Source organism: Bos mutus, chromosome 22, assembly GCF_027580195.1.
Source record: "Bos mutus isolate GX-2022 chromosome 22, NWIPB_WYAK_1.1, whole genome shotgun sequence".
NCBI lineage: Eukaryota > Metazoa > Chordata > Mammalia > Artiodactyla > Bovidae > Bos > Bos mutus.
The window spans coordinates 5,199,215-5,451,585 of record NC_091638.1 but is presented as its reverse complement, the minus strand read 5'-3'; the positions used below and the strand labels follow the sequence as shown (position 1 = coordinate 5,451,585).

The window sequence follows — 252,371 nt, the reverse complement described above, 5'->3', positions numbered from 1 at the left end:
CCCACATCCCCCCTCAAACGAGTTCCTTTGTCCGTGTTTCCATCTCAGTGAATGACATCGTTTTCTATCTAGTTTGGCAAACCAACATTTACAAATGACGCCTTATATCTCTGTCTCTGCCTTTCCCCCACTGTCTAGCCTATTAGCAGACCTTGTTGGATTCACCTGCAAAACCTGTCTGCAGCCCATCCGCTTATCCCAGCTCCATTGTCATGGCCAAATTCCAAACTCCTCTCACCTCTCCTCTGGACTACAGTTGTAGCCTGCTTACTGCGTCTACGCATTGATTCTGGACTTTGTCCCGTCTGCTCACCAAACTACAACCAGATTAAAACACAGACTGATCCTATCTCTCACTTTGTTTGCTATTAGGATTGACAATAACAAACTCTGCAAAAGACCTTTAGGAAAGCTATTGGTCAAGGAAAGCTAATTAAAAATTTATTAGCCTGACTGAATAGGGGCCAACACTGCCCTGAGTGAGCCTCAGTGGGGTCTTGGAATCAGGGGCTGGAGATGCCTGTTTACAGGGTTCTGGTGTGTGCACTCAGGTGGCTTAAGGTGGGTCTTTCAAGGCAAACTGGTTGGTACATGGTCCATCATGTAACAGTGTGGGGTTGGTGGGTACAGCAAGGGGAGCATCTTGGCACAGGTCTCTATACATAAACTGTTACGTGTGATAAGCAGGCTGCACCCTCTTATCCTGATGGAAGGGATGAGTCAGGTGTTTGTCTGGATAAGTGGGTTGGCAGGAATTTCCTGAAGCAAATAGTAAAGTCACTCACTGATTTACAACAAGAACTTTCTGAGCGAAAGTCTCCTGGAACAAAACTAAATCATGTTGATATAGGTGATTGCAGTCCCGATAGTTAAGCTATACGAAGGCAAGTGGTTTTAATTCCCAGGATAAAGATCAAGTTCTGGAAGTGGCTGCCAAGGCGCTGTGTCCTTCCAGTCCCGTTGAGGCTGTTGTGCACTGTCTCTGCCCTGATGGGAGCTGGAAGCTGGGCTATTTTCAGATCCCACTGCTCCTCTTTACACCAGCTGTTGAATATCTTGGGATATGGTCCTGCCTCTTCCTGCAATGCTGCCCCCTGACCCCTCAGCGAAATTTCTGCCTACAGTTCAGATCTCAGCTCAATTCTTTGTTTCTTAGGGATGTTCTCTGCCTGCCTTCCACCCACCCCAAAGGGGGTCTGCCCCAATATAAGCTCTCTATACTTCTCTCAAAATACATGTATCACTATTTGTAATTATCTATCTCTATGCATTAGAAAATTGAACTGTAATATCCGGGGCCTAGCACATAGTAGTTAATTATCATGGCAGGAGGATTGGCCGGTAGGTGTGCTAGTTTGCCTTTGGATATAACTTCTTTATTTGGGAACGTAACATAACTAATTCATGTCTTAGAGAAAGCTCTTAAGTTACCTTCTTAAAGCATGTGTTACAAACTGAAATGTCACTTATTCTGGTTAGTACATGTGCTCCTGCAGGAAAAGAGAATGGTTTCCCCCTGCAGATTAATGTAGATGGGCTTATCAGAGAAAACTTTTCTATGTTCTTATTTTCCGTTATGGTTTATCACAGGATATTGAGTGCAGTTCCCTGTGCGCTCTAGTAGGCCCTCGTTGTTTATCCATCCTGTATATAAAGGCTTACACCTGCTAACCCTGGCCTCCCCCTCCAGCCCTCCCCCATGGCAACCACGAGTCTGCTCTCTACATCCGTGAGGCTGTTGCTGTTTTGTACATAGGCTCATCTGTGTCAGGTTTTAGGTTCATGTGTAAGTGATACCATATGTTATTTGTCTTTCTCTTTCTGACTAAATTTACTTAGTATGATCATTCCTAGGTCCATCTGCTACTGCTGCTAAGTCGCTTCAGTCGTGTCTGACTCTGTGCGACCCCACAGACGGCAGCCCACCAGGCTCCCCCGTCCCTGGGATTCTCCAGGCAAGAACACTGGAGTGGGTGCCATTTCCTTCTCCGTCTAGGTCCATCTTTGCTGCTGCAAATGGCATTATTTGTTCTTTTTTATGGCTGAGTAATATTCCATTGTATATATGTACCATATCCTCTTCAGCCACTCACTTGTTGAATGGACATTTAGGTTGCTTTCAAGTCTCGGCTGTTGAAAATAGTGCTGCTGTGAACATGTATCTTTTTGAATTATAGTCTTATCTGGATATATGCCCAGGAGTGGGATTGTTGGATCATGTGGCAACTCTATTTTTAGTTTTTTGAGGAACCTCCAAATTGTTATCAACAGTGCTCCAATTTACATTCCCACCAACAGTGTAGGAGGTTTCCCGTTTCTCCACACCCTCTCCAGCAATTGTTACCTGTAGACATTTTAATGATGGGCATTCTGACTGGTGTGAGGTAGTACCTCAGTGTAGTTTTGATGTGCATTTCTGTAACAATTAGTGATGTTGAGCATCTTTTTCATGTGTCTATTGGCCACCTGTATGTCTCCTTTGGAGAAATGTCTATTTAGGTCATTTGCCCATTTTCCAATTGGGTTTTTTTGTTTTATTGTTTAATTATATGAGCTGTTTGTATATTTTGGAAATTAAGCTCTTGTCAGTCACATTGTTTGCAAATATTTTCTCCTATTCCATAGGTTGGGTTTTTGTTTATGGTTTCCTTTGCTTTGCAAAAGCTTCTAAGTTTGATTAGGTCCTATTTGTTTATTTTTGTTTTAATTTTCTATTGCCTTGAGAGACTGACCTAAGAAAACATTGGTACAATGTCAGAGAATGTTTCACCTATGATCTCTTCTAGGAGTTTTATGGTATCATGCCTTAGGCTTCAGTTGTTATGCCGTTTTGAGTTTATTTTTGTGTATGATGTGTTCTAACTTCATTGATTTACATGTAGCTTTACAGCTTTTCCCAGAGAAGGCAACGGCACCCCACTCCACCACTCTTGCCTGGAAAATCCCATGGACGGAGGAGCCTGGTGGGCTGCAGTCCATGGGGTCGCTAAGAGTCGGACACGACTGAGCAACTTCACCTTCACTTTTCACTTTCATGCATTGGAGAAGGAAATGGCAACCCACTCCAGTGTTCTTGCCTGGAGAATCCCAGGGATGGGGGAGCCTGGTGGGCTGCCGTCTATGGGGTCGCACAGAGTCGGACACGACTGAAGTGACTTAGCAGCAGCAGCAGCAGTACAGCTTTTTCAGCTTCACTTGCTGCAGAGACGATCTTTTTTCCATTTTATATTCTTGCCTCCTCTGTTGAAGGTTAACTGACTGTAGGGGTGTGGGCTTTTTTTCTCGAGTCTCTGTTCTGGCCAGTTGATCAGTATGTCTGTGCTTGTGCCAATACCACACTGTTTTGATTACTATAGCTTTATAGTATTGTCTTAAGCCTAGGCGATTAGGCCTCCTGCTTTGTTCTTTTTCCTCAGGATTGCTTTGGCAATGCTGGATCTCATGGTTCTATATAAATTTTAGCATTATTTGTTTCAGTTCTGTGAAAAATGTCATGGGTAATTTGATAAGAATCACATTAAATCTGTAGATTGCTTTGGGTACTATCACCACTTTAACAATATTAATTTTTCCAGTCCAAGAGCATGGGATATGTTTCCATTTCTTTGAATCAACTTTAATTTCCTTTATGAATGTTTTGTAGTTATCAGCATATAAGTCTTCTACCACCTTGGTGAGGTTTATTTCTAAGTATGTTTTACGTGTTTTTAAAAGGGATTGTTTGTTTACATTCCCTTTTTGATATTTCATTGTTAAAGAAATTTGTGTATGTTAATCTTATATCTTGCTACCTTGCAGAATTTGTTCATCAGTTCTAGTAGTTTCTGTGTGGAGTGTTTAGGATTTTCTCTATCTAGTATTTTGTCATCTGTGTATAATAACAATTTTACCTCTTAACAATTTGAATACCTTTTATTTCTTTTTCTTGTCTGATTGCTGCAATCAAAAATTCCAATACTGTGTTGAAGAGAAGTGGTGAGTGTGGGTATCCTTGTCTTATTCCACATTTCAGCAGGAAGGCTTTCAGCTTATTATCATTGAGTATTATATTGGCTCTGGGTTTGTCATAAATGGCTTTTATTACATGGAGATATGTTCCCCCATATCCATTTTCACAACAGTTTTATCATGAATGGATGTTGAATTTTGTCAGGTGCTTTTTCTGTATCTGTGGAGTTGATCATACGGTTTTTCTCATTTCATTTGTTGACACTGTGTATCACACTGATAATTTACATATGTTGACCCAACCTTGTGATGCTGGAATGAATCCAGCTTGGTTGTGGTGTATGACCTTTTTCATGTGCTGCTAATATTTTATTGAGAATTTTTACATCTATATTCAACAAAGATATCGGCCTGAAATTTTCCTTTTTCATGGTTCTTTGTCTGATTTTGGTGTCAGGGTGATGGTGGGTTCATAGAATGTCTCTGGGAGTGTTCTTTCCTCTTCAATCTTTTGGAAGAGTTTGAGAAGGATCAATATAAGTTCTTTGTATGTTTGGTAGAATTCCCCAGTGAAGCCATCTGGTCCTATACTTTCGTTTGAAAGGAGGGTTTTTTTTTTAAATTTATTTTTAAATTATGGATTCTATTTCATTTCTAATGATTGACCTACTCAAGTTATCTGTTTCTTCCTGACTCAATTTTGGTGGGCTTGTATATGTCTAGAAAATTGTCTGTTTCTTCTAGGTTGTCAGATTTGCTGGCATGTAACTGTTCATAGTATTCTGTTGTGGATTTTTTTTTTTTTTGTATTTCTGTGGTATCAGTTGTAATTTCTTCTCTTTCATTTCCTATTTTGTTTATTTGAATCTTCTCTCTTTTCTTCTTGGTGAGCCTGGCCAGAGATTCGTCAATTTTCTTTACCCTTTCAAAGAACCATCTCTTAGTTTTATTTCTTCTATTGCTTTTTCAATCTGTATTTTCTTTATTTCCTCTCTGATCTGTGTTATCTCCTTCTTTCTTCTGACTTTAGGTTTTGTTTGTTCTTCTCTTTCTGATTCTTTTAGGTGGTAGGTTGGTGTATTTGAGATTTTTCTTGTTTCTTAAAGAAGACCCATATAAACGTCTCTGTAAGAACTGCTTTTGTTGCATCCTGTATATTTTGTATGGTGTGTTTTCATTGTCATTTGTCTCAAGGTATTAATATTTTAAATTTCCTCTTTTATTTCATTGTTGACCCATTGGTTTTTAGTAGCATATTGCTTAGTTTCTTTTTTTTTTTTTTCCGCCGCTGCTGCCGAAAGAGCCGCAGTAGCTGAAACACGGGATAAGCTCCCTCCAACGAACGACCAAACCGCTCTGCCTATTGCTTAGTTTCCATGTAAATTTTTTCTTGTTTTTCCTGTGGTTGATTTCTAGTATCATGCTATTGTGGGTCAGAAAAGATGCTTAAAATATTTTCTATAATCTTAAATTTGTTGAGGCTTGTTTTGTGCTCCAAAGATACACATGGAAAATCCTAGAGAATGTTTCCTTTTTGAAAATGTTTCCACTTGAATAGAATGTGTATTCTGCTTTTTTTGAATATCATATCCCGAAGATATCAATTAAGTCTAACTGTTCTGTTGTATCATTTGGGATCTCTGTTGCCTTATTGATTTACTGTCTTGAATCTGGACTCTTTATTCTGATGATGATTATAGCCATCAACATTAATAAAGAAGAACATCAATTAAAATAAAGCCAAAAGGCCAGAAGGGTGAGCTCTCACGTCCTATGACCATAGCAGAGTCCAGAAAAAAACTATTTATTTATGCCTGGAAAGGGGTTAACCAATGAGAGCCTGTCACAACTCAGCCAATGAAAAGCCACAGTTATTCAAAAATCTTAATTTCTCCAGTGGACTCTTTGTTTACTATAGCTCCTTTAACTGCCTTTTCTCTCTTTATTTTTTAATTAAAAAAATATAGCTTGTATAGAAATGTTGGCTGCATTCCCTGTGTTGTATCCTTGAGCCTATCTTACACCTAACAGATTGTATCTCCCACTTCCTCTTCCCCCTTCCCCCCTTTAAAAGAGTTCTCCTCTCCTTGCTGTGCAGGGGACTTGCATGTGGCTTGCCATGGTTGCAGACTCTAAGTTGCAATTTCTTTTTTTAAAATTTATTTATTTTAATTGGAGGCTAATTACTTTACAATGTTGTAGTGGTTTTTTGCCATACATTGACATGAATCAGCCATGGGTGTACATGTGTTCCCCATCCTGAACCCCCTTCCCACCTCCCTCCCCATTCCATCCCTCAGGGTCATCCCAGTGCACCAGCCCTGAGCACCCTGTCTCATGCATCAAACCTGGACTGGCAATCTGTTTCACATATGATAATATACATGTTTCAGTGCTATTCTCTCAAGTCATCCCACCCTCCCCTTCTCCCACAGAGTCCAAAAATCTGTTCTTTACATCTGTGTCTCTTTTGCTGTCTCACATACAGTGTTATCGTTACCATCTTTATAAATTCCATATATATGCATTAATGTACTATTGGTGTTTTTCTTTCTGACTTACTTCACTCTGTATAATAGGCTCCAGTTTCATCCACCTTATTAGAACTGATGAAAATACATTCTTTTTAATAGATGAGTAATACTCCATTGTGTATATGTACCACAGCTTTCTTATCCATTCGTCTGCCAGTGGACATCTAGGTTGTGTCCATGTCCTGGCTATTGTAAACAGTGCTACAATGAACATTGGGGTACACGTGTCTCTTTCAATTCTGGTTTCCTTGGTGTGTATGCCCAGCAGTGGGATTGTTGGGTCGTACGGCAGTTCTGTTTCTAGGTTTTTGAGGAATCTCCACACTGTTCTCCATAGTGGCTGTACTAGTTTGCATTCCCACCAACAGTGTAGGAGGGTTCCCTTTTCTCCACACCCTCTCCAGCATTTATTGCTTATAGACTTGGATCACAGCCATTCTGACTGGCGTGAAATGGTACCTCATAGTGGTTTTGATTTGCATTTCTCTGATAATGAATGATGTTGAGCATCTTTTCATGCATTTGTTAGCCATCTGTATGTCTTCTTTGGAGAAATGTCTGTTTAGTTTTTTGGCCCATTTTTTGATTGGGTTGTTTATTTTTCTGGAATTGAGCTGCAGGAGCTGCTTGTATATTTTTGAGATTAATTCTTTGTCAGTTGCTTCATTTGCTATTATTTTCTCACATTCTGAAGGCTGTCTTTTCATCTTGCTTATAGTTTCCTTCGTTGTGCAAAAGCTTTTAATTTTAATTAGGTCCCATTTTTAAATTTTTGCTTTTATTTCCATTACTCTGGGAGGTGGATCATAGAAGATCCTGCTGTAATTTGTGTCAGAGAGTGTTTTGCCTATGTTTTCCTCTAGGAGTTTTATAGTTTCTGGTCTTACATTTAGATCTTTAATCAATTTTGAGTTTATTTTTGTGTATGGTGTTAGAAAGTGTTCTAGTTTCATTCTTTTATAAGTGGTTGACCAGTTTTCCCAGCACCACTTGTTAAAGAGATTGTCTTTTCCCCATTGTATATTCTTGCCTCCTTTGTCAAAGATAAGGTGTCCATAGGTGTGTGGATTTATCTCTGGGCTTTCTATTTTGTTCCATTGATCTATTTTTCTGTCTTTGTGCCAGTAGCATACTGTCATGATGACTGTAGCTTTGTAGTATAGTCTGAAGTCAGGCAGGTTGATTCCTCCAGTTCCATTCTTCTTTTTCAAGATTGCTTTGGCTATTCGAGGTTTTTTGTACTTCCATACAAATTGTGAAATTATTTGTTCTAGTTCTCTGAAAAATACCGTTGGTAGCTTGATGGGGATTGCATTGAATCTATAGATTGCTTTGGGCAGTATACTTATTTTCACTATATTGATTGTTCCAACCCATGAACATGCTATATTTCTCCATCTATTTGTATCATCTTTGATTTCTTTCATCAGTGTTTTATAGTTTTCTATATATAGGTTTTTTGTTTCTTAGGTAGATTTATTCCTAAATATTTTATTCTTTTCATTGCAATGGTGAATGGAATTGTTTAATTTCTCTCTGTTCTCTCATTGTTAGTGTATAGGAATGCAAGGGATTTCTGTGTGTTAATTTTATATCCTGCAACTTTACTATATTCTTCAATTAGCTCTAGTAATTTTCTGGTGGAGTCTTTAGGGTTTTCTATGTAGAAGATCATGTCATTTGCAAACAGTGAAAGTTTTACTACTTCTTTTCCAATCTGGATTCCTTTTATTTCTTTTTCTTCTCTGATTGCTATGGCTAAAAATTCCAAAACTATATTGAATGGTAGTGGTGAGAGTGGGCACTCTTGTCTTGTTCCTGACTTTAGGGGAAATGCTTTCAGTTTTTCACCATTGAGGATAATGTTTGTCGTGGGTTTATCATATATGGCTTTTATTATGTTGAGGTATGTTCCTTCTATACCTGCTTTTTGGAGGGTTTTTATCATAAATGGATGTTGAATTTTGTCAAAGGCTTTCTCTGCATCTATTGAGATAATTATATGGTTTTTAATCTTTCAATTTGTTAATGTTATATCACATTGATTGATTTGCGAATGTTGAAGAATCCTTGCATCCCTGGGATAAAGCCCACTTGGTCATTATGTATGGTCTTGTTAATTGTGTTGTTGGATTCTGATTGCTAGAATTTTGTTAAGGATTTTTGCATCTATGTTCATCAGTGATACTGGCCTGTAGTTTTCTTTTTTTGTGTGGCATCTTTGTCAGGTTTTGGTATTAGGGTGATGGTGGCCTCATAGAATGGGTTTGGAAATTTACTTTCCTCTGCAATTTTCTGGAAGAGTTTGAGTAGGATAGATGTTAGCTCTTCTCTAAATTTTTGGTAGAATTCAGCTCTGAAGCCTTCTGGTCCTGGACTTTTGTTTTTTGGAAGATTTCTGATTACAATTTCAATTTCCATGCTTGTGATGGGTCTGTTAAGATTTTCTATTTCTTCCTGGTTCGGTTTTGGAAAGTTGTACTTTTGTAAGAATTTGTCTATTTCTTCCAAGTTGTCCATTTTATTGGCATATAGTTGCTGATGGTAGTCTGTTATGATCCTTTGTATTTCTGTTTTGTCTGTTGTGATTTCTCCATTTTCATTTCTAATTTTGTTGATTTGATCCTTCTCCCTTTTTTTTCTTGATGACAGTGTGGCTAATGGTTTGTCTATTTTATTTATCTTCTCAAAGATCCAGCTTTTTGCTTTGTTGATTTTTGCTGTGGTCTTCTTTGTTTCTTTTTCATTTATTTCTGCCCTAATTTTTATGACTTCTTTCCTTCTACTAACTCTGGGGTTCTGCATTTCTTCTTTTTCTAGTTGCTTTAGGTATAGAGTTAGGTTATTTATTTTATTTTTCTCTTATTTCTTGAGGTATGCCTGTATTGCTATGAACCTTCCCCTTAGCACTGCTTTTACTGAATCCCATAGGTTTTGGGTGGTTGTGTTTTCATTTTCATTCATTTTTATGCATATTTTGATTTCTTTTTAAATTTCTTCTGTGATTTGTTGGTTATTCAGAAGCGTGTTGTTTAGCCTCCATATGTTTGTATTTTTAATAGCTTTTTTCCTGTAGTTGACATCTAATCTTACCTCATTGTGATCAGAAAAGATGCTTGAAATGATTTCAACTTTTTAAAATTTACCAAGACTAGATTTATGGCCCAGGAAGTGATCTATCCTGGAGAAGGTTCCATGTGCACTTGAGAAAAAGATGAAATTCATTGTTTTGGGGTGAAATGTCCTATAGATACAACTAGGTCTAACTGGTCCATTGTATCACTTAAAGTTTGTGTTTCCTTGCTAATTTTCTGTTTAGTTGATCTATCCATAGGTGTGAGTGGGGTATTAAAGTCTCCCACTATTATTGTGTTATTGTTAATTCCCCTTTCATACTTGTTAGCATTTGCCTTACACATTGCGGTGCTCCTATGTTGGGTGCATATATATTTATAATTGTTATATCTTCTTGGATTGATCCTTTGATCATTATGTAGTGTCCTTCTTTGTCTCTTTTCACTGCTGTTATTTCAAAGTCTATTTTGTCTGATATGAGTATTGCTACTCCTGATTTCTTTTGATCTCCATTTGCGTGAAATATCTTTTTCTCATCCTTCATTTTCAGTCTGTATGTGTCCCTTGGTTTGAGGTGGGTCTCTTGTAGACAGCATATGTAGGAGTCTTGTTTTTGTATCCATTCAGCCAATCTTTGTCTTTTGGTTGAGGCATTCAACCCATTTACATTTAAGGTATTTATTGATAAGTATGATCCCGTTGCCATTTACTTTGTTGTTTTGGGTTTGAGTTTATAAACATTTTCTGTATTTCCTGTCTAGAGAAGATCCTTCAGCATTTGTTGAAGAGCTGGTTTGGTGGTGCTGAATTCTGAGCTTTTACTTATCTGTAAAGCTTTTGATTTCTCCTTCATATTTGAATGAGATCCTTGCTGGGTCCAGTAATTTGGGTTGTAGGTTTTTCTCTTTCATTACTTTAATTATGTCCTGCTATTCCCTTCTGGCCTGAAGAGTTTCTATCAAAAGATCAGCTGTTATCCTTATGGGAATCCCTTTGTGTGTTATTTGTTGTTTTCCCCCTGCTGCTTGTAATATTTGTTCTTTGCATTTGATTTTTGTAAATTTGATTAATATGTGTCTTGGGGTGTTTGCCTTGGGTTTATCCTGTTTGGGACTCACTGGGTTTCTTGGACTTGAGTGATTATTTCCTTCCCCATTTTAGGGAAGTTTTCAACTATTATCTCCTCAAGTATTTTCTCATGGCCTTTCTTTTTGTCTTCTTTTTCTGGGACTCTTATGACTCAAATGTTGGGGCATTTGACATTGTCCCAGAGGCTTCTGAGGTTGTCCTCATTTCTTTTAATTCCTTTTTCTTTTTTCCTGTTTCATTTATTTCCACCATTCTACCTTCTACCTCACTTATCCTATCTTGTGCCTCAGTTATTCTACTGTTGATTCCCTCCAGAGTGTTTTTGATCTCAGTTATTGCATTATTCATTATTGATTGACTCTTTTTTATTTCTTCTAGGTCCTTATTAAACTTTTCTTGCATTTTCTTGATCCTTGTCTCCAGACTATATATCTGTAACTCCATTTTGTTTTCAAGATTTTGGATCATTTTTGCTATCATTATTCTGAATTTTTTTCAGGTAGACTCCCTATCTCCTCCTGTTTTGTTTGGTATGGTGGCCATTTATCATGTTCTTTTACCTGCTGAATATTTCTCTGTCTTTTCATCTTGTTTAGATTGCTGTGTTTGGGGTGGCCTTTCTGTATGCTGGTAGTTTGTGGTTCCTCTTTATTGTGGAGGTTCCTCCCTGTGGGTGGGGTTGGATGAGTGGCTTGTCAAGGTTTCCTGGTTAGGGAAGCTTGAGTCAGTTTTGGTAGGTGGAGCTGGATCTCCTCTTTCTGGAGTGCAATGAAGTGTCCAGTAGTGAGTTTTGAGGTGTCTGTGGGTTTGGTGTCACTTTTGGCCACCTGTATTTTAATGCTCAGGGTTATGTTCCTGCATTGTTGGAGAATTAGCTTGGTATGTCTTGCTCTGAAACTTGTTGGCTCTTGGGTGGAGCTTGACTTCAGTGTAGGTATGGAGGCTTTTGGATGAGCTCTTGTTGATTAATGTTCCCTGGAGTCAGGAGTTTTCTGGAGTTCTCAAGTTTGGGATTTAAACCTCCTGCCTCTGGCTTTCAGTCTTATTCTTACAGTAGCCTCAAGACTTCTCCATCCATACAGCACCAATGATAAAACATCTAGGTTAATGGTGAAAAGATTCTCCACAGTGAGGGACACCCAGAGAGGTTCACAGAGTTACATGGAGAAGAGAAGAGGGAAGAGGGAGATAGAAGTGGCCAGGAGGAGGAAGAGGGGAAATCAAAAGGGGCGAGAGCAGTCTAGCCAGTAATCAATTCCCTTTGTGCTCTCCACAGTCTGGAACCCTCAGAGAGGTTCACAGTGTTACATAGAGAAGAAAGGAGGGAGGAAGGAGATAGAGGTGACCAAGAGAAGAGGTGGAGTCAAAAGGAGAGAGAGATCTGGCCATTAATCAGTTCCCTAAGTGTTCTCCAAAGCCCAGGACACCCAAAAAGATTCACAGAGTTAAGTAGAGAAGAGAAGGGGGAGGGATGAGATAGAGGTGACCTGGGGAGAGAAAGGAAAGTCAAAAGGGGAGAGAGCAATCAAGCCAGTAATCACACTCCTAAGTAAAAATTGGCACTGAAGATTGGATTCTTAAAGGTACAAAATTGATAACAAAAAACAAAAGCAATGATTAAAAATTTAGAGTAGAGGTTAGACTCTCAAAAATACAATATTAAAAAAACAAAATCACAAAAATTATAAAAAATATATATGAAATTTGCTTTAAAAATGGGGTCTTTTTTTGGCAAAGTAATAGGTTATAAAAAATGAAAATTAAAGGAGTAATAACTTAAAATAATAAAAATTGAAAACATTAAAAATGATAATAGTAAAATATATCTAGGCATTTTTCTGGAGCTGTTGAGGGCAGTGTGGGGTCAGTTCAGTTTCAGATAGTTCCTTGTTCCAGCTTATACTTCTCAAAGTCTATAGGCCCCATCCAGTGTAGTCAGGGCTAACTACAGGGTTTAAATCTGTTGCACCTGTCACTTCTAGAGCAGTTCCCTCTTCTTTATTTTGGCTTTCTCTGTTTGCAAGTCTCTTCAGTGTCTGATTTCTGCCCTGACACAAGGGGGCGGTGGTGGTCACTTATTTAAGCTCACTGTCGTGCTGTGGGGAGGGAGGAACACCGCAAACAAACATCACTGGCGTGTGTGGGGAGAGCCCGCAGTGTCTGGGCCACACTGGGTTTGCCCCCGCTCACAGGCGTGTGTGCTTTCCCGGTCTACACTGCTCAGGCTCCAGGTTGCTCTGCAGGGGAACTGTCTAAAGCTGTCCCTGGGTTGCATGCACTTCCCAGGTCTAAGCCGCTCAGGTTCAGGTTCTTGGGTACTCCACAAAAGCACAGACTCGGTTGGGCCTGCGTTTTGTGTCCTTCCCACGTCCAAGCAGCTCAGGTGACCGGGTGCTTGGCAAGCGCACTCTCTCCAGGTTGGGGTGCGTCTTATCGCCTCCCCAGTCCCAGCCCCTTGGTTTCCTGGGTGCGCAGCGGGAGCGCCGTCTCAGGTGTGCCGTGTGTCTCCTCTGGGGATCCGATCTCTGACTGTGACCCTTCTGGTGGATGTCAACCATCCAGGATCCCAGGAAGACTTGGTTAGCAACTGGAGCCTGCTCAGACTTTGGTGGAGGATGCCCTTGCTTCCAGCTCTGGCTGTCGCCCACCTGCCTCCCTGCCTCTAGCAGGGGGAGGGCCCGGTCTGCAGCCGGCTAGCTCATTTCTGGTATTTGCTCAGTCCTTTGTTCTGTGAGCGGGCTAGGCTGTGCCTCAGAGCTTTTCGCAGGAAAGTTCTCTCGTTTTTTCTCCCTGGCTATCCCACAGTTTGGGCTGCTACCTCAGGTTAGCTCCTTCAGATTGTCCTCAGGGCATTCGGGCCTGGTCCCCACCCTATGCATGCAGCCCGAGCCTCCTTGTTCAGCCCCCGCTGCTGCTGGCAGATGCGAGCCTCTGGGCTACCTCTCCACTGGGAGTTGCTGGTAGGCACGTAATCTGTGGGTTCTTTTTTTTTTCTCCCAGTTATGTTGCCCTCCGAGATTCCAAAACTCCCCACAGACCCGCCAGTGAGAGGGTTTCGTGGTGTTTAGAAACTTCTCCTCTTCATGATTCCCTCCCCAGGACAGGTCTCCGTCCCAAACTCTTTTGTCTCTTTTTATCTTTCATATTTTGCCCTACCTCCTTTCAAAGAGAATGGGTTGCGTTTCTGGGTGCCTGGTGCCCTCTGCCAACGTTCAGAAGTTGTTTTGTGGAATTTGCTGTGTTCAAATGATCTTTCAATGAATGTGGGGGGGAGAAAGTGGTCTCCCCGTCTATTTCTCCGCCATCTTAGGACCGCCCTTCCAAATTGCAATTTCTTGAGGATCCAAAATAAACCCATTTTTTGCTAGAGAAATAAATGGAAGAATATTTATTTTAGGTCAGCATAGCTTTATAGTGTGTTTTCAAAGTAGAGTAAGCCTTCCAACTTAGTTCTTTCAGAATTGTTTGTGCCATCTTAGTTCCTTTGCACTTGTACATACGTTTTAGAATTTCCTTACTGATATCTATCCCCAAAAAGTTAGAATTTTGATTGAATTGTCTTGACTCTACAGATCAGATTGGAGAGAATAGATATCTTAACAATACTGAATCTTCCAGTTGATGATCAAAGAATAGCATTCCATTTATGTTGGTCTTTTATATTCATCAGTTTTCTGTAGTTTTCAGCATCTAGATCCTGCAAGCATTTTGTTAGTGTTTAAACTGGCAGAGCTTGTCTCACTTTGGGGAAGTCACCACTATGCTGTCTTCTGCTCTTGTCCAGTTTCTTCACTAGTCATACTCAATCTGTATATTTTCCAATGAATTCTAAAACCTAAATCATCTTACTTCTTTTAATTTTGATATATTTCCTTCTTTAATATAGCCATACTGTCTACTCTGAATTTTGTAATAAAAAAAAATAAAGAAAGAAAAATCTCAGTGTCTTTGAGTAAGGTAAATGAAGAAATTGTGGTGTATTTGTGTTTTAAAAGGTAAACTGAACCATAATAAATTTTGAAGACTTACAGCAAACATCTATTTGAATAGGGCAGTGCCAAACCATGAGTAGTTAGAAGCACTTCATGGAAGGGAGCTAGTGGCAAGGTTTTTATACAGAAGACATGGCTCATCTTCTTCATGGGACCATTTTACCCAATGACTTGGGGAACATTGTGTATTTTTTTTAAAAAATTACTGGAGTATAGTTGATTTACAGTGTTGTGTTAGTTCCAAGTATACAGCAAAGTGACTGAATATAAACATACATTCATTCTTTTTCAGATTCTATTCTGTATTGGTTATTACAGAATATCGAGTTTCCCTGTGCTACACTGTAGGTCCTTGTTGATTATTTATTTTATATATAGCAGTGTGTGTATGTTAAACCCAAGCTACTAAATTGTCCCCCCACCACTACATTTCCCCTTTGGGAACCATAAGGTTTTTTTTTTTAATGTGTATTTATTTTTAATATAAATTTATTTATTTTAATTGGAGGCTAATTACTTTACAATATTGTATTGGTTTTGCCATACATCAACATGAAGTTTGTTTTTTAAATCTTTGAGTCTGTTTTTGTTTTGTAATAAATTCATTTGTGTTTTCTCAAAATTAGATTTCACATAGGAGTGACATCATATACTTATCATGCTCTAACTTAGGTCACTTAGTAGGATCATCTCTAGGCCCATTCCTGCTGTGGCAAATGGCATTAGTTCATTCTTTTTTATGGCTGAGTAATTTTCACTATATATATATATACACACACATATACACACACACACACCACTTCTTCTTTATCCATTTATTTGTCAGTGGACATTTAGATTGTTTCCATGTCCTGGATATTGTAAATAGTGCAGTAGTGAACACTGGGATGAATGTGTATTTTTGAATTATGGTTTTCTCTATATACACACCCAGGAGTGGGATTGCTGGATCATATGGTATCTCTTTGTTTTTTATGGAACCTCCATACTGTTCTCCATAGAGACTGTTACCAAATTACATTTCTACCAGTGAATACTCCTTTTTCTCCACACCTTCTCTAGAATTTATTGTCTGTAGATTTTTTGATTATGGCCATTCTGACCAGTGTGAGCTGATACCTTATTGTAGTTTTGATTTGCATTTCTCTGATAGTGATGTTGAGATATTATGTCTCTAAAATATGACACCATCATAACTTCATTTTGGAGTAGATAATAGATCAAATTGCCAACATCCGTTGGATCATCAAAAATGCAAGAGAGTTTCAGAAAAACATCTGCTTCTGTTTTATCGACTATGCCAAAGCCTTTGAGTTGATCACAACTAACTGTGGAAAATTCTTAAAGAGATGGGAATACCAGACCACCTTACCTGCCTCCTGAGAAATCTGTATGCAGGTCAGGAAGCAACAATTAGAACCAGACATGGAACAACAGGCTGGTTCCAAATTGGCAAAGGAGCATGTCAAGGCTGTATACTATCACCCTGCTTATTTAACTTATATGCAGAGTACATCATGCAAAATGCCAGGCTGGATGAAGCACAAGCTGGAATCAAGATTGCTGGGAGAAATATCAATAACCTCAGATACGCAGACCACCCTTATGGCAGAAAGCAAAGAGGAATTCAAGAGCCTCTTGACAAAAGTGAGAGAAGAAAGGGAAAAAGCAGCCTTAAAGCCCAACGTTTAAAAAACTAAGATCATGGCACCTGGCCCCATCACTTCATGGCAAATTGATGGGGAAAACAATGGAAACAGTAACAGACTCTATTTTTTTGGGCTCCAAAGTCACTGCAGATGGTGACTGCAGCGTGAAAATAAAAGATGCTTGCTCCTTGGAAGAAAAGCTATGACCAACCTGGACAGCATATTAAAAAGCAGAGACATTACTTTGCCAGCAAAGGTCCATCTAGTCAAAGCTATGGTTTTTCTAGTAGTTATGTATGGGTGTGAGAGTTGGACCATAAAGAAGGCTGAGTGCCGAAGAATTGATGCTTTTGAACTGTGGTGTTGGAGAAGACTCTTGAGAGTCCCTTGGACTGCAAGGAGATCCAACCAGTCCATCTTAAAGGAAATCAGTCATGAATATTCACTGGAAGGACTGATGCTGAAGCTGAAACTCCAGTCCTTTGGCCACTTGATGTGAAGAACTGACTCACTGGAAAAGACCCTGACGCTGGGAAAGATTGAAGGCAGGAGGAGAAGGGGATGACAGTGGGTGAGATGGTTGGATGGCATCACCGACTCAATGGACATGAGTTTGAGCAAGCTCTGGGAGTTAGTGATGGACAGGGAAGCCTGGCGTGCTGCAGTCCATGGGGTTGCAAAGTCAGACACAACTGAGTGACTGAACTGAACTGAATAGAAATCAATACTTACATACACCTATCTCTGTCCTAACCACTTTGAAAATAGTTAACTCTATTTTTATAGTTATTCTTACTACTCTCCCAGTTAGGTTCCATTTTATTTGGTAAGGAATCAAATAGAATGATTAAAAGGTTTACACCATGTCAGATAGTGCAGAGCTAGGATTTGAACCAAACCAAGGAAGTCTGGCTCTAGAGGTCCCAATTTTAATGATTTTGTTATGAATAGACAAAATATGACATTTTGAAGACACGTCATTCTTTTTGATGACTCTAGCACCAGGGCTATCATTACTGTCTACATTGCAGACATAGAGGGGGAAGATTAGAGGACAGTTTTAGCAGTGCTGTTTTGCATAGGCTGCACAAGTGTGACTTTTCAGGAAGGGGTGTGTGTGTGTGTGTGTGTGTGTGTGTGTGTGTGTAAAGAGTGAGACAGCACACATTTCATAGCATGTGCAACTTTAGCTTAATTAGAATAGGAAGACTCTTAACAAGCTATTTTTAAATGCACCAATATCAGGAGGTATATTAGAATTAAATTTCACCACATGAGGCTGATTGGCAGGCCATGTAATGGGGGAAATTTCCCAGTCTTGTCTTTATCTGAACAGTTTGCAAAGTAGGCCCCAAAGCCATGGCCCCACACTCATGGTCTGGAGCTATAATTATCCAAGTTAAAAAAAAAAAAACTAATTGGAAATATGATAAGTAACGATTAGGCAGCCTATTTCTGGAGAAAAATGAACAAAATTGCAGATGTCAACTTTAGTGACTTTTGTGAAAACGGATGGACAAGTTTGCTTAAATGAAAACTTCCCTGTCACTCATGAAGGCTTTTCCCTCTGGACTAGACTATTAGTGGACACACTGTCATTTGCATAGAGAACTTAAAAGCCACCACTGCACACTAGAAACTGCCAGGCACAGAGAGTGCCTGCATTCCAGAGCTGCTGAAGGGTGTGAGGGCCAGGACCCTGCTGAGGGCACTTGGAGATTTACCACCACCAGGAATGCTCCCGACTTTGCAGTAGCCAGAACTGAAATAACCCAGGCAAAACGGAGCCCTCAAGGGGGGTTGGAAGACCTTGGCTCCCGTTTTGGCTGGAGTGCTTGGGCTGGAGCCCAGAATCCATTCCTTTGAGGAACAATCTTCACTCCCTAACGGCCACCCCAACCCCTCCAGTGTGCACTGCATCGTCCTCATCTGGGTTTGACCCTAAGGAATCAGACCCTTGAGCATCCTAGGCTCCACCTGCCTTCAACTCCCGCTTCACCTTGTGTTCAGGGTCTATGTGTTCGCTCCGGAATCTGACTGCTTCAGTTGCCGTCCTGGCCTTAGGACCGCTCACTGTGGGCCCTTACTGATGCCTCACTCCCTGCTTCAGTTTCCTCACCTCTAATATGGAGGTGAGACTACCTCATAGGCTGGTGGCAGTGATAAAAAGAGATACAGATGGAAAAACACAGCACGTGGTGTTTGGTGCTTCCCAAGGGCTAGTGTGGATCTGCTTCCTTGCAGGGAGCACGCTAACCTCATCATTCCTCATCCCAGCCCCTGCAGCTGCCAAAAATAAGGACAATTATCTACTTAATGCATTAAAAAAAAGTCAATTCAAGTTTTTAAACTCAGCTATATTTCAAGCCATAATATTTATAAAAGTCCAGGCTGAATGTGTTATTGATATTTCTCCCGGCAATCTTGATTCCAGCTTGTGCTTCTTCTAACCCAGTGTTTCTCATGATGTACTCTGCATATAAGTTAAATAAGCAGGGTGACAGTATACAGGCTTGACGCACTCCTTTTCCTATTTGGAACCAGTCTGTTGTTCTCATGCGAAGAGTTGACTCATTGGAAAAGACTGATGCTGGGAGGGATTGGGGGCAGGAGGAGAAGGGGACGATGACAGAGAATGAGATGGCTGGATGGCATCACTGACTTGATGGACGTAAGTCTGAGTGAACTCCGGGAGTTGGTGATGGACAGGGAGGCCTGGCGTGCTGCGATTCATGGGGTGGCAGAGTCGGACATGACTGAACGACTGAACTAAGGCTGAATGTGTTAATTTTTTTTCTGCTGCTGCTGCCGCTAAGTCGCTTCAGTCGTGTCCAACTCTGTGCGACCCCATAGACGGCAGCCTACCAGGCTCCCCCGTCTCTGGGATTCTCCAGGCAAGAACACTGGAGTGGGTTGCCATTTCCTTCTCCAATGCGTGAAAGTGAAAAGTGAAAGTGAAGTAGCTCAGTAGTGCCTGACTCTTAACGACCCCATGGACTGCAGCCCACCAGGCTCCTCCATCCATGGGATTTTCCAGGCAAGAGTAGTGGAGTGGGTTGCCATTGCTAAAAAATAAACAGACACACTAAAAAAAAAAATGTTTTTAAAGGCTGGCACAGTCTGAAACCTTATGAAGGAGGCTGCACATTCGTCCCCCAGTCCTGCTCTCAGCAAGAACTTAGGCAGCACTTCTCACACGAGAGGAAGCATGTCCGGCAGCACAGATGAGGACGCGCACACCTTCCCTGTCCTGGTTGTGCGTGCAGCCCCAGGGGAGCGGGGCGGGGGATGAGAACGATGGTGCCGTGAGGAAGGGGCAGGACGTTTTGTGGTGATGTGGCCCTGTCATGCCACTGGGCAGGCCAGCCCTCAGGAGACAGTACAGAAAAGAACCAAGCATTACTCCAAATGATTATTCCAGATTTGAGGTCCAGGACAACTTGGCTCCGCAAGCAGACCAAGTTCTCTGAGACCTTAAGCTTCTTACCGGAGTCTTTGGCGCATTTCTCACCTGGGAAATGGGCACTACCCGCCTCAGGGAGGAAGTCCAGGCCAGTGCTCAGTGAGTGGGCACCCTCCCCAGATGACCGCTGTGCACCCTGTGCACAGCACAGGAGCTGCCCTGTGCTCCAGGCTTGCGGCACATCCATTTCTCCTCTGTGCTGTTAGTGCGCCCTAACGTGTATCTCAGTCCTAGCCTCTCTGGAAAACAGCCCTGGCACACTAAAGCAGCCTAACATTGGCCAATATGCCCTGAGGGCTTTCCAATTTCAATAGCAACTCCAAACGCCTTACCAGTATTCCTTACCACAGTGGTCTCTGGTATTAGACGAAGCCTGTAAAAATTCCACTGTACACATGATTAAGTGAGGCATGGGAAGATTAAGTAATTTACTCAGGTCACGTAGGTGGTAAATGGAGGAGCAGGTAACCGCTAAAATTAGTAATCTCTAAAACTGCCAAGCTACTATTAAGATAGCATTAGAACTAATGCCCACAGTAGGACAGGACCCCGTCCACCTAAGTGACCCTCAGCTGGGAGCCACAATTTTGTCCCCAGGGGATATCTGGCAATGTTTGGTGATGCTTTTGGTTGTCACAGCTCTGGGGCTGGGTGCACTGTTGGTGCGAATGCATATCGGTGCAACCACTATGTAAAATAATATGGAGGGTCCTCAAAAATTTCAAAATAGAGCTACCAGACAATCCAGCAATTCCACGTCTGGGTATTTATCCAAACAAAATGAAAACGTTAACTTGAAAACATATCTGTGCCCCATGTTCACTGCAGCATTAAGCCAAGATATGAAATTAAGTATCCACTGATGGATGAGTGGATTAAAAAATGTGGCACTTATATCAACAATATTTTCAGTCATGAAAATTTAAATCTTGCCATTTGTGACAACATGGATGGAAGTTGATGGCATCATGCTTAGTGAAATAAGTCAGACAGAAAAACGCAAATACCATTGAGATCTCACTGATGTGTGGAATTTGAAAAAAAAAAAAAAAGTTGAGCTACAGAGAACACACTTGTGGTTGCCAGAGAGGCAGAGGGTGGGAGTGGATGAAATGGGTGAACGGGGTCAAAATGTATAAACTTCCAGTTTACAAAATAAGTCCCGGGGATCTAATGTACAGCATGGCAACAATAGATAATAATACCATATTGCATGTTTGAAAGTTGCTAAGAGTAGGTTTTAAAAGTTCTTACCATAAGAAAAAAAATTTTGTAACTATGATGATGGATGTTACCTAAACTTATTATGGTGGCCCTTTCACAATACATTCAAATATTGCATCATTTTGTTGTACGCCTGAAACTAATACAGTGTTGTATATCAATTATACCTCAATGAAAAAGCTCCAAGCGAGATGCGGTGGCTGGGTAGACAGGAAGAGGCAGGAAGCATGACACCTGGAGAAGGAAAAGATGGTGGCAGCCCGTTACTGTGAGGAGGAAGGGAGGGCAGAAGCAAGCATGTGCAGGGTCAAGGCTGTGCCACCCGGTTAGAAGCCAAGCTCTGTGAGAAGCCACGCCCCAGGAGAAGCCACGCCCCAGGTGAAGCCTCGCCCCAGGGGAAGCCACGCCCCAGGAGAAGCCACGCCCCAGGAGAAGCCACGCCCCAGGAGAAGCCACGCCCCAGGAGAAGCCAGGGGGAAACGATAGACAGGGTACTGTTTGGAAATGCAGAGCGACGCCGTGCTGACCCTGGGATGAGGAGCAAGCCACCACCAGCACCTGCCACATGTCCGTACTAAGTGACTGATTTTTAGAAATAGGGACCTGCCACAGTCAGGTGAAGATGACAGGGAACGTGGAAAAGCTGGAGAGGATCTGTCTTGTGGATTTTTCTGCAGACTACAAAATAACCAAATGAGGCTTGAGGGCTCCTATGAACAAGAACAGGAGGCAGGAAGCTGACCTGAGTACTTTTGCTTTATTCAATCGAATAAACATTTTATTTATATAAAAGACAAACAATGCATAGAATGAAAATAAGTGCTTGACACATTTGATATAAAAAGAGTACACAGCATTCACATTCCTATTTTAATACATGAGTATTGCTGAAATGTTCCATAAAAGAATACAACTTTCCCTTTACGTAGTGAAAAAAGTCAGTATTTTTAGGAACTACAGAATGTTATTCCTTGGTCTTTTTCTTGAATAAGGAAAAAACAAACATAAAACAAGCCACAGTATCATCTACATTCCAGTTTATGCTGATGATGACCCAGAAGTGATAAAGCTCTTTTGAATCTTGGCAGTTCCCATAATGGACCAGTATTCTAGAAATTCACCACTAGAGGTCAATGAGCAACAGCTATTGGGACAGCATCACCAGCCCTAAAGTGCACGGGACTTCTGGGCACTTCCATGGCATTGTGGCCAAACTGCCTAATCTCTCTCAGTCCACTTGAACCAAGAAGGGTTCCTAAAAATTCCACCTAATCCCAACTTCAGCGTGTCTGCTAAAACCCCAATGAGATGCGGCTTCCAAAACCCAAGCAGAGCTGATCTGATCATTGCCAGTCCCTCTCCAATATTCCTACCTATTTGGCTGAAAGTAAGCTTCAAATCATGTTTACAAAAGAGCTTGTTATTTGCAGCATTAACACCTGTTTGTGGATTACCAAGTTTCTTATGGAGGATTAAAGCTCATTCTTTTTTCTTACCCACATGGACACATATTTCCTAACTGTAGATGGGACTCCCGCGTCCCACATTCATCAAATTCTGCAAACATTGGGAAGGTGGGTATGACTAAGAGACTGGTAACCATGACAACAACTTCTTGGAGTAAAGGTCTCCCCCTTTGAATGCAAAAGGGAACACTCTTTAATATACAAGCAAAAGAGATTTGGGTTAATAGGGACCATCCAGAGGCAGTCCCTGTCACTCCAAAAAAAAAAAAAAAAGGCCAACTTCAAATTTTAACCCCAGGAAGGGAATCACGACGACACTCTATAGCCAGAGAATGATTGCGTGAATGCACATTTCTTGCAGGGAACCTTGGCTGGGGAAAGAAGGTTTAATTCCCAAACTAGGGTGAGAACAGGGGGAAACACGAATGTTCACAGGGGAAGAGAGCAGCTTTCTAAGTGTGTCTACACCATCATCTGTGAATGATGTGGGACAGCGAGAACTGTAAGCCATCAGCTATCTAGTCTCACTCGGGGATCCAAAATTTGTTTGCAGAATCTCCAGATATTTAAAAAGTGGCTCAATTTTGTTAAACAGTGTGCTGGCCAAGCAAGACACACGTTCCGAGTGCCTGGACAGTCCTGACTGTGGCAGCGCAATGCTGCTTCAATACTGTCCACGTGGCCAAAACGTGCTCAAGTCCCCCTGGAGCCTGAGACCTACCAGTGATGCATGGCAAGCGGAAGACAGAAACCGAGCGTGATGAAAAACTGAACATAAAGAGCCTGGAAGGGAGATCTGTGCCCTTTTAGGAAATGGGGAACAGTAACATAGGTGGAGGGGGGGATTTTTTTAAAAAGAACACTTTCTCATTAGTACAAGGTGTGGCAATTTCACGGGTAGGGAAAACATGTCCTGATTTTTCTGTAGCTTGTGGAGGTAAAAGATGGGACTTAAAACGTTGACGCGATGAGACTTTCTGAGCTAGCTGAGGACAGAGGTTCACAAACCAAACATGGGTGTGACGCTCAGTGCCGAGTCCAGGAGAGATGATGGGACGTGGGGACCTTGGGGTCTGGTCCCCAGACAGTGCGGCTCCACTTGGCTCCACAGCCAGGACAGGACCCAGTGCAGGGAGTTACTACGTTGCAAAAGCAAGTGCAATGCGGCACAGCAGGCTCCTAGACCCGAGCCTCTCTCTAAAGGCAGAGACCCCCTCCCCATGTGCCCCGAGCCCAGCACACGCGTGCCGCCAAGTGCTGAGGCTGCCCATCCAGCCCACGTCTGGGCACGTGTGGTCTCTGTCCTCATCTCTTTCCACAAGTATGGCTGTGTATATATAGACATATATAGATATATATAAACATAGCTATTTCATATTTATATACAGGCATTAATAAAGTGCAAATGTTATTGGCTATTGTAAGATCAATCTCATTTCCTGAGGAAGTGCTAACACAGCTTATCCTATGACAACGTCAAAGGCAGAAGCTGCTTCCTGCCACCCCCTCCCAGCTCGGGGGAGGGAGCACCCCGGGTTCCAGGAAGCATCGTCAGGGGCAGCTTTCTGCTGACCCTGCTCTTTGGCCACAGGGCGGCCGCGCTGGGCCGGCCGCGGGAAGAGCTATTTGGTAGTGTTGAGGGAGCCATCTTCGGGGATCTTCTCCTCCGAGCTGCTCCTCCCGGAGAGCCTGTCCAGGTGCTCCAGCTCGCTGAAGCGCTCGGCCACGCACTGCGCCGTGAGCCGGGCCTCGGGGTCATGGTCCCAGCATTCGGCCAGCGTCTCGCACACCGTCTGGATGCCCTGCAGGGGGAGAGGGTCCACAGGCCCCTGAGAAGGGGTGGAAAGCTCCTGGGGGTGGGGGAGCCCCTGCCCTGTGCCCCCTGCAGGCCAGCCCCCCGGCGCCATCTGACCGCAGCACTCGGGGGCTCCTGCTCACAGGAAGCCGGGAAGCGGAGACACAGCACAAGGTCCCCAGCAGGCTTCCGGGGACAGCAGCATCCCCGTTCGTGAAAATTCCCAAGAAGTGGGCTCCTACTGCCATTTCCTACCTCTCTATTCCAGGGAGCGGGGGCGCAGTAACAGGCTTTACTATTGAGGGAAGCTTCAGGTTCACCGCAAAATCGAATGGAAATTACAGAATTTCCATACCATATACCCCCTCCCCCCATGCAGACCGCCCTCCCCGCCCGCATCAACACCCTGCATCTGTGTGAGGCATTTGTTAAAACCAGTAAAGCAACACAAAACATCACCGTTGACCACAGTCAGCCAGAGCGAGGTTCATGGTGAGGTACAGGATCAGGGTTCTGACCAAGCGTCCATCATTACAGCCCCCACAAGGTCACTGCCCTGAACTTCCTGTGTGTGTGCCTCGTAGGCCCTCCTTCCTTTCCTGAGCCCCCAACAACCACTGATCTCTTAACTGTCTCAATGGTATTGCCTTTTCCAGAGAGTCAGAGCTGGAATCATATGTGTGTGTTACAGTCAGTCCTGTCCAACTCTGCGACGCCATGGACTGTAGCCCAACAGGCTCCTCCGTCCTTGGGGATTCTCCAGGCAAGAATACTGGAGTGGGTTGCCATGCCCCTCTCCAGGGGATCTTCCCGACCCAGGCATCGAACCCGGGGCTCCTGCACTGTAGGCGGATTCCTTATTATCTGAGCCACCAGCATTCCTATTTCAATAGGACTGACTATCCCGGTTGGAGTGACATGTGGGCATTAGTCTGGTTGCATTAGTCAAGTCCACATGCTTTGTAAGGATCCAAGCCCATCTTCCAGTAGTTTCAAGGACACTCTCTGCTAGGCCCTTCCTCTCCAGCTTCAGCCTGGACCCTGGCAAACAGCTGTCTTCGTATGTCCTGCAGGCTGTATCAGGGGGCTTGACCTAACCCCCTAAAGGCCCCACTCAAAAAAGGCCCATCCAGAAAATGCTGTCCACAACAGACAACAAGGGTCTTCTCTCACAGCTTTAACTCTCATTTTGCATTGCAAATGTTTTTGTTAGTTCAAGTTGTTTTTTGGAAATAAGGCAGACACAGACTAAATACGTAGCCCAAAGAGTGGAAACAGACTGTGCCTCTCAGAGCCCGACCCTGTCACTGGGGGGCCCGCACATGGGTGGCCCCAGGGGATGGACCCATTCCAGCCCTTCCCTGAGAGCAGCACTTTCCTGTCTGCAGTCTGAGCAACAGCACCCCACACCCAGGACCTGCCCTCCCTTCCTGCCCCCTGAGTGAGCCCATGATGTTGGATTAATTGTATAATTCCCCTAATTGATGGTATTGATTGATGGCCCTGTTAAGAGTGGAGTGTTATTGTTGGTACACACGTAACATTTATTTTATTCTGGCACTGTAATTACAGGCAGTAAATTAAATTAAATATTAAGCATTAACTTGAAATCAATAGGGCAACAAATCTCATTAAGAGAAAAAAATGTATTATGCAAATTCTTTCCAGAATTTTATCATCATGAATAATGGCTATTCATTATAAGAACTGTATAGCAGAGGAGGCGACAGAGCTGAAGGAAACAATATTGCACCTTCTGAGTTTAGAGTGAACACAAAACAGCTTTGCATTTTCAAAGTCAAAGAGGCTCTGCTGAAACCACTGAAACCCGGGGAGAAACCCCAGGCCCCCACGGTTGGGTCCACAGCCTGTTGCAGGCTCTCCCCGATGTTAGCGGGCCTGCCCGCTGAAGCGGCTCTCAGCCAGGCAGGCACATACCAGGCTTCCTGCTCCATCTGTCTCCTTGCCACGCCTGACTGTGGTTTCGGCTTCCCATCTGCATTTGCCTTACCCTTAGGAAACCTAGGACTTAGCCCAGCCCTCCCTGGGTGAGGGAATTCATCCAAAGGCAGCCATAAAAGGTTTACGTCAATGGAAAGACAGGGTGTCGTGGGCTGGGAGCACGGGGGTGTGGTCCAGAGCTCCTCTCTGCTGTGTCAGACCATCCCTGCTCCCGAAGCCCACGGTCCTCCTCGCCCCTCCCCTGCCCCATCAAAATGCCCCCAGAGCAAAGAATCTGCTGCGGATGGACGGCCGCATCCACCGCCTGTCAGGAGGTTCTGGAAAGACAGATTTCCTGTTTGTTCCCCTGCCCTCTGCTCTTCTTTGCCTTTCTTCATCCCGGCCTCCTCCCCGACAGGCCTGCTGTGGCCTGAGCACACAGCAGCCCCTCGCAGGCCAGCTGGCAGACAATCCCTTCTTTCTCACAAGTAGTTCCTGCCAATGTTGAAGGTTCCCAGAAGAAAACATTTGGAACCCAGAAGAGAACAAAACACAAACTCCCTATGGAAAGGATGAGTGGCAGAGGCTGTAAACAAAATATTTTAGTTCAGAACCAAGGGGTCTTAGACCATATGACAGGTGCCCGTCACATGTTCTGTGTGAGCCCTTTCTTACTTGTGGTGGGACATACAGTAACAAGGTCATCCCATTTTACTGAAACTCCTTTATGAAGTAAACCAAGCAGAATCACGGAACACATCCGATTGATGCCCATCAGCCTGGACTTCTCTGCTGCCTGAGCTGTCCCTCTCCCTCTGGGTGAATACGACAGTCCCTCCTCACCTGGTGGTTGAGCCAGGAGCTGGGAATCTCTGGTCGGCCTCGATCTCTCAGCACGTTGTCCTTCATGCTTTCCACACAGGGATGCTCCCGCACCTTAGACCCGAACGGAGGCTCATAGTCCTTCACTTCTGTTGGAGAGAGCGGGCGGACACAGGGCCTTGAGAAGGGCATGCACGGTTGGGATACTGTCAGGATTCGCCTGTGATTATGCTGGGGGTGGTTTTTAATTCTATTGGATTAATAAAATTATAAGGAGGGTCATAGAAGGACCTTGAAGTAGTCAACACGTGACTGTTCAGTGACCATGAAGTGCTAACGGCTGGAGACAGATCCAAGAACAAGATCAACAGGGTCAGGGGATACAGGCTTTAAGGATCGTGGTTCCTAGGAGGTAGAAAAATCTTCCATATTACAAAGGTTTGTGGCCCTACAAAGGTCCACAGCACATAAATAGATTTAATATGTGGTATTAAATTTCTTGCAGAGATTCAGCCATATAAAAAAGGAATGAAATTGATAGATGCTGCAACACAGATTATGCCAAATGAAATAAGCCAGACATTAAACGACAAATATTCTATGATTCCCCTTATGTAAGGTACCTAGATTAGGCTACTTCACAGAGGCAGAGAGGAGAATATACATTGTTGGGGGATGGAGAGACTCTGTTCACTAGTACAGCATTTCAGCTGGGGGAGATGGAAAAGTTCTGGAAATGGATAATGATGATGATTATGATTACACACCATTGTGAATGTACTTAATGCTACCCAACTGCACCACTTTTTTAAAAATCGTAAACACTTAAAAATGGCTAAACTGGTGAATTTTATATCATGTATATTTTCCCACAGGAATAAAAAGTCATGGGGAGTAGTGATTAAGGAAAAAAAAAAGTCTACAAAGTCTCCTTTCAATAGTAATAATGAAAAAGAGGTTCAGAAATGCTGTTTTAGTTAGCTGACAGAGGAGAGAGATTGATAACAAACAATTTAAAAATGTAATTTTCCTTCAGTGATACTCGCTAAAAAGAAAATAATGAAAGATGATGTAAACCCTTCATCAGAGTTTCAGGTTTCAACTAAGGTCCATTTATTTTCTTTTTTTAAGGGAAATTCATGTCACTTATTTTCTTCTAATTTTTTCCTATTGAAGTATAGTTGCTCAGTCACGTCCATCTCTTGTGGACTGGAGCCCACAAGGCTTCTCTGTCCATGGGATTTTCCAGGCAAGAATACTGGAGTGGTTTGCCATTTCCTCCTCCAGGGGATCTTCCCGACCCAGGGATCGAACCTGCATCTTTTAGATCTCCTGCACTGGCAGGGGGACCATATTGTATCAGTTTCAGGTATACAACATAGTAACTCAGTGTTCTTGTAGGCTGTGCTCTGTATACAGTTGTAAATGCGAGCTATGTTTTCTATGCTGTCCATTGTATCCTTATAACTTATCTATCTCATTCCTGGTAGCCTGTATCTCTTAATCACCCTCGCCCATTTCCCCTCCCTTCACCCCTCACCCTGCTGGCAATGAGCAGCAGTTTATCTGCCTCTGTTTCATTCTATAGATTCCATATTTAAGTGAAATCAAGCAGTATTTGTCTTTCTCTGTCTGCCTTATTTCACTAAGCATAATATCCTCTAGCTCCATCCCTGTCATTGCAAATGGAAAAATTTCATTGTCTTTTATGGCTAATATTCCATAATGTGTGTGTGTGTGTGTACACACATACTTTTTTGCATGTAGTATGAAAAAACGTCATTTCACTCTTTCACGCGTAACTGTCCAGCTTTCCCAGCACCACTTATTGAAGAGAATGTCTTCTGTCCGTTGTCTATTCTTGCGTCCCGTGTTGTAGGTTAGTTGACCACAAGTGTGTGGGTTTATTTCTGGGCCCTCTATTCTGCTCCATTGGTCTGCACGTCTACTTCTGTGCCTGTGCCACACCATTTTGATTACTGCTGCTTTGTAGTACAGTCTCAAGTCAGGGAGCATGATTCTTCTGGTTTTGTTCTTTTTCTCTCAAGATTACTTTGGCTATTTGGGGTCTTTGGTAGTTCCATACACATTTTAGGATTATTTTGTTCTAGTCCTGTAAAAAATGTCACGGGTATTTTGATAGGGATTCCATTAAATCTGCAGACTGCTTTGAATATTATGAACATTTTAACAATATTAATCTTTTATTCCATGAACATGGGATATCTTTCCATTTACCCTTATTCAATGTCTTATAGTGTTTAGAGTACAGGTAGTCTTCTACCCTTGGTTAAATTTATCCCTAGGTATTTTATTCTTATTTGATTGTAAATCAAATTGTTTTCTTAATTTCTCTTTCCAATAGTTCATCATTAGTGTTTAGAAATGCGACAAATTTCTATGTATTAATCCTGCATCCTGCAACGTAACTGAATTCACTCATTAGTCCCATTGGGTTTTGGGTGGTGTCTTTAGGGTTTTCTACATATAATATCATGTCATCTGCAAATGGTGACCATTTCTTCTCTACTTATTTGGATGCCTCTTTTTTTCTTGTTTAACTGCTGTACCTAAAACTTCCAATAATATGTTAAGTAGAAGTGGCAACCGTAGGCATACTTGTCATGTTCTTAATTTTAGATAAAAACCTTTCAGCTTTTCACAGCTGAGTATAATGTTAGCTGTAGATTTATCGTAAATGGTCTTTATTATGTTGAATTGTGTTCCCTCTGTATCATATTTGTTGAGAGTTTTTATCACAAATGAATGAATCTTAGGTCCTATCCAAAGTGGCCCATGCATAAACTCAAGGTGAAGATTAGAAAGGCTGTTAATTTAAGTGGGTGGGACAATACCCACATCAGTGGGTCGCAGGACAATTTAGAAACTAAAAGCACTACAGCACTGAAACATGTCTGGGCCCAAAGGCAAGAGTGGGCATGACTCAACAGTTTCCTCCAGAATAAATACAACCTTTGGCCTTTACTTCAAAATAACCCTGTTTAATGAGTGAAACTTTCAATAAATGGCCCCTACAGGCTTAGAATCGAAGAAGCATTTAAGGCAAAATGACATTTTGAAAAGAGATGGCTTGTTCTTGTTTGTTTGACTTTCCCCCGTTCCCAGAGCCCTCTTGCATATTCATCTTCTTCAGCCTCACCCAGCTAGAAGGCTGGCAGGGTACTGTTTCTTCCCTTAGTGGGATGGAGGCTTCTCCCACCCTCCTCATACCCCCTCGTCACTTTGAGACGAGCATAAACAACCTACTGTGTGTCTGCGTCTGCCTTCAAGAGCCTGCAGCCCCTGGATCTGTACTACTCTGGAGGTGAGATCTGAATGTTGATTTGGATAGTACTTAGATGTCTTACTTCTCTCTTCCATTCCCTTACATTTTTACCAGACTGTAAATTCCTCAGGACCAAGACACAGACTGAATTTTGTGTCTTAATTCCCTCCTGAAATTATGTCTTATACATAGGTGGCTTTCAATAGATATGAGCTGGCTTGGATTCAATCAAGAGAATCAGAGTTTGTTCTCATTAGGGTTTACTCTGACCTAAGCCTTCTCTTCTCTAAACTGAATGGGCTTCTGAACTGGATGACCTCCACGTCCCCACTCCAGAGCTGTCCTGTAACCCAATCTGATCAAATGATGGTGCTCTCTTGGTGCCACACCCTCAGGTGTGTATAATATAATGCGATGTGACGGGGTCTGCGTATGATATAAATTGCTCCTTAGACAATGTATTAGTCCGCTGACTCTCCCTTTCCAGCCGTTTTGGCTGCCACAGCAGGTGTGGCTGGCAGCCTGCCTAAACCCCCCTTACTGAGCCATAGGCACTAGCCCCCAGCTGCTGCAGGCATTGGGTCGTAAGGGCACACGCTCTCTCCCTTCTATGGAGAACTGCCCTTGGCTAATAGGAGCTTCCTGGCCTGGAGATTTCTAGAACATGACAGCCTCAGCCCTAGGGGCAGTCTGAAGCCAATGACAACATGGGAGTGTGAACAGTCTTAAGTGTCTTCCTCTGGAGGACATGACTGTGGTGCAGTTCATGTCTGGATCAGGATCAGTCCTGGGATCAGGCTGGTGGCAGTGCAGGTGGGGAAAAGTAAGACTGTGGCATTTTCCTCTTTGTGCCCTCGATTAAATAATGTGAAGAACAGCAGAGAAAGCAAGTCAAAGGGTAGGTCAGAGAGTCTCATCTTTTAAGAATTCGGGGACTTCCCCGGCAGTCCAGTGGTTAGGACTCTGCTTCCACTGCAGGGACCACAGGTCTGATCCCTGGTCAGGGAACTAAGATTCTGTGTGCTGTGCACTGTGGCAAAAAAAAAAAAAAAAGAAAGAAAGAAATACCTCTATGAAAAAAGAATCAAGGAGCTTAAAGAGTAAGCTTAAGTTTAGCACTTAAAGTGCTATCAATATGCATCATAAGCAGGGACATGGTTAGTTGTGCCTGCCTGGATTCCATCACAAACTAGAGGTGAGGACTTGGAAGAGAGAGGGCACCACCTTGTGCCTCAGTTTCCATATCCACAGCACAAGAGAGAGCGTGAGTGCCGCCACCATCACTCAGCACAGAGCTCCCTCAGTACCTGCAGGGGCCGGTCCCAGGACCAGAGGCAGACGCCAACACCCACGGACGCCCATTCTCCCACCCGATCCCCTGGATACATGAGCTTTGCATCCGTGAGTCAAGCAGCTGTGGGTCATAAACTCAACACAAGATCCGTGAGCGGTTAGAGCCAGGAATGCAGAACCACAAATGCCAGCGGAAGGTACACTAACTGTCAACTGACAGCAGACGGAAGATAAACCCGGAGTCAGGGGTGTGATGCTGAGATGTGTGTGCGCTCTGCGCCAGCGTCCCCAGTCCCCAGCAGGATCATGCTTCAGCTGTTCCCCAGGTTACCGCCTGGGGCTCACCAGCTCCCTCCACGGCCTGTCTCACTTCCTGTTCCTTCTCTCCTAGGCCTTTCCTGCCTTCTTTTCCCTACAGACTGCTGAACTTGGATTCCTCTTCAAGAGTCCGGCCGACCCAAGGGTTCGGTCCGTCCCCAGGCTGACACCCTGCTCCCCCAGCAGGACCACCTGCTGAGATCAGCCCCCCACCGCCACCACCCAGGGCTAGGTGCACCAGGGACCCTGGGATCTCCTTGAAGGCTTCAAATAGCTGCCGCTCTAGGAAGCTTCTAGACCTCGCTGCTCTTCTTTCCACCCCCATCCCAGGCTCCCCTGAGGGCCAGGGCCTCACCCCCACCCCTTGGCATCTCTTTATCTGGTTGGAGGCTGGCAGAAGAAAAGTCCGCACCTCGAGCTCTGGTGCTCAGAGGGGCCTGGGCAATAGGGATGCTCCTCTTAAAGTCAGCATCTGGTCCACAGCTGCTGTTTTGATCGTGGTTCCAACTTCACAGGGCTGCAAAATTGTTGGCAGTTTTCCCCAGAGCGGAACCCTTTTATATCTGTCTTCCTTCCAAATTATCCTGCCTCAAAACGCAGGAAGAGGAAGGTTGCTATCCCAGGCTCTCTTCACTCCTCTCCCACCCTCTTCCCTGCCCCCATCCCACTCCTTTCCTTTCATTTTTTCTGCCTCACAGGCTGCAGCAGGCTGAGTTTGTTTCTCATCGTCTTGTGAAAATACTTGCTCAGCTGGCTGCTGTGTGTCAGCTGCTATTCAAAGGCTGACATGGCTAGGGATCTGAAAGTCAGGCGGCCTGGGGGCCAGTGTGGCTGGGTGACATGAACACTGCCTGCCGTGCTCCCAGAGCGGGGCCCTGAAAGGACCCGCTTTCCTCTGCCTCCCACACATTACACACAGACTCCTGCACGGACACCAGACGAACCAAAGCCAGGACAGAGATTTCTTTGTAAGAGAGCCAGTCTCCAGGTTTGTCCTGGAGAGATGGTGAGTTCATGACTTACTCCTTTATAAAACAATAACACACCAGCCAGCTCCTTCCATCTCGTTCCCTCCTCAAACAACTCTGAAAAACCTGTTTTCTTGGTTTTTCTGTTGCATACTTCCAGATGACCTAAGTCTCTGAAATAACAGTCTCTGTTATTAGCTATGCCCAACTTGGGTTTTCTTTTTGCAACCATCATCCCCAGCCCTGATACTGACACATTACTTGTCTTTCTAGCATATTTTGTTATTGTTCAGTTACTAAGTCGTGTCTGAGTCTTTGGCAACCTTATGGACTGCAGCACGCTGTATTAGCTCTTCATTAGACACTCTGTCCCTTGAGGACAAAGATTTTTCTCACTGCTGCACTCTCAGCATTTTAAAAAATTTTATATTGGTCTGTAGTTGATTAAAAATGTTGTACCAGCATCAGGTGTACAGCAAAATGATTCATTGATACATATATATGTGTCTATTCTTTTTCAATTTCTTTTCCCATTTAGGTTATCACAGAATATTGAATAGAGTTCCCTGTAATATACAGTAGGTCCTTCTTGGTTATCTATCTGATATATAGCAGTGTGTATATTTCAATCCCAAACTCCCCATTTATCCTTCTCTATCACCTTTCCCTTTAATAACTGTAAGTTTTTCTAAGTCTGTGCGTCTGTTTTGTAATTCATTTGTATCTTTTAAGGTTCCACATATAAGCAACATATCATTTGTCTTTTTCTGTCTGAACTTATTTTACTTAGTATAATCACCTCCAGGTCCATCCATGCGGCTGCAAATGGCATTGTGTCTCTTTTTCATGGCTGAGTATTATTCCATCATATATAACTACATATTCTTTATCCATTCACCTAGCAATGGATATTTAGGTTGCCTCCATGTCTTGACTATTTTAAATAGTGCTGCAATGGACACTGGGATGTTACACACTTTTTTGAACCATGGTTTTCTCCAGAGCCCAGGACTGGGATCACTGGATCATATGGTAGCTTTATTTTTGGTTTTATAAGGAAGCACCATACTGTTCTCCCAGTAACAGTTTAGGAGGGTTCACTTTTCTCCACAGCCTCTCTAACATTTATTGTTTGCTCTGACTGGTGTGAGGTGCTATCTCTTTGTAGTTTTGATTTGTGTTTCTCTAGTGATTACTCCAATCCTTTGGCCACCTGATGTGAAGAGCTGACTCATTGGAAAAGACCCTGATGCTGGGAAAGATTGGGGGCAGGAGGAGAAGGGGACGACAGAAGATGAGATGGCTGGATGGCATCACTGACTCGATGGACATGAGTTTGGGTGAACTCCGGGAGTTGGTGATGGACAAGGAGGCCTGGCGTGCTGCAGTCCATGGGGTCACAAAGAGTCCGACACGACTGAGCGACTGAACTGAACTGAGTGATTAGCAGTATTGACCATCTTTTCATGTTCTTTTTGGCCATCTCTATGGCTTCTTAACTTATATGCAGAGTACATCATGAGAAATGCTGGACTGGAAGAAACACAAGTTGGAATCAAGATTGCCAGGAGAAATGTCAATAACCTCAGATATGCAGATGACACCACCCTTATGGCAGAAAGTGAAGAAGAACTCAAAAGCCTCTTGATGAAAGTGAAAGTGGAGAGTGAAAAAGTTGGCTTAAAGCTCAACATTCAGAAAACTAAGATCATGGCATCCGGTCCCATCACTTCATGGGAAATAGATGGGGAAACAGTGGAAACAGTGTCAGACTTTATTTTTCTGGGCTCCAAAATCACTGCAGATGGTGACTGCAGCCATGAAATTAAAAGATGCTTACTCCTTGGAAGGAAAGTTATGACCAACCTAGATAGCATATTCAAAAGCAGAGACATTACTTTGCCAACAAAGGTTCATCTAGTCAAGGCTATGGTTTTTCCTGTGGTCATGTATGGATGTGAGAGTTGGACTGTGAAGAAGGCTGAGCACTGAAGAATTGATGCTTTTGAACTGTGGTGTTGGAGAAGACTCTTGAGAGTCCCTTGGACTGCAAGGAGATCCAACCAGTCCATTCTGAAGGAGATCAGCCCTGGGATTTCTTTGGAAGGAATGATGCTAAAGCTGAAACTCCAGTACTTTGGCCACCTCATGCGAAGAGTTGACTCATTGGAAAAGACTCTGATGCTGGGAGGGATTGGGGGCAAGAGGAGAAGGTGACGACAGAGGATGAGATGGCTGGCTGGCATCACTGACTCGATGGACGTGAGTCTGAGTGAACTCTGGGAGTTGGTGACAGACAAGGAGGCCTGGCCTGCTGCGATTCATGGGGTCGCAGAGAGTCGGACACGACTGAGCGACTGATCTGATCTGATCTGATGGCTTCTTTAGAGAAATGTCTATTTAGGTCTTCTGCCCATTTTTTGATTGGGCTGTTTGTGTGATATTCAGCTGCATGAACTGTTTGTGAATTTTGGAGATTAATCCCTTGTCAGTCTCGTGGTTTGCAAATATTTTCTCCCATTCTGTGAGTTACCTTTTCACTTTGTTCATGGTTTCCTTTACTGTGCAATAGCTTTTGAGTTTAATCCAGTCAGTTCAGTCAATTCAGTTGCTCAGTCGTAAGTTTAATTAGGTCCCATTTATTTTTGTTTCCATTACTCTAGACGATGGATCTAAAAAGACACAGCTGTGATTTATGTCAGAGTGTCCTGCCTATGTTATCTGCTAAAGTTATGTATTATCCTGTCCTGCCTTTAGGTCTTTAATCCATTTTGAGTTTATTTTTGTGTATGGTGTTAGAGAATGTTCTAATTTCATTATTTTACATGTAGCTGTTTAGTTTTCTCAGCACCATTTATTGAAGATATTGTGTTTTCTCCATTGTATGTGTTTGCCTCCTTTGCACAGATTAATTGACCATAGGTGCATGGGTTTATTTCTGCCCTTTCTCTCCTGTTCTGTTGATCTGTATTTCTGTTTTTGTGCCAATACCATACTTTTTTGATTACTGTAGCTTTGTTGTATAGTCTGAGGTTAGGGAGCCTGATTTTTCCAGCTCTGTTTTTCTTCCTCAGGATTGCTTTGGCTATCCTGGGTCTTTTGTGTCTCCATGCAAATGTAAACAATTTTTGTTCCAGTTTTATGAAACATGCCACTGGTACTTTGATAGAGACTGCACTGAAATCTGTAGATTGCCTTGGGTAGTATAGTCATTTTGACAATATGTCTTCTGATCCAGAAACATGGTGTATTTTTCCATCTGTTTGTGTTACCTTTGGTTTCTTTCATCGGCACATATACAATTTTTGGAGTGCACGTCTTTTGCCTCCTTAGGTAGATTTATCCCTAGGTATTTTATTCTTTTTGATGCAATGATATATAGGATTGTTCCTTTAATTTCATATTCTGGTCTGTTGGTGTTAGTGTGTAGGAATGCAACAGATTCTGTGTATTTATTTTGTATCCTGCAATGTTACCAAATTCATTGATGAGCTCAAACAGTTTTCTGGTAACATCTTCAGGATTTTCTATCTGTAGTATCATGTTATCTGCAAACAGTGATAGTTTTACTTCTTTTCCAATTTGGATTCCTTTTCGTTCTTTTCTTCTCTGATTACAGTGAATTTAGGATTTCCAAAACTGTTGAATAAACTGGTGAGAGTGGATATCCGTACCTTGTTCTGATCTTAGAGCAAATGCTTTCAGCTTATCACCATTCAGTAGGATGTTGACTGTAGGTTTGTCATATATGGCTTTTGTTATGTTGAATTATGTTTCTTCTATGTCCACCTTCTGGAGATTTTCATTATACATGAGTGTGAATTTTGTCAGAAGCTTTTCCTGTATCTGTTGAGAGGATCACATGGTATGATGATTTATTTATATCATATGGTATGAGTGTTTACTATAAGAAACAAATTTATTCTTCAGTTTGTTAACATGGTGTATTATGCTGATTCATTTGCAGATATTAGGAAAAAAAAAAACCTTGCATCTCAGCAGTAAATCCCACTTGATCATGGTCTATGAGCCTTTTACTGTATTGTTGGATTTGATTTGCTAGTATTTTTGTTGAAGATTTTTGGGTCTATGTTCACTAGTGATATTGGTCTGTGATTTTCTTCTTTTCTGATATCTTTGTCTGGTTTTGGTACCAGAGTGATGGCCTCACAGAGTGAGTATGGGAGTGTTTTTTGTTTGTTGGGAATTTTAAAATCATGGTTTCAGTTCCATCCTTGTGACTGGTCTGCTCATATTTTCTATTTCTTCCTGGGTCAGTCTTGAGAGATGGTACCTTTTTAAGAATTTGTCCATTTATTCTAAGTTGTCCGTTTTATTGGCATGTAGTTGCTGTAGTAGTCTCTTATGATCCTTTGTACTCTGTGATGTCCACTGTAGCTCCTCCTTTTTCATTTCTAATTTTATTGATTTGAGCCCTCTGGTTTTTCTTGATGAGTCTGGCTAAAGGTTTGTCAATTTTGTTTATCTTTTCAAAGAACTAGCTGTCTAGTTTCACTGATCTTATCTATTGTTTTCTTTGTCTCTGTTTCTTTTTTTACTGCTATGATCTTTACGATCTCTTTGCTTGCACTGTGGGTTTTATTTGTTGCTCTTTTTCTAGTGGCTTTAGGTATAACTTTAGGTTGTTTATTTGGGATTTATCCTGTTTCCTGAGATAAGACTTGCCATTTAGCACTGGTTTTGCTGCATCTGTTTTGCATCGTCATGCTTTGGTTTTCGCTTGTCTCTAGGTATTTTCTGACTTCCTCTCTGACTTTTTCAGTGATCCCTTGATTGTTTAGCAGCATACTGTTTAGCCTCCACGTGTTTCTGTTCTTTGCAGTTTTAATGGAATGCTCTATAGATATCAATTAAGTCCCTCTGGTCTAATGTGTCATTTAAGGCCTGTGTTTCCTTATTTTCTTTCTGAATGATCCATCCGTTGATCAAAGAGTATCACTGTCGATTTCTCCTTTAATGGCTATTAGTATTTGCCTTATATATTGAAGTGCTCCTATGTTGGGTGCATATATATTTACATATATATAAATATATTACAACTGTTATATCTTCTTCTTGGATTGATCCCTTGATGACTATGTAGTATCCGTCTTTGTATCTTGTAACAGTCTTTAAAGAATATTTTGTCTGATATATGTATTGCTACTCCAGCTTTCTTTTGATTTGCACTTGCATGGAATACCTTTTTCCATCCCCTCACTTTCAGTCTGTATGTGTCCCTAGGTCTGAAGTGTGTCTCTTGTAGACAGCCCATATATAGGTCTTGTTTTTGTAAGCATTTAGCCAGTCTATGTTTCTTGGTTGGAGCATTTAATCCAGTTACATTTCAGATAATTATCAATGTATATGTTCTTTTTTTGCTATTTTATTAATTGTTCTGGAATTGTTTCTTGTAGGTTTTTTCTTTCCTTTCTCTTTTCTTCTCTCCTCTTGTGATTTGACAACTTTAGTGTTGTGTTTCGGCTGCTTTTTTCCGTGTGCACCTACTGTAGATTTTCCGTTTGTGATTACCATGAGGTTTGGATACAGCAGTCTATACATAAACAAGATTGTTTTCAGTTGCTTGCCTTTTCATTTCAAATACACTTCCAATATCCTGCATTTGTGCTCTCCTAGTCTCACAATCACTGGTTTTGACATCATATTTGAGTATGAATGATTTCCTACCATTACTGTATGTTTGCCTTTAATGGTGAGCTTTGCCATTTGTAATTTGCTTGTTTCTAGTTGTGGCTCTTTTTTTCTTTTTGCCTAGAGAAGTTCCTTTAGCATTTGTTGCAAAGCTGGTTTGGTGGTGCAGAGTTCTCCAGCTTTTGCTTGTCTGTAAAACTTTTGATTTCTTAATTGCATCTGAAAGAGAACCTTGCTTGTAGACTCCTGCTTGTAGATTCTTGGTTGTAGACTCTTCCCTTTCATAACTTTAAATATATTATACCACTTCCTAAGAGTTTCTGCTGAAAATCAGCTTTATAACCTTATGGGAGTTCCTTTGTATGCTATTTGTTGATTTTTCCTTGTTGCTATTAAAATTTTCTTTGTCTTTAATTTTTGTCAATTGGATTATTGTGAATCTTGAGTGTTTCTCCTTGTGTTTAACCTACCTGGGACTCTCTGAGCTTTCTGGACGTGGGTGACTGTTTCCATTCCCACGTCACGGAATTTTTTAGCTGATATCTCTTCAAATATTTTCTCAGGTCCTTTCTCTCTCTTCTTGTGGGACCCTATGATGAAAATGTTGGTGCATTTAATGTTGCTCCTGAGGCCTCTCAGACTCATTTCTTTTCATTCTCTTTATATTCTGTTCCATAGTAGTGATTTCCACAATTCTGTATTCCAACTCACTTATCCATTCTTCCGCCTCATTTATTCTATTCATTTGAGTGTATTTTTCATTTCAGTATTTTATTGTTCATCTATGCTTGTTCATTCCTTAGATCTTCTAGCTCTGTTTTAAGCATTTCTTGCATCTTTTCTGTCTGTGCCTGCATTATATTTTTGAGATCTTGGATAATCTTTGCTGTTATTACTCTGAATTCTTTTTTGGGTAGATTGCCTATCTCCACTTCATTTAGCTGGTCACCTGGGGTTTTATCTTGTTTCTTCATCTCAGACATATTCTGCCATTTCATTTTTATCTACCTTTCTATGATTGCAGTTTGTGTTCACAGGCTGCAGGGTTGTAGGTCTTCTTGCTTCTGTTGTCTGCCCCCTGGTGGACAAGGCTGGTATAAGATGCTTGTGCTGGCATCCTGCTGGGCGGGATTGGTTTCGTCCCACCAGTGCATGAAACTGGTTCTTGTCCCTCAGGTGGGCAGAGCTGTGTCAACGGGTGTGTTTATTGGGCAGTCACATGCTCAGGAAGTTTTTTAACCAGCTTGTCTGCTAATGGGTGAGGCTGTGTTCCCACCATTCTGGTTGGTTCAGTTCAGTCCAGTCGCTCATTCGTGTCTGACTCTTTGCGACCCCATGAATCACAGCACGCCAGGCCTGCCTGTCCATCACCAACTCCCGGAGTCCACCAACTCCACGTCCATTGAGTCAGTGACACCATCCTGCCATCTCATCCTCTGTCGTCCCCTTCTCCTGCCCCCAATGCCTCCCAGCATCAGAATCTTTTCCAATGAGTCAACTCTTCTGGTTGGTTAGCCTGTGGCATCCCAGAATTGGAGCCTATAGGCTGCTGTGTGGGGCCAGGTCATGGTGAAAAAATGATGGCCTTTAGGAGGGCTCACAGCAATGAGAACTCCCCAGAAGTATTGCCACCAGTGTCTTTGTCCCTACAGTAAGTCACAGCTGTACCCCAGCCTTGCAAGAGACTGTCTAATACCAGCAGGCTCTTATGAGGTCACTGCTTTTCCCCCTGGGTCTTGCTGTGCACAAGACTCTGTGTGTGCCCTCTAAGAGTGGGGCTTCTGTTTTCCCCAGTTCTGCAAACAAACCCTGCTGACCTTCAAAGTCAGATGTTCTGGGGGCTCCTCCTCCCGTTGACAGACCGCCAGGCTGGGGAGCCTGATGTAAGGCACAGAACGTTCATTCCTGTGGCAGAACCTCCACAATATAATTGCTTTCCAATCTGTGGGTTTCCCACCCAGCAGGTATTGGATTTGATTTTATCGCAACTGCACCCCTCTTACTGTCTTGTTATGGGCTCTTCTTTGTCTTTGAACCTACGATATCTTTTTTGGTAGGTTCCACCATTTCTTTGTTATTGATGGCTTTCAGCAGTTAGTTGTGATTTTGGTGTTTTTGTGAGAAGGGGGGAAGCTCACTACCTTCTAGTTTTCCATCTCCTGAGAGTCTCTGCACCCTTACCATTTTGAATAATGCCTGCCACACAGAAGGTACTCAAAAAATACAGGTTGGGTGAAAGAAATAATGAATTGATACATCTTCAGAGACAAAAGGTAAAGAAGTTATCTCAGACTTTGAGGCACCGAGGCATGTGAGGTACACACGCTACAGCATTTAACAGCTTTGGGATTCCATTAACAGACTCACAAAGTCCACCACCGGGAACATGCTGCAGCGAGGCCACCGCTGCATGTTCCCGCCAGGTGCTTTCAGAAAGGCTTCAAGTCAAAGGCCGTTATACAGAGTAGGACTGACTACCCCTTCCACAATAATAATGGTAATCCTAGCTGCCACAGACTAAATAAGCTATCAGTCCTGTAGTAGGACATTTAGGGCCTGTGGGCCAGAATCAGACCACAGGGCTTTGATTTCTGTCTCCACTATCGTACTTCCTGAAGCCTCAGTTTACCCACCTGTAAAATGGGGCTAGTAACAGCACACCCTTCAAAGAACCCTTGGTAAGTGGGATGAATTGTTCCATAATGCTATTGCTTATGTAATGGTAGCTATCATTTCTTGTGGCCTTCTTCATCTGGACCAAACCTACTTCCACCAGAAAGCCTTTCATTTTTGACCACCTTCTTCACTTATGACAATCTATGTCTTGTGGTAAGGGAGCTGGACCAGCTTGCTTCCAAAGGGTGCTCTTACTATGTCTGCATGTTCTCACGTGAGAAGAATGTGGCTTCTCCAGTGTCATGCTTTCTCTTGATCATGTTCCCTCTCTGCTGCTTGCACAGAGAAGACACTTCTGAGGCTCACTGTTCCCTCAAGAGCTGATCTAACCCTCTTTGCCTGACCCTGCTGTCACACTATCTTTAGCCAACCTGGGCACTCAGTCTGGTGCTCCCTGCCTTGCCTGCAAAAAAGTCTCCTTCAGTGTTCCAGGCCTCGTAAACAGCGCAAGACAAAGTCTAGTACTGAGTCCTGTGATAAATGCAGAAAAAAGCAGGCAGCGCCTGGGCCTCCAGGCCAAAAATTTGGGCTCAGCCCTGAGAACAGAATGGGGTCCTCTTCTCCAGGCAAGAAAGCTGGGGTTTCACATTCTCCACCTGCAAGAGAGTTCCTTGATGCCTAGACTCCTGCTTCATTCAGTCAGATGTCCAGCTCCTCAGAATAACTTGGAGGGAATATCAGTGGATCTATTTTGTGAAATAAAATACCAGTCTATAACTCACCACACTGAGGTAAGCATTTTCCACATTTCCTTTTCTGAAATGAGACTGTCCATGAAAAAGATAGTAATTTCTTATGTTGTATTTCAAGTTATACAAAGAAGTTTAAGCTTCAGGAAGGCCTTTTATATCCTGCCCTCTGTATAAATTAAAGCCTAATATCCACTAGAGTGGTATTACCTATTTTATGTGTAAAGAAAGAAATGTGTCTGAAAGTGCAAATATTTAAAAAGGAAAGGGGGGAAAAAAGCCTGTTTCATCAGTGGACAGCAAGCTTCTTTATGGAAATCTGTGTTTGTACAACAGGGAAGAGGCAACACATCCTAACTCCCCTTAAAAGGTCCTGACTTTAATGTATCTTCTAAGAAGATCTTTAAATATAAAAGTCTCTGAAATTAAGATTAGGCTGAAAATCTGCCTTTACAGTTTTTGACGCACACATACATGCAAAAAAAAAAAAAACAAATATAATAACACTTTTAAAAGTAGGCAAAAGAAAGGGATTATTAACACGTGAGTTCACACACTTAGTCAAGAGAAGGGCTGTCTGCTGGGCCACAGTGAGGATAGACAAATCACTTTGATTTTGCAGCCTGATGGGAGAAACCGTACTGTGGGCTTAAGATCAAACAAAATGAGAACTGGGATGGCCTCTTTTCCGGTTCCCCAAAGCCGTCTGTTCTTATCCTAAAGGTTATGAGGATTACTGAACAAATAGGACCCTGTTCCTTCCTTGGGAAAACTTGTTTATACTGTATCCGTTTTTAGATCTTGTAAAAGCTGGTGAACTCGGTTCTTCCCCACTAGCCGGAATTCTTCCACACTCAGCAGATATCAACAGGAAAGGGCTTCAGTCCCTGATGACTGTGGAAGCAGGGAGCGCAGATCAGGCCTTAAGAAGCTGGTGGCACTACCAGAGGGGACGGCAGAGACAGGCTCCAGCATGTTTATAGAACGATGAGCCGTTTTGAAAGGACAAGAGAGATACCGAAATCTAGGTGAATTTACTCTGACAGTGACAGCGGCATTGTCTCCTCTTTCACGGTTCACACGGGTCTGGTCTAAGGATTCATTTTGGAACTGTCAAAGCTTCAAGCAGAAGATGATTCTCAGTGACTGAAACTTGGTTAAACAAATTTCACTGTGCAAGGAAAAATTCAGTTACTTTTGGAAATACTGTGGGGGAAGACATCTCATGCAGAAAACCAGAAAATAACTGGGTTAGCCAGACAGGAAGTGCTATGTCCTGTGCAGGGACCCAGGGATGTGGGTGATGGGACAGCGAGGCTCCCAGCCTAGCCCATCCTGGAGAGTCAGCTAAGGAAGTTCTCAGCAGGAGGAATGATCAGAGCCAGCAATGCTGACAACCTAACCCACCTGGAGCAAAACGCTGGAGAGTCTGGCCAGTGCCCAAAACTGACCTAAGTGACAAATACTGATAACATTAAATAGCCACGGAATAAAATACCCACAATCCCATACTCATGTAAACACAGAGTAAAATGAATAAATAACAGGGACTGGTGAGAGAAAGGACAGATATTTCCCAAGCATCTATGAAAAATATGTAGAAGGGATAAGAAAAATAGAAAATCACCATTAAGCAAACGTTACAGTAATAATCATCTGCAAGAACTATTAATTGACCCTAAAAATCAGCAGGTAAAATTATTATTAAAAAACAGGTCTAGTCTCCTTATTAAACAGGTGTTTAGTAGAAACAGGTCAAAGCACCTTCCCACAAGATATGTATTAATTACACATGGAAAAGGTAGTGTCTCCCCAGGGAGAGAGCTGGCGCCGCCTTCAGCGTGTGAGGAGACGGGCCAGCAAGCACGCTGGCACACCAGCCGTGTGTGGTGCTGAGGGCATGGCACTATTTCTGAGGCGTTCCTGCCTGGAAAGGCACGATCCCAGTCTGACCATAGGAAGGCATCAGAGCAACCCACAGTGGGAGACTGTTTATAAAATAACTGGTCTGAATTCTTGCCAAGGTCACGAAAGAAACAGGCTGAGTGACCATCACACGTTGAAGGAGACTGAGGTGGCCTGGACACCAAGGTAATGTGGAATCCCGAGTGAATCCTGTTCCCCAATTCTGGGGACTTGGTTTAGGTAAGATGTTAACAGGAGGGGAAGCTGGGTGAAGAGCATATGGGAACTCCCTGTACTACTCACGCAATGATTCTGTGAGTCTAAAATTATTATGAAACAAAGGGTTAAACATAAAATTGGAGTTAGCTTGACTTGACTTAGCATCCCACCAGGACCAGGTTAGGATATACACACTTCTAAGGTGAGACCTCAGATCCTGACGGTAACCACTGTATACCTCTGAGGAGGCCCAGAAAAGGATGAACTGGTGTGGACATCAGCCATGCCCATCTCCAGGAAGATGAGGGGACAATGCCCTCTAAAACATGACATCCCCGGTACCCCTGAAGAATGCTACATTCCTTAATAACCTCTCTTCTCTAGATTTTTCAAAACCTAAACAAATCCGTCAAACCATTCTGCTTGTTTTCTCCAGCAAAGAAAAGTTAAGTCCATAAAAGTAAATTTTAAGTAAAATCTATTTTCTGGACCTTTTAATTCTGAAAAACCTTTTAAAAAATCAGGTAATTTTCTGAATCAAAGAAGAAATGAATTCTTATAAATATTATTAGTGTTCCTCTCTTGCTAGATCTGTAGATACCAATGGAGAAATGGGTCCAGGGAAAAGTAATTATATACTTCAGGAAAGGAGATAAAGTGCTTTATGCCCCGAACCTGGCTTGCAGCTACAGAACCAAGGCATGATTCCACATCATGCTGGAATATCTGTGTCCTACCAGATCTCACACAGCTCTTCCGTATCCCTGAACTCATGCTGAAGCAATGAGCACAGCATCATTTGGAGGTCCACCAGGATGGTGGTCCACGCCTACCTCCCACTGCGTTGCAGCGAGACGTCATCTCCCAGAGCACCAGGGCCATGGAGTAGACATCCGTCTGCTTGAAGGACTCCACGTTCTCCAGATTCATCCTGGACTCGAGGACCTCTGGAGCCATGTATCTCGCCGTTCCCACCTAAAGAAGAACACACACGGAGGCCCGTCATCCAACTCCCACTGCAGGTCTGCTTTCAAAATACAGCTGACGCTTGGCCCCCTACGTGAGTAGTTGTTGGTCTTTAAAAACCACGATGCTTTTTAAGATAATGAGACCTGCGTAGAAAGGTAGAGCTTATGTAATTTTTTTAAAAAATAGGTTGTCTCTCCCTGAAAAACCTTGAAAGAATATAAAGAACAAATGCCAAAAGAAGGAAATGCCAAAGCCCAGACCTGCTGTGTCTAGGCTCAGGACACAAGATCATCATACCACGTGTGCAGTAACGTCCTTGCAGAGACCCTGAGACCACACTGGTGACGGACACTTTCAGTGTTTTTCCAAATTAAATATCTTTTCATTCTTGAAACTCCAAGATACGAGGTGAAAATAATAACTGCCAGGATTCTTTTTGTCCCCTGAGGGTTGCATTAGTCTCCTTTGTTCACCCCCCGGTACGTTCTAGTGTGCCGAGGATGTCATATAATTACATAAAAGCTCTGCTGAGTCGAACTATACGGAAGTATTTACACTACAAGCTCAAATCTGGTCATTTTATAAATTTGATAGGCATGCTGTGTGATTTTATCTGACAGTATGAAAACACTGTGATACATAGGAAAAAAGAAAAAAATATTTCTAAGGAAAAAATCATTTGAGTGTGTGATAATGCAGCTTGTATAGACTGACTAAATAACAGCGACGTCCTACCTTCCCAAGGATCCAGGGGAATGTCAAGTGAGTTGATAATGTTACTCCAAAATAATGCTTTTTATTGTCATGCATTAGAAGACAAGTTTCTTTTTAATAAGTCACTCCACGACTGGTCACCCTGGCACATTGATTCATCTGAGTTTCAACGTGCTCATCTCCTCACTGGATGTGCACCCCTGGAGGGCTGCCTGAGCAGTGATGAGATGCTCCAAAAGCACAACCCTCAGCCTGGTCAGAGGAGGCAATGATGCTCCCAAGACTTTGCTCTCAGTCACAGCCAAGCTTCTGGTGTGTGAAACACGGGGCCCATCTTTTATAAAGGATGACAACAACGCTGTGTGTGCATGCTAAGTCGCTTCAGTCGTCTCTGACTCGCAACCCCATGGACTATAGCCCGCCAGGCTCCTCTGTCCATGGGATTCTCTAGGCAAGAATGCTGGCGTGGGTTGCCTTTTCCTTCTCCAGGGGACCTTCTTGGCCTAGGGACTGAACCCAAGTCTTATCTGTCTCCTGCATTGGCAGGTGGGTTCTTTACCATAGTGCCACCTGGGGCACCCAGTGGTAACGTTAGTCAGTCTCTAATAGCTCCTTAGCCAAAAAAGGTTTCCAGTTTAATCTGTGAGATGTTTCAAAAGAACTCTCCCTTCACCCAGTCAGTCACTCACTCTGTAGATACTTATTGGTCTCTTTGCCTGTTCAAGGCCTTGTGTTGGATGTGACCAAATGTATGTGGATTTGGACTTCAAGGAGATTGCCTTCTAAAATGGTAAAAAAAAAAAAAAAGGCAACATAAGGACCAAAAGTACAGAGCAGAAAGAGGCTGAGTACAAGGAAAAAGAGATACTAGCAGTGCTTGAAGCAAAGAAAAAAAGTCTAAATGGACGAGAAATGAAGACTGACTCAAGGAGAAAATGGCTGTGCTAGATTGGGAAGGGTCTGAGAGCCAGAGAGAGAAGTGCTGCTGGCTGTGGGAGGCACCCTGGCAGGAGAGCAGGGCGCTTCCAGGGCTGAGTGGATCCCCTGGGGGAGGTCAGAGTGCAGGGCGGAAGGAGCGCGAGCCGGAGGGGCGCAGCAGCGAGGGGTGCAGCAGTGAGGGGCAGGGCCACCCTACCTGCCCACTGTTGGCCAGGTCATCCACTGACAGGGTGGGGTCCAGCCGCAGTGAGAGCCCGAAGTCGCAGAGGCAGCAGGTGAGGTCGCCCTTGACCAGGATGTTGGAGCTCTTGAGGTCCCTGTGCACGATGGGCATCTTGGGCCGGCCGCACAGGGTGTGGTCGCTGTGCAGGTGCGCGATGCCACGGGCCAGCGAGCCGCCCAGCCGGCGCAGGTCCTCCCAGCTGATGACGTGGCGCGTCAGGTACTCCTGCAGGTTGCCCTTGGCGTGGAAGGCAGTGATGAGCCAGTACTGCTTGCCCAGCTCCGTCTTGCGCTCCTCGGCCGTCAGGAACTGCAGGATGTTCTCGTGCTTGAGGTTGATGTCCGAGAAGATGTCCTTCTCCGTCTTCCAGGAGGCATACTCCTCGTAGGGGAAGATCTTGACGGCCACGGTCTCGAACTGCTCAGACGTGTTCTGCTTCAGCTTGGCCTTGTAGACCTCGGCGAAGCGCCCCTTGCCCACCAGGGTGTCCAGCTCGATGGGCAGCAGCTCCGTGTTGTGGTTGATGTTGTTGGCGCAGGTGGAGCTGATGTCGGAGCGGTCGTCCTCCAGGATGATGGCCAGGTGCTCACTGAACTCCATCAGCTTGCGCGGCTTGCCCGAGTCCCAGGCTGGGCTCAGCTTCTGCTGCCGGTGGATGCGGTAGCAGTAGAAAGTGATGATGACTGCGATGGCGATGCCCAGCGGTGGCAGGAGGCTGACGCCTGTCACTTGGAAGATAACCAGCAGCAAGTCGGGGTTACTGCTGGTGTACTCTGAAGTGGAAACACAGAGAAGGAGCGGGTCAGCAGGTGTGCCCTGGGAAGAAGTGGTCCACACCCCAGGCACTGTGGGATTTACCATCAGCACAGTTTTAATGGACACGGTATGGTAAGTTTTTATTCCAGGCATGGATGCTTGGGTGTGCTTGTCCATCTGGCCATCTAGTCAACGTCTTTTACTCTTCCCTCAAAACTTAGCTGGGAAATCAAAATTCACCATCAACCAATCAGAATTGAGAACAAGCTGATTACAAGCTGAGAACAAGGCCCTCCTCACTGGCCTTTAAAAATGCTTTGCTGGCTCTATTCACAATAGTCAGGACATACAAATAACCTAAATGTCCATCAACAGATGAATGGATAAAGATGTACATATATACCATGGAGTATTACTCGGCCATAAGAAAGAATGAAATAATGCCACTGCCAGATACACGGATGGACCTAGAGGTTATCACACTAAGCGAAGACAAACATATGACATCAGTTACATGTGGAATCTACAGTATGGCACAAATGAGCCTACCTACAAAACAGAAACACACTCACAGACACGGAAACAGACAGGGTTACCACGAAGGGATGGAGAGGGCTGGGGTGCGAGTCTGGGTTACGCAGATGCAAACTGTTATACACGGGATAAGCAAACTCCTGCTATAGACCAGGCAACTATGGTCAACATCCTGTGTCAAACCATAACGGAGAACAGTAGGAAAAAGAACACACACACATATATGTATATATAACTGAGTCACTTTGCTGTGCGGAATTAACATTGTAAATTGACTATACTTCAATAAAATTTTTAAAAACAGGAAGAAGGAAAAATTTGGTGATTGAATCTTGAAAACCTAAGTTCTTACTCACACTGGCAGGCTGCATGGGACCCCAGGGTAGGTGGGACCAGAGGCTGAAGTGTGATGGGACAAAATGGTTGCAGGAAAAGACTGAACTACAGGAGAAATAGAAACTCTTGTGGAGATATGGATGGTCCCTGTTACCCAGCAAAGAATGAGCCTCGAGATCAAGACTGAGGGGACAGATAAAATGATACTGATGCAGTATCAGCATCAGACACCGCAGCAGATGCTGCAGAAAATAACATTCCTCCCCTGTAACTCCACCTCTACTATCTGGACTATCCAATGGGAATGTTTTCTTCAAGTGGACACCTGTCTGTAACAACATAAGATGTCTTATAAATAAATGTGTTTAATTCTCTGCTTGTTCCTCCCATGAGAAAGTAAGTTCTACAGGGGTAAATCTAGAGGTCCTGATCACCACACTCTACTAAGCAGCTGGTGCAGGGTAGAAGCTGGATGAATGATTAATGAGACAAAGTCCCTCCCTTCTTGGATAAAGAAGATGTGGTACATATAGACAACAGAATACGACTCAACCATAAAAAAGAACAAAATGCCATTTTTGCAGCAACATGGATGGAGCTAGAGATGATCACACTAAGTAAACTCAGACAGACAAATACAATATGTTATCACTTACATATGGAATCTGAAATATTGCACAAATGAACTTATCTATGAAACAAACAGAATCACAGACGTAACAGACAGACTTGTGCTTGCCCGAGGGAGAGGGTTGGGGGAGGGATGGATTGGGAGTTTGGGGTTAGCAGGTGTAAACTAGTATGTATACGATGGATAAATAACAAAGTCCTACTATTTAGCACAGGAAACTATTTTAATACCCTATGATAAACCATAATGGAAAAGAATATGAAAAAGGGAATGTATATATGTATATATATATTCCTTTATATATACATATTGGAATGTACGTATATATGTGTTCAGTTCAGTTCAGTCGCTCAGTCATGTCCGACTCTTTGCGACCCTATGAATTGTAGCACGCCAGGCCTCCCTCACCAACTCCCGGAGTTCACTCAAACTCACGCCCATCGAGCTGGTGATGCCATCCAGCCATCTCATCCTCTGTCGTCCCCTTCTCCTCCTGCCCCCAATCCCTCCCAGCATAACTGAGTTAATTTGCTGTACAGCAGAAATTAACACTGTAAATCAACTAGACTTCAATTTAAAAAACTCCCTCTCATTCTCCACGCTGTTCAGCAGGGGTCAGCAAACTATGGCCCCAGGGTACAGGGGATGCTCTTGTTCAGCCTCAAGAGGGATGGATTTTCCATTTTTAAAGGACTGTTTAAATTAAAAAAAAAAAAAAGACACTAAGTAGTTCATACAACAGAGATCACTTCTGGCCCTAAAACATCTACTACCTGGCCCTTTACAGAAAAAGTCTGCTTGCCCCCCTTCTACTGGTGCTATTTTAACAACCTGCAATGCACCGGGGAAATCTAAAGAGCCATCATGTTGCTCCAATGTGAATATTCTTTTATGGATGAGAAAACAACTCAATGAAAAATTTCTAAATATTAATTGCATAATTATTTAGCTGTGTGTCCAATTCATTAAAGGCGGTCAAACATCCAGATGAACTGTTCATGTATCACTGATAATTTTATTTTCCAATTCCTGTCCATTTATGAAAAAGAATATTCCTTGCTGATTTCTAGTCTTTTTCAGGTTAAAGGAAACACAGAAACAGAAATCTGAAATTTACCGATTAAAGAAGACTCTAGAAACCCCCCTTTCAATATCAGAAACCAAATGTTACCTTCCCCTCAAATTTCCTGTGATTTCGTTTTGAAAACCTACACATAAAAATTTGGTGGGGAGGGAATTATCTATTAACATCTGTCAGTCTTGAAACTTCAAAGAGGTGGTGAAAAACCCTAACAATAGCAAATCAGGCTGAAAGGAAGCTCTGGGATGTGGCTTTATCTAAACAGAAGCCACCCACACCCTCTCAGAGTTAACCCCTGAGTTGCTCCTAGAGAAACCAGCAGCTGTGGGTATAGCGGGTACAATCAACTTCTCCTTTACTCAGGGACCAGCAGGGAGTATTTCTTCCTGCCAACCCCCAATTACACATAGAAGAGTAAACTGAATACAAAGTATATACTTCTCTGTGTGCCAAGAGTTTTATATAATATTTATATTTAGTGGACAGAAAACCCCATGAGATAGATACTGCTATTATTATAAACCCCATTCTGTAGATTCTCAAACTCTGATTAGAGACGCCCGCTCGTAACCCCATGCCATGCTGTCTCTAAACTTCACATCACTGGGAGCCAATTAAGAATGCCTTTATACAAGCGCTCAATTGGATGAAGTGGCTGTCTTCACTTGGGGCTGGCCTAAGTGACTGCAGGCCGTCCACTAAGTGATCCCGGGGCGTCCAAAGGGGCACATTTGGGTGTGTAGACTGCTCCCCTCGGTTCTTAACGAAGAACCAATGTTCCTGCCACTGTGCATCTCTCTCCTGTCTGGGAATCAGAAGTCTTACACAAGGAAGAACCTTAAACCTTTTTGCTTTCTTCTCTCAGAACCCATCATCACAGGACACAGCTTGTACAGAACTCAAGACATAATTGCTGAACTACTGAGGGAGGAGGCAGATGGGCCCCCCTGCAGGATAAAGCAACTGGAAATTCATTCTCTATTGACTAAAACTCCAAGACAAGAATAGCAGGACAATTAAGGGAGAAGGCTGGGCCCCCGCTCAAACCACATACTTCTCATTCCGGAAGTCAGGAAACCTCCCCGACCACACATGCACAGAAAAGCTCCCTGCAGGCTGGAGAGGGAACAATGTCTTGGGATGCTCTACCCAGAGGCCTCTTCGGTAGGATCCATCTTGGCTAAGAGATGTGTGCGCACACTTGGGAGGATCCTGAGATATACCAAACACAGACTGTGAACCAGGCAAATCAAAATGACTGGCCAAAGGAAAACCGGAAAAAAACGCCCCATATAAGTGATTTAAACTGCCATGAGGATGCGACTCAGGGACTCTCCCTCTGAGTCTGCCTGTGTGTCTATCCACGCATACCATACTCTTTCCTGCTAATAAAACACTTTACTTGCTTCACTACGTTCCATCTCCGTGGAAGTTCTTTTCTGCAGAGCAGAAGGGCCAGGGCCCTTGTCAGTGACCACTGACCTAGTGGCTATGATCCGGTACTTCCACCGCTGCAACCCAGCCCCAATCTCTGAATGGGAACCCAAGCCCCGCTCCAAGCTGTTGCAGGCCGAGGACACCCGAGATCAAGGATCAGTACTCTCCATCACCCATCTCTTGGACACACAAGTAACCAGTGCTCAGAACCTGAGGTTCACTTTACACTCCCCTGTTGCAACAAGGGACAACGGTGGCCACACCGAGTTCTGGGGTTCCTACAAAGGAGGGGACGCCTCCCAGGCGCACACAGAGGTGACTCAGCCTGGGCTCCAGAGACAGAATTCAGTGGGCCTGGAAGCTTACATGGGCAAAATGACACCTTTTTATTTTCTCTAATCTTTAACTAAAATTTCACATTTCCCAGCATGAGCCATGCCATGACTTTGTCACCAAGAGAAACCACAGATAATTTCATGCTGTGTTAACATTTCTTGCAGAGGCCTCAACGAATCCTTTATATTCAGCACTTAGCCATTTCAGTTTGTTCCATCTGATGCTAGATCTTGTTACTTAAACCATTACTATAGAAGAAGCAAAGATTACTATAGCACAGATTTCTTAAATCATTTGTATGGTTTAATTGTATGACTCTAGGTTGGATTTTCTTTGAATTCCCGTGTGTGCTGTTTTAGGCATTTAAAGACATCACTGTGAAGAGATCCGCAGGCTTTGCTAGGCGTCCCAGCGTGCATGGCGCGCACAGCACCAGAGAGAAGGCATCGAGTGCTGGTCTCCCTGCCCGGGTTTCCTGGAGTGGAAACTTCCAGACGCCTCTGTTTCTGCAGGAACTGAGTAAGGGAGAAGTGGTGCCGGAGTGGTCCTCCTGGGGTGGTGTGTTGTACGCCCCAGGGACAAGGGTAGATTCTGCCCTTGTGAGGGGAGCTCTGCAGTGGGAAAGGATGGGAAACCCTGCTCTGAACTCTGTGAGGAACGCTGGAGGTAACCAACCCCTCATGGGCTTTACTGAGCTGAGTCCCGGGTCCCTCACTGTATCAGCAGCATCTCACTTTACTCCCCCAGCAGCCTTCTGTTCACTGCCTAGTTTACAGAGGGGCTACGAGAGGGAAGGGAGGGGCAGGTGGAAAGGAGGGAAGGCAGAGAGAGCGTGGGGGTGGGGAGGGGAGGAACTGAGGGGTCCCATTTCCTTCAGGTCTGATGGCTCCAGAGCGCGTGTTCTCGCCACACCACCAAGCTGTCTCCCCAGCAATGGCCCCAGCAGGCTGTTTAGTAATTCCCAAAATTTCCAACCAAATGTGTCCCACATACAGGAGCCCAAGTGAGCTGCAAATAAACAGCCATTTGCAAATGTCAGAATCTTGATAAATAAATATTTTTTAAGGACAAACGTCAAAGATAAATGTTAGTATGCCCTAAAAACATACAAACTGGCAGAAAACCTCAAGGGGAAATTCCTTGGTATAGGTTCTTCCCGAGTAATTTAAAAGTAAACAACTGGCCTAATCCCGCACACACACACCACAATGAAAAGAGGTCACTCCCAAGCTCCTTCAAGTCCTCTGTGAGGCCCAAATCCATCGCTGCTTGCCAAAAGGAACTTAACACTGAATCTCTATAATTTATTTTTTCTTCAAAAAAATCACATAGAGAAAAAGACATTAAATTAAGGTCAAGGATTGTTTAATGCATCTTGATAAAAACCAAATCAACAGAGCTAACTGTGAGAGATGTGTGCTTACTTCACTAGTTGAATTGGCTCTGCAATTCCTCTGACTCAGTGAAGCAGTCTGGGCAGAAATTTACCAAGGCACGAAGTGACCCAAGCAACAGAAAGGGCTATCAGATGCTCGCTGTCTATACGCCTCGGTGCACTGGTGAACACGGCAAGACAACCACAGAGCTTCTTGAAGCCGGCAGTGACACCTAACCACAGAGACTTTCACATGCCAACATGTTCATCTAAAGCAACAGGATATATACGCAACTGGCTGAGAGCCAAACAAGGAAGCTGTGCTCGAGAGAGAGAGGCTGGGGGGAAGGGAGAATTTCCTGTCTAAAGCCACTGGGTTAATGGCGATATTTAAAACTACAGCTTTCATTTACTGAGAACCTACTAAATGCCAAGCACTGGTTTCATGTGGACTATTTTGAAGTCCTGTAGCCACGCTGCTAGGTCTGAATCAGGTCTCATTTCCCAGACATGTACACGGGGATCCTGTGTGTACAGCAGAGGCTGGCGTGGCAGGTCACTTCCTAGACACACGCATGGGGATCCTGTGTGTACAGCAGAAGCTGGCGTGGCAGGTCACTTCCTAGACATATGCATGGGGATCCTGTGTGTACAGCGGAGGCTGGCATGGCAGGTCACTTCCTAGACACATGGGGATCCTGTGCGTACAGCAGAAGCTGGCGTGGCAGGTCACTTCCTAGACACAAGGGGATCCTGTGTGTACAGAGGAGGCTGGCGTGGCAGGTCACTTCCTAGACACACGCGTGGGGATCCTGTGTGTACAGCAGAGGCTGGCGTGGCAGGTCACTTCCTAGACAGGCGCACGGGGATCCTGTGTGTACAGTGGAGGCTGGAGTGGCAGGCAGTGGCCAGCTGCAGGCGGAGTGTCCCTCAAGAGGGATGCTGATGATAGCTCCCAGGATTTTTGGCCAACAGAGGGTTCAACATGAACTTTTAGAGAAAGGACCCGACTGACTATACAGTCAAAGAGAAGGAAAGAGAGTAAAGAGAAACACTGAAATCAGAGGAATGGAAAACAAAGACACAGAAGGGATCAGCAACACTCTGGATAGACTCTGCTGCAGTGACCAACACAGCAGGTGAACCTCGGTGACACTGACGCGCAGCGAAGGGCAGACAGAGGCCTGGAGGACACAGAATCTCAGGCAGTGGAAAAGCTTTTTGCCAATAAGTTTGAAAACTTAAACAATACTGGTCAATGTCCTAAAAATTAATACGTGTAATTTACTAAAACTGAGCCAATAAAAACTTGAATAGTCTTACAAACATTAAAGTAATTGAGTAGTTAAAAATCTTCCTAGATTATAACTGTAATTTTGAATCTTTTTTAAAGCCCATGATTCACTGTCAAATTTCTTAGTACCAATGACTGGATGCACATGTCAGAGTTTGTTTTTTGCAGAATTGCCAACCCCCTAAACTTCCTACAATAAAAATGCCAGCGGACTTCTTGTAGAAATGTTTGACCATTGTCTAAACAAGTGGGGAACCATCAGATATATCCGGAATGTGCCTCTATGAAATCAATGGTCCACCTGTTTAAAGTCAAAGTCACAAAAAGCAAGAGACACACGGAACAGTCAAAACAACTGAGGGCCATGGTGGTCCTTGACTGGGTCAGCAACGCCCTCACTGCTTTGGGGAAGCTGAACTGCGACTGTAATACACCCCCACCCCCAAATACACACGGGGATGAGAAGGAGGTAAATACAAGGGGAGGGTACACAGGGGCTCATTGCTGCATTCTCTCCGCTTATCTGAAAGCTTCGTTTTCCCAGTAGAAACAGGAAGAAAGTATCCAAAAACATGCGAGCAACAATGCTCCCCTCAAAGCCCCTAATATACACCCATCTCAGATGAAGCTGAGAGCCACCAAGCTTCCAAGGACAGGTCATTTCAATGTCACCCAAACTCAGTAAATAGGAAAAGCACTGTGTCTCATTCTTTGAAAACAGGACAACCAAAACCAAAGAGAATATATGAAAATTACAGAACAATCTCTCTCACATACTACGATTTGAAAAACGAATTCTAAATAAAAATGGTGTGTTGAGCGGTGCTAAGTTGCTTCAGTCGTGTCTGCCTCTTTTCGACCCTATGGCCTGCCAAGCTCCTCGTCCATGGGATTCTCCAGGCAAGAATAACTGGAGTGAGTTGCCATGCCCTGCTCCAGGGGATCTTCCTGACCCAGGGATCAAACCCTTGTCTCTTATGTCTCCTGCACTGACATTCATGTTCTTTACCACTAGCACCAATAATAAAAATGTTAGCAATCCAAATCCAGCCAAAGCTATAAAAGTATTATTTTAAATTAAAAACAAATATGCAAATAAAACAACTCCTATTACTGAGCACACTAATAATTTAAAGGAGAAAAAAAATGTATGATCCATTCGGTAGATACAGAGAAAGTATATGATAAAGCAAAAGGCCTCCATAAGGAATACATACCAACAATCTTCAGCAAACCTTATTCTAATGGGGATATTTCAAATGCAATCCTTTGAAAAATGGTTCAGGCACTGAGGCCAACTAGAGCTATTTCTACTCAACATGACTTACATCCCAAGCAACCAGCACTGGGAGGCAGAATGGTGGAATGTGCCATGCCGGGTAAGAAAGTCGACCCAGATAGGCTCATCTCACCTGGTCCTTTACACCTGATCAGCGTTGTTCAGTCTCCAGATGTCACTGGGCTTGCTCATCTACTGTATGGACAGAGCCACTGACAGGCAACTGCCTTTCTGATGATACAGTTTTATGTAAGGGATGATTGGCATCAGGAAGACAAGCTCACAATATTAAAAGCACTCTTCATTCAGTCCAAAAACCCTATTATTTCCAAAGAGACCAACACAAAGTACATTTTGTTAAAACGGCTTATTTGAGAATTTTTATCCCAAGTCTCCTGTATATCCCCAAATCATCTCTCTGCCCCGCTGTGTTTGCTGCCTGGGGTTTAAGGTCACTTTTTGTGCAGGACATTACCCAACAGTGACTGAATTTCAAATCCTGAACTCCTTGCGGCCCTTGGAAGGAAACTTCTCTTGAGCTTTCCAAGTCTACAATCTAAGGAAGGTATTGTACTTTTCATGTTACTTCTTTGCCTCTAAACCAGACACTACATTGAGCTGAGATTCGATTTCATGATTTTCTTAATACACACTTACAAGTTGCTGTTATTGACAATTTGAAGAAAAAATTGTCAATAGAAGTCTAGAAAAAAAAGTTCTAGACTTAAACTAGTAATATTTTATCAGGCAATAGAAACCCCTAAGAATAATCAAAGTAGGTTCTACAATGGCAGTCCAGTGTTTGGGACTCTGTGCTTTCATTGGCAAGGGTCCGGGTTCTATCCCTGGTTGAGAAATTAAGATCCCACAAGCCATGCAGCATGGAAAGAAAAAAACAAAACCAAAACCTGACAGTTATTATTCTGTATATTTAGAGGAAGCAGCATGGTAGATGTTGGTTTTTAAGAACTTGGGATTCTGAAGCTTTTGCACAGCAAAAGAAACAAAAAGACAACCCAAGAACGGGAGAAAAGGTCTGCAAATGAAGAGACCCACAAGGGATTAATCTCTAAAATATGCAAAGAGCTCGTGCAGCTCAATATTAAAAAAAAAAAAAAAAAAGCAGGCGGGGGTGTTTCTGGTAGCTCAGTGGTAAAAAAATCCATCTGCCGATGCAGGGGATACGGGTTCAACCTGACACAGGACGATCCCACAGCCCGCGGAACTAAGCCTGCATGCCACAACTACAGAGCCTGTGCTCTGGAGCCCCAGAGCCGCAACTGTGGAAGCCCACGTGTCCTGGAGCCAGTTCTCTGCAATGAGAGAAGCCTATGCACCCCAACTAGAGAAGACCCAGCACAGGGATTGGGACTCCCAAAAATAAATGATTTTTTTTTAATTCTAAAAAAAAAAAATGAGCTAAATAGACATATCTCCAAAGAAGACATATGTATAGCCAAAATGCACATGAAAAGATGATCAGTATTTTAATTATTAAAGAAAAGCGAATCAAAACTACAATGACGTACCACCTCCCATTGATCAGAATGGCCACTATCAAAAAAATCTACAAACAATAAATGCTGGAGAGGACGTGGAGAAAAGGGAACCATCCTACACTGTTGTTGGTGGGAATGTAAATTGGTAACAGCTACTATGGAGGACAGTATGGAGGTTTCTTAAAAACAAAGCTACCATACAATCGGGCAATCCCACTCCTAGGCATGTATCTGGAGAAATATGTTGTCCCATGTTCACTGCAGCACTGTTTACAATAGGCAAGACATGGAAGCCACCACAATGTCCATCAACAGATGAACAATAAAAGAAGACATGCCGTATATGTGTGTGTGTGTGTGTGTGTGTGTGTGTGTAATAGAATATTACTCAGCCATTAAAAAGAATGAAATAATGCCATTTGCAGCAATATGGGTAGACCTGGAGGTGATCATACTAAGTGAAACAAGTTAGACAGAGAAAGACAAATTTTATATGATATCACTTCAGGTAGAATCTAAAAACTGATACAAATGAACAAATTAACAAAATAGGAACAGGCTCCAAGACTTCAAAAATAAACTTACAGTTACCAAAGGGGAAAGTGTGGGAGAGGGATAAATTAGGAATATAGGATTAGTAGGTACAAACAATTGATACTATATATAAAACAGGTAAACAATTAAGGACCATATAGCACAGGGAACTATATTCAATACCTTGTAATAATCTACAATGGAAAAGAATGTATGTGTGTGTATATATGTATATATAACTGAGCCACTCTGCTGCACACCTCAAACACCCACAGTACTGTAAATCAACCATACCTCAATTAAAAAAAAAAAAAAAGCAAGTAGAAGGCTATGGAGGGAGTCAGTCTGGATATACTAAGAGAAGAGAGGCAGGTGCTTTTTGTCTGTCTGGTTTGAATTCTGTTTTCCCAGAGGCAAAACTCAGTTTTACCACATATCTAGTGATGCTGGACCCAGTTATAATAAAGAAGATGTTGAAAGTGAACAAAAGGTGCCCACATCCCGTAAACATTTACTGGCTAAGTTCCAAGTGTGCTCACTCAACATACAAGGGAAGCATTACTGAGTCACAGCCCTGGGCCCTAGAGGACACGGATCCCTAGAGGAAAATATACAGGCCCTTGTAAAAAGCAAAGCAAACTGCCTCCTTATTCTGCGACATCCACATTCTGTTAGCTTTCCTCTGTTCTTGCCCCATCTCTCCCTTACACCCTCATCCATCATACTACATATATACTTTCTAATCTGGGAGTTACTATATATACATACTTTCTAACTTGGGAGTTCCAAAATTTTGTATATTTTCTCATCTTTAAAAATACTGACGGCATGGTACAAAAAGAATCTCCTGGAACGCTGCTATTCAGTGTATGCCCTCAGACCAGTGCAGTCAGCAGGCACTACCTGGGGACTTACGGAAACTCAGCACCTCAGCCCTGTGCTCCACTGCAGCAGCAGACCTGCGCATGACAGGCCTCTATGAGACTCACTTACACAGTCCAGCTTGAGAAGCACTGCTTCAGCGAACCGGAGAAGGCAATGGCATCCCACTCCAGTACTCTTGCCTGGAAAATCCCATGGATGGAGAATCCTGGCAGGCTGCAGTCCAGGGGGTCACTAAGAGTCGGACACGACTGAGCGACTTCACTTTCACTTTTCCCTTTCATGCACTGGAGAAGAAAATGGCAACCCACTCCAGTGTTCTTGCCTGGAGAATCCCAGGGATGGGGGAGCCTGGTGGGCTGCCATCTACCGGGTCGCACAGAGTCGGACACGACTGAAGTGACTTAGCAGCAGTAGCAGCTACAGTGAACATCCCTTGGGAGTCTGCCACAGACAGGACTTGTTGGCAAAGCCCTAGGACAACCATACTCTGCCAGCCACTGAGAAAATGGCCCATGAGAACGTTCTAGTAGAAAAACTGCAGGGGGAGTGCAGAGAGAGAGACAGATAATTCCCTATCCATCATCTCAAGAAAAAGTAAACAAATTCAGCCAAATAGTAAAAAACCACCTAAATTAAACAACAGAAGGCCAGGAGCTCATGCAGGGCTTAATTAAACTTCCAGCACGTGGACAGCACTGTGTGACGCTAGACAGACTTGGAGAATACTTTTTCCCCAAATGATGGAATTCTCTCCAGCCCATGTGATTGTTTTCTTCTAACTGTACATATTTGAAAAGTAAGCTTTTGCCTCCCTCCTCACATCCCACTCCACAGTCTCCATTATTTACTTCTTCCCTTCCTCTCTCCCCCGAAAAGGGCCTTTCAGGCAGTCTACTCCAGGATGACACCTCTTCAGAACACTCCTGAGAGGTGCAGAGGAAACCTGCCATAAAGGTAACCACAGCAGGACTCCATTCCTCTGTAAATCACCCCATACTCTACACCCTGACAGACATCTTAGGAGAAAGTCTTAACACTGGGTTATTCTAAAACACATTCTTTATAATCAGGCATGGGCTTCCCATAAGCCCACTGACCAGCTTTCCTGCTATTCTCTGAAGCAAAAGACGACACAATGACTCCCTCTTCTGTGGGATAGGAGTTCTCAAACTGTTGCTGGGCATTTAGCCCATTTCCCTAAATCATCTTTTTCAGGCTCAAAATCTCTATTTTCTTCAGTCACTCCTGAAAAGACCTATTTATCACACTCACATTTATCAGACCCTAAAATCTGCCCGCCCAGCAAGAAGCAGGCACCCCATATACACTGGGTCCTTTTTCTGAGTATAAAGTGATCTGTCCTCCGAAATCATTCTTGTTCCTCAAGATTCTCTGACGTTTCACCAGACCCAGCTCTACCACGTGGAATGCAGTAGCGCAGGACGCCCGCCGCTCTCAGCAAGGCGTGGAGACAACTCCTGGCCTGTATGCTCTTGCCTCCTTTTCACTCTCTTCACCAGCTCCCCAATTTCAGAATGACCTGAACTCACCTCTGAACCCGCTTTCTGATGCAGATGCGAAGCCCGCTTTCTGATACGCTGCTTACCTGCCATCACCTGTGTGAACTGACAGGCCTCGTCTCATACGTGTGTTTGGCTTAGTTTCCCAAGTGGTCATTTCAGGCAGGCAGAGCCCGGGTCGTCCCCGCCGGGAGCATTCCTGCCCCTGTGCTGCTCGTCCCTCCCGCAGGAGACAGAGCCAGGCTCTGCCCGCGACACGGACACCTCTCATGACCGTCTTTCCTCCACGGGCTGACCGCGCGTTCTGGAGCAGGATCTCCTCACCGCCTTGTCCAGGCGAGAGTCCTCCGGGCGCTCACTCAGCCTGGGCTGGGTGTAGGCCCCCTTCCCCGCTGCTGCCCCAATTCTCTCATTCTGTTCCTTGGCTGGAAAAGAACGGTCTGGGCCGTATCATCTACCCTGTCTCAGGGCCCTTTGTCGGGAAACCTGAAGGTAGAGAGACGGGGCTGGAGTGACCCCACTATCTTCTCCAACAGGGAGGCCAGAAGGCTTTAGAAAAGCACATCAATTGTGCACATTACCAACGCCTGTCTCGTTACCAAAACACCGCCACCCCCTGCCTTCCCCCTGGCTCCGCCTGAAGCACGCTCTGGCTGGTTTTCGGCCCCCACCCCTGCCGTCTCTCCTCAGGGCTGCAGATGGACCTGCCCGGAATGTGTCATCTCACCGGTTCTGAGGTGCCCACCCAGGCCTCGTTCTGAAGTGCTTGCTTGTGGAGTGTGGTGAGCTTGGTGATAGCCTCCGTAAAGGCGTCCTGCTGTTCCCAGGGGAGGGCTGACCCAGGTGTGCGGCCTGCTGTTCTTCTGCTCCTCCAGCCTCAAGGGCTGAATCTGGCCACTTCCTGTGGTGGCTGCCACTCTAATTGTCCCCATCCTCTTTCAGGTTATATGGGGAACAGGATGAAAAATATAAATCCCTTTGGCAGAACAAACTGTCTTGAATTCAGTGGTTTCCAACACTGGCTGCATATCAGAATATCTTGGTGAGCTGGGTTTTTTGTTTTTTGTTTTAATCCTGACACCAGGCCCCAGACCAATTAAGTCCGAAACTGCAGGGCTAAGACCCAGTTAATGAGTCATTTTTTTAAAGCTTCTCAGGTGTTTCCAATGTGTAGCCAAGGCCGAGACCGACCTCAGCCTGACAGGAGGCTAGGATACAACCCCAGAAAAAAAGAAGTTGTGAAAAGAATTTTAATCACTGCTTGTAGGATCCATTGTTCCTGACACTGGAGCCAGCGACAGAGGTGTATATATATTTTTTAAAGTAGAGAAGCAAATATGTATTGTTTCTTTAAAAGTTAATATTAGCTTTTGTAAGGCATAATTATTGCTGTGAACATTGAAATTTTACATAATTAGCAACGAGCAAGAGTTATTTGAGGATCAGAAAAGGTTTTCCAAAAAACCAGTCAGCCAGATGTCCAACTAGAGGTAAATACAGCCTCTGGGGTTCAGAACGGGCGGAAATGAGGGTCAGTTTCCCAGTGGCTAGCTAACTCCAGTGTTTTTCCACTGGTGGGACATTGGGGTACTTGGAAAGGAGCAAACAGTCTCCTGGACCCTTTTCACCGTCACCCATCTGTGTGTTGTTTACAGAACACGAGGCGGCGGCTGTGAGAGGAGAGACTTGTAACAAGGCCAGCCCCACTGGCCCAAGCATCTCACTGGTCACTCACATCCAGGGGCTGGGATTCGAGACAGACTGTGTCCTTAATGGATTCCACTCGGCTGTGATTCACGTCAGAATGAGGCTCCAGGGTAGAAATATTCACAGCCGGCAACCACACATGGCCTCAAAGCATCTTTGTTTACTTTGCTGCTTAGGGAAAAGGGAAAAAAAACCTACAGAAGCCAGTTGCTTTGCCTGAAGACACTTCAAATACACACTAAGCCTCACTGGACTGAGTCACCGTACCCTCCGGCACGTACGATCTTTATCATCTCCTTCACCAGACAAGGGCTGTACTCGGGGATTCGGGGGGGTGCTTCTAAGTCATTCATGACCCAAGGCTCCTTCAGCACTGAGTCATCACCTCAAATAACTGATTTCTTTTCCCAGGAACGAGACATGGAACTTCAATCCATAATTGTCTTTCTCATCTAACAACTTTTCTCCACAGGGTTTCCACACTTATATTTTTCCTTTTGCTTTGAGACCAGAAAGTAAATCTGCTTTGTTTTCCTTGAAACAAAAAGGCCCAGCTGGCGAGCCGGCTATTTTGAGTGGCGAGGGCGCGCTCACGGGCAGCAGCACACCCAGGGCCGCCCGGCACCAGCATTCTGCTGCTGCTGCTTTACCGGCAGAAACTCAGCACTTCCCCACGGAACCAGCCCCTGCATGCTGGAGCAGAAGGAACGCAAAGTGGGACTGGAGAGGAAGGAGGCAGCACGTCCCAGCGCTCCCTGCCTCACAAACCAAGACGTGTCCACAGAGCGCGCAAGGCGCGTGGTCCACACCCAGAGTGGGTCTGCTGGGTGGCGGGAAGCGACAGGATTAAGGTCACACAGGTCCACGGGGACCCAGCTGGCTGAGATGATCTGCTAGCAACTTAAACAGAGACAGGAAACCGCGTGTCTGATACTGTAAAAAAAAAAAAGTCATCTGTCTTCCTGCCAGCTTTAGGCTTGCAAACCAAAGAGTCTGTTTTCATTTAAAAGAAACTCGACAACAATGAGAGGAGAGAAGGAGACTGTGGCTACCAGGAGCCCCTGCCCCTTGCGCTCGGCCTCTGGGGTACCTCGGGGCCTGCAGGCAGCTCGCGGGCGGCCGGCGGCACTCACGTCGCTGCGTGGAGGCTGCATCGCTGTTTAACCACATCTGGTGAACTCTGAGTCAGAGTGGTTTCTAGAGCCCCGGTTCCTAAGTTAATTAGATATAACTGACGTATTTACTGACAGTTCCATCCTATAAAAATATAAAATCTCATGCAACCTAGAGATAGATGCAGTCAGGGGAAAGGCCAAGAGAAATTAAGAATGGGAGCTGGAACCAAGACAAATGGACAGTAGATGTAGGAAAACTGGCAAACGGGTGATGTCAGTCCACAAAGTCCACGCCAACATACTTGCCAGAGCATGCCTCAAGCTTTTCTGGTAGTCAGCACTGTAGGGAGAAATACAGTAAAACATGATATCCACATCAGGGGCTGGCCTGAAGCCGTGTTTTGTAAATAAAGTTTTATTGGAACACAGCCGTGTCCAACTTGTTTACATACTGCCTGTGGCTGCAACAGAGACTCTCTGGCCTGTGAAGCCCCAAATAATCAGGAACTGGTCCTTTAGCAAAGAAGTTCGCTGATCCCTGCTCTATCTGAAGCTCTCTATGCTTCAAGCTGTCCTGAAGATCAGAAGCAAATATACCCTCAAGAAGGGAATAATCTTTCCAAGGCAGAGAGCTGAGAAAAATTTCTGCCGGCTTCCTCAGCAAGGTGACAATGCAGAGAATAGTTTCCTCAACAGCGTTCTTGACAGATTTCCTCTGATTCCCAGGGCTGCTGCTGATGATGGACAATACCTATACACGTATTGAAGGAATTTTCTGGAAGGAGAACGCAACACGACGTTGGTACAAAGCGTCTCACTCCTCTGGCTAAATCCAAAGATAAGATCCAAATGGATCAAAGGAAACAGCAGTGACTCTTTACAGCCAGAACGTATCGCATACTTGCTCTCTGCCAGGCCTTATTCTACGTTCCACACATGAATAAACATGTTTATCCTCACAGAAATCCTATTCAAAGTGAGCACTGTTTTCTATCCCCATTTTTCAGAGGGGAAAACTGAAACTGTTTCATCCAAGGACAAACCACTTATAAATGGCTTAGCTGGGATCTGAACCCAGAAAATCTCACTGGGGAGACCACGATCATCTCAAAAGATGAGCATCCCACTAGTCATCATTTGTGAAGATCAGTCCTCTCACAAGCCCATGAACGATACAGCCTCTGGTTGAGCTGCCTGCCTCGGACTGGCTGAATGGGAAGTCTGGGTGCAGTTCAGTGACCAGGTGTGTATCCACAGCCTTGCACGGGGTGAGGCAATTGTTAACAAGCAACCCTCCCACCCCCGAACATGGGAGGTTGATGGTATTCCCTCAAAAACAGACCAAATTATCCAACTCTCCCACAGACAAAAGGTGGAGACCCACCTGTGAAATCTTGGGAAATTTACATCACTCTCTAAAAACCCATTTCTTTGTGGGTAAAATGAAAAGTTTGGATGAGCTAACTGCATGGGCTTCATTTCAGCATAAAAAAAGTTATGACCCTAAAAAGGACTGAGATGACAAATGCTGGCAAGAACGTGAGGAGAAGGGAACCCCCTGCACTGTTGATGGGAATGTAAACTGGTGCAGTCACTGTGGAGAACAGTACGGAGGTTCCTCAAAACAAGAAAAACAGAATTTCCATTTGATCCAGCAATTCCACTCCTGGGTATTTATCCAAAGGAATAAAAACAGGATCTCAATGAGATACCTGTACTCCCATATTCACTGCAGCATTAATAATGCATCATTAATAATGCATCATTAATAATCAGCAAGACATGGAAGCAACCCACGTGTCCGTTAAGGGATGCATGGATAAAGATGTGGTGTGTATATACAATGGAGTAGTATTCAGCCACAAAAAAGATGGGAATCCTGTCGTTTGTAACATTACAGACAGACTTTGAGGACATTATGCGAAATGAAATAAGCCAGACAAAAAAAAAAAAAAGAAATAAGCCAGACAGAAAGACAAGTACCTCATGGTGTAATTTACATGTGGAATCTTAAAAAAAAAAAGCTAACTCATAAAAACAGAAAAATGGTTGTAAATTGCAGTGTTATAGTTAGTGCTTTTTAACCACATTAGAAATAAATTTAGGTCCAATTGAATCCAAGAATACACACATTTAACATAAGCAAAATAAATGTGAAAAAGTCAGCCAAAAAAAGAAACAATGGTGGTTGCCATGGGCTGGAGGGTAGGGGAATAGGGAGAGGTTGTTAAAAGGGTACAAACTGTCAGCTCTAAGATGAGCGAGTACTGAGGATCTGGTGTAAAACACGGTGACTGCAGGTGATAACATTATTGTACAACTGAAATTTACTAAGAGAGTAGAACTTAAATGATCTCACACACAAGACAAATATGTGAGGTGATGGATATGTGAATTGCCTAGGTGGAGGGGTGGGGAGTGGAAATCCTTTCACAAAGTATATGTGTATCAAGTCACCGTGATGTACACTTTAAATACGTACAACTTTATTTGGTAAATATACCTGAGTAAATTTGAAAAATTGGTACAGTATGATGTCAAAAAAGTTATGCCTGTAGGACACAAAGCAGTGTGCCTGAACGCAGTCAGCACAGGCAGACGGGCCACACCAGGCTCCTACCCAGAGAGAGGCCACTGCTACTGCTGCTCCAGGAATTTTCACAGCCTGGCTTCCAGGCATGCTGCACGCCAGTTAAGAAGGGGGTGGGCCTCAGGCCTTGAAACCAAACTTTTCAGAGTCCAGGCTTGAGGTTACTGCTAATGCCCTTTCCCGCCTGGCCAAGGGGCCTTTCCATTTCCAGAAGTTCAGCTCTAAGTCAGGAGGAGAATGAGATGGCCAGGGATCCAGCCACAGGGGCTGGAAGTAGGGCAGAGGCACGCCTCCTTCAACCTGCCATGAGTTACCTTCTTATCCCCGCAGATGAACATAATAGACACTTGAGGAGCAAAATGATGCAGGCGAACCCCTTTAATGCCTCTCTACTCCTTGTCCATTCTAAAGGAGATCAGCCCTGGATTTCTTTGGAGGGAATGATGCTGAAGCTGAAACTCTAGTACTTTGTCCACCTCATGTGAAGAGTTGACTCATTGGAAAAGACTCTGATGCTGGGAGGCATTGGAGGCAGGAGGAGAAGGGGACGACAGAGGATGAGATGGCTGGATGGCATCACTGACTCGATGGACGTTGGTCTGAGTGAACTCCGGGAGTTGGTGATGGACAGGGAGGCCTGGCGTGCTGCAGTCCATGGGGTCGCAAAGAGTCAGACACGACTGAGCAACTGAACTGAACTCCTTGTCCAGGGTTCCTCAGGCTACCCAACAGCTCCCTTGGAGATCCAGTTCAGAACAGCATCTTGTGAAATGCATCCTGAAGGCATTCCTACATATCTTCCTGCTTTAGGCAATAGTATGGTTACAATTCCACAGAAAAAGTAACGTAAACATTATCATAAAAACCAAAGAAATATTCCTGAAAAGGCACCTCACCTTCTCTACGTGGAGCTCCATGCTGGCACAAAGTCTGTGGAGTACACACAAACACACACACAAATGTCTTCACTATCACTATGGAAAAACACTTCCATTTCATTGGGGAATTCTGTCACACGAAAGGACTCAGTAAACCTTACTTAGCTCATTTCTAAATGACCAGGTTTAAGATCAACTGTATCCTTCTTGGGTTGACTGATTAGTTTGGCAATGTTACCAAAACGTCCATCAACACATGAATGGATAAAGAGGTGGTACACATATATAAATGAGTTTTACTCATCCATAAAAAATAATGAATAATACCATTTGCAGCACCCTGGATGCAGAGTTCCAAAGAATAGCAAGGAGAGATAAGAAAGCCTTCCTCAGTGATCAATGCAAAGAAACAGAGGAAACCAACAGACTGAGAAAGACTAGAGATCTCTTCAAGAAAATTAGAGATACCAAGGGAACATTTCATGCAAAGATGGGCTCGAGAAAGGACAGAAATGGTACAGACCTAACAGAAGCAGAAGATATTAGAAGATATTAAGAAGAGGTGGCAAGAATACACAGAAGAACTGTACAAAAAAGATCTTCACGACCAAGATAATCACAATGGTTTGATCACTCACCTGGAGCCAGATATCCTGGAATGTGAAGTCAAGTGAGCCTTAGAAAGCATCACTATGAACAAAGCTAGTAGAGGAAATGGAATTCCAGTTGAGCTATTTCAAATCCTGGAAGATGATGCTGTGAAGGTGCTGCACTCAATACACCAGCAAATTTGGAAAACTCAGCAGTGGCCACAGGACTGGAAAAGGTCAGTTTTCATTCCAATCCCAAAGAAAGGCAATGCCAAAGAATGCTCAAACTACCACACAATTGCACTCATCTCACACGCTAGTAAAGTAATACTCAAAATTCTCCAAGCCAGGCTTCAGCAATATGTGAACCATGAACTTCCAGATCTTCAAGCTGGTTTTAGAAATGGCAGAGGAACCAGAGATCAGATTGACAACATCCGCTGGATCATGGAAAAAGGAAGAGAGCTCCAGAAAAATATCTATTTCTGTTTTATTGACTATGCCTAAGCCTTTGACTGTGTGGATCACAATAAACTGTGGAAAATTCTTCAAGAGATGGGAATACCAGATCACTTGACTTGCCTCTTGAGAAACCTATATGCAGGTCAGGAAGCAACAGTTAGAACTGGACATGGAACAACAGACTGGTTCCAAATAGGAAAAGGAGTATGTCAAGGCTGTATATTGTCACCCTGTTTATTTAACTTATATGCAGAGTACATCATAAGAAATGCTGGGCTGGAAGAAGCACAAGCTGGAATCAAGATTGCCCGGAGAAATATCAATAACCTCAGATATGCAGATGACACCACCCTTATGGCAGAAAGTGAGGAGGAATTAAAAAGCCTCTTGATGAAAGTGAAAGAGGAGAGTGAAAAAGTTGGCTTAAAGTTCAACATTCAGAAAACTAAGATCATGGCATCTGGTCCCATCACTTCATGGGAAATAGATGGGGAAACAGTGGAAACAGTGTCAGACTTTATTTTTCTGGGCTCCAAAATCACTGCAGATGGTGACTGCAGCCATGAAATTAAAAGACACTTACTCCTTGGAAGGAAAGTTATGACCTACCTAGATAGCATATTGAAAAGCAGAGACATTATTACTTTGCCAACAAAGGTCCGTCTAGTCAAGGCTATGGTTTTTCCAGTGGTCATGTATGGATGTGAGAGTTGGACTGTGAAGAAAGCTGAGCACTGAAGAATTGATGCTTTTGAACTGTGGTGTTGGAGAAGACTCTTGAGAGTCCCTTGGATAGCAAGGAGATCCAACCAGTCCATCCTAAAAGAGATCAGTCCTGGGTGTTCATTGGAAGGACTGATGCTGAAGCTGAAACTCCAATACTTTGGCCACCTCATGCAAAGAGTTGACTCATTGGAAAAGATTCTGATGCTGGGAGGGACTGGGGGCAGGAGGAGAAGGGGACGACAGAGTATGAGATGGCTGGATGGCATCACCAACTCGATGGACGTGAGTTTGAGTGAACTCTGGGATTTGGTGATGGACAGGGAGGCCTGGCCTGCTGCGATTCATGGGGTTGCAAAGAGTCGGACATGACTGAGTGACTGAACTAAACTGAACTGGATGGACCTAGAGATGGTGGTCGTGCTAAGTCAGAAAGAGAAAGACAATACTGTATGAGATCACATATATGTGGAATCTAAAATATGACACAAATGAAGCTATCTATGGAACAGAAACATGAACACAGGCAACAGATTGGTGGTTGTCAAGGGAGAAGGGGTTGGGAGAGTATCGACTGGGAGGTCGGGATTAACAGACGTATGCTTTTATATACAGAACGGATAAACAACAAGGTCCTACCGTAGAGCACAGAGAACTGTATTCAATCCCCTACGATCAATCACAAAAGAATATATACAAAAGAATGTGTGGGGGGGAGGGGGGGTGATTAACTGAGTCACTTTGCTATATAGCAGTAATTACTAATAACACATTGTAGGTCAATTATACTTCAATTTTTTAAGTTGTCATTGTTTAGTATAAAGAAGAGATAGTGGCAATAAGAGAAATCGATCCCAAAGTGTTCTAATACCTGATGTTGTAGGTGAGGAAAATATCTCACCATAGAGGAAAGACTTATTTTTAAGCATACTCCCTTGAGCATTTTAGAAGACTCTGAAATCACTCAGATATCTGAGTCATCAGCTGTGCTGGATTTCTTGAATTGTACAATGAGAAACTGCCTTTATGCTGATTATCTCACCTCACAAGGAAACAAACAGTCTGATAATGAATAAGAGGGAAAACATGAACGTGTGCCCATGATTATCACATGAGTTGAAATACACTGAAAACTGAAGTCATAAACACCTTAAGAGCTTACAGGAGTACACACACACACACATATAAAATATATCCAATTTTCAAGCCATTTGTCAACTTTTGTCACCTTTGAAAGAAATAAATTCTTCCATTGTGGATAAGCCAGTATGCAAAAGGAGAGAAAAGTTTCACAGATGATAGTAAATATGAATGGATATTCCACTATTAGGGATTGATTCTTTTGGCTTAGCCTGGGCCTTCTTTTTAAAGGTGAAGTACTTGGGGAAGGTTAACAGGGTGAACCCGGTCACCAGGGTTGCCATGTTTTAGTGTGATTAAATCTAGTTGCAGCATGTCTCCTAACTTAAATTACATAAGGAAAAAACGAAATGGCATGGTTGGAGGAGGAACAAGTAGGAGAGGGGAGTGAATTTGAAAAGTGTTGTGCTAACGAAGTGCACATGCGCGCCTTGTACACTGAGAACTTCACTTGGACAGGAAGCTGAACAGGAAGGGAGGGAAACTGGCTAAAGGACACAGAGAAAGAGGGGCCTGCCCCGCCCACGGGCACCACAAAGCAGAGGCTCATCGTGCCCCGTAGCTGGCACACACACGGCAGAAGGGGTAGTGTGCCAGCCCAGCACCTGGGTTCCCAAAGGATTGTTTGTTGAATTGGACCTATGGAGGGCTAAAATAACTTTTCCTTATTCTGATTTACAGTCCTAAAACCAAAAGAATATTAATTTCACTACTGCCTGGAAAAATTAAAAGACATAATCTCCAGTGTTGGAGAAAGTAGATGGAAATTCATATGCTTATGTATCTTTGAGGGAGGGGCATGAGAACAATTTAACAGAATTATCCAAATTTAAACTGTGCATATCTCTGATCCAGAAATTTCATTTCTAGAAGTCTCTCTTGCAGAAACATTAGCACAAATGTGTAAGATGTTTTTACTAAGATAGTCAGTGTACCACTAAGTGGAAAACTGGAGATATCTAAAACAATCTATCAACAAGGGAATGAATGGTTAAGTCACTTGTAGAAGATATGCCTATACAATTCTAGACAGCAATTAACAGGTTACAATACATCTATATATATTATCTTGTTTAGAAAAGGAATAAAAGTGGCTGAGTGAAAAAAAATTATCGCCAGGTAATATTTATAGTATGATTAACTATTTGCACTGAAAGATGGATGAGTGGGTACAATGAATGGATGGACAGATAGATGGATAGACAGATGGATGGGTGGGTGAATGTATGGACAGAATAACAGATGGATGGCCAGACAGATGGACGGATGAATAGACGGATGGATGAATAGACAGATGGACACATGGATGGACAGACGGATGGACAGATGGGACAGTGGACAGACAGTCGGATGGGCAGATGGAGGGAGGGAAGGTAAGTAGGAACGACAGAGGGAGAGAATAGGGAAAGAGGGGACGGAAGGAAGGCTAATATGGATGAAAGGCAGAGACGGGGGTGCATCCAACAGGCCATCGACACAGCTCATCTGCTGGGCCGGGCGGAAGGGAACAGGCGAAGGTCTCCCATTTTACAGTTGTTATATACTGTTGGATGGTCTGTATATTTGATAAGTGACATATACTAGCTTTGTCCTTAAAATCACTGAACATGTTTCTACACTGAAGGAAACGTGGGTGCCCTCCTTCCACACTGAGCCAGCTGCTGCACTTCCCCGGCGGGCACTGGCTGAGCTGGGCTCCGAGTGTGGGGTATCCTCACTGCCTCTGCACCGCAGTCCTCCTCAAAAGTGACAAAGGGTAAGTGCCCTTTAGACAAATCCACGGAGTGAGTGTGTGCACACGACCACTTGAGCTGACTCAAAGCACGGCTCTTCCCGAATCACACAGCTTCCGCTCACCGCTGGACCAGTCGTTCTCAAACTTGAGCGGCGTCAGAATCAGCCGGAAGGCTTGTTTAAACGCAGACTGCTGGACGTGCACCCAGAGTTTCCGGTTCCACGGCCAGGCTGGGGCCTGGAACCCACACTTCTTCAAGTTCTCAGGTGATGCCGCTGCTGCCTTTCCAGGCCCTGCGCCTGGAGAACCTCGGTGAAGAATCATAATGTGGCTCCCAGGAGCCAGACTGGATACAGACCAGAGCCGACCCTGTCACCCCTTAAGCCCCTCTTTCCAGCAAGTAAGGGGGCCTGTGAGCCTGATCCCAGCACCAGCCGTGGAAGGACGTACCTGCGCCTGCAGACTGTTGGGAGAGGAACACTCACCTTCGGAGAAGATGATGTGGTCATTGCACTCTTCGGAGCTGCAGGAGCACATGAAGAAAGTCTCTCCGGACCCCTTTCTTTCCTTCATGATACACTTTGAAGAAGCAGCATCGTCCAGGACAAATCCATGGTAGGCAATCTTGGGGTCGTGGCAGACTGTCTCCAGCGTGATATTCTCATCATTCTTCCTCCTGGGTGCAGAGAAGGCAGGTGAGTGTGACCCCAAGGAGGCGGTCTGGCCATGTCAACCTCAGGACGTCATCTCTAAGTGGCGCTGCCTCCCGTCACTTACAGTTCCATCTCTGACAGCTCGCCCAGCATCTCCCATGCCTTCCCACCCACTCCACTTTTCCCTTTGCTTATCTCAGAGCCCACTTAGGATCATAACATGAGGGTTGTCTCGGGGCCTAACTTGTTGGGAAAGTACACTCAAAGCCTTAATTCACTCATTCAATCATTAGAGGGAGAGTGTGGGGAAAAGGACATGGCTAGGTCCTGGGGGTGATTCTAAACCTTCCCTCCTGACTGCCCTGTGAGGCTCCCAACACATCCCTAGTTTGCTGGACAGAATCTAGCTAAGTTATTCTCAGGGAGTGTGTCTGGCAAAGAGGCTGCGGTTCTGCTCTTTTTGTTTGCTGGGCCCAGGGCTCCATGAGTGAGGGCACATCCCAGCCAGCAGCTGGTGGGGCTGGAGACAGAAGAAACTTCTAGATGAAGAACTGCGGTTTCCTGCATGAAGAAAGGGACGTGAGGGAAAATAAAGAGCAACGTGGGAAAGATCCACAAGGCATCCTTCCGTGCCAACACCATAAACCGAGTGTCCCTGTGCACCGCACGCTTGGAGCCCAGCTCAGCAGAGAGCCGGAGGCTCCCCACCAAAGTTTGCCATTTGCAGCAATGTGGACGGATTTGGTGGAAATGATGCTAAATGAAATAAGACACAGAAAGACAAGCACTGTATGATATCGCTTATATGTGGAATCTAAGAAAAACAACAGAACACAAGCAGATTCACAAAGAGAACAAATCAGTGAGGAGGTGGGGGGAGTGGGAGGCACAAACTTCTGGGTGTCAGGTACACTCAAGGATGGGAATATAGGAGTATTTTCTAATCATTGGAAATGGAGGGTAACCTTTAAAACCTGCATAAAAATTAAAAAATAATTTTGAAAAACACAGTAGAAAAAAATCCTCTCCTTAACCCCCAAGTTACTGGGAGGTCTTGACGAAAACAGTGGCCATGAAACAAGAGGCCCTCCTTACCCCATAGGCTGTGGGCTGTGGAGAGAGCTCAAGGGCTCTCAGGGGGAACACAGGTGGGTGAGCACACAGGTGTGTGCTTGTCTGTGTTGGGGGGGTCCGTGTTTGATTTTGGTAACAAAATGAAGGCATGCCGAGTCCCCCAGGCTCTCAGGGAAGGGCATGGTATTGCTCCTCTGCAAAGCTTCCAGAGGCCCTGGGATGGGACAAGGAAGAAACTGGGAGCTCGAAGAAAAGCCGCTCCAGAGCCCTGGGCCGGTTCTCTCTGAGCCCTCGCCTTCCACCGCCACTAACTGCAGAACTGGGACCGCAGGGAGGGGGCTCAACCCCAGTACCCGAGGCAAAACAGAAGCACAGTCACGGATGCAGAAAACACATGTGTGTTACCGGGGACTGCGTACACACGCTACTATACGTGACTGACACCAGCAAGGACCCGCTGAGTAGCACAGGGCCTCGACTCAGCGCTCTGTAATGACCTATACGGAGAAAGAATCTAAACGAGAGTGGGCATACATATATGGATATACGCAATCATGTATGGGCTTCCCTGTTAGCTCAGATGGTAAAGAAGCTGCCTGCAGTGCGGGAGGCCCAACTTCAGTCTCTGGGTCGAGAAGATCCCCTGGTGAAGGAAATGGCAGCCCACTCCAGTTTTCTTGCCTGCAAAACCCCATGGACAGAGGAGGCTGGCAGGCTACAGTCCATGGGGTCACAAAGGGTCAGAAGCTACTGAGAGACTTCACTTCCTTCACTACATATAGACATGCATAAAAAAAAAAAAAAAAAAAAACCTTGAGGCTCCGTAAGGTCCTTAAGGGCTTCCTCCACTCAGTGTTGTAACAGCGCCCCCCGGACAGACAGGGCCCACTGTGCAAAACATTTTGGATTCACTGAAGCACGGAAAGGAAAAATACAGGGAAATAAACACAGACTTCTTTGTCCTGCAACTGAAGAGACTGTCAATATCCATGACAAAAGAACCACAGTAATCAAATTAATATCGGTTCCAAAATATTTCTATCCTTGAAAAGGACTTAAGCATTTCACTTGGTGAGAGTGCACAACTGGCGTTAATTCAACAAATGAATGAATGAAAAGAAGACTGAAATGGATCTCAGAGAGCAGTCTTCTATTCCCCCGCCGGCTGCTTCTAACATAGACTTGTGTCTGAGTGTGAGGGCCCGGGCACACAGACTCTGAGGCTGTTAGAGCTCTGTGCAGGTGCTTTGGGGAAATGTCCCTTCAGGGGGCAAATCTGCACAGAGTGGGCAAGGGGTTCTCGATGAGGCCTCAGCTGCCCTCTGGGCACCTGGGGGTTGTGAGGGCCCATCGGAGCTGTCCCAAGTTGAGGCGATGTGGTCAAGCACTGGGGCCCCTGCACCAGCCAGTCCTAGGCGGCTGGTCCCTGGACGCAGAGCGACTCCAGCTTGGTAAGTGCAGGGGCGGGGCCCTCCCTGGAGGGCGGGGGTGGTGCACAGGAGAGCGCCCGCACTGGCACCCCCTCTCTTCACCTCTGGATGTGTCTTTCTGCAGACAGGCAGAAACAACATTCACTGTGCTTACTCTACATCTGAAACACAGAGGGGGCAGAGCGGCCCCCATGCTCCTACCTTCGGAGACAGCAAAGCATTGATTGCCAGGAGCGCGCGGTTCACATTCTATCCCCTGCACTTGGACTAGGGGTAGGGAAATGCCCCTGAATGAAAAAGTCTGCTTTTGGTGCAGAAGTTAAGTTCTCATCCCCAGTGGCTACGTAAGCAAAGGTGAGCAGAGAACAGACACGGAGGAGGAGCCTGGGGTCACCCGGTCGGGATCTGAAGCTTTCTGCCCTGAACCTGACCAGTGGTCACTCCCCGCCTCTTGACCTTGGTCTGATGCTTCCAGAGAAGGGCGCCTGCCCCACTGGCAGGAAACCATGACTGAGAGAACACCTCAGCTGACCTTGAGCTCAGGTGTGTCTGTCCATCCCCTTCGAAAAGCTGTGCGTCTCTCCAGCCTTGTAGGCTTCTGCACAACCATTTATTTACTGCACTTCCCACTCTAGAGCCCTTCCGCTCCCTCCGCAGAGCCCACGTCCTCTTTACTGGACTAACCTGGCTCCCTGCCCCTGCCAGCCCTCGGCTGGCATGCTTCTGGACCTCCCATCACACGTGTCCCTCTCCTCGAACACCACCTCTGTCAAAACCCTTTTGCAAAAGCAGGGCTCAGAGCTGGACACAATGCAGCTGGCAGGTAATGGCGAGCCACCATGACAGGTCTTGGCTGTGAACATTCCTTTAGCTCTTAAGAACCTGATTCATGCCCCGGTAGGTAGGGAAATGTGCCAGGCTCTCAGATCTATTGTCCAGGCTGAGGGCACATGGTCTGGAGAAAGTCTTTGGAGACTCCTGCTCAAAGGAGCAGGCAAAGATAACTGGGTGGATATTCTCATTTGCTAACAGCCAGGAGATACAGAGCTTACTTTAAAATACAACAGCTGATACATTGAAACCATCCATATAACTCTTCAGAATGTTACATTTCATCAACAAATGTATACTTTTTTTTAATATAAAATGAGGACTCTCTTAATTATCACTGTTTTTTTAATCTCTGGCTCATACCTCTAATTCATAATATGTGTTAATAACTACGTGCTAATCAAATGATTCCCACTGTGTGTGTGTTTGTGCGTGTACATAGCAAAAATGAGAGGATGAGGGAGGGAAGAAGAAAGAGAAAGAAAGGGAAAGGGAGGGAAGAGAGAATCTGCTCCCAGAGAAAGACGCAGAGTCTGGCCAGCGGTGGTATGCTGCGGTGGCCAGGCTTCTGACTACGGAACAGGTTATGTCCTGATGCCCTGAGTCGCTGCTCCATCTCTGACAAGTGTGTCCCTCTTGCAACAGCCCAGCATCCATCTCTGTGAGAGAGGGAGGAGTCCGCCTCAGAACAGAGCTCTGGGCATCACTGCAGGGTCCCCGGGGGGGGTCACTTAAGTGGATGGCAAGCAGCAAATCCCTCTCCTTGACGCAAGGAAGGGGTGTGTGTGTATTTGAAAGTGTACAGAGTATCTCGAGAAATTACACTGCGTAACTGAGAGAGAGGGTCTGAAGTGGGGGAAACGGGACAGATGCGGAAGAGACGAGACACGTGACTCCACATCCCACGAACATCCCATGAAGGTGCACGAACGCGCACTGCTTGTAAGGGGCGGAGGGAGCAGCATTGAGAGGCACCCTCACCAGACAGCCACGCAGACCTCCTCCGGCTTCTCGCAGATGGCCGTGATGCTGCAGTTGCTCCAGCAGGACTTCTGGTTGTCACAGGTGGACGACCGCACGTCGCAGAACTTACACAGCTGCGACAGCTTGATGGCGCCGTTGTGGTCAGTGACCATCATATCGCTGTTAACTGCAAAGAGAAGAGAGACGCACCACACGGTGAGCCAACGCAGCCCACTACCAACGGAGTCCCGATACGACGCGATGCCAGATGAACCCGGGGCCACTAAGAATGAACGTGGAGAGAGGCTGCCAACACCTCCGCAGCAGAGGAGAAGGCTGTGATGGAAGCCAGCAAGGGGTGGGGTTGGCTGGGGGAGGCCTGGCAACTTCTTGCCTCTGTCAGCGACCATCGTAAGGCACTCCTTCCACCAAAACCTCCGCGCTCAATCTAGAGACAGACGGCAGGTCGGCCTACCACGTGGTACTGGGTGCTGCGGCACGTGCTCTTAAAGGAAGTGATAGTTTAGCTGGTGGGTGGAGATGAAAACAGACCAGGGCAGGGCAGTTCAAAAGCGAGGCAGGCACAGAGGGCGCGAGAGCCTGACGAGAGGGCGGCGGGCAGACCGGGGCCACGCAGAGCGCAGCTGCCGCATCTGCAAAGAGGGTCAGCCGGCTCAGAGCAGACCCTGGGGAAGAGGGCAGACTTGGCCGCTGCCTTCCTGACCTACACTCACCAGAGCATCAGGGTGATGCTCTTCTTGGCAAAAGCCTGGCTCTGACTTCTCCCTATTGCCCTGAGCCAACTCAGCTGATAAAAGTGTGTCTCCCAGACAAACACACACACATACACACACACAACACACACGTGAGTGCCAGTGAGCTCCAGCTCCAGGCTCTGCTGCCTGCCCCCTCTCCGCCCTCTGCCCTCCCAGCACCACCGGCTGCCCGCTCTCTTCACTCACTCCCCTCGAGGACACAAGGGCCTCTCCAGGGGGAAGCCAGGCTCCCGCCTGCCTCAGGTCCTGCCCTTCCTCTGGCCTTCACCTGCCCTCTTGCACCTTCCTGGCCTCTGTTAAACATCACCGCGTGGTCCTAAGGCAATCAACATAGGGCTTCGTCTGATCTTCTGCACATTCCCCACCACCCAGTGGCTTCCAATCCACACCAAACGCAAGCTCCAAGCGGCCTTCTCTGCCTGTTTCCACGCTGCCTCTCCAGGGCCAAGAAGAGGGGCTATCGCTCAGATGCCACCCAAAACGTGTACTGCTCAATGGTGACCAGCTAATCCACGAAGGAGCAAACACAGAGGTGCACATCTGGCTCTGCACCAGGCAGGGAGGGACACAGCGCTCTCCACTCACCCCGGGCAGAGTGCGCGAGCAAACGTGAGACTCCTTCACGTCCACCAGTGACACGCTGAAGGCAAACTGTCCCTGCAGCACACGTCACGCTGAGGGGCGCTGACGAGGCATGACACCCTCGCCCCTCTTCTTCCTCTGTGAGGTCCTCTGCCAGTGGCAGTGCTGGCAACTGAAAGTGTGAGCCGGGAGATGGAGCCCGGGGTATCCTCAACAAACGTGAACTCAAAGCCCCTTCTTGCTAGACGAGAAAAGACAGGGCGCCCGGGCGCAGGGGCACAGGACCAGACCCGCCCTCAGGAGGTGGGACGGTGCTTCCCAGGCCTGAGCAAGCCCTCATGGTCCGCCCCTGCATTAAGGATGCTCTGGCCTGAGGCCAGGTGCACAGCTTCAGGGCCCTCCCCCACCGCTCCCTGCCCATGAATTCTAGTCTGCCATTGACATTTTGCCACGCAGCCTTCTGTCGCTTGGGCAAAGCACCTGTTTCCTGGGTCTCTAAAAATAAAAACTTACATAAATTTAAGATTTGCTTTCTTGTGGTACAATAAATATAGAAGCAAAAAAAAAAAAAACCCATTCATCCCTCTCAGGCCTCAAGTCCATTTCAGGAAATGTATTTTGAGGTAACAAACTATTTTGAAATTCTCAATGTCTCCCGGACCAAGAGCTCTAACTAAACTTAGCTAAAAATACAGGCTGCAATGTTCTCTGAATCTTGCGTTCCATTTGAGACTAAGACAACAGGAAAAAAAAAATATATATATATATATATATATATATATATATATATATATGTAGTTTTTTTTCCCCTACAATGGTTAGATTTGGATCCATTTGTGAAACAGCTAAATTAACCCTTCGGGCTTCCCTAAAAGACATGGGCAAGGAAAAAAAAAAAACCAGGCTGTCTTCTGTTTATTTGATTTTTTTTTTTTTAATAGAGTAGCTTCAGACAAACATCTGTTTGCTGGTTAGAAAGCTTTGTTGCTTTTAAATATAACATCAAGCCTCCAGGACTTGGAATTCAGCCTTCCAGCATTTTAGGATTTTAGCCTCCATTAGTGGTTATCAACTTTGGGGCCCGTGCTGAAATCCATCCATCATTTAGGGTGCTTAACAAATTCATGGAGTACTCCGCAACCCCGCAGACATGCTGATTTAATTATTCTGGAGGGTGCCCTGGGCACCAGGACTTTTAGAAGCTGCCCAGACAATTCTCACATGCAGCCAAGGCTGAGACACCGACATAATGACATAACAGGTACATAACAAAGCGGCACAGACATACCCTCCCCATCCACAGCACACACACGTAACGCCTGTGACAGCGGAGGGGAGCCTCTCAGCAGAGCTGGAGGAAAACACGCACCAAAGCCACGAGATCCGCACTCCGACACACTGCTGATGCAAAGGAGTCCTTCCTGTGCCGGCAAATCCTTTTCTAGCAAAAAGCTAAGAAATGGGACAAAACGACAGTGAGAAGTGATGGGAGAGCAAGACAGTCAGACGTGACTGCTGGTGAAAGCGGCGGCAGCAGCCACAGACGTGTGGACAAGCAGAAGTGCTTTAGATCTGATGCCCGCAGAACAGTCCACAGGGAAGAGACAAAAAAGTGTCATCCCGAAAACAGAAAGAAGAGGAGAAGAAGAAAGAAGGGCCAGCAGGCTGCAGGGTTAGGGGGCCGGGCCTCGGGGAGCTGCCTAGCCTGGCTGCCCGGTGGGGAGGCCAAACGTGAGAATTCGCACCGGTGAACTCTGGGGAGAGGCGAAAGGCCAATTTGACCCCCGCTTGGAGGCACGGCCCGTGGAGGGAGGCAGCTTGTGTGCACCCCACCTGTTTGTCAAGCTGTTCAGTTATCACAGAGCCTCCTAAGTACCCGCAAGGAGGCCCCATTTCCCCCTTTGTGACAGTAAAAGCTACCACTGCTGAGGTGAATGGACTTTCTAGCTTGGCAGCTTTTTCTCTTTTTCAGTTTGAAAGCCTTGACACAGGGCATAGTCTTTGCCATGCCCCCAGCCCTACCAGCCACTCCCTACTAGCTGACCAGGAGGCTCCTGACCTGGAGCATTCTGCCAGCAAGGAACTTCCAACCTCTGCTCAAAGCCAGCACTGTCCTCTGTGAACAGGAGCCCTGGTGGGGCAGAGAGGTAAGTGCAGGGACACAGCGCTCTTCACACCTTTGTTGGGGGCCACCTAATCGTGATAAAAGATTTCTGCTCTCACTCTGGAACGAGGGGGTAGAGAGAAATGCATACAAACTTTGGTTCATTGCTTCACTATTCCCTGAAGGGCCGTAGTCCCAGGTGAAGAAACCTAGGCCCACTCCAGAGGTCACTGAGGTGACTGAGAACCTGCTGGACAGTTCAAGGCTAATTAGAATGGGAGGCAAGAGCTGCGGGGGGAAGGAGCGGGGGCAGGGGGACATGGTCATTCACTCCACATACGACTGCCTCTGTGCATTCCAGTCCGTGGGAAAAGAATGGCAACCCACTCCAGTACTCTTGCCTGGAGAGCCCCAAGCAGAGGAGCCTGGTGGGCTACAGTCCATGGGGTCGCAAAGAGCCGGACACACTGAGCCAGCATGCAGCATTCTCCAGAATGAGAAGATCTCTCACCTAGAAAGCCACCCAGCAAAGGAAGTGAGTGAAGGCGGCCTCCCTTCAGCACATGACGGTCACATGAACTTCTTTTCACATAGACCCATGATTCATGGCAAGACCTTCAGTCTCGATCACATCGCCTTCCTCATTTTAGAGCACGTTTTCCCCAAACTTGCTGCCTAGAGACCTTGCTGCCAGGTCTTAAGAATATGAATAAAGTAAATGCTTAGCTGTGTCTATTTCTAGAACAGTACTGGAGAAGGAAATGGCAACCCACTCCAGTGTTCTTGCCTGGAGAATCCCAGGGACGGGGGAGCCTTGTGGGCTGCCATCTCTGGGGTCACACAGAGTTGGACACGACTGAAGTGACTGAGCAGCAGCACTGTTGTCTTTGAAGGTCAAAGATGAGCAGCCTAATAAGGGTTAGATTATTCCATAAAAATATTAAGGATTTTGCATACAAACTGTGACTGCATACCTTTTGGAATGGTGTCTACCGTTAGCTGAACTATTAGGTAAAGTCTCAAAATTCCAGAAATAATCCCAAACATTTGGGCAGAAATGCATTTGGGTAGCTTTGAATTCCTGCATCTATCTACTGTCATTTTACAGCATGTTTTGAGGGCACTTAGAAATTCATTTATTCTACAAACACCTGTGTATGTCTTGCTTTGTGCTATAAATTTCATAGCAAGGATTATTAAAACTGATATAACCAAGTGCAGCATCTCAAAGAATAATCCAAGGCAACTGGCGAACAGAACCACTATGACTCACAGCAGTGCTCCTCTGATACTAATAAGCACACAAATCCCCTGGGGACATGCTAAACCCACCCGGGTGTGTTTTCTATGTGTACTGGTTCATGCAATGGCGGGGATAGCCAGTCTGGAATTTCTAGCAGGCCGGCAAGCTGGAAACTCGGGCAGGAACCAGTGTTGCAGTTTTCAGGCAGAATTCCTTCTCCAGGAAACCTCAGTTCTTGCTTGTATGTAAGGCCACCCAACTGACTGGAGGACGCCCAGTCACGTGACTGAGGGTAATCTACTTCTCGGAAGGTCAGCTGATTGTAGCCGTCAATCCTCTACCTTCACAGCAAGCCCCAGGCTCCCGTTTGATTAGAGACCCAGCACTGGAGCCCCGCCAAGCACTCACAGGTTCCGCCCCTCCTCTCAGGTAGGCACTGACCCCATGCTCAGCTGACGCTGAAGCTGCCCGGTCATTCTTCGGGCCGTCTTGTGGAGAACCCAGCTTGTGGCTGGCCATGAGTCCCCTGTCTCCACTCATTCAGGATCTAGCAAAATTGAATACCAATTCCTCACCATTTTTCCAGCCACGCTCTCCTATGACAGTTCTTCCCATCTGCTCTTCTCTTGAGCCTGCCCCCATAAACGATCGTGGGCCCAGAGGCTCTGATCACCATATGGTCCCGGAATGGAAAGACTTGTTCTCGGCAAGAAGGTTTTCAATTGCAGTTGGCGTTTCAGAGTCAGACACAGAGGCTACCATCTGGCAGCCAGCCACCATGGTCTGCGATGCAGGCAACAGACATCCAGGGCCCCTGAGACCAGTGGGACCAGTCCAGGGGCCTGTCACACGCGTTCTCTAGCCCAGAACGAAGCACCAAACAACCGCACAGGACCCTTCATATTCATAATGAAAAGAGAGACATTCCCCAGTGAGTCAAAGCCTTTGGCCAATTGCTATAATAAGTAAATAAATACACCAAAAAGACACCTCATAATTAAGCCAGAGATAGTTGAGAAAGATTTTCCTCCTCTGAACATCTGCTGCATACTCGGAACTTCTAACACAAGGCAATACCTTCTTTATTAGTTTTAAAATTGTATTTTAACCCTCATCCCTTAAGTAATGATAAGTATATTGAAAGCGGGAGAGGAGGGGCTTTTCTCCAACGACAGTCCCCCAAGGTCTCTGGGCACCAGGAGCTGTTCTGGAAAAACCACCACAGAGGTAACTGGGAGGCCAGAGTCTTCACAGAAAAGACTCAGAGACACTAGCCTGAAGGTATCCATGTTTCTCACGCAAATATTTTTTGCAATGATAATACTCCTTAAGGACCCTCCAAGCATGACCTAATCCATACTCTAAAATCTATTTGAAGAGGCAAGGAGATCATTCCTAGCAGTCAAAAGCCTAGTAAGAAAAGACACCTATTTTTCCACATTGAAACTGCTGCCTACATGGTCAACAACCAGGGATTCATCAGGTCTCTGAAATCCTCTCCACACAGAAAGAGACTTAAACGTTAGGTGGGTCCCTGCCCTCCTGTGGCTTACGTACTAGATAGAAGGCAAGGCTATCAGATGCAACCAACTTGCTTTCCGTGCAAGCATGAGGTCAGAAAAGGACAAAAAGCTGATACAGGGGTAGCCAGATTCATGGAGGAGCTTATTCTTAAAGGATGGGTGGTTTTCAGAGGCGTGAGAGGACAGAAAGGCACTCTGACTGGGAGCAGAGCGTAGACCACGAGGGGCTGAGCAGAGCGCGGAATCCAGACAATCTATGGGCAGGATCTCTGGAGACAGAGAATTATTCAACAACAATGGTTGTTTTGACAGATGGAGAGAAGGAGAGCCACAGGGATGTCCGAGGTTTACACAGCTCATAGCATGGCTTGACCAAAACTAGATTTACAAAAGACAAGGAGAGTGAGGAGGCATAAAAAATGTCCCAGCAGAAGCACAACAGGCAACAACAGAATCTGATTTTGTCTACCTAATCTATTATGAGACTACAGGAAAGGACTATTCCATTCTCATTAGAAGGACTGTTGCTGAAGCTGAAGCTTTAATACTCTGGCCACATGACGTGAAGTGCCAACTCATTGGAAAACACTCTGATGCTGGGAAAGACTGAAAGCATAAGGAGAAGGGGGGCGACAGAGGGTGAGATGGCTAAACAGCATCCCTGGCTCAATGCACGTGAGTCTGAGCAAACTCTGGGAGACACTGAAGGACAGGGAAGCCTGGCGCACTGCAGTCCATGGGGTTGCAAAGAGTCGGACATGTCTGAGCGACTGAACAACAGCAACACTCTGAGTGAACTGAAGAAACTCAAGCCTGGTTTAAAAACTTAAAAATCAGGAGCTGGTGAATAAACGCCTGAATCTGGACAGTTGCAGGCCCTCTGCCCTCCTAATACAACTCCAGTCTAATGCCACTGTTACGGAGCTAACTCTGAAGCCCTAGAAGGTGGTAGGGGGTGTGTGTGTGTGTGTGTGTGTTTCTCTGAAGCCCTGGAAGGTGGTAGGGTATGTGTATGTGTGTGTGTGTGTGTGTGTGTGTGTGTTTATGTCTGTAATAATTCTCCACCCTCTGACTTGTTCAACCGAGGGAACTTAGCTTTAAGGATTTCTTTTCTCTTTTTTTAGCCTTTTTGGCTCATGAGTTTAACACTTCACTATGGATCTATGGATGGCTTTAAGCCATATAAACATAAATTTGTATTCCCCAAACAAGCAAATTAAGGAATTACGGGATCTTTCAAAGGGATTAATTCCATAGAGTACTTTAAGTTGAAAACTTGATTGTGCCTTTGAACTAGGATTTTTAAATTTTGATTTGCAAGGAACTATTAAAGGAGTTATATACATATAAAACTAATAATATATGTTTAAGACAAGCTAGAGCTGAATAGAGTGGCAAACGTAAAACAACTGAGTAGGGATTTCACCTGCTTCTTCCCTGTTTTATACTCCCCAGCCCCAAGAACTCCAAATAACTCCCAAGCAGGCAGGCTCTGTTTTCTGCTTATCCCTGAATTTCTTGGATCACTGAGGAATGGAGTACAGTTTGAGTTCTCAAACAAGCTGCTGAATTCGCTTTTTTTTCTGATATATGTCCCAGAATCAGGTCACATATCAGGTGACAAAACGCAAACATTTAAAATGACTCTTGCAGATGGAAATACCTGTCTTGTAGCCAGAGGCAGTATTTCAAAATACAGGCACTTCTGCCTGTTCAGAGAGCTGCACCACTTTTAGGTCTCCCAACTTTAACAGAGATCTCATGGATAAAACACTCTTCTGAGAAGGCTGGGCAGAGGTGAGCAGTCTGCAACAAAAACCACCGTCCAAACTTGCCAACTTTAGTTCATCACTGAGAAAGCTGATTTTTAACAGCGCGTTTATCTGTAGCGCATAAATCCTAACTGTAGAATTTTTGAAACGAGCCAAAACCCAAGAGCATGCCGGCACTGGGGCTGAGGAAAAGAGGGAACGAGCTGACGAGCAGGAGCCCACATCAGTGCACATGGGGTCGTTCACCGAGGGAAGAGCAGGCTGTGGCGCCACTTCACAGACCAGCAACGTCGTAACCATCCTGCTAGGAAGGCCATTAGAGTCGGCCCGTTACAGAAAGTAATAGTAACGGAGAAAACAGTTCTCCTTCAGGTGATATGACTTGACGACGGGCTGTAGCAACAAGGAAAATAACACAGAGATTATTGAAAATAAAAGATGATTAACTCTCTTAGTGACAGTCAAAACAACATGGTAAATAGTCTGATGGAGGCAAGATAATGAGCACGGGATTTATGGAGTGTTATCACATTCCAATTCAGCTAAAATCATTTATTACTTAGCAGAAAAATTAGCCAACATAAACAAACATGCATTATTTATCTGCCCTGGAAGAGCCTTCATATTAACCTTTTATGGAAAGGTTGGACAGAATACAGCACGGTTCTTTCTGCAAGATGTTTATGATCTGACAGGAAATTAAAAACATGCACAAAATGATTTTTGCCAAAAGAACTTTGAAATAGTCTACCCAAAGATATGCTTTTCCATTAAGTTATTTATTTATGAATTAAACAATACTTTAACTCAAAATGCTGAGGCAACTGAAAGCAAAATGCCAGAACTAATACAAAATCCCGGTAGGAAAGGATTTTTTAAAAGGTAGCAACTATCTGACCATCAGAAAAATAGGTATTTGGGTTAAGCTGTTTGCTTCAACTAAGCAAGGAATTTGGTCTGAGTATCAATTTCCTGTGAGATCCGGCTTTTCATTCCTAAATTTCTGTGGCCATTTTTCCCTAACTCTCTTTCAAAATGTGCTTCAGTGTCCTGGTGCGCGCCCAGTGCTGGAAAGGTCTTTCAATTACAGTTTTATGACGTATGTGAAAATATCAGTCAAAGCAGATAATTCCCACATTTGTGATCTGGAAAAGGGCCGGAAATGCTACTACACTCAGGAGAGATACTCCTTTAGATGGTGAGTCTGGTTCGAGAGGCTGGGTTTCTGGCAACGAGGGAGCCTTGGGCTGGCCCAGGCTAGGAGATGCCGCAGCTGAGATCACCACGTCGGGCGGGAGGTGGGGATGGCAACCAGATATGGCTTAAGTTCTGTTTCAGATGTGAACCAAGTCTGAAAATGAGGAGATGTTACATGAAAAGCTGGATTTCTAACTGAATTTAAGAAAATAAAAAGAAGGGGCAACAATGGGCCACCTCCCCTCCCGATAACCGCTATCTGGAGGGGAGGGTCGGCACCCTCGAGGTGGTGCAGAGCAACTGTGCCTGCGCCTCCTCCCAGCTGCTGCTCCGCGGCTCCGGCCTCCCTGCCCCACCCTGCAGCCGTCTGAATGTTTTCCATTAGTGAGTGTTTATCGTGTCCATTCAATTCTCTCTTCCAGTACTAGAGGTTTCACAGGAACGTAAAAATTTGTGATGAACTCCCTACTATGGATATTTTCCAATATGCATTTGCTTCTCTGCTCTGGATACTCACATTTCAGTTCAAGGAGAAGGGACATTTCCTGCTTCAGAAATCAGATCTATGCGAACTGATCTATAATAATACTATTATTTCTATTATCACCATTTACTGGATGCAAGCCAAATGCATAGTCCAGTGCTAAGCGCTGTGATGATTAGTTCATTTATTCATCACAAATGCCATGGAATTTTCTCATCATCATTTTATAGATGGGGAAATTAAGGGTCAAAGAGGTGAATAACTTACGGAAGGTCAATGAGAGACAGTCAAAGAGAGACAAAGCCACAGGTCATATGTAAGCCCTCATCTTTCTTGCTTTGAACAATAAAACAGAGATTCCTGCTACAGAGGTCTAAGAGCAGAGGTGTACGCTCATTCCAGCCGAAGGCAAAGACCCTGAATGCGGCCAGCTGGAGCTGAGGGGAGCAGGTAGAGGGTGGGGGAGCAGTAAGCTTCTTAGAAGGCAGCTTTGGTTCTCTGCAATTACTTTGCTTATAATAAGGGCAGGCTGGTAAAGTCCAAGACTTTTCAAGACAAAAACGTGAGTGTGAGTTCAGGTTTGGGGGTCAGCCACTTAACTTCTTAGAACCTCCATTTCTTGATCTATGAAATGGTACTTTTTAGGGTCAAGATGGAAAGAAAACAGGCTTGACATACATGTAAAAGCCATCTAGACAGAAGAAGTGCCATACAAGCACTCTCTGGGGAGAAGAGGAACAGAGCAGGCAATGCTCTCTCTCCGTTACGAAAATTACAGGAAAGGCATGCCAGCGACAAAGATAACTAAGAGTCTGGTAAATCTATTCCCAGTTATCAACTGGATGCAGCAGCCTGATGACTTCCAAGAAATCTTTCAGGACATCTGAGTGAATAGACAAAACGAAATATCATAACTTTTGTTACTGTGATGCTCCCAAAGCTTTCAGAGATAGAATGGAAACAATCATTGTTACCAAAAGGTTTCCAAGAGTGCTTAGGGTCTTTTAACAATCCTTCTGGAAACAAAAAATGTGGTTTTAAAATACTGTCTACAACCAGCTTAGATCTGGCAAATAGGTAGTAAGCTGAAGGTCAAGTTTTCCAATCCTCTGCTGACCTTTGCAAAACATTCAACAAGCCAGAGCTGGTCTGCTTTGGCTTTGAGTCACCTAGTGTGTTATCTGGCAACGTGCTGATAAAATTAGTGAATTTCAACATTCAGAGATGGGCAGGCAAGGAGGCACTTTAAGATTCTGGAATTCTAACATGCTGAAATACGGTTATGGCTGGCTTTCCTTCTCAATCAAAAGACCCGGGACACTTAGGTTCACAGCGGACAGAAAAGTGGAGAACACAGACAACAACTTGACTAGATTTTTAAATGTCTAGCTAAGAGGGGCTCCATGCCATTCAGATATATGGAAAACACTATTTCTTAACCTCTTTTCCTTGAGTCCATTTCATCACGTAAAAATTCACGAGGGGCTACTGCTCCCCGAATCACACTGGAGAACCGGCCAGGCAGGGAGTGGAGCAGGCTCTAGAAGACCACGGCAGGGCTCCAGGCTCCCAACCAGTCTACACATCTCATCCTCGGACCAGTCAAATACTGTGCTGAGCACAACGATGTCTCAAGTCCTTTTCATTTTGGAAAACATTCACAGTTCCACCCCCAAAGTCATGAAAGCTGAATAATTCAAACATGTCCCAGCATTGACCTGGCAGCCCTACTTAAATGCCATGAGATGTCATGTTTCCATTCACGAGAGAAACGGCTTCAGGACTCTCGCTTTGCTGTGTATTCTCTGCAGATGGAGAAACCCACCATGGGCCACTTCTCAGCACATTGCTGAAGGACCCGCATCCCCCCTTCATGCGCACAGACACACACCTGATCAGGGCAGCTGACCCGGGCTTCTAAGAGCAAAACCAGAGTGTCAGCCGCACATCACGAGAGTGGAAAGAAGGAAAATGCTGTCAGGGGACAGAGGATCACTTTCCACTCAGCCCGTAGAGAGGCCTTTCCACCAACTACGGGGGATGAGGAGGAAGTTCCAATTTAGAACAGAGACTTTTACTGCTAACAGTTTACTCAGATCCATTTCCCCAGCTCAGCTTGAATGATAACTGATAACAACAGGAATGGTTACACTTGACCCTTTTGTTTGCTCACTGCCTTGCTTTATGTGTGACATGTAGTTATGAAAGACTGATGTTCTCACTTTACAGATGAGGGAAGTGTTTAAGTACCTAGCTGAGGCTGGTAGGCAGAGGCTGGCAACTTCATGAGGGCAGGAATGTCACCTGTCTTGTTCCAGGACAGACAGCCTCAGCCCAGGTGGGCCATATATCAGGGGCTCCATAAGTCTTGGCTGAGTTAAAGGCCAAAATTCAAAATCAAGCTCCTACTACTATGCCATCTGTTTAAGGTTGATTCTCTCCAAAATGCAAATTAAGGAAAAGAAAATACAGTCAATTTTAAGGAAATGAAAGTAAAGAGCACTCTGAGTCTCAGTGTTATGTGAACAGGGACCCAATTCTAGAAGAACTTGGCCATGGGCGAGGGAAGGGCGAGTGGGGCACCTTTACTGGATTAAGAGCAGCCAAACAAACCTTGGTTTGTTGGCATCGGAGGAGGAAAAAGCATGCTCAGGTTCACTTTGGCTTCTAAGATAACGCCACCCATTTTGAAACCCCCCTCTTCACGTCCTTCAAGCAGAGGAAGTGAAACTGAAAAGAAACAAGTTTCAAGCATTGTTAAGTTCAAGAAAGGACAACAAAGGGTAGGAAATTTGAAACAAAATGAGAATCTGCCCTTAAACTGGGCAACTTGGCTTGTTTTCTCAAGGCGCAACTGGACGAGAAAGTGAGGCAGGTCTCTGCCCTTCCCGGGCTGCCATGACCTTCCTGTTACTTGCAGTAAATAGTGTGAAAGGCTCTGCGCAGGTAAGTAGCTGTGAGCCGCACCATGCTATCTTCCAACAAGTGACAAGTTAAAAGCCCCACCCCACCCCTGCAAGTCCCGAGAGCCCCGCAGTTGGTGAGAAGAGAAAGCAGCATTTACATGATGATCTTTGTCAACAGGTTGCAGGAGGGTCAAGTTAGATCCCAATAGTCATTTTACTTTTTAAAGTTATTTTCTTTAAGTATAGTTGATTTACAACGTCGTGATAATTTCTGCTGCAGTGATTCAGTTATCCAGAGATACAGTTTGTGAATATTCTTTTCCATAGTTCCCTGTGCTACACAGCAGGCGCTTTTGATTTTCCACGTTACATATAATCGTTTGCCTCTGCTCCGTCTAGACGCCCATCCCCACCTCCCCCTCGGCAACCGAAGTCTGATCTCACAGTCTGAGCCTCACAGACTCTATGCTCGTTTGCGTCGTATTTCAGATTTCACACGTAAGTGACAGCACATGGCATTTGTCTTTCTCTTTCTGACTTCACTTAGAATGATCATCTCCAGTAGCGTCCATGGTGCTATAATGGCATGATTTCATTGTTTTACGGCTGAACAGTATTTCATTGTGTGTGTGTGTACCACATCTTCTTTATCCATCCAGCAGTCATTTTAACCAGGAAAAAGGAGAACCACAAGGCCCTAGAAGTGCATCTTATCACTCGGGCCTGGGATCCAGGGAGATGCTTCCAACGATGGGCGATGGTGAAGTAACATTCACCACAAGGGCTAAGGGTGGAGCATGCAACTTCAACTTCAAAATGTTGTCAATTACCTTTGACTAGGAAGTCAAGCTACAGTTCTTGACTACAGTGAAGTTTATAGTTCTTCAGAAGAGTTTTATGCAAACTCTTGTAAGCAGCTGACTTCGGTGTCTTTGATTTGCACTCAGTCTCATTCATTCAACCGACCTCGTGCTGGAGCAAAGGCCAACGTGTGTAAAAAGCGGCATGGTTCCTAGGAGACTGAGAGAGCACATTCTACTCCATTTCACGGTCTCTCACCACCTTGGTGGTGGTGGTTTTACTCATTAAGTCGTGTCTGATTCTTGCAACCCCATGGACTGGAGTCTGCCAGGCTCCTCTGTCTATGGGATTCTCCAGACAAGAATACTGGAGTGGGTTGCATTTCCTTCTCCAGGGGATCTTCCTGACCCAGGAATTGAACCCAGGTTTCCTGCCTTGCAGGAAGATTCTTTACTGACTGAGCTACAAGGGAACCCCCTCACCACCTTGGTCGGATCTTCTTACCTACGCCAGTGCTGGTGCAGTCTGGCTCCATTTCTATGGAGCACAACGTAAGATGTGTCTATAAATGTAAAAAGAGAAGTAAATACGAAAGCCAGCAGGCGGTTGGGCGGGGGGAAAGGTGACAAGCGGCCTCTGGTTTTAGGGCATCGGAACTGGCTGTTGCCTCCAACCAAAATGTTCTTGTTCCAGACACCTACCTTCTGCTCACAAGGACATGCCAATCGCTCTGCCCACATCCTGAACTCACCATCCCTGACACAGCAGCAGAGTCCCGTCTGCTCACTGGTACACGTGGACTTTGTGCTCCAGACTACGAACACTGCTTGGCACGCAGTAGGCCCCTTCCAGGTTTCCATTTCCCTTAGTTCTCAAAGGCAAGCTTCATATGCCTTCCTTAGGTTCCAAGAGAAACCTTCTACCCTCCTGATAAATTCTCCTTACTTGTAAAAAATTAATACATACTTTCTGGAGCAGGAATAAAAATATACTCACAGAGAAAACAGGACAATAGAGACAAAAAGATGTACTGGACCCAGACATGGAGGTATGGACAGTCAGGGCAGAGTTGAGAGAAAATGAAAAGCTTGAGATCTGGTTGGTCAACATTAGTCATAATATAAAGAAGTCACTTCAGAAGTCAAAGAAGGATAAACAACAAGGTCTCCTGTATAGCCCAGGGAACTAACTACATTCAAGATCCTGTGATAAACCAGAATGGAAAAGAATGTATATACAAGTATAACTGAGTCACTTCGCTGAACAGCAGAAATTAACACATTATAAATCAACCATATTTCAATAAAATTTTAAAAAAAGAAGTCAAAGAGAGTTGACATTTCCATTTAAACTAACTAAAGTGAAATAGAATCAAATCTCCAGTTTCAAGCAGCAATAGCCATTTTCAAAAGGCTTAGTAGTCGCATTTGGCCAGGATAGATTTAGAGCATTTTTCATTACAGAAGAAAGGTCTACAGGACGACACTGATACAAAGAAATCCCAAAAGACCTGGGTTTCTCATCTTCCAAGGAGCTCTGAAACCAAAGGCTCCAAGGGACATGCAAGGGGAAGCAGGACAGAACAGAAAAGATGTTCCCCAAAGAGATGTGCTGACTGGCTAAGATGTCCTCGGAAATTAAAGCTTCATCTTGACTTCGTAAGAAATGTGACTTGTATTAAATTTGTATTAAATGACTGCCCGTGTGCACTATTACAGCTGAGGGAAGGACAGAAGACAGTCGGGGACACAGGCTAGAGTTCCAGAGTAAACCCACAAGCTGTGAGTGGCAGCCGCAGAAGGTTCCAGAAGTGAGAAAACACGGACCGAACCAGATTTGCAGCAGGCTGGTGCCTGGGAGGACTCACGTCAGCTGGCGCCACTCTCAAGATACAAATCCCTCTAAGACAACACTCTGCTCACAAAGTAAGGCCCATCTGACTCTAAGGTATCAAACAGTTCTTATTAAACCCCATCTCAATGGCTGAGACCAAATGCAGAGTGAGGCGCACAGATCACATTTCCACTCAAAGCCCACATAAGCCTACAGCAAGGAAATGAACATTTCAGGAAAAATACTAGCCTTTTTTTTTTTTTTTCAAAGTCTTTACGAGGGTGTAAGTCACAGCACGCCAAAGAAGGGAGAGCTCCCAGAAGAACATAGCAGAGAGGTGACCAAGGCGGGGAGTATTTATTCACAAGGGAAAATTCCAGTGCCCTCAGGGAAGTTTCTTCTCCTGGAGTCTTTTGAAGGAAGAGGAACCCAATGAAAAGCATTCCTTCAGGAAAAGTTTTCTCCCTGAGATTTCTACCTGCCTCTTTAACTTCTCTTTACCCCGTTTCCCAGAAGGAATGTTTTACAGTCTCTACCTTTCCCTGGGCAGAGATATTATGCATATTCTTCTCCTACAAGACAATAGTGTTTGTCCAGTCCTTTAAAGATTAAAACAAACAAACAAACAAACAAAAAAACCACACACAGATAATAAGAGGGCTGGCTGTATCCTCTTATAGCAAAGTATTATAATTCAAGTGTTACTGCTGATGAGTAGTATTTCCATAAACATTAGGATATCACGGATCCAGGAAAGAGACAGCCTCTAACCAATTCCAAAAGACAGGAATGGAGAAGTGCAAATAATTCAGTCTGTCCCGCTAAGAAATGACCTGATTGCCCTCACTGGATGACTTGAGGAGAAGGGGAATTTGAAGGCACTAACTGTCCTGTCCATTATGGCAGCCAAGTGGGCAGCTCTATGTACATGTGGATATGTCCATTTAACTGAAATCAAATAATATTTATAATTCAGTTCCTTAGCTGTAGCTGCTACACTTCAAGCCATCCGTATGTGGCTAATGGTTATCACAGAAGACAGCAAGCATAGATACAAGGTAAGGCCGCCACTGCAGAAAGCCCCACGGAGCAGGGCTGCTTACCAAGATGGCTACATGATCTGTCTCCATGACGCCATGAAGATTATGAAATAAAAAGCTCCCGGGATACCACGTTTCTGGGCTATTGGCATCCTTCTCCACCTAGTGAATTCCTTGCAGAGGTTTATATATGTTGTCCAATCAACCCAACGCCCCTGGGCACAGGCATTTCAAATGGCATTAGGTAGAAAAGGATTCCGCTGAGGCACTCCTCAATTGAAACGCTACATTCTTTAGATTTCTAAAGGTATGAAGCATACGTTTAAGGTACCTGTGGTGCAGACATGCCAGGAAAATATGAGTGAGGCCTGGTAAAAGAAAGTGCTCCCTTGGAATGAATGAATCTGTGCCCTTGTTTTTTTCACACTGTATTTCAGAGGAGTCAGCAGGCTGTGAGGGATGTGAGGTCTATGTGGAACCTCAAGGTAAGTGTTAGTCACTCAGTTGTGTCTAACTCTCTGTGACCCCATGGACTGTAGCCCGCCAGGCTCCTCTGTCCATGGGATTTCCCAGGCAAGAATACTGGATGGTTGCCATTCCCTTCTCCAGGGTACCTTCCAGACCCAGAGAATGAAACCAAGTCTCCCGCATTGCAGGCGGATTCTTTACAGCCTGAGCCACCAAGGGTAAGTGGGGATACTAAAGGCTCTGGGCCTCTTAAGAGCTTCCCTATATATCTTTGGAGGTGTCATGAAGAAAATACTGTTTTAAAAAATTATGAAGTGTTTGGGGGGGTAAGGATTGGGAGTCTGTGATGAGCAGAGGCAAACTAGTATATAGAGGATGGATAAACAGCAAGGCCCTACAGCATGTGCGTGCGTGCTAAGTCGCTTCAGTCCTGTCCCACTCTTTCTGACCCTATGGACTGTGGCTCGGGAGGCTCCTCTGTCCATGGGATTCTCCAGGCAAGAATACTGGAGTGGATTGCCATGCACTCCTCCAGGGGATCTTTCCGACCCAGGAATCAAACCTGCATCTCTTATGTTTCCTGCTTTGGCAGGCGGGTTCTTTACCACTAGCGCCACCTAGCTCAGGGCCACTATCCTGTGATTAACCCATAATGAAAAAGAAATGTGTGTGTGTGTGTGTGTGTGTGTGTGTGTGTGTGTGTGTGTGTATAACTGAATCATTCTGTTGTGCAGCAGAAATTAACACAAAATGTAGAACAACTATACTTCAATTCAATTAAAAAATATGTATGTAAAACCATAAGACATATATTTCACCATGGGATCAGAAACAAGGGTCCAGGAGCTAACTTGACATGCAGGGAGGTTGTGATGGGCTCCCTGCCTTCTGCTCATCGCACACGCGTGACAGGAAAGGAAGAGAGGAGCCCACTACCTGAACACCACGCCCTCCTGGTCTTGCAATGGTTTGAGGACGACATGCCCCTACTTATAATCTGCCAGTCACCAATTAGGCCAAAGGGTTTCCCCAGTGGCTCAGCAGTAAAAGAATCCAATTGCCTATATAGGTTTGATCCCTGGTAGGGAAGATCCCCTGGAAAAGGGCATGGTAACCCACTCAGTGTATTCTTCTGTTTGGGAAGTCGGGGGCCTGCTAAAGGAACCTCCTGGTCCCGGTTAGGTAATAGACCCTGCATTTAAGGTCACTGGCCTGGACCCCACCTGGCTTTGATGAGTCTCCTTTTGTGATGGGCAGTGGGCAATTCCAGGGGAGAGGAATAAGCCCTGTTTGGGGAAGCTGGTTCTGGTAAAGTTGGTTAGCTGTTGCAGGCCTCTGTCTTCTCTGTATAATGAGGAAGTTGACCTAGAGAGTTTATTTAAGCAATATGCCCTTTTTTTTTTTTCCTCACTGAGCTCTTCTGTGGAATCCAGTATATAAAGTGTAAGGGTAGGACTGCTCTGGTTCAAGAGAGGCTGGTGCATAGAGCCCCAGACCCTGGGTATCTCCTCTTTGCCTTCCTGGGGACTCCGAGACCTCCTTAGGGCTCCTAGCAATACCATTAGAAATAAGTCCCCGAATCGCATCCTCTAAAGCCTCCTTGAGCTGTGGTGGGATGTCAGCCAGCGTCCGAGGTGTCTGTTTCTAAAACCGGTGGGGCGGGCATGGGGGTGAAGTCTGGGCTGCGAGTCATCCCCTGCAGGAAGGGAAGTCAGGGTTGTCCAGAAACCTGTGCTAGTCCTACCAAGGCCCTAGCCATGGAGGAGCTTCCGCCTTTCCCGTCTCTGCGTCTCGCCCCTCCAGCGTCTCACCGGCTGAGCTGGGCAAGCTTGGTGACTCCCTCCAGGTTTCTTTCTCATGACTGCAGAGGTGCTGGCACCTGATTTGAGTGGGAGCAGCCTCGTGATCTAGGGCATTAATTGAGCAGTGGTGGTTCTTTTCCTTCCCACGTTGTTTTCTCATCCAGGAATACATGCCCAAGTCCTGCATCTTATACTCGGCTGCTTGACAGTCTGGAGAAGACAGGACAAATCCAGTGTTTCATGAGAAATATACCCACCTAGAAGGGAAGGGATTGTTTTCCGTGGAATCTTGAGGATCCCCCGGGGCAAGAAGTGGGATGTTCTTTCTAGGCTTGCCTCATCACCAAGGAACACTCCGCATACGCTCGGAGTAGGTGCTAGGCATGGCAGGAATGCATAGACCTGCGCTTTAAGAGCAAATACCTCTGTTGTGTTCTTGAATCTAATACTTCAGACCGAGGAAGTGCAGTTAGGGAGGGAGGTGGGGCTGGAATGATAATTGATGATGATGGAGATGTTTAATAATGTTTTTTTGTTTGCTTCTTCTATCTTGTGAATCCTCATATTAAGCCAGCTAGTTTAAAAGGAATTGTAAGCTCTTCTCAGACATTGTCTCTTTCATTCTCATACCTGTATGATGTAGCTGACGTAACAAGCTTGCAGAGTTTCCTGTAAATTACCTAAGGCTACAATAGCAAAGCATTGATGAAGACAGGATTGAAATCCAAAGCTTCTTGACTCCTACTTTAGTTTTTTCACCAGAAATTTAATTTTTTATATATATATATATATATATGTATTCGGAAGAGTTAGGGCTGGGGAACAGATTTTCAGTACTGTGAGCATTGAAACCCATTCTCCCAATTTTGGAGAAGGCAATGGCAACCCACTCCAGTGGTCTTGCCTGGAGAATCCCAGGGACGGGGAAGCCTGGTGGGCTGCCGTCTATGGGGTCGCACAGAGTCGGACACAACTGAAGCGACTTAGCAGTAGCAGCAACCCACTCAGTGTATTCTTGCCTGGCAAATCTCATGGACAGAGGAGCTTTGCAGGCTACAGTCCAGGAGGTCTCAAGAGAGTCCAACCTGAGTGATTAAACAACAACAAAAACAATTAAGCCTAAAGGAGCTGGCCTGGCATGAAGGCCCTCATAATCTGATTAACTTCCTGCTCAAAAACCCCTTATCAGAAACCCTTTGATATGTTAATTTATTCTGCTTTTCTTACCCCAGGCCTTTCTACCTTCCCCAAGGCCTCCTGGCTGTGCCAAGGGATCACCACCTAGGAGGCCTGCCTGGCCCCACAGAAAGCTCAGTGCCCCTGCCAGCAGCTGAGGGTGACTGGGACCAGGAGAACAGCTTCTCCCAGGAGGCCTGGTGCCCACAGCAGGCTGAGGCCCGCCTTGGCTACGGTCAGGGAGCTGGAAAACGGCCTCGGTGTGGTTGGCGGGCATACATCACAGGCAGGCGTCTTCCCAGCTTGCCGTTTCCTTGAAGCAAGTTCACAAGTCTGACCCTGGCTGACAAGGGGATGGTGGTGCCTGGTCAACCATTTCCTCCTTTGGAAGTCATCGATCTCCACCCCAATCCACAGTGTTCTGCCTCCTTTGGCCTTGACTTTTCACCACCTTTATGGTGACGTGGGCCTATATTTACCCCACTCTGCAGATAAGTTTCCAAAAGTAAAGGGACTCGGATCCTCCTTCAGCTCTATAATAAAACCTTGCTCTTATCGGTTACACTGGATTTAAAGTCAGAAAATGTGAGATTTTGAACCTAAAAAATGGTACTTCTTTGCTGGGAGACCAAGTAAATCCCTTGGTCAAATTCTCCATTTGCAGCCCAGCTGGGTAAGGCTAAACGCGTGTTTCTCACTCTGGGTTCCCCATGAGAATCATCTGGGGATCTTTCAAAACAATACTGATGCCAGGGCCTAACCCCAGGGCAAAGAAGTCAAACTTTGGGGGGTTTGGTTCAGGCATCTAAAACTCCTTAGATAATTCTAACGTGCAGCCGGAATTTAAATACTGTTCAGGGAGGATTTATGCTATACAGAATGAAAACCTCAGCAGGGACAAACTTAAGGTGTAAGGACAGGGGTATGGTGCCCCAGGACATGGGCGGCCAGGCCCACCAGCCATTGGCCTGCTGTCAGGAAAACCACAGACTGCATTCAAACTGAACCTTATTATAAATGTTTACACAGGCAGGGTCAAGTTCAACCTAAGCAATCTTCATACGTGATTCAAGAAATCGTTTTAGGATGAAGCAGGGATCATAAACATAACGGCCTCAAGGCACTTATTTGCTATTGTATGAATTCCTTCCAGGAAGATCATTTTTAGATTAATTTTTAAGTGCAGATTTCACAAGTTCCTATCATTTAAAGGGTGGAAATCCTCTGCCAATCATGGAGAGGACAATAGGCCTAAAGGAAGGTCTGTTTGAAAAGTCTGAGGAGCAGGCTTCCTGAGAAAGCTGAATTTCTCAAGTGTTTTGACCCCCATAAGGGAAAACGAATAGTGAGTTCAAGGAGACGAACGTGAGAAAGCATATCTCCCTTTAGAGAAACTAGCAAAGAAGTTAACAGGACACACAGTTCCGTAGATCAGAGGTAACAGTTGTAGATAAACTCTTCCTTCAGAAAAATCACATAGTTAAGTAGATAAAATACAAAAAAAAAAAAAGGTAAGTTTTAAGTCAGTATGTCCCAGCAATGTAATTTCTGTTTCTAGTCTTCATGAAATTTTTCTTTTTTCTATTTAAGCAAACATATATTGAGCACATGTTTCTATTTAAACAAACATATATTGAGCACCATCTATATGACAGATCCAAAAAAGGACCATTTCTAAAATGTTCAAAATGTATTTTCCTTATTACATTTGCCTTAACAGGAGTCAGTATGTAAAATGATACATTTTAAAGGATTATATAAAAGGCATTATTCCAGAGGATTTACTACAAGTCCCTTTACAGAAGAAAGTGTATAAAGATAACACTGAAATTTATTATAGTTGGGAGAGTCTCTCCAATTATGATACAAATTCATGAACCCAGTCATTATGTAAAGAAGCTCATCTGTTCTAGGAAACATCCACTGAGGAGGATCAGACTCATCTGGGATCCTGGTATGGGAAATCCTCCTGATGGACCTGCTGGGAGAGAAAGTGGTCCGTGGGACAGATGGGGCTGCTTCTATGCATTTCCTTAACCGAAATATAGTAAAGCAACAGCACAACCCAACTTCTCTTTTTATGAACTCTCTTAACTATCCTTGTGCGCTGGCAGCCTGAATGAGGCTTCTGCCAATGAGGCCATTTCTTACCAAATCCTTTCAAGATGTCATAATCACAGGTGCAGTCTTCACAACTCCTCAAGGTATGATTTCTTTACTATCAAAGCAATGTGACTAAACACTAGAGGTCTAATGTTACTCATTTCTGCCAGCCCAAACAACTGTGTTTTTCCCTCCATCTTTTCCAGACATCTGTCTTTAAGAAGATCTTCGAAGGGATCCCAGAAGTCCCTGATCTCTGGGCCTTCCCACATAAAGACCCTCACGTTCCTGACCACGTCATGTACCTTGAAGCTCAAGGTAAGGCAGACCTATAGGACTAGGGCAATGGCCACGGGCTCTTCTAAATGGCAACATCTGTCTCGAGACAATGGTGACATAACTCTAGACCACATGGTGTTAAAAAGAGAAACTGTCCCCACAAGAAAAGGGGAAACAGAAAAATGACTCACAACACAGTCTGAACTCCAGTAAGACTGGTGGACAAAACCCTCAGAAAAACGTCTGGCAGGAGGGAATGCTCCACTCCTAAAGCCGGCTTCTCAGGTTTAAGGCAGAAACACGAGGCCTCTGACACCCACCCTCCCATTCGCTTTTCTACAATTCAGTTATAGAAGCAGAAAAACATGACGGGACCAGGGTTCTGCTCTTATATTTAATTATAAATGAAGCAGCGAGGGAATATAATGACTAAAAATGGTGAAAGACAAATGATACTTTACGATGCCTCTGGGGGTTTCATCTTTCTAGGCCTCCGTTTCCGTGTCTGTGAAATGGGATAAGTAGACCCATCTCGGAGGGTTGTCTCCAAGGTTACATGTGATGGGCAAAGGAAAGTGTTTTACAGATACCGAAGTATTCTGTGAACATATGGGATGATTAAAACACCGTTATAATCAGACATGATCAATACGTTTTCTTCAAAGTTAGCTGACGAGATTTTTTCCACTGGTCTTCTCTCCCCAGTTCGTCTCAATGGTTGTGCGTGTACATGCGTGCTCAGTCCTATCCGACTCTCTGTGGCCCCACAGGCTGTAGCCTGCCAGGCTCCTCTGTCCACAGAATTATCCAGGCAAGAATACTGGAGTGGGTTGCCATTCCTTCAAGTTATTCAAATCACTTCTCTTTTCTGTCTCCCTGGCACTGGTTTTCCATCTGCCTGGACAAGTAAGCAAAGGACTATTTGTACAACATTTGCTGAGCTTTAAACTTTCATTTAACAGCTATTTTAACAATGAAAGACATTGTATACGTTCCCAAGAGATATGCACACAGAGGGCGGTGGGCAGAAACGCTCACTGAAATCAGGTCCTTCCCCTGCAGCCCTGCTCGCTGCTGATAAAAGGCAAAGGAGCCCATAGTGTCCTGAGGTTTCTGTGACTGCTGTCAACCAGCACAATCCTCAGTTCCCCGTAGCCTCGTGCTTCTCTTATAGCTTCAAGACACTGCAGCTGAGAGAGCATGAGGGCCGCAGTTTCCATGGGCGGCCTGTGTAACCTGGAAGATGATTTAAGAAAAGCGACTCGGGACCAATTAATTCGACTTTGCCAAGATTTTTCAGGGGCTTCCTCCAAAAACTTTCAGGAATATAAATTATTTTAGAGTACGGGTCATCAGGAAAATAGTCCATTGTATCAGAGGTCAGGAATTGTTTGAGGCTTCCTTTTCCAGAACTTAAAGCAAGATGTATAAATAAAGACATACAGAGAAGAACAAAACTGCTTTGACTGGCAGAACGTCAGTGACACAGACAACTAACATTTAGTCCATTGTTTTTACATAAAAGAAGGGATCCCTTGAGAAGCAAAGCCAATAGGCTTAGAGCAGAGGGGCTTCGAGGTTCAAGTTCATTGGAGTTCTAACACTCACTCAAGAAGTAACCACTGAACTGTTAGGAAACCAGATTCCGTACTGGGCCCCGAGGACACAAGAGGCCTCTAATTCAAAACTGGTAATGGGACACATTCTGATTTTGACAAACTGCTTTGCAAAGTGTTGAATAAACAGAAGTGAGTCTAAAATTGCCACAAACATCCCCACATTTTGGAATATTCGTGTTTTCATCAGTTTCGAAAGCTCACCAACGGCACATCAGATTAAAAGCATTCTCTGTCTAGTAAGTGCCACAGAAATATTAAGACGCAAATTCCTTATTTCACCTCCTTTCCCCCCACCAATAGAGCAGGCAGGGCTAGCTTGCTAGTCCATGTCCATGTTATTTTATGAAGTCTACTCCAGAATGTCCACAGAGGAGGGCTGAGGGGTGAGGACTCAGCTGGAAAGGAGGGGAGAAGTGTCTGGAAGTTGTGCTGACCCAGGAGGCACCCCAGCAACGGAGCACTGACACAGGGGCTGTGGAGACCACGGTGATGGCAGGGCTGAGACCTTTCAGGCCTTCTCTGGAGACCCACCCCCATTAAGTGCCCACCTAAGGCAGCCTTTCTACCTGTCTCCTACCCGTGAGCTATTTCCACAGGACTTTTCCAAATGTGCCAACAGGAGTCCCTTGCAGACGGGATGTTTTTCATTGGGCAGGTAGGATGATGTCTTCAGCAGCTCTCCACCACCCCATTACCCCAGCATTCAACAGCCCCTTCTCCAACCATCCCAACACAGGAAATAAGCTATGAGTCAGAAAATGAAAGGCAGAACTGGCGAAAAAAAAAACAACTGTCCTAAGTCGTCAGATGGTATGATTTACTTTGACTTTTTCTGGCCTCTGTAGTCACAGCACATCGGGCCCTTGACAAAAGATGCACACAAGAAGATAAATGAATCAAAGGCGGCTGTGATGGGTGGAAAAACAACAGCCCTCCCACCCACAGAGTGCAGCTCCCCCAGATTCACAGAGACTACAGGCTGAACACACAGGAAACCTCCACTGTAAAGAGCCACTTACACAAGTCAGGACGCGCGCGATTTCCCACAAGCCCGTGGCTCTCTCACATACCCGCACAGGTGGCTATAAATAACCAGCCCTGGAGGACGCACCTGGGGGAGCAAAAAACAAAATCTTGTCAACCCCCCACCCGCCATGTCGGATTTATAAGCAGCATCCCTGGCCTTTAGAAGTAATGAATTTCAAACCCAACAATCTTTTCAGTGACAATGCATGCTGAGCACCAGGGGAAAATCAGACAGATGGCTCTCCCTCAAAGGGTTTTCCTTCTAGGATGAGATTTAAAACACACACACATCTAACCACAGGGAGCTTCCCTCCAGGGCTGCCCAAGAGGACGTGAGGCCTGACGGAGAGACTGTGAAGGGAAAAACAGGACAAATCTGACTGCAGATGCGACAGGAGAAGTGGGGTTTGGCCAGGCATTGTTTCAAAGGAACAGAGGTGTCGTTGGGTATGAGGAGAGAATGGGAAAACTGCAGAGCAGAACAGTCACGGGCTAGAGAAGCTGAGTGAAACCAGGGCCTAAGGATGCAAGAGGGCAGAATGGGGCTGAGGGAGAGGCTGGTCCCATCCAGGCCTGTGGTCATCCAGCTGATGCCGGGTCCTGTCTGTGCGCCCTAGACCAGGGATGCACCCAGACCTCAGGAAGCAAGGACCTTGCAGTCACCCCAGACCCATGGAGAGGATCCACGGAAGGCTTCCCAGCAGGTCACCTGTCAACATGACAGTTGTGGGGCAGAGTTAACTGATGGGATACATGCTGTGCGCTGGAGAGACGAGGGGTGTCCATGGGCGGAAACCAATGAGGAGAGCCTTACAGATGACAGAAAATAGGAGCTCAGTCTTGCACTATGGTAGCATAATTTAAGAGCAAAAATGCATTTCTTGTAACTAGGTAATTGTTGTAAATAGTGTCTGATTAATTAATTAAGAGAGTCAGAGTCTTCTCAGGTGGCACCAGTGGTAAAGAACCTGCCTACCAGTGCAGGATCCCTGGGTCGCGAAGATCCTCCAGAGTAGGAAGTGGCAACCCACTGCAGTGTTCTTGCCTGGGATGGACAAATGAGCCTCGCGGGCTACAGTCCATGGGGCCACAAAGAGCTGGATGTGACTGAGTGTGTGTACACACACACTATACGAGACTCTATTTGAAAGTCACTCTGATAAATAAGTTGAGATCTGATGGGAAAGAAGCAACATGAGACAAGGCTGCAATGGAAAGTTTTTTCTACGTTTTGTTTGTTTTTGCCAAGTAAGATGTCAAAAGAAAAAAAAAAAGGTCAGAAAATAAAATTATTTGGAAAAATCAAAAAGTTGTTATGAGAACGAGTTGTTTCTACTGACAGGGAGCCACAACTATTGGAAGATAAAAGCAGCTGAGGTACAAACATTGCCTTCTGTTGAGTAAAATACAGAAGCTCATCAATGAAGAAGCCAGTCATAGGGCTCTCAGAACAGTCTAAAATCAATGTTGAGGGATTCAAGAAAAATGGAATCCTCCCTGAGCATTGACCAAAAACATTTCTCAAGACAATAGATTTTTTTTTCCATATTGAAAAGTAGAACCACTTCCTGAAAAACCAGACATTAATTCATTAATTTATTGGAAACATACTTTATATACAAGGGAGTACAACATATTTTAAGACACGCCAGTGTATAATAGCTCCTGACTTAATTACGGCCTACAAATGTCAAGGTGTTCTGTGATTAAATGCCTAAAGAGTAAACATGATGAATGCTGAGTTTAGCAGAGAAAAGGATCCCTAGGAGCTATACTTGGTGGTCTTGGGACAGTCAGTGGAGGAAACAGGCATGAAGGATGCTCTGGGTAAAGTGAAAGTGAAAGTTGCTCAGTCGTGTCTGACTCTTTGTGACCCCATGGACTACACAGTCCATGCAATTCTCCAGGCCAGAATACTGGAGTGGGTAGCCGTTACCTCCTCCAGAGGATCTTCGCAACCCAGGGATCGAACCCAGGTCTCCTGCGTTGCATGCGGATTCCTTACCAGCTGAGCCACCAGGGAAGCCCAAAAGACATGGGTTAAGACCTCAATTAACTGACTTGCTTTCAGCAATTTTCTTTTCTGCTAGCCTTAGAGCATTACTTACCCTTGGTTAAAACGGGCCCTGTAGCTAAGGACGAGTCAAAGTACCCCCATAAAATGGGCAGCTACCCTTCCTTGAATTCTTCCTTCTTTTCCCCAGTGACAGAAAAAGTCTGATCTGACATACTGAAATCTCTGCAGATCACTTGATACTCCTGGGGAAAGGTTTCCACAACATCACAGCAGTGCTTCTCACACTTTACTGTGCACATACATGAAACACCCAGAGATCTCGTTAAAATGCAGAATCAGATTTGAGGCAGTAGGTCTGGGTAGGGGTCGAACATTCCACATTTTCCATAAGCCCTCAGTGATGCAGATTCTGCTGGCAGCCCGACCGCCCTTTGGGTAGCGAAGTACTGGAGCATCTTTCATTGCTGTTAGCAGGGGACGATAGAAAGGCATCGTTTTTGACCTCAAGAATTTGGCCTCATGGCATACTACAGGTCATGAAAGGTGGATGTGGAAAGAGAAATGAGGCTCCTGGAGAGTGAGGAAGGAGAGCTAGCAGGGCTGCAGGGGGAGGGGACGGACAACAGAAGAGGGCAACAGACGGGAAGGCTGGCTGGCCCGCTGCGCGTTAGAGCGAGTAAGCGGCCACGAGAGAAGCTAGGATAGGAGCGTGCCCAGGCTGGGTTCAGAGGGCTAGAGACTATTTTAAAACAACGAACTTCAAGGGATTGCAGAACAGTGAATACAAAATGTTGCTATTGGGTGTTTTGTTTTGTTTTTGCCTTTTCACATATTTGAAAGCAAATTCTATCATATGGTCTTTCTTTTTTTGCTCAATATTATGGGTTTGAGAGACTAAAACATAAATGTAAGCTGTGATAACAAGACAGTCATCCAAAGCAACAGTCAGAAGATTCCTCCGCTGCTGACTATACAGAAATGCAATTATGGGACTCGGAGCTACGCCCCTGCCGAAAAGAGTATCTGAAAACTGCCCGGATGAAGCAAATTCTGGCCTTTCTGAGAATGTTTGGAGAAATTTTTGAAAGGCAAGACAAGACTAGCTATATTCAGACAAGTTTCCATTCGTTTCCCCCAAAAGACAGATGTTCCTTCAGGGTTCTCTTTTCCTAGACGTAGAGAAGCATTTCCTAACTCTCTACCTTAGGAAAACTATTCACAGACCTTCTCACCAACTCAGAGGAAGGGGAGGATGCCAACACTGTAATTAAGCAGAGGGAAATGGCGCTCCCACCCAAACCCAGGCCGCCTTTCTTGGGCCAGGAGGAGACAGCGGGAGTTGCAGGAAACGTGCTCTTTGGTGAGGAAGTCTCCACAGGCACTTGCACTAGGAGATTTCCAAAATAACCGGGGCTTGCTTCTTTCTTTAACAGCATCCACTCCCAACAAACTCCGACTGGATGTCTGTGCTATTCGTCTATTCCAATCTGGGATGACTTTCAATAGTTTTCTATTTTGATTAGTTAATGATTATGTTTTCTAAGTCAACATGGATGATTTCCTTTACTAACACCCAGCTTTTTCAGGACAGAAAAAGCTGCAAATCTTATCCAGTTCAATTCTTGTCACTATACATAGAAGAAAAATGAGATCCAGGGAGCCCAAAGAAGGTAACCAGGCCCCGAGACACCTTGACGGCCAGTATGATGGGGTTGAATCTTTATCAGCGGTCTCCTAGGCAGAGACTTAATCTCAAAACCATGGGTCAAAGCAGGCTTAGATCATTCAAGATCAAGGTTCTGTGATAATTACATACTTACAACTTCTTTTTCTACTTGGCATGGGGCCTCTAAACTAGCAAAATGATGAAGATGTTAGGGAAAAAAAGTTTTGGTCTGGTAATGTAACAGTGCAGACTTCAGAGTATTTATATGGGATTGGGGGTGGGGAAAATTTTTAATTTATTTTCTAAGTCAACAAGCAAACCCTACCGTTAGGCACAGAGTCAGGTCTTCTGGAAGCTGAAGTTTATCAATTTTAAGGGCACTCCTTAGGAAAAAGAATATAAAACTAAGAACAGAAATTTAGGTATGAAAGTGAGTATTTAGAATTTAGAGTGGCATCTTACAAATTCCAAATTTTAAGAAGCTGCAGATACCACAGATATAAAATTTAAAAGAAAACAAATTAACTGCTTGATAACACCTCTCAGATACATGCTACTACAGTTTTTGGTTGCATTGTCTTTAATCATCTCTTCCAATGGTATTTTGCAATATCTCGTTAGAGAAAATTTAAAATAACTCGATACTTCCTCTAGAATTGATAACCACAATTTGTAATTTATTCTTCTTTTCCCCTTCTTTCTGGATGCACTGTGTGGCATGCGGGATCTTAGTTCCCCAACAGGATTGAACTTGCATCCCCTGCAGCAGAAGTATGGAGTCTTAACCACTGAACTACCGGGGAAGCCCCTAGAATTTTTTAATTTATTCTTGAATAACTTGTAAGTATATTTTGGCTTCATAATTAACTCATGTAATTAGTATCATATGAATGTTTTGAGATGCCTCTAAATTTGGGAAAGCCTCTATATCAAGTTTCTTCTACAGATGAGATGTAATTTTCAGGGCATTGCAAGATGTCTTAAATATTCTTTACCTAGATGACACTTGTTAACTGTATTGCCAGGGTCCCTCCTAGAGCAAGAAGGCAGGCCTGTACCAGGGAGAAGCCTTGAGGTTAAGTTCTATCCACATCATGGTAAAACCACCTTGGCACACCATATATATCCCGCACCTACTTATACATCCTTGAATTCATCCTTGAATTTCCCCAGTCCTTCCAAATAAAGTGTCTGTTTTGTTCAGAATACCTAAACTCCTTGATGGCCATGATTCAGCCAGGGCTATTTCATCTGATGTGTATATTTCATTTTCTCATTAAGGTCACAAGATAGGCCTAATGTCTGACTACCTGGTGTATGGATTAAACATTCTTTTATTTAAAGAAATTAAATGGGATAACATATAAAGAAGGCAAAAGCATTAGAAAAATGTTGGCTATCACCATTATTTCTCTGAACTCCAGCACCCAGGCTATAAAGGAGGAGTGGTGTGTATCAATTGAGGTGGCCTGTTCAGTACAGCATAACACTTAGGGTCTAAGTACCCAAATCAGACCATCTTGGGTTCAACCCCAGTCTAACCATTTGCTAACTGAGTGGCCTTAGTTAATTTCCCTGATCTCTAGAAGACTTACTACGAGCTTTATAAAGTTTACCTGCCTGGAGGTTAAATAATACACAGTAAGTGCTCAATGTGGTCCAATGAGTGTAACTAAAATCATAATGTTATCAGGAAACCTGCCCATAAAGTCTCTCACATGAAGCTTCCTCAAGACGAAACACCACTGCGGGGGCTTGAGCCACTGTAAGCTACCTTAGCAAAGTTCTGCAGAGTTCAGGACCACCAGCAGTCATCCACAAAGCAGCGGAGTGAACTTCCTGCCACAGCTAATGCATCCTCCACCACAATTTACACCTTTAACAGAACAAGTGGAAAATGTTGATAACACACACCTGACTCCCTATTTTCCTTCAAAGACACTCATGTTGATTCTGCGAAGCTACCAGTTCCCAAAAATGCACAGTTTTGTGATACCATACCTTGTATGGTATCCTAAGGGCTTTTTATTTCTTTATACTGTACTGATATTCCTGTTTCTTTAAAAAGGCTTGAGAAGACCACAGCTCTCTCAAATAAAATATTTACAATAGGAGAAGAAAACATCCAGATAAGCTGCTCCGTGCCTCATGTTCCCAAGTCCAAGAGGAAACGCCAGCAAGACACTGGGAAATCTTAAAGAAGCTGTGTAAGTGAAATCCTGGCTAGAACAAGTAAAATGAATAAAGCTTAAGTTTCCTGCACGAAAAGACAAGCCATGAAAAACTGAATTTCCTCAAGGAGATACAATACTATGATTACAGCCAAACTCTTAGCCTTTTCATTAAGGAGCAATCTCTTTACTCCAGGGAAAATATGATACAATCCACAACAACTAATTTTATACCTAACACCTCAGCAAAGGCATGTGGTTTGTACAGATCCACCCCCGGCATCGGAACACCCAGGGCAGCAGCGTACTAATGGTGGCCCACAGATCACAGGTCAGAATACTGAAAGTTACAGATCACACTAACCAACTGTTCAGCAAAACAGGTTTGATCCTTCTGCCTCAGCTGACAAATGCACCTTGATAATGTCTTAGAAAAGGCCAAGTTCAACTCTCAAACTTTTGACCTGCTCAGAATCCAGCCCAGGAAATGGGGAAACACCGTCCCAGACCTGGCCAACGATCTACCTTCCTCTTTCCACTGGCTGCTCCATCAGGCACCAAGAGAGACCTTGTGACATGTAAACTCCCCAGTTTTAAGTTCACACCCCCTACATCCCATATATACACAGCTGTGCCTTCGCCACCGCTCAGGCCCACAGACCAGTGGCTACAAAGGTCCACAGGAAGATGGGCCAAAGATCCACACGAGCTGTACAAGCTGGTCCACAGCCGTCCGAGCAGCATATTCTGGGTTGCCAGGCACCTGAAACTGATCTACAAAGGGGAGACTTTGAGGAGTTCCCTGGTAGTCCAGTGGTTAAGAATCCAACTTGCAATGCAGGGGACGCGGGTTCGATTCCTGATCAGGGAACTAGGATTCCACATGACATGCAGCAACAAAGCCCACACGCCACAGCTACTGAGCCCATGGGCCACAGTTAGGGAGGCTGCGCGCTGCAATGGAAACTCCCACGTGATGCAACAAAGATCCTGCGTGCATCAACTAAGACTCAAGGCAGCCAACTAAATACATGAATATTTTTAAAAAATAAAATGGGAGACTTTGGACTCACAGGGCCAGGGGTTTCCTCATCCCATGGACAGGGGCCTGACCAGAGAAGAATAAAAGCAGTGCCCTTTAAATCCCAGGGCAGAGGCTCCTGTTGCCTGTATACTAGGCCTATATTTTAACTAAGCAGAAAAACTTGGTGAGGGGCAAATATCTTATCAAAAAAGAGCACAAATAAATTTTAAAAAGAGCTGTATAAAATAAAGGGCAGGCAACCTTCCCCAGACACAATCTCACCAGCCCACACACTTGCCCCAAGATAAGTCCATTCTAATGATCTATAGCTTCAGCCCTGAGAACAGACCTAGGAACCCTGAAGAGGCTAAGCAGGAAATCCTAAGTTGACCACAGGCAAGGAGGCAGTTGAGCGCCAAGACTGAAAATGCTGATTACAGCAAGTAAAAGAGAGATCCTTTTGGGAGGCAAAGAATATTAGCCGCCTATAAGTTTCCCAATGAGTGAGACACCAAAAATCAAGTCATCCCCCTTTGTGATCCTGGATAAATCCTACTCTTTCCACCCATTCCAGCAGCTGTTGGAGGTCTGTACACAGATGCTGGTCCTACACGCCTGGAATCTAGGGTTGGCAGAGCACATCTTGAGAGACAGTCGGCCCAAGTCCAACTACTGTCAGTGGTCAAGGGACGGGTCACCGCAGGGTGTCCCACCACTCGGACACTATTATTAGGGACGGCCGAATTTCCCTGGGCAAAGAGACTCTCCCTATCCTGATTTTCTGTAGTATGATGACAATCAGATGACAATTAGGAAGGAGGCAGATCACAGGAGCAAAGTAAATCATGGTCTCTGAGGCACTGAATGAAACAGTTCAGTTCAGTTCAGTCGCTCAGTTGTGTTCGACTCTTTGGGACCCCAAGAACCGCAGCACGCCAGGCCTCCCTGTCCATCACCAACACCCGGAGTTCACTCAGACTCACGTCCATCAAGTCAGTGATGCCATCCAGCCATCTCATCCTCTGTCGTCCCCTTCTCCTCCTGCCCCCAATCCCTCCCAGCATCAGAGTCTTTTCCAATGAGTCAACTCTTCGCATGAGGTGGCCAAAGTACTGGAGTTTCAGCTTCAACATCAGTCCTTTCAATGAACACCCAGGACTGATCTCCTTTAGGATGGACTGGTTGGATCTCCTTGCAGCCCAAGGGACTCTCAAGAGTCTTCTCCAGCACCACAGTTCAAAAGCATCAATTCTTTGGCGCTCAGCCTTCTTCACAGTCCAACTCTCACATCCATACATGACCACAGGAAAAACCATAGCCTTGACTAGACGGACCTTTGTTGGCAAAGTAATGTCTCTGCTTTTGAATATGCTATCTAGGTTGGTCATAACTTTCCTTCCAAGGAGTCAGCGTCTTTTAATTTCATGGCTGCAATTACCATCTGCAGTGATTTTGGAGCCCCCAAAAATAAAGTCTGACACTGTTTCCACTGTTTCCCCATCTACTGAATGGATATTAGATGGTAAATTCCCTTTCCTATGATATCCCTTGACTCACTCCGTAACTTCCATCTCCACACATGTTCACACAGATACACTGAGCAGAACACAAGGAAGGCGAGATTAGAAAATGCACACACACACACACACACACACACACACAGAGGCTAACTTCAAGTGGCCTTGTACAGACTCCACCTTCCCCATTTATAAAATAAAGATAATGAAACTTAGCTTCTCCATTTTTTCTGAGGATTAAATTAGATAGTAATGTCAGGCCACTGGCTCAGAGAAGCTTCTCACATGTTACTTCTCCCTTCTCCTTACTTGTCCTTGAGATGAGCTAGTGTGCCTGCTTGGCTTCCCAAACCCCATAACATGCCAGGCAAGAAGGACCATCATCGTTATCCCACCTTGGTCAGAAGCCACAAGTGCATACAGAGCAAAATATTACAAGGGAAAGAAGGAGTGTGAAACATGGTGAGCGTTCCTGCTGCTAATGCCTATCTGTTAAATCACTTCTACTGAAAATCATGAGTTATTCTGGAATGCTACACCAAAGGCCCCAAAGGGCAGGAGCCAACAAGGTGACAGAGTTATGTTTTTCTGTGGAAATTGGCTAAATAATGCCATGCTGCAGCCAGGAAGGACATTTCCTCCACACCCTATTTTAAAGTGTTTTGGTGGTTTGCATCAGACCTAAATAAGAGCGACACTGCTCTTCTGCAGACAGCAGCTGCCCCAGGGCCACACTTCCCTTAGACAGACTCTGCTTCACTGCTTAAAAACCCAAACAGAAGACCCTGATGAAAAAAGAAACTTCAAAGCTAAATTTAGATTTCTGCACTTCATTTTTAATGAAAGTCTCCTTTCGACAATTTTCTAGAAAAAAAAAAAGGAGGGGGGGAATGGATTTGTATTTCTAGTATTCAGTGGAAACTATCTTTGGGAGAAAGTTGGAAAAAGTTTTGCAATGGCTTTGAATGCTCTACACAAATTCAATTGAACAGCTAAAGAGGCTGGTTTAGCTTTCCTCCATGTTTGTCAGAAGTTAAAAGCAGCTTTTCCAATAGATCATCAGAATAAAAGGACCAACGACACAGTATAAAACAGCAAAATTGCCTACTAAGATCAGAGCCAAACTATTCTCACTAAAAGTAAAGATTTGACCATTCAGACCAAGCACCCAATAAACAGTGACTGCCTGGGTGTGAACATGCCCGCCCGGCCTGCCCTGCCTCCCGGAGGATGACGTGGAGGCTCAGTGCAGCGTCTCCTGGGTGCTAAGTGATGCACCAGGTGTTGCTGGAGACCCTGGAAGTCAGAAAAACAAGTAAGACAAACCCACTGCCTTCGAGAGAGTCCCATAGAGAATTCTGCCTTACTGCTGTTACCAGAGAGGCCTGCCCCCTGGAGGGAAACTTTCGCTCCACCCAGGGCACTGAAAGCAGGTTTGCTTAAGATGACCCTTGAGGTAAGTCTTAAAAGATGACCGTAAATTATCCAAGGCAGCAGGAGTTCCAGACAGCAGCTTGAACAAAAGTGGGGTGACCCAACTGAGGGCCTGGAACAAGGCAGGCATACAAAAGCATGGATCAAAGAAAAACCTATGTTCAGAGGGACAGTGGAGGGAATGGAAGGAAACACTCAACACTCACCAAAGTGGGCTTCTGACAAAGGGGTCTAGGGTCCATAATGCTTCCTAGGACCCAGGGTTAGAATATGTATCCTTCTCTGGGTCTCAACACACTCCTGTATCTTAGACTCAACAGAGGCAAAGACCAGGCCTGTCTTATTTACTCAAGATGCTGTTTCCAGGTCTGAGCCACCTGCCTGGCACCAAATGACATTATAAATACTGTTAAGAAGGAAGAAAGGGTGATGGACATTTTCTGCAACAGCACCAATGAAGTGTCATTCTTAATTGGAAAAACAGGGTTTAAAATTTTTTTTTTAAGTTGTGTTGATAATGGAAATGGAGACCATGTAGCAGGGATGCTGGTTCTACAGACAGCAGTGTTTCAAGGTGGGGTGCTACCCTGAAAAAAAGACCAGGAATCCAAAACATGATGCGCATCTTATAAAAACCATAATTGCTTAAAAATAAGATGCCATTAATGCAAGTGACCTAGAGGTAAGAAACGTGCTTTCTGGGGACAAAAGCAAATAGATCAAATTCTAGGCCTAGTGGTTTCCAGAACCCTGACAAAATCAGCAGTGATTTGGGAAAAGAAATGTATCTGTACTGACATTTTCATCAACACTGAGTCCTCTACAAGGGTATCCTGTTAGGTATTTGAAAAGTAAAAGTTATATTTTTCAGATCTGAAGAGTTTTCAGACATTTAAAGTTCTCCTCCGAAGAGCAATTACTTAATTTGAGGCATTTAGGATAAGTGAGTCTACTAAGTCAAAAACAAAAACTCAGATACCTTTCAGTATATAGCTTAGTGAAGTCTGTCCGCGTACTGAAATCCTCGGCTCACCTGTCAATATCCTAAACATAAGATGGAATTTTTTTTTAAGTAACCCAAGAGAAGGCTATAAAAAATCTTATTTCTTCCCTTACTATGCATTAAGATACTTTGAAAAATGTCACGACAGGTTACTAATTATGTTAGGAAAATCCTAAAACTACTGACTTCCATGGAAAATTAAATACAAGTAGAATTAGGTTTCCTATCTTGATTATAGCTACCTTTGACCTTTAACTATCTTCAAAAATGTAACTTCAAATGAATACCTATTACAAGGGTTAAACCATTTTGTGGCTTTAATTCCATAAAAATATGAAATCTGTGGGTTTTGTAATGCTGTTTAAAAGCCCAAATAAAAAGCCAGTTGGCTTTTAAGCTAATTGTTTAAAAGTGTGTATATAGATGAACTGAGACTGACTCATGAACTACTGAGTCTGGAATTTGCAAATCATAAATCTGATCCTTGTAAACAAACCCGAACAGAATCAGGGCCCACTAATTTCCTTCTTTCATAAACTGAAACAAAAGTTTTAATGATTTCTAATGTAAACTGAGAACTAAGGGTGCCATTTAAAATATTAGCAAAATATAACTTGGTTTTTTAAGAGTCTGGGGTATAATCAGAGAGTCAAACATTCTGGTACTGCAATATAAGAATAAAACAGTGGACTGTTAGTAAACTGTAGAACTCAAATTTGTGTTAGGATCTTTTTGTTTACAATATTGCTTCTTCCTCATTCTATTAAAAACTCCCATCTCCATGCCACCTTCAACATAAAACATAAATCTTAAAAGTTGTCAATCCACTTCAAGTACTATGGAATGTCCTATGTAGAAACTCCTCCATATTTCTTCCAGACAAAACCAAAAGTGGTCTGCCTCTGGCCCTTGGTAAACAGAACGTGTCCTCAAGAGTGAAGAGGGCTGTCCGATCCTCTACATTTCATCCCTAATCCACGCAGGGCATCTCCAAGTTATCAAAAGGAAGGAGAGAGACATAAGATGATAAAGATGAAGGGAACTAAAATGATCCAGACCTAACCACGTCCTTTCACAGATGAGGAGACTGAGGCCCACGAAGGTCCAAAGACTCTGGGTCTGTTACCAGATCCCAGATGCATATACTCAGTTCTGTAGCTAAGAGTTGCAAAATTTCTAACTGTCGAGGTCTCAGGGATTGGATACTTTCCATAACAAATCCTTAAGAGCGCAATTTCTGCATTTTTCTCCTCGCAAAACCCTCTAGACATCAAGATCAGGTGGGCAGGGGGATTTAAGATTTTAACCCCTCTGTTTCCACCAAACCACTGCAGAGAGCCTTCAAGCCCGGAAGGAGGGGCTGTCCTGCTCTGGGCAACATCTCAGGCACCCAGCACCTAGCGGGCACTCAGTAAACACTCCGCCTTTCACCTGACAAGCCCCCGCTCTGGCCTCATCCATGCCTACCCCAAGTGGAACCAGACAACTTTCCTTTGGCAATCGCTCTCTTCCTCGAAACTTTGCTAGTTACTCCGGGCCAAGAGGCCGGTCCGGGGGCATGTGACCCTGGGAAGGAGCAGAGAATAGGGGACCCTGCCCTTTTGGGGAGCTGGGCCACCCCGGGCCCGGACCAGGTGTGCCCGCCGCTCACTCCGAGGCCCGCCGCGTCCTGCCTCCACCGATCACCAACTTCTCAAACTTCCCTTTCCGGGGGTGGGGGCGGCCCGGGACGCAGCGCCCTTCCTGCCCGCACAAAGGGGACCCGGCGCCCTGCGCGCCCCCCACCGAAGCCACTTTCCTGGCCTTTGGAAAGAAAAGCCCACCCGTCCCAGCACAAGGCACCGGGGTACGGGGACCCAGGCCACGTCCCGGCTTCGGCCCGCCTCCCAGGCCGACTGTCAAGCGCAGCCCGGAGGGGACCCGGGGACCCCGGCGCCAAGTCCAGGCGGGGAGCCACTCACCCGACTTGGGAACGTGCGGCGGGATCGTGCTGGCGATGCGCGTCCACAGGACGACGTGCAGCGGCCACAGGCCCCCGAGCAGCCCCCGGCCCATGGCAGCCCCCGCCGCTCCTCATAGACCGGCCCGAGCGCGTACGCCGCGCCTCCGCGCCCTCCGGACCCGCGCCGGGCGCCCAGCAGCGGTGCGGCCAGATGTGGCGCCGCGGGCCGCGGGGAGGGTGGCGGCGGGCGAGGCGCGGGGGGCCCCGGTGGCCGAGGGGAGCGGAGCTGGAGGCCGGCCCGGCCGGCGGGTGCGCGCGCGGAGTGTCGTCGGGCCCGGCGTGCGAGTGACTCACGACTTCGCCCGGGCGCCGCGGGGGAAACAGGAAACTCCTCGCCAACAGCTGGGCAGGACCTCTCGCCGCCCGGAGCCTGCTCCCCAGCTCGGCTCCCGGCCCTCGCCCTCTCTCGCAGCTGCCAATCACGGCCCCGGGACCGGCCCCTCCGGGGCTTTGGCAAACTTTCAGCGGCCCCTCGCTGCCCTCCACGTTCCCCGCTCCGAGGACTGCTGAGCAATAAGCGCACAAGTTCCAGAAAGTCACTGAACGCAGGGTGTATATGCACTCTCCAGAGCACCCCCAACCAGCATCCTCCCACTTCCCTACAACCCTCTTCGGGCTGCTTCTAAGTGCCTCAGAGCGGGGTTTTCAAACTTCAAGTGGCAAGAGTAGATGCTGAAATCGGAGTTGTTAGCACAGTTTTTTTTCCCCCCAATAAAGTAGTATTTCCTCATTAGACTTTTGTTTCAATTAATTGTGTTTGCCTACATCGTCACATTGTAAAATGTTTATCTTACTGCAGGTGGAAAACTTCAGTGTGCCCCTGAAAATCGTGTTAAAAGGCGGCTTCTGCTTCAGCATGTCTTAAGAGGCATTATTTCTGATGAGCTCTTGGGTGATGCCTCCCAGTTGGAATCGCCTCTTTCTTTCTGGGAGTGACTCAGTGAGCAATTAATACAAGCCATCACAGAGTGATCATTGTAATGGGAAATGTTACCTTCAGAATGTATCAGGTAGGGCAGAAAGTGTGAGAGTAAAAGTGGCCTGGGGTCAGCTAAGTGCCAGGGTTTGCCTTCCAGCACTGTGATAGGACAGGACCCTGACCGCCTCCCTGCAAAAGGGGACATGAGTGAGAGAGCAGAACGGGATGAACTTCCAACTTCCCCATCTCGGTTTGGTGGTCGTTTGCCCCCAAACAATCCTGGTGTATATTTGCTTCAAAGTTGAATTATTAGAAGGCCCCCCTTCTCTTCCCCATGTGTCCTGGTTAGATATGCTCACCCTACTTCTAGCCCTGAAAGATTTAGATTCAGTACAGCCCTCTGGTCAGGAGATCTTCCAGGAGGTTACACAATACAACTCTTTTATCTGAGAGAAAGCTTGTTTGCAGAGGCAGGTGGCCAGCCTTACTGGGAATAAAGGCAACTAGCTCTCCCTGGAAACCCAACCCTGCCATCTTCCCTGTCAACCTCAAGAGTTCTTTTGCGTGATCCTGGAATAAACTTAAGTCTTGTCACCACTGCTCCACCCAGCATGGAAGCTGCCTCTGCATGCATCTTTTAGGAAAAGTCCACTTCCTAGCTCTAGACTTTAGGATGCAGGAAGTGGGATGAAATCAGTAGGGCTGGGCATCTTCCTTCCCACCAACGGCCTGGCCAAAGCCACTTGAGTGATGGAGAAAAGTTGAGTTCAAAATCTGTTTCTCCTGTTTCCTCCACAGTCGCCACCCAGGCCACCACCATCCCTTGAGTTGGAGTTTCCCCATCCATGCATCCCCAGTCAGGGCCATTCTGGGCCTTTTCACTCTATTTCTCAAATTAGAGTGGAAGTCAATTTTCCAAAAGGCAAACCTGATTGTCCCAACCCTTCTATTAAAGTCATTTGAAGACCTCCCACAGCTCTTGAGCTAGAGGATAGGAGCCAAGCTCCTTTAAGGTGCCCTGGAGCCAATTCCTCTCTTGTGACCTTCCCGGGTTTCTCCTCTTCCACTGAGAGCATCTCTAAATTCCTAGAACTTGCTCGGAGTGTGTTCCTCCCCACTCCACCAGAGGGATGTGCACTCCCCTTCTTCTGCTTCCTCTGTTCTCCCTTCCACCCAGCCTGCTCCTGGTCTCCCTGGGTGAATCCTGACTTCCTTGATGAGCAAGCTTTCCCCACCCTCCATTTTATTATAGATTCACTCGGCACCATAGGCCTCTCCTTTTTAGCACTTACTACACCTGCAGTTTTATAATAATTTGTGTCATTTTTTTCCTTTTTATTCTCCCAATTCATGTCCAAATTTCTCGAGGACAGGAATTATATATCTTTTCCTCCACTCACTATTGTATACTTAGGACCTAGCACAGAATAGGTGTTTAAGAGACATTTGTTATGTGAATAAATGAATGAGGTAATCAAGATTCAGAAGAAAACTGTACTTAATCATCCTATTTAATCTCTCGGGACAAGGCATTCTATTACCTAACAAACTGAGATATAAACAAGCTAGATTTTAGCTGAGGATGATGTCATACTACTTCCTTTTCTTACAAATGGAGAAGTATGTGGTTTTGTTTTTTCTTTTTTTCTAAACTCACCCAAGTTCCTCTGGCCAGTATACATACACTCACTTCCTTACTCCCAGAAACACAGTGAGGCAAATAAATGCCCAATCAATTCCAAAGGCCTTCTTTTCTATATTTATTGCATGCAATGAACAGATATTCTACATTGAGGCCAGGTTTAAGGTATTTGAATCCAGGATGGAATATTTAACTGGTGATCTCTGTCATTGTATATGATTAATGCTGGTTTTAATTTTGTTTGCCTTTAACATTTCTGATGTCATCCTCAATCCCCTGTGAAATTGAGAGTCTGAATTCAGCATTGCCAAGTGCAGACTCATCTTTCAGAAACCACTGAGGTGAAATCAGAGTCATGTAAACTCACGTATACTGCAATTTGACAATCTTACATATCTGTCAATATGACCTTTCTTTGGGGATTCTCACTGTAAGAACAGTCTGATACCCTTAAGCCATGGTCCTCTCACACAGTTGCATATTTAACTTAATGTCATCTACTGTGCATTCACACAAGCAGTTAAGATCCAGTTGCAAAAACTAGGCCTTTTACAGATGGAAACAAAAACTAAAAGTATGACTCCTGGCTTGAAAAACAAGGAGGGGGAGTTTTCTCTGGTTGTCTAGTGGCTAAGACTCCGAGCTCTCAATACAGAGGGCCCAGGTTCAACCCCTGGTCAGGAAGCTAGATCGCACATGCAGCAACTAAGACCAGCACAGCCAAGTAAACAAACAAATAAATAGAAGACTGGAGGAACTATGTTAGAGAAGGAAAACAAGGGGGAAAATTTTATGTTCTGATCAAATTGAAAAACAGTGAAAACCAACTTGAACAAAAGTTACACAGCCTGCATATCTTCGTTTTCCAGCTTTACAAACTCTGAACATAAACACAGAAAACAACTGGACTGGATCAAAATGTGGTTACTGCAAGTCTTGCATCTCCCAGCTGTGATGAGGCAAGAACTTTCCACTCCTCTGAACTTTCTGACATGCAGCTGTTGAGGTTACTGGAACTAAAGCAGTGGTCAGGGAAATTCCTCTCCACGTACCTTGGCCATTCTGCATCCTCAGCTCTTACCTCTGGACCAACTTTCCTTCCATTGTGAAGTTGACCAATAGCACTGAGACAGCAGTGAATGCGTGAGGGACACCCAGCCTCAGTCCGTCCAGGATGCTACCTCCTCCAGGAAACATTGTGATTCCTCCGAGCCTAATGCCATCCCTCCTCCCCCAGGGAGAACCCTAGGAGCATTTAGTTTATTTAACCTATCAGGCTTTCCTGCTGGCTCAGTGGTAAAAACTTTGTCTCCCAGTGCAGGAGACTCGGTTCGATCCCTGGGTTGGGAAGATCCCCTGGAGGAGGAAATGGCAACCCACTCCGGTATTCTACCCTGGGAAATGCCATGGACAGAGGAGCCTGGCAGGCTACAGTCCATGGGGTCTCAAAAGAGTCCGACACGACTGAGCGACTAAACAACAACGATGACCTATTTTTAAAATGTTTTGTCCCATTTTGACATGGAGCATATTCATTTATTTGGAGGAATTCTAACCCACCAATTACAAAATCTTTGCAAGCACAGATTTTTCTCAGCTGTGAACCCAACTCTGTGCCCTACAGTATTCAGTGCATGTCCGTCGTATTTCTCGACTCCATTTTCATTTCCTTGTTTGCAGTTCTCCAGATATTCACAGAAACTGCAATTCTGCCACGTTTACAGAAACCATGAACAGCTTCTTTTGGAGACAACAAAACCCTTTAAAATCACAGAAGTAATATATGTTAATTTTAGGTAGAAAAATTCTGAAATACAGATAAGTCAAAGGCAGAAAATGAAAAGGATCCTTAACCCTGTCACCCAAAGATAATCCCTTAACTTCTGGAGCATGTCCTCACAGTATTACTCTACTTTTCACCTTGCAGGTAAGCACACATAAGCAACTGAGGCTCAGAAAGACTGTATTTGGCCAAGGTTGCAGAGTAGTATGGAGAAGGCAATGGCACCCCACTCCAATACTCTTGCCTGGAAACTCCCATGGAAGGAGGAGCCTGGTGGGCTGCAGTCCATGGGGTCGAGAAGAGTTGGACACGACTGAGCAACTTCACTTTCACTTTTCACTTTCATGCATTGGAGAGGGAAATGGCAACCCACTCCAGTGTTCTTGCCTGGAGAATCTCAGGGACGGGGGAGCCTGGTGGGCTGCTGTCTATGGGGTCTCACAGAGTTGGACACGACTGAAGCGACTTAGCAGCAGCAGCAGCAGAGTAGTAAGGACCAGAGCCCAGCTGTGAAAGAGGCTTGTCCAGCTCTGGAGTCTCCACTCTAGGGTAAGCTGATCAGGTGGTTGATCTACCTGCACTCTGTATTCTGAGAAGACTCTGGAAGGATCAGCGCCACCCTTTGCTGTTGCTTCCTCATCTCTTACTCATTAATCAGCCTCTGCAGCCCCCGCCCCCCGTCCGGTGGAAACTCCTTTTGTTTGACTCACATCTTGGTCTGCAACCAATGCACCCCGTAGGCACAATTCAGTCAGAATCTTGTCTAACGCTGTAGACACTTGCACATCTTCTCCTTCCTTTGACTGCCGTGTTGCTTCTGTATCCCCATGGTACTGACTGAATTGTATCCCCAACATTCACAGGTTGAAGCCCTACCCTACAACATGACTGTCTTTGAAGGTAGGATCCCGACCCCCTGTGACCAATGTCCTCAGAAGGAGAGGATGTTGCTGTGAATACACAGAGAAAAAGCCATGAGCACTTACAGCGAGGAGGCGGCTGCCTGGGAGCCAAGACGACAGGCCTCAGCAGAAACCAAACCTGCCACCACCCTGACTTTGGACTTCTAGCCTGTTGAACTGTGAGATATAGATTTCTGTTGGGTAAGCCATGGAGTCTGCAGTATTTTGCTATGGCAGCCCTAACAAACTAGTCCACCCCACTTTCTGCCTGCTTCTCCAGCTGCTCCTTCTCAGTATCTTCACAGGTTTGTTTCCGTCCAGTCATCACTGGTCGGTGCTGGTTCTTACGATGCTTGTTCTCTGCCCCTTCTCTCGTTCCTTCTGTGGAACACAGCTATTTCTATGACTTTCCTAATCTATGTTCCCAAATCTAATTATCAAGCTCTGGTTTCTCACTGAAGCTACAATTATTCCAACTGCCTACTCGACTCTCTTCATGGGTGTTCCACTGGTACCACACGCTCATTATTCTAAAATTGGACTCCAGAATATCTGTCCTGTGGTACATTTCCAATATGAAGAAAAGGCTCTATCTTTCATGGGTAACCCAAGCCAGAAAGATAAAAATCAGCCAAGAGTTTGCCTCTATTTTGCCCCCCAGAACCAACTGGGAATTAGGATCTTTTTATTTTCTAAATACTGAGTCTGTTCCACTCCCATCCTCAACACCGGCGTTATTTTAGTTCTATCTCTCATTACTTCATAGAGTCTTATGTCAGTTTCCTAATCTTTTCACCTCTTCAATCTCACCCATTCTACTACATTCTTCACTGCTACCAAAATGTTCCCCCACCGAAATTACAACAATAACAATCACATTTAAAATTATCCAGTGGCTTCCTCTTGCCTTCAGGATAGAATTTCAGCCTACTGTCCATCCATTTACTCGACCAGCAATTGATTCTCTGCTGCTGCTACTGCTGCTAAGTCGCTTTAGTCGTGTCCAACTCTGTCCAACCCCATAGACAACAGCCCACCAGGCTCCCCTGTCCCTGGGATTCTCCAGGCAAGAACACTGGAGTGGGTTGCCATTTCCTTCTCCAATGCATGAAAGTGAAAAGTGAAAGTGAAGTCGCTCAGTCATGTCCGACTCTTCTCGACCCCATGGACTGCAGCCTACCAGCTCCTCCATCCATGGGATTTTCTGGGACCCAAATACTCTTTAAGCACTGAAGATATGAGGACTCAGAAAATGTAATCCTAGCTTTAGTTGAAGGGCATTAGGCTGTCTTTATGATCTAATGTGAAACATATATAAGTAAACACACAATATTAATAAATCTGATAATATGATTAGCACAGTGGTGATGAGCTCCAAGTACCATGGGGAGCAGACAGGCAACAGAGGCCATCGATCTAGCTTAAGAGTAAGAGAAGGCCCAGGGGAAGAAATGCCTTTTGAGCTGAATCTTGAAGGATGGTCAGGTGAAGGCATAAGGAAAGATGTTACAGGTACACGGAATGGCAGCATGAAGACAAGATGTGTAACCTTGGAGTGCATAAGGACAGGCAAAGATTTCAGAATGCTAGATTATAAATATGAGGGGATTTTAGATGGAATGTTTTGGCCCCAATTCTGCATACCTCCTGCAATTAGATCTGTATGGCTCTTCTCACTAGAGGCAAAGAGTTCTTAAAGTCAAACAGTGGTCTGAGGCTTGTTATGTGGATGGTAAATATATAATGTGAATATTACAGTGTTATCTGAAGTTATATGCAATTATGTAACTGTTCTACAATGTTGGTTGTAGTATATAAGCTGTATATAAGCAGTTACAGAACGTGGCCAACACTGTTACTTGCTTTGTACAAAATCTATTCTCCCCTTTCCATACTGCGCTCAGAAATCCAATTTTGATTAGGATGTGACTTTAACTACAACTTAGGGAAAGGACTCATCCTTTTTAACGGTAGATATATGATCCAATTTTGCACAAAGACATGTAAGAAGAAATCCGATCGGGGCTTATGAGAAAGATTTTTTCTTTATGTGACTACAGAGGAGTGCCCAAAGAAAGCAACATGCCCCTCACCACTTCCGTCTCCTACCTTTGGACCTGATGAGCAGAGACTGACACAGAGGTGATGCTGTGACCTTTCAACAATGAGAGGGATGCCAAAGGTATCACGGTAGAACCAGTGAGTCAATAGGGCAGCTACCTCCATATGGATGTTACCTGACTGAGGTAGCCAAGCCCTCAGAATTGGCTGTGACTCCTTCCTCCCCGCACTGGACCCACACGTTGCTTCCTGCATCCAGAGGTAAGATGGGGTCTGTATTCTATTTTCCCTCTCCTTTAAAGGGTTGGTTTTGTATCTTACTTTCACCAACAGAATATGATGGAAATGACACAACACCAGTTCAAGGACTAGTCTCAAAGGGGACTTCCTCTCTCAGAAATGAGTCACCAGGTTAAGAAGTCTACATACCCGGAGACTGTCATGCTCTGAGGAAGCCCAAGCTAGCCACGTGAGACCACATGGAGAAAGAGACCCCCAGCCAGGCACCAGCTATCGCAGCAGCCTGGCAGAAGCACCAGACATCTGAGTAATGAAGCTATCGTGAATGTTCCAGCCCCAGAAAATGCAGAGGGAATAGGCTCAGTGAGTTCAATCCAGATGGCAGAACCATGAGACATAATAAACTGATATTATATAAGTCATTAGTTCCAGACAAAATCATTCCTAACTAATACCAGAGAAGTTCACTGATGATAAGGAAAGAGGAAGATGGTCTAGTCACCATATGGCTATTAATCTGTGTACCAAATACGAATCATATCAACTATGAATTAAGAACTGTAGAATTTCTCCAATTATCTTGTGAATTACACATTTATGTATTTGTTCTCATAAATACATATGAATATGCATTTGTATGTTCATTATATGTTGCAGACATGTAAATGTAGCAAAATTTTGAGAGTTTTGTTTTAGCAGTTCTCCATTTTCACACATTAATAAGGCATTTCACAACCCCAAAGGGGGGACTTCCCTGATGATCCAGTGGCTAGGACTCCGTGCTCCCAGTGCAGGGGACCCAGGTTTTATCTCTGGTTGGAGAGCTGGATCCCACGTGCCCCAAATAAAAGATTTCACATGCCATAGCTGAGACCCGGAGCAGACAATAAAAATAAGTATTAAGTGTCGTGGTCCAGGCGCGACTTGGAAAAGAATTTCCAGACCTGAGACTGAATGAGAGGGAAATAAAGTTTATTAGAGTGGGAGACACTGTTAGAAGAGCAGGCCAGCTCAAGGGAGAACCGACATTGAATGGGGGTCCTTCGTCCACTTTTATACCCGGGGTACAAGGAGTGGGATAGGGGTCTTGAGGGTCATTTGCTTATTGGATGAGGCAGGTATACAGGGTGGGCAGAAGAGTAAGGCAAATACCTCCTCCCTATGGGGTAGGAGGGGAGACAGGTTACACTGTTCCATTAATAGTTACAACGTGGAGGAGGGAAGGACGAGAAGGGTCTGGTTTTTCCATTCCTGCATTCCAAAATGCAGGAACAAGAGGTGTTCCTTGTTCCAAAAACCCTTCTTGGTTTAATCTGCTCTTTTGTCCTTGGGTCACCACATGCCCCTTTTGATACCCTGCTCATCTCTAACTATCTACTTATTTCCCTTCTCAGGCATTTGGGAACCCAGTCTCAAAGGAAAAGAGGCGATGACCACTCTGGCTTCTTTCGGCTGTACTGGGCATCGTGGGGCTCTGGGTTCCCTTTGCCTGCTCTCTGTCAGGATGCATTTACAGAGGGAGATGAGAGTCCATGGAATGATAAGGAGACTTGTTTTAGCACTGTCTGGGTGTTGGCCAGGGAATATTCTTGTCAAACTATCACTTGGATATTTGTTGTATTCTAGAAGAAACAAACTTAAAAAGAAAGTTAAAGATATTTGGCCCAAAGATTAATAGAAAAGCTGCTCAGGGCTAGCCAGGAGAACCACGCCCAGACCTGGTTCGTGACATTAGTGTTTCTCTAGGTACAAGAAGATGCAAAGATCTGGGCTCATAAAATCTTTACTTGAAAACATCTGAGTATTCGAAGGCCGGTTCTTCTGGGTTTTTTCCAGAGCACAGGGTGCCTTGTTTCTGATCTCCATCCTGAGCTCCTTTCAGGGGGTGTTGAAGGTCAGGAGCTTACAGTGGTCATGATGTAATCTTTGCAGAGGCAGCTGGTGAATGCCCACTTCCAGTCCCTTTCCAGCCCCATATTTGACCATGCTTTGGGGGCATTTCCTGGCTACTGTGTCCCTCGGGTCTAGGAAGGCTCATTCCCAGGTTTAACGAAGATTCCATTGACAGGCCACTCTGTGTGCTGTTATTGGACCAGGCATTGTGAGTAGCAAGTCTCTGGACCATTCCTGTTTTACTAGCCTCTTGGTCCAGGAAAATACTGCTGTTGCTTCTTCCCATATCTAGAGTTATATTATTATAATCATTGATCTCATATGGAACTGCATATCAGCATTTTATCACAGGCTCAGGCACACATTTGGTAATGTAAGAAACAATCTTCTGAAACAAGTGACATAGAAAATAGTATAGTAAGCAGTTATTAGTAAGGTCACAAGCAAGATTTTAAGTCAAGAACCTTCATTAGGTAGAGCCCAGTATACCCCAGGTCATCTGACTTCACTTGTTAAATGCCTATAGCCTGGTGTTAATCTCCTGGGTGTACATCACAGAGCATCTGATCTTTATCTGAAGATTGGTAACTGTCTTAGAAATGAGTCTTAGTAAACACTAGACCTTAATTAACAAAACTAGAAACTTAGTTTAACAATGTACAAAACTTAGTATTCAGTGAAACATGATTTTTTTCATTATGAGGGCATTAACCCTGTAGCCAGGGAAGGCTTTAACCCATCAAATAAAAATGAGGTTTGTCAGGGAGCCGGGAAAAGCCAAGCAGCTGTCTTGGATTTCCCATAGCCCTGACTCTTTGATTTACAGCTACTGTTCACCCATTTTTAATTCCCCCATTTAGGAGTAGACTGTTGCCATGTTTTAAGGACATCAGGATAGCAAAAGTTTAACCGTGAGGGCTTATTTTTTGTGGAAGCAGAATGAGCTTTGTCTACATGTACCATAACCTTAAAAAATGCTTCTTTACTTTACCAAAATAACAAAAGATTTAAAAAACAAATATAAATCACTTAAAGGCAAAGAAATTAATAATCTGTTATTGAAAGCTGCATTCTAATAAAACTTTGTTCTCTTAACATAGAGCGTAGACTAAATTACAGTCTGTTACCAGTTTACCAGAAAACTAATAAGCAAAATTTGTTTATTGGTTAATCTCAGAAAAGTCTTTTCCATAAATCTTGAAAGTAGCAGTATCCTTGCAAAGGCATCAGAGAGAAACCATATAGGGCTTCCCTCATAGCTCAGGTGGTAGGAAGGAAGATCTTCCTCCGCTGTGTCAGGAAGATCCCCTGGAGAAGGGAAAAGCTACCCATTCCAGTATTCTGGCCTGGAGAATTCCATTGACTGTATAGTCCATGAGGTCGCCAGAGAGAGTAGACTAAATTACAGTCTGTTACCAGTTTATCAGATAACAAACAAGCAAAATTTGTTTATTGGTTAATCTCAGAAAAGTCTTTTCCATAAATCTTGAAGTAGCAGTATTCTTGCAAAGGCATCAGAGTGAAATCCTATAAGACAAGTTTAAAATCTGATTAAATTGCAATTGCCTGAGTAGCCTAGTCATTGCTGTAATATGTAACACTTTAATATGATAACTAGAATTATAATTGACCATATTTTATCAGGGCATATAAGATCTATATGAATTCCACATAATTTCAGAATATCTGTATTAGTAACATCAACCATACAGTATAACCTGAGAAGATTTATCATCCCTTCAACAGTACTTCCCATTTAATTTAACATGTCCAATGAACCCAGGTAGTCTAATAGCTCTTTGGGATGTCTCAGGGGCCCTGTGAAGCATCCCAAAGTCAGCTAGAAGTCAAGTTATTTAGGAAGTTTTGTCAATAAATAGCAAAAGGGTTTGTAACACTCAGTCAGATAGAATCATATAGATCACTGTGAAACTATATATCCACTTAGCCAAAGTAACAAAGAAGATTTCAAAGGTAAACATAGAACAGATCACTCCAGAAGTAAAGAAACTTAAAATCCATTATCAAAGGCAGTTCAACATCTCAAGAAAACTTGTATTTATGTGCAAAACTCTTGCCTTGGGGTCTACTTTCCATAAAATCTTATCACTTTCTGCACCCATTACTTTGTTCTCCCATCCTGAAACAGTCACCTGTAAGTCAGACCTACTTCCTTTTCTCTTCATAAAATGTGATTCCATTCCTCACACCTTCTTTACTGAAAATACACATCCTACTTTCCTTAAGCAACCAAGAACTGACCTTTATGTTAGCATTCTATAGATTGGTGAACATAAATACCAATGATAATTTCTTTAAAAAAAATTCTAGAGAACATCTCAGGATGGCATCAAACAGTATTCATTAATAGTCCAAAGTCTCTAGTTTCTCTGTAAGAGGAAGTGAGTGCCACCGCCAAGCGAAGATTTTGAACAGGGGAGGGGATGATCAAAGACAATATTATGAGATTTTCAAATTAGTGACTGGGACGACTGAAAGATGCATCTGAGGGCATAAGACTCTTATCAGGGAAAGCAGTGTGAAATAACAACTCTTACTAGAGTCACGATCAGGAGTGGAAGGAAACTTATACTAAACCTAGGCACCATGAAAATATTATGCTTAATGTTAATAACTCTTAGACATAGCTATATTAGATTAGCAAAACAAACATTAATACTAGATATTTAATATTGAATATTTTCCAGTTCACATGAATCTGACATTCTTTAGGTTAATTTCTCTTGTATTTAGAATTGTCTGATTTGTAAGTGTTTATTTTTCTTTAGGCCAATTAAATTAGAACTCATTTACAACTTCAGCAATATTATAAAAAAAAAAAAAAAAAAGGCACACACTGAGACATACATAAATCCAGACAGACAGACGGAGATCTCACAGTTTCCCACTTGATATTTAAAAAGTCTTTTTTGACACCACCACCCCACCCCCGCCTTTTTTTTTTTTTTTTTAAGTTTTAATTTGCTCAAGGCTGAGGTCTCAGGCAAAGTGGGCTGTGTATTTCAGGGATGTGGAAAGGGTTAACTTCAAGCTTTTCCCTAGACAGGCTTTTTAACAAGCTAGCTGTTTTTAATTGCATATGCAAAAAGAACAGGTTTTGCAGTTTCCAAGAAAAGAATTTCATTTTAACCAGTTTACTCCAGAGTCTAAAGAATATAATGGCCATCCTATGTCAAAAAATCATCTTTCCTTTCTGTAGTCATAGTTTTATACCTAAATTATAGACCAAATAGTGCTCAAATGAACTCTGATATCGGGGCAGATCAACTGATAAAAATCTTGGATTGTCCCTTTGGTGAGAAGGGAGGTCCTTGTCCCATCAGAAGAATCTGAAGGTTAAGGGGATTTGCAGGAGTTGGGGAAACTGGGTCCTTCCCCTCCCTGAGAAACAGGAGTAGTTAGAAGGGAATTCTTTAGGATGTTAGGAGAGTTTTTGATCCTTCAGGCTTTTGAATATAGGACTAAGACCTGGACCAAAGGGAACTTCAGAATCCTTTCCTAGAGAGCATGTGGATATGAAAGGAAATCTGATGGAGAGAGACAGAGGGGGACAGGAGATAGGGAGGCAACTGATAGATGTGAGGCATGAGTCCCTCAAATCCGGTTCTGAGTGAGGGCCATGAAGGACTGAACGTAAGGAAATTCTGAGTCCTTTCCCTGCTTTTGGCAAAAGCTAGCGTGCCATTCTGGAGAAGGCAATGGCACCCCACTCCAGTACTCTCGCCTGGAAAATCCCATGGATGGAGGAGCCTGGTGGGCTGCAGTCCATGGGGTCGCTAAGAGTCGGGAACGACTGAGCGACTTCACTTTCACTTTTCACTTTCATGCACTGGAGAAGGAAATGGCAACCCACTCCAGTGTTCTTGCCTGGAGAATCCCAGGGACGGGGAAGCCTGGTGGGCTGCCGTCTCTGGGGTTGCACAGAGTCGGACACGACTGAAGTGACTTAGCAGCAGCAGCAGCATGCCATTCAGAGGACATTTTTTGCGGGTCCTCCAGTTTGTACTGGGGCCAGGCCTTTTGCAGGGTCAAAAATTTCCGGTTTCTGAGAATGTAGCCAAGGGGTGAGTCTGAGAGAGGCTCCCAGGACCCACCAGAACCCACTCTTAGCCTACCGCCAGAGAATGGGGGCACCGAGAGTCACCAGCTGACAGAAAGGCATCCCTTTTGTCCCAGTCATCTCTCCATGCGACCAATGGCACAAAAATGGCCGACCCTCCCAACAGTCATGTCCGACAGTGAGAGGTGACCCCTGAGAGCCGTGCGGCCAGGGCAGCATGTGACCCGGGCACAGAAAGACAGATTCCGGGGAGCAACGGGGTGACTCACCATTTGGAGACTCCCTGAAATATGGAGGGCACTCTTGGGATGGCTCAGAGGCAACACCTGGGCTCCTGTAAATCAATCCGGACTGAAAATGGAAAGAAGTGAGAGTGACAGGGAAGGAGGCTGAGGAACCCGCCTGACAACCCTGTGGGGAGGCGGCGGCCAGGGGATGAAGGCCTCTGTTTTGCTTCAACCACTATGCGCCTGACACGGTGCACGGAAGTTGTCTTGCTGGGGGCGGATGCCCTTGGGGCCTGATCCGTTCCATGTCCCCCTTATCCTCACATGGGAGTCTTCATGTGGCAGGTGCCCTAATGGCTTTTAAGTGCCTGACCCGTGCCCACACAATGAGGACTTGCTTAGCCTAGTCCTCAGTTGGAAGAAGACAAAGGAGAGACCCTCATTCCAGCACCCTCACCTGGCAGCTACTGGGCGCAGTGAGCAGTGGGCCTTTGGAGCACACCAGAGGGTGGCCCTGGCCAGAGTTCCTCAGTTGCTTCCACAGCACTTGCCTGTTCACAGAGGGTCCCCATGAGAAAGGAGAAGTGAGGAGGTGGGGAAGAGACCCCAGGGTTCCCCTACGGGCCACCAAAAATGTCTGGGCATGGGTTGGAAAACAATCTCTAGACATGAGACAGAATGAGAGGGAAATAGTTTATTAGAGTGGGAGACGCTGTTAGAACAGTGGGCCAGCTCAAGGGAGAACCAACGATGAATGGGGGTCCTTAGTCCACTTTTATACCCAGGATATAAAGAATGGGATAGGGGGTCTTGCGGGTCATTTGCTGATTGGATGAGACACGTATACTGGGTAGGGGAAGAGTAGGGCAAATCCTTTTCCCTATGGGGTAGGAGGGGAGACAGGTTACACTGTTCCATTAATAGTTACAACGTGGGGGAGGGAGGGACAGTAAGGGTCTGGTTTTTCCAGTCCCACATTCCAAGACCGTCCTCGGTTCAATCTGCTCTTTCATCCTTGGGTCACCACATTAAGGGAAAAAAGGGGTCCCCCAAGAGGGACCCAGGACTACTTGATCTCCAGGAGACCCCATTTTCCATGTCACACTAAGAGTGTATTTTATACTCAAGACGATGATAGACACTGAAGGAGATTTTGAACAGGGGAGGGAGATGATCAAAGACAATTATTTAAGATTTTCAAATTAGCGACTGGGACGACTGAAAAATGCATCTGAGAGCATAAGACTGTTGTCAGGGAAAGCAGTGTGAAATAACAACTCTTACTAGAGTCATGATCAGGAGTGGAAGGAAATCCTAGATAGGAAACATAACCAAGAGCTCAGTTTGGAAGGAATTGGTGTCTGAATTGATTCAGATACACAGGGATTTTTTGTGGAAGCAGCTCCCAAGCACTCCACACTTAATAATAACTATAACCAACACACGTTGTCCACACACGTTACTATGTGATGTGTACTCATTTCACCGGTGGCGATACTGAACCCCAGGGAGACTAAGTAACGACAGAGCCAGAATTCCAGCCCAGCATGAGGGCTGCCGAGCCCAGGCTCTCGGCAGCTTTGTCACCTACTGCCACCACACCAGCCCTTCCCGGTCTCCCCGCCAGACTGAGGCATTCTTAAGGCAGGGACTGTGTTTTTCAAATCTTTAGCTTCTTTTGCCTGATCCATATTTGTTGCTCAATAAATACTGTGAAGGAGAGGCTGATTGAATGGATAAATTCCGTACCATGTAACACTCAAGAACTGAGACTCCGCACATTGTGACACTGGGGAACTAGAACCTATGGTGCCCTTGATGCCTGAAGATAAAATGAGACTAGAAATGCTTGTCAAGAGATCTAAACACCAGCATAAGCTTCCTTTTAAAAGGCTGAGAAATGCTTCCCAAAGTGAAAACAGTACAAAAGATAGATTTCACCCAGGGGAGAAGATTTATGTGTTTGACAATTATGTTAACCAATTCTGTCTAACAATCTTTTTGTCTAACAATACAGCAGTCTTTGGTAGCCACAGGGAATTGGTTCCCGGAGCCTCTCAGATACAAAATCCTCAGATGCTCAAAACCCTTACATAATACTGCTAAATATTTGCTTATAAACTATGCACATCCTCCCTTAAGATATAATTTAAATCTTATTTCAATTACTTACAATACCTAATACAATGTAAATACTATGTAAATGGTTGTAAATACAATGTAAATGCTATGTAAATAGTTGCTGGTAGATTAGGAAAATTCAAGTTTCGCTTTTTAAACTTAAAGGAATTTCGTATATCAAGCCTTTTTCATCTGTGCTTAGTTGAAATGCATAGATGGATACAGAGAGCTGATTATATTTACTTTCTAAGAAATGCTAGATAACTTCCCTTTCATTTTGACATCATTTTCCAAGCTTGAAAATCATTCAGTTGAATAGTTACATTACAGGACTTGAAGGTTAAAACCTTAAACATAAGTTATGACTTTATAACGAACTGTTCTAATTGTTCATTTCACAAAAGTACAAAATCACTTAACAGTACATGTTGAATGACAAAAAAAATTAAGTATCTTAAGGAGGATTTATTTAGTTGCGGTCAGAGAAATACGTAACCATTTTAAGAGCTACATCATTTAATTTGTACTCCAAATGCATGCTATGTCACAGCTTAGAACATAAAATATGCCTGTATGCTAATTAGATGTAATGCATATTTGATATTTTCTGGTAAAAATTCTGTATGGTAAAGTATTCAGAGGGTAATGGTAGCTTTTAGAAAATAAAGTGAAAGTGAAAGTCACTCAGTCTTGTCCCGCTCTTTGCGACCCCATGGATTATACAGTCCATGGAATTCTCCAGGCCAGAATAATGGAATGGGTAGCCTTTCCCTTCTCCAGGGGATCGTCCCAACCCAGGGATCGAACCCAGGTCTCCCACATTGCAGGTGGATTCTTTACCAGCTGAGCCATCAGGGAAGCCCTTATCAAATGACTACACCCATAGGCAGCTTCCCAGGTGGTGCTACTGGTAAAGAACCTGCCTGCCAATGCAGAAGACATGAGATGTGGATTTGATCCCTGGGTCAGGAACATCCCCTGGAGAAGGAAATGGCAACCCACGCCAGTATTCTTGCCTGGAAAATCTCATGGACAGAGGAGTCTGCAGGGCTACAGTCCATAGCATTGCAGAGTGAGATATGACTTAAGTGACTTAGCACACATGCACTTCTCCTAGTACTTAAGCCTTTTTTTTTTTTTTTTTTGCTGCACAGCTTGTGGTATCTTTGTTCACCAACTAGGATCAAACCCAAGCTCCAGCAGAAGTGTAGAATCTTAACCACTAGACCACCAGGGAATTCCCAAGCCATCTTTATCACTAACTCCATAAGTTTTGTCAATTGACAAAAGATGAGAAATGAATTTTCATTGGTGAAGTAACTGGTGCTGGGACATGGAGACTGGTTTAAAGGAGTGGTCCCTTAAGCCTCACCCAGTATCTTGTGTTTGCCGCTTTTGGGAGAGTCTGACCCTTAACCTCAGATTAACTGAATTCTACTGCCAGGAAACAGTCACATTTTCCTGACCTGGCTATTTCCTGCAAAATACTTTCAGGATATACAAAAGGACTGAGAGCAGAGTCTTTCCCTTCCTACAGAAGAAGCCAATGCTAGTTTGCTGACAAATATTTGTACACATAGCAGAATTCAGTCTGAGATCCACTTTCATTGTGAAGCATTACCTGGTAGCCAGGAGGTGGGGAGACCTGGAGTTCTGATCCATTTCCAACTTGTCTCATCAACCAAAGGAACCAAACATTTGTCAATGATAAATTGGTGCATTCACAGCAATTCTATAAACAAAGAAACTTTAGATTAATGGCTAAGAATGACTGCAGGGAATATTTGGTAACAAAACACTTAGCCTGAGCATATCAGGGGTGAAGAATTCACAGTGGGCTGCAGTGCTCTTGTGTAATCAGTTGCACAAGACTCACATGTTATTAATTATTAACCTGCTGAATCACTGGGAAAGCATGAGTCACTCGCGCTGCAGGCACTTCAAAGGGCTGCCTCCTTCCTGAAGTTGACCATAGACTCACTGGTCCTTGTTTAGAGTTACCAAGGCAAATGCTTATCGCCAAGTCGTAATAACATTAAAACATCTGCTCCACGTCCTCATTCCTCACCTAGAGGCTATCAGAATGCTACCAGTTCTACAGATTTCACAGGAAGTCATTCAGAGAGACTGCCTTTGAAATTTACCGTTATCATTTTCCCTCCACACACACAACAAACTTCTGAAAGACAATTAAAACCTTGAGCTCTTTTCGCAGCACTTAATGTTTTGCTTGACTGTTTTATAGACACCTTTTATTATGCTCGACTCTTTCATCTCACCCATCTGCTCCAAGAAAACATACTTGCTTCTCTTAAGGGGAACACCCATGTTCCCTAAGACATTTTTCTTTAACTAGAGAAACTCAAGAGGTTTTACCACTGACTTCTATAAGTTTTCAAATCAGGTCTTCTACATACATGTTTAACAGAAAAGTAACAACTCTGTACATAAAATTCTACTTCTGGATGAAGTGTACAATACAATCTTCAGTTAGACCTTAATATTGGTGTAGCATTTGCCAATTTGCAGAGTCTCCACACACACACACACACACACACACATGGTATTATCTGTTTCTCATCAAAACGACATTATGCTGGGGAGAGGGATAAATTAGGAGTTTGGAATACACACACACACACACACACACATACAGGTAATCAACAAGGACCTACTGTATAATGCAGGGAACTCTACTCGATATTCTGAAACCTAAATAGGAAAAAAAAATTGAAAAAGAATAGGAATATATATGTACGTATAACTGACTCTCTTTGCTGTACACCTGGAACTAATACAACACTGTAAATCAACTATACTCCAATATAACATAAAAATTAAAACAGACAGAAAATTAACAAATAAACCCACATGAGGCACCATTCCTTTGGTGAAGTGGCCAAGATGGCGCACACGTGCTGCGCTGGAGGGGGAATCTGTGAGCCTCGCCGGGTTAGGTGTCTTCCCCCCCCCGGGGGCTGCATGACGCCCACTCTGGCCCTCAGGGGTTGCTGATGGTGTTGAAGGCTCTGGGTCTGCTCAAGGGATTCACCCCTGAGAGACGCAGGAAGTCAGAACTCCCCAGCTTTTAGACCTCGACCCAGGAAGCTCTCCCAGTACCACCCACTGCGGCTTCAACCCCCACGGCCAACTGGCTAAGTGTCGGGCACCTGCCGGCGCTTTGGGGAGTGTGACAAGCCCAGCGACCTCGCCACTACGTGATCACAGTGGTGGGAGGACCCACAGAGTTCACGCGAGACCCCAGCAGGACGCCACATAGCACGTAAGCGACGCTTGACGCAGAGCGGCTCCAGGCTTGGGCCAGCAGCTGTTCTGGAAAACTCCGCCTGGTACCAGAAGCAGCGCCTGGTGGATTTACTAGCGGCAGTGAGCGGCCACTTCCTCATGAGCACGCACCCCCACAGGTGGAGCATGCTGACTCGCCTCAAGAGCCCCAAAGGCAGGAGTTTGGCAGTTTTTAAACCAGGTGCTCCAGGCCTCTGATTTCTTCTCCCTGTTCCTGCGTTATGGATGTCGGGTCTAGCTGGGTAGATATGATCAGATGTGAACGACCGTATCTGGGTCCAAGTTCATCTGCAAGTTGAGTGGCGAAGATGTATTTAGAATCTCTGTTCCTCTAATTACAACTGAAGCAAAACTGGTCAAGTCCGCAGGCAATGCTGTTTGGCTGAACAGAGATAAGACATCTCCATTTAAATGGTATTAATTTTTTGTCAAGCAGCAGAATAATTGGAAAGTAGGTCCCCGAAGGAGAAGGCAATGGCAATCCACTCCAGTACTCTTGCCTGGGAAATCCCATGGACGGAGGAGCCTGGTAGGCTGCAGTCCATGGGATCGCGAAGAGTCGAACACGACTGAGCAACTTCACTTTCACTTTTCACTTTCATGCACTGGAGAAGGAAATGGCAACCCACTCCAGTATTCTTGCCTGGAAAATCCCAGGGACGGGAGCCTGGTGGGCCACCGTCTATGGGGTCGCACAGACATGACTGATGTGACTTAGCAGCAGCAGCAGGTCCCTGAAGCTCTTCACTTTTTTGCCCCTTGCAAAGGTTGGCCACATAATGCAGCTATATGTCAAAGGGCCAAAAAAGCAAGGTCCTCAGAGACAACTTGCTGCAGAAGTCAGAAAACTTGTTCTTGGACACGTACTCTGGACTCTGCTCAAAGGTGCACACAAGCCCTTAGCAGTATAGATGAACTGGAAGCTATGTCTGACCTAGAGTTACAAGAGTTTGGAAGAACATTCATTTTCTGAATTCTTCATTGTGGAACGAGCGTCATAGATTTGCTGCAAAGCAAATGCCGTTTCTGATGATTCGTGAGGGTATGAGATGGTCACAGGAGGTGGAGTGGGTGTATAGCACAGTAACAAATGCTGAGAGTTGGTTTTGGTTGTTGGACCATGTGTCCTTGAGAATGGTCTTTCCTTACTTAAAATGGAAAAAAAAATTCCACATGATACAATGGCTTCAGCTATGATGAAAAAATCCTTCTGGTGGTTCAGTTTTATCCATCATTCATTCTCAAGACATAGGAACTTATACCTTGGCTTATGGAAATCAAAAACAGTATGGAGTATACTCAAGGCCTGACAGTGAGAGTTACTTCATTATCTATATAGGTTGGTTACATTTGTGTAATAGTGTGCTGTTTTTTATTTCCTAATCCTTGAACATTGAGGACTACAATAGAAAAGCATGATTTCCAGGGTTAATCTCTTTCAATAATAGTTTTTTCGTGAAAAACTAAATGCTGCCTTTCCCATTCTGTTCCCTCTTTTGGAGATGAGGAACAGTGAAAAAGAAGGATAATATGGAATTGTGGATACTTTTTTTAAAAAAATTATTTTTTATCGAAGGATAATTGCTTTACAGAATTTTGCCGTTTTTTGTCAAACCTCAACATGAATCAGCCATAGGTATACATATATCCCCTCCCTTTTGAAACTCCCTCCCCATCTCACCCCTCTAGGTTGATACAGAGCCCCTGTTTGAGTTTCCTGAGCCATACAGCAAATTCCTGTTGGCTATCTATTTTGCATATGGTAGTATAAGTTTCCATGTTACTCTTTTCATACATCTCACCCTCTCCTCCCCTATCCCCATGTCTATAAGTCAGATTTCTATGTCTGTTTCTCCATTGTTTCCCTGTAAATAAATTCTTCAGTACCATTTTCCTAGATTCCATATACATGTGTTAGAATATGATATTTATCTTTTATTCCTGACTTACTTCATTCTGTATAATCAGTTCTAGGTTCATCCACCTCAGTAGAAATGACTCACATGTGCTCCCTTTTATGACTGATAATATTCCATTGTGTATATGTACCCCAACTTCTTTATCCATTCATCTGTTGATGGACACTGAGGTTGCTTCCATGTTCCAGCTATTGTAAATAGTGCTGAAATGAACAATGGGATACATACGTCTTTTTAAATTTTGGTTTCCTCAGGGTATATGCCTAGGAGTGGGATTGCTGGGTCACATGGTGGTTTTATTCCTAGCGTTTTAAGGAATCTCCATACTGTCTTCCATCGGAGAAGGTGATGGCACCCCACTCCAGCACTCTTGCCTGGAAAATCCCATGGATGGAGGAGCCTGGTAGGCTGCAGTCCATGGGGTCACGAAGAGTCGGACACGAGTGAAGCGACTTAGCAGCAGCAGCATACGGTCTTCCATAGTGCCTGTATCTATTTACATTCCCACCAACAGTGCAAGAGTGTTCCCTTTTCTCCACACCCTCTCCAGCATTTATTGTTTGTAGACTTTTTGATGATGTTCATTCTGACTAGTGTGAGGTGGTCTCCCACTGTAGTTTTGATTTTCATTTCTCTAATTATGAGTGATGTTGAGCATCTTTTCATGTGTTTGTTAGCCATATGTATTGTATGTCTTCTTTGGAGAAATGTCTGTTTAGGTCTTTTCCCTACTTTTTGATTGGGTTGTTTGTTTTTCTAGTATTGAGTTGTATGAGCTGCTTGTATATTTTGGAAATTAATCCTTTGTCAGTTGTTTCCCTTGCTATTACTTTCTCCCATTCTGAGGGTTGTCTTCTCACCTTGCTTATAGTTTCCTCTGCTGTGCAAAAGCTTTTAAGGTTAACCATGTCCCACTTGTTTACTTTTGTATTGATTTCTGTTACTCTAAGAGGTGGGTCATAGGGGATGCTGCTTTAATTTATGTCATCGAATGTTCTGCCTATGTTTTCCTCTAAGAGTTTTATAGTTTCTGGTCTTACATTTAGGTCTTTAGTCCGTTTTGAGTTTATCTTTCTGTATGGTGTTAGGAAGTGTTCTAATTTCATTCTTTTGCATATAGCTCTCCAGTTTTCCCAGCACCATTTATTGAAGAGGCTGTCTTTGCCCCATTGTATATTCTTGCCTCCTTTGTCAAAAATAAGGTACCCATAGGTGCATGGGTTTATTTCTGGACTTTCTATCTTGCTCCATTGGTCTACATTTCTGTTTTTGTGCCAGTAGGATACTGTCTTGATGACTGTAGCTTTGTAGTATAATCTGAAGTTAGGAAGGTTGATTCTTCCAGATCCATTCTTCTTTCTCAAGACTGCTTTGGCTATTCGGGGTCTTTTTTGTTTCCATACGAATTGTGAATTTTTTTGTTCTAGTTCTGTGAAAAATGCCATTGGTAATTTGATAGGGATTGCATTGAATCTGTAGATTGCATTTGGTAGTATAGTCATTTTCACAATATTGATACTTCCTACCCAGGAACATGGAATATCTCTCCATCTGTTTATGTCATCTTTGATTTCTTTCATCAGTGTCTTATAATTTTCTGTGTATAGTTCTTTTGTCTCCTCAGGTAAGTGAATTCCTAGATATTTAATTATTTTGTTGCAATGGTGAATGGGATTGATTCCTTAATTTCTCTTTCTGATTTTTCATTGTTAGTATATAGAAATGCAAGTGATTTCTTTGTTTTGATTTTGTATCCTGCAACTTTGCTAAATTCACTGATTAGTGCTAGTAATTTTCTGATACTATTTTTAGGGTTTTCTGTGTACAGTATCATGTCATCTGCAAACAGTGAGAGCTTTACTTCTTCTTTTCCAATCTGGATTCTTTATTTCTTTAGCTAGGACTTCCAGAACTATGTTGAATAATAGTGGTGAAAATGGACACCCTTGTCTTGTTCCTGATCTTAGGGGGAATGCTTTCAGTTTTTCACCATTGAGAATCGTGTTTGCTGTAGGCTTTTCATATATGGCCTTTACTATGTTGACATAGGTTGGAGTTGTGGATACTTTTTATCAGGTGTATATCTCATTGCATTTTTTTGTTGTTTGGGAAGCAAATGCAGTTTTCTGTAAAAAAAGGAGAAAAGTTAGAAACCATAGTTGGCATTAGAATTTACAGTAGAAATAGTTTCTTTTCAGGGAAAAGAAAAATCAGTACTTGACTTTTCAGAAAATTCCTAATCAGTTTTCCAGTCCCTTGCTTGTGTTTCCGTATAATTAAACTTACTCATAGCTTTGTTTTTTTACTCGGTAAAAAAGGTAGCAGTGTCTTAAAGCTAACTTAAAGTTGATAAATCTATCTGAAATCTGAATCTGTTTCAACTTCTGTCCCCAGTCAGATCGCAACTTGAGATCAACCAAAGTTAAGTAGCCAACAAAATAAAAGAGGCAAATATTATTGCTAGATATCCAACTATATCTTTTGGTATTCTCATATTCCAATCAGGGAAGTTTTCAAGTCAAATTTAAAGGCTTTGGAATCAAGATTTGGTTCAGGGTTCAGTTAAACCCTGCAATCATTAGGCAAGTTTCTACAGAACGTTTTCCAGCATCTGAAAAATCAAGTTAATAGCACCCCTATCCTATTTTCCTCTGAGGATCAAGTGAAACACAAAAATATACCCAAAATGACTTAGAACCAGATTTGTTCTAGAAAATCTTACAGGAGGCAGCAAAGCATGGCTTCTAAGTTCAAATTCTAGCCTTTTTTTTTTTTTTTTTTTACCTTGATTACTTGGAGCAAGTCATTATCTCCATATGCAAAAATGGAGATGTAAGAATATCTCAATTATGAAAATCTACAAGGAAAATAGTCATAAAACTTGCATATAGTATAAGCTGTTTTGCTATGTTCCAAAGTAGATTCATATAAAAGCTGTAGTTTTTAAAATATCTTCTGGGAGTAAAGTTACAAACAATTCCTTTATTGACAGACTCTAATGTCACTTCATACTAGCAATTTTATTTACACCATAAAAACATACAGGCATCCATTATAAATGTCAGAGATCATCTCTACATTTCATAACTTCATTCAGTTTAAGGGCCAACAAAAGGTGGTTTTCATTTGTTGAAAGTCACCTGTGTTATTTCCAGCTGGGGGCTTATTATGAGCAAATCTACTGTAAAAGTTCTTTATCATTTTTTGGTGTGAACAAGTATCTTCATTTTTCTGGGATAAAATGTCTAGGAGTTGAATTGCTCAGTTATATGATCTCTGTATGTTTAATCGGAGAAGGCAATGGCACCCCACTCCAGTACTCTTGCCTGGAAAATCCCATGGACGGAGGAGCCTGGTGGGCTGCAGTCCATGGGGTCGCTAGGAGTCAGACAGGACTGAGCGACTTCCCTTTCACTTTTCACTTTCATGCACTGGAAAAGGAAATGGCAACACACTCCAGTGTTCTTGCCTGGAGAATCCCAGGGACAGGGGAGCCTGGTGGGCTGCCGTCTATGGGGTCGCACAGAGTCGGACACAACTGAAGCGACTTAGCAGCAGCAGTATGTTTAATTATTTAAGAAACTGCCAAGATTTCCAAAGTGACCACATCATTTTCTGTCTTACCAGTAACGTATAAGTGACCCAGTTTCTCCACAGCCTTACCTGGATTTAGTGTTGCCCTTATTTTTTATTTAACCACACTCATAGGTATACAGTGATAGCTCCTTGTGGCTTTAATTTAATTCTCCAATAAATATTGATGTTGGACATCTTTTATGGACTTATTTGCCACTTAAACATTTTCCTTCCTAAAACATCTTCTCATGTTCTTGGCTTTGTATTGTTGAATTTTGCAGATTCTTTTTGTATTCTAGACACTAGTTCTATATTACATGTGTGAAATATAAAATTTTTACTTACCCATAGCTTGTCTTTTCATCTTCTTAAAGCATCTTTCACAGAACAAAGATTTTTATTTTGATGAAATCTAATGTATCTGTTTTTCTTTTCTTTATTTTCTCAAAACTAAGAACTTTAATCTACAGCTAGCTCTCAACGATTTTTCCTCCTCTGTTTACTTTTCTAAAGTTCTTGTAGTTTTATGTTCTACATTTAAGTCTGTGATTCATTTTGAGTTAATTTTCTTATAAGAGAGTTCCGGCTGAGCCACCAGGGGAAGCCCAAGAATACTAGAGTGGGTAGTCTATCCCTTCTCATTGGATCTTCCTGATCCAGGAATCATACTGGGGTCTCCTGCATTGCAGGCAGATTCTTTTACCATCTGAGCTACCAGTAAAGCCCTATAAGAGAGTTAGGTCAAAGTTTTGTTTTGTTTTTTGCATACGAAGTCCAAACACTCTGGCACCATTTATTGAAAAGGCTACTGTTCCCTTTGCCCAGGAACCCCTGGGCTTTATCTCGATTTATCTTGTGCATGCTTAGCAACATGTGTCCTAAGGTAATTGCCTCTTTTCGTCACAACACTTCAGCCTATAAGCATTTCATAGGAATGCCTTGCTTTCAGAGAACAGGGGAAATCTGTGGATAACATTCCTGAAATGAGAAAAGTATAAAACTGGAGAACAGATTAGTGGTTGCCAGGTGTTAAGGAGGGTGGAAGGTAGTGGGGAATGGATGTGGCTGGTTTCATTATATGAAACGGATGTGGCCAGTAAGAGGCAACATTTGGGGACTGGTGATGATAGAAATGTTCTGCAGCTTCTGCATGAGAGTCAGTGTCATAGTTGAAATACTGTATAGATTTGAACTGCTAGTTACCACCAGTGGAAAACTGGGTTTGGAATACATGGAATCTGTCTGCCTTATTTCTTATATCTGCATGTGGATCTATAATTACCTTAAAAGTTTAATTAAAAAACCGTGTCTATCTGTACCATGAGAATCAAATGTGATTTTGTCTATGAAAGCTCTTCATAACATATATATGTATGTATGTGTCTGTGTCAAGGCTATGGTTTTTCCTGTGATCATGTATGGATGTGAGAGTTGGACTGTGAAGAAGGCTGAGTGCCGAAGAATTGATGCTTTTGAACTGTGGTGTTGGAGAAGACTCTTGAGAGTCCCTTGGACTGCAAGGAGATCCAACCAGTCCATTCTGAAGGAGATCAGCCCTGGGATTTCTTTGGAAGGAATGATGCTAAAGCTGAAACTCCAGTACTTTGGCCACCTCACGCGAAGAGCTGACTCATTGGAAGAGACTCTGATGCTGGGAGGGATTGGGGGCAGGAGGAGAAGGGGACGACAGAGGATGAGATGGTTCGATGGCATCACCGACTCGATGGATGTTAGTCTGAGTGAACTCCGGGTGTTGGTGATGGACAGGGAAGCCTGGCGTGCTGCGATTCATGGGGTCGCAAAGAGTCGGACACGACTGAGTGACTGATCTGATCTGATCTGATGTGATGTGTCTATGTGGCGGTGGTGGTGCCTCAGTCACTAAGTCGTGTCCGACTTTTACAACCCTATGGACTGTAGCCCTCCAGGCTCTTCTCTTCATGGAATTTCCCAGGCAAGAATACTGGAGTGGGTTACCATTTTCTTCTCCAGGGGATCTTCCCCACCCAGGGGTCAAACCCGTGTCTCCTGCACTGCAGGAGCCACCTGGGAAGCCCATATGCATGTGTGTCTATATAACTTAATATCAAAATAACACACGTATTAAACATTTCTTTGCAGGCATATATGAATGTGACATTTTTTTCAGTCTGTTGCATTCAGTGCGTTTTCAAGCATTTAACTTTCAGGTTCTTAAGTGTATATGAAATGAAAAATAGCCAATGAGTATGCAGGTCTGATTCTAATGATAAAGAGAGATAAATAACCTCACTGCTGTGTTTACACACACAACGTGCTTTTTAGTGTTCGAGGATGCTGCTGCTAACAGTGTAACTACCAGTGATACACCAGTGGTCCTGGGCAACCGATTTAACTTCTCTGAATGCTATTTCCAAATCTTGAAAAGATATTTTCCCTGGCTTAGATCAGTTCAGTTCAGTTGGTCAGTCATGTCCGACTCTTTGTGACCCCATGAACTGCAGCATGCCAGGCCTCCCTGTCCATCACCAACTCCCAGAGCCTGCCCAAACTCATGTCCATTGAGTCAGTGATGCCATCCAACCATCTCATCCTCTGTTGTCCCCTTCTCCTCCTTCCCTCAATCTCTCCCAGCATCAGGGTTTTTTTCAAATGAATCAGTTGTTCGCATCAGGTGGCCAAAGTATTGGAGTTTCAGCTTCAGCATCAGTCCTTCCAGTGAATATTCAGAACTGATCTCCTTTAGGATGGACTGGTTGGATCTCCTTGCAGTCCAAGGGACTCTCAAGAGTCTTCTCCAACACCACAGTTCAAAAGCATCAATTCTTCAGCACTCAGCTTTCTTTATAGTCCAACTCTCACATCCATACACAACCACTGGAAAAGCCATAGCCTTGACTAGACGAACTTTTGTTGACAAAGTAATGTCTCTGCTTTTGAATATGCTGTCTAGGTTGGTCATAATTTTCCTTCCAAGAAGTAAGCATCTTTTAATTTCATGGCTACAGTCACCATCTGCAGTGATTTTGGAGCCCCCAAAAATAAAGTCAGACACTGTTTCCACTGTTTCCCCATCTATTTGCCATGAAGTGATGGGACCAGATGCCATGATCTTCATTTTCTGAATGTTGAGCTTTAAGCCAACTTTTTCACCCTCCTCTTTCACTTTCATCAAGAGGCTCTTTAGTTCTTCTTCACTTTCTGCCATAAGGGTGGTGTCATCTGCATATCTGAGGTTATTGATATTTCTCCCAGCAATCTTGATTCCAGCTTGTGCTTCTTCCAGCCCAGCGTTTCTCATGATGTACTCTGCATGTAAGTTAAATAAGCAGGGTGATAATATACAGCCTTGACGTACTCTTTTTCCTATTTGGAACTAGTCTGTTGTTTCATGTCCAGTTCTAACTGTTGCTTCCTGACCTGCATACAGGTTTCTCAAGAGGCAGGTCAGATGGTCTGGTATTCCCATCTCTTGAAGAATTTTCCACAGTTTATTGTGATCCGCACAGTCAAAGGCTTTGGCATAGTCAATAAAGCAGAAATAGATGTTTTTCTGGAACTCTCGTGCTTTTTCGATGATCCAGCGGTTGTTGGCAAATTGATCTCTTGTTCATCTGCCTTTTCTAAAACCAGCTTGAACATCTGAAAGTTAACAGTTCACATACTGTTGAAACCTGGCTTGGAGAATTTTGAGCATTACTTGACTACTGTGTGAGATGAGTGCAATTGTGCGGTAGTTTGAGCATTCTTTGGCATTGCCTTTCTTTGGGGTGGGAATGAAAACTGACCTTTTCCAGTCCTGTGGCCACTGCTGAGTTTTCCAAATTTGCTGGCATATTGAGTGCAGCACTTTCACAGCATCATCTTTCAGGATTTGAAATAGCTCAACTGGAATTCCATCACCTCCACTAGCTTTTTTTGTAGTGATGCTTCCTAAGACCCACTTGACTTCACATTTCAGGATGTCTGGCTCTAGGTGAGTGATCACACCATCATGATTATCTGGGTTGTGAAGATCTTTTTTGTACAGTTCTTCTGTGTATTCTTGCCATCTCTTCTTAATATCTTCTGTTTCTGTCAGGTCCATAACATTTCTGTCCTTTATTGAGCCCATCTTTGCATGAAATGTTCCCTTGGTATCTCTGATTTTCTTGAAGAGATCTCTAGTCTTTTCCATTCTATTGTTTTCCTCTGTTTCTTTGCACTGATCACTGAAGAAGGCTTTCTTATCTCTCCTTGCTATTCTTTGGAACTCTGCTTTCAAATGGGTATATCTTTCCTTTTTTCCTTTGCTTTTCGCTTCTCTTCTTTTCACAGCTATTTGTAAGGCCTCCTCAGACAGCCATTTTGCTTTTTTGCGTTTCTCCTTCTTGGGAATTGTCTTGATCCCTGTCTCCTGTACAGTGTCACAAACCTCTGTCCATAGTTCATCAGGCACTCTGTCTATCAGATCTAGGCCCTTAAATCTATTTCTCACTTCCACTGTATAATCATAAGGGATTTGATTTAAGTTATACCTGAATGGTCTAGTGGTTTTCCCTACTTTCTTCAATTTAAGTCTGAATTTGGCAATAAGGAGTTCATGATCTGAGACACAGTCAGCTCCTGGTCTTGTTTTTGCTGACTGTATAGAGCTTCTGTATCTTTGGCTGCAAAGAATATAATCAATCTGATTTCGGTGTTGGCCATCTGGTGATGTCCATGTGTAGAGGCTTCTCTTGTGTTGTTGGAAGAGGGTGTTCGCTATGACCAATGCATTCTCTTGGCAAAACTCTATTAGCCTTTGCCATGCTTCATTCTGTATTCCAAGGCCAAATTTGCCTGTTAGTCCAGGTGTTTCTTGACTTCCTACTTTTGCATTCCAGTCCTCTATAATGAAAAGGACATCTTTTTTGGGTGTTAGTTCTAGAAGGTCTTGTAGGTCTTCATAGAACCATTCAACTTCAGCTTCCTCAGCTTTACTGGTTGGGGCATAGACTTGGATTACCGTGATACTGAATGGTTTGCCTTGGAAATGAACAGAGATCATTCTGTCGTTTTTGAGATTGCATCCAAGTACTGCATTTCGGACTCTTTTGTTGACTATGATGGCTACTCCATTTCTTCTAGGGGATTCCTGCCCACAGTAGTAGATATAATGGTCATCTCAGTTAAATTCACCCATTCCAGTCCATTTTAGTTGACTGATTCCTAGAATGTCAACGTTCACTCTTGCCATCTCCTGTTTGACCAGTTCCAATTTGCCTTGATTCATGGACCTAACATTCCAGATTCCTATGCAATATTGCTCTTTACAGCATCAAACCTTGCTTCTACACCAGTCACATCCACAACTGGCTTAGATAGGGATGATATAACATGAGAAATCAATGGATATAAAAGCACCTTATGAAGGATATGCTCACATATTTTAAGATTTATTTATTAAAGTGTTATTACAACAGGGAAATGATTTGGGGGCATTCTGATCTACAGTATTTCTGAAGATTAAATGATCTTTTAAATGCTTTTAAATATAGCATGTATCAAGTACCTGTGTGAGTATTCTCTCTTCTTGAGTCTGAGAGAACTTGGACTGCATTGATCCACAGAGCACCATGAAAGAACACTGAGTGATTTCTGAGGCTAGGTTCTAAAAGACCGTCCAGCTTCCACCTTGTTTGTGGGAACACTTGCTGTTGGAATTCCGCACTGCTGAGTAGCAAATCTGACTACCCTAAGGTGGCTATGGTAATGAGGCATTCTGGAGAAGACACTTGAGGAGGCCTTGATGTTACTCCCAGGAGCTCCAGTGAGCCCCAGCCACCTGCATCATCTTGGCTTAGGCACCAGACCTGCAAGCAAGAAATCCTAGGTAAGCCCAGGCCTCATCCACTCAAGCCCCAACCATTTGAGTCTTTCCCAGACAGTTTCCAGGCAGAAAAGTGCATACAAGCCATATTGACTACCCCTTATCCAAATTCCTGAGCCATGAAATTCAAACATGGTCATTGGTTATCACTAAATTTTGGAGTGGGTGTGTTATACAGTAGTAAATAATCAGACTAGTTTTTTAGCTAGTTTTCACGAAACCCAGCATAATCCTCATTTTTATAGATGGAAGCTGAGAGTCAGAGAACTTAAGTGACTTTCAGATCTACCTTTGATAATGGCAGATCTAGGATGGAACGGAGGTCTGCCTGAAGGCAGATTCTTGTCCTACCCACAGTCAGGCTGACCTCCTCCAAGGGCAAACGTGTGCCTACCTTGCTAAGCGCAAAGGATGAAGGGGCAGAAGGAGAACCGGGCATTCTTACTCTGTTGCTTGTTTGTTTCTGGGCTGTCTGCAGGGTGATCATTTGAGGGGCCGATTCCTTCCCATTTGTTATTATCTGCCTCAGACATCTTAATTAAATGCTTTGGAGGCCAGTAAGTACCATGCAATCAAAACTCAAAGCACTTTTCTCTCTCTCTGGAAAAAAAAAATGTAAAGTTTCTGTCGACAGTTCAGATTCCAGCTATTGATTTCTGCTCTTGTTTTTTAACCTATTTTCTCTCCAAAAATGCAAGTCCCCAACGAGATAAGAATAAATAAAAGCAAGTTGGTGTCATTTGAGTGAAAAGTGGGCATGTCAGGTGGGGTGGATCAGACACCTGATAAGGGCTTGGGCTGATAGTTCAATAGCAGAAGGTTTAAGAGACCTTCAGTTAAAACTTGTTTGAACTTGAAAAATCCTTTCTTGAAACCCCTATGCAAGATCTTTTTACTTTTATAGTCACGTTTGCTCTACATATACTCTCTCAATGAGAATAAAAAAAGTTGAGACGCAAACCAAGAGAGCAAAGGGATGATGTATCAAACAGTGAGCATTATGTCAAGTAATGTTTTACATGGAAAAGAGCCCAAGGTCTGGAGGGCCCACAAGCTAGTTCCAAGGTGGCAAAGAAACACCAAAGTAGTGTCTAGAGGAGAATTCTCCATTTTCTACACTTGCTCCCTAAGAGCTGTCCATATTCATTCTTATATATTATTCATATTTATTTCTATTATGCTTGTTTTGCATAAAATTGGGCACTTTGGTTCTGTGAGCTTGTATTCACAATAAGAATGATCACCAGATTTTTAGAGTGAGAAGTGGAGAAAGAAGGAATGTGTGCTCTGTGCTCAATTGTGTCTGACTCTTTGCAACCCCATGGACTGTAATCCACTGGGCTCTTCTGTCTGTGGAATTTTCCAGGTAAGAATTCTGGAATGGGTTGCAATTCACTATACCAGGGGATCTTCTCAACCCAGGGATCAAACTGGCATCTTTGTATTGGCAGACAGTGGTGCCACTGGAAGACGCTGAAAGAAGGAATAGGGTTTGTAAAATATTAACTCCATTGTAGCCGTTGACTGAGCATCAGTAACATGTGGAAGGCTCCTACTGGGTGATCTGCATATGTTTTTCATTTAATCGTCACAGTGCTGTGAGGTTAGTTCCCATACTCCGTATTTGTGTGAGGAATTGAGTTTTAGAGACATTAAGTTACCTTGGAAATGTCAAAGCTCCCATTTGAACACCCACTCACCTTATCTAAAAGCCTATGTTCATTCTGCTATGATGATGTTTCCCATGTATATACAAGGTGATCTTAGTTCTAAGATGGACAGCATATGTTTCAATATTTATGTGTTTTTTGAACAGTACATTAGAAAAATTATGTAAGAGGCACATTAAGCTCAAATATGCACAGATATTATTTCTCACAACAGAATTTAGATACGTATTTAGGTTTTTTAAAAAGTAGCTCTTGAGTTTTAATTTGTTCAGATTTTCTGATACTTAACACAGATATGCAGATGACACCACCCTTATGGCAGAAAGTGAAGAGGAACTAAAAAGACTCTTGATGAAAGTGAAAGAGGAGAATGAAAAAGTTGGCTTAAAGCTCAACATTCAGAAAACTAAGATCATAGCATCTGGTCCCATCACTTCATGGGAAATAGATGGGGAAACAGTGGAAACAGTGTCAGACTTTATTTTGGGGGGCTCCAAAATCACTGCAGATGGTGATTGCAGCCATGAAATTAAAAGACGCTTACTCCTTGGAAGGAAAGTTATGACCAACCTAGATAGCATATTCAAAAGCAGAGATATTACTTTGCCAACAAAGGTCCGTCTAGTCAAGGCTATGGTTTTTCCAGTGGTCATGTATGGATGTGAGAGTTGGACTGTGAAGAAAGCTGAGCACCGAAGAATTGATGCTTTTGAACTGTGGTGTTGGAGAAGACTCTTGAGAGTCCCTTGGACTGCAAGGAGATCCAACCAGTCCATTCTAAAGAAGATCAGTCCTGGGTGTTCATTGGAAGGACTGATGCTGAAGCTGAAACTTCAATACTTTGGCCACCTCATGCGAAGAGTTGACTCATTGGAAAAGACTCTGATGCTGGGAGGGATTGGGGGCAGGAGGAGAAGGGGACGACAGAGGATGAGATGGCTGGATGGCATCACCAACTCGATGGACATGAGTTTGAGTGAACTCCAGGTGTTGGTAATGGACAGGGAGGCCTGGCGTGCTGCGATTCATGGGGTTGCAAAGAGTCGGACATGACTGAGCGACTGAACTGAAGTGAACTGAACACAAGTGAGATGTGGTTTTAACAGTAATAGCAGTGATATTAGGATTGGAGTATGCTGTTAAAGGAAAAGCATCACTCCTTTCAAAAGTTTCTGTTTATTAGGAATATAAATCACATGTATTTGCATAGTATTGTTCTCCAATAAGATACTACCCATCCATCCATCCATCCATCCACCTGTCATCCATCTGTCCCTCCACCCACCCATCCACCTGTCCATCAGTCATTCATCTATCCATCTACCCACCCATCCCATCTGCCTATCCATGTATCCATTCATCTACTCATTCATCTATCCATCTACTCATTCAGTGGCATTTAGTGGTACCTGGAATGTCATGGAAATAGTACAATTTACGCATGTTCCCTATGTTATAAGAGCACATGTCTATTGGGGGAGATGATCATACAAACACTTACTTGTGACATCCATATTTGTTAGTAAAGTACTGTGAGTTCAGCTGAGGAGTAAACTGCTGTCCAAGTCTCCAGATTTCTGAGAACATTTCACAGTGCGGAGAATTCTATTGTAGATAATAAGCTGACACTAAATCTAGTCTACCGGCAGGACAGGTTGAAAACCTGCTGCCTATATCTGAGAAATCTACCAGATGTAGGTGCTACCTACCTCTGGGAACCGAGTTTGGGGTAAATGTGAAACATGGCACTTTAAAATGTGAGAGCGCTAGCATAATTACCACCCAGTGCTAATGCTACTTCAACACACTTCTTTATTAGATAAAATTATTTTCAGTAGTAATTTTCATAGTAATAATGATCAGAAAAGAAACACAGAGTAATGGTTTAATGCTTTTTAATTACATTAATGTATTCTTTGAACAAAGGGGAAGATGTAAGCCATCCTACTGTTCACTCATAGTAGTGAATGATAACATTACATTTGGCTTTTGAGGCTTAGCTTCTGCCGATTTGCTAATAACCTCATAAAAATTAATCTTAACATATTCCTAGAAAAAAAGAGGATAACTAGATTTTTAAAATTGATTTCACTCACAGTTTATCAGAGAACACATTTTAATTTCAGGAAGTTTCTTGCACACGAAGCAACATATACAAAAATAGTTACAAAAAAATCTTAAACATCAGAATAAATTTGGCAGAGATTATTAAAACTCCATTTTATAACAAATCTCCCCAAATACAACAACCCATATATTTGTTCCTTCAAGACAGTGTGATTGATTGTAGGGCGTTAAATTAAGATTTCTGCAGTTGAAGAACTGTAAACACAAAACACCAAAGACAGAACTCGTCACTCAGGTTCTGTTTCTTGTCTCTGCAATCACTGTGCCATCCTTGTTTATTTCCAAGCTACTGTTCAGACCCAGGAAAATGTAATACAACAGAGGTTAGAAATAGGAGCTTAGCCCAAACTCAGCTCAGAGGATTTCAGACTGTCACAAAATTTACCATCAAACTGGATTCACATAGCTGGATCTGGGTGTTCTGGGTCAAGATGTCTAAATGAGGATTTTCGGAGTTTCATGTAGAAATAATATATTAATTTTCTGCTACATTAAAAAATGTTATAACCAGAGCAATTGCTTGGAACTTAAACAGCAACATACTTTCATAGAGAAGAATATCTCAGTATCATTGGCATTATTCAGATTTGCTAACATGTGCTATTAATGAAGAGTAGGCTGACTTTTAGTCAGTTTTATTACTGTTTTAGCATTGTCACATGCACTACATCCCTGTCCGACTGACTAGCAGTGGAAACCAGGCCCTCCTGGGCTCTCCTTGGTCTTGGGCAATCTTTGTTAGATGTTGGAACTGAATCATGTCTCATGAGGCCCCAGGAATTGGGCCTGGCCTTTCCAGCAAGGTTAATGATGTTGTTAGTAACAGTAACGATAAACTGCTAATCCCTGGTATGAGACTCTTAAGTTTATGGGGAGAAAGCAGACTGTCCAGGTAAGGAATTCTGCCCACACACCTGCCCTCTGGGATCCCTGCCCACTGGTGTCTGGAATGACAGCACATCATCTTCTCAGTGCAGAGGGCTTGGACTCCCTGTGTTCTGCTTGTCTTTACCCCGCTGAGGGGTAAGCTGGCTTCATCTGTAGATTTGCGACCTCAGTCAAGCTGGAAAAGTGCATATGCTGAACTCAAACAGCAATGACACATTCAGATAGCAATAGAGGCTAGGCAGGCCATGGGCAAGAGGAGGTGAGGGGTGGGGATGGAGATTGAAAACTGGAAGGAGGGCCCTCATTCTGTCTCAAGGGAGTAGCATCTACTTCATTCTTGCCAGTCACTGCCACACGAAGGCTCACTGCTGACAGATAGTTTAGTTTCTTAAAAACCATACCAGTTGCTTTGCCTTTCTGTGTTAAATCTCATGTTTTTAAATGTAGGCAATGAATTTAAAATATTAAAAACCTGTCTGAGCCAAACAACATTTCTCTGCAGGCCAGTTGATGGTCTCCAAACTGGGTGGGCTTTCTGATCCTTGGGTTTCCTTCATGACCCCACCTTGCCAGAAAGAAGAGGCTGAGCTGTATTTCCTGGGTAGGGCATCCAAGGGGGCTTCCCAGATGGTGCTAATGGTAAAGAACTTTCCTGCCAATGCAGGAGACATAAAAGACAGAGGTGCCATCTCTGGGTTGGGAAGATCCTCTTGGAGGAGGAAATGGCAACCCACTCCAGTATTCTTACCTGGTGAATCCCACGGACAGAGGAACCTGGCGGGCTAAGGTCCATGTGGTTGAAAAGAGTTAGACACGACTGAAGCAACTTAGCACACACGTGGGGCATCCAAAGAATGGTTTCGTGAGTGATGCCAAGCTTGCAGCTTGGACTTTCATAAATCAATGAGTGCATTGTTGGTTTGATCCAAATCTGCTTAATCCATCCAGATCTCACCCACCAGGCTGGGAGAAAAGGGGTTTAGCTCTTATCAGTGATCTCCAGGCTACATTGTGGCTCTGAGCTCCATTTGGCTCAGGTTGACTTTTACCTATTAAGACTTAAATACAAATGGAAATGAAACAAAAAGAAATTCCCAAAGACAGACAAAATGAAGGGCCAGAAACATTTGGTGATAAAAAAGCTTCTTTATTTTCATGATGAAAGGTAGGTCATACCCTTTCTAAAGGATACATTCAGTTCAGTTCAGTCGCTCCGTCGTGTCCGACTCTTTGCGACCCCATGAATTGCAGCACGCCAGGCCTCCCAGTCCATCACCAACTCCTGGAGTTCACTCCAACTCGTGTCCATTGAGTCGGTGATGCCATCCAGCCATCTCATCCTCTGTCGTCCCCTTCTCCTCTGCCCCCAATCCCTCCCAGCATCAGAGTCTTTCCCAATGAGTCATTAAGTAAGAACTATCTTTACTGTTTGCTTTCTACATACTTGTGCGTGTGTGTGTATGTGCGTGTGTGTGTGTGTATGTGCATGTGTGTGCACTTCTATGGGCTTGTTGATGTGTGTACATGTATATGCAACATTTCCAACTTGAGCAATTATTAAGGACACTTTTTAAAAAAGATTTTTTGATGTGGACCATTTGGTTTTAAGCCTTTATTGAATTTGTTACAATATTGCTTCTGTTTTATGTTTTTTTTTTTGGTACCAAGCCATTAGTTAGTTCTGTGTTCTTAGTTCTTAGTTCTGTGACCAGAGATCCAGCCCACACCCCTTGCATTGGAAGGCACAGGCTTAACCACTGGACCACCAGGGAAGCCCCTAGGGACACTTTTTTAAACTTGCCGTTTCCTGCAGCTCACTCTCCCTGCCCCTTTCAGTTCTTCTTTTATTGCCTCGGTATTTTCCTAAAATATACAAAATATTGTTTTGAAGAAGGGATTTCTAAAGATTCACAAGAGATAAGAAGTTATTGAAATTAAAAAGGGAAAAGGGGGAGCAGGAGGAGGCGAAGTCAGAGGAATTGAAGCCTGGACAGAATTGTTACTCATTTTAGTCATTAATTAAAGACATGGCTCTTTATCACCATGCTGGGTCCTGGCAGGCTTGCCTTTTCGAGGAAACCCTGTACTCTCTGGTTCTTTGGGTCCCTGTTTCATTGTGATGGGAGGGAGCACTTATTCAAATATAATGCCCTTTCTGGAGAAATTAGAAAAACATATTGAAAGTCTATGTGTGAATTCTCTCATCCCCAGTCTTCCTGCCTTAAAGGACATTTTCATTTGCATTGTTTGTGGTGAACAATTAAACTAGAGAAGAGAGCATGCTCAATTGTAAATTAAACCTTTTCAGAAGAGGATTAAAAATGATCCTATAAATGGGCTCTTAAGTGTGAAAGAATAAGCTTTAACTCTGAGTTGAAAACCAATTCTGTACAGGAACTGAAGCAAGAGCGTTTAATTAATTACTGTTGATCCTCTTGTATTGGGATAAACAAAAAGAAACTAATTTTCTTAGGACCTTTCTGTTTGGTTTTTAGGAACAATTGCCTTCACTGAGAAGGGTAATTATTAGTACAAAAAATGCCTGTGGACGCTTTGCAATCACAGGAACAATATTGAAAGTCTCCATGCTTGAAATTTAATCTGGCTCTAGCTGCTGTGATGTAATAAAATACCTGAATTTTAGCCATTCACAAAGTACTGCTTGCATTTGTCTGTACTTTGCCTGTTTTTCTTTAACTCCTGGATAAGAAAAAAATCTGCATCAGTCATTTAAAACAGTTATTCTAAAATATTGCTTCATTGATGAAAGGAGCAGAGCATTCCTGGCATGGGCCAAGAAGTGACTTATGTATAACACTTCCAATGAATATTTCACTTTTTAATTTGCTTACGTAGACAAAAGCCAAGAGAAACCGGGAATGTAATCTGTATATGAGAATTTCAAGGCTGAATGTCAAACACAAGAATTTAGAGAAGAAGAAAAAAAAAAATCAATGTCAAAGACAAAGGGATAATCATCCTTGTAACTTAATCTTTGCTCACATCCCAAATTATTGAAATAAATATCTTTTTAGGGCAGTATTGTTTATAAGGAATCTCGGTGGGTTTCCAGCTTTAGAGTTTGCTTGAAATAGAGAAACTTGGTCCCTGCTCCAAATCAATGAATCAGAATATCTAATTTATGAGCCTGGAATGGAATCTCGGAAACTGAATTTTAAATAAACAGGCCTAGGGGATTCTGGTGCAGAGCACATTTTGAGAAGCCTTACGCTACAGCTGCAACAAATTACACATGTTTATCATTTGGGACGTTTTGGGAGCGGCTAAACGCTTTTTAAACTCAGTATAGAAAGAGAACAAACAACAGAGCGGCTGAGACCAAAGCAGGTGGTCGGTCATTCTAGAAGCGGCAGCCTTGACCTGCCCTTCAACCTTCAGAGGTGAACCAGGAAGTGCCCCCAGGGCCTGCCAACCAGTATAGGTTGCTTCTCAAGCTTAATTCCACAAAAGCCCTTCTAGCCTTTCACTGGGAAGAACGACAAAGTTGACAGGAACATTCTTGTGAGAATTTTGCTAGTGTTTGGCGGGACTTGTGTCTAATTGAGAGTAACATGTACAGGGCAACCCCATCTCCGTCTAGCCCACCTTACGCCCCAGGGCAAAGTCCAGGAGAACATCCGACTCCAGCCCCTCGCACATTCCTGGTGGAGCTAACGCGCTGAGCCTGGGCGGGCTGCTCCAGACTTGTCCATGAATAGGATGAATAGAAGTCAACGGCTGCAAACTTTGGGTCTGCTTGTAGTTTAGTGGTTTTGTTTCGTTTACCTGAGAGTGTTCAATTAATAACTGATGCTTACAGCAAACCTCTTCCTTCTTCTCTGGCCCGTCCTATCTTAGTATAATACTTTCCTAGGAATTTTTTTTTTTAAGTGGTATTTCAGAGTTTCTAACTGGGCAACCTATGGTATAATTGGTACATGCACACAGACAGGCACACACACACTTCAGATTCAACATCAAAATATTTGAGCATCCTAAGTAAAATTCTATAACTTGCACAAGTGCTCAAAACTATCTTCTCATACATCATTTTATTAGTGGACTGATATCAATTTGTGTTTTAAAAAACTTAAAAACATTCACAAATTACAGACACATGAAATAAAAAGAATTAGGGTGAAATCTAAATGCAAGCGAGGGTCAGGGCACCCAGCAGAGCCTGGAGAGAGGAAGAAAGAAAATGCACAACCTGAGGTCCTCTATTGTTGGGATGTATATTTGTTTTTAAACCAAGTAGTCCTTATTCAAAGCCAACCAATTGTTTGGAACAATTGTAACTATTCCTGATCCTAATGTCAGGAAGGATATATTTTTCAAGGACCTTTGTAAATGGATCATTGTGTAACAGAGTCGGACTGTGCACAGAGGCTCCGTTTGACAGTGGCCATTGCACCAGCCTGCCCAGTCCTTCCTGGAGCTGGTCAGCTTGCTCGAAGCAAAGCAGAGGGGAACAGATGGTCTGCCTACACTGATCACCTAATAGAATTTAAGGCACACACTCCCAAAGCCCTTGCCTACAGCAAATAAATGGAATCTAATTTTTAATAAAGACATGTTATGCTGCTGCTGCTGCTAAGTTGTTTCAGTCGTGTCCAACTCTGTGCAACACCATAGACGGCAGCCCACCAGGCTCCTCCATCCCTGGGATTCTCCAGGCAAGAATACTGGAGTGGGCTGCCATTTCCTTCTCCCATAAATATTAAGAGCACAGATTCTTGAGACCAGGCTTCCAGGCTTTAAAAGTCCTCACCCTACTGTTATTAGTGGAATGACCACAGACGAGTTATATAGTCCTTATTAGCCTCAGTTTCTTTGTAGGGATGGTAACACTTAGTTCACAGGGTTTTGTGAGAATGGTACGTGTTACCGTGCCAGGCACATAGTAAGTATTATGTAAATGTAGTTATCCTATACAGGTCTTTGAACTGAACCATCTAAAATGTTCTACTTCTAATTCTAGCGTATCGATAGATGGATGGGGAAGAGTGTTTTCCATCCTAAGTGGCTCTCTTGCACCAGCTGAGCGTCCTAAAATTCACCTCAGTTCTACCCAGTCTACTGGAGATAATGTCAGATCCCAGGGGGAAAGGGCTCAGTCCTCCAAGGCTGCCCTCAGCATCTGATGCCAACCAGAAATCCAGGTGGTCCCTTTTTCTTCTGACTGATTACTGGCTATAAACCAGAGGTTCCCATCACCCCATTCTTTGGGTTCAATTAATTTGCTAGAGCAGCTCACAGAACTCCAAGATATTTTATTTACTAGATTACCAGTTATTTAAAACACACACACACACAAAACAGCCAGGTGAAAGAGATGTGTAAGGCAAGGTATGAAGAAGAGCTCAGAGCTTCCCTGTCTTCTCCAAGTGTGACTGTCCCAGAATTTCCACATGTTCACCAACCTGCAAGTCCTCCAAACCCTGTCCTTTGGGGTTTCAATGGAGGCCTCATTACATGGATGTGGGTGATTAAATCCCCTGCTAATGATAATTTATTCAATCTTCAGCCCCCTTTCATCTCCCAGAGATCAGGGAATTCCAACCTTCTTCTCACTGTTAGTTGCCCTGGAAACCAGCACCCAGCCTCAAGTCCTTTCCTAAAGTCACTCCACTAGCATAAACCCAGTCTTCATGGAACAGGGGTTGTAATGAATAACAAGGTACCCATTTTACCTTTAGGACTCAGAAGATTTCAGAAACTAAGGACAAGATGTGTGCATGCTCAAATGCTCAATCATGTTCAACTCTTTGCAACCCCGTGGACTGTAGCCAGCCTTCTCTGCCCATGGGATTATCCAGGCAAGAACACTAGAGTGGGTTGCCATTTCCTCTGGGGATCTTCCCCAGCCAGGGATCAAACCTGTGTCTCCTGCATTGGCAGGTGGATTCCTTACCACTGAGCCACCTAGGAAACCTAAAGACCAGACACCAAATATTATAATGAGATGTATTCCCACACCTCTCATTGGTAAGGAAATTGCAAGCGTTTGAGGATTTCTGATCCAGGGACCATTGATAAAGACCAAATAGATGAGAAATAATTTGGTCATATTTCTTATCAATTATAATATCACACATGGTATATGTATTTTTTAGGGTTCAGTATATCTATTTCTCATAAAAAATTGACCCAAAATGTAGTGACTTTAAAAGGCAAGTATTTTATTACATCTCTCAATTATATAGGACAGGAGTTTGGTGGGGCTCACATGGGTAATTTTTCTGCTGCATTGACTGGGTCGTTCAGTGGGTCTCAGCTGGCGGCTGGGCTGAGCTGACCTGGGATGCAAAATGGCTTTATTCACATGTGTGGAACCTGTCCATCTTGCAGCAAGCTTACATATGGTTTATCCAGATTAACAGCACCTGTGTAATAGGAGTCCTCATATGGTGGCTTATGTTTTTCCCAAAGTGCATATTCCAAGAGACCCAGGTAGAAGCTGCAAGTCATCTTAAGATTTGGCCCTAGAAGTTCCAGAATATAACTTCTGCTGCATTCTGTTGTTCAAGCAAACATAGAAACAGATGGAGATTCAAGGGGGAAAGGGCTAGACTCCACATCCCAATGAGAAAAAGTGAAGAATTTTATCTCATCAAGGACATACCCTTCTGGTCCAGCCCAGGACACATGCACTACATCACTGCCTGGGAATGCATTCCCTCTTCAGCCTCACTAGTGCTGCTGCTGCTGAAACACAGTTTAAACACTATTAGGGAAAATTTGTATTTGGGGACTTTTGGCCACACAAAGCATTGAGCTGTTAATCCTTTAATATTTTCTATCAATAAAGCTATTTTGTACTATAAGGCATGCACAGAATTTCTTGATTTTAAGATGGGCAGTTTTGACTTTCTCTTACGTGAATTGAACCACAAGAGAATTCAAGCCCTTAGAAATTGGTGACTGTGTTCTTAGGTATCTGTCACCTCCTTGAAGCTATTGGATGTTGTAAGAGATCATCACCCAGCATCCAAAATGCAAGACCCATACATCAGCCAGTGTTCAGGCTATGTAGGTGGATTAGAAGATAAATGCACTGCATTTGAGATGAATAATAAAATATCAAGGTTTAACTCATTGCAAAATGCCTACAAATGGAAGAAACCATGAGGAAGGCAGAAAATTGGCTTTCAGCTCATCAGTAAAGGAAAAGTGGAGAGTGCTGGAAGAACGTAACTGGTCTCATCTTTGGACTTTACTCAGGAGAAGTCTCGCAGTAGAGGATCCCAGATTGAATTTGTCTCTCACTGTCCAGGGGACATATCATTTTGCTTGTATTTGTTTTCCTTGCTTCTTATGCTTTTATTGTGAATTTGAATGAGCTTAAGTAGGGTATTAAAAGGTGCTTACTCCTTGGAAGGAAAGTTATGACCAACCTAGATAGCATATTCAAAAGCAGAGACATTACTTTGCCAACAAAGGTCCGTCTAGTCAAGGCTATGGTTTTTCCTGTGGTCATGTATGGATGTGAGAGTTGGACTGTGAAGAAAGCTGAGCGCCGAAGAATTGATGCTTTTGAACTGTGGTGTTGGAGAAGACTCTTGAGAGTCCCTTGGACTGCAAGGAGATCCAACCAGTCCATTCTGAAGGAGATCAGTCCTGGGTGTACTTTGGAAGGAATGACACTAAAGCTGAAACTCCAGTACTTTGGCCACCTCATGCAAAGAGCTGACTCATTGGAAAAGACTCTGATGCTGGGAGGGATTGGGGGCAGGAGGAGAAGGGGATGACAGAGGAGGAGATGGTTGGATGGCATCACTGACTCGATGGACGTGAGTTTGAGTGAACTCTGGGAGTTGGTGATGGACAGGGAGGCCTGGCATGCTGCGATTCATGGGGTCGTAAAGAGTCGGACATGATTGAGTGACTGAACTGAACTGAGGTAGGGTATTCAGGCCACCTTTAGGCATGGTCCTCACTACTCCTTGTTGCAATGCACTGATCCGGTTCCCTTAGGGACATTACTTGTGTAGGGCCTGAAACTTGAGAAGGCCTTATTAGCTTGATGGGCTTCTCTAAGGTCTTTCAAGTCTTTAGTTCAGAAACTCACCTCTATCATGAAGGGAAATGAGTACATAAAATATATACCACCACACTTACCTACTGAGGGTAGCTTCTAGTTCTGGGGCCCGGGTGAGCTGGGGGAGGATGGAGTGCCCCTGCAGCACTCTGTCTTTGGGGAGCCGACACACAGTGATGGTGTCCACCTCTGGTTACTCTTGCTGGCTGTCTGTAGTTTGACCACTAAGATTTCCACCCCACATTGAGTAGATTGGCCCTTATTTTCTCACCACTTTCTCTGGTGTTTGACATCATCCATTTAAACCACCGTCATGCCAAGACTACCTCAAAAATGGTGGGAAAGGCCGCATTTCAAAAGGCTGTGCTCAGGAGGGTCAACTGCTTTCGCTGTAGCTCTTTCATTACTTGGGTGTCCTCATTCTGCCCAGAATCTGCGTAGCCTGTTGCTAATTATACTAGCTGTGGTTGTAACAGACCCTTCAATAGCTATTCGTTACCATGACTCTGGTCTAAGTCATTAGAATGTGCCCAGGTGGCCTTTCTTAGTTAATCGACCACATCACACCAAGCTTGCCCTTGTTTTGATGGAGCAAATGCAGAGTGCACTTGATAAATAGGCCTATTTTATTAGACACGTTTATACTTTCTGGAAGATTGTTTTTCTACTTTTATAAATGTGTGCATTCTCCACATGTTTCTTCATAGTCATTTCTCCTAAGAACTTTGATGTTAGTCAACGAGATGGAATGTTCCCCAGGTCCTGTGATAATCAAATTGCTGGATTTCATTCAGGAAGTTCTGGAATTGAGCTGCAGATAATGGTTGGTCCTCTAGTTAAGAGGTCACCCCTACTCCCAGTGCCCTGTCCAAACATGATGCAATTTGAGAGCCTGTGGGGTTTTCATTCCCTATACTGCTGCCTTTTGGTCTTGTGTCAAGAAGTTATTCTCATTATAACAATAACAACAAAAACCCTTTGTTCTTTCATGGGTCTCTTGGGGGGTTTTAGTGGTATTGACCTCAGACATATATTTGCTATTTTTTGAAACCATGAATTCCACACCTCAATGGGGTTATTACAGCCCTACGGCATGAGATAAATCGAATTGTATGGCATTTGTTTGAGAGATTTCTAAAGAACAAAAGGAGTGTATGGGTCAGAAGGAAGGATGGGGGTGGACGCAATCTATTCATACTTCCAGGATCATGGAAAACGCCACCTGCTTAAAATAGCTGCCCTTTGTGGCAGGTATTGCCTGCTGCCTACCCAAAATCCATTTCCCTTCTTCCTTCCTAGCAGGATCCCTGATTTTGTTCAGGGCAGTTAATGTGTGTAGTTAAAAAGACCCATCTCCTGGAGTTCCTTTGTGTTTGAGGACTATTCCATATCTCGATTGTGACCATAGTTACATAGTCTGTGCTGGTGGTAAAATGTCACAGAAGTATATACACAGACATAGAAAAACCGAAAGCCGAGGTCACAAAAAAAATACTGCTGAAACCTTAATGGGGTCAGTATTCTAGTCTAATTAACTGCAATCTGTCAATGTAAATTTTTAAATTTTGATGACATACTGTAGTCATGGAAGATATTACCATTGGGGGAAGCAGTGAAATGGGAACTCTCTGTATGATTTTTGCAACTTCTTGAGACTATAATTACTTTCAGATAAAAAGTTAAAAACCAATAAAGATACTGGCGTGCTACACTCCATGGGGTCGCAGAGTCAGACACTACTGAGTGACTGAACAACAACAACAAGCTTCCCCGTCCTTCACCATAGCCTGGGATTTGCTTCAATTCTTGTCCATTGAATCAGTGATGTTATCTCACCATCTCATCCTCTGCCTGCCCCTTCTCCTCCTGCCCTCAATCTTTCCCAGCATCAGGGTCTTTTCCAATGAGCTGGCCCTTCGCATCAGGTGGCCAGAATATTGGAGCTTCAGCTTGAGCATCAGTCCTTCCAATGAATAATCAGGGTTGATTTCATTAGGATTAACTGGTTTCATCTCTTGCAGTCCAGGGGACTCTCAAGAGTCTTCTCCAGCACCACAATTCGAAAGCGTTGATTCTTCCACACTTAGCCTTCTTTATGATCTAACTCTCACATCATACAATGGCTAGTGAAAGAACAGTAACTTTGACTATATGGACCTTTGTCAGCAAAGTAATGTCTTTGCCTTTTTGATACACTGTCTAGGTTTGTCATAACTTTCCTTCCAAGCAGCAAGTGTCTTTTAATTTCATGGCTGCAGTCACCATCTGCAGTGATTTTCGAGCCCATGAAAATAAAATCTGTCACTGATTCTACTTTTTCCCCTTCTATTTACCATTAAGTGATGAGACTGGATGCTATGATCTTAGTTTTTAGAATATTGAGTTTTAAGCCAGCTTTTTCACTCTCTCATTCACTCTCATCATGAGGTTCTTTAGTTACTCTTCACTTTCTGCCATTAGGGTGGTATCATCTGCATATCTGAGGTTGTTGATATTTCTCCCAACAATCTTGATTCTAGCTTGTGAGTCATCCAGCCCAGCATTTCACATGATGTACCCTGCATATAAGTTAAATAAACAGGGTGACAATATGCAGCCTTGTACTCCTTTCCCAATTTTGAACCAGTCAGTTGTTCCATGTAAGGTTCTAACTGTTGCTTGTTGACCTACATACAGGTTTCTCAGGAGACAGGTAAGGTGGTCTGGTATTCCTATCTCTTTAAGAGTTTTCTACAGTTTGTTGTGATCCACACAGCCAAAGGCTTTCATGTAGTCAATGAAGCAGAAGTAGATGTTTTTATAGAATTCCTTTTCTCTATGATCCCCAAAATGTTGGCAGTTTGATCTTTAGTTCCTCTCTGCCTTTTCTGAACCCAGCTTGTTCGTCTGGAAGTTCTCAGTTCACATACTGCTGAAGCCTAGCTTGAAGGATTTTGAGCATAGCCTTACTAGCATGCAAAGTGAGGGTAATTGTCCAGTAGTTTGAACACTCTTTGGCACTATCCTTCTTTGGGATTGGAATGAAAACTTACCTTTTCCAGTCATGTCAGTTCAGTTCAGTCGCTTAGTCGTGTCTGATTCTTTGCGACCCCATGAATTGCAGCACGCCAGGCCTCCCTGTCCATCACCAACTCCCGGAGTAGTCAAACTCACGTCCATCAAGTCGGTGATGACATCCAGCCATCTCATCCTCTGTCGTTCCCTTCTCCTCCTGCCCCCAATCCCTCTCAGCATCAGAGTCTTTTCCAATGAGTCAACTCTTCGCATGAGGTGGCCAAAGCATTGGAGTTTCAGCTTTAGCATCATTCCTTCCAAAGTACACCCAGGACTGATCTCCTTTAGGATGGACTGGTTGGATCTCCTTGCAGTCCAAGGGACTCTCAAGAGTCTTCTCCAACACCACAGTTCAAAAGCATTAATTCTTCAGCACTCAGCTTTCTTCACAGTCCAACTCTCACATCCATACATGACCACTGGAAAAACTATAGCCTTGACTAGACGGACCTTTGTTGGCAAAGTAATATCTCTGCTTTTGAATATGCTATCTAGGTTGGTCATAATTTTCCTTCCAAGGAGTAAGCATCTTTTAATTTCATGGCTGCAATCACTATCTGCAGTGATTTTAGAGCCCAGAAAAATAAAGTCAGCCACTGTTTCCACTGTTTCCCCATCTATCTGCCATGAAGTGATGGGACCAGATGCCATGATCTTCGTTTTCTAAATGTTGAGCTTTAAGCCAACTTTTTCACTCTCCTCTTTCACTTTCATCAAGAGGCTCTTTAGTTCTTCACTTTCTGCCATAAGGGTGAATATCTGAGGTTACTGATATTTTTCTTGGCAATCTTGATTCCAGCTTGTGCTTCTTCCAGCCCAGCTTCCAGTCATGTGGCCGCTGCTAAATTTTCCAAACTTGCTGACATTTTGAGTTCAGCACTTTAACAGCATCATCTTTTAGAATTTTAAATAGCTCAGCTGGAATCCCATCACCTCCACTAGCTTTGTTTGTAGTGATGCTTCCTAAGGCCCATTTGCCTTCACATTCCAGGATGTCTGGCCCTAGGCTAGTGAGCACACCATCATGGTTATCTGAGTCATAAAGACCTTATTTTGTGTAGCTCTTTGTGTATTCTTACCACCTCTTAATCTCTTCTGCCTCTGTTTTTGGTTTAATTGCTAAGTCATGTCTGACTCTTGTGACCCCATGGACTGTAGCCCACCAGGCTCCTCTGTCCATGAGATTTCCCAGGTAAGAATACTGGAGGGGATCTTCCTGATCCAGGAATCAAACCTGGGTTTCCTGCATTGCAGGCAGATTCTTCACTTGTTATTTTTGATCTCTGTTAGGTCCTTACCATTTCTGTCCTTTATCATGTCCATCCTTGCATGAAAATTTCCTTTGATATCTCTAGTTTTCTTGGAGAGATGTCTAGATTGACCCAGAGTTCTTTGCAAATATGAATAACTCTGTGACCCAATTTTGACCAATGAGATATAAGCAGAATTGCACAGGTCAAATTATACAATATCTTCTCTAAAATAGAGTAATAAACAGGGTTGAACTCATTGGTTGGTACACAAGGATGATTGATGAAATATACAGCACTTCTCTGTTTTGTCTTTATTACACTTTCAGTATTTAGCTGGCATTAATGTAAGACCACAGCCACCCACCTATTATGCCACTCTGCTTTTGGCTAAGACAGTAAGAAAACTGTTACAGCTCGCCAGAATTGTGAACATAAGCACAGACCAACAAATGAAGGTCTAGAAGGAATTCATTTCAGTTCAGTTCAGTTGCTCAGTCATGTCCGACTCTTTGCGACCCCATGAACTGCAGCACGCCAGGCCTCCCTGTCCATCACCAACTCCCGGAGTTCACCCAAACCCATGTCCATTGAGTCGGTGATGCCATCCAACCATCTCATCCTCTGTCGTCCCCTTCTCCTCCTGCCCTCAATCTTTCCCAGCATCAGGGTCTTTTCCAGTGAGTCAGCTCTTAGTATCAGGTGGCCAAAGTATTGGAGTTGCAGCTTCAAAATCAGCCCTACCAAAGAATGAACACCCAGGACTGATCTCCTTTAGGATGGATTGGTTGGACCTCCTTGCAGTCCAAGGGATTCTTAAGAGTCTTCTCCAGCACCGCAGTTCAAAAGCATCAATTCTTCAGCGCTCAGCTTTCTTTATAGTCCAACTTTCACATCTATACATTACCACTGGAAAAACCATAGTCTTGACTAGACGGACCTTTGTTGGCAAAGTAGTGTCTCTGCTTTTTACTATGCTGTCTAGGTTGGTCATAACTTTCTTTCCAAGGAGTAAGCGTCTTTTAATTTCATGGCTGCAATCACCATCTACAGTGAATTTGGAGCCCAGAAAAATAAAGTCTGACATTGTTTCCACTGTTTCCCCATCTATTTGCCATGAAATGATGGGACCAGATGCCATGATCTTAGTCTTCCGAATGTTGAGCTTTAAGCCAACTTTTTCACTCTCCTCTTTCACTTTCATCAAGAGGTTTGTTACTTCTTCTTCACTTTGTGCCATAAGGGTGGTGTCATCTTCATATCTGAGGTTATTGATATTTCTCCCATTAATCTTGATTCCAGCATGTGCTTCCTTCAGCCCAGCATTTCTCATGATGTATTCTGCATATAAGTTAAATAAGCAGGGTGACAATATACAGCCTTGACATACTCCTTTTCCTATTTGGAACCAATCTGTTGTTCCATGTCCGTTTCTGACTGTTGCTTCCTGACCTGCATATAGGTTTCTCAAGAGGCAGGTCAGAGGGTCTGGTATTCCCATCTCTTGAAGAATTTTCCACAGTTTATTGTGATTCACACAGTCAAAGGCTTTGGCATAGTCAATAAAGCAAAAATAGATGTTTTTCTGGAACTCTCTTGCTTTTTCGATGACCCAGCGGATGTTGGCAATTTGATCTCTGGTCCCTCTGCCTTTTCTAAAACAAGCTTGAACATCTGGAAGTTCACGGTTCATATATTGCTGAAGCCTGGTAAAGCAAATGAGGTCAGAAAAATGGGTTCAGCAGGAAATGCTTTATCTGTCTCTCCATGGTGGCTCAGATGCTAAAAAATGCAGCTGCAATGCAGGAGACCCAGGTTTCATCCCCATGTCAGAAAGATCCCCTGGATGAGGGAATGACAACCCACTCCAGTATTCTTGCCTGGGAAATCCCAAGGACAGAGGAGCCTGGCAGGCTGTAGACCATGGGGTCGCAAGAGTCAGAGACTACTTAGGGACTAAACCACGACCATGCATCTATCTATCTATTCTTTCTATTTCCCTTTGGATTGGCCTTTAATTTAAAATGTATTTACCGAAGGCAGACTTTTGGTTTTTTAGCTGAATTGCTATTATTTTATTACTGGAAAATTTTAAGCATAATGTAAAACCAGAGAGAAATACATAGAAACCCCCATGAATTGATACCGACCAGTATTCTTGGCCTCCTTAATAAATAGAAATTGACTAGAGGCCAGACAAATTCAGGCAAGGCTTTAGTGGGGCCCCTGCTGCTGCAGGGGGCAGTGAGAACAAAGGTCAGTTTCCCTTGCTCGTGCACTCTCTTGGTGAGGGGATGGCGAGCTCATTCCTTACCTGGAGTGAGGGTTGGGTTGTGTCCAGGGATCATGCCAGTGGGGGGCTTAGGTGGTCTACCCACCCCTTAGGTGGTATTGTGTGCAGGGGACATGAACAGTACCCTGCTTTTGCTCTAGACTTTTCAAAAGTGGCAGTTGAGTTTTTTGCTCTTTTTGTATTTTTTATCCAGAATTTGTCCCCTCTCCCTGTGCACACAGTTATACTTAGTCTCATTCAGTTTCTTTGTATTTTGTTGCTGGAGGAGAGGTGTGTCCAGGTGTAAGCACTGCAGCCAAAGTTCCCAGGTCCCAGCCTCCCTTAGATCCAGCACCTAAGTATAATAGTCATCATCTCGTGACCATTCTGGGTTCATCTGTGCCCTCTCTTGCTCTGCCCCACTGGATTATCATAAAGAGAATTCCAGATATCATAGCATTTGGTGGAATAACCTTGAGAAATCGTATGCAGTTAATCTTTTTCTAATAAAGAGTAACATGTTTGGACTGTTGGAGCATTCTCATTATGAGTTACGTAGCATCAGAAAATTAGAGTATAATAATTAACTGGTGGGTGGCATATCAGCTTGTTAAAATACAAAGTGTGGGCTGAGATTGTGGTCTGTAGCCAAGAGTTCTGCCAACATGTTTCCCACATGGCTTCAGGGCACTTCTTTGTGGAACACAGTGGTATGAGAGAGATTTGTAATGGTGGTGCTTTATAAACTTTAAGAACAAATCAATGCAAAATATCAATTCTCTTTACTGCAATATATATTTAAAGACCACCAAGAACGCAATGGGCTTCCCTGGTGGCTCAGTGGTAAAGAATCTGCCTGCAGCTCAGGAGCCACTGGAGATGTGGGTTCAAACCCTTGGTTGGGAAAATCCCCCGGAGGAGGGGATGGCAACCCACTCCAGTATTCTTGTCTGGAAAACCCCACAGACAGAGGAGCCTGACAGGCTACAGTCCATAGGGTCGCAAAGAGTCAGACATGACTAAGCGACTTAGCATGCAAGAATGCAATATGCTATAGTATTTAGGAAAATAGGTGAGTTCAGGAAGAGCCTTACCTTTCCAGTTTAGTGAGGATTAGGCACATTAATTGTAGGGCCTCCCAAACTGCTCAGTGGTAAAGATTTTGCCTGTAATGCATGAGACAAGGGTTCGATCCCTGGGTCAGGAACATCCCCTGGTGGAGGAAATGGCAACCCACTCCAATAATCTTTCCTAAAAAAAATCCCATGCTCTGAGGAGCCTGGTGGGCTGCAGTGCAAAGGGTCACAAAGAGTCAGACATAACTGAGCTATTGAGTGCACACACAGATAGTTAATTATAACCCAAGGCCACTTGAAGACTTCTAGTATAGAATTCTAAACCAAGGGCTCTATCATCACAGAGGGAATGTGAGTAATGTTGTATCTGGGGAGATGAGACCAAGAGAGTGTCATAGAGGAAGCAGTTTTTAAATTTAGCTTTTTAAGAAAAAAAATTAGCATTTTGACAGGTGGACTAGGAGGTAGGTGGGTGAAAGACAGCCCCCCCCCAAAAAAAAAGTAAGAAAAGAAATGTTTAAAACAAGTTTTAAAAGATGTGAAAATATATACATACCTTAGCCAGAAATGAGTGGCATTTGGGATCCCAATTCTGGAACTTTCTTTCCAGCGTTGCATAAGTCCACTCAGTATTCTAGAAACTTGTCTTTAAATAGATGTCATTTGCTGACAAAACATTTTCTGCATACTGATGAAATTTAATGGGCAAATAATATAGCATTTATATTAGTTAAAAATATTCCTATAAAACTGCAGCCAGCAAACTAGAGCCTTCAGGTCAGATCTGGCCCAGAGCCTGTTTTTATTAATAAATTTTTATTGGCATACAGCCATGCCCATTCATGTTTCAGTGTCTGTGTTGTGATGGGGGGACAGTGGCAGAGTTGGGTAAATGCAGGAGCCCATCTGGCCTGCAAAGCATAACAGATTGACTTGGGATCAGGACTAGGATGAGGTGAAGAAGGGGCCTGAGGTGTAAAGTTTAACAAGGTACTCATTCCAGGGGCACGTGCATTACCCTGAATAAGAGACAGCTTCCTTAAATGTGTGCCTTAGAAGCCTCGCTGGCCTCACCCTAGTCCTGGTGGTGTATTTACTCTCTACAGCAAAATTTTTCCCATCCTTGTTATAAAATAAAAGGCTTTGCAGTACACTATGTTCTTAAGTTATTTAGCAGTTTTCCTGGGATGAAATGAAGTCTGCATTCTCCAGGGACAAGAAAAGTGGGAGGTGATGGATTTCACATTCATTAATTTATGGTAATACATCCCTGGAGGGAACCAGAATAGGGCACCCTGAAATATGTCACTTTGGAATTAGGAATATTTTGAGCTAAAGGCAATTGAGACCCAGCAGACATAGGGAAAGCTCTTCACCTCCCCCTACTTGCCTAGAAATAAAGTATAAATGTCCCTTTTTATAGATTAAGTAAATTTATTGATTACAAATGGAAATTTCCATTGTAGAAATGTCTCTGTATCAGAAAGTGAGAGGACTCTTATTACCAGAGCGCTCTAATCGGCATAAGAAGATGATCCTTATTGATCATACTTTTCTTCCCCTGGTCTTCCCAAAACTGGCCTCCCCTGGCCAGCAGCCCAAAGCCCCTTTTCATTTGTTTAGCCTAACATGGTATGTAAGCCTCAGTTACCTGGCTGCCTTCTGGAGCCACAGTTTTTCTTTGTGAAGTCTGGTACATACACTTAAAATTAAAATTGTGTTTTCTCTTGTTAGTCTTTTTTGCCAGTTTAATTTACAGGCCGCAGTTCCTGAACATAGAAATGTGGAAGGAAAAAGATTTTTCTTCTCCTGCATTACTGCATGGAATCCACTCCACCATTTATGTAGAGCATCCTGGGGCCAGGACTGTTTACTAGAGCATGGATGATTCAGTTAAACAAGACTCATTGGTTGGTCTTTTTCTTTTCTTGTTTCTTTTCTATCTAGTATAATATAATTTCTTTTCTAGATAGTTTTCCAAGTTGTTTGTATGATTATAAATTTCAGGTTATATGGGCAGATTCCTTTGTATTTTATGTTTTGAATTAACACATGCATTGAACTTAATAAAATTATTTCTCATAACATGAAAATAATAAAAATTTTAAAAACAAGTGTATAGAACCAGACAATAGGACATGGGTCAGAATAACGAAACCTCAAATGGAATGTGCATCGCTCTAGCCCCTTCATTCTTGCTGCTTTTTCATCTATCCCTGCGGACTACCTGGTAAAGTGCTCTGGATGTGCCCCAGTGCTTCGGGCTTCGAATGGAGCATTTTCCCATATGAGTTCTATTGTCACTTTGGTGAGGGTGTTCCTTTCACAGAAAACTGCATTGGAATAAGGTTACCTGTGAATTTTTGATCCATCTTCTTGTAGCTATTACCATATTAAAGAAAAAGTTTTCAAGTTCTGTAGTTTGAGGGTATCACATCATTAGTGCTGCAAACAGTGGACAGAGCCAGGGACTCTGATATAATGAGAATGTGTTTGAGACTTTTACATTTCTTCTTAAAAAAAATAGATAGTTCCTCAGTTAAGAAATTTAAATTGTTGACATACTTTGAAACTTCCTAAATAGATATAAAATATTATGTAATAAAAAAATTCCTTGAGAAAACATTAGATTCTAACAAAATAAGGCAAGTAGTAAAAATGCAAGGGGGCATTGGGAATTTCTGAAGCATTCTAGAGTGAAAATAGTATTTTTTAACAGTTGCATAAATAAATAAACATCAAGGAGAGATAAATAGAATCATTGTCTTAATGCTCCAGGTAGTTTGAGATCATACATTTGTAATGGAATTGCACCCTGCTTATTTAACTTATGTGCAGAGTACATCATGAGAAACACTGGGCTGGAAGAAGCACAAGCTGGAATCAAGATTGCCGGGAGAAATATCAGTAACCTCAGATATGCAGATGACACCACCCTTATGGCAGAAAGTGAAGAGGAACTAAAAAGCCTCTTGATGAAGGTGAAAGAGGAGACTGAAAAAGTTGGCTTAAAGCTCAACATTCAGAAAACTAAGATCATGGCATCTGGTCCCATCACTTCATGGCAGATAGATGGGGAAACAGTGGAAACAGTGTCAGACTTTATTTTGGGGGGCTCCAAAATCACTGCAGATGGTGACTGCAGCCATGAAATTAAAAGATGCTTGCTCCTTGGAAGAAAAGTTATGACCAACCTAGATAGCATATTAAAAAGCAGAAATATTACTTTGCCAACAAAGGTCTGTTTAGTCAAGGCTATGGTTTTTCCAGTGGCCATGTATGGATGTGAGAGTTGGACTGTGAAGAAAGCTGAGTGCTGAAGAATTGATGCTTTTAAACTGTGGTGTTGGAGAAGACTCTTGAGAGTCCCTTGGACTGCAAGGAGGTCCAACCAATCCATCCTAAAGGAGATCAGTCTTGGGTGTTCATTGGAAGGACTGATGCTAAAGCTGAAACTCCAATACTTTGGCCACCTCATGCGAAGAGTTGACTCATTGGAAAAGACCCTGATGCTGGGAGGGATTGGGGGCAGGAGGAGAAGGGGACGACAGAGGATGAGATGGCTGGGTGCCATCACAGACTCGATGGACATGAGTTGAGTGAACTCCGGGAGTTGGTGATGGACAGGGAGGCCTGGAGTGCTGCGATTCATGGGGTCGCAAAGAGTTGAACATGACTGAGCGACTGAATTGAACTAGAAGTTATTAGTATTCCCTATGCAAGAGTGGAAAACTAAATATATAACCTTTACCCAAGGTCAAAATAGAAAGCTCAAAAAATGCTGTAGTGTGATCCTCTTGGAGATGAAAGAAGGCAAGGCACAGAGAAAACAAGAGATGTTTGAAAATAATAAAATATAGGGACTTCTTTTGTGGTCCAAGTTCCCTGGTAGTTCAGACAGTAAAGCGTCTGCCTACAATGTGGGAGACCCGGGTTTGATCCCTGGGTTAGGAAGATCCTCTGGAGAAGGAAATGGCAACCCACTTGCCTGAGAAATCCCATGGATTGGGGAGTCTGGTAGGCTACAGTCCATGGGATCACAAAGAGTCGGACACAACTGAGTGACTTCACTTTCTTGTGGTCCAGTGGTTAACACTCCATGCTTCTAGTGCAAGGGACATGGGTTCAATCCCTGGTCAGGGAACTAGATGCCACAGGGCATGGCCAAAAAGTAAAAAACAAACAAAAAGACCCCAATAATAATAAAATATATAGTATGTGTCTGTTGTCATCATTCACAGCATATTTTTTGCAGCTCAGAAATCCTGCTCACCATGTTGTCCAGAAATCCCAGCTAGGGGGCAGGGGTCAATACTGCTTATAGATCCCACGTGCTTTAGGAAGAAAACCACCCTTCTCATACTCCCCCAAACGCCCCTCTGCCAGTATAAACAATAGGTGCTTCTGTGATGGTTAGTCTTTCCTCAAAACGAGCTGGCATAAGTTTCAGTAGCAGACAGAATATCAGAATATAAGTCACTATTCCATTCCCTAGGGTGGTTCCGATGTTCCTGTCTCCTGACAGAGACCCAAGTGTCCCAAAGCTGGGTTGATTATTCCACAGAGTTCACATTTTAAAGTTCACCTCTGTTGCTTCTTTGGAGTAGTCCTTCTGCCACACGCCCATCTGGGGCGAAGGGTCTCAATAAGAATGCCATGGGGAGATAGCATTTTCTTTTATTCTGCGTCTCCTATTCACCATCTGTTATTAATTACTTCATCCATTTGCTAACCATTTTAAAAGTGGTAAAGTGAGCAGGCAGCCTCAAGTCTGGCTTGGGGAGGATCTTGAGTTTAAAAGTGGAGTGGGAAAGTCTTGGGATCAGCACCAAGAGACCAGTTTCCTCTTTTCATTCTGTGAATGGAAAATGTTGTCTGCCACATCAGCAAACAAAGGATGCTGCATCCCGCAAGCCGTTAGCCACTGTAGCCACCCTGATGATGGACTGCCCACTGCCGAGCCCCCAGCCACTGCGACCACTACGGCGGGTGCACCCTGAGGGGACTTGAGATGTAAAGGAACAGGGTACTGGCCCCAGATAGCTGAGGTGCACATCAATGATTTCAGGGAACCCAGACTTTTGCATCTTCCCATACTAAGGGAAGCCCTAAATTCATTAACTTGAAATGTCTACTACTACTACTACTAAGTCACTTCAGTCGTGTCCGACTCTGTGTGACCCCATAGACGGCAGCCCACCAGGCTTCCCCGTCCCTGGGATTCTCCAGGCAAGAACACTGGAGTGGGTTGCCATTTCTTTCTCCAATGCATGAAAGTGAAAAGTGAAAGGGAAGTTGCTCAGTCGTGTCCGACTCTTCGGGACTCCATGGACTGCAGCCCACCAGGCTCCTCCGTCCATGGGATTTCCCAGGAAAGAGTACTGGAGTGGGGTGCCATTGTTCTGGTTTTCTTTAATTAACAGCAATCTTTTGATGTTCAGACTATCTGGTCTCATTTTCAAAAATTCCTATGTATCCTGGCTTCTCCCTTACCCATATGGAGCAGTCCTTCAGAGCCATCTGAGAGGCTCCCTCCTGGGCCTAAGGCCTCAGAAAGTCCATCAGAACCTGAGCTCCAGGTTCTAAAATGGAGTTTTTCCAAGTTTCCTCAGAGTGGAGTGGGGGCCTGTGTCAAGTGCCCACGAGACTGGATAATTTTCTATTTTAAAAATTGAAAAAGTTGCACATAGCCTGCAGTCTTATGCATACTTTAACTTTTTTGATATCATCTTTTTTTCTGCTTCACCCTCCCTATGTAAGTTGTCCCTTTCCATGTTTTGACATCATTTTTAAAAAGATTTACTTGCACTTCTAGCTATCTTTTATTATATCAGTTCAGTTCAGTTCGGTTGCTCAGTTGTGTCCCACTCTTTGCAACCTCATGAACTGCAGCACGCCAGGCCTCCCTGTCCATCACCAACTCCCAGAGTTTACCCAAACTCATGTCCGTTGAGTCAGTGATGCCATCTAACCATCTCATCCTCTCTTGTCCCCTTCTCCTCCTGCCCTCCATCTTTCCCAACATCAGGGTATTTTCAAACAAGTCAGCTCTTCACATCAGGTGGCCAAAATATTGGAGTTTCAGCTTCAACATCAATCCTTCCAGTGAACACCCAGGACTTCCTTTAGGATGATTTCCTTTAGGATGGACTGGTTGGATCTCCTTGTAGTCCAAGGGACTCTCAAGAGTCTTCTCCAACACCACAGTTCACCTCAGACTAATTAAGGTAGCAACTTGGATCAGAATTTATTTCTCTGTTAAGTTTATCAAAATGCACCCTTTATTTTATTTGCCACACTGCCTGGTATATGGCACTTACCCAACCAGGGATCTAACCTGTCTCTCCTGCAGTGGAAGCTTGGATTTCAATGAGGCCTTCATTTTGATTCTGTTAGTGTCCCATGGATAGTAAAAGGGATTTAAAATGTCCCTCTCAGGCATACATATCAAACATGACTTTAATTTTCTGTTAACCCTAAGGATTTTATTTAAAACTTTTAAGTATGGAAGCTGAGAAGAATTAAGAATAGAGACACTCTGGGCAGCCAAAGAGTGGTGGCAAGGTGTCTGAGTTCATAGCTCTCCTGGGGCTTAAGCCAGGTCTAGGGGAACCGGAGGAAGTAGCTCACTATTTGATAAAAGCACACACCTCCTGTGTCCCCAGGCTGGGATCTGGCTGGGGAAGTCACTTTCTCGTGTCCAACTGAGTTGTAGGGTCTACTTGGAGGGGAGGCAGTGATACAGCTAAGAGGGATATTGAGGGATGTGGGCCAGTTCTTTCCAATTCCTTGTTGAAATACTGCAGTTTCTCTAAAACCTAGATGTGATCAGTGGATGAAAGTCAATGCCATATGGGGATCGGCACATTCTACCCTTTAAAACTCTTTCGAAGACACAATCGTCTTTTCCTCTGATGCTAAAAACTTGGTCTCTGTGCACTGGTGCTGAATTCCAGTCTTGGAGACCGAGTTTGGGTGAAGTAGAAAAGAACAGCTTTATTGCTTTGCCAGGCCCAGAGCAACACAGCAGACTCATGCCTCAAAACTGTGTGTCCCAACCCAGGAGGACTGAGTGAGTTTTTTAGCAGTGGTTCAAGGGTGGAGTTGCTGATAAGATTAGGGCTTGCATTCCTTTAATCTGGCCTCACTGATGAGCTTCGAGGTTATCGCACTGTGACTTCTTTCTGGAACACCTTCCAGTCGTTGGGGTTTTTATGCTACAGAATAGCTTAAAGATGTTGTTTTGTGCACCCCTTGAGGGGAAGCCAGGACCCTGCCCCAAGGCCGCACTGTTGCTTCTGGGCTGCTCCCCGATTGTCTCTGCATCCCCTCCCTTCCCCGATGAGCAGCTGTTTGAAAGGCTCCCAGGCCCAGGAGCCCCACAGGGTCCTGGTGGGTTTCACTCTCACAACCGCCCAGTGGCAGCAGGTAGTGTATCTCCTGAGTTCTCAGTCACTGGACACCCCTCATGTGTTCGATCTCTGTTGGAGAGGAGGAAACTGAAACTCAGAAAACAAAAGAAAATAATTTCATGAGTCAGAATGCTCATTGACAAGCTTCTGTCTGGGTGTCCACTTTGTGAGATATACTTGCTTTGGTCATTGATAGTGCTGACATGATTTTTTTCCTTGAACTACCCCCAGACACAGGGTTTTACTTGAGAAAAATGGAAAAAAAAAAAAAAAAAAGTTCAGGGTTATAGAAATGTTTCCATTTTACAGGTTTTCTGGAAAGTTCTTTCATTAGAGAGTCAGTCTTGTTCTGCTACATTTTATCTGCTTTTATAAGAGAACACTTTCACTGTGTCTAATAACTTGGACATCAAAGGATTATACATGTACACAAAATTAGAATCACACTAGATAGTCAGATACTTACCAAGATGATGTTGTAAGGATTTCCCACAATTTCTAAGTCAATTTTTTAACCTTAACCTGAACGATTTTTTTTTTTTTTCTCAAAAAATATATGGTATTTATCTCTGAACAAAACTGACTAAAAAAAGACTTTGGGGGAATAGAAGCATACTCACAGACTTAGAGAACAAACATATGGTGGGGGGTAGGGATAGATTGGGGGATTTGGGATTGACATGGATACACTGCTATGTATAAAATAGGTAACTAACAAGGGCCTACTTGTATAGCACGAGGAAGTCTACACAATATTCTGTAAAAACCTATATGGGAAAAGGCTCTGAAAAACAATGGATATTTGTATACGTACTGAATCACTTTGCTGTACACCTGAAACTAACACAACATTGCTAATCAACTATGTCCCAGATATAAAAAATTTTTAAGTCTTTAGGGGACTTACTTACTGGGTTTCCCAGGTGACTCAGTGGGTAAAGACTGCCTGCAATGCAGGTGACACAGGAGATGCAGGTTCAATCCCTGGGTCAGGAAGATCTCCTGGAGGAGGGCATGGGAACCCACTCCAGTGTTCTTGACTGGAGAATCTCATGGACAGAGGAGCCTGGCGCGCTATGGTCTATTGGGTGGCAAAGAGTCAGACACACCTGGAACGACTGAGCACATGCCCTGTCTCTTAATATTTTCTGCTTTGATATTTATCACTCAGCAACCTTTTGCTCAGTTAATGAATTAGAAAAGAGGCTGGAAGACAAGAATTTCAGAAATGGGACACAGGATACACGTGTTTTGAAGGATGAGATGGTGAGAGGTACAGAATGCAGTGGGTCACATCTGGCGGGTGTTCTGCAGCATCAGGAAACATCCTCAAGCCATAATCCCTCAGTGTCACTTACAAAAATCATCTGAGTCTTCCTCTGGGCTCCAAAGATAGTCTGAAATCTGTTTGGTGTAGACCCTGTGATTCCAGCATGGTAACTATCAACCACGTGTCGTTATTTAAACATAAATTTAAAGGGAACAAAGTGGAAACTTCAGTTCCGTGGTACATTTAGCCACCTTCCCAAGGCTCGGGAGCCAGAGACAGTGACAAGTGACCACGTGAGCAGCGCAGATACAAAATGTCTCCCTCATCACAGCACCGGCCTCGGTGGCGGGAAAGGGCAAACTCATGAGGAGGTGAGTATGTGCTAAAACAGGAGCACGACAGTGGTTGAAAACAACCTCCTACTGCTTCAGATCTGACCTTGGCCAAAGCCTGAGATTTTATGAGACGTGACCTTCTCTGCCCCTCCAGGATGCTGAGGACTGAGCATAATATGCCCAGACTTTCCCACATGAGTCATTTCCTTTCCTATCACTACCTGAGCTCAATTGGAAGTCTCCTTGCACTGTGGCCCTGCTGTTACTACCTTTCATCTACCGAGTCCCTTTTTGGTATTTCTTTATAAGGTGTCAACTCAGTCTACCTCTTCTCAAATTACATTCTATAGATGATTCCAATTAAATTTAATTAAGTTTATTAACCAGGTATATTTCCCATATTCTGTAGGAGGCATGTCTTTCCACTAAACTCTGAGCTTCATTTGGGTTAACATTTAGTGTATTATTGTATCACAGCATTTTCATTTTAAGGCTGAAATCTTTTAATTATGTGTTTAAAGTAAATGGAAAATAGGTCATAGGATCCACACGTCTTACTGTGTTTTGTTATTCCAGCACATTATTAATTTTCATACGTGACAACCATGAATATTACACTTAAATTGAATTGCACTTTTACTTCCCTTTTTATAGTCAATATTAGTGATTAAAAGACCCTCAAATCCACTTGTCCTGGCATCCAAAAGTAGGACATTTTAGTTCACATAATAATTGCATGCATAAGAGATGAAATCATCTGTTAGTTTTAAATGCCTTTAAGTTGAAAATAATTTCCATATGGTTGAATCAGGCACGATCTCCACACTCATAAAGATCCATATGACTGAAATGATACATCCATGCCTTAAGAGAAAAAGAAGAAATAGGAAAGTTTTACCACCAACAACATGTAAATTAGCAAGGATGGATCATTTTTCCAGAGTATCTAACATCAAATTACCAATAACAAAGGCATTAGTGATGCAGATTTGGCCTTCAGAGGTAAAAATAAAAATATCTATAAATTACCAGTACTTACTCCGTGCTAGATTACTGTATTAAAAGTGCTTTGCCTATATTGCCAGATTAGGGCTTGGCCAACTTTCTCTGTATAGAGCCGGGTAGTAAGCATTGTAGACAGTGAAGTGCATACAGCCTGGGTCACATCGACTCTGCTCTGCCACTGTGTGGCAGGGAACCACAGTGTCTTCATGAAACTTCGTTTACAAAAACAGGCCATGGGTCCAGTGTGGCCCCTTAAGCTCCAGTTCACCAATGTTCAGTCCAAGTGGATACTCCTAAATAGCTGGCCTATCTGTCAAAGACTTATCTCCAAACCCCTGAAGGTAGCTGCTCATGGGATGTGGAGAAATTGGAAGATCCCTCCCTGCACCCTCTGGACAGGTAGGACACAGCCCCACAAGCAGCTGCATATCTTTGGGAGTCTAGTGTTACCCCTTCTCCCCCCTCCCCTTGGAGCACAGAGCACAGCCAGAAGACTGTGGTCCAGCACCTTGTGGTGGGGTCCTTAGGCCTCTGCTACTGCTTTGGTTTAGGACGCAGGTTTGCCTACGCAGAAAACCATCATTAGAGAAGTCACTTGCAAAAACTCTTTGCCTAAAGCATTAGCAGTTGCCAGGACTCAGGGAAGAGACAAAGTCTCCTGGGGAGACCCCCAAGCTTCTCTCCTCAGCCACCCTTCATCATGTGGTCTCTGTGGCCACGGTTCTGCAGCAGCTTTCTCCCTGTCCTCTTGTCCCCTCCTCCTCTGCAGGCTGTCTGGTGTTACCCGTGGAACCTCCTACTATTCTGAATAAGCTCTTCTGCACCCACCCTCTCCATAGCATCTCTTTTCTACCTCTTCTGCCTTTAATAGGCTTCCTGTTTCCATAAGGGTCCTTCCCAGCCTGTGTGAGGGTCTAGAGTCATGCTGGTTCTCAGAGTGGCCACGCAGGGTCTGTTGCAGCTAGAGCCTTCACCAGCCGCCTCCCTCACCCTTCTGGGCCATGAGAGGAGGAAGGTGGAGCCAATGCCGTCTCACCCACTCCCTGTCTTTAACCGCCTTCTGTAGTGATGATCCATCAGTAGGACCAGCTGGAATGAATCTTCTGAGCTCCTCAAATGTAAATACACCTGTTCAGATGTATTTCCCATTTACTTGTCCTGCAAATATCTCAAGCTTAAGGTGCTCAAAGATGAATACATGATCTTCCTTACAAACTAATTCTTCCTTGGATCAGCTGACAAACTATTGTCTATCCTTTCACAAAAGACAGAAACCTGGGGCATTCGTGACCGTGGAGTCAACTTTACACAAAGCTGGCCCTATGAGATCTAGCTTTCTGACATTGCCCATACTATTTACCAATAGTTGCTAACTGCACCCTAAAATCGCCTTTCTCTTTTCATTCCATAATCAGATATTTTAAATTTCACGGTCACTTGGAATTAAGACCACATCTCCCAGACTCATTTGCAGCTCAAGGAGACCACAAAGGAGTCACTTAACCTGAGTGAGTGAACTCAGGTAAAGGAAGTAAGCAGAAGTCTTATATATAACTTCCAGGGAATTATCTTAAAGGAGGAATGCATAGCCTTCCTTTCTCTGTCTTTTCCTGATGCCTGGACTGAAGACGAAATGCCTTGTCTTGAGTACTCATCCTGGGTCTTGAAGTGCAGTCCCTCTTTGAGCATGGAGGAGTCCTGGTCAGCGATAAGTTTGAGAATTTGTCTCAGCAGCTTCCAGTGTGGGACTGGGTACAAAGAGATTTCATTCACATGAAAAAAAGGGAAGAAATAGAGAAAGAGAGGCAGAGAGATGGGAAGGAAAGGAAGGAGGGGAGGGAAGGGAAGGGAGAGTGGACGGGAAGGCAGAGAAGGAACTATATACTTACCTAGTGCTTCCAGAACACACACACACTTCCGTCTTGTTTCAGTTCGGTTCAGTTCAGTCGCTCAGTCGTGTCCATCACCAACTCTGTCTTGTTTAGGCCACTCTTATTTTGTGTGGTTTCCTCTCATTTTAACAAATATCTATCTACAAAAAAAAGTCCTTCTAAAAGCCAAATCTAGTCCTTTTATTCTTCTCATTACAGCCTTCCAGGTGTTCTTATTTGTCTCTGGGTAAAGTCCCAACTCCTTAGTGAAGCATACAAGGCTGGTTCGTTCTGAGCAAGTCAGCTCTAGTGCTCCTGGCGTCCTTCACTAGGAATACGGCTGCTGACAATTATGGTGGCAGTGGCTCCTCTTGTTGGGAATTTCCTGTCAAATCTCCTAATAAAGGATGCAGGTTAATCCCTGTCTCAGGGCATCATCCCGTGTGTTTTCAGTGGTGTCCGGTTCTTTTGCGACTGCATGGACTGTAGCTCATCAGGCTACATGGGATTTCCCAGGCACGAATACTGGATTGGATTGCCATTTCCTTCTCCAGAGGATCCTCCCGACCCAGGAACTGAGCCCACATTAAACTTGTGATATTGTCCAGGTCCAAGAGCTCTCTATGCATCAACTGCTTTGAACTTCAAAGCAAATCTGTGAGATAGTAATATTATTTTTATAAAAAGGGAAACTGAGGCACAGAGGGATTCAATTGAATATCGCAATGTCGCTACCAATATGTAATAGCACCAGGGTTTAACTCTGGGCAATATGATGCCAGAGCCAGCTTAACTGCTATGTGACATGTCACCTACCAGTGTGGTGGAAGGGTCATTCTAACAGCTCCAGAGATTTTCCAGGGCTCCACTCCTTCTTCCCGTATCTGTGCTATTTCCCAAGATGACTTCAGTAGAAATGGGGGAGAGGAGCTGCTTCATGATCCACTCATTATCATTAGAATTATTAGTTCATTTCTGGCTTACTCAGATACTTCATATAGTTCTAGGAAATAACCAGCACTAATTATAAAATACTCTTACAATTAATGCCTACTACAAAATGCAAATTCATCTGTAGTGTGTTAACCCCAAGCTTCTAAATACGTTCAATTTAACTTTCACTTTCCCAAGCTGAACTCAGTCATGGCAACAGACCATGTATTAGGGATTTCCTCAGTGCGTAGCAAAGTGTAACACGTGCATTTCAGCCAGGTGAAAAGTGGGAATTTGCTCCGTGTAAAAGCTCAGAGAACCAGAAATGCTTTATTCAAATCTTGGGGTTCTATAACCACTGTGTTATTTTTATGCCTACACATACATAAGCAAAGAAGATCAGGGGCAGAGGTAAGAGAATTAAAATTGTAGGACATTTTCTAAATTCCTTCCTCGGTAATTCTTTGGAAATGCACAAGGCCTGTTATTTTCTATATCCACTGTTATGCCAAGTCACAAAATGTTGTTAGACCAGTTCTTGGTGTCAAAAGTTGAAATTCTATCAAATTAATTGGCTACGGTTTGGTTTTACTGGAATAACTTTACTTAGTTTTCTGTGCAGAAACACTTAGAATACACTGGCAGGGGATACTTTGCTGTCAAGAGATTTCATTGATGTATTGGGTTTGTCCAAAGTTTGTACACTTGTTAATAATTGGAAAACAGTTGATTATTTATACTCATCCTTTTTTTCCCCCCCAGAAAGGATGTAAAAGAGCTTATTAAGATACATATGAAATAACAAATAGAGAAAAATGAGTCAGAAAAGTACAGTAGAGGTAGAGATGAGTCAGGACACAAAAATCACACAATGAAGTCATGCATATTTGCTAGAGGAGTGTCACGAACTTCATTTTAAGTTTCTTCAAGCCAACAAAAGGAAGGAAACTTTATAGGTGGGTGATTCACAGCATTTGTAATGTCAAAACCATCTAATAATTGCTCAAGAGATGAACAATTCTGACTCGGAGGTCAGAACTTTCTCCCATGAGTCTTTATAGAGTTGTGAAATGTCATAAACATTATCTCATCAGTAAACACAAGACATACTTGTTCAGAGGAGTTTCGTACAACACGGCACAATATGGGGTCCTGGTAAAACACAGCAGGACCCTGGAGACCCTCCTTGTACAAATCCTTTCCCTGTCTCCCATTTATGGGTTCTAGGAAACAGGCTTCATTCAGCCTCCTTGACCTTCCCTGAGATCAAAGGGCAGATTCAAACAGTTGCTAATCAGCGAACAGTTGCAGAGACCACGGAGGTGGCCAGAAACAATAGTGTAGCTGCCCTGGGGCAGGGTCCCGATTTCCCCTCAAGGAATATATAGAACAATGTATCTCTGAGTTCTTCTGCAGGAACTGTGCCCCCACCCAGCTGGAGGGTGGTAACTGCAGTTGTCCTTGTTTAGCCACTAAGTCATATCTGACTCTTTTGGGACCCCATGGACTGTAGCCCCCCCAGACTCCTCTGTCCTTGGAATTCTCCAGGCCAGAATACTGGAGTGAGTTGCCATTCTCTTCTCCAGGGGATCTTTCTGACCCAGGGATCAGACCCACGTCTGATGGGTTCTTCACCACTGAACCAAAAGGGAAGCCCTTATTACATGTTGCAAATATGTACCAAAATATTGAGATTTTGTTTTAATGATGCTCTACATGTTTTAGTGGTTCTCCATTTTAGTGATTCTCCATGTTTTAGCGGTTCTCCCTTCCCTGGTGTGCCAGTGCCGAGGGCTGCATGCTCCCAATGCAGGGGGCCCGGGTTTGATCCCTGGCTCGGAGGCTGGATTCCACATGGTGCAACTAAGACATGGTGGAGCCAAATAAATAAACAAAAATATTAAAAAATAAACCAAGAGGGACCCAGGACAACTCGACTCCGGGAGGCCCCGTTTTTCATGTCAGACTAAAGAGTTTGTATTTTATACTCATGACGATGATAGACATTGAAGGAGATTTTGAACAGGGGAGAGAGATGATCAGAGACAATCATATAAGATTTTCAAATTTAATGACTGGGAGGTCTGAAAGATGCATCTGAGGACATTTTCAGGCTGAGCTCAAAATTCCTAGATACCACCCTGTTATCTCACCACCAACCATTCAGAAGGTCTGCACGCACTGGAAGAAAACAAAGACTGACCTCCTCCCCCAAACGAATCTTCCTTTAAAAACTTTCATGGTTGATCAGAGTCATCTGAGTTGTTACTTGGACATGAGTCCAGCTTCTCCCCCAGTTGCCAGCCTCCTGAATAAAGCAGCCTTTTCATTCCTCAATACAGAGATTTCCAGCAGCAAGCAGACAAACCCGAGTTTGGTAATCCTGGCATCTAGTTAGGTAAAATGAGGGCTGCTGAGGCTAGTGTGATGGACCATAAGCCCATGACTCCAAAATCATCTACTCAAACTAAGGTAGATCTAAATACTTCTAATAGTAGATCTCTGATGTTTATATCCTCAAGAATTATCAAATACAAAAGATGAATTGCTGTGCTTCTTCCTTGAAGATTCTGGTGCAGCTCATCTGAGAGGGACCAGGAGTCTCTGTTTAGCTATTGCCCCCTGAAGTGACTCCACTGCAGAAGGAGGACTAGCCCTGATGGAAGGAGCTGCTTGGTCTGCTCACTGCGTGACAGACCAATAACTGGGAGATGTTGAGGCAAAGCATAGTGACTTTCTCCAGAAAGCCAGGCATCCAATAAGATGGTGGGCTAGAGTCCTAGAGTACTATGTTGTCAGAGTCTGGATGCCAGTTTCTTTTATAGACCAGAGAGTGGGAGGGGAGGAGGGGAGGAAGTAAAATAAAAAGGCCACAAAGTGAAAGTGTTAGTCACCCAGTCGTGTCCGACTCTTTTATCATCCCATGGACTGTAGCCTGCCAGGCGCCTCTGTCCATGGGATTCTCTAGGCAAAAATACTAGAATGAGTTGCCATTCCCTTCTCCAGGAGATCTTCCCAACCCAGGAATTGAACCTGGGTCTCCCGCCTTGTAGGCGGATTCTTTACCATCTGAGCCACCAGGGAAGCCCTAAAAAGAAATGTCTTGCAAAATATGTCCTGATTTGGCCAGCCTTTAGGAGGGAGTGTGTTCATTTCTTCCTTCCTGCCACCATTCACAGGTGGGCAGGGTCAGAATGTCTCCCTGTGAGCTAAACAAAGGCACTGTAGTTTAACATTCAGGCAGAGGGACAGGGTTCCCCAAGGAAGGCCATTATTACAGCTACAGGCAGCATCCTTTTAGTGGTTATAGCAACAAAAGCAACCAAAAGCAAAAGTTAAAAGAAACAGATCCAACATGGAGTCAGCTTTCGCTCTTCTCTGTTACACAGGAACCAAAAGCAAACCATGGCACTATTTGGTGTTAATTAATGGAACATATGGGGATGGCAGCAAGAAATGATCTTTTCAATTTGAGGGTGATTAATCTGTAGCAACTCTTTCTGAAGTAATGTTAATACTAACTCTGCAGGCCACCCTACTAGAGAAATTGCTGCTAGAGAGTAGACTTGTGCTTTTCCTTCTTCTTCACAAACTGAAAAGGCTGCACCACAGTGCACGGGATAGGAAATCTCTCAGAAGCACTGAGCTGCAGATTTCCTGAAGGTGATGTTCCTTTGATGTGTGGGTGTGGGAAGAGGTCTTGCTGGAATGACCTCTGTAGGATGTTGGGAACGTTTCAGAAAATCATGGCCTGGGGTAGAGGATGCTCTGGTGTGGCCTCCGGATCCCCACTTCAGGACAGAGCTGTTGGTCACCCAGCTGCCAGGAGCATTTCCTTCCTTGGGCTTACAGACAAACGCATCTATAGGAGTTTTCCTCCTCAACCAAGGCTACACCCTTGAGGCAGCCAGCACCCCACACTTGCCTGTACAGGGGACTGAGGCCTGGCCCATTCTGAAGGGCACGTAGTTCCAAGGTCTCCGTGGGGTTGGCTAAGGTCTTCCTTGGATTTGCACTGCAGTTCAGCTTCTTCCTCTGTCAATCATTCATTCCTCACCCCTTACAGATGTGGATCCCTAGGGAATTCCCCCAAACTTCCTGCCTGTGAATCTTCATCTCAGAGGCTACTTTCCTAGAGAACCTGACCTGAGACACATGGACACAAGTGCTCCTGGTCCCCAACTCATTAAATCATCCATGTTACTTTGCAGTTGAGTTCTAGTCACCTACCCACCACTCCTTCCTGTATCTTTTGTCTTTTTCTCCTGGTCTGTGCTTGATATTTAAGGGCTCCCTACTGGACCATTTTTTTCTTCTTCCTGATCTTAGTAGGATGTCTCTGCTTTTCACCTTGTTATATCTTTCTGTGAGACTGACTGAACACACACACATATAGTTACGAAGCACTGACATCTCTGTGCTGAGAGGCACTTGAGAAATTCTGAGTTAAATCTAAGTCACTGCAGGAGTTTTTGGAGTCTTTAAAATGCTCACATAACATACAATTAATCATTTTAAAGCATACAACCCAGCAGCATTTCAAACATTTACAGTGTTGTGCAACCAGCACGTTTATCTGGCTCCACATCATTTTTATCACTCTAAAAGGAAATCCTGTGTCCACTGAGCAGTAGCTTCATTGCCCCTCCTCCCGCCCCTGGCAGCCCACCTATCTCCTCTGTCTCTATAGATTTACCTAATCTGGATGTTTCATATAAATATAATCTACAACATAATATATAAATTCTTGTGTCTGCCTTCTTTCACTTAGCATAATGCTTTTGAGGTTCAACATATCAGTACTTCATGACTCTTTATGGCTCGATAATATTCCCCATGGATGATACCACATTTTGTTTGTCTATTCATCAGTTGATGGACATTTTGACTTTTCATCTTTTGTTAATATGAAAAATCACCAAAGCACAAAGTATTGTGCTGCTTTGAACAGGTGTACAGGTTTTTATCTGACTGCCTTTTGGATATATACCCAGGAGTAGAATTGCTGAATCAGATGATATTTCTATGTTTAATTTTTTGAGAAACCAAAACCCCTTTTAAAACACATATTAATACTAGCACACTTAAGAATAATACACTCTGAAAAGTGTATTCTAGACTGATTCACTTTGAGCTGTTAATGGTTAATTGTGAGTTAACGTGTTTTAACCTACAGAATTATGTGACATTAAGAGAACATTAACCAAAAGCCTTGAACTTGCAAGAATAGAATTTTAGGGCATGTATCTACAAAGGGGAGATAGTTTTGAGAAGAGATGTCTTTTAGTAATCCTGCTCATACAATGCCATGCCAAGGACTTCTTCTTCCTGCTACGTGTTGTAATACTTTTCCTTTCAGAAATTTAATTTAATTTATTAAATTAATTTAATTTAAAAAATTTAATTTCCTTTCAGAAATTAAAGTTAGTCTAACGGTGGTCATGAGTACAATGTGAGTAACATTTGTATACGAAGACTTGTTGATCTATTGATTATGGGATGACTGCTTTAACGTGATTGATTCAGCCTGGGAGAAGAGTTATTAAAGCCAAATAGAAATAAAAGAATGAGAAATAAATTTAATGTTATTGATTTCTGAACTCCCAATCTTTCTTTATCTTATTCTGATAAAAATTAGTAGAGGGAGAGAAAACAATTTTGGCTTTATATTTTTCTATAGTGTTTAGACATCAGTAGAAGTAGATCCCTTTAGTCTTTTGGGTAATTTAGAGGAACAAAAATATAAAGAATGCCTCGATGCACAAAAGTTAGCTCTAATAATAGAATAATATTTGTATTTATTATTTAAATGATTTTATTATATATAACGTATAACACATGTGGATATCCTGGCCTAGGCAAGCCTCTTGTGAAACACAGTGAGGCCTAGCTGGACCTGAGCTGAGCTGACATTGTTACATGTGGACTTTCCTGGTCGTGGCTGTATTGCGATATGTGTCTTGAATTCTAGAATGTAACAGTGGAGACCTGGATGCTCCCTAACTTGCGTCTCAGTGGGAGGCATGGAAAGAGAGAGTATCCATGAACTATAAACGTACCACATGTTTTCAGTTTGTAAGAACTGTAAGGAAGTTAGGACTTCAGGGAACACATTAGTGCTTGAGCAAAACTTCGCAGAGTAATGTGGACAAAAAAATGTCACATGGATAGTGGGGTCATCAGCCCCTGTGGCGGCTCAGACTCTGTTCCCTGAGGAGGTTCAGGGTGGAGAAAAGCAGGACGCTGGCCCCTAAAGAGTTAAGGTGCATGTCAAAGGGGTGACGTCAATAAGCCCAGACTCTTGCATCTTCCCCTACATAGAAAAGCATTAAATTCATTAACTTGTGATGTCTGGTTTTCTATAATTAGCAGTCATCTTTCAATGTTCAGGTCACCTGGGTTTTTGTTGCAAAAAACTCCTATGGGTCCCTCCCTTAGTTCCCTGGAATAAAATATAACTTTCAGCTTTATGTTGTGCTTTTTTTGTTCAGTCAACGGTAAGGAGATGTCTTTTTTTACTGTTCGTGACTGCACAGCATGCTGGTGACCTGGTCATTTTGCTCCTTGCAAGTTTTGGGGGGTTTTTTGAGGCTCATCCTTTATGGTCTCCACCAGTCTCCGCCTCCATCTGCTGTCACTGTGACTGGATCACAAGCTCAGAACTCCTGAAAAGGAGATCAGTTAACTGCCATCCAATTAACATCCTGTTGGGAGGCAGTCTCTCCTCTTACCTGTGGGAATGCTCCAGGAGTGATTTCTAGTCCAAATAACTATTGTTAGAATTGACCTCAAATATGGCATTTTTCATATGAGGGGTGAAACTGGTTTTCTAGTAAAACGGATGAGTGGCCGCCCCTTCCAGTGTCCTGTGTTCTGCTCTAGTGTAGACAGCCTGACAGGGTTGAGATGCCGTACTGTCCACACCAGCATGCGTGTGAGAGAGAGAGGAGGGAGATAGTAAAATAGAGTGAAGGCCGATACAGAAAACAAGCGTGTGGTCACCAGAGGGGACAGGGAAGGGGGAAGAGACAAATTAGGAATGTGGGATTAACAGAGACAAGTCACTGAGTATAAGATAGACAAGCAGAGTACAGGGGATTACACCCAATAGCTTGTAAATAGCCTATAATGGAATATAGTCTGCAAAAACACTGAATCACTTTGCTATACACCTGAGACTAACACAATATTGTAAACCAACTATGTGTCAATTAAAATAAAAGAATAGCGTGAAGGGATAAGCCAGCACTGTCTTGGCCAAACCAGGATATACATCACCTAAATTAGAGCAAAAAATTGATAAATCACAGACTGAATAGCATTGAAATGGATACATTACCATATGTAAAATAGATAATCAGTGGGAGTTTGATGTATGATGCGGGGCACCCAAAGCAGGTGCTCTGTGACACTTGGGCAATGGGGTGCTGAAGGAGCGGGGAGGGGAGGAGGGCTCAGGAGGGAGGGGAAATGTATATGCCTGTGGCCAATTCATGTTGATGTATGGCAAAAATATAATAATAAAAAACTTCACAATACTGCAAAGTAATTATCCTCCCATTAAATCAGTTAAAGAAAAAACACAGGTTGAGATTCATGCCCTAGGGCTGCCATACATAAACGGTGCACTTGTAGCTAGCTGTATTTTCTCCGTAAGCTGCATTTTTGTGTCTATAAATGTGAGTTTAATGGTTTTCTCTAGTACTCTGTGGTTCGAACATTTTTCTGCCTCTTTGTAATTATTTCTTGGATGTCTGGCTTCCCTGTTAGCAGCGTGAGGGTAGGATTTCGCCTGTCTTTTCAACCACACGTCTTTGTATTGATCACACTGTCACACTTATGGTTGGCACTCTGTTGCTCTTTTCACATGAGAGAATAAGGGATATACCCAAGAGCAGCTGGTAACGCCAGTGTCTGCTTTGTAGTTAGAATGTTCTTGAGAAAGTCATTCAGTTCTCAGCTTGCTCTTATTGATGGCCAGTAGTAGTAACATCCAGCTTGTGCTTGGAAGACAGTGTCTCTAAACAAATGATGTTAATTTCTCAGATTGCTGAGAATCTCGAGTTCCATCAATTCTGTGCTTGAGTTTCAGGAAACACACCGACACGCATACTGCTTATCTATGCAAGTTGGGAGTTAAAAAATTATTTGCTGGGGATGTTGAATCTTGTAGACGCATTTGTTGATTAACTCATCCATCAAATGTTTATATGGTGCATGTGTGATGCTGACTGCTACAACACAGTTTCCAAGCACTGAGGGTCCAGAAACATCCCTAGTAACACCGAGGAGAGAAAGCAGAAAAATAGCAAACTCATGAAATTTGATAGTAGAGATAGTGTTTTCAAGAAAAATAGAGCAGGTTAGAGAGGGCAGAGTGTTTGGGTGGTGAGCAAAGTCCTCTTTGAGGAAGTAACATCTAACTCAACACTTGAGAGATCATAACAACCGAGCTTTGTAAAGAATTGCAGGAAGAGAATAAATTCCAGGGGGAGGAATGGCACGCGCAAAGGCCCTGGAGTGGGACGTACCCAGATACGGATATGCAAGAGCTGCAAGAAAGTGGGTGTGTTCAGAGCAGGGCAAGAAACACAGGGCATCAGGAGACCAGAGGAGACAAGATCAGAGAATTTGTGACGATCAGGGCATGGAGCTTGAATCTAATTTGAAGAGGAGTCATATTTCATTTTGATTTTTTAAAAGATAACTCTGGTGGGTGGAGAAGCGGTAGATAAGAGAGGAAGCAGGGAGCCAGGTTGCAAAGTGACTGTAACAGTCCATGTGAGAGGTGATGGCGCCCAGGAGGAGAGGTCAGCTTTGGGATGCCTTGTGAAAGGAGAGCAGGGAGGCTTGCTGATGGATTGGATTTGGGATGAGAGAGAAACAGGTGGATGAAGGAGGATTCCGAGGATTCTGCCCTAAAACACTAGAAGACAGTGATGGGGTGATGGCGTTTTGTAGTGATGGGGAGCAGGGCTGTGAGGGGCAGGAGGGGATGTGATCTTGGGGACAGGAGCGAGCGAGTGATCAGAGTCCATCTGTGCATAAGCTTCAGATGCTGGTGGATACCAACCTGCAGATGTCAGCTTGGCTGTTGGTTTTACCAATACAGATTTTATGGGAAAGATCAGGACCAGTGTAGTGATTTGGGAATTTGTCAAGGCAGGAGGAGAATGGGGTGACAGAGGATAAGATGGTTGGACGGCATCACTGACTCATATTCATGTCCATGATGACATCATATCCATCATGGACATGACTATGAGCAAACTTTGGGAGATAGTGAAGGACAGGGAAGCCTGGTATGCTGCAGTCCATGGGGTTGCAAAGAGTCGGACACAACTTAGTGACTGAACAGCAACCACAACAACAAAGAGGTCACAAAGCATGGAGTTGGATAAGGTCACTGGGAAGTTTCTGAGAAGGAAAGCAAAAAGAGAGAGAGAGAGTTGTGAGACTTGATGGAAGGAGGAGGGCCTGGACCCCAGAAAGGCTTTTTACAAGGTGGCACCCAGGAAGGAGGTGAACCTGGGGGTCAGGGTGTCCAGAACACAGAGGATAAAGCCTTTAGGAGCGGGGAGTGGGGCTCCGTTGTATCAAATGGTCCAGCTTGAAGTTGAAGATATACGGAGTGACAGCACCTACTCCCAGGCTAGGCTTAATTGTGCAGATAAATCAGGCTATTTTTCTCTTTTCCGAGATGAGAGAAGAACCATGATCCATTTCTTTCTTCCTTCTTGAATACTGTATGTGGAGACATTTCCCTCAATGCTAGCCAATTAGCACAGAGTCCAGCAAGTGTAGGAGGAAGATGTGGATTGGTGAAATTTACAAAAGCCAAGCTAACATTTCCAGATTTTCCAGCTGCATGCCATCTTCTGAGAAGCTGCAAAGGACATTGCATTCTTTGCTCTTGCATTTATAACTGAGTTTTTAGTAACTTTATTTTCTCTTCCAGAGCCCTATATAGAGCAGTAGGAAAAGCTGTCCTTTTCTAGGCAAGAGCGAGTTTGATGTCCCTAATTTGGCTTCCTTTTTGCAGGCTTCCATCTTTCTCTGTTTATTTTGAACTTTCTGAATCAAATGTCCAGGGTCAGTGTCTGTCGCTTGACCTGAGGGCAGTGGCAGCTTTGCTGTGTTTTGCTTTCCACTTTCCACAGAAAAGGAAAAGATGACAATAGATTTGCCTCTTCCTCTTTAGTTTCAGATCTTATGATGACAAATGGGAAGGCAGTATTTCAGATCCTTCTAATGCCATGGATCACCGGAGCCCCAGGAATGTCAAGGCTTTACTATTTGGACATCATTCTAGGCAACTTATACGACCTTTAAAGTTTCCATTCATGTGACCTTGGCACTGATGGGGAAACTGTCCAAAGAAACTAGAGACTGGAGGCAGCCCGCCCAGGGTCAATGGCAGAGCCATCGGTAGAGGACAAGGAAAATTGTCTACAGGTATCTGGTCTGCCCCTCCATTCTTGCTCCAGGACTGACTCTTTGCCTCACCTCTGCTGCAGCTCTGTGACCTTGAACATTCCCCTCCATCCCTCTGAATTCCACTCACTGTATTCATAACGTCAGGTTTGTATGTGTAGTACGTAAGGGTCAGCATCAAAGTGAGGTTTGGTAAATTGATAATTACTGTAAGAATGTGCTGTTGTTGTTCAGTCACCAAGTTGTGTCCAACTCTTTGCGACCCCATGGACTGCAGCATGCCAGGCCTCCCTGTCCTTCACTATCTCAATTCTGCTGCAGCGTTTGCCCAATTTCATGTCCATTGAATCAGTGATGCCATCCAACCATCTCATCCTCATGATACTGTTTATCATATTCTGAATTCTAGAGACCTCAAAGTATTTTGTAAGGTAATCCTTGCTGCTGTTGTACTTTGTTTTGTTTCTTATGGTTCTGACCCTCTAGGGAAGCCCTCCATTCATCACCATTCAGTAAATACTTGCCCTGCCCCTCACCCCTAACAAGATACCTGGGAGGCACCTTAAGCCATTCTCCACCCCACATCAAAGCGGTGACAAAGTCTGAATAATTCTGTCTCCTTATAAATTTTTAGTTCCTTCCCCTGCTTTTGTTTGTCCTCATTAGTTATTCATAGGATGACACCAGGGTCAGTGGCATCATTAGAGCCCACTACCCTGTTATTCTAACTGCCTTCATCACCCTAGCTTCTTATCCCCCGATCCATTCTTCCTGCAGCAAGAATCCAGGAATGATCCACTCACGCTCCAGTTAATGACCCACAAGGGGCTCCTTGATTCCAGCGGGATAAAATCCCAACAGCCTGGCACATGCTTCCAGGTTTTCCATGGGAAGTGTCCTCCTGTTTCAGCTCTCGTCCCAGATCTGGGGACCTCGGGGCTCCATGCTGCCGTGACCAACCCATGGGTTTCCACCCATGCCCTCCTGTACTGTCCACACACTGCCCTGCCTGCCTGGCCATCAGACGTCTCCCCTCTTACGTTTCTGCGCTCTGACGCCACACAATCTGCTTTTTATCTTCTTTCTTTTAATGAAGTACAGTTGATTTACAAAGTTGTGTTAGTTTCAGGTGTACAGCAAAGTGATTCAGTCATACATTCACATGTACACACACACACACATATTCTTTTTCAGATACTTTTCCATTATAGGTTATTGCAAGATATTGAGGATAGTTCTCTGTGCTATACAGTAGGACCTTGTTTATTTTATATACAGTATGTGTGTATTTGCTAATCCCACATTCCCGATGCACAATCTTCTTTGATTTCCCTTCTCTGGCCCCTCGTTGCAGCAGAATTGACACTGCTCCCATGGTTCTGTCTGGCTCACCTGTCTTTCTCAGCCTCTGAAACACAGCACATTAGGTGAGCATTCATGTGAGTGTCTCCTTCACTGTAGGCACCACATCCTATTTGCCTTATTCATTGTTTATTCCAACATCTAGTGTAGAACCTGGTAATCACTTACTGCGGTGGAGGAAGGGAAGGAGGGAGGGAGAGAAGGGGGGAGAGAGGGAAGTGGGGAGGGGGACATCAGTGTCTTAAAAACATTCATATTGCAAGTCAAATGTACTCCTAATATATAAATAAACCACCAATCAACCAACATTTTTCTTCAACACATTTATTTAAGCATGTTCTACCAAAAGTAAACCATACTTAAAGCAGTCCCTGGTAAAGATGGCCCTGTTTTGTAATGTCTGTGCTCTTTCCCAAGCTTGAGCCTCTGCTCCTGAAGCTGCAGCTTCTGAGAGCAGAGCTTGATGAGCAGGGCGCCAGGACCCCATCTGGAGCCCCCCAGACCCAGGCCAGCCCTGCTCCCAGGTCTGCCTCACCTTCACTGCAGCGTCATTCTCTCAAGAGCGTGTGGGGCCTGACGTCCCTCTTCTGTGTGTTAGTGCAGGTGCTGGAGGCGAAGTCAGGCACCTGCTTCTCACATGTGAAATGATTTGAAATAAAAGCCCTGGAAGCCCCACCAGGAAGCCTCAACCAGACCACAGAGAACTGATGCCTGGAGATCTCTCCTGCTGTGGGGCTCAGTGACCTGCAGGAACTGGTTGGACCTCTATCTTCCCAGCCCTGGTCAGTGATAGCAGATCCGTGGGCTGGAGTCTGTCCCAGTGGGAGTGTTTACAGCACAGACGGTGCATGGACATCGGGGCTTTTCTCTCTTCTGCAGAGACAGTGTGACAGACAGTACAGCACCTTCCCGACCCCATCCTCCCCTCCTGGGCCCCTCCCCATCCCCACCCCTCTCCCCAGCCCATGCTTGAGGACCCCAAGCCAAACACTTGTGAGAAACACAGAGAACCTGTGTGTCCACAGGAAGATTTATTTTTTCCTTCATCTTCATACAGGAAGTCCCTGGGCAGTGATTTTTAGATAGAAGTGCTGAAAGACCATGTCCTCTTGGCTGCTCACTTCAGTTCATGTGGCCATTGTTTGCCAAGCAGGTGTTGAAATCTTCCTAGAAAACAGTTTATTAAAACGGACCCTGAGAAATCCCCCTTCGTGGACACAGTTATAAGAAAACACACACACACACACACACACTCAGACAGAGCTTGACCACTTTCCTCTTCTCTCTTTCCCTTCTCTTAACTCCCTGGGACCACTCAAACAGGGAGAGTTTCAAAATTAATATCATAAGGAGTTCAAGGGCCTACAGCCCAGGATTTGAGAAATTTTATAATTGCTTTTGGCTGACCCTCCCTCTCTCCCTGAAGTGGTGTTTTTAGAAGGAGGTTTAGTAAGATGCTAATAAGACAAACTTCAGGATCTCACATTTTCACAAGACCCATCCCAAATTACAGTGGTGTCACATACTCACATGTCTTTGAAAAAAATCACAAAGGTAAGGGTTTCTTTTTGCATTATTTTTCTTGAAAAGTGTCCCCCATGTCATATGCATTTCAGGCCCCTTAAAAACTGGGTCCATCCCTGAGGATTATTTGATGCTGGTTTTGCCTAATTTATTTGAAGTCATAATCTCACATCCAACTCTGTCTTTTTTCTTTCTTTTTTTTTGCATTTATCTTCTTTTTTAAATTTTATGTATTTTAATTGGAGGCTAATTACTTTACAATATTGTATTGGTTTTGCCATACATCAACATGAATCCACCACAGGTATACACGTGTTCCTCATCCTGAACCCCCCTCCCACCTCCCTCCCTATCCCATCCCTCTGGGTCATCCCAGTGCACCAGCCCTGAGCGTTCTGTATCATGCATTGAACCTGGACTGGCGATTTGTTTCACATATGGTAGTATACATGTTTCAATGCCATTCTCCCAAATCATCCCACCCTCTCCCTCTCCCACAAAGTCCAAAAGACTGTTCTGTACATCTGTGTCTCTTTTGCTGTCTCATACAGGGTTATCGTTACCATCTTAGTATACTGTATTGGTGTTTTTCTTTCTGGCTTACTTCACTCTGTATAATCAGCTCCAGTTTCATCCACCTTATTAGAACTGATTCAAATGTATTCTTTTTAATGGCTGAATAATACTCCATTGTGTATATGTAACCACAGCTTTCTTATCCATTTGTCTGCCCATGGACATCTAGGTTGCTTCTATGTCCTGGCTATTATAAACAGTGCTACAATGAATATTGGGGTACACGTGTCTCTTTCAATTCTGGTTTCCTTGGTGTATATGCCCAGCAGTGGGATTGCTGGGTTGTATGGCAGTTCTATTTCCAGTTTTTTAAGGAATCTCCACACTGTTCTCCATAGTGGCTGTACTAGATTGCATTCCCACCAGCAGTGTAAGAGGGTTCCCTTTTCTCCACACCCTCTCCAGCATTTATTGCTTGGAGACTTTTGGATAGCAGCCATTCTGACCAGTGTGAAATGGTACCTCATTATGGTGTTGATTTGCATTTCTCTGATAATGAGTGATGTTGAGCATCTTTTCATGTGTTTATTAGCCATCTGTATGTCTTCTTTGGAGAAATGTCTGCTTAGTTCTTTGGCCCATTTTTTGATTGGGTCATTTATTTTTCTGGAATTGAGCTGTAGGAGTTGCTTGTATATTTTTGAGATTAATTCTTTGTCAGTTGCTTCATTTGCTATTATTTTCTCCCATTCTGAAGGCTGTCTTTTCACCTTGCTTGTAGTTTCCTTTGTTGTGCAGAAGCTTTTAATTTTAATTAGGTCCCATTTATTTATTTTTTTTATTTCTTATTTATTTATTTATTTCTTTTATTTCTTTATTTATTTATTGCTTTTATTTCCAATATTCTGGGAGGTGGGTCATAGAGGATCCTGCTGTGACTTATGTTGGAGAGTGTTTTGCCTATGTTCTCCTCTAGGAGTTGTATAGTTTCTGGTCTTACATTTAAATCTTTAATCCATTTTGAGTTTATTTTTTGTGTATAGTGTTAGAAAGTGTTCTAGTTTCATTCTTTTACAAGTTGACCAGTTTTCCCAGCACCACTTGTTAAAGAGATTGTCTTTTCTCCATTGTATATTCTTGCCTCCTTTGTCGAAGATAAGGTGTCCATATGTATGTGGGTTTGTCTCTGGGCTTTCTATTTTGTTCCATTGATCTATATTTCTGTCTTTGTGCCAGTACCGTACTGTCTTGATGACTGTGGCTTTGTAGTAGAGCCTGAAGTCAGGCAGGTTGATTCCTCCAGTTCCATTCTTCTTTCTCAAGATTGCTTTGGCTATTTGAGGTTTTTTGTATTTCCATACAAAGTGTGAAATTATTTGTTCTAGCTCTGCGAAAAATACCATTGGCAGCTTGATAGGGATTGCATTGAATCTATAGATTGCTTTGGGTAGTATACTCATTTTCACTATACTGATTCTTCCGATCCATGAACACGGTACATTTCTCCATCTATTAGTGTCCTCTTTGATTTCTTTCACCATTGTTTTGTAGTTTTCTATATATAGTTCTTTTGTTTCTTTAGGTAGATATATTCCTAAATATTTTATTATTTTCATTGCAATGGTGAATGAAATTGTTTCCTTAATTTCTCTATTTTCTCATTATTAGTGTATAGGAATGCAAGGGATTTCTGTGTGTTGATTTTATATCCTGAAACTTTACTATGTTCATTGATTAGCTCTAGTAATTTTCTGATGGAGTCTTTAGGGTTTTCTATGTAGAGGATCATGTCATCTGCAAACAGTGAGAGTTTTACTTCTTCTTTTCCAATTTGGATTCCTTTTATTTCTTTTTCTGCTCTGATTGCTATGGCCAAAACTTCCAAAATTATGTTGAATAGTAGTGGTGAGAGTGGGCACCCTTGTCTTGTTCCTGACTTTAGGGGAAAGGGAAATGGTTTCAATTTTTCACCATTGAGGATAATGTTTGCTGTGCAACCCTGTCCTTCTCATTAACTAAATTCCCATCCTCTGTCTTCTAAAAATTCACAAGGAAACCTCTGTGTTATAAAGTTGCTGTTTTTAAAGGTCTGTATTATTATCCAGAAAAAGAAAATGGATATTTAACTTCTATAGGAAAAACATAGGCTTTTTGGCCAAAAAGCTTAGAGCTCAGCCACCTTCTGGTTTCACTGGATCAAAAACCTCTCTTCCCAACCTCCCTAGCACATTGCCTCCAAGTCAACCTCCTTCATTAGCCTGAGAACCTTCTCCTTGTCCTGAAGTTTGTTTCATCTCAGGGGCCCTTCCCAGGTTAGGAGCCCCTCCTATGAATTAGCACTGAACTTACGTTTCGCCCTACAGACCCCTTACCACCCACTTGTTGTTGTTTAGTCCTAAGTTGTGTCTGATTCTTTTGAACCCCATGAACTGCGGCACGCCAGGCTTCCCTGTCCTTCACTATATCCAGAAGTTTGCTCAAACTCAAGTCCATTGAATAAATGATACCATCCAACCATCTCATCCTCTGTCTCCCCCTTCTCCTCTTGCCCTCAACCTTTCCCAACATCAGGGTCTTTTCCAGTGAGTCTGCTCTCGGCAACAGGTGGCCAAATTATTGGCACTTTATCACAGGGAACCAGCACAGATGGTCCTGTGAAACCAGCCCTCCATACATAGTTACTGAATAGATGCATAAATAAACAAAGTAACACTTCTCTCTCTCTCTTTGTTTTTTTGGCTGGGCCATGTAGCAAGTGGGATCTTAGTTCCCCAAACAGGGATTGAATCAGTACCCCTTGCAGTGGAAGCAGAGACTTGACCCCTGGGCCACCAGGGAAGTCCCCAAGTAATACTTTTCTGAATTAGCAGTCAGGATATCCAAACTCTGGTTGCCTCTCTGCTCCCGGGAAGCTTGAACACTGAACAAACCTGTATATTCCCTGGACCACATTTTCCACTTACACATGTCAAAAGCAGGGATCTGAGGTAGGGTCCACACTGAGATTATCTTTAGTACCTCCTGTATGTGGAGCCAGAGAAGGTAATGGCACCCCACTCCAGTACTCTTGTCTGGAAAATCCCATGGATGGAGGAACCTGGTAGGCTGCAGTCCATGGGGTCGCTATGAGTCAGACAGGACTGAGCGACTTCACTTTCACTTTTCACTTTCATGCACTGGAGAAGGAAATGGCAACCCACTCCAGTGTTCTTGCCAGGAGAATCCCAGGGACGGGGGAGCCTGGTGGGCTGCCGTCTATGGAGTTGAACAGAGTCAGACACGACTGAAGCGACTTAGCAGCAGCAGCAGCAGTATGTGGAGCCAGTCCTTACGAGAAGGAATGAGGTTCCTCCTAAGAAAAGACCACATCCTGGGACAAGACAGGGTGCTGCAGACACCTTGGTCTGAGTAGGGGACTGGCGTGAGCAGGGCTGTACGTTGAGTGTTCCTGGGACCTGTTACTCCAGTGATTCTCTAGCCCAGGCCCCACAGAATGAGATGAACAAGTAAAGAAAGTTTGTTTTCCTTTATATGTATGTGTATGTGTTATTTTCTTCAGTGGGCTTTGGGCTCTCAATGTGTCAGCAGCATGGATGTTGGGAGTTTAGGCAGAGGCAGAGTCTGGCATGGAGGACCTTGTGGGAAGGGTGCCTTGGCAGCATCATGGCAGTGAGGACCTTCGTGGTGGGCAGTGGAGTGAGCAGCCTCTCTTGATATTGTGAAGAGCCCAAAACCCATCACAGTGAGATGGAGAAAAACAGAAGGAAAAAGCCAGACACCTAGTGTCATAAGAAGACAATTCATAGTGTGTATCTTAAACAGCTTTGTTGTTGTTGTTTAGTCAATAAGTCATGTCCTTGTGACTCCATGGACTGCAGCACACCAGGCTCCCCTTGTCCTTCACTATCTCCCAGAGTTTGCTCAAACTCATGTCCATTGAGTCGGTGATGCCATCCAACCATCTCATCCTCTATCTCCCCCTTCTCCTGCCCTCAATCTTTCCCAGGATCAGGGTCTTTTCCAATGACTTGGCTCTTTGCATCAGGTGGCCAAAATATTGGAGCTTCAGTTTCAGCGTCTCCTTCCAATGAATATTCAGGGTTGATTTCCTTTAGAATTGACTGGTTTGATTTCCTTACAGTTCAAGGGACTCTCAAGAGTCTTCTCCAGCACCACAGTTTGAAAAAGCATGAGTTCTTTGATGCTCAGCCTTCTTTATGGTCCAACTCTCACATCTGTACATGAGTACTGGAAAAACCACAGCTTTGACTATATGGACCTTTGTTGACAAAGTGATGTCTCTACTTTTTAATACACTCTAGACATTTGCAGAACTCTGGGGCAGGAATGTAAGGAGACTCTGTGTCTCCCTAAAGCAGAGACATGTGTTTTTACTGTTGTTATGTGAACCTCTTTTTACTGCAAGGTCTGGACTGGAATATGATTGGGCATTTATTGGGAATTCAAAATTATAAAAAATTATCATAACCTAAAGAACATGATACACATTCAATCCTCAGATATTATAATCATAAAATGAATAGAATTAAGAATATGTCATGCCATGGCTATAAAATTGAAAAGTTCAGGCCTATATTTTCTTTTTCCAATACACTAGAAAGGTTTCCTGTGATACTTAATGTGTGTGCATGTGTGTGCTAAGTCGCTTTAGTTGTGTCCAACTCTTTGCAACCCCATGGACTGTAGCCCGCCAGGCTCCTCTGTCCATGGGATTCTCCAGGCAAGAATACTGGAGTGGGTTGCCATGCCCTCCTCCAGGGGATCTTCCCTACCCAGCAATGGAACTAGTGTCTCTTAAGTCTCCTGCATTGTCAGGCAGGCTCTTAACCACTGGCACCACCTGGGAAGTCCATGATACTTAATACATGGATTAAATTAGTCAAGTTAGATGACTTATCTGATCCTCAGTTTCTTCACCTGGAAGATGGGATAATAGTATATACTTTGCAGAGGTCTTGGGAGGGAGTCAGCATACAAACCACCTGGGTGAATGTCTGGCCCTCAAGAGTGCTTAATAAGCATTATTCTCTCTCCAGCTTCATGTCCATTCATTCATAAAGCTTCTTCCCCAATTCAAAATAGAAGTTTAAGGGAGAGAGGACAAGGGCAGAAGGTGGTTCATGCTATTCTAGAAGTTTCCTTGTGATATTCACTTCATTTTTAAGGGACTGAAGAGTGTATGAAGTATAGAAAAAAAGGGAAGGGTTGAAATTCTGGTCACTGAAAGCAATTCTGTGTCCGTTGTAACTTCTACTCCATTCTCCGTCCCCCTTCCATCAACACCTCATGCTCACCCTCCAGCTGCTGATGGTTTTATCCATGATCATCTTTGCCAGCATATCAAGACTACAGTCCTATGGGAGTCATCTGAGAACCTGTGAAGAGCTCACTGGTGTTTTTCCTTTCTTTCTCTAGGTTTTGAAAATATAATTTTCATGCATATGTATAGGCTTCTGACCATCAATAGATTTTATTAACTTACTAAAATCAGTAACTAACTGTGACACACAGATAAAAACAATGCTCTCAGTGGAAGTGGAAGTCCAGGGGTCATTGTGTTCTGTTCCCAGTGAACCCCTGCCAAGCATATTCCTGCATGCCAATATTTCTGTAATTATGCATATCTTCCTTTATCAGCAGTTACTTGATTGTGTCCTGGTGAGTGGTCTGGAGCATATATGAGATTGTGTGTATACACACACAATGAGGTGTAACATGTTGTAGTGAATAGAATATCATTTGGGGGCTGTGGGAGACCTGTGTTTAAATTCCACACCCACTACTCAGTAACTCTGTGACCTTGACCAGTTTACTTAACTGCTCTAAGCTTCAGTAATTTTAATTTAAAAATGAGATTTGGAGGATTTATGCACAGAGTACCACAAAAATGGTAGCTAAGCTATTAATATACTAAATATTAAATATAACGAATAATGAAACAATGCATAAACATTACATACAACATTGTTAACAAACAGGTTTTATGAGAATGAGAAACTTTTCAGAAATACTCGTTGAGATCTTGTGACAGTAAAGACCACAGAGACAGCTCAAAAGTTTTCACAGATTTTTCACTAATCAAGAGAAAAGCAAGGCAGCTTATTAAAAAAGTTATTGCTCTATCAGTCCTTTCCAATTCAGTCACTGGGAGTTAATAGTAAAAATATTATTGATTCATCGTATTTACTAAAACTTCACCCAGCAGAGATCCTCCAGGGCCTGTGATCTTTCCAGGAGGAACTCTGTCTTAGCACTGCTGCCTCTTCCAAAACACCATCTGGCAGAAAACAGTATCCTGCCTGGAATTCACAGCATTTCTTCATTTGTGAAAACAAACAAAAAAAATTCATTTCCTCCCAAATCTTCTCAGGATCCTTTCTCTGATTTATTATCTTGTAGGAATCAGTTTTCCCATGGCCTTCTTGACACTGCCATCAGGGAGCAGGCCGATCCACTGCCAACTCCCCTGCCCCCAAGGTAGAAGTGGAGCCTTTAAGGGGCATTGTAGTGTCACCTGGGTGTCTCATGATTGGGTCTGAAAGGATTCAGTCAGACTCTCCATGGGAATTATTTCTGGGAGATGCTTCTATAAGTGAGTAAGCAGTTCTTATTTGTAAAAAATCTACCTAGATTTTCCAGTTTGTTTTTTTTTTTACAGCAAATATTTATTACTCATCAGATAAAACACAATGAAAGTTGAAACAAAGTGTGCTGATACCAAGGTTGCAGTCAGGTAGGCTTTTTTTCAAATTTTGTTACTGTTTTCATCTTGAAATGGGCTTTAAACTGGCTGTATGTTATCTTACTTAATTTCCCCAAACACATCCACTCATGTTGCCCATGAAAGTTTCACAAGCTGACCTAAGTCTCAGAGATAGGAAGATTTGACTGCTGCTGAATTAAAAGCCTTATTTATTGACTTATTTATGGTCATTCCACGTAGCACATGGGATGCGAACCCAGGCCACCTGCATTGTACATCAGAATCTTAACCACTTGGAAGCTCTTGGAAGCCCCAAGAGCTTTACCGTTTGTTGTTGTTGTTGTTATTTTCTATTCTATTTTTGGGTGTGCTGGGTCTTCATTGCTGCTCGAGCTTCCTCCAGCCGTGGTGAGTGGGAACCACTCTTCATTGTGGTGCACGAGCTTCGCGTTGTGGTGACCTCTCTTCTTGCAGGGCACCAGCTCGAGGCACAAGGGCTTCAGTTATTGCCTCTGGGGGGCTCAGTAGTCGTGGCCCATGGGCTTAATTGCTCCATGGCACGTGGAATCCTCCCAGACCGGGGATCGAACCTGTGTCCCCAGCGCTGGCAGGCAGATTCTTATCCGCTGTACCACCAGGGAAGTCTGAGCCTTATCTTTTAACACCTACAAGTAGGTAGCAGTGCAGGAATTTGAACTCAGGTCTGTCTGATCAGAGATCAGACATCACTACTATGATTCCTTCACACATCTTCCAGAGGTGAAAAATCCAGAGTCTGATCCATGTGGTTTCTTTCTGTAGCCACAGTTAAGGTGAATGAAAAAAGTAAATTTTCTCCCTAACAATCAAATGTCCAATTCTTTTTCCCCAAACCGATGGGTTTTATAAGACCCTTGGCTCTGTTCATGACTCTTTACAGATAGGGTCCATTCTAAACCCCGAACATCTGTAAAGTGCATCTTCATTTTGAAAATTTTAAGGAAGCTTCCAAAGATACTAAGTGACAAGATAATATGAGAGAGATGGAGCAGACAGGTAATAGAGAGAGACATAAATAAGGCCAGTTAACACCAGAATGAAATAATGCATTCCCCACCAGCAACTGACTAAAGAGGAGATGACTTAAAATAAATTTTAGTGGTGCCTAATATTCTTTTTTTTGTAAACAGAATTTTAAACTCATAATTTTCTTTGGGTTTCAATTTAATGTCCATTAAGTAAGTACCTTCTAAGCCAGTTACATTTTGACTTCCTTTAAGTTTGGGGGAGAAGGTTTGGGGGGCAAATTTTTAAAACTCAAAGGAAAAAAACTTTGATTTTCCATTAAAAGAATCTTCTATTTATTTTCAGTCAGTTCCGGGTGAGAGCCAGGATTATTTCTCTCTCGTGGTGTTCCAGCATATGTGTCAGGTTTAACTGAATGACTAGGGAATGAATCTAATGGCAGCAAATATGAATTAGTCCAACTGGCAAGAAAAAGATTATAAAACTAGTCATGTGATTTTAAAGCAGCTCCAAGTTTGGATTTTGGAAAGTTAGATTTAAGAATAACTGAAACTCAATGCCTAAGGGCAGATAGAGGAGGAATAAATCTTACCTGTTCAGCCATCATCAAATTAAATTTCAAACCAACCATCCCCCCACCTCAATTTCAAGCCGAATTACCAGGAAAACTTGAGAATGGAATACTCAGGAGGCTGGAGGAACTGACAAAGAAGGGAAGACAAACTCATGGGTCAAACTGTACAGAGATGGGTGGAGAGTCCACTCTGGCAAGTTGAGAAGTAGCCCTGTTCCCCTCTGAAACCCATCAGATCTGAACAGAGAGATGCTGGATTTTATTATTGTTTATTCCTTGACATAGAGCCAAAATAAGCCCCAAGCTGAATATCCAGCTTTGCATCTAAGGCATTTTTGTGTCTCCACTGTGGCAAAGGAAAACACATTTTTTTTTCCTGTTGCTATGTATATTGGCAAATATCCTATCCAAAGAATTGTGCTCCAAGAACTCTGGAAACACCTGCCAGCATAAAACTTGGGAGCTTTGTTTAAACAAGTGGACCTGCCAACTTTCCAGTACTGTTGACTATGCAGGACTAAAAAACGCGGACTATTTTAAAACCTACTTGATGGATAACAGGAACTGGGTCGTGGTGATGTGGCACGGAATGTGCCTAGAATGGTGTTTATCTTTTTTAATTTAAATATTGCATAGTCTGAGCCTTCTGCAAGGACACTGCAGTGTTCATCACCCTTCACTACTGACCCCACCATGTGGCTATGAATGGGGAAATGCTTGGACTGAATTCAAGATATTTGGCAAACCGGTTTCCAGGAAACACTGTGGTAATTCAAAGCACCGGGCTCTGACATGTACAGGCATTAAAACAATGTCCTTTAGGTTATCATGAGTTTCTAGTATCTTCTGTAACACCCAGTGTGGACTCTCTTAAGTCTTAGTGAGCAATTAAATTCCAAGTCCTAACTGAACTCTCATATGACAAATGGTCCCACTCTCCCCTTCCCCTGTCAAATTATCTACCATATGTGCTTGTCCAGTAGGCAAGATGGTTTCTTGGTGTGGTGAATAGAGGCATTTGGCTGTGTACAGTTCAGTGGTTGACTAAAATATGCCATGCTCCAGACAGTAGCATTTAGTGGCATCTGTTTTCATTCCAACAGGCAGTACTTGATTGTTTGAGAGTAACTGAGGTCATCAGAGGAGGTGGAAGGATGCCAGGTGTCCTTGTAGAGTATAAGCTTGTCCCACTGAATTCCAGCTGTTTTCTTGACGAAGGATGACATGGTGAAGTTTTCTGGAGGAACCAATGCTTTTACTCCAAAGATCCATCAGCTGGAGGATGTTGGTCTGTTTTGTGTGATTGGAAGGCATAGTGTTGAAAACCTCCTTTTCAATGTGTCCGTCTTCTGACCTGCCATGAAAGTCCTGCCGCGTTGAATTATTCCTTCAGATTATCTCCTTAGGAAAGTCACTGTGCATCTTAGATCCTCAGTTTCCTCATCTATAAAAACAGGGATTTAGACTATGTATCATTTAGCTATCACCACAATAAGGGAAGCCGGGTGACCTGCAGTCCTGGGATTTGCAAAGAGTCAGATGTGACTTAGCAACTGAAGGTTAGGACTCAACACCAAGGGTCAACAGGTCAGTTCTGCCGCTGGCTAAAGAAAGTCACATAACCAACGCCAGAGTCACGGAGTGTGGAAATGCTCTCCATTCATGAAGAAGCTGGGCAAGGGTGTGGGACAGGGAAGGGACAGAGATCAGTAATTCAACCTACGGTAGACTGGCTCAGTGGGTTCTAAACTTTTGGGTCTTATAGCTGTAAGAGATTGTTCTTCATTGCAGTCTGTTACAGGATCCCCAAATTTAAAACATATAAAGTGACAATCATTCTGTAGTCCCTTTAGAGAATTCCTCAGGTATTGGACTTATTTTTTTTAAATATTTACTTATTTGACTGTGCCATGTCTTCATTGCAACATGTGGGATCTAGTTCCCTGATCAGGGATCGAACTCAGGCCCCCTGCATTGGGAGCTCAGAGTCTTAACCACTGGACCACCGGGGAATCCCAGGGCACTGAATTTAAAACCTAGTACATATAAGTATCATGCCGTGAGCTTGTACAAAATAAGGTCCTATGGCCTTCTATAAGACATTAGGAGAATTGAGATGGGGGTCTAAAAAAATCTCATTTTTTAATAAAAAATCTCTAGATAATTTGGATGCCAGGGCTTTGTGGAGCCTGACTCTTCTATGATCCCAAGGTTCTAGGCATTACCTCTGTCTTGACAGCACTTGTGAGTACCAAGTACCAGCATCAGTTAGCTGAGTCATGTGATATACATCAGCTGAAATATATTACTCTTCTGATCCCAGCTGATGCATTTGGCAGGGACAGCAAGTCCAGGAGCCAGTGCGGTAGAGGATGTGGAAGCAGGAAGGGAACCAAGGCATCTTATGAAGGTATGAATGTCTCAGATTTTGTTTACAGCAGTCCTAAACAGTGACGCTCTTAAGCGGTGATTCCAGAAGGTCAGAGTTAATATGCAGCTATCCCTGGTGGTGGGAAACTCAAGCAAAACCTCAGTCATTTAATATATCAGTATAGAACCAGAGAACAGAACCAGCAGGATGCGGTCCTTTTCTTCTCTTTCTCTTTTTCGTCAATCTTTTTCTCCCTACATATCTCTCTCTCTATTTCCCTATCTACCTGTCTATCTTTCCTGATTGGCAGACATGGGGCTTGGCTGTACATATTTGAAATCCGCAGGGCAGGCCACCACGTCTCGAAGGCAGACTGGAACTCGGACATGATCTGACGCTGCAGATCCGAATTCTGTAGGCAGAGTTCTCTACCCTTAAAGTCTTTCAACCGATTGAATCAGGCCCAACTAGATTGTGGAGGATATTCTCCTTTAGATGTTAATCATATCAGCAAAATACCTTCATGGCAACACCTGGGTTAGTGTTTGAATGCCTGTGTGTGTGTGCTAAGTTGATTCTGTCCTGTCTGATTCTTTGCGACGCTATGGACTGTAGCCCGCCAGGCTCCTCTGTCCATGGGGTTCTCCAGGCAGGAGTACTGGAGTAGGTTGCCATGCCCTCTTCCTAACCTCGGCCTTGAACCTGAGTCTCTTATGTCTCCTGCATTGGCAGGCAGGTGGTTCTTTACTACTAGCACCACCTGGGGAGCCTGTTTGACTGAATAACTGGGTACAGTAGGTTGAGCCAAACTGGCACTTAATACTGACCATCATAGTTAAGGATTCTTCTTGATTTTTGTCACATTTTTATGTTACTTACAGTCTTACTTAATATTTTCTATTAAGGTGACTCATTTCCTTCAAATTTTAGCCTCCTCCTAAGCAATAATAACTATGAAATTCCTGATTCAATCTGCTAGTTATGTAGATTATACAAATAATAAAATTAATTATAACTATTAAAATGCCACCTTAAATAATTCACCACATCCTCTTGGAAATGTTCGACTAGTTCATCAGATCTCCTGCCACAGAGCTGGGTTGAAAAGTTTCCTGTGCAAAAAGGAGGAATGTTAATGAACAAAGTCAAGTCTTTGGTCAGTTGCGCAGCCTAGGCATGATGAAGTACAGGAAATATTTTCTGTTAGAGAAAGCCTTGGTCAGAGCAGGTGTGTGATTGTTTGAGAAGAGGAAGTGAGGACCTGTGCCCAGAAGGAAGGATGGAAGGATGCTTAGGGCTTTCTGAAAGTTTTACAGATATTTGAAAAATGACTTTAGCTGCTTGTGGGTGGTGCTGGCGGTAAGAGTCCACCTGATGCAGGAGACCTAGGGGATGCGGGTTCAATCCCTACATTGGGAAGATCCCCTGAAGGAGGGCATGGCAACCCACTCCAGTATTCTTGCCTGGAGAACCTCATGGACAGGGGACCCTGGTGGGTTACAATCCATAGGGTCACAAAAGAGTCAGGCATGATTGAAGTGACTGAGAATGCACACATTATAACTTTTAGGAGCACTATGTTGCAAAAAACTAGAAATAATTAAGTTCATCAAACTAAAGCAACAGAAGATGAAGAAGAAATAATCTTTGCCCTTAAAACCCTTCTAATCTAGTGGTAGAGATGAATATCGAAAGACGACTGCACAATACATTTAGACCATGAAACTTTTGGACCTTGTTTCATGTACGTGGGTATGTTCCAGTGTCTCTGAGTTTATAGCCTATGGGAACTTAAATAGAATTTGTATCCTACTGTTGTGTGAAAGTGGTGTAAATCTTGGTTATGTTGAATTGGTTCATGGTGCTTTTCAGATCTAATATATCCTTCTGTGATCAGTCACTCAGTTGCGTTCTATTCTTTGTAACCGCATGGATGGTAGCCCGCCAGGCTCCTCTGTCCATGGAATTTTTCAGGCAGGAATATTGGAGTGGGTTGCCATTTCCCACTCCAAGTACTCCACCAAGGAGCTATTTTTAGTGCTTTTCCTTCTATGTATCCTTCTACTTTTCCTGTATCCCTCTACTTTTCTGTATATTTATTCTATTAATTTTTGAGAGTTTGATATTGAAACTCCAACTATAAATTTTAATTTGTCTACTTAAAAAATAATTATATTATATAGTGGAACTATATGTAACTTTGTTCTGTATTTTCCCAGTCTTATGTAAATGTGTTATCATACTTTCATAATTTAAAAAATAGAAAAGAAGAAAGAAACAAGGAAAAAGCAAAGTGAAAAGATGACTGCAGACCAGAGTAGAATATGCTGGTAGAGTCCTGCAGGGGTGGTGAGGAAGGGACCAGGCAGTCAGGAGGCCTGCCTGGAGGAGAGGCTCTCAAACTGAGGCTCAAAGAATAACAGGAATTATAATAGCCTGGTAAACAGGGCCTGGGTATTGGGAGTGGGAGGAGCATTCCATATAACGAGGAAGCATGAACAAAATCAAAGACTTGAGCTTGCATTGTGTGTGTGTGTGTGTGTGTATTTAGAGGACAAAGGCCAAGGGTGGATACAGTACAGAATCTGCATGACCCCTGGTGCCTGAAGCACAAAGTGTGGGGCTTGGGAGGGTGAGGCAGGCACAGGCCATCCTGATGAAGTCTTTCCCTTCAGCTACAGGAAGTGCTGGATTTCCCAATGATCAGATCACACACGTGCTTCAGATACCACGGAGTCAGGAGAAGGACATTTATTTTATTTTCAACCAGTTTGTACATTTTTAAAGTAAGAAGTAGTTATTTTAGGGGGAAATCCCCAACATTGTACGTTCTTAAACTTGATATTCTGGCATTGCTTTTGTTTTTGAGCTACATCTGGCAGAATGGAGGTGGATGAGAGCTGAAGTCAAGTATTCTGGATGCAGGGTTATGGCTTTCCTGGATGGGTTTTACTTATTTATTTTGATTTTTCTTTTTAAACTGGAGTATAGTTAATTTACAGTGTTGGGTTAGTTTCAAGTGTACAGCAAAGTGATTCAGTTATATGTGTGTGTGTGTGTACTTTTCAGATTTGGATGTGTTTTCACTTATACTGAACAAAGCCATCCTATTTTAGCAACCTCTCCCATTGTCTTAAGGATTTTGTTTATTTGTGTTTTTTTAAGTGATTCTCTGCAGAGAACATAGGAAATGTGTGTAAGTGTTCCAGTCTGTCACAATGATTGGGATCGCTAGTCCACTCCAGTACTCTTGCCTGGAAAATCCCATGGATGGAGGAGCCTGGTAGGCTGCATTCCACGGGGTCGCTAAGAGTCAGACACGACTGAGCGACTTCACTTTCACTTTTCTCTTTCATACATTGGAGAAGGAAATGGCAACCCACTCCAGTGTTCTTGCCTGGAGAATCCCAGGGACGGGGGAGCCTGGTGGGCTGCCGTCTATGGGGTCACACAGAGTCAGACACAACTGAAGCGACTTAGCAGTAGTTTTTAAGTGGATGAAGACCAGGGGTGTTGCTACGGATTGAATTTTGTGTTCCCTCCCCCACCCAAATTCAGATATTGAAACCCTACTGCCCATGGAGAGGATATTTGGACATGGGTCCTTTGGAAGAGAATTGGGTTTAGAAAAGGTCAGAGCTCCCGCGTGCATTATCCTTATAAGCAGAAGAGACACCCGCTTTTCCTGCCACCCCCGTGTGAGGACACAAAGGCAGCTGTCGACAAGTCAGGAGGAGAGCTCTTACCAGATGCCGGCAGCTCGATCTCAAACCTTGCAGCCTTGAGAGCCGTGAGAAATAAATGTTGGCTGTTCAAGCCGCCCAGTCTGCAGCATTTTGCTGTTAACAGCCCAAGCGGACTAAGACAGGTGTTGTAATCTTCCTGAACCTGGGCGACGGTCCCATTGGTCAAAGTGGCTGGTAAAGCTGAGATCCTTTTGTGCTTGAGGAAAGCTTTGGGAAAATATTAAGGTTCCACAGGAAAGGGAAAGATGGGTAAGGACAGCCCAAGACAGAGGCCAGAGGTCACAGCGTCTTGCTTAATATCTTTACTACCCTCTCTCAGACATGGATATGGAGCTGGGCTGGGAGACCCTGCTGTTAGAATACTCGGCAGAGCAAGCTCAGAAAAGTGCCTCTTTTGGCTCATGTAAGCTGCAGTTAAAACAAACAAAAATCACTCTTGGGATAAGAAGGCTGCACCATCATGCCTGCGTCCTGTAGACTTATAGTGTCTCAGGGACACTGAAAACTTCATGATTACAGTCAGTCATGTGCAAGAAACCGGGACTTCACAGTGGTTCCAGGACAGGAAAGAAAATACCTTGTAATGATAATCAGATGTCTGTGAATGAATGGCTGGGTGAACCAGGGAGGCCAGAGGCCACCCAAGGCAACGGTCCAGTGAACTCCGTCCCCTGCACGCCCCCAGCCAGGTCTCCTCGGGTCTGCACGCGCTGTGGGCTTCACTGGGCGGGAGGTATTTTGATTCCCTTGGGTAAATCACGTGCTTTAAAGCAGGAGGGGAGACACAGTCCCTTTGTCAGACACACACCCACCTTTGGTGACTCAGCATGTTACTGAGCAAGGGAGATGGGAAAGGTCCCCAAGACTTGCCCACAGGAGTAGTGGTCATGGCTGATGCCTCACTTTGTCACTGTGCCACCTCCTCACCCCTGTCCCTAAAAACCATCCCTGGAATTTACAAACAGACCCTAAGGAAGGGGCAGAGAAATGGAAGTTTCCTTAGGGTTGTTCTCGCCGTGTACACCTTGGGAAACATTTCCCGAGAGGCAACAGGGACCACAGATCATCAGGCATGTTGCTAGACAACCCCACAACCTCCCGGCCCCCACTGCCCCTCGTCAGCCATGGTAACATTCTAGTTCACACTTGTATTTTCTCAGAACTCCACAGCAGCTCAAGTGCGTCAGCATCACATCAAGCTTATTTTGAAGATGCCGAGATCTCCATGGAGACTTGGGGCAAGAAATATAATGAGAGGCCTTTATCAATTTCCATATCATCTTGTCACGGTTTTACATAACGTTCTTGATGAACGCAGAGAATGGCAGTGAGTAACTAGTTTCTTCAGATAAGAATCCTGTGGGCAGAGAAAACTGCCCGAGAGGCTTCTGTCCTGTGGTCTCCGAGTCCAGAAAGCTCAGTTCTCTTCCTTTGCTCTGTGTGTGGAAGGGGTGGATGAGGCCCGTTGTCCTGTAAAAGGGCCACTGCGGTCCTTGCCACCTTTTTCTGTTTCCCGCCTATATACACTCCCTGTGTTTCTTGGCTTCCTTGTTTGAATGGGGTACCAGCGTCCAACTGAGCCGAGGGCATCATTTTCAAAGCTGCTGTTTGAGAATGGCAGGTGGGGGGCGGGGGCGGGGGCGGGCCAGCCCTCAGGAAATGAAGAAACTGATAGGCCAGGCCTTTGGACGCCATGCTGAGGCCGGAATCAAGACACTTGTTCTTGAGGACAAGAACTACTTTGTAAAGAATAGCCGATGTACTCCTAGCCCAGAAGGTCTGTGCTCAAGCACCGCCAAGGCCTGAAACTCATTTTTCCATAAACAAGCCTCAGCCTTAGACATAACTCTCTTTAGACGCTCTGATGACTTCATGGACCAGGCATGCTGGGGCGCCCAGATATATGACTTGTGCAGCCTCATTCAGTGGGGAAACCAACCTTGTCCTTTGATTTGGTCTCAGCACAGATGTCATTTGTCAGAAATGCTCAAGGAGGTCACTTGTCCATAACTTATCTCTTAGGACCCCGACTCATTTTGGAGGTGACTGTCCCTCCTCCCCCATCACAGTCACGTCCTCTCTGTCTGTTCTCAGGGGAGTGAGTGTTTTTTAATAAAAACTCAGACTGCCCCAAATCTCTGTACTCTCAGAGATTTCTATACCTAATTGGCTTGAGGTTTTTATGACTTGTTATGAAAAAAAAAAAAAAGGAAAGACTTGCAGTCTTCACTGTAATCTTTTTAATGGAAGATAATTCCCAAGACAAACAGTAACACAAGCTTATTTTCCTGCCAAACACGATTCAGATTTGACAAGGGTGTCTCATCTCTCCCACTGCTTAAGAGGAAACAGGGTGATCAGGATCTGAACAGAAAGAGCTTCATGAAATTCAAAGACTTGTGGGGAGCTGAGGCAAGACAGGCAAGAGAAAACGAGACACTTCCCCAAATTTTGCACGGCTCAGCTCTTTCTGCGGTGGTTTCAGACAGATGGCAGACGTTAGTCTCATCTTCCATCAGCTGTCAGCCTGAGACCACAGTGAATTCCCTTCTAGATGATCTGCTAGCTTTTCTGTAACTCAGGGCACCACATCTTTGGAATTTTTTCAGGCCATCCTAATTTCAGCTGTTCTATCCCATAGTCTCTATAAATAGCTTGACTTTTTAAGTTACAATGTCTGTTCAATTCCAGCTCTTTGTTCAAGGAGTATCTGCATGTAAGAACACAAACCTTAAGCGTACATCTTGAGAACGGCACACACAGACAGATAGAACATCGCCAGCCTTCCGTGAGGTTCTCTCGTTATCATCGTTCTGCTTTGCCTGTTTGGAACTTTACAGGAATGGGAGCACACGGTGTGGGGTTGTTTGGGTCAGGCTTCTTTCACTCAGTCTGACATCTGTGAGACGCCCCATTATGCTGGAGGCAGCAGGAATTGTTCCTTTTGACTTCTCTGTGGTGTCCTAATTTATAAATACACCAGGACATCGGATGGGGGAACATCTTGGCTTTTATTGGTGGACAATTTGGTCACCATAGTTACTCATCAAAGAGTGGGATAAGGCTTCCCCGGTGGCTCAGTGGTAGAGAGTCCACCTGCCAGTGCAGGAAACCTGGGTTTGATCCCTGGTCCAGGAAGATCCATGGGAGGGTCCATGCCGCAAGGCAACTGGACCCACACACCACAAACACTGAGCCTGTGCTCTAGAGCCCAGGAGCCACAGCTAGCAAATACTGAGCCCACGTGTCACCATTACAGAAGCCTGCCCGCCCTAGAGCCTGAGCTTAGCTACAAGAGAGGCTCTCTTGGTGCCACCCAAAGAGAGAGAGCCCACGCAGCAAGCACCCAGCACAGCCAAAAATAAAAGGAAGAGGGAAAGAATCTGAAAATTTAAAAAAGAGGGGCAAAAATAACAGGGATTTCAAATCCAATACTGTGGTTCAAATACCCATCAGCTCTGCTTGCTGCGTATTAGTTCTGAGCCCTTGGCAAGTTATTAATATTTATCTGAGCTTGCCTTACAGGGCAGAATGTATTTAGTATCCGCCATTACAGAGCATACTCCGAATCAAATTGTGGAAATTGGTTCCAAGGATAAGGGCCCCAAAGATGTTTGATTCCCAGAGGCACATACTAATTATTCGTTGTTCATTCAACAAATGATTGTGTAGCAGCGTCCACATCCCAGGCTCTGTTCTAGTAGTAGACTGGTCAGCCTGTCCCCATGACAGTTGGGAAGGAGGATACCAAAGAAGCAAACAATTGAATGAGCAAGATCATTTCGCTACCAATCAGTGTCGATGTAGGGGGCTTCCCTGTGGTCCAGTAGTTAAGACTCTGCACTCCCAGCGCAGCGGCCTGGGTTCAATCCCTGGTGAGGGAACTAGATACCACATGCTGCAACTAAGACCCAGTGCAGCCAAATATTAAAAAACTGAAAGTAAATAAATGTCAATGCAGAAAATAGAGCAGGGCAAGGAGGTGGTGTAGTGGGTGTTGGGTGCTGGTCTAGATCAGGAAGTGGGGGAGACGGAGTGGAGGAAGTCATATGTAAGTAAAAAGCTAAATAATGTGTATGATTCACTTATCTAAGTCTCTGGGAAAAGAGACTTGCAGAGGAAAAGCAAGTAAAAGTCCTCGAGGCAGAAACAAGTTTGACATATTTGAAGAACAGCCAGGAACTCCATGGGGTCTCAAAAGAGCTGGACATGACTGAGCATGTACACATACATGCAAGTGCCTAAAGAGAATGGGGATGGGGTAGGGGAGTGGAGGGGGTTGAGATGCGAGAGGCAGGCAGGGGCCGCACCCTGTGCGCCCGCCCCTCGCTGTCAGTATCCCAAGCTTCTGTTGCAGCCTACAGGCTGCTGGGGTGTTAAATGACTTCCCCAAGATCACTCAGAACCAGAACTGAACAAGAGTCCAGGTCTTCTGGGACGTGACTAACTAACATGTATCTCAGCTCCCTCACCGAGGTTGGGAAATGAGTGATCAGATGTGAGTGATATTTGGCAGCACCCACTTGAATGGGTTCCGAAGCTTACATTAGTGTGGAGTGTGCTGTGCTGCAGGGGAAGCAGGGTTGACTCCGGGGCCAGATCTGGCTTGCTGCCTGTTTTGATAAGGTCCATGAGCTAGAACAAGTTTTACATATTTATATATTTGAAAAAATATCAAAAGAAGAATATATTTTGAGACATGGAGAATTATATGACATTCAAGCTTGTGTCCACACGGTTTTATTGGACTAGAGCTATGCTCACGTGTTTATGAATTTTCTATGGCTGCTTCAGGGGCTCTGATGGTGGAGCTGAGTTGTTATGATGAAGATTATATGAGCCTAAATGCTTAATATTTTTATTATCTGGCCCTTTACAGAAAGTTTCATGATCTCTTCTCTATAGTATAAAATCCTAACAGTTCAATAACTGAAATAGCTACCCTCTCAGGATCCAACTTTAAATAATGCAATGTTTTTGGAAAATCTTCAGGACAAATAAGTTGTAAAATATACTCCTAGACAGCTGAGTTAACCTTTTATATAGCTTTGCTGGCTTTAAGCCATTATAGGCACAGTAGAGATTTTGACTATAGAATATTTGATCTGCATGCCTTCTTTCTGTGAGCAATTAGACAGCAGGTCCAGACCCTTGTAGGTCATTAAGGCTTCTACTCATGTATAACAGGAAATTCCTGTTAGTCTATACCATCATGCTTATCCTTTTCTTTTATATGACACCAGTGTATGCTAACTAGATGGATCTCAGTCATTGAGAAACACCAAGCATGGGTGGATGGTGGGGAAGAAGAGAGGCTGTTATGGCCTGAATGTTTGTGTCCCTCGTCACTTCAGATGTTGAAGCCCTAACCCCAGGGTGGTGGTGTTAGGAGGGGAGCCTTTGGAGGCAGTTGGGTTTAGAGGTCACGAGGGTGGGGCCCCATGAGGGGATTAGTGCCCTTGCAAGAAAGAGTAAGACACCAGAGCTCACTCACAATCTCTGTCCTGTGAGAAAGCAGCAAAGAGGAGGCCCACAGATGACCATACCAAATGAAGTGAGTCAGAAAGACAAATATCACATGATATCACTTGTAGTTAGAATCTAAAAAGTGATACAAATGAATTTACAAAACAGTAACAGACTCACAGACATAGAAAACAGACTTATGGTTACCAAAGGAGAAGCAAGGGGGGATAGATTAGCGTTTGGGATTAGCATATTCACACAACTACACAACTATGTAAAGTAAGGACCTACTCTACAGCTCAGGGAGCTCTCCTCAGTATCTTGTAATGAGCTGTAATGGAATAGAATCTGAACAAGCATATATATTTATATAACTGAAGTCACTTGGCTGTACACCTGAAACTAACACAATACTGTAACTCAAGTACAGTTCAGTTTAAAAAACTTGTGGGATTTCCTGGTGGCTCAGTGGTAAAGAATCTGTCCTCCAGTGCAAGAGACACGGGTTTGAGCTGTGATCTGGGAAGACCCCACGTGCTGCAGAGAAGCTAAGCCCGTGCATTACAACTGTTGAGCACAGCTTAGGCTCCAGACCCTGGGAGCTGCAACTACTGAGCCCTCGCACAGCACCGACTGATGCCATGTGCCCTAGAGCCTGTGCTCAGCAGCAAGAGAAGCCCTCACACTGCAGCTGAAAACAGCTTCTGCTTACAGTGAAGACCCGGCACACTCAAAAGAAAAAAAAAAAAAAAAAAAAAACCAGCCTATCCACAAGCCAGGAGGAGGGCCCTCACCAAGAACCATATCTGTCAGCACCTTGATCTTGGACTTCCCAGCCTTTAGAACTGTGACAAATGAAAGTTTGTTGTTTAAGCCACCCAGGCTATGGTATTCTGTTGAAGACACCTGAGCTGGCAGAGACAAAGGAAGAGCAAGGGAAAGAGACAGACCCTTTCCTATTAATTCATCAGTAATTATTTCTAAGCTCTCAAGAGACTTGTTGGCAACCTTGACACTTGGGTAATACTCACATGGAGTGTTATATAAACGTTGCTGCCCTAAGTCCATACTGACTCTTTACAGTTTGTCCTGTTACTTGTATTTGTTAAGTAAATCCTGAGAACCATCTCATATATTCCTGACAGATGATGATGAGCATGGCAAAGTATTCTCATCCATAAAGAAAGGAAAAAAAAATAATTTATTGAGAGCCTGAACCGGGCTTACCTTTTTCACGATATGCTATGCTAAGTCACTTCAGTCGTGTCCAACTCTGTATGACCCCATAGACGGCAGCCCACCAGGCTCCCCCATCCCTGGGATTCTCCAGGCAAGAACACTGGAGTGGGTTGCCATTTCCTTCTCCAATGCATGAAAGTGAAAAGTGAAAGTGAAGTCGCTCAGTCGTGTCCGACCCTCAGCGACCCCATGGACTGCAGCCCTCCAGGCTCCTCCATCCATGGGATTTTCCAGGCAAGAGTACTGGAGTGGGGTGCCTTTGCCTTCTCTCTATATAATGTTAGTGGCACTATAAGGTTAGGGACCCCTTATGATTCCTCATTCTACGTCAAATGAAATTGAGGCTTGCATACACCACGTAAGTGATGCTCGAGGTCGCATAGCTAGTAGGTGGCAGAGCTGAACCCGCAGCTCAGCTCCCCCTAAAATGAGAGTTGCCACCTTCGATCAGTCCCTGGATCCTCAAGAATATCTTTCTGCTCCAAGTGCCAGGGAAGAGAAGAACTTCCCTAAAGTATGCTAGTGCATCTGCTACAAGAAAGACTAAAAAAAAACCACTGGAGACTGAGGGTGAGAAATCCCCTACAGCAACAACAGCTTTATTTTAGGGCCCTAGAAAGTCCCTCCTTTGTCTAACACTGAGGGGTCAGAACAACAGAAGACCAGCAGGGGCCCCTCAAACTGGGCCAGCCTTTCCCCAGGCTTTCTCCATGGCCTGGACCCCACTGGTAGTCGAGCACCAACTCCGTACACTTCAGAGTCTGTTGTACAACTGAAAGTTGGTGTGAAGGGATCATTTTCTGATCTGCTTTTAGGGACATCTTCTTCTTCTTCTTCTTCTTCTTCTTCTTGGCCACAGTTCACGGCAGGCATATGGAATGTCAGTTCTCCAACCAGGGACTGAATCTTGGCCCCTCACATCAGAAATGCAATGTTAACCACTGGACCATCAGAAAAGTCCTCAGAGGATATCTTCTTTAAGAAGTGAGTTATTCCCAAAGCTCTGCCACAATCCTTCTTTTTGTAAGAAGTTGGGAAATCTATCCGTAGTTTCTCTCTAAAGAGTAATGTGTTCTACATTTTTTTTTAATATCTTCCCCCTTAACTCCTGACCCTTGTCATATTTTTCAACTGCTTTGAATGTTTTTGGTGAGTACCTATTAAGTACCTATTTGTGCATTGTTAAAACCATGAATGTGCATTAACAAATGGTCACTCCAAGGCTCCAGCCCCAGTCAGGAGCTGACAGTGCAATGAAATAATCTGACCAGAGAATACGTCTCTTACCAGCGTCCTCTCCTCTCAGCTGAGTGGCTGCGTTAATCACTGAGCTGGAGTTCACCTGTCAAACACAGCAGAGACCTGGCAGTTACCTACAGATCTAATGTCGGCCTGGCTCCAGGGTCAGATATGGCTTTTTTCTTTCTCTGTATGTGGCTTACTTGTGGTGGTGGTGGTGTTTAGCCCTTCAGTCATGTCCAACTCTTTCCTGACACCATGGAGTGTAGCCCGCCAGGATCCTCTATCCATGGGATTTCCCAGCCATGAATACTGGAGTGGGTTGCCATTTCCTTCTCCAGGGGATCTTGTGATCCAGGGATTGAGCCTGTGTCTCCTGTGTCTCCTGCACTGGCAGGCAGATTCGTTACCACTGAACTGCCAGGGAAGCCCATGGCTTACTTTACCTAGTGGCTCACTCTGTAGTGAGATGGTCCCTTTGACTGTATTTTGCTTGGAATGTATTATATCAGTGATGCACTGATCACATCCTCCAGTGTGGCTTGGTTCAAAGCTGCAGGTTCTTGTCTAACGTCTGTATCTGGTTAAGTGAGGGGTGGACAAGGACTGCTATTTAAAAAGGAAAGGATTTTTAATAATCACCTGATTTGTGTGATTAATAACTAACACTAATAATTACTCTTGTGTCTCAGGAGACACTTCACAGCTGGAGCATCTGAAGAGCAAGACTATTTTCCTCCCATTAAGAAGTTCACATGCCTTTCTTTTTATGAAGGGAGAGTAGTTTATGGAGGGGGATGAACGTCGGCATTGGAGAAACTCTGACTTGGGTTCCAGTGATCCCATCTATTACCGTGTCACTTTGGACAAGGCATTTAAGCTCCCCAAGTCTAAAACACCTCTTTTAAAGTGAACGTGTAGACATTAACTACTTTATAGGATCGCCCTGAGTCGAGGTGATGTCCGTATTTGACACTGTGGAGTGCATGTAGAGTCAGTGCTGTCTGCAGTCTCCACCCTTCTGATCTTGATGTGAGTGCATTAACTCCGCCAGCAAAGCATGTGGACTCTTGAGGGAAAGATCCACTTTGTGTTATTTCTCTCTTCCCTTTCTTTTGTGGAGGAATGCCTCATGCTAAACTTGGTGGAATCATGGGTGGATTTCGTTTTCATCCTTAAACTTTCTTCCCTTTTCTCACAAAGAAGAAAAAGCACTTCTCACAAAGAAAAGAAAAGCATGAATTTGCATTTCTGTGACTGAATTATGTGCTGAGTGGTAAGGAAAGAAGCAGGAGCCTCCCAAACATTCCAGAAATGCCTGTCAATGCACTTACATGTATATTGGACTGATTGATAAATAAAATGTCTTTTCCAAGCTCATCAACCGATAAATAAGTTCTTCTCTTGGGTTATGAGAACCATCTAGAAAAGAATGGGGAATGAAGGAAAGAGACAAGGAAAGGAAAGTCATGGTTCTTGGTAGCCCAAGAGGTAAAGGCCACCATGGAGGATGCAGGATACTGGCAAGCATATGTGCTTAAATTCAAAGGACTACCCTAGCATTCTTGTGATGGAAGCCATCGGCCATCATTCTTCCTGGCAAAATAGGAGTTAGCCAGAGTCACAATGTGCTTGGGTAATGATTTCACTTGTCATAATAACCGCATATCAAGCCCCTGATACTTAACAGGTGCCTAGAGAATTCACAGGTTTCTAATCTGGATCCCATGTAAATAGAACTACAGAAAATGTGGACGCTCACTGAGTTCCTTTCCTGGGCACAGGATGTGATGGGAAACACCAAACGCCTATCCTTCTTGTGTTTGAAATTGTGCGCTTTGTCTTCGTTTTTATTTGTTTATTTTGCAGTGCATTCTGCAAAGACATGAGTACTCCATTAGAATTAAAAATTTATATCTAAGGTAAATTGAGTCATTATAAAGCAGACAACATATGATAACTTTCTCAGCCTTTCTCACTCCTGGCTGTTTTTAGGCAGCCCAGTATCTCCTGCATCTACGCGCAGCATATTTCTCCTCTTATAAAGGGGACATACATTGTGAAGGGGACAACCATTATGACTGGCATATATTTTGCTGTCTCTCCAGTTCATGTGCCATCTCCCTCATCTGAGAACCACCTGCTTCCCTATAGACCTCCGCTCCAGGCAGCCCTGATTCTACGATATGCCCTCAACTTTTCCTATAAAGGAGTGAGGGGGTGGGGAAATCTGACCCTAAGTGAGCCACAGAGAATCTCCCTCCTGGGAAATTGAAATTGATACCTAAAGAAGGGGAATCTGCCTCTGCACACACCTGGAATAGTCAACAGGGAAACTCAGATGCTAAGCGGCCACTCAAACGAGAAAGCAGAGAAGGCCAATTTGTACTTCAAAAGTAGAATGAAGTTTTTGAGTGAAAAAAGGGCAGAAATGAGAAACTTTTGGGGTTTTTGTAACATTCCGTCTCCTAATTTCAGTTCCTTCTGAAAACTTAGCTGTATTTTGACTTTGGGTTCTGTGAAGCACCCCTGGATATTTTTAAGAGATAATTCTCCCCTTCCTCATTTTCTTTTTTTTTAATTAAAAGAAGTTTAAATAAACTCCAGTGATTTGGCAGCCAAGAGGTGTAACTAATACAAACTTTTACCAAAGACATGTGTTTTTTTAATCTTATCTTCTTTAGGCTTCCCTGACAAATCAGCTTTCATGGGGCTGCTTCCTTGATTAACTTAAACCTGCATTGTACTGACATCATTTATAACATGCTCTTGTATCAGATTGTTTGAGCACCTCTGGAGTCATAATGGTCTATTGTGTAAACACAGCATCCATGAGATTTATACAACTTGCATTATTTATCCAACAGACTGTATAACTTCTCTGAATGAACCATTATGACTGTCATGGGGCATAAATCCATCTTCAGGCACTTTTGAAAGTGTGACTCACTGCTGTCTTTTGTGTAAGAGAATTTGTGAAATGCATATTATCCACTCAATGAGCTCTAATGTCTGCCTGGTGAGGTGTAAAGCTAAATTAATCTACTGGGGAAAAGATGAAACCTGTGAGTCAAGAAGTAATCCCTTGTATAAACTGATTCTAGCATCCCTACACTAAGAAACAGGGAAGCTCAAATATTGGCATCTACTCCATCTCTGGACAACCAATACTTGAGCAGATGTTCACTAATGTCTAATCTATTCCAAAGACAGCGCTTATTTATGTTTCCTTCACTAGGTTAAAACCTAGGGCCATCTTGGTTTTCTCTGTGCTCTTGTTATAAACCCTGGCATAGCTAGGCATTTGGGCTTCCCTCATAGCTCACTCAGTTAAGAGTCTGTCTGCAATGTAGAAGACCTGGGGTTCCATCCCTGGGTCAGGAAGATCCCCTGGAGAAGGAAATGGCAACCCATGGCAGCAGTCTTTCCTGGGAAATCCCATGGACAGAGGAGCCTGGTGGGCTACAGTCCATGGGGTCTCAAGAGTCAGATACAATGGAGTGAGTAAGCACACACACACTTTGCTGAATGAAGGCCTGAGTAAACTCATATAAATTATCTTATTTAATTTCAGCAATAACCCTGTGTTACAGATAAGGATCTGTGACTCAGGTGGCTAGTAATTTCTTCAAAGGTGGACAAATTTGGTGGGTTTTAAAAGTATTTATTTTATTTTGACTGCACTGGGTCTTTGCTGTGGTATGTGGGATGTTTAGTTGTGGTGTGCAGACTTTAGTTGTGGGATAAGGACTTAGTTGCAGCATGCATGCAGAATCCAGTCTCCCAACCAGAGATCAAACCCGGGCCCCCTGCATTGGGAGCACAGAGTTTTAACCACTGGACTACCAGGGATGTCCCCAAAGTTGCATAAATTTGTGTAGTAGTAAAACTGGAATCCAGTCTGTCCTACCCCAAAGCCGTAGTTATTTCAACCAAGTCAGAATGTAGAAAAAATGCAGAAATAATACGAATAGCACATTGCTGCAACAGCCAGCATAAAATGATACTGTGGATTCTGAATAAGTCAAACCCAAGTGGATAAAGCCTCCAACCTAGAGGACAGGAGGTCTGCGTTTCACACCATCTCTCCTTTCAGTCTGCTACATGTATTGCATGAATCCTTTTATTTTATTCATCGTTCCTTTCCTACTTGGTGTCCCAGTTCATTTTCTAAAAAGTGCTGTTTGAGATATTTATTCTGTCTTCCTTGGCCAGCACCTGGGAGTGAGTGCCTCCTTAAACTTTACTCCCTGGCCCCTGGCTTGCCTCATAGGGTCTTATCTCTGCTTCCACCAGAAGCCCAGGAGTCTACCATTCCCTGATTCTATCTGCATCAATCAGTTGTTAACCACATCTCCCAGAGGGCCTAGCCTAGCTCTCCAAGGAGGTGGAGAATTGGAAGGGATATATTTTATTAGAGAAATTTTTTAAATTAAAAAAAAATGGAGTATAGTTGATTTATAATGTGCATTAGTTTCAGATGTACAGCAAAGTGAGTCAGTTATACATATACATATACCCACTCTTAGATTCTTTTCCCATATAAATCATTACAGAGTACTGAGTAGAGTTCCCTGTGCTTTACAGTAGGCCCTTATTAGTTACCTATTTTACATATGTGGCTTCCCTGGTAGCTCAGCTGGTAAAGAATCCCCCCTGCAATGCAGGAGACCCCAGTTCGATTCCTGGGTTGGGAAGAGCCACTGGAAAAGGGATAGGCTACCTATTCAAGTATTCTTGGGCTTCCCTGGTAGCTCAGCTGGTAAAGAATCCACCTGCAATGTGGGTAGACCTGGGTTTGATCCCTGGGTTGGGAAGATTCCCTGGAGAAGGGAACAGCTACCCATGCCAGTATTCTGGCCTGGAGAATTCCACGGACTGCATAGTCCATGGGGTCACAAAGAGTCGAACATGATGGAGTGATGTTCACTTTCACTTTCATTTTACATATAGCAGTGTATATATGTCAATCCCCAGAGAAGGCAATGGAACCCCACTCCAGTACTCTTGCCTGGAAAATCCCATGGATGGAGGAGCCTGGTAGGCTGCAGTCCATGGAGTCGGGAAGAGTCAGACACGATTGAGCGACTTCACTATGATGCATCGGAGAAGGAAATGGCAACCCATTCCAGTGTTCTTGCCTGGAGAATCCTAGGGACGGGGGAGCCTGGTGGGCTGCCATCTATGGGGTCGCACAGAGTCGGACATGACTGAAGCAACAGCAGCAGCAGCAGCAGCAGCCGCATATGTCAATCCCAATCTCCTTTCCCTTGTCCTTTGGAAACCATAAGTTTGTTTTCTACATCTCTGACTCTACTTCTGTTTTGTAAATAAGTTCATTTGTACCTTTTGTTTAGATTCCACATGTAAGTGATATTGTATATTTGTCTTTGTCTGACGTACTTCACTTAGTAAGATTTTAGAGGTTTTTAATTAATGCTCTCCTCCTCTCTTTTTCTTTCTTTTTTCAGTTTTACTGAGTGTGGGAAACTTGCCCAGCCTCTGACATCGTACAGGTTGATACTCATCAGGTTGCCCTTTTATGGACCACGGTAAGAAAAAGAATATCATCCCTCCTCTTAGATGACATTGTCAGATGCAGCTGCCATTACCCTGCATGAACGCTGCCATGATGAGCATTCCACCCCTGATCTGCGCTTTGAATCCTCTCTAGTGGACGTCTGTGTAATCTTCCATTCACATCGACTTCTCCTGAGAACAGAAGTGTGTAGTGGCTGCACTTTGGGGAAATTCGGGCCTGTGGCATGCAGACAGCATGGCTGCATGACACACGTCTGTCTTTTGTTCTTGAATCTGCCCAGGGCTGGGGCCAACATAGCTGGCTGATGGCTCACAGCCTTTGGTAACAAAAGCAGGGGAAATCCATAGCTGCTGGAGATGGAGGCTGCTTGTTGCTCAAGCTAGGGTGGGCTGAGCTCAAGGGCGCCCTTAGGGCTCACCAGAAATGTCTCCCAAGCATTTGAACCACCCTCTAGAGAATTTTCAGGTAGTCAAGTGGGACAACTCTGGGGAAGAAAGCCTGGGGACAAACCCAGCAACTTTCCTCTCCCTGCAGAGCTGTGAATTCCATTATTAGCTATCAAGCGTGGTTTTGAACTTCAGGACGAAAAGTTGCGTATATGTCTGTGTCTTAAAGTCAACTGTCAGTAGAGTGATCAGCTATTGAGAGATGTGAGTTATTTTTAGATGAATACAAACGTTGGATGATGGATTGTTCGGGGAGGGGGGCGGGGAAACAACCTTGAAATTAAATTGGGGAAAAAACCCCAAACAAATGAAATGTAACAGCAGCAAAAACAAATTCCACACAAAGAAAAATTAGAAAAGAAACAAAGCCTCACGGATGGTGTTTGAGTGATAGTGAAAGACAGACTCAACACATTGCCTCGTCTTGATAATGCATTGACCCAGTAGAGAATGATGAACGATACACACGCAGGGAGGAAAACAAAAATCACCGGTTTTGCTGAGCTCTCCAGAGTTCAACTGAAATACGTCCCTGTTCCTATTCAAAGGTGGCCTTGTAGGGCTTCATAGTCAGTCAAACAATCCCTCCATGCAGAACTGGGGGCTTCCCTGGTGGCTCAGATGGTAAAGAATCACCTGCAATGCAGGAGACCTGGGTTCGATCCCTGAGTCAGGAAGATCCCCTGGAGAAGGAAATGGCAACCCACTCCAGTATTCTTGCCTGGAGAATCCCATGGTTGGAGGAGCCTGGTGGGCTACAGTCCACGGGGTCGCAAAGAGTCGGACATGACTGAGCGACTAACACACGACACACCAGCTAGAATTTAACAATGGGAAATGAGTGACAAACTAGGCCACTGCTGAAAATGTATCAGCATGAGGGAAATGGGAAATGTATCACTTCCCCATCCTTCTGCTCCGCCACGATCCTCTCCATCCCCACGTGCATGGTGGAAATGGCTTTGCCTGTGCTGGGCCAATGGGTTTCCTCCGTCACATATGGAAAAGTCAGACCAAGGTTTTTAGATCCTTGTAATTACAGAGCTAAAAAGCAATTGGAGAAATATATTCTGCACCTTCAGAGGTTTGACGTGACTTTCTGGTGACAGAGAACAGGGCTGTGCTGCTAAGGGATAATTTTCCTATTCAATCTTTCAGCCTTTTCTGAAAGATTCCTAGCACCATCTTTCGATTAAGTGAATTCAATTAATTAGCTCCACAAACACAGCCCATGCATTATTCAGCAGCAGCCAATTCCTCAAAACTGTCTCTGCAGTTATCAAGCAAACCTTTCTGTCACTTCCCCAGGGAGAAGGGGTTGGCGCCTCCCGGGAGGATCTGCGTTTGAGTCAAAGCTCATTCCTGGGTGGGGGCGCAGGTGGGAAGACAAGGATGTGCTGACCTGTACTGGGGCAGCAGGTGAGTTGAAGGGTGGATCGATGCATCAGTTATGAAAAAGGATAAAGGAATCGGAGTGATCTCATTATTAAAAAAAAGTGAAATGGTTCATTTGTGGCCTCTTAGAAGTGTGTGCCCTGGAGAGGCAATCCCGCCTCATCACATTCACCTCCTTGGGATCCAGTAATCCTGGTTCGTGGTTTTATCACAACAGGATGGCACAGAAGGCTTCCCACACACACCAGCAAAGTCAGAAAGAGAAAGACAAAGACTGTATGATACCACTTGTACGTGGAATCTAAAATGTGACACAGATGAACCTATTTAAGGGACAGAAAGAGACTCACAGATTCTAAGGGACAGAAAGAGACTCACAGATAACAGAAAACGAAGTTACGGTCACCAAAGGGGAAAAGTAGGGGAAGGGATAAGTTAGGAGTTTGGGATTAGCATACACACACTACTGTATACACAGATGACCACCAGCGACCTGCTGTATAGCACAGGGGACTAGATTCAATAATCTATGTAATAAACCATAATGTCTGACTCTTTGCTACCCTGACTGTTTGTAGCCCACCAGGCTCCTCTGTCCATGGAATTCTCCAGGCAACAATACTGGAGTAGATTGCCATGACCTTCTCTAGGGGATCTTCCCAGCTCAGGGATTGAACCCCCATCTCCTACATTCCAGGCAGATTCTTTACCATCTGAGCCACCAGGGAAGCCCTAGGTGGTAAAGAACCTGCCTGCCAGTGCAGGAGACTGAGATGCAGGTTTGATCCCTGGGTGGGGAAGATCCCCTGGAGGAGGGCATGGCAACCCACTCCAGTATTCTTGCCTGGAGAATCGCATGGACAGAGGAGCCTGACAGGCTACAATCCATGGGTCTGCAAAGAGTGGGACACGACTGAAGTGACTTAGCACACGCACAGCGCACACAATAAACCATGATATAAGAACATGAAAAAAGAATGTGTATCTGAGTCACTTCGCTGTATGACAGAAATTAGCACAACACTGTAAACCAACCATAGTTCAATAAAAAACACCCCAAATTGAATACCCTATACTACCTCCCTTTTGATGACCTTGGTCCAAGTCACCATCATCTCTCATGTGCAAGAAATGTAGCAGCCTTCTAACTGGTCCCCTTACTTCCTCCCTCACCTTATATTCTCTTCTTACACAGCAGACAAAGATTTCTACAAATGTTAATTCAGATTACAAAGCCCTTGAATGATCTCCCCTCTCAGGCAAATCTGCACATTTCTAACAGATCCCTGCATTATTTTTTCTCCTTCACACCTTCCTGACCTCTCTAGCACTCTCCTCTTTGCTTATTCTGTCCTGGCCTCACAGGCTTTGTTGCAGTACATTATTTTTTAAGCCATGTTCTATGCCTAAAATGCTCTTCTGTTAATATTCCCCTTCCCTCATAGCCACCTGGCTCAATCCGTCACCTCCTTCAAGTCATTACTCTAACATAATCTTTTCATTGTGTCGTTCTACCTTGGAAACCCTCCTCCAACCCCTGGAATTCCTAATCCCCCTTATATATACATTTGTGCCTGCTCAGTCATGCCTGATTCTTTGCAACCTCATGGACTGTAGCCCACCAGGTCCCTTTGTCCATGGAATTTTCCAGGCAAGAATATTGGAGTGGGTTGCCATTTCCTCCTCCAGAGAATTCTAGACCCAGGGATCAAACCTACACACCTCCCACACGTCTCCAGCATCTCCTGCATTATAAGCAGACTCTTCACCACTAAACCACCAGGGTAGAGTAGGCAATGGCGCCCCACTCCAGTACTCTTGCCTGGAAAATCCTATGGACCAACATGACTTCACTTTCACTTTCACTTTTCACTTTCATGCATTGGAGAAGGAAATGGCAACCCACTCCAGTGTTCTTGCCTGGAGAATCCCAGGGGACGGGGGAGCCTGGTGGGATGCTGTCTATGGGGTCGCACAGAGTCGGACATGACTGAAGCGACTTAGCAGCAAGCCACCAGCGAAGTCCAGCTCCTGGAATTCCTAATCCTCTTTATCTTCTTCTATTCTTAGTTCTCTGGTGGGATTCCAAAGATTTAGAGCAGTGCCTGGCACTTAGTAGGTCCTTGTGAAATATTTGTGCATTTGAATGATATAATCCCTGCTAAAGGCCGTCTGAGCCCATAAGAACAGTTCAAGGTAATTTGCAGAGGCCCCCACAGCCCACGCCTGTTTAAAAAAAAAAAAAAATAGCTGTATAATCACCATGAAAACTGCCACAAATTACCAAGATCAAAACCCAGAAAGGCTTGCATTTATGAAACCCTGAAGCTTGAAGCTAATCTTCCTGCCCTGATTGAACCGTAACCTTTGCGTCTCCATGGAGTTCATAGATTATTTCAGCCTCTGAATATCAGTGCTTAAAACTATCAAGATTCCCAGTTGATTCACTAATTGGGAGTTTTACAAAACAATAAATGGCTCTTTCTCTCTTGGGTTTCTGAGTTCAGGAATAAGAAACAGAGAAATGAGTTAATTAGATGAACACCAAAATACCAACTTTATTTACGGTGTAGGAGAGAGCCGCTTGGATCTACAGCCACAACCATGAACCCAGATAATCCTTCTTCCCTTCTTATTTGTTCATTGGTAAAACCCACTGCATCTCTCTGGGGCAGTTTAAGACTCTAAAGGACTGAGTCCTGAGAAAAGAGGCTGTGTGTCTCAGTGTGAGGTAAGGGAGAGTGGTTGAAAATAAAGATCCATTTTATCTGGTGCCAGCCTTCACTAAGGGCTGTTGTAGGTGAAGAATGAGTCCTTCAGAATTCAGGTTTCTGTCATTTCATCCGATGACAGAAGCTGGCATATTCCACCCGCTAAGAGAATCTTGTAAACTCTCTGGGCGGGGGAGGGGGGGGTGTCTTGATTTCTTGTTCTGCTTTTATTTAGCCTCCAAAAAGGAGCAGAGGAAAGAAAAGATAGAAATCCTGACATTTCCACTAATTAATTACTTTCTCCTCCTCCTCCTTCTTTCTCTCCTTCTTCTCCTTCACCTTCCCATCCCCTCCCCTGCCTTTTTTCTGGCCACTCCACACAGCATCCAGGATCTTAATTTACTGACCAGGGAACCCATGCCTCTTGCAGTGGAAGCTTGGAGTCTTAACCACTGGATCCTCAGGGAAGTCCCTCATTTTTATTTTTTTTCTGATTGCAGTCTTCATCTTTCATCACTTGCATAGAAGAAAAGCGAGGCTGAAACTTCTGGTTTCTTGACCTTCTCTTTTTCCCCTTCCCTCCACCTCACCCTCCACCTCGTGCTCTCTCCTCCTTTCCTCTTCTACTCTTCCATGCTCTTCCTTCCCTGCCCTCTCTCTCCCTACCACCTCTTTCTCTCTTTGAATTTTGGGTAGATTTCTTTCATTTATTCCACACTGCATGAGCCAGATGTTTTGAAGTTAGCTGCAGAGGATTATGTTTTCTTGTTTCCCATCATCCTTTCCTAGGACCATAAATCCTGAAATTCTTGAGCCCACAAATCACCGACTTACATAAACAAGGACTGGGGAAACCACACCGTGACAGAGGCGTTCTAAAAGCTGTGGTTATTCCAGCAGCAAATGCTTTCTGTCCTCTTCTTGGTCCCTGACTGCTGCTTCAGATGCCACTGGTCCATGAAATAATTTACGATTCAGTTCTGAAGCTCAAGCCCAACCGATGTTTCCAGACATGTCCCGACTATAAAACATTCAAGGTTATTCGTTTAATCATTCATGGCGCTTCCAAACATGTCAGCATTTTTATGGCATCATTGGTGACAGCTATAATGTTAGCAGTAATTACAGATTGAGGAAATGTTTGTCATGAAATGTAAAGCACACTATTGAATAAGTATATGGCTTAGCAGGAGAAATGACTCTTACCCCCTCTTCCACCTGATCCTCAGCTTGTATTTAGGTCCCCACTTCTACCCCAGGCTTGAAAGTAGTCACCAAATCACCCCCTTTTCAATAATCCTTTAAAACTATGGAACAGGGCTGACAAACTCCACTACCTACAGAAGTTGGAAGGTAAATAAGAGAAGTATTTGGAGGTAAGCAAACCAATAGAGCAAAATTGACAATAGCTAGCCAGTCAGCTGCAGTGTCAGAGATACAATAGGGAGATGTAGAGATCGTGATCCTTTGGAACACTGCCCGCCCTAAGAGTACAGATGCTCTGTTGTTCATTATTGCCTGGTGAGAATGTAGCCGTGCATTGCCAGATCTTCCAAATTTCTGGAGGAGCTGCAATTTGGATATTGGTGTGGAATCTTGTATTAGCCCAGATTCTAGCAACTTTTCAGATTTATCTAGGAGAAATTCAAATAGTGCTGTGTGGAACAAAGGTCATCTGAAAAGTAGAACTGGCTCAAAACAGCTATCGCTTTGTTATGGGACAACTGAAACCGAGCATCTCTGACAACTCTGTTGCTTTGCCATGAACTTCAGGTCATCAGTCAGCTAATAAAGGAGGAACACAAAGTGAAAAAAATTAGATTTAATGGTGCAAATGAAGTACAAATAACTTCAATACTATTGGGTTGGCCAAAAATTTTGTTTCATTTTTTCCGAAACATCTTACAGAAAAACCCAAATGAACTTTTTGGCCAACCCAGTGTTTATTATGACAGATATAGGCTGACTACCTGCTTTATACCAGGCCCTGCGTGAAATGCTTGGGTCCTACTAGTGAACAGCACAGATGAAATCTCTAACCTCTTTGAACTTATTAACCCTGGAGGGAAGATGTATTACTGACATCAATATTCAGATGAGCCCCCAAATTACAGAAAACTTATTTGAACCCAAGTCTCTGGGACTCCAGATCCTTATCTATTTTCATCTGTGTGCCATGTCCCATGCTAATTCCTGGGAGGAGTGGGATGAGGAGATGGGGAGATGGCCTTCATAATAAGGTACTTGTGTGTGTGTTAAGGGAGTGGGGTCTGATGGAGTGACATCACATCACACAATTGTGACCTTCGTAGCATATCATCATGCACCCATTACGTTTATTCTGCTTGGGTGGGGTGGTGTCCACACCATGTGGCATGTGAGATCTTCCCTGACCAGGGATCAAGGCCGGGTCCCAGCATTGAGAGCACAGAGGGAACCACTGGACCACCAGGGAGGTCCATTAGGTTTACTCTTGACTAGAATGGGGCTCCCCAGATGGTGCTAGTGGTAAAGAACCCGCTGTCCAATGTAGGAGATGTCAGAGACCCGGGTTGGGTCCTTGGGTTGGGAAGATCCTCTGGAGGAAGGCGTAGCAACCCACTCGAGTATTCTGGCCTGGAGAATCCCATGGATAGTCCATGGGGTCACAAAGAGTCCGGCATGACTGAGTGACTTCCACTTATTCTCATTTTACAGATAAAGTAATTGAGGTTTAAAAAAGATTTAAAAATAGCTCAAGATCATATGGATAATCAGTGATAGATAATGCAATTCAAGGTCAGTCTGTCCTGATTTAAAGTATGTGCTATAAACCCTAGCCCTGCTTTGAGACCCAAACCCCATCCTTTCAAGATCTGCAGACACAGTGGACTAAAAAGCTGGGCCCCAGACAGCATGTTTGATACCGTGATTCCATCATTGCCTGTTGGCAGGAAGCCCATGGCAAAGGTCACTTCTGCAGGCTTGTGGTCAGGGGTTTGAACTCAGCCCTGCTCAGCTATGAAAAGCATAACAGCAGGCAGACAAAACCCTTCATCCCCTACTCCAGTCCTTAGCTCAGACGTGGCCACGGTGGATTTGGCTACTGTCCATCACTGCATTCTCTTACTGATGCAGCCAGCTGTCTAAGGAAATTCAGCAGGCCATGTAGATAGCAAAATAAGAAACCCACTAAGCCATCATAAGTAGAAGAAGTCATGTTGTAGGCTAGTCACATTAGAGCCATCTGTTCTTGGTATAATATACACGGAACTAATAATTATCAACAAATATTTTACCTCTCTCATTTGAGGTAAGCTGGGAAAATTTTAGGGCTATTTATAAATAAATGTCTTCTCATCGAGTATTTATGAACAAGTATTGAGTTCTAAAGTTTATAAGTAAACTATCTTTTCCCACACATCTGTTCCTTGTTTTCTGTTTTTTAACTTTGTCAACTTGCCTAGTGACCCAAGCTAGAAATCTGAATTGTTTAAAAATTTCCCTCTACTTCAGTCTTTGTGGGCTTGCCCAGTGGCTCAGTGGTAAAGAACCCACCCACCTGCCCAGATAGAAGATGTAGGTTCAATCCCTGGGTCAGAAAGGTCCCCTGGGGAAGGAAATGGCAACCCACTGCAGTATTCTTGCCTGGGAAATCCCATGGACAGAGGGGCCTGGCAGGCTACAGTCCATGGAGTTACAAAAGAGCCAGACATAACTAAGCCAGTAAACAACCAGTTAGTCTTTATGGAAATCATCAAAGCCTATCTGTTTGCACCTCTGAAATTTCTCAGGATCTTTTGTTCTTCATTTCTGCTGTCTTTGCCAAGACTAGTCTTGCAGTCAATTGCTCGGTCAGTTACGATCACTTCGTATCCGTTTTCCAGTTTTGTTTTTTTCCCCAACATTGCTGGTTTTAAAACATCTTAAAATATGATTCTGTCCTGTCAATACCCTTCAAGAATTCTTCATGGTTTACAGGGTAAAATTTGAACTCTCTTGTCATGTATAATGTTTAAGGCCTTTTATTCATCCCAACTTTTATTAGGCTTCTACTGTTTATTCCCTGACAGTAAAATCAGAAACAAGGACTGATTCCTGTCACCTAGAGTCTAGTGGAGGGGCTGTCTGTGTGAAGACAAATACAATAAGCATACGAGGTGTTCGTGAGAAGCTTGCTTGAGCTGGAATGTGTTCAGTGAAGGAGTGGTTAAGTCCTGTGGGTCAGTCTGTTGGTTGACTTTTAGCATGGCTGCTGTGCTTTCCCACCACCCCAGACTGTGCTGCTCTTGGTTTTAGGCACAAAAGGGAGGACATAGGCTCAGCTAATTAACGTTTCCTTGCCCCAGGTTCTAGTCAGCGGTTCCGGGATGGATTCGTGAACAAGGTCGGTCAAACAAAAAAGGAGTCTCAGAACTTCTGCAGAGGAATCTGGGTCAGAGACGCTCCCGGTTTCTTTCCAGACAAGGAAACCCAGGAGCTGCTGGCAGCCCTCTGAAAAAATAAGAGGGAGGCCAAGGTCGGGGAAAGCCAGCACTGTGAAAAACAAGGCAGAAAGATGACAGGAAGCGCTGTATGAGCTGAGGGACCCAGTCGTGCTGAAATTTCGCCCCAGTTGTGACCTGTTCAGTTAGGTGAGCCAAAATAGCCTCTTTGCTGTTTGAGCAAGATTGTTGTGGTTGGGGTCCCGGTTCTTCATCCCTCTTCTCTTAGAAACTCTGGGAACCGTACTTCAGAGTCTAAAGAAAGGCCTGTCCTCCGGCCTAGATTCTGCCCTGTGGGACCTACAATGCTTTTGTCAGCTGTGTTCTTCTGAGGTGAAACGTCTGCTTTTTGCTTCAGGACTCTCATTAGTAAGTCTTTCTCTCTCTCTTTTTGCTGAAGCACATAGACAGATGGACTGTGTTCTGGGTGCCTCCCGGAAGCCCACTGCTCATAGTGCGTCTTAGGGAACCAGCCTGCTCCTGTTCCCAGTCCATACGGTGTAGGCATCTCTGACTTGTGGCCTTTAGCTCTAGGAGAGGATGCAGACCCAGGCTCGGCCAATGAGCTCCCTGTGCTTCTCTGGCTACAAAAACATGAGGTTAGCCGTGGATCTGTTACTAACCAACATCTCTGCAATGTTGGTCAGGGTCCGATCAAGAAACAGATATACAGGGTTGTCTGAACAGGAAGATTTATTATAAAGGATTGTTGATGTTTTACAGGGGATTAGTTAAAAAGGGATAAAAGAGAAGCCTAAAGAACATTCTAGGGCTGAGGGGGAACATCCAAGGAAGGACCAAACTGAGATGGGACGTTCTCCGTGAGGCCAGGATTCAGACCCCACAGGAGAGTCTGATTGTAGCCGCTGGCTGGTGGGGAGGCTCCTGAGGACGCTCAGACCAGAGCTGGTCCAATGTTGTCGGGGCACGGCCAGCAGGCAGAGACTCCCTGGAAAGCTGCCTGTAGGAGTCACTATGGAAACTGCAGGGAATCATGTTGGAGTCGTCGAGTGGGGCTGGGGTTCTGGAGCCTTGGGAACTCTGCAAACCTGTCACCAGGAAGCTGATGGCAAGTGAGCGAGGGCCCTTGTGGAACCCACTCCTAGGAAGCCTGCTGCTTCACCCCCGGAACTGGCTGGGCAGCCACCCACAGGCCTTTGTTCAGTGGATCTCCCTGCTGGGAAGCCCACTGGGGGCGGTGACCTGCATTGAGAGTCCTGGATGTCAGCCCAACACAGCAGGAGCCCGGAGAGGCCAAGCCTGCTGGAACCAGGAAGGGAGCCCTTTACCCCCCTGGGGCCTCTCCAGGGCTCCTCCAGCACCTGTTACTGACAGAGCTTAACATCATTCCTGCTGGCAAGAGCAAAGTGTTCCTGCATCACGGGAAGGGCAGTGGAGGCTAGATTTGTAGCCAAGAGGCAGGGAATTGCTAATTGGCACGTTTGCGATTTTAATTTTTATTATTTTAATTAAAAATATATTTTTTTAACTTTTATTTTATTTTAAATTTATTTTATTTTTTAACTTTACAATATTGTATTAGTTTTGCCATATATCAACATGAATCTGCCATAGGTATACATGTGTTCCCCATCCTGAACCCTCCTCCCTCCTCCCTCCCCGTACCATCCCTCTGGGTCATCCCAGTGCACCAGCCCCAAGCATCCAGTATCTTGCATCGAACCTGGACTGGCGACTCATTTCATATGTGATATTATACATGTTTCAATGCCATTCTCCCAAATCATCCCACCCTCTCCCTCTCCCACAGAGTCCAAAAGACTGTTCTATACATCAGTTTCTCTTTTGCTGTCTCGTTATTGTTATTGTTACCATCTTTCTAAATTCCGTATATATGCGTTAGTATACTGTATTGGTGTTTTTCTTTTTGGCTTACTTCACTCTTAAAAAAATAATTTTATTTGTTTGGGATTTTTATGATAACACCTGGAAAGAGATGCTCTCTGGAACCTACCAATAAACACTCAGAGCAAGACAACGGCTACCTTTCCACCAGGAGGGGAAAGCCTGCCATAGGGTCAAAGCAGCACAGAAGAAGCAGAGCCCAGAGATGGGGAGAGGCAGGGCACTGACAGCACTGTTGGGTTTTCGGGTCCAGCCATTACTTACACACATTAGGACTTCGTTAGTATAAAAACCAATTAGTCCCACCCCATCGCCATTTTAACCAGTTTGAGCTGGATTTAAGTGTCTCAACCTAAAGAATATTGATCAAAACACAATAAACCTTTAAGCTTTAAACTCAGGTCAGGTTTCTCTCTAATCTGCATGTGTTGTTTCTCGTTCTTTGAGCCTAATTCTGGATACATCATCCCAGAAGCAGAGGTGATCTGAGATCTGAGAGCTCCACTGAATCAAGGAGTTTTCTTGAACTTGAAATGAAGGCCACATTTGCACAGCCCCATAAAACTTTGTGTGTGACATTCTTGGGCTTCCTGTGTCATTCCCTTTGCAAGTGTATCACAGGCTGTTACAGCTTAATCATTTCATTCTCAGTATCCTATTAATTATAGAGAAACCAATGAGATTGAGAGGTGGAGTGACACTGATGGGTGGGGTTCTCAGTGAGAAAATCCAGGTTTGAGAGCCTTAGCATTTGCTTGCCAGATTTAAAGTAATTTCTGACTGGATGAAGTCTTTAGAGTGAGCCAAGATACTCAACAAAACCTGAGTATTACCTGCCCTTTTTGAATGGAATGATTTCAACATGAAAGGTGAATGAATAGCTCTAATATGGTCCTATAAACTTAAATGGTCGCAATTTAAGGAATTGAATTGGTTTTGATGGGTACTTTTTCCTACCGCTGTTGAAAGGTAATTTGCCTGAAAGTCAAAGACAAGGGGAGAGAACTTTGTTGAAGGCGCAGCAGAATGGTTTCCAGGTGAACTGGGAGCTGCTCCATGATCTTAGGGCCCTCGACAGAGGCCAAGTTGTATCCAGAACAGTCACTCAAGTAACCTGACAGGGGGGACCACTTTCAAATATGTGACAGCCAGAAACTGCTCTCAAGTAACCTGGCACTGATCCCAGTGATGACAGCCTCTCTGACTGTCGTCTGTCTCATATGTAAAAAAAAAAGATTTTTGCATTTTCTGTATTCCCACAAATTTAGTTCAAGTTAAATGGTTTGCAGCAGAACAGGGCTTGATTGGAAAAAAGAAAGAGAACTGATATATCTATCTCATTGATTTTTGACAATTTTTAACATTGTCCATATTATTCTAATGGAAACTTTTGATCCAAAGTAGGGGACGTGTGGTAGATCATTTTCATTCAAAGTGGGGAACTTCACACAAAAAAAGGCAGAGAATATCTTCTTCCCTAATATCCTTCTACTTTAAGAAGGAGAACTGGAGTGTGGATCTAAGCTGAATATTTACCTAGAGATTCTGAAACATAAAGGTAAAATATTGGGAATCCCTCCCTCACAAAGCACCATAGAGTTTTGAGGACAAACAACGCATATGCCAAGATTTGAGCCCAAAGCTCTCTAGTAGGAGAAACATGGTTTCTACAGCTTTGGGGAAGGGAAAGTTCACGTTTTCTCAACAGGCAGAAAATCTTCCCGAGGAGAGAGAGATCTAAAGGTATGCAATGAGCACACCCCAGTGCTACGCCAGCTGGTGTTTCCTGTAAGCATAGGTCTTTGAAGTGTTTCCTCTAAGTTCTTGTAAAAGGAGTATCTTTAAAAGAATCAGCTGGCCCTTGGAAGACCTCAGAGAACCATAATCATTGATAAGCCTATTTGTCCAAGATAGATCAGTATAACTCTGCTCACTTTTTTTTTTTTTTTGGCAATATCCCAAATGTAGGAGCATCCCAATTGACAACTGCTAGATGCATGGTTCGGAGAAGGCAATGGCACCCCACTCCAGTACTCTTGTCTGGAAAATCCCATGGACAGAGGAGCCTGGTAGGCTGCAGTCCATGGGGTCGAGAAGAGTCGGACATGACTGAGCGACTTCCCTTTCACTTTTCACTTTCATGCATTGGAGAAGGAAATGGCAACCTACTCCAGTATTCTTGCCTGGAGAATCCCAGGGACAGCAGAGCCTGGTGGGCTGCCGTCTATGGGGTCGCACAGAGTCAGACACGACTGAAGTGACTTAGCAGCAGCAGCAGCAGATGCATGGTAAGAAGGCAATGGCATCCCACTCCAGCACTCTTGCCTGGGAGATCCCATGGATGGAGGAGCCTGGTGGGCTGTAGTCCATGGGGTCGCTGAGAGTTGGGCACGATTGAGCAACTTCACTTTCACTTTTCACTTTCATGCATTGGACAAGGAAATGGCAACCTACTCCAGTGTTCTTGCCTGGAGAATCCCAGGGACAGGGGAGCCTGGTGGGCTGCCATCTATGGGGTCACACAGAGTCGGACACGACTGAAGTGACTCAGCAGCAGCAGCAGCAGATGCATGGTTAAGGCTTCCCAGGTGGCGCTAGTGAAGATGCGTAGTTAAAAAATTATGGTAAAGCCATCTAATGCTACCCAGCAACAAAATAAATGAGGTCGTGATATGTTACAATACACATGAACTTCTAAATAATTATTCTGAGTGGAAGAAGGCAGACAAAGAGCGTACATACTGTATGATTCCACTTATGGAAAGCTCTACAAATGCAGATGAAACTATAGTGACAGAAAGCAGGTTGATGGTGGCTTGAGTATTTGAGGAAGCAAGAAAAGATGAGAAGGAGGAATTTAAAAGGGGCACAAGGAAATTTGGGGGATGATGCATGTTTTTGCCCTTCTGATCATGATGACTGCTTTCTAGGTAATGTATATACCTAGTATATGCCAGACATATCAGATTGCAATCTTTAAATATCATGTGCCAACTATGCCCTGGTGATGCTGTTAAATCTCCACACAAACAACTCTGGTCACTCAGTGGCCAGAACCATTACATTTGACCTTGAGATCTGGAAGAGAAGACTGCCTTCCACCTTGAGGAACAGAATATGTTTCATGTAGATGGCAAGAACATCATTGTGACACGTCAGACATGGACTAGCCATAGAAATGGTGCAATAGCTTCCAGGGTGTCAGAGCTACTGGGTGTGCATTCTTCATAGTGGGACCAAATGAGAGTTTAGAGGGAAATCACTTAGCTTTTTATGGATGTTGAAGTCCTTATGCCATATGCTGTGCTCAGTTGCTCAGTCGTGTCTGACTCTTTGTGACCCCATGGACTGCAGCCCACCAGGCTCCTCTGTCCACGGAATTCTCCAGGCAAGAACAGTGGAGTGGGTTTCCATGCCCTCCTCCAGGGGATCTTCCCAACACAGGGATTTAACTCAGGTCTCCTGCTTTGGCAAGTAGATTCCTTACCACTGAGCCACCTTGGTTATAGATAAGACTTGCATTGCAGTTGGGGTAGAAAAAGACTACCTGTTGAGTATCACAACGGGTAACCATGGACTTGGCATTTATCACCATAAGACTGGAATGCCTGGAAGAGCCTGGGAGGTAGGAAGATCAATCTCATCAGCCTGGACCAAGACCTCAGCTTGTCCTGGTTCAGTCTACAAACAGCCACATTTACCTCTTTGTCTTTATTTGTCTTAAGAAGGTGTTTAGCAACCAGCAATATATTAGCCTAGGATAGACAAAGCAGATGAAGCGGTTTCCACGCCACATTATGTGCAGGAGATCTAAGACTTTTCTGTAGTTTCAGAGGACTGAGCTTAGAGTCAGTGTGCAAAAATTACTGAGGGGTAGCACTTGATTTAATGTGAAGAAGTCATTATTAATATTGGGTAATATTTTAAAAGTGAAAAGGGTCACTTTGTGAGATTGCAGTCTCCTTGTCAGCATTGGAGCAGAAGCTAATTACAGCTACTGTTTCTGCAGTTTGTGCTCCCTTAGGCTAAATTACATGTGATTTGATTGATTAATTCAGGAACACAATCTGTATTGTGTGGACCACTATTAGCTAAAACATGATAGCGTAGGGGAAAAAATGTTACAGGAAGCATGGTATTAATAATACCCAGATGTTCCAGTGCTGTGTGCTTACTTTGCATCCATTCCTTTGTTCAGCATCAGCAATCATGAACTGTGTTGCAATTTTGTGCATTTTTGCAATCTGATTTATGTTCATTTCCAAAATAATATACAATATAGATGATATGGAGGTATATGTGAAACTGCTCAGTTAATCACTTCTCTGACACAATTTTTTAATAAAGTGAGATTTCCTTTGATCACAGCCCCAACAACTGTAGGGTCACAGCCCCTATGGAAGGGCTGTCATAGACTGGGCAATATTAGACTAGAACTTCTAAGGCAATTATCAGTTCTTCAGCTGTCTGATTTTAATGATCTTAGAAAGGTTAACTGATTCATTTTTGCCCAGATTCCTCCTTCTTATTATTCAGGTCTAACTTCAGGTCTCTGGTAGTAAATTTTGGAGGGAAAGGGTCAATATTTTGGTTTAATCCCTCTTTCAGTTTTTAATGCTTCTTTGACACCCTAAGAAAGATGTGAGTTGGAGATTGTGTACATGAGTTTGGAGTGTAGGGAAGAGAGAGGATTGGCTGGAGGGCGCCTACCTCTATGATACTAGACAAGACAACTCAGAGATGGTGTGGAGGGGGGAGGGCAGAAGGAACATTCTGGTTTTTCTGTCATTTAGGGATCTAATAGAGAAGAAGGGTGGAGCAGCAGCTGAAGTGGGAGCAAATTCAGGTGAGGATTATGTCACAGAAGCCTGGGGAATAACATATTTCCAAAGGAAGGAAAAGCTCCAACATCATTTCTGTGCCCTTTATACCAAAGGTGGTTGATGGAACCAAATCATGGAGAAACATCAGGCAAAGTCACAGTTTAAAAACTAATAAATGGCCCAGAGTCTTCAACTGTATTAAGTGTATGATACAAAAGAATGAGAAACTGTGCCAGATTTTTAAAACACTAAAGAAGCACGATAATGAAATGCATTGATATGGAAATACTACTTTTTTCTCTTGCTGTTAAAAACATTATTGGGCTTTGCTGGTGGACCAGTGGTTAACAATAGCCTGCCAGTGCAGGGGACATGGGTTCTATCCCTGGTCTGGGAAGATCCCACAACTACAGGGCAGCTAAGCCTGTGTCCGCAAGTACTGAGGCCTGAACTCCAGAGCCTGTGCTCCGCAACAAAAGTCGGTGCATCACAGCAAGAGAGTAGGCCCTGGTCGCCACAGCTAGAGAAAGATCTCATGCAGCAACAAGGACCCACTCACAAATGATGTCCTTTTCATTATAGGGGACTGGAATGCAAAAGTAGGAAGTCAAGAAACACCTGGAGTAATAGGCAAAATTAGGAGTACAGAATGAAGCAGGGCAAAGGCTAATAGAATTTTGCTAAGAGAAAGCACTGATCATAGCAAACACCCTATTCCAATAAGACAAGACAAGACTCTACACATGTATACACCAGATGGTCAATGCTAACATCAGATTGATTATATTCTTTGCAGCCAAAGATGGAGGAGCTCTATACCGTCAGCAAAAAACAAGACCGGGAGCTGACTGTGGCTCAGATCATGAACTCCTTATTCCCAAATTCAGACTTAAATTGAAGAAAATAGGGAAAACCACTAGATCATTCAGGTATGATCTAAATCTAATCCCTTATGATTATACAGTGGGAATGAGAAATAGATTTAAGAGACTAGATCTGATAGACAGAGTGCCTAAAGAACTATGGATGGAGGTTCATGACATTGTACAGGAGACAGGGATCAAGACCATCCCCAAGAAAAAGAAATGCAAAAAAGCAAAATGCCTGTCTGAGGAGGCCTTACAAATAGCTGTGAAAAGAAGAAATGTGAAAAGCAAAAGAGAAAGAGAAAGATATACCCATTTGAATGCAGAGTTCCAAAGAATAGCAAGGAGAGGTAAGAAAGCCTTCCTCAGTGATCAGTGCAAAGATAGAAGAAAACAATAGAATGGGAAAGACTAGAGATCTCTTCAAGGAAATTAGAGATACCAAGGGAACATTTCATGCAAAGATGTGCTCAATAAAGGACAGAAATGGTATGGAACTAACAGAAGCAGAAGATATTAAGAAGAAGTGGCAAGAATATACAGAAGAACTATACAAAAAAGACCTTCATGATCCAGATAATCACAATGGTGTGATCACTCCCTTAGAGCCAGACATCCTGGAATGTGAAGTCAAGTGGGCCTTAGGAAGCATCACTACAAACAAAGCTAGTGGAGGTGATGGAATTCCAGTTGAGCTATTTCAAATCCTAAAAGATGATGCTGTGAAAGTGTTGCACTCAATATGCCAGCAAATTCGGAAAATGCAGCAGTGGCCACAGCACTGGAAAAGGTCAGTTTTCATTCCGATCCCAAAGAAAGGCAATGCCAAAGAATACTCAAACTACCGCACAATTGCATTCATCTCACACGCTAGTAAAGTAATGCTCAAAATTCTCCAAGCCAGGCTTCAGCAATATGTGAACCATGAACTTCCAGATGTTTAAGCTGGTTTTAGAAAAGGCACAGGAATCAGAGATCAAATTGCCAACATCCAATGGATCATTGAAAAAGCAAGAGAGTTCCAGAAAAACATCTATTTCTGCTTTATTGACCATGCCAAAGCCTTTGACTGTGTGGATCACCACAAACTGTGGAAAATTCTGAAAGAGATGGAATATCAGACCACCTGACCTGCCTCCTGAGCAATCTGTATGCAGGTCAGGAAGCAACAGTTAGAACTAGACATGAAATAATAAACTGGTTCCAAATTGGAAAAGGAGTCCATCAAGGCTGTATATTGTCACCCTGCTTATTTAACTTATATGTAGAGTACATCAGGAGAAAAGCTGGGCTGGATGAAACACAAGCTGGAATCAAGATTGCTGGGAGAAATATCAATAACCTCAGATATGCAGATGACACCACCCTTATGGCAGAAAGTGAAGAAGAACTAAAGAGCCTCTTGATGAAAGTGAAAGAGGAGAATGAAAAAGTTGGCTTAAAGCTCAACATTCAGAAAACTAAGATCATGGCATCCGGTCCCATCACTTCATGGCAAATAGATGGGAAAACAGTGGAAGCAGTGACAGACTATTTTTTGGGGCTCCAAAATCACTGCAGATGGTGACTGCAACCATGAAAGTAAAAGATGCTTACTCCTTGGAAGGCAAGTTATGACCAACCTAGACAGCATATTGGAGAAGGAAATGGCAACCCACTCCAGTATTCTTGCCTGGAGAATCCCATGGATGGAGGAGCCTGGTGGGCTACAGTCCACGGGGTCACAAAGAGTTGGACACGACTGAGTGACTTCACTTTCACTTTCAGACAGCATATTAAAAAGCAGAGACATTATTTTGCCAACAAAGTTCTATCTAGTCAAAGCTATGGTTTTTCCAGTAGTCATGTATCGACGTGAGAGTTGGACTACAAAGAAAGCTGAGCACTGAAGAGTTGATGCTTTTGAACTGGGGTGTTGGAGAAGACTCTTGAGAGTCCCTTGGACTGCAGGGAGATCAAACCAGTCCATCCTAAAGGAAATCAGTCCTAAATATTCACTGAAAAGACTGATGCTGAAGCTGAAACTCCAATCCTTTGGCCAACTGAATCAAAGAACTGACTCACTGGAAAAGACCTTGTTGCTGGGAAAGATTGAGGGAAGGAGGAGGGGATGACAGAGGATGAGATGGTTGGATGCCATCACCAACTCAATAGACATGAGTTTGAGTAAACTCCAGGAATTGGTGATGGACAGGGAGGCCTGGTGTGCTGCAGTCCATGGTGTTGCCAAGAGTCAGACACGACTGAGTGACTGAACTGATTAGAACAGTTGGTGAAATTTGGGTAAAGTCTGTAGGTTTCTTAATATTATATCAGTGTAAATTTCATGATTTGAATACCTGTGCTGCAGTTGTATAAGATAATGTCTTGTGTTGTAAAGAAATTCACAAGGGCATATTTAAAGATAAAAGGATCATATGTCTGCAGTGTGTTCCTGAATAGTTCAGAAAAAATTATCTATCAATCTATTACGTGTTTAGCTATCATCTATCTTTTCTGTTATCTATCTACCTATCTAATTGTCTACCTGTCATGTATCTGTATCTATCTCTAAAGAAAGACAAAGCTAATATAAAATTTGTGGGGAACTATGAATGAACAGCTGATTCATTGGAAAAGACCCTGATGATGGGAAAGATTGAAGGCAGAAGGAGAAGATGGTGACAGAGGATGAGAGATGGTTGGATGGCATCACTGACTTGTTGGACATGATCTTGGGCAAACTCTGGGAGTTGGTGAGAGACAGGGAAGCCTGGTGTGTGGCAGTCCATGGGGTCATGAAGAGTTGGACACAACTTGGCAACTGAACAACAGCAAAAATGAAAGACATATAAGAACTATTTGCACTATTTTTACAACTTTCAAATTATCCCCCCACCCCAAATTCTTAAAACTTTGGAGAACTGGAAGAGAAAATCAAAATACAGGCACATGTTTCTGTCAATCATTATTTTCTAGATTGAAAAATGTGGCCCTTCTTGGCCCCTAAAACACACCATGTGTTATATGGGTCTTCTCACCACACATCTGACTTTTAATATTTTTTCTGGCTCAGATGTTTATAACAAGTTCTCCAGATTAAAGGTATCTTTGGCTATTTTTTTTTTTTTTTTTGACCCATGGAGGGATTTCTGATGATCCTGGATAGAATCAAGCCCTGATGAAAGAGAACTTCAGTGCAGTTTATGGGCCTGTTCTGGTCAACATATAAGTCTGTTGAAATGGCTTTTCTCATGAAGGGATGCTTTGATCCATTAGAACAATAATGATATTATTGTCACTCAACCATCTTTATTCCAAGAGCTCAAGCTATATATAAGTCATAAGAATGCATTCATAAGAGTTGGAAAACACAGCTTTGTGAGATTGACAAGAAGACATTTTAGTATCAGAACAAGCATGCTCTCTCAAGAGCATTTCTTTGGGGTCAGGAGAATGGTAGCTGGGTCTGCAGGACATTCACACCAGCACTTTTCCTCTTTAACATTTGCAACTCCACAGAGGCCGACATCTCTATTTTACTTTCCCTTGGATCTGCTTGGTCTCTCAGGCGTCTGAGTGATTCCTTAATAGTTACTCACAACAAAGACTTAGCATTCACCAAGGGACTTGAGAGCAAATTCCTCAGACCTGCAAACCACGGATGATTAGAACAGCCAGCCTTTAGTAATTAAGCCATGAAATGAATGTGAACCTTGGAAAATTTGGAAGGTTATCACAGAATGTGCCCAGTGGCTGTCAAGCATGAAGGACATCTCTTCCAGGAGAAGCCCGTCCAGGAGAAGCCCATCTGTCTTCAGGATGTCCAGGGAACCCCTCTAGCTCTGGTGCAATTTTTCCCTAGCTGGGGATTTTCTAATATTTCTTAATAGCTAATATAAATCACAAAATTTCATAACGGTAGACAAGCCTTCTAGGGTTGATTTAATATGTATCATTGACCAATTTGCAGTACAACCTACTGGGTAAATCTACATACATTATTTTGATCCGTTTATGCAGCATAATGATAATGGTTTTTGCAAATTACTTGTTTTTCCTTTTTTTGTGATAGATTTACTGCTCAGGATTGGGAGGGGGACTCAAGGACCCATAACTCTGGAGAAATATCAAAGCTTCACTCCTCAAGATAAAACATGAAATTTCTCATGAGTCAAGAAAATGTTCTTTCACTCATTTACTCATTCATTTATTAATTTTTTGGCCGAGCCACACAGCTTATAGGACCTCAGTTCTCCAACAAGGTATTGAACCCAGGCCACAGCAGCTAAAGCTCAGAATCCTAACCAGTCAGCCACCAGGGAACTCCCAAAAGCTGGCATGATCCCAGGACACCCATCAAAATATCTGTCTGTTGAGCACACTGGCTAGCATTTGCTTCCTCAGCAACATTTCCTAACAGAGTCCCCGAGTCAAATGATGATCATTGCTTCCTTTGTGAAGAGTAATTTTTTTCAGTCAAATTAATGATCAGATTTTTCTAGATGGGTGCTCTTCTATCAACTTAGAAAACATGTACCGAAACTAAAGGAAAAATAAATGAAAATAACAGTATGGTAGGCCTTTGTCTAAGTTATGACCAACCTAGACAGCATATTAAAAAGCAGAGACATTACTTTGTTAACAAGGGTCCATCTAGTGAAAGCTATGGTTTTTCCAGTAGTCACGTATGGATGTGAGAGTTGGATAAAGAAAGCTGAGCACCGAAGAATTGATGCTTTTGAGCTTTTGGAGAAGACTCTTGAGAGTCCCTTGAACTGCAAGGAGATCCTAAAGGAGATCTTTTTATCAAGATCATATCTTGATAAATATGAACTGATCCTAAAGGAGATCAGTCCTGAATATTCATTGGAAGGACTGATGTTGAAGCTGAAACTCCAATCCTTTGGCCACCTGATGCGAAGAATTGACTCATTTGAAAAGACCCTGATGCTGGGAAAGATTGAAGGTGGGAGGAGAAGGGGACAACAGAGAATGAGATGGTTGGATGGCATCACCGACTCAATGGGCATGAGTTTGAGTAAACTCCGGGAGTTGGTGATGGACAGGGAGGCCTGGCGTGCTGCAGTCCATGGGGTCACAAAGAGACGGACACGACTGAGCGACTGAACTGAACCGAACTGAGGCCTTTGTTTAACCTTGCCGAGGGACAGTGAATGAAAAGTAACCCACTTTTACTCTGCTTTCCTCAAAAGTATCCATAAATGCTCAGCAAATAGTCCCTACAGAGAGGAAAGCTGACATCCGAGAAGCTTTATTCTATCACCCAAAGGGAGGATTCCATGAATGGCAGAGCAAGAATTGGGCTCTGGTGTTTCTACTCCAAAGAAGGCCTGGCTTTGTTTGGTGGCTGATTTAATCAGTGTTGAATTTTAGAAAGTCAATGAGAGAGACGATGAAGGGGGCCAAGGCTGCTTCCTGTCAACTGGAAATCACCCCCCGTGCTCTTGTAAGGACGGAGTGAGATGGTTTAGGGGCCGAGTGCCTAACACAGAGAGGTGCTTAGGAGACAGCGTGTTATCCTTCATCGTTGAGCCCTGAGGTCTTCATTCCACGCCTCTCTCCGGCCTGCGCTTCTGTAACCAGTGTCTCTGTGGTCTCTTTTCCCTTTAATGCCCAATGTCAGCCATGTGCATTGTCCTCCTGACTGACTGTAGAAAGTCTGGTCTGTTATTTCATCCCCTCTCCAAGTGTATCTGAGAATGCCAGGGGACTGTTCACAGGTTTGACGATTTCCACACGGTCTTTAATTGTCGGTTTCACCAGCCATCTGTTTCATATCTCCCTCCTCAGGGCTGCCACGCCTTCACAGTGGGGTCCGGCATCTCTATTAATTTCCCAAAAGGACAGTTAAGGTCAGGGTTTGGGAACCAGAGCAGGATAGTACAACGCAGAAAATGTCATTGGATCCTGAGCAACTTTTTGGTCTCAGCCAGACAGATCTTCTCTTTCCCTGGTTTTGTGTGCCTCAGTATATCTGGGGCCAACTTCAGTGCTTTTTACAAGGGTATTTTGAAGACAGGCTCCCAGCTTTCCACTGGGCTCAGTAGACGGGAAAGAGTTTTTACCTCCCTCAATTTAAGATATCAACATTTGTGGGTGTTTTTCTTCCCCGGGATTTGTGAAGCTGAGAATGTTCACTTGCTTTCGAGGAAATATCCATCTCCATCCTAAGGGTGTAAATTGGCCTCTATGTCTAAAGCAGGCAATTCCAGCCCTCCATATTTCATTTCCTGTTTGGCTGATTCAAGCTAAAATAACACCGTGAGGAGATACCAAACTATGATGATACTTTTCCCTAACCCTCCAGCATTTCATTCCTCCTGATGGACCTTCGGCTCCCAATTATTAAAAAAGATGCCTTTCAAAACACATACATATTAAGAACAATCAGTTTTCTTGCAAAAGGAAATAGAATGTCTAAACAACATTTAGTAGCATTGTCCTTCCCAAGGACAATGAGTAGATATTTGAATGACCTCTGCCTCACTCAGTGGTCTTGGTAAGCCCATCCTGCCCTTTCCAGTAGGACTGGCATGTGTTTATGAGTGGTGTGTGTGTGTGTGTGTGTGTGTGTGTGTGTGTAAAGAAGGAACCACAAGGTTATAGAAAAAAGTAAATCCATCCAACTACTGCATTCTTTGACATCATGTTGATGCAATCTATCACCGAAACTGGCAGAATCTAAACACTGATTCATAGCTCTTGCTGGATTTAAAGGTCATTTAATTAGAGGCACTCTATATTAAGGCTTAGGGGAGTGGTCTCCAAAGAGGGTGCACATACCCTAAAGACAAACCTCACATCTACCTCAAAAGCAAAACCTTTCAGCAACCCATCAAATGGCATTACAAGCATCAACAGTTTCCGTTTCTCCCCCATGGGCTACCCTACTCCCCATGCCCTGTTATTTGCCTTAAAGATAAAAGGGAAGACTTTGCATTTATGCCTCTGAAACTTATTCAGGTCACAGTTTTGCTACAGAACAAGCTTTGCTGCCTCCACTGGATGGGATCTCTGTTTTAAGTTTGGCGATTAAAGAAGGAGGGATAAAGAAGAACATGCTACTTCCCTGAGTGTGATGCTTTTGTAGACACACGCTCTTATGTACCTTGAATCTCTGGGTCTTAGCCCCAAGGACTGCACACACACAGAACACTGAGAGCAGGATTTAAAAGGTCTGGTGTATTCTGTCAAAGCTTTCAGGGCCCCTTCCATGAAAAGTCCCTTGGTTTAAGATTATTTTAGAGCAATGGGCATGGGCAATATCTTGGTATCTTTTAGTGGAGGAAACGTTAATAAAGAGAAACAGGAGGCTTTTATACCTATAAAGAGTAATCTAGGCGCCCTTCTTGCTTCATCCTGAAGTTCCCACGATGGTTTTCCTGAGGCCAACCAAGTCATTGACCAGATGAATCCCTGCAGTAGTGAACGCTGGATGCCTGTGGCTTGGATGGCTTTGGAAAGTGGGTAGGAGCTATAAATCAATGGTTGAATATTGCTAGTTTCTGTGGTTTATTCTTCAGAATGGAGTCAGATAGTAGCAGTTTGGAGGATTTCATTTCTGTATTTCCTTTCTCACACCTGCACTTACAGGCTGCACAGTGGTGTATGACAGTCACTCCCACGCTTTGAACACTTGCAAAGTGATCTATCACTGTGACCAGTGGAGGTTCCTTAATGGAACTTTCTCACGGCTGATCTCTTTTCCTGGCAAAGGGGTCTTTCAAAAACCAAAACCAGAAAGAGAAAGGGAAGGAGGGAAAACATCACAGACAGGAGTCAACTCAGATTTGTGGCTTGTAGGAAATTCTGGGTTTCTCAAAGTGAGGAAGGGCAGGCAGGACCAGTGAGTTACATTTTCAATATATAAGTGAAAATGATGCTGGTGGTGGTGGTTCAGTCACTAAGTTGTGTCCGACTTGCGACCCTATGGACTCTAGCCTTCCAGGATCCTCTGTTCATAGGATGCTCCAGGCCGGAACACTGGAGTGGGTTGCCATTTCATTCTCCAGAAAACGATGCTAGCTCTTAATGGTTAAGAAGCATAGATTTCTCTTTCTGACTCACTTTACTCTGTATGACAGTCTTTAGATCCATCCGCATCTCTACAAATGATCTAATTTCATTCCTTTGCATGACTGAGTAACAGTCCAGTGTCAATATGTACCACATCTTCTTTATCCATTCCTCTGTTGATGGGCACTTCGGTTGCTTCCGTGTCCTGGCTAGTGTGAATAGTGCCACCATGAACATTGGGGTGCGTGTGTCTTTCTGAAATAAATATCATATATTAATGCATATATATGGAATCTAGAAAATGGTAGAGATGATCTTATTTGCAAAACAGAAATAGAGACACAGATGTAGAGAACAAATATATGGACACCAAGGGGGGAAAGTAGGGTGGGATCAATTGGGAATTACGTATATGCACTGCTATGTAGAAAATAGATGCCTAATGAGAAGAACCTACAGTATGGCACAGGGAACTCAGTGCCTGCGGTGGCTTAAAGGGGAAGGAAATCCAAAAAAGAGTGGATACATGCATACGTAAGGCTGGTTCACCTTGCTGTACAGCAGAAACTAACACAATGTTGTAAAGCAAATATACTCCAATAAAAATTAATTTTTACAAAGATGAAGCTTAGATTCCAAAAGGTGTCTCTCCAACGTATAGGTTTTTGGGAAGTAAAATTTTAAGGATCTTGAGGGGCATTTAACTCTTGAGTACATACCACCTCATTTCAAACTTTGAAGACTCCAGTATCGATTTATCTCTGCTGTAGAAATACCACTCTATAAATTATTCAAGTACAGACTCCAGTGTTAAATGTCTAATACAAAATAATCGCTTTAGTTCACTGAAAACTTGAACACTTGGCTCTCTGGTCCCACTCCCCGACATGTCTAACCAGGACTCTCTCATCCTTCTCCCAGCTAGTCTTCCTTTTTCTCCTCCTGCCCTTCTCTAGCCCATTGCACAGAGCAGTCAAGACAACTTTAAAAAATGAGATTCTCATTAAGCTTAAATGTTTCCAGGAAGTTGCATTACACTTGGAACAAACTCCAGTCTTCCCCCGGGGGCCTGAGTGACCCTTCCCAATGGAGCTGGTCCTTCCTGCGGATCTCATTCAGTACCATGGTCTCCCCAGCTCACAATGTCCCTGCCCCGCAGGCTGCTAGCCCCCACCCCCACTCTGCATCTCATCTTCCTGCCTTATGTTATTTATAGCACTGATCCACACTTTAAAACACAGAATAGATTTGTTTACACGTTCATGTTTTACTCCCTCAACCAGATCTAAGCTCCCCACAGGCGCAGGCTTTGCCTTACGCAGAGTCTAGGATCTTTAACAGCACTTGTCACAAAGTCAGTCCTCCAAGAAAGCCATGTGAAGTAAAGATTGAATGAAATAACTGGTTTTCAGTGAGATTTCACATGCCCAGTCTCACTAAGGGATAAGGGATGTTGACGAGGGGAAGAAATGCATTTTGTCCTGCGTCACTAACCCTCCTCTAGGCACAATCTCAATTCTTGCTCTTTGGCGAGCAGATGAAGGCATAGTCTGTGACATTTGGGAGCTCCCATAGCCACTGAGCCACTGAGGTGAGGGCAGGAATAAGCCTGCACTCCAGAGGTACATGAGGTTAGTCCTGCACAGGGAACGGCTTTGGGCTCAGAGTCACATATGAAATCAAGTTGGGTTCTTGCAACACAAAGGTCCCTGCATAGACTGGGCCTGTTTTCTCATCTGTGATCTAATAGAAAGAACTAACATTTTTATTGCATCCTTACTGCATTGCAAACCCTATGTATACGTTGGTTCTCGTCACAAAGTCGTGTCTGACTCTTGTGACCCCATGGACTGAGGCTGCCAGGCTCCTCTGTCCATAGGATTTCCCAGGCAAGAATACTGGAATGGGTTGCCATTTCCTCCTCCAGGGAATCTCCGCACCACCCCTAACCACCCCACCAGGGATTGAACCTGGGTCTCCTGCATTGCAGGCAGATTCTTTACCCACTGAGTCACCAGGGAAGTCCCTATGTAAACACAGGCAGGTATTATTTTGCTAGTTCTAATGAGCACGTCTATGATGTAGGTGTTATTGCTATTCCTTTCCCCACTCCCACATCACAGAAGGGGATGCTGAAGATCAAGAGGGGTCTGGTTATTAAGGAAGAGCTTGCATGGGGTCATTGGCACGGCCTTGATGAAGACCTCATGAACTTGGAACTCAGGATCTTAACAGATAGACTCTGTGGTTCCAATTCAACTGGCAGAACAGAGTCAAATCACTATGTAGTTCTAATTGACTTGATCACACTCTTGTAATCATCGTGAACACATGTTGCCTCCACCGTTAGACTGGGCCGGGACGGGAGGGTATCTGAAGGTTACACTCATGCCTTTTATCCATCTTTGTGTCTCTTGAATCTGACATGGACCCTGGCTCATGAAAGATATATATATTTTTAATAGCTCTCTTGCCTTCCTTACTCCCTTCCTCTCTTTCTCTCTCCTCGGAAGACAGAAATTACATTTGACCCACAGGCTTATAACAAAGACATGCAGGTGGAAGGAGTGAGAGGCAGGGATGTCCTGGACACCCTCTCACTCCCTCTTTCAACCTGCTGATAATCCACACACGCCAGCTCTGCCAAGGATGCCAGGCGATTCCCGGGCAGGTTGGGGTTAGTGCTATGTTCAGAACACAACCCTAAGTAGACAGGAGTTTTAAAATCCTAAGAAGTATCATTAACTCTGTCTGAAGCCTAGAGCTTGGCCTTATGAACTAACTGTACAGGCGAGACCCCTGGCCGCTGGTTGTACGTAGTCAATGGTGTTAATTTCACAGAAGAGGCCAACAACTCTGTGATTCAGGACCAAGATGTGGGGATGCGTCAGATCCTATAGAATACACAGGGTTTAGGAAACATAGATTTTTTAGTGCCACCTACTGTTGAAGTTATGGGGAAATCATCAAGTTCTTATTTATTTGCTGGGTTCAATGTCAGGGCCCCAAAGGAAACTGCAAACAGCTGCTTTCAGCTGTGTGGTTTTTGTTTATTAATGTTGTAAGTTTGTGATTTGTGCAATATGTAATTTCTCTTTGGACCCTTTTATTTATGTAGATGGTAAATAATAATGCAAAAGTCCACACACCAGGATGTGTTCGTTCTTCTTGGGAGACAGAAAATTGCCACTCATTTTGCAGATAGGAGGGACTAACATCTCCAGAACAGTAAATGGCATGTTCTGAACCAGAGGATCAGACAGTCCTGAGCAAGACTGATGAACAACAGCCAAACCTCAAAATTCCCTCATTAATTTAGTAATCAGAATCATATTATGTGGAGTCACATTGGAAAGAAAACAAGAGAGCAGGCTGATACTTCAAAATAAAAATAAGCTTAGGGAGTTCTGAATTGTTTACCTTGGCTGGTCTCTGCCCTTTCAATGACCTTGACTGGATAGTCAGTTGGGATCCTAACGGCTGATCTATTCCCTAAGCAAATAAGACTTTCACTGCCATTACCGGAAGTTGAATATTAGGAAAAGAGAAAATGCGCCAAACCATCTGCTTTTTTCCTCATGTAACTTCTTGATCTATAAATGGCCGTTTCTTGGGAAATGAAAAGAGAGACGCTGTATTGTGGACAGGTGCACACGATAGGTAGAAACAAATGGATTTGCTTTTTATGTTGAGATTTGCTTCAGTTCAGTTCAGTCGTTCAGTCGTTTCCAACCCTTTGGGACCCCATGAACCACAGCACGCCAGGCCTCCCTGTCCATCACCAACTCCCAGAGTTTACCCAAACCTATGTCCATTGAGTCGGTGATGCCATCCAACCATCTCCTCCTCTGTCGTCCCCTCTCCTCCTGCCCTCAATCTTTCCCAGCATCAGGGTCTTTTCAAATGAATCGGCTCTTCACATCAGGTGGCCAAAGTATTGGAGTTTCAGCTTCAATATCAGTCCTTCCAATCAACACCCAGGACTGATCTCCTTTAGGATGGACTGGTTGGATCTCCTTGATTGCTTCGGTGATTTTAAATGCTGCAAATCAGTGTTGATCGAGCCTCCGCATTCACACACTCTGCACAGAATCCTGGGGCCAGATGGAGTGCTAGATTGCCCAGAACTGTGCTCTAATTGAAAGGGCGAGGAAACAGGTCTCTTGAAAGATTTTTGCAACCACAATTTATCTCTTAGGAGGCAGGGGGTACCACAGAATTTTCTGGAAATGGTGTATACTTTAATTGCCTGTGCTGAGTTGAACTGGTGGTATGAGGGTGTGATAAATTGAATCTGTTGGTGGCTTATGTTCTTTCTATTATCAAAACCGATGCATGCGTTTGTCCAGGCTTTAGCTAACATTCACAACCAGGAGCACGACTGTGATGCGAACCCAGCTTCCCTTGGTTCTCGGTATTCTCGTCCAGTCCTTTCCTCTGCTTCACCACCAGCACCATCGATGTGCAATCCCACACTTAAAGTTCTTCAACCAGCATATTTTGAAACAGATTTCCAGACTCTTAACCCACTCATTTTCCACCTTCCACCATCATACTTTGTGTTGGACATTTTTTTTTTTCTCAAAACAATTCATAAGGAAATGTGTGAAGCAAAGTTGTGCTGTTACACCTTCTTGCCTCTAGAACCTATTCTATAAAATGACATCCGATTTCTGGCCTTAGAGTGGAGCTATTTCATGGAAACAGTGGGGGTTTGCAAGGTGAACCACAGTAAGAGTCCCAAGGTATCCCACTGATGGAATTTATTTTTCAAGATTATTATTATTTTTTTTTTCTGAAAGGAAACAAGTGGGCAGCTGTCCCATTGGAAATGAGGGCCATGTTAACTATTTATCATAAGCTACAACCACAGACACAAAGAAACAGCAGAAGTGGGTTTGGACATGTCTATGAATTGCCAAAGCTATTTTTTAGTACCTGCCTTATTATCTTACAGTCACTGTAGGAAATCCGAGAAAAACTACTTCCCGTCAAGATACACTGAGAAAGTGTTGTTTTAAAATACCTGCCAATTCGGAAAGATAACAATTGTTTGCTATTTTAAAATTGCATCTAGATCTCTGGCATTTTTTTCTTAATTGTTCTTTAGTCATAACAACTAGCATATTAAAGAAAAGAAGCATAGAGAGATTCCTGGGAGGAGAAGAAGCAGGCAGTCATTTCTCAAAAAGAGCTTCCTTTTTATTGCAAGAGAGGACATTATAGGTGGTGTGAAACTTTTTCTTACTGTTTTGCTGAATTCACTGTGGTCCAGAGAGTGATCAGCACTCTGCAAGGACCATGGGGTCTTTATCAAGTAGGAAAGAGCTGGTCAGACCGCTGTGAGGTCAAGAGATGCCTGTGCTGAGTTGAGCTGGTGATATTAGGGTGTGATAAATTGAATCTGTTGGTGGCTTATGTTCTTTCTATTATCAAAAGGAATGTGAGATGACTTACACCAAAAGATACAGACACATTAGGAGAATCACCCAAGAAACAGAAAATTAAGCCTCATGTGGAGGGTTTTTGCGAACAGGCTCCCTGGCTGGCCGTGCCTGAGGCTGCCTCTCCCACCCGGTCCGTCCGATGACTCTGAGGAAAGTTCCTGATTCTGTATTTCAGTAAATGACACCTGTTGTTCATGCCAGAACTGGAGTCATTTTCCCTTCCCTCCTCCCAACTCCTTTTAAATTCAAAGTACAATTTATATACAGTGAAATGTACAGGTCATAAGTGTAGAATTTGATGAGCTTGGACAAATGCGTTTATCTGTTTGACTCCCGCCCCAATTAAAATACAGACTATTTCCGGAACATTCTGTTGTACTGCCTGCCTCCTAAGAGATAAATTGTGGTTGTAAAAACAATTTATTTGCTTTTCTTCATTACCTGACAGCACTTTTGTAACTTCCTTTGACAGATACCAGAGTCAAGAATACGGAAACTATAGCGCTCTCTGTGACCTTGACTGATGGGGTGTTTAATGAATTTCTAGGTGGTAATTATCACTGATGATTTTATATAATCTCTGAAAATAAGACAACGCAGTCAGAATGCCTCGGTTCTCAATATAAAACCTTTGTTTTGCTTGCTGTAGGAGCAATGTGTTGCTGTACATTAAACAGAGTAAGTTCTAATGCCAAGGGTGTTCCTCGGGCTGTAGGGCAGGAAATATCGGGAGGTGCCTTTTTATGATTCTCTGGCTGGTAAAGCAAATTCCTATCTCTTTCAATGGAGGGAACTTAATTTCAGCAAGAAAAAGCACTGGGGAAATAAAGTTTCACATGCGTAACCGGGCAGAATTCTGAGTGTTTTTATAGCTGGCCCTTGAAAAGTCTTTGAGCTGCATATATCACTCACACCCTGGGGTAGCCTGGTCACGTGACAGCCAGGCTGAAAGTCACTCAACTAATGTTTTGTTGAAAGGCTTCCAAATACTCACCATGGACTGTGGACTTAATGGCAAACAGGTACTGAATACACTTTGACTTTGGGCACCAAAGCCACAGGCAGACACTGCCTCACAGAATTCCACTCCCACCACCAGGGATGTGGAAGCACTTATTAGGGAAAGGGCGAGAAAGAGATTCATCCTGCTGTTTAAAATTAAAGATGCCTTTCCCATCCTAGGGCCTCCTGAGAGAAACATGAACTCCCTTCAACTGGACTTAGTGCCAGCAGCAGAAGCAGCACCACGGGAGTTGTCTAGCTGAAACTGGGCTGACGCGCTCCAGTTTATTTCAGACTAATGGGCTTCTCTGGTTTCAGTCCCAAAGTCCTCACCAGGAGATGTGGACATTTCTCCAGTCCTAGGACCATTCTACCTGCCCTGGGTTGTAAGCATGATTCTGCCTACAGATGTCATCATGTATTTATCTGGACATAGGGGTTGTTTTTAATTCAGGAATAGATGCCAAAGGATGAAAGAAAGATCATTTCCTACTGGGAGACTGGTCTGACTAATATTTGTCTGTGTATTTGTAGAAACTCCTTGTAGAACTTCAAGAATATGTTTATTCCCAAGTCAGTGCAACTTAACCCTGCTGAAGGAATTTTGGAAGGACATAGTTATGGAGATGCAGTTATTGAGAATGTGCTGGCATTACTCATGAGGCACCATGGCCTAGGAGCCCATACTGGACTAAGCCTGGGGACCAGGGTTCTATCCCCAACTTCATCACTAAATTGATGGGTCACTTACAAAACAGGGAAATTATAAAGAGATATGTTCTTATGTCTTTTCCAGTTATAAATGTCCATGTAGATAGATAGCAACAAGTCAGATTCAATTTTATGGGGATCAAGTTAAAATTTTAGGATTGGCACTTATGATGACCTGAAATTCCCATAACATTTTCCATCAGCAAATCTTTTTAATAGAATATTACTTCTGATTTTTGCAATGATCAGGTAGCTTATATAGGTCAATTAGACTGCTTAGAAATCTCTAAAAGCTGAGTAAACTACAAACAAAACTAAACAATCTCCCCTTCTCCTAGCTGTTTGAAGACCTTGGAAAGCAACCGTGATTTTGAAGAAAAATATATCATGGTGAGTCTAGGACTCCTGACTACTTTTCTTCTTGACATATTTACTAATTTATAAGAAGTGGAGGGCTAAGAACAAAGCAGAAAAATGACAGCTCAAGCCTACTGTAGTCTCACTAGCTTGAGGAGACGACTTTGGTGCTCATGGTTATTATTAAATAGCTGGAACTTGAGGGTTTATTATCTCAGAGGAAAGGGAAACTCCAGAGAAGTGGTTCTAAAATTTTATTCAGGTTTTACCCTCAAAACACTTGCAAATTCATAAACTACATGTTTACTTCATTTCAGTTCAGTCACTCAGTAGTGTTCGACTCTTTGCGACCCCATGAACCGCAGCATGCCAGGCCTCCCTATCCATCACCAATTGCTGGAGTCTACCCAAACCCATGTCCATTGAGGCAGTGATGCCATCCAACCATCTCATCCTCTGTCGTCCCCTTCTTCTCCTGCCCTCAATCTTTCCCAGCATCAGGGTCTTCTCAAATGAGTCAGCTCTCCGCATCAGGTGGCCAAAGTATTGGAGTTTCAGCTTCAGCATCAGTCCCTCCAATGAACACCCAGGACTGCTTTTCTTGAGGATGGACTGGTTGGATCTCCTTGCAGTCCAAGGGACTCGCAAGAGTCTTCTCCAACACCGTAGTTCAAAAGCATCAATTCTTGGGTGCTCAGCTTTCTTTATAGTCCAACTCTCACATCCATACATGACCACTGGAAGAAACATAGCTTTGATTAGACAGACCTTTCTTGACAAAGTAATGTCTCTGCTTTTTAATATGCTGTCCAGGTTGGTAACTACACGTAGTAGAAGTATATACAAGGGAAGCAGAGAACAGCAGCTAAAAGCTGAAATGTTAATTAAGCACAGCTTTGTAACAAACCTATGATGCTGGTGAGAGAATTTGAATTTCAAGGCTCTTTGAAGGGAGATCCTGGTGTATATGCTGGGATCACATTTGAGAAGACTGGGAGTAAATGAAAAATTAGA

General features: G+C 43.8%; 1 protein-coding gene and 1 pseudogene across 1 annotated transcript; one reads left to right on the top strand and one right to left on the bottom strand.

Annotated features, from left to right (window-relative positions):
- Positions 1–21,712: 21,712 nt before the first annotated feature.
- TGFBR2 (transforming growth factor beta receptor 2) lies at positions 21,713–114,362 on the bottom strand. Its single transcript, XM_070359730.1, has 7 exons — positions 113,765–114,362; positions 76,256–76,424; positions 71,772–71,962; positions 46,823–47,622; positions 44,838–44,979; positions 27,020–27,147; positions 21,713–24,242 (listed from the first exon to the last, which is right to left on the bottom strand). Exons 1-7 carry the CDS (start codon positions 113,856–113,858, stop codon positions 24,063–24,065), a joined length of 1,704 nt encoding a protein of 567 aa, XP_070215831.1. The 5' UTR covers positions 113,859–114,362; the 3' UTR covers positions 21,713–24,062.
- An 18,216-nt stretch (positions 114,363–132,578) lies between these two features.
- Positions 132,579–134,177, top strand: LOC102268137 (tyrosine--tRNA ligase, mitochondrial pseudogene; annotated as a pseudogene).
- The last annotated feature ends 118,194 nt before the right edge of the window (positions 134,178–252,371 follow it).

Coding starts and splice junctions, on each gene's coding strand:
- TGFBR2 (XM_070359730.1), bottom strand. CDS start 113,858: ATGGGCCGGGGGCTGCTCGGGGGCCTGTGGCCGCTGCACGTCGTCCTG. Junction 76,425..113,764: donor GCCGCACGTTCCCAAGTCGG/GTGAGTGGCTCC, acceptor TTCTCTTTGCAG/TTAACAGCGATATGATGGTC. Junction 27,148..44,837: donor TCGCTGCAACGCAGTGGGAG/GTAGGCGTGGAC, acceptor TCTCTCCAACAG/AAGTGAAGGACTATGAGCCT.